Source organism: Trachinotus anak, unplaced genomic scaffold (assembly GCF_046630095.1).
Source record: "Trachinotus anak isolate AG129_WGS33_773 ecotype Australia unplaced genomic scaffold, CSIRO_AGI_Tana_v1 ptg000016l, whole genome shotgun sequence".
Taxonomy (NCBI): domain Eukaryota; kingdom Metazoa; phylum Chordata; class Actinopteri; order Carangiformes; family Carangidae; genus Trachinotus; species Trachinotus anak.
In genome coordinates this window covers 21294711-21542500 of record NW_027273867.1, presented here as the reverse complement: position 1 = coordinate 21542500, position 247790 = coordinate 21294711, and the positions used below count along the sequence as shown (strand labels likewise).

The following is a 247790-nucleotide window of genomic DNA, read 5'->3' as shown; positions in this document are numbered from 1 at the left end:
CTCCTCCTTTCCCTCTCTCTCCCTCTCTCTCTCTCCCTCTGTGTCTCTCTCTCTTCTCCTCTCGCCTTCAGCAACCCCCCACCAGCCCTCCTCTGCTGGTCCGCTTGCACTCTCTCTCTCTCTCTCTCTCTCTCTCTCTCTCTCTCTCTCTCTCTTCAATAGGCTGTTTTCACGGCTCCGACACTTAACCCATGTCTATTGAGTGTGTTAAGTGTCGCGGAAATTGAGATTTCGGTTGCACTCCTGCGTCATCCGTGGCTCAGCAGCACCGCACACACACACACACACACACACACACACACACACACACACTCTCAGTTTCGGGAGGAGAGGGAGAAAAGGGCGTTCACACTGGTGTATCTGCAGCGGCTTCTCAATCCACATATATTCGGGATTACACAGAACAAGCAGCGCTGGATGTGTGTGATCTGGTCTTTTATATCACATGCAATAGTATTAATCTTGGTTTTTATAATCCCTCCACACACACACACACACACACACACACACACACACACACATACACATAACACCCCCTCCCTCTCCAAACAGCTGGAGGAAAAAAAGGGAGTAGCTCAAAAACCAATTGATTACAGCTGGTGAGGTGGAGGGAGGAGCTGCTGCCTGCTCCCAATCAGCAGGGAGAAGGTCTTCACTGTGTGGGCTGACCTTGGATATGAAGAGGTCATGAGGGTCCACAGCTCAGGGCTCGCTTGTTGGGTGTGCCACTGGATTTATAGGCAAGACTGGGATCCATGAATCTCAACCTCCAGCCATCCTGTCTTTAAAAAAGAAAAATTATTCTTTTATATTGACAATGAAAAAAACAAAACAAAAAAACACACTGCACGAAATGTAAAAGCTGCTGCCAATGTGTAGTTCTCGGTTCCACGGAGAACTACACCTTTCAGCTCTTTGTTTGTTCATCACCCCAGTTTACAGAAAAAAAACCCTCTGCACACAGACTCCTCATCACCGAACCACACACAGGAAACATAGCTTAGCATTTAGCAGCTAAAGAGCCAGATATGTCCCTCAGCAGTTGGTGGAGACCAAAGCCAGAGCTAAAAACAGAGTGACCACATTAATCAGGCCAAAAACCTGTTGCTGCATGTTTACTGTATGTGTGCTGAGAAAAGCAACAGTTTGCCACAGGGGTAAAGCTTGTAAAATGACTGCATGTCAGTGCTGTGTCTACAATTTCCATCACGTCCCCCAAGTGACAAGAAAAGATGAATCCTGCTTACATCGTCATTCAATACCAAAAATTCATGCACCCTGGAAAACAATGCACCTTAGATTTTGTGTTCACTGATTCCTCCTCTAGCTACAAACCGGTATCACTGCCATGTGTTTTTGGTTGTTTTTTAATATGTGAAAATATTATTATATATAATATAATTATACACTGACAAGTGTGATTATTTTTCTCTTTTATTCTGAATTTCCTCTTCTTATATTATGAGCTGATATGTTAAACTGTCTTGCAAATTTGAAGTCTCTGCTTTTTAATACAAAAATAAAGTATATTTGACATTTTACTTGTTAAACATTTGGGTATTCCACAAAGGTTTTTTTTATTTGTATGCACCAGTGAGGTCTGAGGTAGGTGTTATTCTTTATTTCACATCTCTTAAAACAAAATAAATTCATTTCCAAGTTGTGGGATTTTATGTCGGGTGGTGCACAGAATACCACACCGGAGTCTGAGTCAGCTCTGATCAAATTGTGACGGTGGTGAATGAAAAATGGTGTTGCATCAGTTGATGCGTCTGTCTTTTGCGAGGCTGTCTGGAGCTCAGACCCATAAGACCCTCGGTCAAATGGGTATCACTGGAGACTCTGTGTGTATGTTGGGGGTGGTGGTAGTGTTGTTGGCTCTGCTGCGGGATAATCCAGACTCTCATCCTCCCTCATCGGCCCCTGTCAGAGAGAGAGAAGCACAGCTGGATTATCTGTGCTGCAGCCGCTTTAATCAAACAGCAGCCAGTGGACTGGACGGACACATGAACTGAAGGCTACTGTGACGATAAACAAAGGGTAAAGTTCACTATTATCACTGCTCATTCTTTCCTTATCAGTTAATTATTGAACTGTGCTGATTGATTATCTTCCGCTACAGGCAGGGCTGTAGCAGGATACATGGAAAGTGCAGTTCCTGACATAAATGTACAGGCCAGTGCTGGAGCCTGTGACTGCGACAACATTTGAGTTAGACAATTGAAATCTTGTGATAATGTGAGTCATGGATCTACATTAGGTATTGTACAATCATCAGCAATGCATCCGTGATTATCTGTAATTTTCAATTTAATAAAGCTAATTTGGATTTGAAGGGGAGAACAATGAGGCCGTCTGCCTTCACACAGTTTTACCGTGTGAGTCATTCTTCATGGAAGAAATTATTCATCCACACATGGGTTTACACAGACAGAGTCAGTGGAGTTTAATGGATCTGACTTTAAGATGTGACAGTGAAGTGAGGACATAGTTTAGATTGTGGTCATGGTGCCCAAGGCCAGTTCACCACCAACTGTCTGTCTTTGGCAGTGTCAAACATCCCTCACTTTCAGTTTGGTCTGACGCGATGTGTTTGAGCATTTCGCTGATAATTGCACCTCTGTGATCTGAAATGAAACTTCTTTTGGGGGGCAGAGCAGGGTTTCCTGGATAGTAAAATGTTTCTTTACATAAATACACCACCATGTTTATTCTGAACTGTTTTCTGCTTCTAACCCCGATCCAGTCATCAAGGTCAGAGAGGGGCTTTTAGAAATACGGATCAAATTCTTCCAGAATAACTTAATCAAACCATGAGCATTAAATGAATCACAAAAATAAGATTTCATTCAATTAAGTGTTGAATTTGTTTTTTCTGTCTTTGTACTTTGTGTCAGTTATGTTTGTGTCTTTGTGTCAGTTGTTATCCTGTCTGAGAATACGAAACTCATTTAATTTGAATTAAATCTATTAAGCTTTGTGCTAAAGAACAGCCAGTTTGTCTAAATATATGAGAACCAACATGTGTTCAATCATTGAATGTAAACTCCTCTTTATTCCTCTTCAGGACATTAAACTTGGATGAATATTACCAAAGACATGACCTCGTTGTCCTCCACAGTAGCTGTGGGCATGCTTATAATTTGTTCCCAGTCTGACCTCACTGTGCATGCAAATGTTCCAGGGAATTTAACCTGAGGATTTCTGACAAACACGGTTATTATACATATGCAGGCATGAAATTGCAAAGTGCTTTGAATTAAAATATTAAGTAAAAACAGTAAAAATATTTCCTTATAAAATTATAGAGTGGAGAAAATCTTCACAGTGACTTCTGGAGCTGTACCTCCTGGATTATCTGTGGCCTTGGCTCCATCTGGTGGTGACTCGCGGAGCCTCCTAATCCCATCAGCCTGATTTAAACACTGGTAATTGAATCAAGGTTGTCAAAGAGCATCAATCCATATCTGTGTCTCATCGGAGGGGTCCAGCCATCCCTCGGGAGCGTTTACTCGCTAAGCCATTGCACACTTTCCTTAAATTAGGTCAGTGGGTTAAGAAAATGGACTGTAGTTTAACTTCCATTTACTGCAGAGGCACAGATACATACACCACAGACAGCCACAGCTGGAGGAATGACATTACATCGTTCAACAGAGGTAAAAAAAAATCAGCTGTGGGGGGGTTATACATGTTGGCTTGCTGCATGCTGACTGGTTTCAAGTACTGGCAGATTTTTTTATAGCAAACATATTATAGGGCATGAGGGGAATTTTGAATTTATTGCCTCACAAATCAGCCCAGTAATTAACAACAGCTGACACCGACAGTCCACATCACACCTTCAGATCTAACACATAAAACTCTTTGAATATTAAAAGTATTAAAATAATAAAACATGACAGCCAACCAGCTGTGTTACAGGAACATTTCCACACCCTGAGTCTTGTCTAATAATGTTCATATAAAAGTTATATACTGTTATTTATTAAGTTTTTGTACTGGTGGAGGAAGCAGTAAGTAGCAACGCAGCACTGTAAAAGTACTCAGAGTAGTAGATGTACTACAGTATAATGAAAGTGTTACTAGCAAACTGTAGTTAAAGCATCATATGTATCAAGAGTGACCGTACCAGTACATTTTTCATTATTGGATTATAATTATTGATGCATTAAAGGAGCTATTTGTAAGTTTAGCTATTGCTACATAGCCAGCGTTAGCATGAGCATCAAATAAATGTAGTGAAGTAGTGAAGTAAAATAAAGTCCTCGAGTGATTGTAATTAGTTACTTTCTACCATTTTTTTTTCAGCTCTGCCTCAACTTTTTTCTAATTAACATCTTATCATCTGATTTAAGACCAACAGCATCACTTCACCTAAAATGACTTGATGATTTTCATACGTCTTAATAAGGGTATTGGGAAGAACTGAGACGTGTACAGTTGTTTAAGAGCCTATAAATACAGCTCACGCATTAAAAACTGGTCAAATCAAACAATATTTTTAAGATAGTTTCATTTGCCAAACTGCTCCAGGAATCATTCTTCCATCAGCAACCCCTTGAACAAGTTCACACTCCCATGAACTGCAGCCTTATTGTGTCTGTTCTTTCTGCACATCTCTCAGCACAGTAAAAAAAGAGACAGACGATGACAGAGAAGGAAAAGACAAGAAGAAGACGACAGTGGATGAGAACATTTATTTGCAAACTTGTACAGGCGAACAGGAAATAGTGATATCTGATTTACTATACACAAGAACAGAACTGCGGACAGTTGTGTGTTCCCTCATGGCGTCTGCTCGGCCTTGCCTGTGTGGCAGGGCGGCGGCGTGTAGGTCCCCTCCTTCACCATCTTGTCGCGCTGCTTACGGATCGCGTACAGCCTCTCATGCTGAAGGGAGGAAGAGGAGGAAGAGGAGAAAGGGAAGAAGAGGTCAGCGTTGAAATGGAGAGAGACCTAGAGCATAAAGTAATTAAAGAGTATATTCTACATCTCCACCTTTCTGTTTCTCTGTTTCTAATTATTCTAATATCCCAAAAACAGCAATACAACTGCTAACAGGCGAAGCGAGGCGAGGAGGTTCCTGCTGCTGCAGCACATTCACTGAGAGCATCTGTCGGTCTCTGCTCTGCTGACACACATTCTGCTATCAAGGCTGACCTCAGTTTAACTCTGACATCATTAAGAGACATAGACTTGGATACCATTTTTCTTTCAGATAAGATGTCTGTTATTCATTTAGTTGCAACATCCCTGCCTGCCAGATACTCCCTCCCTATCAATCACACCAAACTCTATCGAAAAAACAGGCAGTTTAACATTGCGTAGATTATCTGAAATGCTAATTTGGGAGAAGCAGTATTATGACTAAATAAGCACTTTAAAGCTTTGTGAGATACATGAAACAGCTTCTTTTATTTTACACACAACTTACAAGCACATTTCATTTTTGTAAACCACTGCAGGTTTCCCATTAAACAGGGTAATACTGCAACACCAGATCTGACTGTGAGGATCAATAAGACCCTTCCATAGACACATACAGTGCATAGGGGTTAATAACAGTCATGCTGTTTGTTTAATGGCTTCATCCTAGTTGGCCAGTGAGAGACGGGTGGATTTATTTAACAAGAGACCAAATCATTAAAGACGCAGGTTCTGCTGGGGACGGAGATCTTGCAAGTCACAAGCAGTCACTCAAAAGTATGTACTTTCCTTCCTTTGAAGATGGGTATTCTGCGAGATTCAACGGCAGTTTAAAGGAGGATTAAGTCAACACTTTAAATGAACAGATCCCCTCCTCACACCAAAGCACTCACCATTTTCTGCCTGTGCATGCACTCATAGAAGTCCTCAAACTCCAGCTGGCACTCCTTCTTGGCGCGGGTCTGCCCGATGCCGTGGGCGCATTCGATCCACTCCTTCTCAAAGGCGTGGCAGCGTGCCGCACGTTTGTTAGGCTGCGATCCGCTCTGCACTAGCAGCCAGCGGTCCACATTGATGCCAAGCCGCGACTGCAAGTCCACAAATGGCATGATGCTGATGGAGGAGGAGGGACGGAGAGGAAATGAAGGTCACCAAGACAGGATGTTGTGGATGGGACAGATTGAGGGAAGAGAGACAGCGGGAGACGGATTATTCTCTTTTGTTCACAAACACTTCACTGGATAAATCAGTTTGCACCTCAGACAAGACAGTGGTCAATCATGCAGGTTACAGACCCATCACTATACTTAGAGTCAGCACATTATGTGGATACAATCACCAGTCAGTAGAGCAAGGTGCTGGTGCAGGTTAGTAAAAACCTCACGGAGCCTCTGGCCTGAGCAACTCAAGGATGTTTTGTCTTTCAGCATTTAGACTTGTTTTGTTTCAGAAACTGTATCTTCACAGCCTGTACAGCCACAGTACAACAAAGTAAAGGCCATTTGACACCTGGCTAGAGTACTTAACACTTCTACTCTGTTTTACAGAGAAATTAAGTCTAGGATTATTTGACTTGTGAATACAATGAAATACAAACACAGACAGTTGCAAACTATTCTACAATCTAGAGCTAAAATACTAGATCATCTTTTGAGTTTGACTGGGTGTATGGAATAGAGAGCAGTGACTTTGAAATTTAAGACTGGATTAGCACTAGATTATTCTGGTTTATTCTGTTTTCTGTTACTCCAGGATTTTACACTCTTAACAGAATTCAGAAGGGAATTAACAATGCCTGGATCACAAGCTTTCAATGGGAGATACAGCTGGGTGTTGTCTGCATAATAACTGCAGGAGAGATCATATTTTCTGAAAACAGCCCCCAGAGGAAACATACAGGGAAAATAAAGCAGAGCCTTGTGATACTCCACAGGAGATAGACACCCTATCAGTTCTAACTATGGCTGAGAGGAGGTAGGAGGCAAACAACTCATGAGCCCATCCCTGAGTGCTGACAACGTGTTTAACACGGTTCAGGAAGATGGAGCGATCGACTCCGCTGCCTGTGTCAAAGACAGCACAGAGATCTACAATCATCATAGTGTGTTTTGTGGAGTTTAAAAACAAGAACAAATCATTTGTCAGCAACAGGAGAAAAAAAACTGATTCTCTGATGTCTCTTAAATCCTGGCTTAATTTTCCCCAGGATGCTGAATCCTTCAACAAGCACTGACAAATCAATCATTTTACAAAATCAATAAAAGTGCTTCAACATCACGTTTTAAACTTAAACCTAAAGCACGACACAAGTTTATTATTATTTCTACAGTGATCCTGATCACCCTAGAATCAAGATAACAACAAAAACAAAAACTGCAGTATCAATGATAATTTAATTAATGACCATTACACAGTTAGTACATATAAATGCATTAAATATAAATTACATTTAAACATCTTCGCTCTAAATTCAAGTGTTGACAGCTGTTTTTGAAACTAAAAACAATAAATCTCTGACCTCAAAAGGTGAAGAAAACCTTACTCGCCCAGAAACACAACCAATGAGCTTAAGAACCATATTTTAGTTTAGTAAAAAAAACAAACTCCTGTCTGTGGTTCCTCTGTTATTATTAGCCAGCTAGCTGCACGTAGCTAGCTAACTACATAGCTATCGAATAACTGCTTTACTGTGCAGTCATCCAGACAACAATACTTGTCTATAATATATCATTTACTACACCTGTTGGATGAATGTGTGATTAGATTAGATTTTTATCGATAAGACTATTTCACGATCTTGATTCTCCTTCAATGACAGTCTGCTCATGCTAACGACAGGCCGCGCTCATTCTACACTATTTACACTATTTACACTGCACACATTACTACTGTCCAGCAACACACAATCCTACGATGTATAAAAGTACTTGACGTGCTGGTAAAATGCCGATAAATCGCTGTAATTACCGTGTTTTGCGGGATTCACTTTAACCTTCCTCCGACTCCACACGTTTTACTTTACGGCAGAGCGAAACACGACTTCTTCTTCTTCATGTGTTAGAAAAACAGTCGCGGCGCATTACCGCCGCCAACTGGACTGGAGAAGGTTTATCCACATCTGTACTGGATTTAAATATTCATTATGAAGTATAATATGTGAAAGAGCTGAACAAAATAAAATAAAATAAAATAAAATAAAATAAAATAAAATAAAATAAAATAAAATAAAATAAAAAATATATTTTTTTTAATGTTAATTTTCAGCAGTAATTTTTTTTGGGTGGGGCACAACAGACCCAGAGTTCACCACAAACAACCAATCTTGGGTCAGTTGTTCATTAGAATAATTTCATTTACTTTGAATTTTCAATAGTCATTGAATACTAATGGACACAACCAGTTTGAGACTGTCAGTGCAGCCAGGTTTAATTTCTTCAAGGTCAGTGCTTTCAGTCATTACTGGTTGTTGATTATAATTTTACCATAATTTTGTTTGAAATCCCGATGGGCCCTCATGTAATCTCATCTGTCTGTCCAATTCTGTTGAATTGAAATATCTGTGACTTGGGAAACTTTTAAAACTTTTAAACAAAAAACTCGTTCTAACCAGAGGTTTTTAATTTGGTGTTGAAACAGCCAACAATGACACATCAAAAGTTTCTCTATAACAGTGGTTCCCATGATTTTTCTATCAGCAGAAAAACCACAGGTGGAGTTCCCTTCCAGCAATATTGCATCGCAATAACAATGTTATTAGTTTCACCTACTTGACAGGTTTAGATGTGTTCTGTGAAAAAGGTCTATGCAAATTTAGTTTCTCTCTTTTTTCTCCTCTGGAATATTTTGTACATTTTGTACATTATTTTGTTTCTAAATCGTTATGACTCTGAAGTCTGAGTCAAGTCAAATCTCTCAGGAAAAACTACAACATTTTATCGATAATGTCAATTAAAAAGCACATGTGAAAATTGTGTTTCTAAAAATCAACCCAGCATCTTTCATTAGTTTGTCTCTCACAGTATAAATGACAACAAGTCACTGCTTTGGTGCAACATCAGATTGTGTTTATTAATTTTTTTCCCCTCAAAGGTCCACAAGTTGTCTTTCACAGTCCTGCATGTACAACCCCACATGAGGCAGAGCTTTAACAGTGACAGGAAATACACAAACAGAATAATAACACTTAAATATTGCTATCTATATACTCTAAAACCTTTTCAAATAAAGAAAGGAACACCTGTGTTCTTAATAGGAAATTTCCATTAACACTCAGTCAGACTCTTTCGGGAAGTTTGGGTTTCCATCCGTGGTACATTCGTGTGTTTTCTCACAGGCAGGCAGGCAGAAACAAGTGGTAAGTGCAGACTAAACGAAGCACTGTCAAGTTACATAAGCAGCTAAATCCATAAAGCTACTCTGAGATGAAAAAAGGCTCCCAAGTTGATTCCTTGTGGACTGAAGGAAAACCCGGTAGAAAACCTTTTGAAACAGAAGCACAGAGGTGATCCAAAGCTAAGAAACAAGTCAGGCTAGTGAGTATGATTAAGAAGAGCTTATTGGCATTAACAATTGAAGTGTTTGGCTCCAAAATGAGATGTCCAAAAATGACAGTGACATAAATTAATGGAAGAAAATATAAAAAAATAAGATCATTATAGTCCTTGCATCATAAAATTGATAAAAACCTTGGATGCCCCTTAAATTAAAAATACTGATAAATTTGACAAAGCATTTATTTTGAAAAATGTTTTTTTCTTTTTTTTTGTTTTTTTGAGCCAAAGTCTTACATCCAACATAAAAGGCCTTCTGGTAGGTGATTTGTTTTGGTTGTACCACAGACTTTTGTATTTGTATGCAACAGAAGTAAACTGACATATAGCAACAGATGATGAACAGCAAAAACAAAGATAAATAGGATAAATTCAGATAAAGTGCACAAGTGCTCATTCAAAAAACACAGTGGAACAAACAAATACATTCATCAGGAGTCCATTCATTCACTCACACACACTCACACACACACACACACACTCACACACACACACACACACACACCATTCAAGTGGGTCAGACAACCAGTTAACACGTCGGAAACCAAAACCAGTCAATGTGTGTTGTGTTGTTGGTCAGTGAGTGTCTATAAGGCAGGCAGGCAGCCAACTGTCAAACACAGGTCCAGTCACATGACACACACCTGAACGACACAGGGAGAGAGGTCTGACAATGACGGGCCGCCATGTCGGTCTGCGTGAGCAGCGTTGTGTTAGGCAGCCAGTTTGAGGTGGAGGCGATGCGTTCACTGTCTGATGGATAATTTCCCACCAGAGGAACACCTTTCAAAAATGACACACAGCTGAAACTACCAGTCAATTTATGAGATAGTCGTCTGAGAAAAAAGTAATCAGCAACTATTTTGATAATTGATTAATCATTTCATTACATTACGTACACTCTGTGATTCCAGCTTCTCCAATGTGAGGATTCACTGTTTTTCTTTGTCATATATGACAGTAAACTCATCATCTTTGGATTTCTGACTGTTGTTGAGAAATCTGAATAAGTTAAACTTGGCTCTGGAAAATTATAGTGAGTATTTTTCACAGTTTTCTGACATTTTATAGAAAAAACTATTATTGGTTGATAGAAAAAATACTGACAAATTAATCAATAATGAAAACAATCATTAGTTACAATGTTTTTTTGTTTATATATGTATATATATATATATATATATATATATATGATGTGAATTACAGCTTATAAACCCTTCTGTTACAAAAATCATTATATAGATTTGACAAAAAATTAATCGTAACTCAAAGTTCACTCACTAGCTTTTCAAACAGCTTTCAACCACAACTTAATGCCTAATTGTCATGTTAAGAGTTGTTGTTTCCATGACAACCCTCATCTGCTGAGGAAGACAGTAGAAGTGGATCAAAACTCCAGGAAAAAGCCAGTAAGTGGATCTTGAGTCATAATTTTTTTTTTTTTTTTTTTGTTAAAATCCTGTTTTCAACCTAATGTTTCAAAAATATGTTCAGTGTTGACTCAAATAAATAAATACAATGCTGGGAGGTGACCACCACATTGTATTTGAATATAAAAAGGCAAACATAGTAGAATATAGAAAACTGTCCATACATGTCTAAGCTTATTTTTGTATTTGCACAAACCAATTTATACGCAAATGAGGCGTCTTTTCAGATAATATTTTACTTCTGTTAAAATTACTGATGTTGCTTTTTTTTTTCAGCCCTGCAAAACTGATGCGCGTGTTGTTTGTTTTCTACAACACGTTAATACATGTGACTCTACATCTAAATCTGGAGTTGCATTGCTGTTTTCATATGTGTAACTTTGATATAAGTTTTTATAAATGTTAGTATGAAGGCAGATCAAGCCAACAGTGTGACACTCGTGTGGCTCCTACATGAGTGTGTGTTTAAGTGCGTTACTTCAAATAATTGAAGATTACAGAAAGTCTAGAGCAGCTTCCTATTTAGCTAAAATAAATTACAGTCTTTTCAGATTAACATTATATTTATATAAGTTTATACTAGATGATAAATGTCTGTTAGATGTAGATCACAGGACAAAGCTGTTCTCAGCACTGGTCTGTCCTAAACTGTCCTGAGTGTGAGAAAGGTCCAACACTGTCACACACTACAAGGGAACAGAACAAGAATCAAGTTGCTTCTCTTAGTGCATTTCACTGCAGTGTCTTCTGGCCCACGTCATTGTCAGAACTCACTCATTTATTTCCGTGATTCAGTAAGCCTGGAGACTTGTTTTTTCTCCCCATTTTCAACCTCCTCCTCCTCCTCCTCCTCTTCCTCCTCCTGCAGAGAAAGTGAGATTCAAGTGCAGCTTCTCTCTTTAAGTAAACTTTAACTTTCACCAGTGCAACAGAAAATCGCTGCCCTTTTAAATCTTTCACACAAGGCATGGCTCATGCAGACTCATGCACACAGCAAATAATACAATTTCAAGGTCATCTGAATATAAATAGAGGAAAAGAGGAAAATAAAGCCACAATAGTTGAGTACAAAGTCCACATTCATTCACACATTGTTATAAACATCCCCTTCGTCTTCAGCTATCATCCCAACAATCCTTCTCCCTCTGCTGTGCTTGGTGACGTTTCACCTTGTTTCATAATTTCAGTTTTGCAATATTTCTTGTGGAAAATTTGTACCTCTTGTTTTTTTTCTTTTCTTTTTTTTTTGCTTAAGTAGCCAAGGCATTTTGCACCAAGGAGTAAACATAAATCATCATCTTATAAATCTCAGAGGTAGAACCCTGACAATTTACTCAGTGAGGAGATTGACAGGTAGATAGATAAGACAGACAGACAAAAGTAAACAAGCACTGTCTGTGTTTAAGACGGTGTCTGTGAGTCGCAAAAGCAGCAAATGAGAAATGACAACAGAAGAAAAAAGCTATGAAGTCAGGGCGAGTTGAAATGTAAATGTTGGGGGAAAGGTTCGTTTTTTGTGCAATCCTGAGAGCTGCTGTTCTCTCAGACGTAGAGGATGACGTTGCTGTCTGCGGGACAGTGAAGGCCTTCGGTGGAGGGGTTCAGGGCTCGGCAGGAGGGGGGCTGGGGCTGCTGGCCGGCCGCCAGGTGACAGCTTTTTGGGTGAGGCGAGTCACAGTCGTCCGACGTCAGCTCTGCGATGTCGTCTGATTGTGTGTCCGACATCTCCAGGTCACTGCGGATGCTCTCCGGCTGAGCCAGGGTGACGTCTCTGAGCCCCTCCCTGATCGACACCCCCGGTGACAGTCCCAACGCCGAGCCGGACAAAGCCCCGCCCCTTCTGGAGCTGCAGTCCTGAGGCTCCTCCCCTCCTGAGGCGGTTGCCATGGCGGCAGAGCCCTGGGGTGGGGTTAGGTCCTCCTCGCTGGTCAGGCAGAGATGGCTGGGTTTGGTCTCGATGTCCACCTGGATCTCCAGGTTGGTGCACTCCCTGCAGGAACACGTGATTTACAACATGAGGTAAAACATCTGAGGAGGAACTGGACTTGATGCCACTTTTGTCAGGTCCTCTCTAAGATGTTTGTTCTAAATAAAGTGGATCCATCACAATTTGCTACCATCAAATAATCGGTTACAAATAAATTCAGAAAAGCAACTTTATTTTCAGCCTAACATTCATTTGAAAATTAATTACATGCAATTATAATTTAGAAAAACAGGTAAAGAAGAGGAAGAACAAAGAAAAGTGTCACTATAGCTCTGATGGGAGACTGTGATATGGTTTATTCACTGTTATGTGAAGCTGCCTCTATCACAGAGATCTGTGCAGCTTTAGGCCTCAAGGCTGCAGAGAAGACAACAACATGAGATCATGGTGTCAACCTGCCAAGTCCTCAGATGAGTTTTAATCCTGTCATCTCAGTCACATCACAGTGTGCAGCATGACAACCATAAAAAACTCCCATAAAGTCTTTCAAAAGAAGAGAGGAGAGAATAACATGACGAGGAAGGAGAGAGACGAAGAAGAAAAAGTGGAGAGCGTTCGAGGACACCACAGAAGAAGACAGAAGCCTCCTGCCTCACCTGTCAGGTAGTGTGTAGGAGGAGATGATGGATCCGGCCATTCCTCGGGTGCTGGCACAGTCGCTCCCTGCTCCCAGGCTGCCCGTCTCCCTCTGGGCCGACTCTTTAGCCAGCTCCCCTGCTTGAACCTCCAGCCTGGAGCGAAACAAACGTCCGCAGTGGTCGGTGAGACTCTTCTATCAACACTTAGCATGAATGAGCAGATAAAAGCAGCTTCTCCTCGACTTCATCTCTAATCCTCACCTGCTGTATTTGCTGGTGCGGGATCCCAGGGCCCCTCCTGCCAAGGTGTTGAAGTGTGGAGTGTCACCCAGAGTCCCAGGGGCCACAGAGAGCCCCTCACTGGGGGAGGTGGTGCTCAGACCGCTGACTGCCCCGTCCAGACTGCTCTCACCGAGGCTCGGAGACTTGAGCGCTCGCCACGCATCCGCCACTACAAAACGAAAGAGCCGCAGCGTACATTAAAGCCGAGCTACAACGTGTAGGACTGAATTAACGAGAAACACTATTATCAGTTCAGTGTCCTCACCTGTGATTGGTCCGTCGTCCTCATCAAAGTCAATTCTTACTCCTCGGCCCTTCCCTCTGCTCACGCCACAGCCCCCTCCCCGACACAGAGAAATAGGCACCACACCGTACACATAGGCCAACATGATGGGAACGCCGATGCCTGAAGAGGGACAGACACAAAAACAGTTCATGACACACGTTTCACCCCCTTCACAGTCAATTTGAGTGTGAACGTTTAACTGTGATTTATATTTTTGTGCTAAAGAAGGAAAATTGGTGGATAAATCGGTGAAGAGAAGATGCAGATTATTGTGTCCTAACTTTACTTTATGTTTGAATTTCTGCTTTAGCTATAAGTGACCTAACATGAACAATAAACTGTATGATCCCAATAAGTATTAAAAAAACAAAGAGAAAATAAAGAAAATTACTTGGAGATTTAATTCTGATGCTATACATTTGTGTATTTCCATTTTAAAGAGATATATTTTGATTAAATCTAAGTCAGCATCACTAAAATGTTTCATATTTTATTTGGTTTTCAGTGTTACTCATTGGATTAAGTCATAAATCACAAGCAGCAGTGTATTTCTCTCGTGGCAAGCAGCAGCGTGTCTAGACGCTGTCCTTGGTTTCTTCAGCCTCAGAGATTCACGGCGAATACTGAGTGATGGTGGTGTTGTCGAGGTTCTTACCCACGCTGACAGCTGCGATGACAGGGGCGGTGATGATTGACAGGGCCACGCCTCCTGTGATAGCCAGGTTCCTTCTGTGACGTGACGTCTTCTTCAGCTCGTAGTGGGCGTGGATCTGCAGCAGAGGAGAGGCAGAGAGATGCTTTAACGTGCGTCACAAACACAAACACTTCACTAACACAACACGGCCGAGCTGCAGACGAACACAGGCGGAGGTGAGGGGTAAAGGTCAGCGCTGTTTTGGTGACGTCAGACTTTTGGCCAATTCAAAATGACAAGAACAAAAACACAGAAATCATCCATGTGTCATCGGCAGATGATTCACTTCATTTCACCAGAAACTGACAAATAAACACAGTGGTACTGTAGTCACACTGTAGGTTGTTATCCAATAAAAACCGACCTATTAATTACAGTATAAATCATAATTAATACTATTTTATTACCATTTTTCTTTTATCAACCTTGTATTTATCTAATGTAGAGGTGATTCAAGCAGCTTAATATTTTTTTGTCATGACATTTTTACTGAATTTTACCTTCATAAAATACTGTCAGACTCACCCACACAGTAAAGCTTCTGATTACTTTATTTAGTTTGGAGAATTAACTATCAGGACGTCAATGTTCTCATCAACAGCAAACAGAAACAAGTCTTCTTTTCAAAAAATATTTTTAAATGAGCAGGCAACAGAAATATATGTTTTACTCCTGTACCCTGCACCCACCATTTTTATTTCCTCAGGATCATTCAGCACTTTAGTCGGGATTTTAGAAAAGCTGCAGAGTCCAAAAACTTTGAAAAATCTTCTGATTAATTTTTTTTTCACATTTTCTGTATTAATTAGGCAGATTTCAAGAACACAAATGATCAGAAACATCTTTAAACAAAAAATTAAAAATAAAATAAAATAAATAAAAAACTCCACATGTAATTTCTGTGTACTTGTTGAATAAAGACTAAACTAAATTTAAAACTGGCACACTGCACTTTACAGTACATAGTACATAGATATTCTATTCTATTACATTTGCACACTGTTCAAATTTTGCTTATAATTGTAAAATTTCCTTTTAATTTAATTGAATTTATTTGTAAACTTTATTGCACAGACTCATGGCTGATTCAGGGCACATTTCACTACATGTTGTACTTGTGTAACTTGTACGTGACAAATAAAGAATACACAGAGACAGTGTGGTGGTGTGTGCCAGTGTGGTGCAGAAAGCTTTTCCTGTGGGGAGCCACTATGAATCATCATTGATCTACATTTCACACACAGACCCATTTCTTCCAGACAGCTCTTAAAGCTTCTTTTTAAAGAACAAAAAATGTGTCGTCCCACCCCCCCCCGCCCCCCACCACCACCATTTCAGAAGATTAAAAAAGTGAGAGGGGAACAACTAAAAAAAAAAAAAGGAGTTGAATTTGAGTGAAATTCCCTCCAGCACTGAAACATTACAGACACTAACTCCACGCTGTCAGAGAGACTGGAACATGTAGTAAACAAGCTGTGTGTGGGTGAGCTGCTGTTTCTAGTTAATCTGACTAGTTAACCTCTTCCAAGACTTCACACTGTGCCAGAGCTTCAGTCGGCTCAGACTGAGAGCTGCAGTTTTATAATCCTCCACAAGAGAGCGCCACAGTATCTGAATATGCAGCAACAGCTTCTCATCCTTTCTCTTCCTCTCTCTGCTACTTGAATGACAGTTGTCTTCCAGCATCAAAATGTATTAATCAACCTAACATTTCAGTCTTTGTCAGGAGTATTTTAAACTGTTCTCACAACCATGATCTTAAATAGATGATGTTCTACCCCTCATGTCCCCTGGATGTGCGAATATCCTCATTGAGAAAAGTCTAATTTAACAACCAAACAAAAAGCACACACACCCAGGCTTCTTCCAATAAGAGATGTAAAGTCATGAAGTAACTGTTTGTGGTCCCATTTGCTTTTCTTGTGAACCTTTTAATGTCACTTACTTTGCTTTGATTGCTTTATATTCCAGCTCTACATCAACTCAACTCATCAGTGAATCTAAAACATTTTCCAGCATCTCTGTCTTACTTACTGTAAAAATGTTTTAAATGTATTAACTGACACTTTTAAGATGATTTAATGACTTCAAGGGATTAAATGTAGATAATCTGAGAAGTTGTCGATGTTTCTAGGATCCTAACTTTGGGTCGTGTTCTACTTTTGAAGTGCTGAAGTCTGTCTTTAGATCCGTGTGACTATCAGTGTGAATGGAAACTGCTCTTTGGTCCTCAAAGGAACTGAAAACATTTTCTCATTTAGTGAAAACTTTTAACACTGTGCTGAAATGAGGACAGTATAATGAAACTCAGACCGAAAAAGGTTTTTGTTCTGCAATGTGGTGAATTCCAGTTAACTACCCCAGGAGCAGTGTAAAAGAATGACTGTGGCAGCACAGTAAACTATATGTGTGAGTTGCCACAACTTGTGGTTTTCCACTTCTGGTTTCTGAAGCAATGTGGACAAAGATAAAGTGAACTGACCATAAAGATTAAAAAAGTGTTGCTGAGTGTGAAAAGCAATGAAACTATGAGGAAGGAAATAAATAAAAGCAGACGTTTGATACTATCAGTGTGCACTTCTATAAAAAGGTACAAAGACAAAGCTCCACATTGAGATTATGAACTAGGATAATGTTTTATAAGGAACCTTATCTGTCTCTGTTGTCACTTCATGTAGATTTTAATTACCATCCATTTTCTCCACTTGTTAAACTTCTATTTAATTTGAAAGTAGATCATGAAAAAATTAAAATTGATCTTATGACTTTTCTGTCAATCGACTAATCCAAATAAACCTGAGAATAAAAGGAAAAAAATCAAACTGAAAATGGAAAGAAAAAAAGTGTAAGCAACAAAACTGTAGCTGATCTTGAAACATGCCTGAAACATGCACACATTTAAGTTCTGTTTTTGCCCTGTTGCTATAACTTGAACCCTTGACATGATCATTCAAATTACTCTTCACTAGAGGTTTGTAGTTTTTTGTTCCGGTGCTGCTGCAGCAGCTGAAGTTCCTTCTTCTGCTGTTTCTTACCTTGCGGCCAACGTAAACGGGAATTCCGATGACCATGGCGGGGACGGCGATGCCCGCGATGAGGGTGATGCCGACTGGAGCTCCGATCAGAGTTCCCAGCTGCCACAAAATCTTCTTCTTCCTGCTCCAAGGCTTCTTCCCCCAGAAGGTGCAGCCGGACGGACTGATGGAGGGAAACAGAGGGAGGGAAGAAGAGAGGGGGGAAGTGGAGGGTGAAAGGTGAAATGGTGAGATTTAAGGTTTAAATTCACACTTTTGAAAGACAAGTTTATTTGTACAGCACCTACATGTTGTTAAGATGGTACAATATAGACTCTGTACGTTTTAGTTTTGTCTGAATTTACAGTGGGTGAAGAAAATTCAGCCACATCCAATCATTTATGATCAGCTGCCTTGCAGAGAGAATCTATGGGCCTGTAGTCACTTGCTCACAGAACAAGGTAAATTTAGGTGTCATCTGCATAATCACAATAGTTGATGATATTGTTTTTATAATGTGGCCCAATGGGAGAAAGTAAATGTTAAATAGAAGAGGTCCATGGGTCGTGCCCTGGGGAACCCCAAATATAATGTTGCATAATTAGCAATTGAGACAAAATTGTTTCTGTCTCGAAGACATAACTTCATAATAATATATAACTCCAGTCTGTCTAGTGGTGCTGTATGGTCAACTGTGTGACAGGCAGCACTTAGATCTAGAAAGACTAGAGCTGAAATCTTTCCTCAATCTCCTGTAGAGTTGACATAAACAGTGAGAAGAGATATTTTACTACCTGAGGTAGTGCAGGTCGGAGATCTCCTTCATGCAGAGCCAGCAGAACTCACAGCCGCAGACGGCGCAGGTCATGTGATTGCAGCTCCCATCATTCATCTTGATGATGTAGGCGCCACAGCGAGGACAGGGCTTGATGTCATCAGCTGGAGACAAAGAGAGGACGAGTTTAGCTCCTGACTCAGCAAGAAATTTGATTTTTTGGCACAACAACAAAGTCAGGGAGGTGTTTCTCAGATAATATTAAACACTTTGTCCCTTTTTGTATCTGGTTAAAATTATTACACCACTTAATCTGTGTGTTTGTGCACTGTGCAAAATATAGTTAATGGGTTCAGTTTTCAAAGTAAATAAAATAAATTAAAACATCCTTAAATTCATGAAATTAAGTAAAATATGTTAGAATTGTTTAAATAGAAGAAAAACTAAACTCTGCTACAGTTGTTCCCTTTTGTTGTCTTTTCCCTGTTGGCAACAAAATCAAACCTCATTAGAGTAATGAATTGAACAATCGCAGCACTTTGTCCTCTAATGCAAGGAAAGAAAGCCAAGAAGCCAAAAAAGTCTGTGTGTTTGAATGGTGAATGCTGGGAACGCTCTCTGCTCTTTAAAGGGCAGTTTGGCATTTTAACGTGAAGAGACTCTTGAAGTGGGTCCTGTCTGTGTGTGTGTGTGTGTGTGTGTGTGTAGGAGTAGTTGTTTTTGTTTGTGTACTCTGTATTCTGCTGACACAACTCAACACACTCCATCTTGTCTCTCTTTCTTCCTCTCTTTCTTCTTCTCTTCTCTTTCTTTCCTGCCCTCTCCATCTCTGCCTGCTGTGTCGTCTCCTCTCTGTCTCTGTAGATCTGTATCCAGTTGACTAAGCAGCAGGTTAGGCACAGACAGACAGGCAGGCAGAGAGGGAGCGGCCTGGATTGTTTTATGAGTCAGTTTCGGCCGTCTGGATCATTGTCAGTTCTTCTGAATACTTGGCAGAGAGAGGAAGACTGGAAGTGGTGAATTAAGAAGATGCAGAGAGAGAAGACCGACTGAGGACAGCTGCAGGGATTTACTTCATAGATCTTTAATCAAAATGCGATTAAAGACAAACACACATTTAAGAATGTTAGCACGCACAAGCACGCATATCTGTAGTGTGTTGTGTTTGTATCTCCCATCACTACACAAAGGCTGATATCTGTTTCCCCCTGTTTCCAGTCTTTGTGCTAAGCTAAGTGAAGCATCTCCTGGCTGTAGCTTCATATTTAACTCATGAGGGTGATAACAATCAAACAAAACCAAATGTCAACTATTCATTCAAGGAAGCTGTAAACAATTGTAGTGACCCCTTTTAAGACAAAACTGCATTTCAAAACATAGACTACATGTCTTGTGAGTGAACAGTGATAGATTTCATCAATTCATAAACCCAATGATGCAAAAAAATTCTATGATCAATAACTTGTTCACATGACATTTCTTAAAGAATAATTTCCTTACGTTTTAAAAATATTTTATAAACCATTTTTACTATTTTAAGTCAAAGCAGTGACCTTGTATGAAATCTTTCCGCCCTGAGCTGGGTGTATTTTTCTCTTCTTCTGCATTTTAAAAATATTTTCTGCTCTAGAAGAAGAGCCAAGTTTACAAGTATCTAAAATACGCACCACAAGAGTCACAAGATGTTTTTTTATTACCTTTATGTAATAATACACTCCTTTATTTTGAAGTAGCCCCACCAGATCTGAAAAATGTCTCCTAGAACACAACTGATTTTTTCTAAACTGTTTTTAAAAGTTTTCAATGTTTTAACACATCAAAAAAAGTCAAATCTTTAACTGATTAATGGAAACATAGCTGAAATACAGTTCAATACAGTTTTTGCATGTCATAAATGTGATGTGCACCAACAGAGCTGAGCTATTCATATCATTTTCTATGGGTGAAGTGCTGAGGTAGACGACTGATATTCCACCGTGTCTCTTTGTAAATCTCCCTCCCTCAGTTTAGACTGAGCCACGTTATGGTGACATTTTAAAACGCTGCACAACAGGATGAACAGTGCTGCAGTCCTGAAACTATCAAGTGGAGAAGCTGTGATATAAATAGTGTCTTGCACTTGATTGAACACGGTACGCTTCCTCCAGCGGTGGGAACTCTGGGGAGCTGGTAGAACAGACGCGAGACGAGTTTGACTCAGCCCTCTGACAGACATGAGATAAAGGCTGACTGACAGAGACGCCGGGGCACAGAGTTCTCAGGGTGTGAAATTCATTTTCGGGCCGGAAATGCTTGGGGAGATTTTATCTGTGTATTACGTCTGCACTGAGCACACATACATCTTTATGTTTGTGTGAAACTGTGGCACCTCTGTCTGACTTTTGATCCAGTCGTTTACTGTTGTTTATTCCAGGTACTCACCGGGCCCCTGCTCCTGCGTATAGCTGGGTGAGTGGTTGCTGTGGGTGTGCAGGGATTGCGCCCTCTGTTGGCGGGCGGAGTCGCAGGTCTGGTTGGGGTGCCAGGCCTGTTTGCAGTGGTAGCAGAACTCAGCGCCGCAGCCTTCTCTGCGACAGAGCAACCTGGGACAGCTGGCACAGCCCGAGGCGATGACGGCAAACCTAAGAGAAAGTGACAGTGGGGGAGAGGAGAGTTTAGTAATGACGTAACTGAAGGAGTCAAGTGATGAAAGCAGAAAAAAGACAACAGCTGTCAATCAATCCTGCAGTAAATTAAAGCTTGAATCAACAGAAATGAAAGGTTTGATTGTACTGCTGATTGTGAACTGGCTGTTCCATATTTCTGAGTCTGAACACCGCCCAAACACCCACATCTGAAACTGTGGGCAGCCACTCAGCTTGTGAGCTCCATCATGTTGATTTTACGCTACCTGCACAGCACGAAAACTGGGACGAGCCAAAGTAATCAACCATTTTTTTTTCACTCAAACCAAAGATAAAAGGTTTTCTGAGTTCTTGGCTGACGTCTGACTGGTGGTGAGAAGATGCCAAAGCGATGCACCATTTCTGTTAAAGGAAGAAGAGCCTGATCTTCCTGCTCCTTGTTGGTCAAACCTCACCTAACCTCTAAACCTTAATGATTTAACATGACTCTTTTCTCATATAAATATACTGTATGTGAGACAGTCGTGAGTCTGCTTGTTGCAACACTTCCTAGAAACCACATTAAACTGACATTGAGTGAAATATTCAATCCCAAACCACAATGTTTGGCAACATATTGCATAACTGACATGTGACTTTAGAAATGCTGCAAACTCAAGCTGAGTTTCCAGGAGAAGAAGATCTCAATACGGCCACTAATAGGCACATTACGTAGCCTGAGAGCTCTCTATAGCCTGAGAGGAGATTTGATCAATGCAGCAATCACTTAGTAACAACACTGAGAGAGAAGGGGAAAGAGACGGGATGAGGTCAATCAATATGGATTTCACAGGAAAAAGGAGGTGGAGAGGAGTGGAATGAGGTGAGTGAAGAAACAGCTGTGATGGAGTGATTCAAAGGAAGTGCAGTTCATCAGCAGAAAATAGCTGAAATCAAATTATCAATCAAATAGATTGTACCAACACAAAAGAACAAAAGAAATCACCAAAAGAAACCACTTGTTCTCCAGACTTCACACCAAATTTCCCTGAAATTTCATGTGTTTTTACAGACTTCCAAATGTGACCCAAACATTATAACTTCCATAGTGGAGGTAAAACTGACAGCCTGAAAGTGCAGACATTTTTTTTTAAATTTACATTACATACAATCGGAGACTAATCTCTCCATTTCTGTGTAGTTATGTTTGGCTGGCACATTTTTAAAGCAAATGCTGGTAAATGTGTCAAACATGGTGGCATTTTGGAACAATAAAAATAAAGATGGGAAACTGAAGAGAGGGAGAAAAACTGAGATATAAGAGGCTGTCAATCACTGGAGAAATCACAAAGGAGGCCTGTCATGAAATATTGTTGCCCAGCTAAGTGGAAGAAAACATGTTGGAGGAGTGATAATAAAAGCAGGCAGGGATTTTAACTTTTTTTTTTTGCCTTTATCCTACCCTGACAAAACAAAGCTGCTGCCAGTTTTCACCACATTAGTTGGGTTTCCAAGTTACACTATTAAAAGGAAGAGGAGCGTGGAAGATGTGATAACACAGCAAACTTGCAATTGTTTTGGCACGCCTCCAACACAATGTCGGCGGCCCCAACACGTCCCTCATTACCACCTCTTTGAACAGTGCGACAGGCCTGTTCTCAGAGCAGAATAAAATCATGGTTATCAGAGGAGACAAGGGTTTGCTTACTCAGGACAAGACGAGACATGAAGTGGCATCCCTGCAGAGACACTTCACCCTGCGTCTGTGAGGATTTAATTTAGACATCACTTCTGTCTTCAAAACACATCTGCAAAATTTAGCCAAGGTTCCTGTGTAATGATGAAACACGTGCTTTTTTTTAAACTATCCACAGTGTTTTCAACAGGAATCAAAGGTCAAACGGTCTCTCAACGGACTGAATACTTAGATAACCATGTGAACTCTCGATTCGTGTGAGGGAAACAAAAACACACAGATGCCAGTTTTGCAGTTTTTTCTGCTACATCAGCGCTCTGGTGTAAGCTCTCTTAAACAGAAACACAACAGCAGACTGTTAAGTGAGTAATGAAGAAGCCCTTCACAAGACAGACTGTTTGTTAACCTCTTCCCTGCCTCCAAACTCACTCTGACCTTTATGTGAAAACCCATTTTCTCCTTCATCGTAAGTGGAACTTCTTATTGTTTATACTTCATACTTTCCTCTGTGTTTTCAGTGAAGTCACACAGGGATTTGTATTTGTGGACAGCAGGCGACAACTATTCGATGGGTTTCATTGCAATCCATTAAATGGTTGTCACGACATTTGACTCATAACCACAAATGCACCAAAGTAACTTCATCCTCTCGGTAATGTCTGTACCAAATTTTATGGAAATCCGTCTGACGTTGCCATCCCTAGAGCCGTAGCATGGCTAAAACAAACAACCACAGGAAAAGAGAACGTGACTGTGCTCTCCTTCAGGCTAATTTGGGACTTGTTGTGGTGCAGAGCACAGGTCGCCACCACAGCTTTCGAATGGGAGAACAACCCCTGTCGACTGGTGGATATTCTACTGCAGCACAGACAGTAATCTGGTCTGACGCTTCCAGGATGAGAGAGGAGAAAAGAGAGGGACAGAGGTAGGTAAAACAACAGGAGATACAGGGAAGGTAAGAGGGGCATGTGAGATCAAGAGCCGAGATGTAAATGTTAAATGCAACAAGACAGAGGCTGGGAAAGAGAGGGATGAGAGGCGGAGGAGTTTTATGAGTGCTGACATGCTGCGCGTTGAGGGGAAACGTGCACAGACAGTCCTGTCGGCGTTCAGCTCCACCAAGAGCCACCTGGGAAGCCTGCTGAGCCTGTAAATGCAACGTTACCACACACACACACACGCACAGATGTAGACTAATAGCTGGGTGTATTTAACACCAGGGTGACCTGAACATGCATCAGGCTGACTCACTCTCACAGAAATGAAAAACACGAGCGTTGCGAGTCAGTCGACAACAAAAGCACAAAATTAGCAGCAATGACACACACACACACACACACGTACAGCAAGTCCAGTGAGTATGTATTGATCTGCTTAATTAAGTCGCAACTCCTGTTACCCCTGGCAACACTCCCTCTATGCCGCATCGATAGTCGCCATAGCAACTGACAGCCAGAGGAGACGGCAGAGGGCCACTCTTTGTTCTCACTGGATGCTCAGGTCTGACAGTCACACAGACTGAGACCTCATTGGCCGGACGAGGACGGAGGTCAGAGGTGAACAGCTGTGTTGTGACGGTGGGGAGATCGATCTATCAGGTTCCAGACCGTGTTCTTGTTCTGTGTTAGGCGTCACTGCTGAGAAAAAGCCTTTAGATTCACTGTTTATGCCAATAATTCTGACACTAATGTGAGATAAGATTTAGTTTTGTTCAGATTTATTTTGTACATCACCTTATTTTTCCTCAGGTGTATTGAGGGAATTGAAATATTAAAGTAATGGTAACTACAGTACATATATAACACATTCTGTTCTTGACTTAATTAATCCACTTTGCCTGTAAAGTTAGCGATGTTTAAAATTAGATTGGCAGAGTGGTATGATGTAAGGCTGTAAGATGTTGTATGACAGTAGTCTGTGTTCAATTGTTCATTATCTCCTTGCAAAGTTGTGAACGTGTTAGCAAACTGTTAACTATTTACTATTTAGCAGCATCATCATCATTATCAGCCATGTTTCTGGTTCTGTTTTGGTCTCCACAGAATCCTGAGATTGTTGGTTAACTGCAAATAATCATCCATTTTTATCTTATGCAATATAACATAATTCATGTAGTGGAATATTATTGATGAATAATAAATAGGCAATCATTACATTTTGAATTTACACTGATTATATGGTCATAAATGAGGACTGTCTTTCACTTCACTGTCTACTACATATCTTTCAGAAAAGATACGATACAAAAACCAGGTCATATTTACATAACTTTCCCCCAAGTGGACTGAGATGCAAAACACACACACACACACACACACACACACTCACACAGACACACACAGACACAGACACAAACACTGTATGCCCATTTTCAGCTATAAACACTCCATTCTCTGTAATACTGTGGAAATTCACACTTATTCACTGTTTCTGTGGAAGCCTCCTCTCCAGTAATGGACATTCAAGGCTGCCAGCAGCTCCTATTTGTGTGTGTGTGTGTGTGTGTGTGTGTGTGTGTGTGTGTTAGAGTGTGTGTGTGTGTGAGTGTGTATGTGTGTGTGTGTGTGTGTGTGTGTGTGTGTGTTTTCACGGGTCTGTTTCTCTGTCTCCAGCCCCAGCTGTCTGTGGTGAATAATAATTTGGACTTAGTCAACTCATCTAATTTAAAGGGGGTCTGACTCATTGCTGACGTCAGACAGAAAATTGTCCCGGTGAACATTTAGGTCAACTCTCCTTCTATGATACTGCTGATGCCAACACACACTTTGGTTTTGGGGGGTTTTTTAAACAGGAAATTGCCCTGACTTACGTTTTTTACCTGTGTGCTTCTCTGAACTTCAACATCTTCAAAAGTTATATGACTAACTGGAACCTTTACCATATTCCAACCGTAAACCTAAAATCCCCACCTTTGTCAATGGGGTCTGGCCTGAATGCAATAAGTAATAATCATACCAGGCAAAGAAAGTAACATAGGGACATAAACACATGTAAACCTAAAGCAATATTTACAATAATAGTGATCACACGCTTCTGACTGGACACATAGTAGCACTTACAACAACAAGGAACTGTAAAAATAGAAATAGGAAAAAGATATTCACTGTTACTCAGCGCTTACAGACTCAGTGTCTGGCACATGACAGACAGTGAAAACACCCAACCTGATTAAAGTGGAGTGAAATATTCCTCAGGAAATCAGAGGTCACAGCAGTTCATTCAACAGACTGCAATAAAATTTGTTGTTGATATTTATAGTCTCCAGAGAAAACAGGAAGTTATACAACTTTTGGTGACTCATAACCATTCATCTGGCACTACTATCAAAAATCTATCAAAATCTGCACTGGTTATTCGTGGTCCCCAGATGTTGGACCCTAATGTTTTAATAACTCCCAATAACAAACTGTGAAAGCACCAAAACATGATTAAACCTGACGTCAGAGACACTGACAGTGGCAATTATGTTCCCCAGAAAAGCAGAGGCCAAAGCCGTTGGTTTAAATTTCTAATTAATATTCATGGTCCCCAAAGAATGACGGAGAGGATGATTCTGGTGGCGCCTGACCTTTCAGCTAGAGCTACAACAGAGTTGAACTTTTCTTTTAACACTTGAAACACAAGAAAATATCACAGGAAACATTGGCCAGATTTCCATGAAATTTGTGTCAGTTATTAATAGACTCCAGATGATGAACCTTAACAATGTAGAAAGTCCCTGATTGCTCATTTAAGACAGTCACGAGGCGAAAATATCCACTTCCACTTAGGAAAAACCTAATTGCCAACAGACGGAGTAACTCTCATCGATGTTGACTTCTCTTTTCACTTTTGAAGGAAACCATTGAAAGGTTTATCTGCTACATATTTCACTTATTGGCTTATAAATGTCACTTACCATCTAAGGATTGCTCACATTAGCTAACATTAGCCATCATAAGCTACTGGTCACCAAACCAAATAAGGCTGGAGCAGCAAAACCACTGAGTGTACTGAATTGTGTGTGTTTTATTGCTAATGAATTCAACGTCTCATTTGTAAGATCCAGAATGTGTTATTTATTGTTTCATAATAAATGCAGCCTCACTTTAAAGCTTCCCACAAGATGAACCCCTCCCATAGACTTCCGAACTATGGATTGGCCACTGCCATAAATTCTTGTGTATTTTAACTCTTTCTTTCTATTTCAGATTGTTTTTATGTGTGTAAATGAACTGATTCACATGTGTAGATGAATAGTTAATGTGTATCTGCATTTGCAAATTCGCTTGCCTCAAATTTCCCCTTTAGAGATGAATAAAATATTATAATAATTGATTTGAATTTCCTCTATTTCCTCAAACTGTCAACTGCGCACAAGCACCACCCTTAGGACATAAAAGCTTCAAGTTTCACAGCCTGTTGAATGTTCCAACAAGAGTTTAGAAAATTGTAAATATTCTACCCCGTAGGTTCTGTACGGAGGGGCAGGAAAAACACACATGGACAGGCACATAAGGACAGATTTATGCCAAGATACCCCACAGACACTATGGCCTTCCCCTGTGACAGGACCAGTATTACTGTACAAAACCACAGCAGAAAAAATTCACTGAATATCTGCATCTCTCCTTCCCACACACACACACCGAAACACAAACACAATGAATCATGCTTGCTTTCTATGATGAAACAAACGCCTCTCATTTGTTCCAAAAACCAGACGAGAGCTGCTGTACCTCCAAACCCGACTGACTTTCCCTTCCTCCGACCACAGGGCGAGCTCACAGCCCTCTAACCCAGTTACAGTCTCTCTCCTCCACTTTCAAATTCAACTTCCTCAGCCCGCCTTTCTCTAAGCTAGCTCGCTCTGGTTCCTGTTCTTTACCCCGAGACATAGAAATACAGTCATTTATGTGGATTCTGAGGCAATACCGTGCATCTGAAACCCAGGAAATTACAGCAGAAAAAGTGCAGAAATAACCTAAAGGCAACTGATTGAGTGATCGGTGCGTCAGAGAGGGAAAAAGAAGGGAGAAAGAGGAAGAGAGAATGAGAGAAAAGACAAGTAGAGACAAGGATTTTACAGCTATTAGTCTGTTAATGATGATATAAACAGTCCAATGTAGAAAAGGTTAGTGGGCACAGTGTGTCTCGAGTCTCTCTGCAAAACTGTAGAAAAACTTTCCATAAACTAACATGACATCATATCCAGAAACTTGTTCAGTCATAACCAGATGTTGAAGCAGTCACTGCTCCCATTTTAATCTTAATATTCCCTTATTTTGTTTATGTATTCAGCTTCTCAGAAACTTATCTTAAACAGAAAAAAACTCTTTCTCAGATAAGACATGACTTCCGGCAACACTCCCTTTACTCATAGATCATGAAATGCTTCTTGCCTTGCAACATTTTCACTTTTTCTCTCTCTCAGTTTCTGTTCCTTACAATAACTTACTGATTTTTATTAAAACCTTGACATGGTGAATTCCCTCAAGGGAAACAGAGTGCATTTCAATTCCGGGACAAACCTGTGAGGCAGCTTAATCTCCCATCAGTACCACAGAAACACGAAGATGGAAACAAACTCCGCTGAAACTTGCACAGATGAGCCCGAACCAGAAACATAAATTCTCAATCTAACCTGTGTGACATTCATAACCCACATAACCAGATTTTATTCTAATCCCAACCCCAACCCTAAAATTGGCCTTTTTTCAATGGGGCCTGGAATGAATGTCTTCAGTACATCGCACAGTTCACTGATTGCTGAAACGATAAGTGGATTAATCAATAATTGCCTGTCTTTCATCAAGCAAAAATATCAAATCAATACCAAATATTCTCTGGTTCTATTTTAGAGATTTTTTGCTTTTCCATGTTTTTTATTCCATAGCAACTCAAATTTCTTTGAATAGTTTTTGAAGTGAGTGTACAAAATGATTCACTGATTCATATCAAAAACAATCAACTTGTGTTATGTTTAGAAATAAACACATGCTGCTATTTTCTGCAGTGATAACACCTGATCAGGTAAATACACTTGATGGTGTGATAGAAACAGTACGATGGAAACAGAGCCACAGCTGAAACAGGCACAGAGGAGCCGACCAGCAGCTTGAATGAAGACAATGGACAGTTTCTTACCCGCAGTCAGGCGCTGGGCACCATCGGCAGTCCGGATCGGAGGCGAGGCACCTCCGCAGCAGGAACTCCTCATACTTCTCCAGCAAGGCCGCATCATCCAAGATGTCCGCCACCTGCCGTGGGACCAGTCTCTCGGCACACTCAGGGCAGCTGAGCTGGACTCGGCTCTCTGTGATTTCGATGCGGAGGTACTGGCGCAGGCAGCAGAGGCAGGAGCGGTGGCTGCACCCCAGCAGCTCGGGGAGCTGGTCTGCGGGCTGGCACACCAGGCACAGGGGGCACTCCAGGAGGTTGGCCTCCCCAGAGGAAGGGGCTCCACCCAGGGACGGCTGGCTGGAGGACAGTGGCTTTGATGGGGTGCTGGAGGCAGCGTCCTGGGGGGTCGTAGCGGCTGTGGTGGTGGTAGTTGTGGGCGTAGTAGCGGAGGTTGCAGCAGGCGCTGAGCTCAGGGCAGAAGGCAGGAGCTGTTGTTGTGTGTGGTGATGTTGGTGATGATGGGACAAAGAGGTGGCCGCTGCTCCTTTGGGGCCCCTGGTGCCCCGAGAGCCCCGTTTGCTGTGGAAAAGGCTGTGGAAGGAGATGCGGCCCTGGCGTTTGCCCGCCGCACGGCACTTAGGGTTGGGGACGCCACTCACAGAGGAGTGAGGCGACTCTGAGTCCTTTTCTGATCCCATTTTCCCAGAAGAGACACACAGGGCCGGTTATTGTCCCCTGATACACGTTAATGTATCGCAGAGGGACAGTGAGCTACACAAACACACACTCAAACACACACAAAGGAGGATTTGTCCCCCTGTGAAAGCCAAACTGGAATTGAAATGCTATTCAGGCTCCTGGCAGAGAAACTTGGGTGTCACGTCCTTCTCTCCCTTTTATGAGAAACTAAACATTATCAGGAAAAGACAGAGTGAGATAACAGAGAGGCAAACAAAAAACGAAAGAGACTGCGCAAGTTGAAAGTGGAAGAAAAAAAAATTCCCTTCCGAGTTTCTCTCAAACCTGGCGGCCAAGCGGTTCACGAAAGAAAAAAAAGTACCTAATCTTTCATCTCCCAGGCAGATTTGAGGTCAAACATTCAAGATTTTCACTGTCAGACACAAAGATTAATGTCTGATTCAATGAGTGACTCTCTTTCTTAAAAGCAGAGCTGGGTAAAAAAAAAAGAAAAAAAAAGAAAGGTAACAGAAAATCCACAGAGCAGAGTTGTTGTTGTCCGAACGCTGTAATAATCCTCAGTGTGGATTTAATTCTCTCCAGCTGTATTCAGAGCCTCTCCTCTGCTCGTCTTCCTCTCCTTCTTGTTGAACACCGGCCTCTCTGAACGGTCTTTTCTGTCAGGAAGAAGAGAGCAGGAAGTTAGCACAAAGAGCATGCTCAGTATGACACACACCTCTCTTATTCCCCCTGCTCGCGCTGCCTCTCTGCCTCTGCTCTGCTCTTCCTGGGTTTTGATCATTAACTCTTGTGGCCCTGAGCTGATTATCTGTCTGTGCTAATTACATTTAAATACACAGACACGCCCGTTAATGCAAGAAATGTTACACAATGCATGTATGTGTTAAGTGACCATGACTGAAGGGTTAAATAGAAACAAAACTGCACTAAGACACATTAAATCATCAGTTAAATCTGTGACATCATCAATCAGTCTGACCAATCATGTAAGCATGTGAAACCAGTCTCCGTCTCTCGCCATCACATTGAGCACTGCGAGCTCTTCCTCCACTTCACACTGCGCTGCTAGTGCCGTTACCATGGTGACGCTCACTATGGGAGAGCGTCACCACACACAGATACGCACACATGAAAAGACACACTCAAACCTGTAAATGAACACAAATCATAGGCCACACACACACATATTCCAGTCACGTGCACACATACAAATACACACAAATTAACACACACACACACACACACACACACACACACACACACATTACCAAATGCAAAGACACACACACAGTCAAACAGACATACAATAAAACATGAAAACACACACATACAAAGACATGTTCACATGGATACACACGTGTATACAAGTACACACAAGAAAACAAGTACATAATTATATATATATATATATATATATATATATAGAGAGAGAGAGAGAGAGAGAGATACACACTGCCAAATCCCAAAATTTAATACAAATACAAAACACACAGATACAACACATACAAAGACATGTTCAACCCTGTAAGAGAACACACACCAACTGTAAATCATCAGCCACCCACACACACAACTCTGAATGAGCACACAAAAGTGAAAAGTGATAATTATGTATACACACACACACACACACACACACACACACACACACACACACACACACACACACACACACACAGTTAATAAACTGGTAAATGAATACACACTCATACACATGAAAACATACACTTCCAAAATGCAGAAGCACACACAGACAAACAGATACACACCGTAAAAGAACCCCTCCCACACACACACACACACACAGACACACAAAGTGAGCACAAACACACGTGTACAGATGATAATTACATGCTGTGTCCCCGCTACAATAACAGGCCTTGTGAGCTGTATCCTGTGTGTAAGAGACACTTAAAAACTCTTGTGTGTTATCAGGTTGTTGGATGTTTTCAGTACAAGTGTATTTCTGTGACGTCATGTTTTACAGTAAACTCAGCCGAAAGATCATGTGTCCTCTCATAGGTTAAAAAACCTCAAAACTCACAAGAAAACAGCTAAAAATGTGTTGTCATCACAAAGTTAAAGCAAGGTTGTGTCTCTAAGTTCCTGAAAAGTCGTTACAAAGACGGAAGGATGTTTTCTCTCTCTCTGACCAGCAAATCTGATTAGACACACACGCACGCTCAGGGTAATGCTGACCCAGTGAACGTCAGACCATTCAGAAGACTGTGACCTGTGCGTCTGTGTGAGGGTGGATTCACGTCACTGACAGATCAGCTGACCAGTCACCGAGCAGCAGGCCGACAGAGATACCGGCTCTGCCAAGTGTTTGCTCCAGGCTCAGCTGAAAAGTCTGAGTCTGTTATAATTTCAAGGTCAAACAGAAAACAGAACCCAGGGACCACAAAACTGATTACACACTTTTATTTTATTTGCTAAATAAATAAGGAGAAATGGACAATACTTTACTACTACACCACACAACAGACAGACAGGCAGAGATGCCTCTAATCCCATGGATGAGAATAAAGGCCTGTAGCAACACACAGACTGCACCCATTTCCACCAGGATTGTCTCGTTTTCTACAAACTACAACAGAATAATCTGAAAGATACAATAATCCCATGAAAACCTGACACATACTGGCTTTTATACATATTTAAAGTCAATTAAAAAATATATTTTGAGGGTGCATTTAAGGAGAGAGCACCGCCAAAAGATGTTTATGCTAATTAATATTAGACACTGCTTTTAATGTATTGTTTACATGTCCACAATGTCATTTTTTTTAAATCACATAAAAGCATAAAATCCAGATGTAAATCCAGCAAGGATGCGGAAATATGTTGTGCAGGCATCACATCAGCTGGACGCTGGACAGCTCAGTCTGCAACATCCTGCTCAAACACGGATTTAAGATCTTTGGGGATAAGAAACAAGTGTTTAACTGTAAATTAACCAGACGAGGAGTCGACAGTCGTGCTGGGAGCTCTGAGGCTGTATTTCATCACAGCTGTGTTTTGTGTGTAATGTTCACCGTCTCAGTTTAGCGTGTCAGCCTGCAAAAGATTAGCTGCTTAGAATTAAACTCAAAGTACAGCTGAGGCTGACGGGAGAGTCATTAGTTTTGCAGGTGTTTACACATAAAACAAGGTATTATATAGATTAAAATGCACACATACACATCCATTAACGGTAACCATGGCAGCACATCACTCACCCTCTTCTCAGGGTCAAACGGGGACTTCACCGAAATGTGTGGTATAAAAAGCCTGCAGTTTCTAAATATACACTCCCAGCTGCCCAGTAGTAGCCCTCTCCTCTCTACACACACACACACACACACACACACACACACACACACACACACACACACACACACACACACACACACACACACACACACACACACACACACACACACACACACACACGGACACGGACACACAGATCTACTATTCAAGTTGGTAAAACTGGTTTCTTTTTCCAACAAGGGCCAGTTGTGTAATGATGTTTTGTACTAAGTTGCTTCACAGCCTGATGAAGAAACACCTCTTTCTTTCAAAGAGATGTCTCTGATGACAACACACACACACACACACACACACACACACACCTTTTTGTTTTGTTTTTAGGAAAAGCGGTGGCGAGATTTCCAACTGCTGATAAACACTTCCTACTTCTCTGAAGAGGCAACACCACAAAGATCAAAAGTTTAGATGAGTTCTTTCCCATATTTCTAACTGATGATTTAATTCTGCTCTGCTGTTCCACTTTGATTCATGTTGTCTCGCAGCCTGGAGGAACACAAACACAACACACTGATGCTGATGATAAGAGCCAATGAAACAACAGGTTAACAGACAGAAGACAGAGAAACGCTTTGCCAGAGCTGTGAGAGTGTGAGAATGGGGAGGCTTAGTGCGTGTGTGTGTGTGTGTGTGTGTGTGTATACATGGTTTTTTCTATGGTTGTGTGGACAAATTTTAGTTTAAAACTACTGTTGTCAGGACATTTTGGCCGGTTGCTGCCCTAAGACTTGATTTTAAGGTTAAGGTTAGAATTAGGTTTAGGTTACAGTTAGATTAAGAGGCTAGGGAATGTGTTATTTCCAAGACTGTCCTCACAACTATGGAAAGATGTGTATGTGGTGTGTGTGTGTATGTGTGTGTGTGTGTGTGTGTTGAATTGAGCAGCAGTGGAGTAGGAGGACAAGTGTGGAACAAAGGGTGTGTGAGCGTGTCGATAACAAACCAAGTCCAGATTGTGAAGTTCTCAGGCTGTTCAGAGCCATCTGCCAAACAACGGCATGAACACACACACACACACACACACACACACACACACACACACACACACACACACACACACACACACAAACGTCCGGCTTCATCCAAAAAGCATCCTGTTTTCCTGTGCAGTCGGTCGGTGCAGAAGACGACCGTGGACGTGGACATGACTGTGTATGTTTTGGTTCGCAGATAAACATCAAGCAGCCAAACATTAAACAGATTAAGATGAAACTGTTGACTCAGCACTTCACAGGCCCTTACTTCCTCTGAAGTCAGGTGACTGGTCAAAATTGCTTGCTGTCCCTGTGAGTAATTCCCACAACGCACAGAAAATCTTGCTTTCTGGCACCTGGTTCCCATGACAACCCTGGTTCTCATGACAAAGATGGCTGCCGCCTTTTATTTCTGACATCTGCGCCAGGTTGAGTGCAGTTAATTAACAGTGTGGTGGAAAAACAGCGGCACTCCTCCTGCATTCAACACTTTACTTCAAACCAAATCAAAAACAGCTTTATTGTCCATCTTTGTTTGCATAAAAGTAGAAATTCGTCTCGCTCTGCAAACAATCTGTGTGGTCACATGTGGATTCGATGACACAGAAGGTCATGGACCGGCCTCAAGAAAAGCTAACTCATAAGTATGTTGTTCTTTAATCCACCACGTTTGTAATACATGGTGTAATACACACTGCAGCCTTTAGAGGCCACTAGTGCAGCTTTTAATCTTGTGTCTTTGTGGGATGTTAAACTATGTGTTTCAAAACTACCTAAATGAAACATTACAGTGCAACGTCAACCATATAATCAGACACTAAAGGGAGAGAGGGAGAGAGAGGGGGAGAGAGGGAGAGAGGGAGAGAGAGGGAGAGAGAGGTGTGCTCTGCAGGTAATCTGTTCTCAGCACTTCTCAGACAGACTGTTCTGTTTTAGACTGTGAATCTATGCCTCAGCACTTTGGGATCTTTGAATCTCTCCCTGCAGGGCACGGCCAACCTACATGCTGCAACTGGCTGGACACACTCTGCACATCTTATAGGTACACACACTGACACATGGATAGTGCTAAAATGATAATTTGATTAATCAATTAGTTTTTGTTGCAAAGATTTGCAGTTTTTCTCAGTTTTATATAATTGCAAATTGAATTTCTTTGTCTTTCCGACTTTTAGTCAGACGATACAACCAAAACAACATCAACCAGGGCTCAAGAATCGAGTGATGGTCACTATTTTTAAAATATTTTTAGAGTAAACATTCAATTAATCTGCAAAAAAAATCTACAGAATAATCAATAGTGAAAATAATTCAAATAAATAAACACAAAAACATGATACAAAGATCAAATGAGTAATAAATTGTCCAGTAAAATAACACAAGCATCAGATTAGAGTCACAGAAGAAGAAGAACAGTTTATAAGACTGAACTGATTCAGCCAGCGTGGGCTCCACTGGCAGGTTATTCCACATTAGAGAGGCTGTAATGAAGAATGATTGGCCACTCACACACACACACACACACACACACACACACACACACACACACACAGACACACGTGTACTTCTGAGTAATCAGCTGTGCTACAGGTGTTCTGCTGTAAGAGCTGATTGGTGTTATGCAACAAGATGATTCACTGCGAGGCTCAACACGTCTGTACAAGATCCACACTACAGCACACACACACACACACACACACACACGTGCACACACACGCACGCACGCACGCACACACACACACACACACACACATGCACAGACACACACACACACACACGCGCGCGCACACACACACACGTGCACACACACACGCACGCACACACACACACACACACACACACATAGAGGTGAACTTGACTTAGGTCAGTAGTTTGGCTGGTAGTTAATAGTTTACAGGTATTTATACTCAAGTAAAACAGTCCATGTGAAAGTACTTTACATACGTATTTTATTTGGTTGAGAAAACAATATAACCATGGGGCTTTGGGTTTTATCAGCTAGAAAAAAACTTTGTTTTCTTTAATATATAATAATTAAATGATGGCATTTTAGATGTGAAATCTGAAAAGTAACAGGTAACTACAGCTAATGTAGCAGAGTAAACAGGACAATATCTATTTACTGAAATGTAGTGAACAGAGTGAAGTTATATAAAATAGAAATACTCAAATCAAGTAAAACAACCTCAAGGTTAAAAGGGAGTGACTAAATCTACTTTATTACTCTCCACCACTCCCTGTGACATACTGCAGCCTTTTCCAGTCACATAATCAAATCACTGTGAGTAAATGTTTCTCTCCATTCTGTTTTTCTGCCAAGCACATTTTTCATTAGATGTCCTGAGGCCTGTGTTTCCTAAGAAGTTCAGCCCCGTGTTTTTTGTCTTTGCAGATTCCCAGGAAATCTGTCAGGCTGCTCTGAACCTTGCTCTCGTAAATAATCTAAAAATCTAATAGTAACCTGTCCGTCCACACTGATGCACAAGCACGCAGCTTCCCTCATGCATAGTGTACTTAAGGACGTCTATTAATGAGTTCAGTAGAGATTTCACATGCCTTCATTATATCTGACCAAGTGCAGAAAAAAACATGCCTAAACAAACCAGTTTATCAGCCTCTGTTTGTTCATGATGACTTCTGTTAACTAAACACACACACACACAGGACAAAAAACATCCTTTAAATAACTGAGTCACACAAAAAAAATAAAAATACAAATCTAGGAACATTTCTCTTTCAAATGTTTCACTAAACAGTCAAATCAAACTAAACAGATTACCCTGCTGTTGCACTCAGAGTTCAAGAGCATCTTATCACTTTGGTTAAGAGCATCAGCTAAAAGCCCACAATCTAAACTGACTGATGACACTGTTTCTACACAAGCAGATCCACAGAGAGCTGAGGTGCAGCTGCCGGCTCGCCTTTAGACTGTTAGCCTGTTTGTAGTTATACTGACTGAAACCCTGCTAATCTGAGAGCCGGGGGCCGGGGGCCGCCCGCCGAGGGGGCCGACGGTCTCTGGACAGAACAGGTGGTCCCCTACTCAGCCTGCAGCTAATAATGCATTATGTGTATGTGTGTGTCTGTGTGTGTTAAGGGGGGAAGGTTATTTTGTGGGAGAGCTTATCAGAGACAATCAGCTAAAAGGCAGTGAGATAACAAAGTAAAACCTTTGTGAGTTGCCCCGGCTGGAAAGATCTCTCAGCTCTTCCAGAGAAACTGCAGGCAAACAAGGAGCATGTGTTGCTTCATAAGCAAAATACCAACTGACTACTTTTATTTGCTGTGTTGTTTTCCTCAGGCAGAAAATGTATCTGTTACTTAAGTAAAGAATCAGTCCCACTGTGTCAAAACTACTTTATTACAAGTAAAATTTCCTTTAAAAATAGCAAAATATACTTTATTATAAAGCTGGACTTTGATATTGTAGCTAACTGAGGTGGAGCTAATTTTAATAATACTGAAGTAGCTCATAACTCCACTAGAGTAGGCCTACAGCTCTTGAATAAATGAACTCTACTCTTGTGACTCCTGCTTCTTCAGTTAAAAAATGTGTTGTAAATGGATTATAAATAACTGTAGGGCCCAGAGGATGCACCTTTCCATTTTCTTCACATTAAACACACACACACACACACACACAAACACCATATGGATATGTTAACAAGGTTAAAAACTTCATTTTCATTGGAGGGCATCTTTAACTTTTCATATTATACAAGATGCCGTATCTTCAATTGATGTTTCTATTTGAATTGGTGTGGTTAAGGACCTTGGAAGGACCTGTGTCTCCAGCTGTAACTACAGAGGGACCCACATCGTCATGACTGGTGTAGGTAATGAAAGCTAGTGACCCGTTATCATGAGAGTTTTATTGCTTCAGCTGCGCTTTCTAAACAGCAGTTAAGTAGCCGTTGCTCTGTTGTTAGGCATCGCCCGGCCCTGAGGTAGTTACAGTTTTAATGGAGCACATAGATCAGCAGCACAGACTGCACATCCACATTATCACTGACTGAATGTCCCTTTAACAGAAGTGAGGTCGAGCTTTGGAGGATCTCTGTATCCTGGTGAGAACATTTGGTTCTTGTGCAAGGTATACAGGAACACACACACACACACACACACACACACACACACATCAAGGCTACTTCCAGTGAGCAGAAGGACTGACTGAGTCACACATGAAATATCATAACTGATTAACTGGGTAATAACGACACTTTAGAGCAGAAACCACCGTGTGCCAACTTCAGAGCTGATTCAGTGAGTTCTGGGCAACTACACTGCAGCCTCCTCCCACACAGCTGCTTTCATCACACCGCCACACAAATTAGAGGTATTTTTAATAATAATTAATGTGTTAAATAACAATTCAGAAAGGCCATGCCCTGTTTCAGCATCAAATACATACACCCACATTCAAACCTTCACACCTGGGACCTGCTCAGTCCAACTGTGGAAATAAAAGAGAGTGAAACGTACCCGGTTCACATCCCACCAGGAAACGTTTCAACATGCCAGTCACTTCTCCTTCTTTCTGTGTTTCCTGTCATTTTTAACTCTAAAACAGTCTAATAAAGAGGAAAAATGACCAAAATAATGTTCACCTTGAAATTAATAAAAACAATCTTACCTCAAGGTTCACTTACTAGCTTTTTCTGGAGTGTTCAACCACATCTTTCAGTCTTTATCAGCATCAATCTCAAACTCATAACCTCCACTAATCACGACCGTGAGACACAGTTGAAACTGCCAGAAAAATCTATTGAGTGAACCTCGTGTTAAGAATATTCTTGACTTTTCTTAAGTTAGAAATAAACTTAAATGTTGAAATGAACAAGGCTAAAGGTCTACAGCCAGGGATGTGGCTAACACGCTGTTGTTTAGCATGCTAATATTTGCTAATTAGCACTAAACACAAAGTACAGCTGAGGCTGAAGCAAAGCAGATTTTTGGCCTGATGATGATCCTGGATGAAGAGTTTAAGGATCATCACAATAATAATAATTCATCCTGATGTCAGACCAAATTTAATGGCATTTTCATTCAGTCAGGACCAAAGTGGTGGACAGACAGACAGACAGACAGACATGTCTAAACACTGTTTCTCAGCCTCATATGTTTACAACAGATAGCAACTTCTCCGAAACACTCACTGAAAGAAGTGGGGAACTGTTTTTTAATAGTTCCCAGCAGAGCAAACTGCACAAAACCAGTATTTAAACCACAACTGACAAGCTAAAAACAAATGATTGAGAAACATTCACCTTCACAACATGTGTTTATGCTCTTCTGAATGTAATAATAATCAAATGAATGATCGTTAATTTTCACTTTTAGGTGAAATATTTTCACTTAAGGTGAAAAAAAAAAAATCCCTTTTGGGTGAAATATTCCATTAGATACTGTTCCTTGTTCAGTGGCACCTCAGCATCTGGCTTTAAAGGAATAGTTCATGCATTTTGATAAATACACTTATTTGCTTTCTTGCAGAGAGTTAGATGAGAAGTTTCACTGTGAAGCTGCAGCCAGAGGCTGGTTACAGTCGGTGCTGCAGGGGAAGCTAAAAGCACCTCTGAAGCTCACTAATTAACATTTGTCTAACCCAAACAGAGTCACAGTGTAAAAGTAGTCCAGTTGTTGTACTCAGTTAAACTAACCAGCTGCTGGCTGTGACGCACAGGCATGAAAGTCTACAACAGCTTTTTCTTGCCTGTTTATCTGAAACACAACCATCTGGTCAGAGGAGGAAGCTTCAAGTCTATCACCAATCATACTTTCTTCTCATTATAAAAAAGAAAAGAAGTCTCATCGGCCACATCTGTTGAAACAGATGTCACAAAGAAGACCGACATGTAAAATCTTCACACACTGTTGGTTTCTTGTACTTTGAAAGTAGGCGTGGGCTGTCACAAACACAAACATTAAAGGAATGACAGTGTCTCACTTTCACTAACGCTTTTTGTCTGTCAGAAATTCAACATTTACAGTAAACTAGTGGGATGAAACTAAGAGCCTGAGGAGAGCTGAAGCTACTGTCACACAGAACATGAAGCACTTATTGTTTACTGTCAATATTTCACACATCCAAAGTACAAAATACACTTTCCGAACAGCCACCCACATAAAATGCCGTATATACGCTGTTGTTTTGTAAGCAAGGTGATTAGATTTTGGCATCTGAACATGTGGGAGAGTTGATAGAGTGATATCACAGATAATGCAAGTATTATTCTGTGGAAAAAACAGACATGTGGTTGTCAGGGTGGCCTGCTGTTCCTAGGAATCCAGCTCACACACCGACAGACACACTGACTGAGTGTGTGAGTGCGTCTACATGAGCCTCTCCCCCAGAAAAACTTCTAAAAATGTGGTAAAATGCAGTTCACAGTAAAACTTCTGCTTCCTTAGACACCCAAAGGTGCACGCAAAATGACTTTCAATAGAATAACATACTTAAAACGTGTGTGTGTGTGTGTGTGTGTGTGTGGAGATGTAATATGAACAGATGATGTTTGCACACCCATCTTCGTTGGAAATTGACTGCACAGTTGGCAGATTTCCACGTCACCAATTAAATTATGCTGCATCCACTATTTCCAGTAAATTCCAGTTTCCACAGAAACTGGCATGAATCTAATGTCTCTATATCTCTGCTTTTACCAACTAAAACTCTAAGTCAAGTAAAAGTCATGGGATTTTTTTTCATCCATTAGTTGATTTACAGTGATTTAAGACAATCTGCCATTTTGCTGAAGGTCAAAGCAGATTTCTGAATATTACTGTGATACAAATGTGATAAATATGGTTGGATATCAACTAAAATTGTTTAATACTGGTGTCAGTAGGACGCCCAGGCTTTGGTACAGATAGGGCCTGATAACCAGACTCAACTGGCATTCAATTCACTTTATCATTCAGTCTGAAACTGTGTTCACTGGGGGGTGATTTGCCCAGCTGACCTCATTTTCAGTCACACAGAAGCAGTTAACTTAATGTTTGTCATGTTAATCCAAGAAAAACACAAATTTAAAGCTGCTGTAATGAATATTTTTATGTTAACAAAGGATGAAATGTTGGTGACAAACCCACAGATAATTAATCATCACCTCACTCTGCAGACTCTGCAGTTCCCCACACCTCTGCAAAACATTTGGCATCTTTCAGCTCATTGTTTTGGTTTCACTGCCCACAACTTCTCTGTTTTGCTTCAGTTTCACTGTTCTTTGAACAACAGCAGGCAGCTGTTTTCAATAGCCTGCTACCACATGGCAGACAGACAAAGTTAATGACCAGCTGGTGAACATAGTTCAGCATTTAGCAGCGAAAGAGACAGATATTTCCCTCAGGAGTCGGTGGAGACCAAAAAGGAGAATGAATATTGGACTTCCATTCATTAGGTGATAAGAAACAAGACTCCAAATGTCGCTGTGTTTGCTCGATGATAAAGTACAATGACATCCATCTCATCGAGCTTGTTGCCAAGATTATAACGACTAATCGATCTGTCTGTCTCTCTGGAAAAATTTTTATATTATAGTCTTAAGGGATGAATGCAGAGGGAGGCAGATGGGTACACAAATGGAGAGTTTGAGCATTTTCTCTTTTTCCCACTGACTCTCATTAACACCTCTCTCTCTCCCACTCACACTCACAACACACACACACACACACACACACACACACACACACACACAGTACATCCAGTAGTCAAGAGCAATGCACTGGAAGGTGGAGGTGGAGAGAATCGGGCTGGGAGTGTCTATAATTAGAGGAGCGTTCGGGAGCCATACTGCTGAGTTCGTTGAATGTTTAATGTCAGGCCTGCAGGCGCTACAGTTGCAAAGAGCAAACCTCTGAGCCCCTTTACTCCACGCTTTAACACACTCACACACACACCGGGGCCTGCACAGGGCTGGGTGAGGTGTAACTGTAGTAAACGGGAGGAGGGGGCTCAGGTTTCAGAGAGGAAACAGCAGCACAATGCACGGACACAGGCTCAGTGTATCTGACGACTGAGTGCCTAATTCCCGGCTATTGTCTGTAACCTGAGCCACGTAATGACACGGGAACCCAAACCTCCTCTGGATGAGGTAATGGTCAAACACATCTGACCAGGAAGACGGAGAGAGCACAAAGTCAGACTGTTCCACCTCACATCCTTAGTAAATGTGGTGTTTTTAAAATGAAATCCGGTCGGCCTCACTTTTTAATTAAATGATAACAGCATACTTTACTTTTTACTATTATCATGCTGTATGTGTTTTGGAAATATTAGCAATTATTGAAGTTAATCATTTGATACCTTTAAAATTTTGAGAAACAAGCAAATGAAAATTCTTTTGTCCAGAGAAAATGAATCAGCAACTATTTCTGAAGTAAATATATCAAATATCAGCTGTTTCAACTTCTGAAATATGAAGATTTGATGCTTTCCTTTGTTATAAATGGCAGAAAACTAAATATCTTGTTGGTCAAAAAACAAGACATTTAAATACATTTTTACAGGCTTTCTTTCCTTCAAATTGCTGTCGTTTTATAAACAAAATGATTAACCACCTACTAAAAAAATAATTGGCAGATCAATGTTGCAGCCCTACTTTTGCTATTTCAAGGCTGTTAAATAATATTGTTAATTTGTTTTTGTTAATAGATTTTTTATAATTTCAATAGCTATGCAGTGACAAACACAGAGCTGCACCTGAATCAGTGTTTGTTGGGATGCTTCCTGTGAGCTCATGCAGTGTCAGGCAGATTATGGTCAGGAGCATAGACTATAAATAAAAAACACAAAATTTCAAAGGGAACAACTGCAGATCAATATAAACTTCAGTGCTAATTTAAGGTGTTTAACCAGATCTGCTCACAGCAACATTTTACAAACAACTCCATATTCTTAGTGCTGCATCAGTCTGATAATGGGATTTTATTGGAGGAGATAATGGCCTCATTCAACAGATCAGGGATCTTAGTCACTGTCATTACAAAACTGTATCTGTGTAATTTCATAAAGCTACTAGAAAAATATCATTAAAATCAACAAATCTAACTCAACAAATCTAATTTATAGTGAAATTCACAAGTGATTCCTGTCAGTTCCACACAGTGAGGTTAACAGAGTTTATATTTTACAGACAGAAAACACAACAGGTATTGAATATGTACTCAATATCAGCCAGTCCTCTGTGTTTAGGTCACAGACTGATCCATACGGGTTCATTTGGGATCAATATTGATATTTGAGAGTTTAACAAAATCAGACAATAATATCTGGACCAATGTAAATATAAATGCCTGACATAAACAAACCTTGTGATGGGGATCTTTTGAATTTGGTTATTAGAAAAACTGTGATTGGACATTTGGGACAAACTAAGTTAATCAGGTGAAACTACCACAAACGTAATTTCTTGTCATTCCACACATACACATATGTCAATATTGATATATCTGTGATAACCTAATATCAGCCCATAATGTCGGCCCCTTTGCTTGGTGCGTTGACAACAGTGTGATATATCTATAAAACAAAACTGTCAGGGATAAAACAATAAGCTCCCGCACTTATTTCTATTGGCTTCCTTCTGCTTCTTACAGTTAATCACATCTTGCCTTGAAACAGTTTTTCAGTATTAAAAAAAAAATAGCACTGGCCATGCAAATGTATTGATCGAGCTCTTGGGTAGGTGTCAAATCATGACAAAGTCGAATTCGAGCATCCCAGTTTCTTTCAATGCAGAAACAGAACTAAACGGGTGGGTTCACTACATCACTCCACTTCAGGCTGCGTCAGGTAAAATGTTCAGTCACAATTCATTTTCAACTGGTCCAAACATTCTTCCTGTCTCTGTGCAGCTCCTCATCCCCACCCCCATCCAGCTGGTACTCCAAGCATCTTAAAACAAATGTGAACACTGATTCTTTGTTGTCCTGCTTTAAACCTGAGGAGGAATAAACACACCTACATACACGTCAAATCCACCACTTCAGGCTTCTCTGCATCACTCACTCAATCCTACATGGTAATTTACTTTAAACATTATTTACAAGGACTCTTCTAAATATCTTTTCAACAATAAGCGAGTGGGCACACTGACACAAAGACTCACCGTCACCAGCATCACAGCTAAGCCCTATGATGACTTACAACACATGACAACTCCTTAACAGGTATTTATGGACAAGACCAGACCAGTTCTCTAGACTAATGCTGGCTGATGTTTATGTTTATGAGCTTTTTTACCCAGAACATTACACATTACACAAATTCTTAGTGTTTTTACAGCCACAATATTTACACAAATCCTATATTCGGTACGTTGTCTTTTCTCCAAGGCCGCCAAAACATCACATCTTTTTCACCTTGAATTGTATGATCATAAAAAGTAGCCTCAAAAAGAAGGAAATGCCCAAAATATTCACATGATGTTCGTGTGAGGGCTGACTGTGGGGCTCATTACAGCACCTCCTCCGATGGTACATTTTATCATAACATCTCCTCTGTTTGTTCTGGGTTCTGCTGCCAGCTTTCTTTTGAAATGCACATTTAGGACAATGTATGTTTTTTCCTGTCCCTGCAGGAAAAATACAGCATGTCCTCAGACCAAACAGTGACCAGGGAGTGGCAGGAATGTGTTTTAAAGGGAAAGCCAGGGCAGGATTTTAACTCTCACACATCCTTGGAAAATGAAACTGAAGGTGTTCTGCTTTTATAGTTTATAATTATTATTTTTTTAGACATGACTGGCACTGGACTAGTGTCCCCCTCTGTAATGGTAATTTGGGTGGTTTTGGTCTGAGCTGACCTTCCTGGCTGGCAGATGGAGACTATGTGAGTGTCATGCTTGTCAATAATTACACAGAAAACTGTTATTTGGGGGTTTATAGAGGCAAACAGCTGTGCCCCCCCCCCCCCCCCCCCCCCCCCCCCCCCCCCCCCCCCTCCCCCCCCCCCCCCCTTGAGACGACCCTTTCGTTGTGTCCAGGTGACACAGACACGGAGAGGAGCCTGTAAACCCCTGACACCTCTGCCGAGCAGCTCATGCAGCAGCGGGTTCACCGCCGGGCACTTACCCGCTCCGGACCGGCTTCCTTCCGCTGAGGAGCGATGCGGCGGCCGCTTCGGCTCCGATCCACAATCCGCGGGTCTGGACAGTCCGATACCGTGTCCGCCTCTGTCCTCTCAGACTCGGAGAGGGGTGGAGGGGGGGGGGGGGGCGGCCTCTGGTCTTCCTGCGCCCCGGCAGCGCAGCACTGAATCTCGGACTAATCTCCGCACCGCACCGCGCTCCGCTCCGCACCGCGCTGTCTCTCCGGCTGCCGCCTCGCCGCCCCCTGACGTCATGCAGGAAAGCCCCCGTCGGTGACGTCACGCCGTAAAAAAAAAAAACAAACACGGAAACCCCACCCCGAGCAGTCCCCGCCCCTCAGGAACCACAGCTGATTTACTGGAAAAGGTGTTTGTGGGAAATGCGACAGGTCAACAACGGCCTCGGCCTCGTTTCTTCCAGTTCTTTCTATAAATAATGTAAACACTCTAATAAAAGCCGGGACTTTACCGGCATCAGGACCTGGGTCTGGCTACCTGCCTCAGAAACTAACCAGCACCTTCCTCAGGTGTTGTGTGTGTCTGATTAAATAACTATTGAAAAGGAAAAAGCACCAAGTAATGAATTAAACATTAAAAAGCAACTGAAACACACGCTTGGTGATTCAGCCTCACTTATGTATAGAATATTGTTGCTGTTGTTGTGGAAAGTGAGATATGAAAGCAAAGTAGTTTTTTCCTTATTCATCCTTATCTGTAACCCAACATGTTGTGTATAAACAACTTCCTTTCCCCAGACACCAAACAAATAATTGCTGCATGTGTCATTTATTCCTCAGCACAAGGCCTCAATCGTGTCAATAGCAACCATTTAAAAAAAATCTTTAATATTTATCTTACAACTGCTAATATAAACGACAGAACAGTGAGGTGGAAAGAATAAAAAACACAATACGGACCAAAGGTGATAATTTAGAAAAGCAGATTTATTAGAGGGGGAAACATGGGGAATATGACAGAGATGACTTTGCCCAAATCTTCTCAGAGTCTACTGGGAATAGAAACGTGCTGTCGACTTATGCGCCCAGCAGCACTGCAAAATTACCCTTAACTTATGAAGTCTTACAGAATCCCCCCATTGTCTGACCCCCCCTTCCCTTCGTCTGTCCACCCACCCGAGCTCTCTTGCCAGCTCCAATCCTTCGCCTCGGTGGAAATGGAGCAGCTCAGGACTCAACCAGCTGGAAGAGAAGGGAGAGAGAGAGGGGAAGAAAAGTTTTGGGTGAATTACAGAGGAAATGCAACAAGCCATGATTAACAATACTTTCTTTTTTGGTCATTTAAATGCTGCAATGAGCAAAAAAAAAAAAAAAAAAAAAAGAAGAGTCCTGTCCATTTCACAGTGCAATTAGGTCACCAGCCTTCAATTTAAAGTGCACATTTAAAAGTCACATTCATTTAGGGCAAAGAAAACAAACATCTAGGCTTCAGTCAGGTTTATACATCCACTGCTTTCAGAAAGTGACAAAATGAAAAAGAAACCAAAGACGTCGTTGAGCACAGTGCAGAATATTAAAGGAAATTTAGCATGAAATTGTCTCATTGTGCTGAATGAAAGTCTGAAATCTGCCTACTGGGAATGCTGAGCATCTGTCATTGTTTTTCATCACAGCAGCCCCGAGAGAATAGAAACACATCAGTATTCCAGGGAAAGAGCAGGTAACACAGTCTGCATGCAAGATTTTTCCACTGAACACAAACACCAGGTGACTACAGAGCAGGGAGGAAACTTATAGGTCAAGGAGGAACAGAGGAGTCGAGGACAAACACCCAAAAGATCCAGAGGCCATGTCAGTTATCGAGGAAAAATCATTACTTCTGTTGATAGTCTTTTTTTTTTTTTTCCACAGCTCCCAAAGTGCCAGTAAATATGAATCACCAATCTGTGTGTGGAACAAAACACAAAGCCAGGACTGTAAGTGAAAGCCAGTGGAACAAAAAGAAGGTAAAACGACACCTTTGGGAGCAGCAGAAACAAAAGCCTGAGCTCAAAACATGTCTGAGAAGTTTTTTTTATTTTTGAAGGTTCAAGTGACCAACGTCCTTCAGCTCGACTCTTTGATCCAATTTTACTTCACACAAACTGTTATGTTGGAGCTCATGTTGAGAGACCTGGCACCAACTCTGACCTCACTGAAGTATGTTTATCCAACAGGCCTCTGAACACCGATGTGAAAAATAATACATTTCCCAATTCAACAACAAACAAACTTCACATTAGGTGCTGAGGATTTGATTTAAAAAAAAAAAAAAAAGTGCTTTACATTCCAATGCAAATTTCCTGTTTCACAGTGAAATGCATACTGATCCAACAACTTAAATTAGCCATCAAAATAGTCAAACATCCAAAAGGTCCGTGAGAGTGAGACGAAGGAAGGGACAAAAAAAGAGGAAGTGCGTCCCAGGTAAAAGGTTGAGGTCGTCTCTACTGGACACAGTATATGGCACAACATTTGAACTTCCTGATTTGTTTCTGCTGTTGTGATCGGAAACACATTCTCTTATGAGGGACTTCCTCTGCTGTCTGTTTTATACAGACCAGGAGTTTCCAGGACTCTGGTGAATTACAGTAACTTTTAGCAGTTCTTGTTTGCAGTTTAAGCTGAGACAACTACCACAGGATTACTGCGATACTGGAGAAAACATGATGATTCTCAGGCAAGTACAGGGACCATCTTGTTTCCTTTTCTATGATTCCTAAGTGGATTTATGGGCTTTTGTCATCAGAGATAATATTATCTTTGTGTCGTACTGAATCTAAAACATGTGTTTTTAGGTTTGATGGAGCCAGGACTCAAGAGGACATTTTTCTGACAACATTGGTTTGTAAACACCTTAATAGCCTCCATGAGCTTAGTGTCACAGTCACTGCTCCAGCTCCTGCTGCTGACCGTGTCGATAAACTGGACAAATCAGTGAGACTAACTGCAATAACTCACATCCTGTTGTTTTCAGGGCACAGCAAGTTCCCACCCATTTCACCTCCAGCCGTATCTTTGCCTCACATCTATCCCTCTGCGCGCACGTGTGCGTGCGCACTCCCCCCCCCCTCCGGGAGGCACGCCTCGTATTTTGAAAGTCCCCGATTTAGATTATGATTAAAACACCGTCACAAATTACACATCATGGACTTTGGCTTCATTATTTAGTCTTTCCTCAGTCCTGTCTTTGTTTATTTTAGCTAGCTTTCCCGTAATAATATGCATCGTGTTCCCTTCCCTCAACACTGTCATTACAGTTTTATGACATTTCATGAAAACAAACAGCTTCGGTTCTTTCTCAGTGCCACAAATTAAAACCAATTTGAGGATGTCATAGGAAACTCAAACTGTTGGGCAGGTTGGATGCATGTCTGATGCTTCTAATATGTCTCCACCTTTAGAGGAGTAAAGGAGGAGAACATATAACCGCATATTAAGACCTGGAGATCTGCTGTATGAGCAAGAGAATCAAAGACTAAAGGAAAGGAAAAAGGACAAAGTCATTGATTAAACAAGAGCATCCCCGTCCAGCTACGGCAAACAATGTGCAACAAACATCAATATTTTCAAACACCTTCTGGTGAAAAGCATCTCTTGAAAGGTGCAGGGTATTCTGCGGCATCTAAACCTTCAATTTTATTTCTCTAAGGTCAAAGGCAGCGGCAGCAGCAGCAGCAGCAGCATGGTGTTATGCGTCAGCTTGTTTCGTAGTTACTACACATGCTCTCTCTCTTTTAGACGTGATTTTGTGATGAAGACTAACAGAAGTGGTTTACTGAATCCTCTCTGTTTTTACAACAGGGATCACCCTTTTGGGAACATGGTGAATTTCTTGAGTAGCTGACGCCGCACTGAGTCTCCATCTTCCATGTTTGCGCCTCACAACGTTACATTTGGTTGCCACTGTGACACTTGATCAACTCTTGTATAATCTCCACTTTTGAGGAAAAAAAGAGCCCGTTGGAGGGGACGCGAGAGGGAAGAAAGAGGTTTTTAAATGAAGAACACTTGGTCTTTACAGGCGGTGGCACGGGCGGCGGTTTCCGTGGCGGCGGAGAAGGCAGCTACGATGGAGGCGAAGACGACGTTCGGGCTCTGGGCAGCGTCGATGGCCGTGTGCAGGCCCCTGGCACTGTAGTACTGCACCAGAGGGACCGTCTGCTGGTGGTAGGCATCCAGACGGGAGCGCAGCGTCTTCTCGTTGTCGTCACTGCGGCGGATGAGAGTCTCACCTGTCACCTGAGTGCAGACGAGAGGAGAGACATGAGAAGGCGGACAAAAAGCCCGTACAATACCACATCCAGTTTCACTTCGTGTCTAATATGATGTCTGTGCCGTTTCTGAGCAGTGATTACATCTTGGTTTCACAGTGCACCACACCGAGCGTCACTTAACCTGTCTCACTTCCTGTCTCTCGGCCTCGCTTGTTGCTTTATGGAGATTTGTCTCATGTTGGTCAACAAAACAAAACAAAACAAAACAAGAGCGTCTGGAAATCACAGTCTTTCCTTTCTAAGCCCGGGCACTGTGAGTGGTGCTTCATTTGCAGACGAGCCACTTGTAATAAATACACCAATACTGAGTCTAATCAGATATCAGTGGGACTAGTCCACATTAAATACAATTCCCTTATTTATGTATCTGTAAAATTTAGTGTTTCAGCCGTCAGTTACTTTCATTCAGTCATAGTGGCGTCACAGCAGTCCCTGGCCTCATTTACCTTTCTTAAATATGACCAACACGGTCCACACAGTTTTAAATTTGGGGAAAAAAAGAGGCCACTGGTATTAGATCGGGACTCAGTATCAAAACCAGAGGAGGAAAAGTTAGACCAGTGCATCCTTAACTTAAAGTCTCTCTGCTCCACACTGCATTAAAAGGGGAGAAAACAAATCAGAAGAACAATCTCTGGGAACTGTGGAGTACAAATCCTCACAGGTCTAAACTGAGATCGAAACCCAGTCTTCATCTGTGTCTTCAAGACCAGACAGAAACCAACTGATGATGCCTGATCTGAGGCGAGAACCTGACCTGAAATCTGACCACATCTCTGCTTCATTTCATTCAATACTAAGACTGTTAGCTCACAGGCTAATGCAATACGGTGTCTACACTGTCTCCTCTTATATGAAGAGTTTGAGCACAGTTGCAGAGAAAGAGAAACTTCTTCATAAATTACATTTGATCAAAATGAAACCTAAACGCAGCTTTGTCAGGATCAACGTCTCACGCTGGTTGGTACCATTTCTTTGCAAAGTATCAATACGTCTCTTTATGTTTACTGCACCTTCCATGCTCTAACATATTTTATGTAGCATTACACACAGCCACCTCCTGGACACTACAACTTCCACATTTGAGCACAGACACCGTCTCCCTCTCATTAAGTAAAGTTCTTCTGTCCCTCAGGAAAATATTCTGAATTGGTGGTTATCGTCAGCTGAGATGTGACATGATTGAGCTGCTTGCCTCTGCTTTTCCCACCAAGATTCTTTTTTCTTCAATACATTAAAATGCGATGACATAATGTGACTGATCAATTACAGTCGTCTGCTGAGCTAATGTCAGCCAATTAAATTATTCATTACTCTCATGATAAATTAAGCTGGTAGATGGTGGTCTAAATAATAGCCTCAGTCACTTAATGTATGACCTTTGCTGTGTTTTATTCAATAGATGTGTAATCGTTTCCTGAGAGGCCGTCTTGGAAACACGGCAGGAAACCTTGATCTGTCAGCACCTTGTAAAAACTTTTATTCCCATCAATAAACCAATCACCCTTAAAGCCACGTGCTCCTCCGCACTGGTGCCACCATTGAGCCAGAAACATTCAAGTGGAGAGAACAAACTGAATGTCCAAAAATATGAAAAGACATTTTCACAATATTAAGTTCAAGGTTTACAGTTTTGTCTCCAACTCTTTTCATCTACTTCTACAAGGAACCAAATGTTAATGGCTTTTAACCAGAAACATCTCAGTGTAAATATCCAAAACATTTTACACATCCAAAATGCATCAAAGCACTTTAAACTCTGAAGCTGCCGGATCACTGTGAATTTCCAGGCTGGCAGTGATTGTAGGTAGGTGGCAGTTTAGCCAGAAGTGGTTTCTAAGTGGGTTGATCGTCAAACTACTTACGTCATCCTTCATGGGCTCTTTGGGGGGGTTGAACTCCTCGTGGTAGGAGCGGCCACTTGGCTGATGAATTAGTCTGGGGAAATGGAGGGAAGATGGCGATAGGAGGTGGAGGACAGGACAGGGACAGAAAAGAAATCAGAGTGAGAGGAGAGGAAGAGGGGGAGGAGGAGGACAGATGAGGGTTAGACAGCCACAGTGACTCACTAACTACTTAACTGTCCTTTTCATATCCCACATCCTGCCCTTGTCCTACTTGGGCTTGAAAAGCCAGCAGCCGGCCTCCTCCTCCTCACAAAGGACCCCCGTGGACAGACAGATAGCTCTTTGCAGACAATCTGTATTTTCAGTTCAGTGCTGTGTATGGATAATGTCGAGCGGTTATTGTGAGGAGAGAGGACAAACACTGTGCTGCAATAACAAACAGATTTTCTAAAGCGCCGACACGTGTTCGGATGAAAGTCTCTAAAAACACGTCTGCTGCTTGTTCAGTGTGTGGGTCAGCTTCAAATCAGAGCACAGCATGTTACATTACACTGTTCTGAAACGTGTTATGTAAATCATTATCTGTTGCTCTGTGGAGGCAAAAGAGCTGCAGAGATGGAAACGCACCAGGAAACAACAAGCTTCCAATTAACTTCTAAAACTCATGACTTTCTCTTCAGTTCTTCCTCTGGCCTCAACCTGCAGAGCTTACATAAATAAAAGAAAATCAGTGCCAGGTCAGAGCAGAAAGTGGCACACAGACATTCAGTGCAGTGTTTCTTGTGAAATAAGTGACGGTGATGTAGAGACAGAGCTGGGTTATAAAACCTGGATACTTTCAAGATGGTTTCAACTGGAAAAACGGCACAAATTTGAGTGTCTGCACATTTGAATTCTGCACAAACGCACAGTGAAAATATTGTTTGTCTCCACAGTGACAGCAGTAATTCCACTGTCATTTGGTTTAAAACTTAACCGTCATAAATCCTGAGGTGACAGTTTCATATATCAGTTAATAATCAACACATTCAATTTGTCACTGATCTACTAAGCTCCAATTAACAGTTACTTTCACTTTCTATTAATCCATCACTTATTTTCTCCTTTTGTATATGAAATATAACACAGCACAAAAAATGATCGCCCAAGGACATGTATTCATAGTGTATGTCTTGTTTTATTCAGCAGTTCAAAACATTTCAGGACCTTGTTGATGGTGACTTTGTCAAGATCTGAGACTAAAGGGGACAGAGCTTCTGTTGTCAGGCCAACGCAACTCTGGGACAACCTGTCCAATGAACTCAGACTCGTAAAATCGATATCTTCTTTTAAATGGCTTCTAACGACACATTTCTTTCACAAAGCTTTTGAATAATCTTTTTTAAATAACTCACATATTGTTGATGTTATTTTGTCCTTGAGAAGCAGTTTGTAATCTCTGATTTTGATAAGTTCTATATAGAGAAACTTTATTATTATACTGTTAGATATTCAGTATCATATGTAATGAAGAAAACACACATCACAGGAGATGGACCCAGACCAGGATCAATCAATCAATCATCAAAACAATAACAGATTCATTTTGCTGTCTAATCAATTAAAGCCTAATATCTGCAGCTCTGGTCAACACTCTGGCTCCAGACTGAATTAACTTTTCTTAAAGGACCATTTGTTTATTTGTTTGTTGGTGGTTGTGTAACTTAAATTAGCCTCTTCCATTAATATGCCCATTTGAGTTATTTATCACCGTAAAATTATGTGTTTCTCTATGATTATTCAACCTGCATTAACTGATTGTTTAAATCCAATGTTCATTCTTTTAGCTGTTTTATTCCAGTGTCTGAAAAAATGATGCTATGGGAACAGGCAGCCTGAACACAGAACAAACGTGGGCCGTAAAACCTAAACGATCACTGCAGTGTCGGGTCATAGTTCTCTGTCGGAGCATCCTTTGAAAATTTAAGTAGTCATCTGATCAAATGACATGAAAATATTGGTTCTTGTCATTTTCAGTGTCACTACTATAAGATTTGCAAAAACTAGCGTTTGACCACAAACTTAAAAAGTACAAATGAGACACGGAGTAGCTTTGACATTCAGCACATTTCATCGGAGACCAACACGTCAATGTCTTGGAGGATTCAACCTGTGACCTTCCCACCGCAGGACACTCTCAAACCCCCTCAGGCCACCTTCTGTTAATCGCATACTTTCACGCTCCACTTCTCCCCAGCATTATCTCACTGTCCCAGACTCTTCTGTTCCCATGAATCAATCTACCTGCCCGGGTGGATTCGACACACCGACAGAGTGAGGTGCCTCTTGGTAAAAAAAAAAAAACTAAGTGGGTAAATCATAAACAACTGTCGTCTACCGGCAACGTGCCTGGGAAATGAAACAGATTGAATCCTCTCTCTGGTGCTGAATAATTGATTCTCTCTCCTACCTGCCACAGATCCTGCGGACCAGCAGAGAGTCATCAACCGCAAACTCGATCACAGAGTCCAGCTGCTCGTGTCTCTTCTCCAACAAGTCATCCAGCTGGAAGAGTCGGACGCAGAGAGTCAACAGCATGAAAAATATCTAGTGACCAGCACAAAACCCTCAATCTCTACCCAGCAATTTGCTCTTATATGTTGATTTATACCACACTCAGCTGATTGTGTAAAATCTTAAATGGTACAAGAATATATTTCCATCACTGGAAGAAAATGTAAATTGGAAGTTAACTTTAATATAAAACTATGCCTTAATTTACAACAGGTTATTATCAGAGACAGGTATTTATTCTTATTTCCCCTTTTTTAATATGTATATTTGGTCATATTTTATTAACCCACGATCGTTTTCTATCTGCTCCCATTTACTGTGTTAATTTGCCAAAAACTCTTCAATGAAGCTTTATTTTGGTATTTAGGAATTTTAAAAAAATTCCTTTTGGTAAAGGCATATGTAGTGAGCCACAATCATGTTTAGGAATTTAGTTATTATAATAGATCATTAAAAAAAAAAAAAAAACCTGTTATTTGTGACCTGGCCATTACCAGCATTTATTGAGACGACAACAAAAACATTAAGTGATATGTGAATAGGTTGTCCTGTTCGCATTGTAGCCTCTTTTTAAATTGTATTGTCAGCATGAACTGAGACAGTGAGGTATTTACTGTATATAATCTGAATTAAACCAGACAGTGACAAATTTAAAGAAATAGTTCAACATTTTGGGAAATTATTTGCTTTTGTAGAGAAGATGGACACCTGGTGGTGATTAGCTTACCTTAGCACAAAGACAGGAGTCAGGGGAAACATAGTGACTTTGTCTAGCAAGAAAGCAAATAGGTGTATTTCCCAAAATGACCAATTACTCCTTTAAATTTCACCTGAAAGCCCCAAGTTATTACTGGACAGTTGATGAATCACTGTACTGTTATGTTTCACATCACATGACAGCTCCAGGGAGCAATAATGTCCTAACCATCTCTGCTTGTTTGACTGTTCGCGGGAATCCGTCCAACAGGAATCCGTTCCTGCAGGGCGGTGTGTCCAGGTTCTTCTCTATGAGCTCCACCACCATCTCATCACTGACCTGCAAGAGAAAATCACATTCATGATCTGCTGCACTCTGCACAGCAACGACTTTGTAGAAGGGACACACGAGTACACAAGCATACTCAGTGTCTACCCACAGTGACTTTCCTTCATGACAATAAAGGGAGTCATTTTATACAAGAACAGCAAATTGACTTGTTTATAGAGTGGATGCAGATAAATATAAGCAAACACAACAGCAAACAGAGACAGATAAGAACAGATGGTAGAAAACGACACACAGCTCTGAGAAAATCACAATGAGAAACCAGTCACATACCGAGAGGCTGAAAAGGCCAGAGTTATGCAACAGCTGCATAAATATACAGTTACTTACATACAAATATACAACAAGAAATGCAATTAGAGACTAGAGATGTTATCAAAAGGCAACAAATTATTTTGGTCCCAAGAGAGACAAAACATCTCCTCCTATAATCACATGCATGTACGCTCAGTTTCCAGTTTATTAGATACAACTTGCTAATTCAAATGCAGCAATAACATCGGAAAATTCTAGACTTCATGAAGGTTGTAATGTTCACTTTTAGTTGGAAGTGTTTCAGAGAGGAGTTGATTCATCTTTACAAACATTATGGAATCAGTTTATGGCGAAATTAAATGGTGTTAAACTAAGTGCTTCTAATGTTTTATCCCATTTACACTGTGTTAATAATGGTAGACGAAGCAGACTGCAGTTATCACAACACAACATCATGTTGCTAATGTCATGACAGATGACAAATATTGTCATTTGAAAACAGCAGCTTCATCACTTGTTATCAAGTATGTAATACAAGAGGTCAGCAGATGACTGCAGTTGTGTAACATGAGAAAAAAATCCTCACAAAATTATGTTTATTTTAATTTCTAAATCTCTATCTCTTGCTTTTATTGTGAAATACTATAAACTTTTACCTATTCAGGGCTTTGGGAATTTTGGGACTCATTGCTCTATATGATCATGTGCCTCACTGCAATGAACACTGACATGGTTGTGTATTTAACCTTTATGAAACAGGGAAGGTTGACTGAGCATACGTGCACTTTTAAAGCAACAGCCCGTTCAAAGCTACAGCAAAATACAAACAGCAGCAGGAGCAGAGAAGCCTGTTCCAGCAAGATCCTTTTCCACCCTTATTTTTGACGTTAGTCTGCTTTACTCGACTCTTTCCTTCTGCACATGTGAACAGCTTGCACAATGCACACACATCATGTACAGGACTGTGCAAAAGTTTAGATTCTTATTCATCATGTAACACCTTCAGGGAGGCGTCTGATCAGTACCAAAAATTATTCTGCAGCATTACAACCAAACACAAAGCCAGACGCAAAAAGAACTGTCTTCAGAGACGAGAAGAACAAGGAGTCCTGCAACAGATGGTCTGCCCCCCCACAGAGCCCTGATCTCTACATCATGGAGTCAGTCTGGGATCACATGACGAGAAAGGAAACACTGAGACAAAGAACTGTGGCAAATTCTTCAAGATGCTGAGAACAACCTACCTGCCAAGTTTTTAAAAAAATGCATGCAAGTGTACCGAGGAGAAGTGGCACTGTCTTTAAGGCAGAGGGTGGTCACAGCAAATATTGATTAGATTTAGTTTTTGCTTGTCAAATAAAAACAAGTCAAGGCATTTTTTTTGAAAGCATTCTCACTTTTGGTGACTTAAATGTTTGCACAGTACTGTACATGCCCTAAGCATTGCACTGTGTGAAATTTATAAAGCTTTTTAATGTAATTTGCTGAATTTTCTTTTATGTTGTTTTTATAATTTTAACTAGATCGGTATTTGTTTTCTTCCTATTTCAACTCTTTCTTGTGCTGCTCTAACATGCGACTTGTGCCCTCTGGGAATAAATAAACTCTAACAGAGGCACAATAAGATTTTACCGTTACTTGTCATTATTATAGTATAAATTTCCTCCATATATGTCTGAGAGCGAACATGAACGAATGGACATTTTCCAGTGAAATCCTAGTTTGTCATCTTACAGCTGTTACTCTGCACACGTGTTCTTTTACATCAACGTGAGAAGTTCTGGTGGATGTAAACTTCACTGAAGACAAATAAAACATGAAACATGGTCATGTGGGAATGAAAACGAAGGGCTGTGAAGTCAACAGAGCCTCAGAGGGGGCAAAGGGACAGAGAAAGAAAAACACACACAGAGATCATGAGAAGCAGATGAGCGGAAATGTTACCAGTTTGCCAGCATCCATTGTCTCCTTGAGCCTCTTTCCGAGCTCGGAGCCGGAAGCCACCATGGCCCTCAGCATGTCTCCGGTGGCCAGGTGGCAAACACAGTACTGCTCTGCGAGCCGAGGGGCCTGCGGGGAGGAAGAAACAACTCATTTTACAACCATTCAAGTCAGAAATGATCACCACCAAGCAGCCAAATGAAGGAAAGGTTTGCCTGTGGATTTTAACTTTATTCTACCCACTGTTCTGTCAGAGAGCCAACCACCTGCATCGCTGGCTGGTAAAAGCATGAACGCAGTCTGTGTATTTCAGCTGTGAGACCAAAGAGTCTGCAGTAGAGTTTATCTATTCAGTTTCAGCTCTGCACCAAGTGAATTCCAACAATGAACTTTATAGTTTTGCAGGCCAACTCAACTCAACTGAGAAGTCTTCTAAATAACTGCAAAGTAAATGAATGAGGTGTTATTTTCAGTTAAACTTTCTTGATTAATTAAAATCGTAATTACTTTTGTTCAACAAAAAGCAACAGCATTCAGTTTACTATCAAACAAGAAAGAGAAAAGCAGAAAATCCTCACATTGGAGAAGCTGCAAACTGAAAGTGTTTGACTATTTTGCTTGAAAAAAAATGACTCAAACTATTGATCAAGCAATAAAACAGTTAGTGATTACTTTTTTTTGTGAATCAATTTATCGTTTCAGCTCTAAATACAACAATCCACCCTCCTTATTGAATGAATCTGCAGTGCACTTAATAAGGGAAACTGCCAAAGTGCGTTTTAGTGAGAAGAGAAGACTCAGACCGAATTACAACAGGGGTTAAAGCAACAAGTGACTAAACACACAGAAATAATGCCAGAGCATTTCAACATGAGACTGATCTGAGAGTACTGCCCACTGTGGGGATGTCACGCAACAGGCTGAAGGAGGTCATTTGGCAAATTTCAGTGACAACACTTCACTGACATCTGGGCTTCTGTTGCAACACAAATTATTCTGAATTACAAGAGTGTGAAACTGGATTCTTGTAAACAACTGATAATATGGACTCACTATCTTCTGCATCCTCGAACAACACATACCCAATATTAATCAAACAAACAACTTATAAACAAACAACTAATAATGCAGCAATGATTGATCAGAGAGGTTGATAAAAAATCAAATCAATCAAATCAAACACTTCATCATTGCAGCATTTCAACCAAAGGAAACTTCTTGCTTTTCCTAAATTCACAGTACAATGAAACCATTGAGGTTTTTTTTTCATTTTTAACATTATAGCACTGTAAACTTTTACAGACTGATTAAATCAACTGATTAAGCAATAACTGACCACAAGCAATTACCTTTAAATTTATAAATTTTTAAGTTCTGATTCAACACTATTTAAAACTCGCTTTCAATTTTGTGAAACCTTTGATTTGTGACAGAAAATAGGCGATTTCACTGGGTCTTCCCCATCAAGTCCACAACAGTTCTGGTTTGTCCCACCCCACATTTACAATCAGGACTCCAGTAACTGTTGAGAACCGTTTCAGATTTGTGAAACCTTTATTCTATTTGTGAAAATAGAAAAAGGCCAATTTCACTGGTATTTCACATCCAGACCACATCTGACCTGGTTTAGATCGAAACCCACTGTGCTTACACTTGCCAAACTTAGACAGGAAGAGAGTAGAGACGAGTTAAAACACAGTTTCAGGGGGAGAATTCACTTTCTTTTCCTGTCTAGACCACATCTAGATCAAAACCGGACAACTTCGACTTGCCTAATTCAATTCAATTCAATTCAATTTTATTTGTATTGCGCCAAATCATAATATACATTATCTCAAGGCACTTTACAGGGTAAGGTCAAGACCTTACTTTGTTAAAGAGAAAACCCCAACAGTTCCCACAAAGAGCAAGCGCTTGGCGACAGGGGGGAGGAAAAACTCCCTTTTAACAGGAAGAAACCTCCAACAGAACCGGGCTCAGGGTGGGCGGCCGTCTGCCTCGACCGGTTGGGTTTAGGAGAAGATAAAAAGGGGGGGTGGGGGGAGGAGAGAGGAGAGAAGAGAGAGACCAGGAACAGCTGTGTAGGTAATGGTGTTATCAATAATGATGACAGATAACAGTGGTTAATAGTAAAGATGAGTAGTGGTGGATCTGGATCCTGCTGCTCCAGAGGCAGAGATACCTGCAGAATGAGGAAAGAGAGAGGGAGAGAGAGGAGAAGCACAAACTACGGGAGAGAAAAAAAAACAAAGTTAATGGCGTGAAGTCATTGAGAGAGAGAGAGAGAGGGAGAGAGACAGAAATAGAGAGAGAGCGCCCAGTGAATCATGGGAATCCCCCAGCAGTCTAGCTCTATAGCAGCATAACTAAGGGATGGGTCAGGACACACCCGAGCCAGCCCTAACTATCAGCTTTACTAAACAGGACAGTTTTAAGCCTGATCTTAAAGGTAGAGAGGGGGTCTGCCTCCCGAACCCACACTGGGAGCTGGTTCCACAGGAGAGGAGCCTGATAGCTGAAGGCTCTGCCCCCCATTCTACTCTTACAAACTCTGGGAACCACAAGTTGACCTGCATTTAGAGAGCGAAGTATCCTATTGGGAAAATAGAGAACTATAAGCTCTCCAAGGTACGATGGTGCCTGACCATTAATGGCTTTGTAGGTGAGGAGGAGGATTTTAAATTCTATCCTGGAGTTTACAGGGAGCCAATGCAGAGAGGCTAACACAGGAGAGACGTGATCTCGTTTCCTAGTTCCTGTCAGTACTCGTGCTGCCGCATTCTGGATCAATTGGAGGCTTTTTACTGAATTTTTGGGACATCCTGACAATAAAGAGTTACAGTAGTCCAGTCTGCAGGTAACAAATGCATGAACTAGCTTTTCAGCATCCTTTAGACACAGAATGGGTCTGATTTTAGCAATATTGCGCAGGTGGAAGAAGGCTGTCCTAGAGACTTGCTTTATATGTGAAGTAAAGGACAAGTCCTGGTCAAAAATGACACCAAGGTTTCTGACTGTAGCACTGGAGGCCAAGGTGATGTCATCCAGAGTCAGTATATTATCACATAGTGTATCTCTGAGGTGTTTTGGGCCAATTACAATAACTTCAGTTTTGTCTGAATTTAAGAGTAAGAAATTACTGGTCATCCAGGTTTTTATGTCCTTAAGACAGACCTGAAGCTTGGCTATCTGGTTAGTCTCACCTGGCTTCATGGATAAGTACAGCTGGGTGTCATCTGCGTAACAATGGAAATTTATCTGGTGCCTCCTAATAATGTTTCCTAGAGGAAGCATATACAGACTGAAGAGTATTGGTCCTAGCACCGAACCTTGTGGAACTCCATGACTGACTTTTGTGGTGATAGAGGAGTCATTATTAACATGAACAAACTGGAGTCTATCTGACAGATATGACTTAAACCAGCTTAGTGTGGTTCCTTTAATGCCGACCATATGTTCCTGTCTCTGTAATAAAATCTTATGATCGATGGTGTCAAATGCAGCAGTAAGATCTAGCAGGACAAGTATAGAGACAAGTCCATTGTCTGAGGCTATGAGGAGATCATTGGTAACCTTAACCAGAGCTGTTTCTGTGCTATGATGGACTCTAAAACCTGACTGAAAATCTTCAAACAAACCATTCCTGTGCAAATAATCACATAAATGGTTTGCAACAACCTTCTCAAGGATTTTGGAAATAAAGGGGAGGTTGGATATAGGTCTATAATTGGCTGAAACATCAGGATCAAGAGTAGGCTTTTTAAGTAGAGGTTTAATTACTGCAACTTTTAAAGCCTGCGGTACATAACCAGTTGATAAAGATAAGTTAATCAGACTTGATATAGAGGTGTCGATTAAAGGAAAAACTTCTGTGAACAGCCTTGTTGGAACGGGGTCTAGAAGACAAGTCGATGGTTTAGATGATGAAACTGTTGAAGTGAGCTCAGGGAGATGTACAGGAGAAAAACAGTCAAAATATAAACCAGTTACAGTGGACTCTGAGGCTGCTGAACTGGACAGTACATCTGAGCCAGCTGTGGGGAGGAGATGGTGAATTTTTTCTCTAACAGAGACAATTTTATTTGTACAGAAGCTCATAAAGTCATTACAACTGAGGGCTAAAGGTATAGATGGATCAACAGAGCTGTGACTGTCTGTCAGCCTGGCTACAGTGCTGAACAGAAACCTGGGATTATTCTTGTTTTCTTCTATCAATGATGAATAATAGGATGTTCTGGCTTTATGGAGACTTTTTTTATACGCCAATAGGCTGTCTTTCCAAGCCTCTAGAGATTCTTCCAGGTTAGTAGAACGCCACCTTCTTTCTAGTTTCCTTGAAATTTGCTTTAAAGCTCGTGTTTCTGAGTTGTACCATGGAGCTAGCCTTCTCTGACTCACCACCTTCTTCCTCAGAGGGGCCACAGTGTCTACAGTTGCACGCAGTGAGGCTGCAGTACTGTCAATAACTGAATAAACTGACAGACCAGGTGTTTCACGTAGTAAGTTAATCAAGAAACTATTAAAAAAAAACAACATTTTGTATATACTTCTATCTTAATGCCTCAGATTTTAGAGAGTCTGTTATGGTAGTTAACTTCTACCATGTAAGTGAAGTGATAAACATAACCAGCAGGTAAAACCAGGTAGATTAGCATTAGCATTAGCATTAGCATTAGCATTAGCATTGGCTTGTACCAATACTGACCATGCGCTTTACACTACTGCTTTAGCAAGCTAACGGCTAACAGCTAACGGTTAGCTCCGTGAGTTCACCTGAGTCCCCTTCCCGGCTCCGGGTGGTCCCAGCAGGATGGCGCGGATCCCCTCCTGCACATCGGCTATCGCCTCCTTCAGCTGCGTGCTTGGGGCCATGTCTGGACCGAGACACCACCAGGGCAGAAACTTTAATAAAGTCTGTCCGTGTGGTCCCGCTGACACCGCAGCCGAGTCGGCCAGAAAAGACAGCGTCCCCGCCTCCTCTCTGACGCAACGATTAAACCCCGCCCTCCTGCTGGAGGAACTCGGCGTTTGATTGGCTGTCAGGCTGGTCTGTCAATTATCGTGCACGTTTATTGGATGAAATTTGTGCATCGCCTCATTGTGTAACATCCGAGCAAGGCTTCGATCATCCGTAATGTTAAATATGCACAGAAATGCATGTTGCTTTTTTGTCTGGTTTCACTGCTTTAATTATGTAATTTATTTTTTATAGTTTATTTATTTGTTTTATTATTTGAGACATTTGCATTCAAAATTTCACTTCAGCAAAAGTACAAAAATATTGACATCAAAATATACTCCAAATACCAAAAGTAAAGGTAAAATTAAAATTATTGATGCATTCAGGAACATATGACTAATACTGCAGCTGGTTCTCTATGTATTGCCAGGAAGTTTAATCTCTAACAATTTGTTATTTGTAATTTGTTATATTTTATATTAATAAATCGAATCTGCAAAAATAACTAAAGCTTAAATGTAGTGGGGTAAAAAGTACAATATTGTCCTCTGTGTATGTGGCAGTGTAGAAGTATAAAGAAGAGTAACATGGGGATGCTCAAGTGAAGTACCTCAAAATTCTGCTGAGGTAAAGTACTTTAGTGAATACACTTGGTTACCTTTGCCTACAGTGATTATGTAGGATGGCCTAGCCTACATAGTCTTTATTTTTCTTTCTTTTTTTTTTTTAACTGATTCAAATGGTAAAGATGGGAGAATTGGAAGTTCTTTTGTTTTTAACTTTTCTGCCACTGACACAGTTAGAGATCATTGAGAAGTTAAAAAAAACAGTTTCATCATTTCTTGTATTAAACCAATATTCAAACTAAAAAATAACAAAACAAAAAAATCAACCAACACTTGAGACGTCAATGTTTGAGAGTGTAAGTAATTTGTCTTCTCTAAACATTGAGGAAGTGAAACATTAAAATGGACTGAGCAGTTCAGAGAAAAATCTGACTTTGGGGAACAAGGTTATTTTTAAACCCCTCCCACCTTTGAGTCCTAAGGCATTTGAACAGTATTTGAACACGATGCTGTAAAACCTAGATTTAGTTCTCGTTTAACCTCACTGAAGGTGTAGAATGCCTGAAGATGATGTGCTGTACACTGATGTCAAGTTTGCGAGGGGAAAGGCCAACGGTGAGTTAAATTTTATATATGTCTTATAGTTACAGTATTTACACCAAAATGAGTCCTGCTTTCATTGAACTAGTAAACTTGACTTTCCTCTGACATTTCTAAAAATCCCACAAGAGGTTTCTGAGACAAAAACTGCTTCCAAGAGTCGTTTGTATTGTTTGTCAGAGTTTGAGTGAAATATGAACGTTTAAACATGAACTGTGTCAGCGGTCATCACATATTCACAGCAGTTTAAACAGCAGTTTGGTTTTGTGTTGTAGAGACCACTTCCTCATCTCCTGAAACCACTTATTCTGAAGTCAATATCTTAAAAACTCAACAACCTGCAGAGCTGCCTGGTAAGTAACACTGGAAGATAATGGTGTGGTGTGGTGGTGTGATCAACAGAAAATTAGTCAGTCACTTTTTGATAATCAAAAATGGAACAAATTCAAAAAGATAGCTTCTCAGATTTTAATGTTACTGTGGTTTCTTAGTCTTCTATAATAGTAAACTTATATCTTTAGGCTTTTGACTGTTGATCTGACAAAACCAGACATTTGAAGATGTCACCTTGGACTCTGGGAACCTTTGACAGACATTTTCCAGCAGATTAACTGATAATTAGCACAAGTTTGTTGAAGCTCTATTATTATGTATAATAGTTTAAATAATAGTTTCTAATTGAACAAAAACTTAAATAAAAAAGTTTCTACTTAATATGTTTACACACATATATTATAGACACAAGCATATGCTCGCACACACACACACACACACACACACACACAGCCTCTCTCTTGCACACTCTTACATACAAACACTCCCTTGCGTTTACACATATTGCAGATTAACAACCAAAGTGTGACAAAACGTATCGTCTTTATTTCTGTCTCACTATCAAAAAGGAGAAGAAAGACGCTCACACACTGGATGGACCTGTTAGTTAAATTTGAAATAGAGTGAAGAGACGACATGAGGCTACACAAATGTCAAGCGTCACATTTACTGTTTGCATTCCGCCAAATTTCATTTGAATTCAGATATTGTTTTATTGTTGCTTGTGTGTGTGATGTTTATATTTTAACCTGTGAAACGTGCAGCGTGTCCTCGGCTGACGTGTCCTATAAATAAGCTGAGGTTGAAGTTACAGCAGTGACAGTCACGCATCAGCAACATAAGATACAAGTTCCACTGTCAATAATAGTGTGTCAACAATTTAGTCACCGCAATGATTATACAATTATTACAGGTTCAAATGGCTGCATTCTGTTTAAAGCTCTCTCTCTCTCTCTCTCTCTCTCTCTATATATATATATATATATATATATATATATATATATATCTCACAATGTATCTCAGGGGATGATTCAAACACAGTACTCCAGCTGATTTGCCATTATTTGGCATAAAAGTTTTAGATGTTTTTTTCTTTTTTCTCTCATCTTTTGAAAAAAACCCCACAGTAACTCAAGTCATGTACACACCGTACAGAATTTATGTTTTCTAAACTCTGTTATTGGGAAAAAAAGTTTAAAGGATATTTGAGAGTGAAGTTACAGATAGATGTGTTTGCAGATAGAGGGTGGACACAATTATATGATGCTCTGTTTCTGTTTTATATGAGAGAGTTGCTGGTTCAGATGGTAATTTCTGAGAATGGTTGTATTACAGCGTACAAATGTTGATGTCATTGGTCGCCTGGGTACTGTTGTGTCTCCACTGTCACACTGACTGCGACTGTCTGCAGTCTTTGCCCTGACTGATTAGAAACGTGTTTTGAACATACACTATAACTGGCAGCTTATTGGGAACGCCTGCATTAAATCCTCCTCAACATGATAATGTTTTTGTTGACATTGTTTTAAAAGAGGTGTTGATTTAACTTTAAGATCATTTTGATGTCATTTGCATTGCGATTGAACTGCTTTGTGTTATACCAAGAGCTGTTTCATTGATATAAATGTGGTGGACAAAATAATAAGAACACTTGTCAACATGATCCAAAATAATCTTAAAGATGAACCCACACCTCTCTAAACAGTTTCAAAACAAACTGAAGAAAGGAGGATTGATTTCAGGGCTGTTGTATGACACTGCATTGGTTTTAGCTGGATGTTCCTCAGGCCAAGATGTTTGGTTTTCTCCAGGTAAAGTCAAATTTTTCTTTTCCAGTCATCCAGTTACAGACACCAGGTTTCTCTTCGAAACAAAGTTTAAGGACGTGCATGTTGCCTGGATACTTGTGTGTATGTAAACTGTCTCCTCTGCTTTCCAGCCGGCCCCCAACAACCAGCGGTGCCAAATGAACGATCAAAGGTGACAGCAGAGAGAGTGGCCCTGCTGGTCCTCGGCGCTCTCCTGGCAGCGGCCGTCACTGCTCTTGGTGTGACCTGTGAGTTTGTACAGTTCTCTCAAAGTACATTCGTCTAGATTGACTCTAAAATTAAATATAGAATCTCAGCACGACTTTGATATTCAACATCTCTTTGTTTGATATGTTATTGTCTAGTGATGCGTTTTTCTTTTTACAGAACTGATGTAAAATCAACAAAAATCTAATGGAATTTACAAATGTCACATTTCTAATCTTTAAATCGCTGTATATTATTAAACATCATCACAGACTCCTGCTCATCATCAAGAACTGACCTTTTCTGACTATACTTTCTTTTTTTCTAACTCAGTATATACAAACAGTCAAACCCTGGAAAACCTGAAAAATCAGAATGAAGCTCTGAAAAAAAATCTCTCAGGTGAGTTTGTCAGAGTTTGTGTTTGAAACAGTTTAGTCCACAAGTCTCTGTCAGGTGACTTTAAAATCTGTCACATTCAGTCTGACAGGGGAACCCTGATATGAATCTGATTTCAAATGTATCTTTTTATATAAGATAGATAGATAGATAGATAGATAGATAGATAGATAGATAGATAGATAGATAGATAGATAGATAGATAGATAGATAGATAGATAGATAGATGATCCTGATGAATGACTGATGAAGTGAAATCTTTTTATTCTCTTTTATAACAGAGAGAGTCAGTGAAACAAAACCACCCAACACTTTGCAGCTGACGTGTCCAAATCCTCCTGAAGTAAAAAAGGGTAAGTTATTGATTTTCCTTTCACATATTTGCATCAGCTGATGATTAAAGAAACACTGATGGACCGACAGATGCAGTGAGTTAGACTGTAGCTGCAGTTACCTGCTGGGTGCCTTGCTCAAGGGCAGAGTCTTGTACCTGTGAAGGAGAAAACTCTTCCTTCACTTGCTCTGATTGTCTCCGCTGTTCTCAGATTCAGACTCTTTACCTTTAAAGTTCCTGCTGTTTCCAAATCACATGTAAACACTGATTTCTTCCACCTGACTGAAGTTTTTGCTGTAATCTCTTCAAAGATGAGCAACATCTGAGGTGTGAAGGAGGATGGGAGCAACATGGAGAAATGTGCTATCTCTTCTCCAATTGGTCTACACCCTGGACAGAGAGCAGAGATAGATGCAAACAACAGGGAGGAGACCTGGTTAAGATAGACAGCGAAGAGGAGCAGGTATAAAACACTGCTGCAGGTTCTTCTTCTCATGTTTTATCACGTCTTTATCTTTCATCGTCTCAGCACAGAAAAGTCATGTCAGAGTAAATTTCATCAACATTTCCTCTTCAGAGATTCCTGGCGCAACAACTGAGAGAAAAGATGAGCACAGCTGCTGACAAGTTCTGGATCGGACTGACAGACTCAAAGACAGAGGGCGAGTGGTTGTGGGTGGACGGCTCACGACTGGACACAAGGTTTGATTTTTGTGAAAACATTTTTGTCCATTTCAGGTCAAAGTTACCAGTTTTATTAAGTCAAGTTGTTTGTGTTCCTCATCTCTTAGTTTGAGTTATTGGAGCAACAAAGAGCCGGACAACTGGACAGGGGATAATCCTGATGGAGAGGACTGTGTGAGGATGGGGGAGAAAGGAGCAGGTCATGACCTGAAGTGCTGGTTTGATAAATCCTGTGAAGCCAATCAAAAAAGTATTTGTGAGAAACAAGCAAAAACTCAACAGTATACGATCACGTGTCTGAAATCCAGTTAAGCGTCTGTGGCATGATGCTATTTTTGATAAAGCTAATGTTAAAAACAATAGAAGAGCTTGCAAACATTTAAAGGTCCCCTACACACAGACATAAAAAAACAGCAAATACTAGAGTCAATGAACGATAAACATGACTGCACACAGTATGTCTGCTACTTCACTGTAAAGTCCAGTCTCAGTGTCGGTGACCTGGAGGCTTCAGGTTTCCACATCAAACATGAGTGAGCTGCATCATGGACCATGATTCGCTTCAAGACCAGTTTTGATTTCACAAAATCATTCTTCTATGTGCACATTTAAACATCAGACTTAAGATGAAAACAGCCTGACAGTGTCAGACAAGTCAACAAAGTGACACGTTTTTTAGTGGAGGGGGACTTTAAAACAGCCACTAAAGGAAACCATCACATGACAGACGACACACAATGACAACAACCAGTGACTGTACAGAATTATTCAGCTTGTCTTCTTAATTTGTACCACAGCAGCACAGGTCACCTGAAAACTGTTTTCACTCTTTTCCAGCATAAGCCTCTTTTAAATATGCTTGTTTTATTTATAAGGTTTTTTTGCATGGACTTGCCCCAGCACCTGTAAACGAATCCATCAAACAGAGGGCTGACAGTGGCATTGGCACTCGGGCGACCAGTAGAGGGGACTGTGAGGTGTCTCATAGACAAACAACCAGTAACCAGTACAGATCATCATTTCCAAGAAGAAGAAGAAATAGGACTAAATGATTTCTCATGTTATCTATGAAATACTTCCTCTTTTCTCATACAGGAAGTCAGGTTTGAGTTTAAACAGTTTTTGAGCTCATCGCTTGTAAAAAAAAAAAAAAAAAAAAAAAGTTTCCTGTCAATTCAAACTTAAGGAAGTTGTTTGAAGTTGACTGCATCAGCGGTTGTCGACAAAATCAACAGACTCTTTGATTTTTGGTGAGATGAAACTTTTCAGTTTTAAACTAAATAAATTATGAACTTTTCAGTTACAGAATTTAAATCATTTTTTAATATAAATGTATTTTAATTGTTACAATTCAACAGTTATTTAAACATAAGAACCGGGGTTCGGGGAACTAGGTTGTCCAGCGCATCTTTGAGGAAGTTTATTTTTACAGACTGATGTCAAGCACTTAAGTCACTGTGGTAGAATAGTTGGTGGAGAGATGCACATTGGTGTGAAGTTAAAAACCTTAAACAGCAGGAGGGTGACATTAAACTGGTGAGTCTTAAATATGATGCTTCTATGACTGATTGTAACATTTTCTTTATACGCTGATTGTTGTGATTGTGTTTTTATATTGATTAGAGCCATTGCAAAATGTGTGAGAATGAATAAACAAATAAATAAATGAACTGAGGGAAATGAATGTTTTATTCATTCAGAGAAAGTTTCTTCATCGACTGACAGCTCTAACACTGAAGTCAGGATCCTGAAGACTCAGCACAATGAGCCGTCCACAGGGCGACACAGAGGGTAATAACCAGGGATGTGGTGGCAAATCAACAGCAGCGGCTCTTTCACAGGAGCGTGTAAAAAGTTTGATGATAAAACTTGTGTAGTGAGGACTGAGACTGAGTATATGTGGGAAGGTTCGGAGTCAGTATAAATGAAAAAGTTGTTTAGTTCACATGTTTATATTTTTGTAAATGGAGCAACGAGGAGTAGTATAGTTATCACAATCAATGGCAGCGGGATTTAGGGTCTGGCAGTTTGACATTTGCAAAGAAACTACAGATCATCATTTCCAAGAAGAAGAAGAAATAGGACTAAATGATTTCTCAAGTTATCTATGAAATACTTCCTCTTTTCTCATACAGGAAGTCAGGTTTGAGTTTTAACCAATAAGAACCCGGACCCATTTCCCCTTAAAGGAAAATTATGGGGAATATAAAACAGACCAAATGGACCACACAGAACACATTTCTAATTTGTTTTTTAAATTCTGACCCCTACTGGCAAAGATCTGGAAAGTTACATATAAGTCACACTGGGCGTTTATAGTAAATGTATTCCTTATTTGAAAATAAATCAGCTTGACAGTTTTTTTTGTTCAGTAACATATATTTGTATTTTTATTAGCATTTCCATAAGATACAATAACATTATAACTTTAATGTTCAAGTTTAACAAAAAAAATATTTGTCTGATTGTTCCTTGGACAGTTTCTTTTACAGTTTCTTGTACAGTTGCTCTGTCAGTTCTTTGGTCAGTTTTGCTGCCCTGGGTTCATGTTTGTTTGTGGTGCTTCATCTAAATCATTTGATTCACTGTCTGAATCACCACACCCACTTGACTCATCGCTCTCCATGTCTTTTTTGCTGGGAGTGTAATCTGGGTCTTCAGGGTCTTCATCTGAGCTATCTTCACATCCCTCAAAGTCACTGTCATCTCCAAAGATGACATCTAGTGCATTCTGAACACTGTAGCGTTTGGCCATACTACAAAAAAATTTATAGAATTACATTGAATTAGGAGCACCGTAAAATCGTGTTTAATTTACTTACAGATATTCAAAAATTGTTTTGTAACATATATTATGTATATATTATATAATTTTATAAATTTAACATTGTTATATTTGTTTAAATGTGCTTTGAATTGAACATTTTTCTTATTGTAACAAATACGTCACATCATATTTTCCATGACTATGTTAAGGTTAAATGCCCGATGTGACATCAATGTCACCACAATGTTGTTGTAACTTGTTTTATATCAATTTCTTCAGGAAATGTTGTCAGAACATGTTAAATGTAATATTTGACATCTTATTTAAGCATCAGAATTGATAAATCGGTTGAAACATACCTTTAGTTACTAAAAATAAGATGATTTGGTCAGGTGTGTTTACCCTGCACACGGCTATCTTGAAATTCACAGAGTGTCATGTGACTGCACCAGGAAGTTACAAACATGTCACTTTGGGACCTAATGAGGTAAAGTCAAGGATAAAGCTGTGTGAGAAAGTTTGCAGGACATTTAAAGTCACAGTGACACCTGTGTCACTGTGGGTTCTTATGACAGTTTTTGAGCTCATCGCTTGTTAAAAAAAAAAAAAAAACGTTTACTGTCAATTCAAACTTGAAGATAATTGCTATTTAAAACAGACATACTTCACAGGTACTGCAGGATTTAGAGATAAACATGAACGTAGACCAAGTTTAAGCTGATGGAAATGAAACCCTTTCCTAAAAGTCAGAGTTTTAACGTGTAAACTGGAGATGTACTGACAGGTGTATTTGATGAGTTTGAGGTAAAGTCAGATAACTGCATGCTGAGATATATTTAGAGTTTTTCTCAGCAGAGCATAAGTGAGAAAACAGACTTGTTTTCTGTCAATGTGAAAATCTGCACTAAATGTTCCACTGACTAAAAAAACTTCACAAATGCAAGTTACCTCATTCATAAAGGAAACAGTGGCTACTACAGTATTATTGCCCCATATGGCCAAAAGTATGTGGACAGCATTTGTAATTGCTGCGTTGATCATCTCAGTGGCAGAAATGTCGTTTGTGTGTTTCTGCACAATGTACATTTATCTGTTTAAGAATTTATTTTTAAATAGATAAATAAATAAATAATAATACTTTGTTTGTGTAGCACTCTTCAATAAAAGTGACAAATTGTTTCACGAGTCAGATATAAAATATCCAAACAAATCAAATATGCTTCTGCATGTTTCACACCCCCTCTGACATCTCTGTCGCCTCTAAATGTTCAACAGGTGAAGCTCCTGCCTCCCAACAAGCAAACTCAGCCAAGGGGTCAAAGGTCACATCAGAGAGAGTGGCCCTGCTGGTTCTCTCTGCTTTCCTGGCAGCTGCTGTCATTGTGATTTACCGCGTCTGTGAGTTTCTACAGTTTTGTTAAAGCACTTTCACATTCACAACAGTCAACTGGCTGATTTAAATGAACGGAGCAGCAGAAACGTGCAGACTCACCGTGTTATAATATAAAACCACAGGTAGAACACAGGTTTTTATGCAGTGGTGCAATAACATACTGTAGATACAACTGAACAACTACATGTGAAGAAAATCACAACAGACCAGCACCTGACATATCATACTTCATGTTATGGATTTGACTTTTTAGAGCTTCTTTTCTTTCGCACATTTTTGCTATTTGTTTGGAGTCAAAACTCCGGCTCGTGGAGTTCATACAAACATCATCACTCTGAATTCATCTTTACAAGAGTTTCTTCTACAAACCAGACAGTGATCATTGTTCATTTCTGAGTACTGACCTTCACTGAATGCTGTCTGCTTTAAAACCAGCTTCAGATCATTTCCAAACCAAGAAAAATCTCCAAGCACTGAGAGACGAGTATGAAGCTGTAAAAAGAAACCTCACAGGTGAGTCTATCAAAAACTGTCAAAAAGCTTCAGTCCTAAAAGTCTCACACAACTCCGTCAGGTCACTTTAACATGTGACACATTGTGGATAAAAGGTGGATTGTTCACCTTCTTTAGTTCAGCTCCTCCAGGTGACAGACGGCAGATGTTTCTCTCTTTTCCAGCGACTTCTCGTCATGTTTCTACTCAGTGTGGAAGATTTTTGTTCTTTGTTTGTTCAGGTTCTGAAGAAAGAGATGATCCTGATGAATGACTGATGAAGTGAAATCTTTTTATTCTCTTTTATAACAGAGAGAGTCAGTGAAACAAAACCACCCAACACTTTGCAGCTGACGTGTCCAAATCCTCCTGAAGTAAAAAAGGGTAAGTTATTGATTTTCCTTTCACATATTTGCATCAGCTGATGATTAAAGAAACACTGATGGACCGACAGATGCAGTGAGTTAGACTGTAGCTGCAGTTACCTGCTGGGTGCCTTGCTCAAGGGCAGAGTCTTGTACCTGTGAAGGAGAAAACTCTTCCTTCACTTGCTCTGATTGTCTCCGCTGTTCTCAGATTCAGACTCTTTACCTTTAAAGTTCCTGCTGTTTCCAAATCACATGTAAACACTGATTTCTTCCACCTGACTGAAGTTTTTGCTGTAATCTCTTCAAAGATGAGCAACATCTGAGGTGTGAAGGAGGATGGGAGCAACATGGAGAAATGTGCTATCTCTTCTCCACTTGGTCTACACCCTGGACAGAGAGCAGAAATAGATGCGAACAACAGGGAGGAGACCTGGTTAAGATAGACAGCGAAGAGGAGCAGGTATAAAACACTGCTGCAGGTTCTTCTTCTCATGTTTTATCACGTCTTTATCTTTCATCGTCTCAGCACAGAAAAGTCATGTCAGAGTAAATTTCATCAACATTTCCTCTTCAGAGATTCCTGGAGAAAAGACTGAGAGAAAAGATGAGCACACCTGAAGACAAGTTCTGGATCGGACTGACAGACTCAAAGACAGAGGGCGAGTGGTTGTGGGTGGACGGCTCACGACTGGACACAAGGTTTGATTGTTGTGAAAACATTTTTGTTCATTTCAGGTCAAAGTTACCAGTTTTATTAAGTCAAGTTGTTTGTGTTCCTCATCTCTTAGTTTGAGTTATTGGAGCAACAAAGAGCCGGACAACTGGACAGGGGAGAATCCTGATGGAGAGGACTGTGTGAGGATGGGGTTGAAAGCTGGGGCTCATGACCTGAAGTGCTGGTTTGATAAATCCTGTGAAGTCCATCACAGAAGTATTTGTGAGAAACAAGCAAAAACTCAACAGTATACGATCACGTGTCTGAAATCCAGTTCAGCTTCTGTGGCATGATGCTATTTTTGATAAAGCTAATGTTAAAAACAATAGAAGCGCTTGCAAACATTTACAGATATACAAATATACCTTGAATAATGTTCGAATAATATTTTTTGTCTCATGTTTTTTTTTTTTTTTTTATACAAAAGTTTTGTTAACTTGTTAAAAGTTCTTTCAATCCCATCTCCTCTCTCTCCATTCAGAATCTATGAACAATAAACTGCTGGAAACAGGACGTCTGTTACTTCTCTGTAAAGTCTAAGTTTCATACTCAGCCTAATCTGACATCTACAGTCAGTCATAAATAAGTAGAACTTAATTGGGGAGGATGGTTATGTTGTAAAATCTGTTGCAATTGACAGAATTAATTTTTCATTACTAAGAAAAACAACAAATATTTTACAGCCTTTCAAACTTCCAAAAAATGAGTGATTAATAGTCAAAATTTAAATTTTGGCCTCAGTTTAGCAGTTATCACTTATAGTTTTATTCATGTTTTATTTTTTATTTTATTTTTGTAAAAAGCCAAACAGAAGCAAGCCTCATGGGAGAAGTATTTCTACACCTGAAGTGAAATAACAAGACAACAAAAAGCACCACGTTGATCATGAGGATTCATATTAATAAGACTCTGTTCAAAAAAAGTTATTTCCATATTGGCATTGCTTAAGATTTCTAAAGATAAACATCTTTGGAATAAGTTTATTGCTGTTGTCACATTGTGAGTTTGTCTCATGGATAAATATCTGTACATTGAGAGACTGATTAATGAATAAATATGTTTAATGTCTGAGATTAGTCTATCGCTGGTTCACCAGAGTGAAGACTGATAACAATCACTGACACCTGCTGACCAGTGGCACCAAACCATGAAAGAAGAAGAAAACAATTGTCATAGTTTGTGGTTATCATTGATGTGGAACGAGTTTGTAGAGAGCAGTAAAAACAAACAGCAAGTTGTCAGCTGTTTTCATTTGTCTGGGGAAACGTTTCCCCAGTATTGTTTTAATGAATATCCTTACAACAGTTTGACACTGTTACTCAGTATGTTTTTTTTAGTTGGAAAAAAAAACAAAAAAACAAAAAAAAAAAACAAACAAACACAAAATGTTTTTTTACTCGTCCAATATTGTCATTCATTTGGCCCCTGTTCACTTTCTTTTAGCTGTTTTTGGTCCCCACCAACTTCAAATGCTCATCAGCTGGTCTTTAACCTAGTGTGGTGCTGAGTGGGTCGTGTACTGAGGGTTTTTAGAGCCATTTCTGTGAAAACAACCTAATGAGAGCAGTGAGAGTGAAAACTAAATAAAGTCGCAGCTGCTCAGCTGAACAAAGAGCTGAAACTCACTCTGTAAAGTAGAGCAGATATTAACATTGTTTTTAAATACACTGCTATTAAAAACTATTGAATATAGCTCCTTAATGTTGGACAGGAACTAGTTGAACTTAAACATCTGTCCTAAGTGTGACACTGTTAGTTCCAGCTAAGCCATGACCTTTGTGAAACCAGCAGCTGAACTGTGCAAAACAAATCAAATCCAAAGAGGGAATCTAAAATGTTGTGAAACAAAAGCAGTTCATCATTTTTGAAAACCATCAGTTTATTCAATCAAGTTATGTTAATACGAGACAGAAGAAACTGCAAAACATGGATGTGAACTCATTGTTTGGAGAAAAAGAAAAAAAAAAAAAAAAAGTCATGTCAAAAGCTGCTGATGACAGGTCTCTTCTTTGCAGGCCAACAAACTGTAGGTGTTGGTGTGAGAGACTTAATTTGACTCTGTTCGATGGAATGTTTACACAATTTAAACATTTTTAAACTCAAACTGATGCTCAACTCTACACACAGAAAAAAATAAAAAAAAAGTCATTTAGCTGCCTTCATCTTTCTGCCTTCATCTGTAACCGTTGGTCCGTCTTCTACCTTGAATTGAGCTCTCTGACGGTGAGGATTCGTACGAGCATGGCCTCCATGGTGCTGTCGTCCAGAGGGGTGGAGGCGAACCACAGAGGGCTGCTGGGAACACAGCAGTGCTCTGGCTGAAGGTAGAACAAGTCGCTGCTCTGACTCACGGAGTCCGGGCTGAATGGAAACAGAGAGGACGTCACAATTCAAGATGGTCGTTATGTTCAGTCACAACACGTCATCACCTCCTTTCCTGTCTCCCTTTACTTTACCAGCCCAGTTTTTGTTTTTTAAAAAAAAACCACAAAAATACTATTTATCTTTTTCAAGAGGAGCCACTATTCACATTTTATAATTCGGCCTCCTTAGAGAGGAGTTTTGGAGCGATGTCAGGGAGGTGAGTGTGCAGGCAGAGGGCTGAAAATGACCCAGATTACTGGGATTTTACAAGGAGATCAACATGAGCTTCATGTGCCCGAAACTGCACAAATGGCTGAAGTAACAAGTAGAAAATGTTCATTGTCTCAAGAAAGAAACCTGCATGAATAAAAAGCAGTGTGGTTGAAACCTTGTGAGATGGAGAAAAACACAAACACCAGAAGATGTATTGTCCAGCAGGGCACATGTCCTTCTCCAACTATTGTTGTGTGTCTTACTCACTGGACAGTCTCCTATAAGTTATGCTTCTCTGCAGTTTTATCTCTCAGACCTTGGTTACCTTAGTTACCGAGGATAAAGATGGCTCCATCTGGACACCGTCAGTCACAGGAGAAGCTAAATCTCAGGAATTAGGATGAAGTCCTCCTTTACTGTTTTAAGATGATTGCAAATTCAATTATAGCTCTAGATTTTTTCCTCTGTTTTAACATAAAAATACATTAAATTTAAAAAAAGTGCTCTCCAGAAATATGAATTGAGGCACAAATGACAGACAAGAACTCTAGAAAAACAAAAAAAAACAAACAAAAAAAAAAAAAAAAAAAAAAAAAGAGAAAGAAAAAATTGCTAATTTTAAGACAGTTAATATCACCCGAACTGTCTGTAATGAGCATTTGTTACCATCCCATGAAATAAGGTAGCAGAAGATAACAGCACAATCTAAATAAAAGCACATAAATCTGAGAGTCAGACACTCACCACTTGGAGAGGTAGAACTCGTATAGTCTGACCGGGCAGCGAAGAGGGTTCTCTGTGTTTTCCATCATCTCCAGGAAATTCTCTCTAGTCTGATGTTTCTTACGTCTTTTAGCTGGGACTCCGTCTGACACACACACACACACACACACACACACACACACGTGAAGTAAAATGACACAAATCTGATATGAAGAGGAAGTAAGCAGTTGACCCTCAGCCGCACTGGTACCTGGCTCCGCCTCGTTTATGGATATGGGCGGGCAGAGGCGCAGGAAGGTGGTCTTGGTGTTGTCTGTGTTGGTTTTGGTGCAGCGCTTGATGAGGGCGAAGGACAGCCGGCGGTGCTGCTCCACCGCGGTGAAGCCGCAGTACTTGCAGCAGAAGAAGAGCAGAGTGTTGAGGAGGACGATGGGGGAGTACGCCCCCAACTGCTTACAGTCCCAAAGAAACTCCTCCTCCACACGGGAATGGATGTAACCTGCCGAGGAGAACAGAGAGCTGAGATACATCTGGTCACTTTGAGTCGATCAGAACAAAATAAATGAATTAACAATAATTATAGGACAATAACTCACCACTGGCTGTGACTGACGGTTTGAGGATCTTGGTGAACTCAGTGGAGAACTTATTGTAGATCAGATCACTGAATATGTTCTCCATTCGACCGTTCTCAAACATATACTACAGAGAAAACAAACAAAAATAAAAAAATACTCAGACAAAAACAGAACTGTGTTAATATGTCCCAGTCTATGTCTAATTTATTGGCACATTGTTCATAGACTCAGTAATTAGTTAATTAAAAAATATTTAGATATATACATATATTACAGCGTAAAATGCCACGAAGCACAAAGAATAAACTGCAAACACTGTTCAACATGTAACCGTAACAAGAAGTTTTTTTACTAAGAAATAAGCTGAAAATTGAACATTTTAAAGGATATTATTTATCCTGCAGCATGAATTCAGTCACAATGCTTTTTATAGCTTTTAGTTTTTCTGAGTTCTCTGCACAATATCCCAAATTTAAATAATTATTCACTAATTTATAAAAACATAATTATTTCATTTGTGTGACAGTAAATTAAGTCAGACATACAGACTGACCAAAAGGTCCTTGATACTACCCTAATACAGGCTGGAGCTTTATGTTTGTGTGCTATGTTGTTGTCTCACCAGCTGGATGCTGAGGCAGAGGTAGAACAGGCTGTCGGGGGAGTACGGCGCTCCATCAGGTTGCTTCACCTCAGCGATGAAGCGGCAGAGGCCGTTGCTCAGTTCAGCCCCGGAGCAGTGAAGAACATCCTCCTTTAACCGCACAGCATGTGCTGATGGATGAGAATGCAGGTCAGTGCAGGGCCTGGTGTTCATGGTGCTGCTCATCTAACTTTCGCCAAAATCATTTCATTTAAAAAAGTATGAATTTAACTCTGATAATTGCACTCATATTTTGAAATAAAGTGAGTTCTGAGTCTAGTTTCATCATATGATCACCAACGACGTGATCATAACAGTTATTATATGAAGACTTAAAAATACAGACATAAAAACAATGCACCATATAGTGTCAATAAACTGAGTGCACAGGCTGTTTCAGTTGTGAAACTACTATGACTCAAGGTTGTTATGCTGCCACCAACAAGCCATAAACAAGTTGCAGGAGATATGGTCACAATCTCCTGTGTCAAACACCAAAGCAGCGTCCCTGTTTCTCAACACAGGTCAACATGCACGACCCACCAACATCTGTTTAAACCTGTATTTCTGAACAGGTTTTGAGTTACTGAGCCTGCAGCAACTTACATTACATTTTAAACTTGCTTCAAGCAACTGAAATCCTGGGCTTACTGACAAGTGAATTGTAAAAAAAAAAAAAAAAAAAAAAAATCATACAAGAAACAGGGTCCAGGTCGGTCTGTGACTCCCTCCACTGAATCCATCTCTTCCACGCATCAGTCCCACACTGACTCTTCAGTCCGTGCTGCTTCTTCAACACGACCTTAGGAAAGTCTCTGTGCGATGTCTCCTCTTTAGCTGCCTTAGACGACTGTTGCGCCTTTGAAGTCTTTGATAGAGAAGAGACACAACTTTACACCACAGAAAGATGAGACCACAGCCTCTGAGCTGCTCTCACTCAGGTGATTTCTTACCTTATTCTTGTTGAGGACTTTGCCCAGAGTTTGGTGTAATAGTGGAGGAGCAGGAGCAGGGCGCGGTGAGCTCTGGGGATCCTCTCTCGTCTCCAGAGCAGGAGGAGGAGCTGAAGTGTGTGGTCGACTGGTTGAGTCCTGCTGGCTGCTGAAACCACCCAGATCTTCTTTAACCAAGTCATCCCTGCAGCTACTGGTGAGGTCTGAAAATAATGACCAGTTAGTGTTGTGTGTGTGTGTGTGTGTGTGTGTGTGTGTGTGTGTGTGTGAGTGAGTGAGTGAGTGAGTGAGTGTGAGAGTGAGAGAGTGAGAGAGAGAGAGAGAGAGAGAGAGAGAGAGAGAGAGAGAGAGAGAGAGAGAGAGAGAGAGAGAGAGAGAGAGAGAGAGAGAGAGAGAGAGAGAGAGTCCTGATGGCAGCCCAGTTAACTAAATACAGCCGGCCGACACTCATTGAGTGAAAAGGAGTAAGAAAAGCTGTTAGTTTTGTGGTTTGGTCATTTTAAGTCAAGACTTTGTAAAGCTTACATGCAGGTTATGTGTACGTGGTCTATATGAAAAGCTCCAACAAGCCTTTCCCTTGTCTACACACATAAAACTACAATGATTTCACATTATTAAACTGAAATTAAATTCCTGTCTTACCCTTAAGGGTCTCAGGTTCTTCTGTTTCTCCTTCTTTGGTCACCTCTCCAGCCTTCTGCCCATCCTCGCTCTCCTTCCCATCATCCTGCTTAGTCTCCATCTTGGACCTGAAGCTGAGTTTCCCCTCAGACGGTTCCGGCTGGATCTTCTCTGTCATGGCTTTAATCGTTGGCTCAGGGACATCCGCCGTCACAGGGAAGAAAATGGGCACAGGCAGCTGAGGGAGGCACAGTTTGGCAAAGACAGACTTAAGAATCTACCAGTGGCACCTGGAGGCAGTGCTTCTTCAGTTTCTCACCATCAAAAAACAAGAGCTGAAAGATGAAAAAGGATGAATGAGAGTGTTTGTCTCGTAGTGAGAGCCCTGATGTTTGGCGTTTGTATGTGAGATCAAAGTAAATAAGGTTTCAGGTATTTTACCGGTAACGGCAGCCCCACAGGCTTTGGGGTATACTGGCTGTACATGTTCATAGGTAGGGGGACGTACACCGGCACTGGGACAGGCAGCACTATGACCTTGGGAACAAAGTTGTCTTCAAACAACAGAGAGAAAACATACAACCTTAAATCTCTTTTTTTTGGAAAGAAGATGTGTTTGTACATCTTAGTTTTTGTATATTTTTCAAAAAAAGGAAAAAACCTAAACAGGGGTACAGCTTGAAACTGGATATTTGAAGATTTTATTTCTAAAAAGTCACTGTATGACAAGTTTCTTTGGCTGAGGATTTAAAGGTTCATTTTACCTGTTTGTGATTCTGTGTCGACAGTCTGTGTTGTACAGGAGACCCCTTTGTTGTGGACCAACGGTGTGCAGAGCATGGACTTGTTCTTCAGTTCCTTGGGGACTGTTTGAATACTGGCCTGGAAAGAGACACGTTCAACGCCGATAACAAAGATTGTACATCTTAAAAATGATCATACAGCTGTTAACATCAGGTTGTATTGAGGTTATAACCTGGATGACTGGATGTCAAACACAGAAAGGTGATAACCATGTGGAGGACTTGATTTTCAGAGTGAACTTACGTGTCCAATGACCTTAGTTTGAATGTCAGGGATCGAGTCTGCAGAGATGTGACAGAGAATGAGTCAGAAAAAACAAATATATCAACATGGATGAAATCTGGAGTCCACTAGTCTGTGTGTATCTGTGTGTGATTGTACCATGTTGTGCAGTGCTGGAAGAGGCACTGGTCTGTCTAGCCAGAGCACTAGCAAGCGAGATAACGTTAGCGATGACGGGGGAGGACTCCGCTGCACCTGAGGACCTGGGAGGTGAAGAGACTGCGGATAAGAAACAGAGGAGTCAGCAGGTGCTGTTAGTGATCAGTCCCACCACATTTTAACTGAGCGCCTAAACATTAAAGTCAAAACCCAAGAGGACATTACAGCAGTCCACGTGCTGCAGCCAGGCAATGAAAACACAACTGATTCCTGACTTAAATCATGTTGGAGACTGTTTGTTACAATCTGAGTTCTCAAGTTTGCCATATGTCAGTGGCAGTGAATTACACTGTAGGGTTTCCTAGACATTACTGCACTCGTTATAAAAGTCCTTGCTACCACAGTAAAGCAAAAGAAATAAAATCATAACATTTCCTTGTTTGTTAAGAGAGCTCTTATGATGCCCAGCGCTCTACATGGGCTCAAAACAAGGAGGCAGCACATCAGATATGAGCCTTAGCCACTATTTCTGGACTCAGGTCCATTCAGTTTTCCTTAGGGTCCAATGAGGCTCAAATCATGTACTTGTTCGGCTCTGATTTCTAAAAAAAAAAAAAAAAAAAAAAAAAAAAAAATCATATCTGCTTCACCTTTGGCCCAAGAGAACCATAAATTCAGACATAAAGAGCAATAAAACAGATCAACCAACATCACACTGCAACAGCGACACATACCCGCGTTGATCATCTGGACCTTTTTATTACAGAAGTGTAGGAGACATTTCAGGTCACAGAAGTGTTTGACCTCCCCCAGCAAAGGAAGACTCTGCCTCAGTTTCCCTTTACGACTGCAGGTGTCACACTGAGCGACCTGGCAGAAAGCAGAGTCAAAATAAGTCAACTTGCACTGAGCAAATAAGAGGAGAGAAAAAAAATTTAAAAATCAGACAAGACTTTGTTTAAAAACTACACTTGCACGATGTGGGACAGCGTCCACCTCAACTTACGCGGCAGAAGAGCATGTTGTAGTTTGCGCTGCAGTCTTCACAGCAGAACTCCTCGTCTTTGCCTTCGTACTTTGCTGTCACCACCGTCCTGGAGATGGAGTGGCAGTACGCACACGAGCGACAGTGTTTCCCCCACTCCTGCTCCAGGTCATGACGAAAGAGCATCTTGCAGCCTGAGAGGAGAGAGAGATGAGCACTTTTACTGTCTGTTAATAAGTAAAGTTTGGTTAAAAACAAGTGAACCTGGCCATCAACGCTGCATCTTATATCCTAATATCAAACAATATAACAAACCAGGCTAAACAATCATTACCCATGTTCGCCTGTCTCCTTACCGTCACTGCAGAAGTAACAGTCTTTGCCGTCAACCCTCTTGGTGTCTCTGATGATCCGCTCGTACTTGCAGTATTCACACTTGCCCATGATGTTGTTGACCCTCTTAAACTCTTGAGAACAGGCCAGGCTACACACGAAGTTCATTTTGCACTATGTGCACACAGAGAGTGGATTTTAACAAACATATTTACACATGTCACACTGTACATTACAGTCACCAAGCTACTGAGAGGAGAGTTTAACAGCTGGCAGGATAATACTGTCATAATAAAACTGTGCACAATTGATGGAGGAACATGAATTTCCTCCAAGGGTTTAAATGTGCTATATTTAAATAGACATGGTTTCTTGCTGGTAGCGTGTTGTGGTGGTTTACAAGACAAGAGGTTAGTAAACGTTCTGAGCAGCGGTACGTCTTCATCCTCTCATGCTGAACTGAGGGCAGACTGGACTCTACAGTGACTCAAAGCACTTTTACGAAAACAGGACAGACTGGAGCTAGCTGGTTAGCATGCTAACTTCAGTAGAGGAAATGATGAATAATGGCGTTGCTTCCCACCGCTGGGGACAGCTAAGAGGAATTAAGTTTGATGCTGAACTCGCTAAGTTTCCTCTAAACTGATAGGCAAACAGGTGTTTATGATAACACTGACTGTATAGCAATAGAAAAAAAAAAAACAAAAAAACAAAAAACACTTTCATATATCACCTTTAACTGGTAATCACACTTTGCTCAAGGGTACTTTAACAGCAGTGATTAAATAAAGGAGAATGTACTTTACAATAGATCAATGTCCAACACAACATGTGCTGCCAACACTCTCAGATCATATCCATCCATTTCAAAGAAACAGAGCACACACACCTTTTTCTGGACAACTTTGGGTGTCGTCTTTATGATGCGTCGACACTGGGCACATGGCAGTTTCTCTGGTGGTTTGAGGAAATCACACTGGGTTTGGTCAAAGCCTCCTGTCGGGTTAGAGGCAGCAGTCATGTCTTTCTGTATCTCCTGTGGAAAAGAAAAGCAAAAAAATTAAAAAAAAATAAAACACAAAAAAAACATGCACAGGTTTTAAACAACAAAAAAATAGGACATAGTATTTGATATAACATCACTGATATAACTTTAACTTTAAAGATGAGGACTCTCTTCTCCTTCGATCAATGATACCCTCACATTTCCCAACCGGACGAATCCAAAATCCTCAAAACAGATGTTGGAAAATTGGGGGGGCATCTTTAACTCAGGGTTGTCTTATCGGAATCAGACCTTGGATACAGACACTGTTGGCAGGATTGATTTGTTGTCGGTTTTGGTCTTTTAAAAGCTTTAGCTTTGCAGAAGACTTACTGCACAATAACTTGAAAGAAAATGAAATTCTCCAATTTTACCTTGATATAGTCTGTAGGTTGTTTTACCTTAAAAGTCATGGCACAGGTTAGAGTGCAGAAGTTTCTGATGGAGGCGTCTGACATGGCGAGGTGGCAGGCTGGCACTGTGGTCTTTCCACAGTTATCACAGTTCAGTGAAGTCCCTGTAGACAAGGAGAGGATTCGCATTAGAAACTTTAGATAAGATTGTTAATACATGTTGATCTGAATACTAAGTTCTGAGGTTTCATGGACTAGAATAAAGGTCGTCACAGACCCACTTGGTTTCCACTTACCAAGTTTTATTGCTGCTTTATAATTATCATAACATTAAGGTTTCTTGTCTCAGTCTCAGTAGACAGAGATAAATCAGGAGATAAACAAAGAGCAGCTGTCTTAACAAAATAATGGTCCAGTACCTGATGCACTGACAGCCTGGATCTTTGATGCCATCACACAACTGCTGGTGCAGAAGAGCTCCACCACGTCTTCACTGTTCTTGTTTTCAACCATGTCTGATATAAGTTTATTAGTGTGGCACATGGCACACGGCTGCGGCGTTTGGATTTTCTGCAGCAGCCCAAAAAAAAAAAAAAGCAAAGAGAGAAAATTTTATCCTTTAAGAAATAAGGTGCTCACCTCATCTTGAACAACATAGATAACACATGGATGTTTTCACAAAGTTTTTTCCCTTGTCAATACAACATTTTGTTTAATTTCTCATTTTTATTTTAGCCAGTATAGACTTCACATAACATTTAGGGTTTTATTTCATCTCTTCCCTTAACTTTAATAAATCGATTTATCTCCATGAATAAGAACGAATGAACCAAACCAGATGCTGCTACTAGCCTTTACAAAAACATCTAAAATGTACAAATGTTTTGAATTTTTTTTTTTTTTTTTTACATATATATTTTGTTACCTTTTTGAATTGGGCAAAACACTGTGTACTGCACAGTTTTTTGTTGCCTTCTTCCATCTTGAGCATGAGTGGTGTGTTGCAGCGGGAGTGACAGTTTTCACAGATGGCTAGATTGTTCATGTTGCAGAAACGGAGGAAACAGGGGTCACTGCAGAGCTTGTGGACGACGTCCTGCTGTACGATCTCGTGTTTACTCTGCATGAGGATAGATAGCAGGCTCATTATTATAATAAAGAAAAACAAAATATAATTTGAGCTTTCAGAATCTGTTTCCTTTTATCTTACAATGCAATATCTGCTGCACATGCTGCATTGTGAATGTGACGACACTGGCAGGATGGGTATTTTGGTGGACATGATTTTCTTGTAGTTGAAGGAGGACAAGCAAGTTTGGCTGCAGAAATCCTTCACTGTCCCTTCAGTGTCCACCGGGGCCTGAAGGACGTCCTGAGACTGTGTTATCACCCTGCGATCAGATAAAAAAATAGAGAAGTTGAGACAGTGACAAATGTTTAGACGCTGCCGAGCTGAAGGACGCTGGTTTCTACTGAAATTTTAGAGGAATAAGTGTGATTTTAAAATATTGTTTTTAGGCATTTGATGGCCGTACTGGACAGCCAAGAAGAGCGATAACAGAAAATGAGGGGAGAGAGACAACTAAGGTCCCTGTCAATGTTGGATTTAATATCAGATCAGGGCTGCAACTAACAATTATTATATCTTATAATAATCTATTAATCATTCCACCTATAATATGTGAGAATACAGTAAAAAAAGATCCTGTAACATTTTCCAGGAGGTCAAAGTGACATCTTCACATGTCTCATTTTGTCTGACTAACTGTCCAAACCAAAAGACATTCAATTCACCATGACAGAGTGGAAAAAGCAAACACTAATAAACTTGGCATTTTTGCTTAATAAATGATTTGTACAATTGCTTGATTATAAAATTGTTAGCTTCATTTTTTGTTGATCGACTAACTAATGAACTAATGACTATCAATTTATTGTTTCCAAACTGCAAAAACATGACTCACTGAAGGCAGAACTGGCACATCTTCTTCACTGGTTTCATTTGGTAAAATTTTAAAAGGCAGGAAGTGGAGCAGAAGATATCTGCGCGTCCTTTCCTCTGGTAAACAGTCTCTCCATTCATCAGGACCTTGTTACAGCTGGAGCAAGATGCAGGCAGCTCCACGTGGGTGACAGTGGGCTCTACCGACGTAGAGTCTCCCGTCAAGGAGAAGACAGAACCGATCTTCAAGTCCTCCTGTCAAAAAAAAAAAAAAAAAGGACCAAATATGGCTCACAGAGCTGAAGTCAAGAAGTTAGTTACCAGCAAAGTAACTTCCAGAAAGAAACTGGTCAGTGTCTAAAACATGGTGTATTGTTCAGTGAAGAAAAACTAAATTAAGTCATTTTGTCTGTAATTAAGTTCCTGAAGTTTTATTACTACTTTTCTTCTTCTAAGTTTATATAAAATATAGAAAAGTTTACAAAAACCTGTTTTCAACATTCATCAGTTTGTTAGAGGGACTTTCTCAAATAAAGCTTTTCATTATTATACTGCTGCAGACTGCTGTTCTTTATTATTTCAAGACACAGTCACATTTCTAGAAAATTTTTAAACAAGACTATCTAAATTAAACATAGTTGAAATATTATCTGTTCTGCAAAAATGTGGTTTTCAGAAAGGTTTATAGACAGAAGCTGCTTTGAAAATATTGTTTTCACAGGTTAAAGTGGTTGAACACTTTGTAAAGTACTGAAGCAGAAAGCAGCTCCCACCTTTGCCACATTTGGTTCATCCTTGATGTCCTCTGCAGATATGGAGGGAGGGAGACTCTGGTTGTACTCTTCATCGATGGGCTCCTCTTTTATCTTGATGAGGAGTGAAGACAGGTGAATTAGCTGTGACATCCAGGACAAACAGGTCTGTGTAGAGTAATGTGATTACTCTAACTCTGAATCTACTTTCACACTGCAGCTCATCTAGAGAGGAAACACTTTGCTGTAGTCCAACTTTCTGGAGTCCTATTACTTATCAGCCTCAAAATGAGTTGTGTTCCTACACTGTACATAACACTCACCACTGCAAAAGTTATAGAAACTATATTCATGCTGTGGCTGCTCATATCAGAAATCAGGATTGATGTCAGTACCTTGGTTTAGTGCGTTACAATTATTACAAAAGACATTATAAAACATGACACTCACACAGTCCAAATTTGGTAGAGACGGCTTCACATCTTTAATATCGCTTTCTTCAGATGACGGACTTTTCCTCTCTATAAAGACATGATAAAAACAAATTATGGTCTATAAGAGAAGTTTCCTTTGCTGGAGACACTAAAGACATTTTCAAGTCAAACGTAGACAGAGTCAGTGGTGACTCATAATAAATGAGGAGACAGGAACATGAGGAAAAGAAACGTTTCTAGTTTTGGCAAAAAGCAACATATTCTATTGTGAACTGCTGTTAAAACTCAGATATCATATAATTCAGTGCGACAGCACCTCAGCAATGCAAATTAAATTAGTGGAGGAAAGTGAAAGTTGGAGACAAGAGAAAATGAACTGTTTTGAAATGTGGCTGTAAATTACCTGACACAGTGAAAGATTGGGCCTTGTACACCATCATACATCTGTTGCTGCAGAAGAAGTCCAACCTGCCCTCTTCGTTTTTGTTTTCAACCATGTCTGACATCTGATGTGAAGTCTGACACGTGGGACACAGCTGAGGTGTTTTTACTTTCTGCAGTTAGAAAAAAAAAGAAAATACAGAACACTGTTGATGTGAGACTCAAAAGGGTGTTTGAACCTGTGAACTTCCAATTTTATTTAACAACTAATCCACTCTGCTGCAAATGTCACTGTCCCAAAGAAATAATTAAATTTTGTCGTTGTACATGAGCTGCATATGTGGCATATATTGTCAAATATTCAAATGTCTCTTTGTTCCTCAAGTTTTATTGAAAGCATCTGTTTAGTTTTTTTTCCAATGGAAACATTTCTATCACAATCACCTGTGTAAATAAACAAGTTAGTTAAATAATTCAATGTAGTATAAAAATCCTTTAACCTCCAATCAGTTTGGTAAAATAAAAACTTTATCATTTATGTTTTCTCACCAATTAGTTTATGAAATAAATTAAATAATTAAACAATCAAATATACAAATTCTAAAAAACACACCAATTATACTAATTAAATCTTTTGGAAAAAAATTTTAAATAATTCATCTATTGTTTATTTTTCCCAAGCAACATTTCCTCATGCTCCATGTCAAGAATTCCAACCCAACTGTGCAAAATGTGAGGAAATACAGTGCATTCAGAAAGTATTCACACCCTTCACTGTTTTCATAAGTTGCTCAAATTAAAATTATGCTAAAACCATTTAAATTCATTTTTCCCCTCATCAATCTAAACTCAATATCCTCTAATGACGAAGCAAAAACTGAATTTTAGAAATCTTTGCAAACTTCTGGATGTTTCTCCACACTGGATCTCTGGAGCTCAGGCGGAGTGACCTTCAGGTTCCTGGTCACCTCTCTTACCAAGGCCCTTCTCCTCTGATTGATCAGTGTGGCTGGGCGACCAGCTCTAGGACGCGTACTGGTCGTTCCAAACTTCTTCCATTTAACAATGATGGAGGCCACTGTGCTCCTGGGAACCTTCAGTGCTGCAGATATTCTTTTGTAACCTTCCCCACATCTGTGCCTCCATACAATCCTGTCTCTGAGCTCTGCGGGCAGCTCCTTCGACCCCATGGTTTGGTTTTTGCTCTGATCTACATTGCCCACTGTGAGACCTTATATAGACAGGTGTGAGCCTTTCCAAATCATGACCAATCAGCTGAATTTAACACAGCTGGGCTCCAATCAAGGTGTTGAAACATCTCAAAGATGATCAAGAGAAATGGGAGGAACCTGAGCAAAATTTCAAGCTTTTCACAGCAAAGGGTCTGAATACTTATGCCAATGTGATGTTTAAGTTTTTCTTTTTTATTCAATTTGGAAAAAAATCTAAAATTCAGTTTGACTTTGTTATTATGAGGCACTGAGTTCAGATTGCTCACATTTTTTTATGTGCAAAATGTGAAGGGGACTGAACACTTTCTGATTGCACTGGGAGGCTGACTCATTCTGCTACACACACACTGCTTGAATGTTGACAGTGTATATATATATATATATATATATATATGCATGGTCTTCAATGGTGTATAATACTGTATGATAATGTGCCAGTTTGCACAGCATTAATAAGGAAGTTGTAGCCAACACCAGTTCCTTCATATTAACTGCACCTCTTTGCACTTGACCAGACATTCTTCACTGCAGATGGTTTTACTGCTGCCGTCCATCTTCAGCACGAATCGTTTGTCGAGGCAGATGGAGCTGCAGATGTCACAGGTCGACACAGGAAGGTTGTTGACTTTGTGGTAGTTGATGAAGCAGGTGTCGCTGCAAAGTTTATGGAGCACGCCATCCAGGGTCAGCTTGAATTTGCACTGAGGATGGGAAAAGAGCATGTGTGGGGTAATTATTTTAAATAGACATCAAAATGTTTTACATTTCATATACAGTGTGTAGTAATTTAGCACATTTTAAGAATTCATTGATCTTATAAACAAGACTGAAAAACATGCTCGACTTCTACTTAAACAATGTATAAAGAAACAGGCAATAGGTTTATCCAAGTGAAGTAATATACAAACAGCATAAGATACCACAAAAGCTTCTGTATCTAAATAGAGATGAATACCAGTAGACTTTAGTGAGAGATGTGAAACTTGCACCAAACTGTGCGCAAGTGTCAAACAGGTTGTTTTTGAATTAACACTTGCAAGTCTCTGCAAACTGAGCTCAAACACTGAACCTTCGGACACACTTTTCCTCAGTGGAGAATAAAACATCTGTCCCTTTATGAACAATAGACCACAGCAATGGCTCAACTGGCTGTTTATGTCATGAACAAACCTGAGGAACAGATAAAAATCAGAGAGTCCATTTCTTTTTTTCCTTACATAACAAAATCTGGCGCACATCCTGCACTCTGAACGAGGTCCGACTAGGGGCGGGGGTTTTGGGGCAGCCATGTCCCTCTTGGATTGGACAGAGGAGAGGCAGGTCTCGCTGCACAACTCCTTCATAGTTCCCGAATCATCCACCGGAGCCAGGATGATGTTGTGAGGCCGCATTATCACCCTGAGGAAACGAGGATGAACAAGGTCAAGACAAAACTCACTGTCAGGATTAGGGATCCATTTTTGAAACTAATGATTGTTTCTGTTAACCATGAATCTCAATTTATACAATTTTATCTATTTATTCCAGAAAATACTAAAAAAATAATACAAATAATAACAATTTAGTAAAGCGCATGTGATGTCATCAAATCGAACAACAAACAAAAAACATAAAGATTTCGACTTTATTATCACGTAAGAAAATAAAATGCACCACATTCTTACAACTGAGCAGCTGGAACTAGTGTTTGTTTTGTTTTTGCTTGAAAAATTACTTAAACAATGAATCAATTATGAAAGTAGATGATTATTATTTTTCTGTTGATTATCAATTATCTAACTGACTAAAATAAAATTGGGACATAAGTGTTTACATTTTGGGCTGTTTAACATGTGTGTAGTCTCTCTGACTCTGTCTTACAAATGCACAATATAAAAATAAATCAGACATCAGGCATAGAAAAGCATGACGTGAAACATCCTGGACTTACTGGCAGCAGTTGTAGCAGTTTTTGGTCACAACTTTGATGTTTGGATGCCTTTCAGAGAGACAAGAGGCAGAGCAAAAAACCTCTAGCGAGCTCTGCGGCTGGTAGAGCGTCTCTCCTCTCAGCAGCCTCCTTCCACAGGTGCAACAGACGACGCACGAGTCTGCAATGATGAGTGTTGGCGTGCTGTCTGATTCGGCCGCTTGCGAGTCTTTATTTTCGTTGACAGTGGAGTCTGAGCCGACCGTTACGTCCTCCTGTGGGATGAAGCACAGTTATGGTAGAGGGGTCAGAGGTCGTCCCTGGACTTGCATATAAACCTGCTCATCTAGGAGTGAATCAGACAAAATGTTGACAAACTCTCTGCTTCACGGAAGAAAGCTTTATTTAAAACATAATAAAAATGGCTGCATATAAACAAATACCACATCTGCTTCCTGCAGCTCTGATGTGTGGCAGATTTAACTCATACCTGCTGCTCCATGAAATTAATTCATTGTTGTGAAATATACTCACAGAATTCGATTGTTGTTTTGATTGTTTGCCTTTTTTCCTCTTTTTCAGCCGAGCTGAGCTTTTCTTTCCTGAGGGGAGAAATCAGAAACGTGAGATTAGGTTTACTGCAACTACAGATCAATGGTGATCAAAGGCTCCTTATTATAATTATTACAAGCACTTTATTAATTTAATGGTAATAATAAATGGTTTGTTTTGGTAGCACAGTATAATGTAGTGGTAAGCAGCTATAAAGTGTTTGCTAATGTGGAGTATTTGTCAACAATTATTATTGAGATATAGTTTATATTATTGAAAAGGTGTTTTCCTCTATTATCATATCTTATCTGTTTATACATTTACCTCAACTAATGGATGCCCAGAGGACGAGTTACAGTTATTGGAAAATACATTAATAAACATTTATACGAGTGCTTAAAACTCCACAATAGCGTGTTTAAAATGATCTACTAAATGTTTAGAAACTTTAAATGTAAACACAGGAAATGAAAACATCCGTACTAATTTTAACCAATGAGTGAGCTGCAGGTGTTTTTAATTCTTGTGTCGTCCTCAGGGCTTCAAGTCATGACAGAGGAAGCAGAGTAAAGGCACCTCCAGACTGTGTGATAACTACAGTCTTACTCACACAACAAGATGAGGCTAATAAAGAGGTCGCAATCTGTGTCAGACTGCACACTATCTATTTTAAGGCAAGTCATATGGTGTGATGAATGCCTGTAAATAGAAAAAAAAATAAGCCTCTCTCTACTTGGCCATGCCAGCGTGCCATTTTTTAAGTAGTGGAGAGGGAAGAGGAAAATCTGTTACATCATATGAGCTGCTGATGTATGAGAAGGAAAAGAAGAAAACATGGAGAGCCTCATTAAATTTGAGATTAAGATGTTTTTTAGCAGTTACTTCATCACATTAGTGATTTCTGCATCATTTCTTGTCATATTATAATTAGTCTGTAGATGTGAGTCTTAGCTGCAACTGCACTGTGAGAATTTGGTCCTAAATATCTGAAGGCGGCTGTCTTTAGTCAGTGAAGCTCTTAACAGGCCGACAGTGGCCGACAGACTCAACACCGACTGCAACGGCTGCAAATAAATGTCAAAATTAGAAACTGTAAAATTCTTTCATATTGTATTATAAACCTCTGTGTGGTGTTTTGTAAGAGTTAAAACTTAATCTGGATCTTTATTACTCAATCTGGACTCCCTAGGTCGTATTTCCTGCTCTCACTGGTACCTGTGGTGACCGACCCACATTAACATCACATCTTATGTTTTTTTTAATGCAGTGCTGTTTTTGGTTTTAACACCAACTAAAGATGAAGGGAGGGAAGAGTGAAAGGAGAAAGCTGGATATCACAAAAAAATAAATAAATAAAATGCTGCTCTGACAAACTTATGGTCTATTACCTTGAAGCTTGTATATAATGGCAGGCCGTAGCTTGTATGACGTCACACAGGTGCGAGTGCAGAAGAGCTCCACCATGCCCTCGCTGCTTTTGTAGTCAACCATGTCCGACACCGGCCGAGAGGTGTGGCACATGGTACACTGGTGCAGTGTCTTCATTTTCTGCAGAAACACAAGACAAGAAAACGAGCAGGAGACTCAGTGTCTTGCTGAGTGTTAGTTTGATATGATGATGAAAACTGAGGTTTACACAGTTCATGTAATGTCACCATCAGAGTTGATGGTGCTGCACCGAAGGGATTTAAAATAGACGACAAAGCTGGAGCTGTTTTTATGACTAGCTTTCATTTCCAAAGAGGAGAAACCTTCATGCTTCAGCAAACAAAGGTGATGTAAAACAATGGTGTGCACTCAAATGTGTGCAAGAGTAGAGAGATTAATAAAGAAATGGTTTTCCCAGTCTGGTGTGGAAGTAACCCACTGCCCTGCACAGCCCGGACCAGCATGTTTGGGATGAACTGCAACGCCATCTGAAGGCCAGGCGTCATCGTCCAACATCAGCGACTGACCTCATTTATGCTCCTGTGGGTGAATGGGAGCAAATCCCTGCAGCCAGACTCCAAAATCTGGAGGAAATGCTTCTTGGGGCAATGGAGCAGCAGATTAACGCCAGTGGGTCTGTATTTGTCCATACAGTGTGAGTCAGCCTATTTTACCCATTTCTTCTAAAATGCCTTATCAATTCTTTTAATGCAGTTTATTTATCAATGACGAGGGTGCTAGTGGTGTTCTGGTTCTTTTCTAACACTTTCTACACATTATATTCACAATTCAGAGGCTGGAAAAGATTTTTTTTTGGCATATTTGCTTCATTAACCCTATAATGCCAAATGCATCAAATTTGATACAAGCATTTCTGAGACCTATTGCATCACCTTATGGTAAAAAGGTCACTCAAAACCCTCTTGTATCCAATCTGATGCTTGTCTTCCAACCCCTGGTGGATCCCTTTATCACTACAACAATTCAAACACAGCACATGGGACAATCCAGGTTGGCCACCTTCAGATAGTTCCCAACTCACTGGATCAAGGTAAAGAAAATTGCGATTTTTACGATTTTCCAGCGACATATTCTTTGAAATTTTTAGTAATATTCTAACATGAACACTTAATCTGTTGAAGCAAGTTATAATTACATAATTTTTTGCATTTTAGTATGTAGTAAAATCCAAAATTTGGAGAAACCTATATGCAAATTTTGTAATTTTTTCCCCCAAATTTTGTGAAAGGGCCAAATAAAGGTTCCAGATTCAAGAAATCAGAATTTTCTGTCCATTATTTCTGGGGTCAGGCATCACAGGGTTAATCAAAATTAATGGCATTTAATTTTCTGTCAACCGACTAAATGATCAATCAATTAATCATGTCCGCTCTAAATAACTGGTTGGTTTCTGGCTGCCTGAAAATGACAGTGGGGGTTAATAGGGGCCCAGTAACAACTTTTTGCCCCAGGACCTGCTAACAGTTTGATCCGGCCATGGTAGAATAGACTGTAGACGCCAGCCCACTGAGCGCTACCTGTTGCGGGGACAGAGACGCGGTCGGTGCGGGTTCGGACTCTGGCCCGGTCCACGGGAACAGCGACGGGACAGCACCGCGCTTCAGCGCCGCGTAATAGCTTCTCTGCCCGCCTATGTAGTCCCGATGCCTGAAGTGGTCGCTGCACACCCGCAGGCCGTGGGTCCTGGTCATCTGCACGGTTGTAACTTTGGGATCGAAGCGGCTGCTCCTGACGGCCTCCAGCCACTCGCAGCACAGCGCCGGGTTGGAGGGGAAAACGTGAAATTTTTGCTGGGTGGACAGTCTGGACGTGCGGACGTTTCCACAGCCGGGGACGGAGCACTTCATTTCCCCACGCTGACCTTTGCAGAAGTCGAGAGGATGGAGAAATAACGGGGATGCGTCGCCGTTCAGACCGTGTAAACACCGGGAGTCTCACACCCAGACCGTCCTGCAGCCTGCGGCCCGCCTGCTCCTGCAATTACGGTACAGGTGCTGCATGCAGCCAAAAAGCGCTGCCCGAAAACAAATGACAGCAGCTGGCGACACGGCACATCCAAAGATATGTAAGATATCCACACATATGTTCTTATACATTTCTCCCTGATTTGCCTCACATCCTTCCGGATTAGTAATGTTGTTCACCGGGGATCTGAAGGTCGTGAGTTCGAGTCTCACACGGAGCCTAAGTTTTAGGGACTTAACAACAACAATAGAAAACTTACTATATATGTGATACAAATGTCAACTGATTGAAATATATAGATATAATTTAGAATAATTCCACATTTTATATGAGTAATTTTTATGAAAGGTTAAAAAGGTGCTGCAATTTCTGATACTTCAACAAGTATTAAAATACTGTAACAAGTCTACATGGTCTAACATGGTCTACATGGTCTCTATTAGGTATGTGACAAATCAGAATTTATCACAGTTGCTTTTTCCTTTTCTTTCTCATGGAGAACTTGTATTTGAGCTCTTTGGCTGCTCCTAGTGCCTGTACCATAATTGCACGAATAGACGCACAACGGAACAGCAGCTGGGTGCCATAAATACTCACTAGCACACCCAAATGTGCATTAATCTGTGGCTGAAAATAGTCCAGAAAAAATGCACGACTTAATCCTGCCTCAGTAATTCCTCCTGTTTGACTGAGCTAAACTAAAATATAGACTGACCCACTTCTGCCTGTCTGAAGGCCACACAATGTTGGATTTGTTTTGGTTTTTGTTTGTTTTTATAATGCATCTGTTGAAAATAACAGAAATAGAGGTAACCCCAGCTTGATCATTTCAGCATATTGTACCTTATTCATTTTGTTACTGTATATAAAACCACTCCCCCCCCACCTCTTTGAATTCTTGCAGACACTTCTCACTGCAGATGGCTTTTGTGTCCTCCTCCAGCTTCAGCCTGAGCGGTTTGTTGTGGCAGAAGGAGCTGCAGTTCTCACAGACGGGCACGTTATCCCTGCAGAAGCCTTCCAAGCAGGAGTCGCTGCAAAACTTGTGGACAACCTCCTGCAGGGTCAACTCACATGTGGTCTGTAGATGTTAATGATAAAGGAGCAGAGCGTATGTCAAAGACTTTATAGCTAAAATGAAGCGCTTTTGTTTTGAAGCTGAAGAAAATTTTGATTTGTTTTTGCTTACAGTGCAGGATTTGAGGCACATGCCGCAGAGTGACTGTGGTGTTTGGCCGGGAACACTGTCGGACTTGAAGGACGACACGCAGGTCAGACTGCAGAAGTCCTTCATAGTTCCTTTAATGTCCACGACAGCCATGATGAGGTCCAGAAGCTGCGTTATCGCCCTAACAGAACCAGGAGGGGAGATGAGAAACAGTTTGATACATGAGCCTGTAATATGCTGACTAAATGTTTTACATGGGATTTTACACAAGAGGTTAAGAGGCTAACGTGAAGCGCTAGTTGACTTACTTTGAAGCATGTTTTTTTCGACTGTATCAACAATATCTATTTAATCTATTTGGTCACATGCAGCAATAAAACCACAGAGAATTATCACCTGACTCTATAGTTCACTTCAGCCTTGCAGAGCTTTGTAGCTTCTTTAAGCTCACCTCTAAGATCATTGCATTTCTTTTCATTTCATGCAGCCACTGGTCTCAATTCAGTCAGAATGTTATGAAATCAACTTTTAGAAGCCTGAAATATAAACAAAGATAAGAAATTCCCCCAAAGTAATATTATGCAATTTACTGTTGTCAAGGTGGGAACCAGTGGGAGTTCAAATCAGCAACAAAAGCAGATAAAGACAGATTCAGTAACAAATTTAAGCCTGCACCATTTTCCTAGCATTACGAAATTACTTGAAACCAGTGGCTGCCTGGAAGTTAGGAAAAACACATTCAAAAACTGAAACCACTACTTCATGCTTTTATACTACAAAGGCTACGTCATGCAAGAACACTGGTCTGGTCTTTTGAGAGGAGGTGATGTTTTTCCCAGACTAACTTGCGACAGTAATGGCAGGTCTTGGTGCTTGTTTTGTTGACGGGGAACATTTCGAACAAGCAGTTTTTGGAGCAGAAGACATCTGTGAATCCCTTCTTCTGGTAAGCAGTTTGTCCCATCATCATGCTCTTTTTGCAGTGGGAGCATGTCATGTGTATGGCCTGACAGGGAAGAGAACAGATACAGATTTGAATCTTGCTTTGTTGGGCAATTTATATAAATAAAAATAAACTAAATGCATTAAGTTACAAGAACCTTTTATTTTAAAGATTTGACCTACATTGTATAAATTCTGTTGTATTGTTTTTAATCCTTGCACTTAAAAGATTAATAATGGTGCACACTTCCCCTTAAAATATCACCAACTCAGCTGAGGTGTCATAAAAAACACTTTACACTAACAAATGTCGTTTAATATAATATGAAAAAAGTCATACCTACATATAAAGCCAAATACTTTCATAAATGTTTTATCCACCACTCAGAAGTTAATTTCCCCACCTTGTTTTTGACATCTGTGGAGCTAGATGGTGTTTCAAGCTGGTTGTTGTTGTCCTGGACAGGCTGATCTTTCACTAGTTCCTTATTACACACAGATGATAGCTTGGAAATGTGGACTGGAGTCTGCAAATTCTCATAGGACAAAAAAAAAAAAAAAGACGACAAGAAAAAGATAAAAACAAAAAAGTCACTTAGGAAAACTGTAATGCTGCGATCTGATCTGAATGACAACATTTTAAACTAGTGAAGTGTTGTGTTCTTTGGTTGTTTCTAGCTGTGTACAATAAACAAAACAAAGCTGAAGGGAAAAAAGCTTGACTACCAACAGAGATGATGTTGATGAATAAAAAAAAAAAAACTAACAAAAAAACACAAATGTAAGTTTTAATTCATACTCTGAACCAGTTTTTAATTATAATATAAATTAAAATATCAATGAACTGGATACTTACCATGTCGAGCTTTGGGATTAATATCTTCACTTCTTTCATTCCACTCAATGCAGCTAATAATTTGTTCTTCTTTTCTATAAATAATGTAAAAACATGTTTTTGTTATGCAGTTAAATTGCTAGCATTGCCACTGGATGGACTGCAATGAAATTTTGCAGACATTCATGGTCCACAGAGGATGAACCCTACTGACTTTTCCTCCAGTGCCAACATGAGATTGATGTTTTGGTATTGAGTGAAACATCATAACAACTATTGGATGGATTCTATTTAAGATGTTCAAGGTCCCATGAGAATAAATTATGGTGACATGATACTTATGGTGATATAAAGACTTAAGTTTGCTCCTCACCTTTCTCTTGATCTTTTTTCTCCACGTGGTTCTCTCTATCACTGTCCACGGTCTCTTCAAGGTCTGAGTCAGTGGTGTGCTTGTCTTTCCTCTTACTATCACTGATGTCCTTGTCTTGCTTTGCGGTTTCTTGGACACATGTCATCCCAGGCGTTGCTGCTGATCCGTTTGAGTCACCGTCTCCATCATTTTCCACATTTCTGACGTCCTCATCGGTGTCTATGTCCATATCAAAGTCCACATTCATGTCATCATCATCATCATCACTAAAACAAAGGTTTGTTGCGTCCTCAATGCTACGAGATGGTGTTTCCTCTGGTGTTTTGATGCTGTTCTCTTCATTCTCATTATTCAGCTCAGACTCCTCATTTTCACTCTTCTTCCTCCTGCCTCTGCCACGTTTCCTCGAGGACGACTCTCTTTTTTTAGTGGATGAAAAAGAACCTTTTGAGGAGGACAGACCAAGAGGAGACAGGGACAGGTCTCTGAGGTCACTTTTCTTGTTCACTATTTACAGATAGACGCAGCTAAACAATGTGCGGAAACTCTCTATAAAGCTTTCTATAATTCTCTGTAGGTTCAACTCTATGACTGATGCCTCTCATAATGTCACATTGTTTTCACATTGCCATTTGAGACATTGTTGTAATAAAAACATAAATTATAGCCACTTCTAACTTTGATTGATCTAGACACCCCCTAATGTAGAAACATTAATGGGCATTTTTTATATACGTCAATAAAAGCAAAACAAGACAATTGGCCGGACAACATCACAGCCACTGACAATCCCCATAATTAGCATATGATTATCCATTGTACCTTGTACAAACGTGTATTTAACCACTTTGTTTATCTTGCAATGGAATCAAATTAACATCTCAAGCATTTCTGTCACCCTCCAATTTCTTGATGAAAGCAATTCTTTACATTAATTTTATATATCAGGCCTGAATCTATTCAAAGTTTCCTTGTTAATGCACAAACACACTTTTAAATGCAACATGATCGTTGTAAATATTTAATTATTCTGTTTTAATTCAGTTTTGTTGGTGGGTAATCTTGTTTCAGTGAAAATAAATGTAGTTATGTGTATTACAAGCCTCAATGCCATTGAAAAATCTCTCAAGGGAAAACTAGTAAAATACAGATCAAAGGTTCGTAGGAGAGTTTATATGTTTTTATGTTTATATGTTTATTACATACCGCTCTCTGCATCTTCACTGTCCTCTTCTTCATCATCATCAGAATTGTTCGGCTCCACATACGGCTGCACTTCTTCAGAAAGAAAGTAAGATATGTACACAAGTGTTGTAATAAGACGAATGGGTGATAGAACAGAATCAATGGAAAACAAGGAGGGAAACGCTGATGTTTGCTAGACCTTTAGGATACAAACTGTGAACTTTGTGAGTAACACTGGCTGTAACATAATGTTTGTTTGTTTACAAGAAACCTCCACCGGGCACCTTTAAGTTTGGAACTAGGCACATACCTGGAATCTCGATTTCCCCAAACGATTTTCCCTCATATCTTGCAACAGATCCATTCTCCATTGCTGACAGGAGTTCTGTGATTTTTGCAATATCGGCAGCTGCCTCTGGCATCTGGTAATGCTCCCTGTCGGTCGGAATGTATCGGCCCAGCACTTTGGCTAGCTGATCAAGCTCCTCGTTTGTGAGGCTGAGGATGTGGAAAATTCTTGCAATGTGCTTACGAAAAAAGGCAGACCTGAGGTTCTCTGGGTTCTTTGCACCACACCGAGCTGCAAAAGTGTTGATGCATGTTTGGCCCTGGTAGAAGCTTGTACATATGGCGACAGGTCTTGCAAACAAAAAGGGATTACGTTCATGTACGCCACATGCTTCTCTCTTGTCCACAAGCAGTGTTATTGCGTTGAGCAGTTCAGGCGTCAACGTCAGAGTGACCTTTTTCTCGCCGTTTTTTTTGCCACTTTTGCTCATAACATTGATCCTCACGTTGTGCTTGGACAGCATTTGCTCAAACTGTGACTGGCAAACAGCAGCGTCTTCATGAGGCTCAGTCTCGACCCTTTCTTTAAATGATTGGATTGTTACTTTTGAAACTTCAAACACATTATTGTTCAAGACCGTCACCTGTGCGACTGTCACTCTGAGAAGTGCGTTATAGACCGGTGCGCTTTCATACATCGTCAGGCTCTTAACTGCAGATGCTGCTGTTTTCTCCATGCACTGGTAGAAAAGCTGCACATCACGTGTGAACGGTATGGTCGGCAGGCTTTTTGATTTTAATGAGGAGGTGTGGCCCCATTCTTCGGCACACAACTTCATAAATGCCTCTGCTTCTTGTATCGTCTCTTTATCAGCGTCCTCCTTCAAAGCCCTGGCGTATTTAATTTCACCAATTTTCTTGAGTGAATTTCCCAATTTCACCATGAGAGATGGTCTGTCATAGGACTTTGTCTTCTCGTTGAAACCAGCGAGCTCTCTGACGGCTTCGATAAATTTGCTGAAGTTTTCGGGTTTGATGGCATCTTCAAAGCTACTTACCGACTTTTTCCTTAACGTTAAAAGGAGTCTTCCCATTTGCCTCAGCCTCTGTTTGATGTCTTCGGATCTTTTTGTTATGTTATCATTCATGTGGCACAAACACTGTGCCAGCTGCAGTATGTAAGAATCATTCCAAACTGCAGACCAAACCTCATCTTTCTTCAGATTTTTTAAGAGCTTCTTCACATCTGATGAGATTTCTTGAGGGTCTGCTGACACTGTTGCAGCAACCAAAGTTAAGATTTTAGTCTTGCCACCTGCTGTATGTGAGGACGTCTTTGAAGGACACCTTTTCATATGTCGCCACATTTCCTTACGGCCATACATGCCTTTACAATATAAACAGGGTGCGAACGTTTTAGGAGTGGTGGACATGTTTGAGGTTCTTCTGTTCACTTTCAGTCTTCCACGACGAGTCTTCAAAACCTCCTGATTATGTTTGTAATTTCCTCTGTTTCGTAACTTCTGCAGGAGCTTTTTTCGTTCCTTGGATTTCCGACGCAATGCAAACACTTCGGCAATGTCAGCCTCCTCATGTCTATGGGTGAAAAGGTGACGAGAAATCTTTGACTGAGGTTTCTCGCAAACGTAGCAATAATTTTTCTTGGTGCAAGGAGGATCTTTGGGCTCTCCATCAGAGGCAGAATCTAAACTGGAATCACCCTTGTCTTCCTTCTGGACGGATGAATCATCAACACCGACAGGTTCTGGATTGGTCTTCAAACTCTGACACTGCTGGTTTTTGTTCCTGGTAAAACCACTACTTGCTCCACCATCAGGGACATACTCGTCATCACAGCAGGATTCTTCTGAACTAGAGGCTTCTGCTGAGTCCTCAACCTGGAGTTAAGAAAAAGTAATTTTATACACTTTACATAACCAAATACAAAACAATGCATGACAATGCTAAACAGAAGAGAAGAGCAGTAAAATGTCTGTAGCCATGTCTGCAATAATTACAACAGATGTACTTGAATTATCGATGACATGATGGGACAAAAACTCCTTTTCTGTCCAAAACAAGGCAAAGATTTAAGACATAACGCAGGAAATAAACTTACTGCTGAGCGCCAGGGGTATGAGGAGGCCCCGTAGTTGTACGTTATCTCCTCGCCTCGAGATATTTTCTTCACTGCAAACAGGCACAGGTGAGGCTTCCCCTCACAGACAATCTTCCTCATTTCACAGTTGGGACTTATGTGATCATCATTCACGAGTCTTCCAAGTGTCCCGTCCTCTGCAGAGGCATCAATGCTACAAGCAAGATATTCTTCATGAGACTTAAACCAAACCAAACTCTTAAAATGGCTGCATTTTATCACACTGACTGTGTGACTGTTGTAGTCAAAGTACTTAATTTTATTGGTGGATAAAACATTTTGACATTTTTTTTAATACATATTTTTACATTCTGTTTTGAATTTTGTCATTTTGTTGAACATTTTTGTTCAAAGAAAATCTTGAGGGAGGTGAAGAACTGAATATGACTTGATTTGGTTATACTTTTTGTTTAACATCAGTCTCGATTTGAGCCAATATGGATCATTTAATACAAGAACCATCCTTTCATGACAAAACCGAAAAATAAGCAGTAAACTCACCGCCAGTTTGTTCCATTCCACGAGAAGTCAAACAAATAATTGTTCAACATGTCACCACCTTTCTTTTTCTGGGTCTCTTCAAGAGTAAAGATGTTCCCCCGATATTCAACAACAAAGGAAGATGGTACAATGGATTTGTGGGTGAACACACCTCTCCCTAGAAAAACAAGAACAAAACAGAAAAAAGTTATTGTACAACAAAACATATAAATCCTAAATATCCTAAAAGATATGCTGGTTGTCAAAAAGAGAACCAAAACCCTGGGACATGGATAGAGAGACCGTCGTGAGAGATTCATCACCAACCTTTAAAGGCATCAACAAACATTTCCTCCAGGAAGGGTTTGTCTCTACAGGCCTTAATGTGCTCCAGGGCATCTTGCTCAGGACTCAGTTGTCTGCCTCGTCGCTTCATATCATCTGGAAAGTTACCCAGAAACATTTAATATTAAATAAAAATATTTACTGAAAGACAATCTTTTGTCAGGTAAGACAATATAATAATGAGCACTATCAAGCTAAATGTCACAAAAATATTCTTAAAAAGAATATTGAAAATGATTAAGAATATGAATATTTCAGATAAATGGGTGGGGGATGGGTTATCTTCACAATATACCGTTTTGCAGAGGTAAAACTTCCGATTCTTCATTGTCCTCTTCAGTATCACTGTTTTTAGGGTTGCCCTGCTCCACATCCGGCTCCAATTCGTCTTGAAAAAAAGAAACATATTCATTTGTAGTTTAATAAGTGATTTACCTTACCACACAAGCACTGGCGAGTCAGAGGACACATACCTTCAATCTCAATTTCATCCAGAGAGTTTCCTTTGAATCTTTCGAGAGAACCCTTTTCCATTGCCAGAAGTAGTTTTGCAATTTTAGCCAGTTCCACAGCTGCCTCTGGCAAACGGTAGTAATCCCTGTCAGTCCGAATGTCGTGGCCCAGCAGTTTAGCCAGATGATCGAGCTCGTCGTTCTCCAGGTTAAGAATCTGGAAAACTCTTGCAATGTGCTTCTGAAGATGCACCGACCGGAGGTGCTCCGGGTTCTTTGCACGACACAGTCTTGAAAAAGCCCTTATGCAGTTCCCTCCATGGTAGAGGCTTGAAGCAGAACAGTCCGGCTTTGCAAACAAGAAGGGATTGTCTTTGTGTATGCCACATGCCATCCTCTTGCTTATGAGCAGCGTTAACGCACTGACAAGCTCAGATGTCAACAAAACAGCAACATATTGGCTAGTCTTGCTCAGGATGTTTATTCTGATGAAGTGCTTAGACAACACTTGAGCGGCATCGTCCCTCTCCTGGAATGACTTGAGTGTCATTTTTGAAATCTCTGGCGCACCTTTGTTTAACACTGACACTTGTGCAAGTGTCACTCTGCAAAGTGCACTGTAGTCCTGGGGACTTTCGCACATCCTCAGGCTCTCAATGGCGGAAGCTGATGTTCTTTCTAGGTACCCGTAGAAAGTCTGCATGTCACGTGTGAATGGTATGGTAGACGGGCTGTTTACTCTTCGTCCACTCATTGAAGCAATGGCTTTCTGGGAGACAAGTTGATTCCATTCTTTTCCACACAATGTCATAAATGTATTTGTGTCTCTCACTTGCTCACTGTCATCAGTTCCACTGAGGGCAATCCTGCACAATTTTTTTAACGAATATCCTATTTTCAACGCAAGACTTGGTTTGTTGTAGCTCTGTTTTTTGTCATCGAAGCCAGCAATGTCTTTGACAGTCTCCGCAACTTTGTAGAAGTTTTTGGGTTTGATAGCATCTTCAAAGTTGAATATTGACTTTTTATGCAGTGCTAACAAGAGTCTTCCCATTTCTCTCAGCTTCTGCCTGATGTATTCACGTTTATTTCGATTATTTCCATACTTCTCTGTTAGACACTGTGCCAACTGTATTAGAAGGTAATCATTTTGAACTATGAAAGAAATCTCATCTTGTTTCATAGTTGAAAGAATCCTCCACACACCAGCCGGAAGTTCTTGGGAGAATTGTGACTCAGCAAGAGCAATCTCACCTAAGACTCTTGTCTGACCAGGTGTTGCAGGGTATGGCAAATTCCTAGAAGGGCATCTGGATACATGCTTCCACATGTTTTTACGATTAAACATGCCTTTACAATAAAGACAGTGCACATATGTTTGAGTGCTTATTGCCATAGTTGTCCGTCTTCTGAGTTTTAACTCTCCACTATTATTCCTCAACACCTCTTGATTATGTTTGTAATTTCCTCTGTTTCGTAAATTGTTAAGTAATCTTTTTCGTTCCTTGGAGCATTTAGGTAATGCAAAGGCTTCAGCAATATCAGGCTCTTCGTCAGCGTGCTTTAAAAGATGACGAGCAAATTTAGAATAACCTTTCCCACAAACGTAGCAATAATTTTTACTGGTGCAAGGTGGGTTTTTGGGATTCTGTACATCCTCACTGGGTATATACTCTTCATCTGAACCATGATGACCAGAGTTCAAAGCAGACTCATCCAGTTCATAGTCTCCATTCAAGCTGTGTTCATCAAAGTTCAAAGCAGCCTCGTCCTCCTGCTGGCTGCATGAGGCATCGTCTGGTGGCAGCATAAAGGACCCTGAAGTATCCTGAGAAGAATCAAACTCAGTAAAAGGTGATCCGTCCCTGAAATCCAGCTGACTGTTGATGTTGTCAAAGCTATCACTGTCATGGCTTCTTCCACTGTCAGGTAGTTCTTCATCATCGTCATCATCATCATCATCATCATCATCATCATCATCATCATCGGAGCTGGATTGCTCAGTGCTGGAAGCTGCTGAGTCCTTGTGCTGAATATAGAAACAAAATTTTATACACAAAGAAGACAACTTTATACGCACACACAGAAAAAACATGAAGTCTGTTTTACTAGTGCGACATTAAAATAATTATCAAAGGTTCTCTTCGTGTTGCTTGTGACAACCAGCCTGCAATTGCATGTAGTGCCCAATGAGCATGATACTTTTCTCCTGTAATATGAAAACATATGAAGTGCAAAGCAAAACAAAAAACTGCATCATCCAGTCATCACCTCTAAAGCTCACTCATCAACACCCCACAGAGAAACAGTCCAGCACACAACCCAGAGTAAAAGTTGTCATTTTTATTTATTAGTAAGCTTTAGATGTTTTGAAGAGCAGTGGTAAGAAAAACCCATGTATGTAGACAGCTGGTACATGTACATGTACATGTACATGTTTACATACCCTTTCATGACTTGGTGTTGATGAAGTAGCATAAAAGTCTGTGTTTGAAGCACTTGATCCGCCACAGGACTCCTGAACATGTCAAATGAAATAAAGCAAAAAATAGTCACTGCATAGCAAACTACCAATCTGAATCTGCAAATATAGCCTACATGTTCAATATGAAATAAGTCTATATTAAACCCACAGTACAAAGTGCTTCACACAGAGCAGCAAATTCACTTTTAGAGAGGTGTTGGGTTTGCATTACACTGGCAGGCGTTTCTATTTTATACACCCATTTATATCAGTGAGGGTGGACTTAATAGTACAAACAGCTCTCTGTATAAAGCAATAAATTCAACTACACCACAAACGTCACCCTCCAAACTGACAACACAGTTGAGTCAACACCTTTCTAAAACAATGTCAACAAAAACTGAATATTACAACCTTCATGGAGGAGGATTTATTGCAGGGCTGCTGTGTTAGACTGAGTTTGTTCGAACTAGGTGTACCTAATAAACTTGAGTGTAAATTTAATACAAAAAACCTACCCTTGAGCGCCACGGGTAAGAGGAATCCCCATAGTTGTACGTTATCTCCTCGCCTGGAGATATCTCCTTCACAGCAAAAAGGCACAAGTGTGGCTTCCCCTCACAAACAATTTTCTTCATTTCGCAGTTGGGATTAATGTGATCATCATTCACGAGTCTTCCAAGGGTCCTATCCTCTTTCGAAGCATCAATGCTGCAAGCAAATTACTCTTCATGAAACTTAAGCCATTCCCAAAATGATTGCACTTAACCAAGTCTTTCTTATGATACATTAATATACTGTACATGACCAAACAAAAAAGTCTGTTAATGTCAAAGCTGAAAAAAGTTACTTACCACCAGTTTGCTCCCTTCCATGAAAACTTGTACAAAAAATTGTTCAGAGTATCGCTGCATTTCTTCTTGAGTTTTGTGTCTTTGTGACAAAAAATGTTCCCTCTGTATTCAACAACAAACGTGGATGGTTCAATGGTTTTGTGGGTGAACAGTCCTCTCCCTGGAAAAGCAAAGATTAACATGAAAACATTAGTCCTGTCATCCTGGTCCAACCACTCCAGCATTAACCATTATACAGCTGCTGTTTTCAGTGTGTAATATGTGATAATTATTGGAGCCGGTGTTAATTAGCATGACCTCATAAATCTGTGGAACATTTTAATTACTTGATTATAAGCAGCGATGTTTAGCTTCATATATCATCGCTGGAAGGCCGTTTAATCACTCCTGCCCACCCTCTCACCCTAAAGGTAATGCCATTTTTAATCACTACTGTATACATGACAGAAATTAGGTTGGGAAGGACAGACTACCCCAGCCTCTTGTTGGGCAATACCAGAAAATCCATTCAATATACAAATTAATATCAGGAATGTACCACCTACCTTTAAAGGTGTCTATAAACCTTTCTTCCAGGAAGGGTTTGTCTCTACAAGCAACTATGTGCTCCAGGGCATCTTCCTCAGGGGTCAGAGGTCGTTCCTGCTTTTCCATGACAGCTGGAAAGTTTTCCAAACATACTAAATTAGGCTTGGGCAATAGAAGACATTTTTGTAAATATATGGCACACAATGTTTTTTTACCTAAATACTACTGAAATATTTCAATCACATGGTGACCCACACAGCCAACAGTAATTTTGAATAACAGGTAAGTTGACCAACAAAGACACCTTGGGGCTTCAAATTGTGTTGCCAGTGTTCCCCAAGGGGGTAAAACTCAGTCAAATAATAAAGAACACAGATCAAAACCTTATGCTTGTGGTGTATGAAAGGTCTGAAAAATCCATCTTGGTCAGGGTTTTGGTAGAGTTCACCAAGTTAAACATTTTTTTGTCCTCAAGTGTATATAATAATAATCCCTAATAATATTATTAATTAATAATAAACATGACCTGAACCTGGATAATCATTGTAAATGAAATTCAAGACCTTTTTGAAATTAAAGGGCTTTTTGATAAAATGCCTTTTAAGATTAAAAAAAAAAACCCAGATAGCTTGTTGTTTTCATTTAGAAAATACATTTAAAATCCATCAGGCAACCTGTGCAGGAGTTCCTTGCATTTCTGTAGTTTCCTCCCCAACTGTCCAAGACATGAGCTGCCACCCTGGGCATGTATAAAATTATCCTGTTTTAAGAACCAGATGCCAGCTTTGTCTTCAGAAGTACAGTTGTTTGGTCGAGGACTGGTTTAAAAACCAGGGGTTTTTAGAACGTTAATGTAATATTCTCCAGAATGACAACAAGCCCAAACATACAGCCAGGGTAAGTCTGTCTAAATTTTCAGAAGATCTGTGACAAGTTCTGCAAGATGTTTGGAACAGCCTAAAATGTACCATGGAGAAATGAAAACCGTCCTTACTTTACTTTTATAACTCAAAACTTTTCCACACATGTGGGCATGAATGTAAATAAACCTGTGTTTAAACTGAGAACAAACGATGACAACAGTAATGCTAACTACCTGGCAGCTGTCTCTGCTGTGAGGCATGGTCTCAATGTGTTTACATCAAACCTGATTGTTTTATCTGACTATTGTTCACTTTGCACCCATGCCTTGCTAGCTGGCTACCATTAACTAGCCAGAGGTGAGCAAACCAGGAGTATTTTAACAAGAGTGCATCCATTGCTTCTGACTTAAGTAAGTGTTCTTCAAGACATACATTTTCTTTTTTACTCAGAGCAGCGTTTACCTTCACTTTAATATCCCAAAGCAGAAGCAAGAAGGGTTGCACTGGTAGCAAACACACTGGCAGCCATCTTCCTTTCCTTTCGCATTCTCCAGAGACCCCGTGACGATGACGTTGCGTTAGCCATAGCGAGTGGCAACGGGCCCAGCCAATCACTGATTGTAACGTCATTGATTGACTCTTGAAGCAGCCAATCAGCTTTCGAGATGTTCTTGACCGCGAGGAGCAGCGGTGTACAGTCGAACACGAAATTTCTCGTGCGGGTGGTTTATGAGGACATATAGAGATGTTTTCATGAAGATGTCCCCATATACAAGTAAAAAGCAGTGGTGGAATGGAACTAAGTAAATTAACTCAAGTTCTGCACCGACATTTCTTTTCATGCCAGCTGATACTCAGATACTTCTACTCTGAGTAAATTATTATATTTTTTACTGCACTGCATTGAACAATCTTGACTGGTTAATTCACAAACTATATATATATATATATATATATATATATATATATATATATATATATATAGCCTAAAGCGTGAAAAGGTAATGCTGTTTTCATTTAAAGTACTCAACAGTACACACAAGAACAGCTGAAACTATTATTTATTAACTGATTATTTGATTGGACAGAAAGTTTTAAACTATACCAATAATTATTTATTTTTCATGCAAAATGCAAAAGATTGCATGGCATTTGAAAATACTTATTTATTATATTATTTTTATTTACTTTCAATAATTTTGTGGTTTGGAATATTGGGTAAATAAAATGAGCATTGTCATTTGCCATTAGTTCTTTTACTCATCTGAATGAGGTATTCAGATAAAAACATGCAAACTGCAAACACAAAGAAATACACACAGACATTCAACACCTTAAAACGCTTTAACTGTTGATGTTTTGGTATTTTTTTTAAATTATTTATTTAAAAAGAACATACAATACAAAATACTCAGAGACCCTTGGTAGCCATACTCTTCAGACTGGGGGTTAATATAACCAAGATATACATGAAAGGACAGTACTCTTTTTATTTTCTGTAATTCCTGGGGCTATGCAAAAAGTCAATGTCTCAAGAGGACACTTTGGATGAAACGGCATGCCTGAAATGAACTTAAAACTCAGACTCTTCTGTTCATTTTAGTGTTCAGTCAACAAAATGGGTAAAATTGTGCATTATTTTCCTAATGACATGAGTCTTCAACCTTTAAGATGTGCGCTATATTCATTGACAAGATTTTTCTTTTTTTTTTTAAATAAATGTATTCAAATGAACTCCAAACATATTTTTAATCCCATCAATTGGACGCTGGTGATCAAAATATGTCCACTTCTCTAAATGAGGTAAAATGAAATATAGAAAACAGCTTGATGCTTTCATTTAACATAACAGACAAAAGTCACAGGTCACTGTAATCTCACAATCAAGTGACTATACTTTTCAAAGTAAGATTACCTGAAGAACACAGATATGAATTTGCAGTTTCTAGTATTTGCTTTGACTGAGAGACTGACAACAAATCATTGCATTGATGAATTGCTGAAAATCAATCCATACTGTGGGTTTGCCACAAAAAGTGATGGTTGGCGATTCACATCTACGTCAGAGAGATGTTTTCAGTTTGTCTTCTGGCGTGGATGTTGGTGTGCTGCTTGACAACAAAAATCAAAACTGTTTTCATTGTAGCTCTTGAGTTCTTCACTGTAGATCTCCATCCCTTCAAGAAGAAAGTTTTGTCACATGGAAGGAAACAAAATGAGCATTACCCATGAGAACCAACCATTTAGCAGACACACTGGCGTTCAGCTATGCGTCCTGCTGAGCAGTAGTAAACAGTCTGAATGCTTAGCTGAGTCTTGAATCTCAGTTTCCAAGTCCAAGCTAAACAAACACTGTGTGTTTAAAGATCTTCTAAAAATCCCTTTCAACGTGATGTTTAGGAAGTAAGATTTTCTGTGTAGTTCAGAACACTGTAGTTATGTATGTGAGAGATTTATACTGTCCATTTATGTTTATTGGGTCATGTTTAAATGAACATTTCAGTTAATCTACAACCATTTACAGCACAAGTTGTTACACCAATAAAAGGTCACTTCTGTTCTTCTGTCCTCATTGTTCTTCATCACTCTGAATCCTCATCGTCCTCCTCATCAGGTATAAATGGTGGGTCATTGAGAGTCTTCTGCTCAGTCCCTCCCTCCTTCTTCGTCCTGAGATGTAGCTCTCTCACGGTGAGGATGCGGATGAGCATGGCCTCCATGGTGCTGTCATCCAGGGCAGTGGAGGAGAACCACAGTGGACTGTTGGGGACGCAGCATCGCTCGGGGTGAAGGTAGAACAGGTTGGTGCGCTGCTTGACTGACTCCGAGCTGGATGGAGGACAGTTGTTAATGTCAACATGGTGACCAGGAGATTAAGGAGACAAACGTGTAGCACAGAGTTTCATTTTAGTTCCTGGTCTGCAACAGGAACATAACAGTCAATTGCCTTCAATTTTTAGCAAAAATGAAAACAGCCAGTGAGTGTCGTAATAAGATTTGGGCAAAGTTAAAATTTTACAGACATTAAAGGATGGGTTCAAATTTTGGTTGCTGTAATCATTCCTCCTGTTCACGCTGACTTTTAAAGCAGGACAGATACAGTGATTTCATTGAACAGGAGGAATGATAACAGCAATTTGCAATGTACATACGATGTAGATTTCAAAATGTGGCAACACACAATATTTATTCAACAAACTGGCAGCAGAGAGCAATAATGGACAATATGTCATTAAACACCAAATATAGCAAAGGTGAAAAATAACCAGAAAATTATTTATGAGATGACTTCAAACAGCCAGAGATGGCTAATGAAAGTGTTGGAGGGGCACTATACTCACCACTTGGACAGGTAGAACTCGTAGAGTCTGACAGGACAGCGGAGAGGGTTCTCTGTGTTCTCCATCATCTCCAGGATTTCCTCTTTACTCTCCTCCTCCTTACGCTTCTTGGCTGGAACCTCTGGATCTGAGGAAGACACAGTACACAAACACATTTACATCTAATATGAATCCATTTCACAGTTAATTGTTGTAGTAGAATAAAATTAATGCAGGACTGCTGGTAAAAAAAAATATAAATTAACTCTGCATTAGAAATAACATTGAAAACACTTCTGATGTTTCATAAACCAAACAATTGGTAAAATTTAGTAGTAGTTTTAATCAGGTTCAGGCTCATTACATCAATCTTCAGTTTGGGCCAGGACTCAAAACCAATCAAAACTACACAAGGTTTGTGCTGGTTTTTGAAGCTAATTTGTTTTTCTTTAGCAAAAATATAATGGTTCAAATAATGCAGATGTGACATAGATCTGATATAATATATTCTATTCCTGAACACACAGTCAGGAACCTGAATGATCTTTTGCAAAATATTTCTGCATGCCAATTGCTTGACTTCTTCAAAAACATTTAAGAAGACTGTTGTGTTTTAATAATTTTAGGCGTTGGTACGGAACTAATAGGTATTTAATTTTGACCTCAGCTCTATTGGTACCTGGCTCTGCTTCATGTATGGATATGGGCGGGTAGAAGCGCAGGAAGGTGGTCTTGGTGTTGTTCGGGTTGGTTTTGGTGCAGCGCATGACGTGGGCGAAGGACAGCTGGCGGTGCTGCTCCACCGCGGTGAAGCCGAAGTACTTGCAGCAGAAGAAGAGCAGAGTGTTGAGGAGGACGATGGGGGAGTACGCCCCCAACTGTTTACAGTCCCAAAGAAACTCCTCCTCCACACGGGAATGGATGTAACCTGACGAGGAGAACAGAGAGCGGAGATACATCTGGTCAAATGTAGGTATGTTTTCATGAGACACAGACTGACAGAGAGACAAACTAATATACTGAAAGAAAGACGACGTCAGTGACAACTCACCACTGGCTGTGATTGAGGGTTTGAAACCTCTCAGCATACTTGTGAACTCAGTGGAGAACTTGTTGTAGAAGCGATCCATGAATATGTTTTCCACACGACCATTCTCAAACAGGTACTACAGATGGACAAAAGGTTACAGATTTATAATGAGTGATGGGAACAATGAGGATGGTGGTCTTTTATTTCACTGGAGTATGTTTGCTGTTTCTTTTAATCTGCACAATTGTTGGCCAAACGACTGGTGTATTATTGTTGAAATCACTGTTTAGATTTCATCAAATGTTGGGAACTAGGGATAAAGCCGAGTGTCTTTGGTTAGGTTTTGTTAAGGAGTGGGATCGTTAAGAGTTGTTTGTCCATGTCTCAAGTTTTTATCATGTTGAAGTGTATGTCTGTTTATACAGCACATTTAGGTTCTACCAGTTAAGTGCTTGTGGCAAAACGTTGCTTCTCTTGCCTGTTGGATGCCGAGGCAGAGGTAGAACAAGCTATCGGGGGAATATGGTTCTCCGTTTGGTCGTTTCACCTCCGTGATGAAGCAGCAGAGGCCGTAGCTCAGCTCAGCTGTGGTGCATCGAAGAACGTCCTCCTTTAACTCCATGGGACGTGCTGAGATCAAGGTATAAGGAGTCCAGGGTGATGACAGGTTGAAAAATCTCAGTCAAATCTTAATATACAGACACGTATTCACTTTTTATCCAGACTTACAACCGAAGCGTGGTTTCTCCAGGTTGGGCTGAGTTTGCCTCCACTGGATCCATCGCTTCCAGGCGTCAACTCCATACTGACTCTTCAGTTTTGGGGCTTCTACAGCTATCGCCTTTTGGGAAGTGCCTCTTTGAGATGTTGTTTCAGATGCCTTAGATGACCGCTGTGACTTGCGTCCCTTAAATAAAGTGAAGAGGAGGCTGCAAATCCAGTATCAGAACTATAAACCATAGATAAAAGCAAATCTAGTGTAGTTACCCTCTTTTCCCGGGCTTTCCTGTGAGTTTGTCGTCGTCGTGGAGTGGTGGGCGGAGGGCTTGGAGTTTGCTGGGAGTGCTCTCTCAGGCTTGCCATCCTCTCCAGAGTTTCTGGCGATTATAGCACATGAAACATTAGACCGAGCAAAAAGCCAAACCAGTGTTTTCAAATTACTGGTGTCATTGAAGAACAGCTTGATTTTTTTTTTGGCTGACCACATATATTCAACATATTAATCCATCTCATCTCACCAACGGTAAAGTCAGCTTCAATGTCCATGGGAGGCGGAGCGGGAGGTGGGGGCTCGGAGTAAGGCTCACTGGGCATGCCCACAGGAACATCTATAATCGGGTTGAGCTTCTCGGGGGCGAAGGATCGACTGGGCGACCTGAAACCTGCGTCAGAGGAGGCCTCCTCCCAGTTGTTGAGGAAACTGGCCAAGTCGTCTGTATCCAAGTCGTCACTGTAGTTACTGGCGTGGTCTGTTAAAGAAGAAACATGAGTGGAGCTCTTAACATGCAGTGCAGAGACACCAAATCCTCCTCCTTTATGCTGTTGTCTGCTTATGTTATTTTGACATTAACTGTAAGAGTTTATATGCACATTAAAAAAAAATAATTGTCCAAAGACGCTAATTGACCTTTTCTGTTTAAAAAAATGTATTTGGGTAAATTTGGATGACAAAAGTGAGCAGATGGGAATTCTTTACAACAATTGATTCTTTGCCTTTGTCAAACTGATCAAAAATCATCAGAAACATATGATAAACATCAAAGTATTGTCTCTTCAATTGTCAGCAACTGAATTCAATTCAGTTTTACTCTCTTCATACACTGGAATCAATGGTGACCAATAGCCAGCTCTGTGTTGTTTGATCACTACGGTAATGTCATGTTAGAGGAAAACTGTTTTTTTTAACCCAAAGATTTACATAAAGCAAAACAAATCCTCATCTTACTCTGAAACATTTTGAGAGACTACACTTTCATCCAATGGCAGAAGTCTGATTCTCTGACACAATTCTTTCTCCTCTTTTCAGTGTTTTTTTTATCAGTAAAAAAAAGACTTAAAACCATTTCTCTCACCATCTGTGGCAGGTGCTTCGTGTCTCTCTGTCTCTTTCTCCACCACTTTCTCGTTTGGTCTCTCCTGTTTGTTGTTCTTCTCATCTTGTTCTGCCACCATCTCGGCCATGAGGATGAGCTCGGCTTCGAAAGGATCAGAAGGGATCTTTTCCTTGATCTCCTGGATGGTCTCTATGATGCGCTCAGCGCTGTCCATTGTCACAGGAAGGAACATGGGCACAGGCATCTGTGGTAGACAGGTTGAGAAAATAACAACCTATGATCAGAGTCTGTAATTTAACCAGACTAATACTGGATCTTTGAAGCTGAAACAGATATTAAAAACAGCCAACAGTAATTTTCTTTAATATAAACAAATTATCTTGATGCAAATCCTTTTTGTTTGTTTAAAAAACTGCAATCAGGATAAATACATATATATCTAATGGAGACACTGTTTTAAATGATCTTCAATCTGGTTTGGCATCTTATTCCTGCAATTTCTTCTTATTTGCTGGCTGACATATTCACTGATACCATATCTGCAAATAATATCAGCTGATGTATAAACTGGACTGGCCAGTTCATTGGTTAGGGTTAGTGATGCTGGATATTAATTACTCTAGGGTGTTTTCTAACATGCAGATCTTTCCTGTTGAAATCCTGATCATGAGATGTTTTTTTTTATTTGATTTCACTTTAACAACGTTCTACACTTCAGAAAGTTTGATGACAGCAGGATAATCAGTGAGTTAAAACTCATTTTCAGGCTTTGATGTACCGGTAGAGGCAGGCCCACAGGTTTGGGGGTACACTGGCTGTACATGTTCATGGGTACAGGCACATACACCGGCACCGGGACAGGCAGGACCATGATTTTGGGGAAGATGTCATCTACAGAGAGAAAAACATTTAAATATGAGCAGGGAGAGTGTCCTCAGTAAAGATAATACTTATAACACAGTAGGTACATTTAGTCAGGATACGTGAGGACAGAATAAAAACTTTTACAGCCAGCCCATTCAAAGGTTCTGCAATGATGAGCGGAGTCTAAACTTGAGTCGAGACCTGATGCAATAAGAACATATTTTCAGGAAAATCTCCAACGGATCTGTAAATGTTTACTATCTGGCACTTTGAGTTTGCATTGTCAACATGTCATGACAAATTTCTAAGTGTATCCAACAAAGTATTTAATAAAGTACATGAATTGGACTGCATGAGTCCAGGTGTTGCTGTTACCTGTCTGTGCTTCGACATCAGCTGTCTGTGTTTTACAGGAAACCCCTTTGTTCTGCACAAGTGGTCTACACAGAAGAGCCTTGTTCTTCAGGATTTTTGGGCCAGGAGGAGGAGGATGAGGTTTCACTGTTTCAGTCTGAATACTGATCTGAACAACAACAACTCCAGAATTAGTCATTTTCCAAACAACAAATGGAACAATCATGAGCTAAAAGCAGCTGTTACAGAGGTCTGGCTGTTTCTAAAAGCATGACATGACCGTCTCAACAGCATCGAAACACAGTTAAATCCTCATGTTGTTTTATCTGTGCAAATTTTACCTGGAAGAATATTCTGCGAAGGTCATTTTCATCATCATCAAACTGTTCACTGACACCTCTTGTAGACTCTTTAAAAGTAATTTAAACTTCTTCCTCTTACCATCTTCCAAAAACTTAAGTGAACTGGGCCAGTTCAGGGTTTTATACATTTATTTATCCTGCAGCAACAGTGTTCAATTCCTATGTACAGAATATCTGGAAAAAACTTCCAGAAGACATTTGCTCTTTCTCCCCTTATCTATGCACATTTTGCCTTCACTTTGTCACCTGTCTGTCTATAGACTATTGAATTTCACTTCATACACATACGTGCAACAATCACCAACTTACATGTCCAGAGTTCTTTGATTGAAAGTTAGAAACTGTGCCTGTGGAGACAAAGAATGAAACCTTCACAATCAAAACTGGCAACTGTTTCTCTCTTTTGAGAATCAGTACATAAATACTTGTGTGTGTGTTTTTGTTTCATACTTTGCTGGGCAGTTCTGTCGGAAGCGTTGGATCTCCCCGTTAGAGGGCCTGCAAGTGAGATGACGTTGGCGATGACAGGCGTGGCCTCACCTACACCTGCAGATCCAAGAACACAGAGGAGTCAGCTGAGGCTGTGCCAGGGCCCGTGCAACAGTCAGGGCATTTACATACACTAAAGTGACCAGATTACTCAGAGAAGCCTGGAGAACACGCTGACATGCACTGCAGTAACCTGAATCTGTATATAAGTCAGTCTGTGTCTGAATATAACAAACAGTCAAATCTTCTGTGTTGAGACCAACTTTTTGACTTTTAGAGGCCACTTTGACACTAGCGTCAGTTTCAGTTGGACTTTGAGTGGAATTATTTTAACCTTTTAAAAACCTTTGGCCTTTGTAACACTACTTCAGGTGTGTTTTGGTCTGTATCGAACTCAATTCTTCCTCAAAGTTATGTTTCCCTACTTTTACACCTTCACTTTGCATGAATCACTATAAAGTCCCAATGTCCTACTTTGGTACTGTTGCTAAAATGTGTCAAGTTTTTGTGCCATATGAAACTATAAACTTTATTAAGCATAAATAACCAAGTCTTAACCACACAATTTGATGAGGTTTTCTACCTTTGCTGCCTTTAGCTACCACTAGATGGCACAAAAAACTGTCTACTAATAAGGACAGCAGGTTTAAGTTAAGCAGAATTAAGTAGAATATATAGAAAACCCAAATTTAATATCTCCGTATACTGACACAGGGTCTCATTCACTGGACTTAAACTGCTTCAATTTTAATAAAGAGAAATCGATGTTCTCCAGGAGAAATTTACCTGACAAGTCTCCTACTCTGAGGTAGAATTTTTTTTTACTCTAAAGTTGTAATTCTGAGATGAAAAATTGTCTGATTTCAAAACATTTTAAATAAAGATCCAGACATGAATTCAAACAACGCAGGAAATCAGAAAGTGAAAAGGCAACAACACCACACACCTTTGAAGACCTCGCCCTGTGTGGCCACCTTGTCGCTGCAGAACTGTAGCAGACAGCTCAGGTCACAGAAGTGTTTGACCTCCCCGAGCATGGGGAGACTCTGCTTCAGTTTCCCTTTGCGCCCGCAGGTGTCACACTTGGCAACCTGAGAGAAAACAGCGAGTAAACGTTAAGTTGGAGCAAACCAAGATCATTATCATCATCATCACCACTGTTTGTGTGTGACTCTGACTTTAATGACAGCGTTCAGGCTTACGTGGCAGAAGAGCATGGTGTATTTGGACCTGCACTCCTCAGAGCAGAACTCCTCCGTCGAGCCTCCGTACTGCGCCGTCACCAGCTTCTTTGACACACAGTGGCAGTAGACACAGGAGTGACAGTGTTTCCCCCAGTTTTTAGTCAGGTCGTGCCTATAGAGGAGCTTACAGCCTGCGAGGAGGGAGAGGAGAGGCTCTAGGTCACTATCATGGTGCAAATGGATGGGAGGCTTGAGGGGGGGTGTAAGACTTAAGACCCTTCTCCTTCAGAGTCCGGTGTTTCCTGGAGTTTTAAGATCCTAGTCAAGACTTTGACCCTCCCAAAGAAGGTAAAAAAAAAATCATAAATATTAAAATGTATTTTCACATTCATGGCCAGAAGAAGTGTTTAATACAATTTCACGCACAAACATGAAGTGGATCACACAATTTCTACAACCTAACCAGAGGAGCCAGAGGGGGGCGGAACCATTTCTAATGCTTCAATGCATGATAAAAGAAACTATAATAAAGTCTAATTAAAATGTTATGTTTTGTGATCTGTAATCAGTGCGTCTGACATTTATCTGCTGTCAATAATCCCTCGAACATGATCAATCAGGACATGTGCAGGCTGCTTTTGATTATCACAGATCTTGGGCTGCTTTCAAGTGTTGCACCAATGTGTAAAAATTGTGTGGGTGTGTGGATTTGGTGCAAGATCAGTGATTCTCAACGACCGGCTCGTCTCATCCTGCGAGTTTTCCAAGCAATAACAAATAAAGAAACAAAGTAGTTATGAAACTAGAGAAAGGCCCGAATCTCTCACTCAGTATATTGACCTTTTTATTGCTATGTTTGGTATTAGAGGCTGTGATAGCTCGGTAAAGTCTCTCTCCCTGTGGCTCTGACAGGTTGTATTTTCCATTAATATCAGTCTCTTACCGTCGCTGCAGAAGTAGCAGTCTTTGTTGTTAATTCTCTTGGCGTCTCTGGTGATCTTTTCGATCTTACAGTATTCACACACGCTCGCCACATAGTTGGCCTTCTTGAACTCGTGAGAACAGTCCACGCTACACACAAACACCATCTTGTCCTGCACACACACAGAGTTGATATAAAGAAATAAATGTCAGTGTATATGTCACATATTCTCAACTCTAAAATTGTTAGGTCTTTGAGGCACCAACTAAAAAATGGCTGCTGGTTTGTGATCAATGCAGGTATCTTGTTTTTGTTTTTGTGTGTTGCACTTCAATTCACTTATATTTGCATCTCTAACTGATGTCTGCCTTTTATGATTTCTTTATTTTTTGCGTGCCTGATTCCTGATTAAAATGCATAATCATTATTAAATCATTTTTATAGAACTAGATTCTCCAGTTTTTTAGTTCTTATTTTCTAATATTGTTAACGTCAGACATTGAATGCCTGCCTGTCGGACTATACGAATACCATCTAAAACATCAGCCCTGCAATAAATCCTACCTACATGAAAGTTATAATGTTCATTTTGTGCTGGAACTGTTCAAAGATGTGTCAGCTCTGACTCTTTGTCCATCTAATCTACATCAATGACCACAGGCTAAATAACAAACACACTTTTCTGTATAACACAATACAGTTGAACCGCACCACAAACCACATCCTCAAAAACGATCATAAACTTGAATCAACACCAGTTTCAACACAAACTGAACATTAAAACTTCAGAACTTCAGAATTTATTGCAGGACTGTTGTATTGGACTGCATCAGTTTAACCTTGGTGTACCTAATAAACTGCCAACTGAGTGCAGGTCCAGGACTTCATCATTCTATTCCTTGAAAGAAATGTTGTAATTTATGATTCAAAATGTTGGAAATAAATAGAAACCAATAATAGAAAATCTGAACAAAGTGTGATACAGAGAACAAAAGGCAGCATTCTTCACTTATTTCTTTACTTTTTAAACCCATCTTCAAAGTCTCCTCTCTGCCTCTGGAGACACAAAGATGTTTCTACTGTGCAGCAGGAGCGTGAAAAAGTCAAATGTAATTCATGTCAGATATTCTTTAGACATTTTAGACAGGTAATAGTCCTTTCCACGGTGAAATGAAAAGAAAAACAAAACAGAGAGAGGCTGTGTAGTTTCACTGCAGGTTTTATTCTTCTATTACAGTGGATTATGAACATATTTGGATTCAGATTAATCCATAATGTTGGTCAACTTGTTTCACTTTCATTGCCACTGCTCTCAGTTTGTGTCCCATGGTGGATTTTATTAAGACTGGCTCCATCCCCTTGAAGTGTCTTTGGACAAAAGCTACAAAACATCAAAGAATTAGCCCTCATTTTTAGCAACAATAAATTATTTTTCAACCTCACTGTATAAAAAAAGTTTCTCACCGATAACGGCAGAGACTTTGCTTTTGGACAAGGCTGGCTTCACCAATGAATTTGGGAACGCTAACTTTTTCCCAGAAACTGATGACACAGCCATCTCCTCTTTCGTGAATAAAATATCCATCAGGTCCCTGGTCATCTGCCGAAAGTTTTGCCTGTTGACAAAACGCAGTTTTTCCTTTGGAATTTGGACACCAAAGCCCAAATCAACCTGAAAGAGAGGAAAAGTTTAAGTATAAGTTTAATTTACTAATTCAGACAATCCCCAAATATCTGTAAAAATGAAAATGCTGAGACAGGTCTGTTAAGTAGTTGTAGTGGTAGTTCAGTGGTGACCCACAGAGCTCATGTTTTCCCTTTGCTTCTTGTTTACATTACAATTTTTAAATTATTCATCTTTAATTTACTGTAGATAAGAACATAAATACAAGGCTCATGTAAATCTGAATCCATAGGATAACTAATCAATTCCAACTCTAGTCTTGTAACACAACACAGAACATTAATTGCCAATTTGGTGTAACATTTTATCACAGATGAGAACTTGAGAAATTAATTAAACTACATTGGATTAGTCCACTAATCAAACAGGAGGCACTTTGATTACTTCATGTCCCACTATGATCTCCATGATAACAGAGCCCGTAGGCTCACAGTGCTGGTTGTTCAATAACATTAACAGAGGTTTTTTTTTTTTTTAAGAAAGGTTTTGCCTCAATATACAAATATATTCAGCATGGTGGCAGGACATAAAACCGTATGGCAGAGGTCACTTCGAGGTCACTCACCATGTTACCATCGGTTGGGTTGTGGAGCGGTAAAGGTGCAGCAGCAGGTGCAACACCAATCCACGGTGGCTTTGCCTTATCTGACATTAGAATAAAAAACAAAGCTAATCAAATGACACGTAAACCACTGCAACACTGCATTTAATACTTTTGTAAGGTTCTTAATGTCCAGTTTTTGTCAGCTGCATCACTGTTGTGTATGTGAAGAACATTTCTGAGGTCAGTGCGCGGTGCTGTTGTAAAACATTTGCATCTGCAGGGATGAACAGAAGAATGGAAACACACCCTTCTTCACCAGAGACACTTTCAGCCTGATGTTCTCCGCCTGCAGCTTTTCATTCATATTCTCCATCCTGTTTACTTTGTCTTCCAGATGCTTCACTCGTCTCAGGAGGTCGCCAACAACCTGAATCATCTTTGGGGGAAAATAAAAGTCTTTAATCTTTCCTACAACATGATTTAACTTAAGCTGACAATGATTCTGAACAAAACAAATAAGCTGTTTAGAGACTTTGCTTAACCTAATTATGACAGCTGAAATACTGATTTTATATATTATAAACATTTCCAGTAAAGACAATAGGAACAAATGTGTTTTAAAACGATAACAAGAATACTTGAGATGACATTGATAAGTATGCAGGAAAAACTTCACTCCTCTGATTAAAGTCCTGATTTTTGTATATATATCGTGTATGATTAAAAGCTTTCAGTTAATTTCTGATATGTCAATAATAAATACAAAATTAGTGCAGATGAAAATTAGCTGTGAGCCAACTCTGGTACTGTACTGTACACGGACCCTCGCAGATGAGATGAGATAAATAAATGAATGAATTACAATATTTACAAAACCTTTTACATTTTCAGGTAATATATTTCTTGGAATAAAGAGCATGGTTGGTGGTTTGCCCCGATCATCCTCACTACTTAAAATCTCATTCACCCTTCTTCTTCTGTAAACTTTGCCAATCAGGGATAATTATAAACAAACTAAGCTGAGCTGCATTAAGACCTGCTGTCCATGATTGGAGTTTGTAATGTGGATGTGACTGTCATCAACAATGCTCTTTTAGTACAAAATGTTTTTTAAATAAAAAACATTTTGTACTAAAATCTAAGCAAAAAAACAACAAAAAAAACTCTTACATTTTCGGTTGTGATGCATGACGGACTGTGGATCATCTGAAAAATTAAGAATGTAAGTTTTATATTCATACCATAGACCATTAGTTATAAAAACTGAGAATAATACTAATAATGTCGATTATGAAATACAATTATTTATGCAGGTAGATTAGATAAAATCTTCAGTCAACCCTACATGACTAATATTTAACAGTCCAGTCTGAATATATAACAAAACATAGAAACTTGACTGTTTATAGCAGCTTATTAAGATGGTCAATATAAAAGGCAACTGTACAGCCCATCTGCCTTAAAATATATCGTCTCTTTTTAAATTACAAAGTCATGCGTGTTGCAGTTTCACCTGTCTCTTTGGTGCCACAGGCTCCTCCACATTTGAAGCAGGGGCCTCCGGACGCTTCCTTTCGCTCTGCTCTGTATCTTTGGGAATCTCATCCGACTTCCAGAGACAGGAATAAGGTATAGTAAAATAAGAAGAGAACAGCTGAAGAAGACCGTGAGATGCGGTTGAAAGCTAAGAAACCTAGCGATGGACCTTTGAGTTTAGATCAAACGGACACTTTCTATTTTGGGCACGTGGATAGAAATATATGTTTAGGTTAAGTTAAATTATCAAACCAAACCTATGTGTATTTATCTGCATAAATCTACTGTATTTAAAAACTTATATTCTTAAAGGAAAAGTTTTATATGTTAGGAAATAATCGTTTATTTGATCTCTGGTGGAGAATTAGATGAAAAGATGAACATCACTGTAATGTCTTCTGTTAAATATGAGATGAGAGCCAGCAGCCATTAGCTTAGCTTAGCACAGTGGCAGGACACAACTTGCCTGCCTCTGTTCATGTTTAAAAAAAAAAAAAAACAAATCAAACAAACAACACGTCTAAAGCTGACTAATTAACATATCATATCTTCTTTATTTAATCCAAACTCAGTGTAAAAACCATTTCTCGATTTAATAGCAGTTCTGTGCTGGACTGTAGCTTCCTGTTTATCAATCTTCTCGTCTAACTCGCAGCCAGGAAGTGAATAAGCAAATTTTTCAAAATGTCCCAAAACTATTCCTTTATCTTAAATATGTCTAAATAAAGATCATGTTGTTTTAAGTTGTTTAATAACACGTTAAAGTTCACACCAGCAATCTGAAACTATTCGTTGGTCCTCATATTAAAGACAAGTAATAATATAGAAACTTATTTCAGCATTCAGATGCATCATGTGCAGATTTACAAACGGCTATATGGAATATACATGTTTTCTGTTTTATATCTTTTATATAATTCATACTTTAGGCTTTAGCAATGTCTAAAACATTTATATCATATGATTTAAGTGTGTCAGGAGGCTTTCTGTATCTTGTGTTCAAGTCTGTATTTTCTACGTTTCAAGATAAATTTCATGCACCTACTGTGTGACACACCCGCTGTGTATCACACAGTAGGTGCTCATCAGGTGCCATGGAAATCTTACTGTGACTTTATTTACTTTTGTGGACTTCAATAAAATCCCCCAGGTCTTGTGGGGCCATTTGAACTTTCACTCTACTTTCATGTGGAATCAATAGAAAAAGCTGTTCATGTAGTGATGTGTGTAAAAATCAAGAGGCCTGTTCTGAGAATAACAGAGCCCACACCAAGTCGAGTGAACCAAGCTCTTATTTTAAAATACACACACCTCACACACACCTCACACACAAGTTACCTTGATCTGGATGAGCTCAGGTTTGAAAGTTATGCTGTGGATACACTGGGCGCAGTTCAGTTTCGGGGGCCCTTTGGAGACATCTTGCTGAGCTTGGATAGGAGTGAGGGACTGGATTTGAGTGGATCCGATTGGCAACTTGGTGAAAACGTTCACGTGTTTCTGTGACTTCTTAAACTTCTCCTGCAACCAAGAAAACACAACACAAGTCATGTTTGAGAACGACTGCAACAAAGGTACAGTTTGTAGTCTACAATAAAACATGTTTACTACAAGGGATTATCACTCAGTAACAAACAGGCCACTTTGATTTGAGCTGTTACAGCTACAGCTTCTACTTGATTATTTAAGATGCATTATTGTATTGACGTTTATAAAAAAGCAACAAGTTGCATCCACAAGGCTGCACATGTTTTCCAGACAGTTCAACAAATATTGTGCAACTACTACTGACTCCTCTGAGACTGCAGGAGCAGAGAAATTACATTAAATATTTCTAAATGCAATGTAATCACTCCAAAACTATAAACCTTTGCACAGATTTCCTGCAGAAGGTTTTCTGCCTTTGGCAACTCTTGAGATATGGAGTGTTGTTTTGGGCCCCTTAATATGTAATCAGTATGGTTTGAATGCCTCAGCCTATCTGAGTATTGCTGACAATGCACTTCCCTTCATATATCTTCTCATGATAATGCATCACTGAAAAGGAAAAGTCCCAAATTAGTTTCATGAACTTCAGTGGCCTCCCCAATCACCAGATCTGAATCCAGTTGAACACCTCTGGAATGTGGCAGAACAACTTATTTAAAAGGATTTCTTGAGGACAGATTTGGAGAACTGACACCTAAAATCACAGGTTTTTAATTCTAATGCAACTATATTCTCCAGTGCAAAATAATTTAAGTCTTAATTTTGCATTTTAGAGTCAGTAAACCCCATTACCTGAAAAGCCATGACACATGGTAGCGTGCAGAAGTTCCTGATGGTGGTATCTGACATGGCTAGGTGGTAGGCAGGTACCGTGTTTTTCCCACAACTATCACAATTCAACCGAGCACCTGGAGGAAAAAAGAAATTAGTTTTATTAGGGAAATGTGGCCAAGGGTGAAGTGTTAAATGCCACCATTAAAAATAAATGAGCCTGTTGTCCTGTACCTGATGCGCTGACAGTTTGAACCATGAATGCCATCACACAGCTGCTGCTACAAAAGAGGTTCACCGTGTCATCGCTGTTTTTGTTGTCAACCATCTCTGCGAGCAAACGGGTCGTTCGACACATCGTACAAGGCAGAGTTATCTTTGTTTTCTGTAATGATAGAAGAGAGACTAGAGTTATCACCTCGTGGTTATATGACTCCGCAGCAAAGACTAGTTTCAGATTACATCCCTGTTTATTCAGAGTCATATTAAAAAACAACTATTTGTGTGAAATTTTGTTTTATTGCTGTTTGAAGTCTTGAGTTAAGGCTAAAAAGTGTTTTGTAAGGTCACAGTGACCTTTGACCGCCAAAATCTAATCAGTTCATCCTTGAGTCCTAGTTAATGTTTGTACCAAATGTGAAGAAATTCCCTCAAGGCATTACAGAGATATTACGTTCATAAGGCCAAAACCACATTTTGTGAGGCCATAGTGACCTTTGACCTTTGACCACCATAGTCTAATAAGTTTGTCTTTGAGTCCATGTGGAACGTTTGCACCAAATTTGAAGAAATTCCTTCAAGGTGTTAATAAGATGTCACGTTCACAAGGCCAAAACTGTGTTTTGTGAGGGCACCATGACCTTGACCTTTGACCTTTAGCCACAAAAACCTAATCAGTATGTCCTTGAGTCCAAGTGAATGTTTTTACCAAATTTGAAGAAATTCCCTCAAGGTGTTGCTAAGATATTGCATTCAAAAGGTCATAAATGTGTTTTGGTAGGTCACTGTGCCTTTGACCTTTGACCACTGACCACCAAAATCACGTCACTTCATCCTTGACTTAAAATGAACGTTTGTGCCAAATTTCAAGAAGTTCCGTCAAAGCGTTACTGAGATATCGTGTCATCGAGACTGGGACGGGCAGACCTGAAAACAATGCGCCTCCAGCTCTGGCTGTCGGCGGCGCAGAGGCGTAAAAATGAGAATCTAAGTTACATCATGAGAACAAATCTCTAATTTTTCCTTTGACAGTTTTTAGCTGCGAGTCTCTGAAGGAGGGAATTCAATCTACACTCCTGTTGTTTGCAAGGAGTCATCTTAACCTTTCATGTTCCTGTTAGATGTTCATACCTCTTTGTACTTGGTCAGACACTCTGTGTTGCACAGAGTTTTGTTGCCCTCGTCCATCTTCAGCATGAGCGGTTTGCTGTGGCAGTAGGAGCCGCAGTTTGCGCAGCCGGCCAAGGACAGGTTGTTTACAGTACGGAAACGGTTAAAGCAGGCGTCGCTGCAGATCTTGTGGACGGCGCCGCTCAGGATCACCTCGTGTTTGCTCTGCAGGAGAAATGATGAAAGACCAGTTAACGTTATTTCAGAGTTTCAACTTTTCACTCACAAAAATGCTGATTTTAGGTTCGGATGGCTGAAAGACTGCGTGTACTACCTCTGCATTGTTATACACAAAAGCTTTTATTGTTTAAAGTGACCTAATAAACTGAATCCTATGGCACAGAAAAATCTTAAATAAAGTTAAACCTGTAGATTTTATTTACTGTCTAAAAGGACCACACTGATTTTAATAGTTTTACTGGGTTTATTATTGTTGCTTGGATTCACTGGAAGAAGGAAAAGATACAACAATTTACACAATTGTAGATTCAATTGCTGATTCTTCAGTTAGTTGATCAATAGAAGTTCATTGGCAACTATTTTGATAATCGAACATTTTTCAGGCCAAACACTCACAATGCGGTATCTGGTACACATGCTGCAGAGAGACTGTGGTGCTATTGGTTGTGGTTGGCTTTTGGTGACGGTGGATTTCCTGTAGTTGGCGGAGTTTTTCTTGTAGTTGAAGGAGGTCAAACAGTTCTGGCTGCAGAATTCCTTCATGACTCCTTTAGCATCTGGAGCCAGGATGACGTCCTGAGGCCGAAATATCAACCTGAGAGAATGAAAAGAGATTACGAACAATTCAAAGTCCAAATTCAGAGATATCTGTACAAAATCTACAGGTATACAGTCAACTGCTCTGCCTTATCTCAACTTTTTTAAGTATGGAAAGATGCAACACAACACTGCTTTCTGTTGGACTAACTTTTGGCAGTTGTGGCAGATCTTTGTGACTCCTTTGACAGTGGGGAGAGATGTGGTGAGGCAGGCGGTGGAGCAGAAGAGCGCCGGGGAGCCCTTCCTCTGAAACGCCGTCTGTCCCTTCATCAGGTTCTTCTTGCAGTGGGAACAGGACATGTGCGAAGACGAGGGGTTGACTTCAGGCAGCGTCTGTGTTTCTGTTGTTGGAGTCACAGAGAAGACCGATCCGATCCTCAAATCCTCCTATAACAAGAGGTCAGAGGTCAGTGATGGCCTAGAGATTCTGGATCCACTCCATCCTGACTCAAGGGCTGGTATAAGATGCTATTGTTGTTCCTGGATCATTCACATATTCACAGCAGCAGATGTTCTTTCTTTTAAATGCCAAAAATAGGTGAGGGGAAAACAATCATTACTTCCAGGTTTGTGGATACTGCTCCGGTTCAGTATCTCTTACACTCATTCTGACTTTTTTTTTTTTTTTACAATTATAATCAAAAGGATTAAGATCGGGAACCTTATTATTGTGCGCAATGAGAGTTTCTGGTAACAGGTTAAATGAATTAGAGGAATGTGTTTCTACCGCAGTGCTCGTATCAGTCTGAACAGAGCCTCACTTAGTGTTTAACTAAGTGTCTCTGGGGGCTTGTATAACATGATTGTTTTGTGAGGAGTTGTTTTATTGCTCAGCCATGCCACCTTTTGTAACAACCCACATGTTTTTGTTGGGTAAAACATTCATAAATCCTCGTGAACAGAGGTGTGTGACCCACCCTGGCAGTATTAGGCTCATCCTTCACACTTGCTGTCGATGCAGAAGATATTAGAGCCTGTTCGTACTCCTCGTCTACAGGCTCATCCTTCACCTTGACCAGAGGTGGTGAAGGAGACTTGGTTGCCTGAGTTGTTGCATGTAATCTCTCCTACAACGGAGGACAAAGACAAAACCAGCCTCTTTTAACGTCCTGATATATATGATGTAGAGAAGCACAGCAATGTTCCAGATTTCCTTACTCATACTTACGGTGTCTAATCTTGGTATTGACAGTTTAACTACTTTCATCCCATTCATCATGGTCGCAGGTGATGAGCTGTCTCTTCCTACATGAACATAAGCAACATGTGAATAGGTTAATTGTGAATAAGGGTGCAGAGTAAGTAAATACATGCAAATAGTAGAAAGGCTCTCAGTAGAGCACAAACACGCTCTCTCACCACATGTGGATTATTACTTGCACCAAACTATACAAACTTATAGATCTCAACACCATAAACATGTCTGATTTTTTTTTTTTTTTTTTACATCAAGATCCAAAAATTGTTCCCTGATAAACTGAGAAAAATCTCTAAAATCAAATCAAATTTCCAAGATCTGCCCGTTTAACCAGATTCACATCAAAATTTAACGGATTCTTCCCTGGCCCATCTACAATCCTGCTGCCAAACAAACAAACAGACAGACACAGTGAAAACATAAGCTCTTTGGCAAAGGTTTTGAGCAGGTCCACACATCCTTAATGGATCCTGTGTTATTCTAAAAATCTCACTTGTTGGCAAAATTGTACAAGTAGGATGAAAATTTCATTTTAATCACACTCTTGATTATAGGAAAATATCTAAGTGTGATTTATATGGTCAGATAACTGATGGATAAGACGCATCTGTGTCCGACCATTTTCAACAATACATTTACACCAACTTCCTGATTGGCTGAGAGGATCTTAAGACGTTTCTGCTGCAGTGTCTCACCTGTACCTGTACTGGCCGTGGCTTCAGACGATGGGGACGAGCTGGACTGCATCATATCTAAAGCCACTTTCACGTCCTCCACTTGCTCCTCCTCCGTCAGTGGCGGCAATACAGTGGGTTTCACATCGGCTTCCTCCTCAAAAGAGTTACTGTCCTCTGCCACTGAGACTGAGGGGAAATTAAAACACAGACATTAATGGGACAGTGTAGACCAGTGGCTTTAGAGCAGCAACTTCTAAATAAAAAGACAGTCTTGAAGAGAAGCAGAAGTCAAAGGGTGAATTCTTCCCGGCTGAACTGACTCTGGAAAACACATGAAGTCATCCCAGCTCTGTGGCTCCGACAGGTCAGTGAACTCAGCAGAGTGAAGCGAGGTCAGTGGGTTATAGGTTATTTTGCATACATTTTAAAAAGACAGTGCTCTACCCCTCTGCAGCCATAGGTGGATAACAGGGCAGGATTTTAAAAAATCTCATTTTTTATTTGAATGATCTAATATTGATTCTTAAAAATCTCACCACTGATCTTTGACTTCTCTCAGTAAACATGTTCATCTGCACTAGATGTCATGTGTGCACTGCTCAAGTGCTTCAGTTACAGTTCAATTAAATGTAAAACATCCACTTTCGGGAAGCAAGTTATTATAATCTGCACAAAAGGTTTATTTTAAGTTAAAGAGCAACACAGATGATAGGTAGCTGTGTTAGCCACACTGAGTCACAGCAGTCCTGTAAACTGTGATGTGAATAGTTACTGTCTATGTGGACCTGCTGCAGTTTACAGACTCAGGATGGTTAACTGACTGTGGCTGTCTCATAGTGAATCTAAAGATCACGTCTACATGAAGGACAGACTGAAAAAAGACTGTTTGACACTGAGTTTGTTGGAGAGACATCATCTCTGGCTACAAGTCGAATGTGTGGATTCTTCTCTGTGCAATTCAATTTTATTTGTATAGCGCAAATATACATTATCTCAAGGCACTTCACAGGGTAAGGCAGAGAACTTACTTTGCTTTCAATCTTCCTTCCAAAGAGCTCATGATCAATTATCACCTCTCATGCACAAAGAAAATAAATGTACAGCAAAACTTTGTTAAAGCCAGTTTTACATGGCTGAGGAGATCGTCCACATGTCAGATCAGTGTGTATTTCTCTCTCAAATCACGGGAGAAGGAAGTGATTAGACCCTTTGTCTTAACAGACAAAGCCTGCAACTAGTGATTGTTTTCATTATTTATTTCTCTGCTGTTTGGTCTATAAATTGTCAGCAAATAGTAAAAGCTGCCCATTGACTTTTTCCAAAGTCCACGCTGACATCTTCTGATGTTTTGTTCTGTTCAATTAGTCTAAAAACCAAACGTGCTGATATAAAACAGAGAAATGGAGAGAAAATCCTCACATTCGAGGAGCAAGAATTTGCACATTTTAGCATTTCTCCATGAATAATAACTCAAAAGACGACTCAGTTATCAGAGTAGTTGGTGATTCATTAACTGTCCATCTACTGACCGGTTAATGAACTAATTGTTCCAGCTCTACTATCAATCATTGTGATCTTTTATTCTGAAAAACCCATGAAAGTAAAACTGAGTGATGCTGATAAATATGAAGCACAAAAATCACAACAAAGGTCTGTCTGATGTGAAGTATGGATAATAATAATTCATTAGTAATTAATAAGTAATTAGTAATTAATAACTGAGAAGCAGAGCCTGTTTTATCTTACCTGTATTTGAACTGGCAGGTGAGCGGCTGTTTTCCACATCCATCAAACTGTTCTGCTCCTCCTCCTCTTTCATCTGAGCTTCTTGTTCCAACTGATCCACTGTGCCGATGTCCATCATCTCATCGAGGTCGTCAGCTGTAGAAAACCTCAGTTTACAGCCACAAGACTCTGTTTCCTGCTGTGTGCCGACGTCCTCCCTAGAGTCAATGTCTTTGTTTCCGTCTGTGTTTGTTGTCTCCATATCTGTGTCCTCACTCACATCTGGTCCTGCAGGACATTCCTCTAAACTTTTGTCCTTTACTGCAATATTTTCTTCTTTTAACTCGGACTCTTCCCCAGTTTTCACCTCAGTGCCCTCATTTCCAGACTCTGAGGTGGTACCTGGCTCTCCACTGTCAACCAAATCTGTTCCCAGTGTCTCGTCTGTGGAGACGGACGACTGTGAAGATGATGGATTTTCAGGAGGTGCAGATGTCGGAGGAGGGACCACAGCTTTCTCAGTTTTTTTATGTTCTGTTTCTTTACCCTCCATTTCTTTTTCAGTAGCAACAATATTGTCCTCCTCTCCGTGTTCAGACAGTCTAGGAGAAGATCCACGACTAAGCTCTGGCTCTCCAATGTCCCCCTTTGCTTCTGTCTCTGAAACAGCTTCCATGGACTCTCCATCTGTCCCCTCTGTAACCTGTGTTGGACAATAAACAGCAAACGTTATGAATGTCCATTGTTATTTTTGTCCATTTTTTGATTTTCATCTTGTGTTCCAGAAATGTGAGGTTTTTTTTTTAAAATTAAATTATTATTCTATTTATTTATTATTCTTTCATATTGCTGGTTTTGCCAAGTGTAGAACAACTAAACCAAAGCTGCCATTGATTGCTTTTTACTTTTTCACAAGTTTCAACTTGGTTTTTGAGGTAATGCACAGCTCTGACTACCCTCTTTATCTAAAATACATTCTTGCTGTTAATGAAGCTGGACATTGTCTTATTTCTCCTCAATCACAGAGCTGCATTTGGCAAATATGACCATCATTTAAAAGTGGCGTCTATAACATTAGCTTTAGATTCATCAATTTCCTTGTACCGTTTTATTTTTTATCTGTGATATTCTGATGAGACCTTTTCCAAGTTTATGTTTGCAAGTGCCAGTTTCATCTTGTCAGTATTTTCTGTGGACATACTGTGAACACCCTGGCCCCTTTATTAGGTACACTTACCTGTACAATCCAATCAAATCTAGTGCAGCAGCTTTGCCACATATTCTACCTTTATGAAGCTCAAAATGCTCAGTTTTGTTTTGTTTTTTTTTTTAATCCAAGATGTGTTAAATCAACTGTATATTTATTTATTACTGAATTTGTAGTTTGTGGAGGTGTTGTACTGAACTGTTTTATTGAAATGTGTTTGTTCTATTATTCCCTCCTTGGGCAAAACAGCAGAAACACTTCAACACAACTGTAATCTTCAACCTCATAATAAATACATAGTTAAATTAATACATATCTGACAGTGTCAGTCAAAACTGAACATTAGTATCTTTGTAACAGCTCAATTCATGGCTGAGCTGTTGTATTAGATGTGCCTATTAAAGTGGCCAATGGATGTACATTTCATTATTAGCAAATTTAACAATACTGGTTTAACAAATGAGGTACGGAAACGTCATAGAGGACAAAGCATCAGTACAGATTTATTTAAAACAGGGAGAACAATTTAATGCTCCCTCTTGTAAAAACAGTGTGTGGGGGAGTGTACGATAAACTTTTCTCAGTAAAATATTTACCCCACTGAAGAGGTTGCTGGGTTTGCATGCAGACAGTAAAATGACTGATTTTAACAGCTTAAATTAAGCTTTAGAGAGAGAATGACGGTTTGTTTTTCCACTGGCTTATGAGTCTGTTGTGTAAACAGTAGAGCTGGGAATCAACTCACAATGCCATCACAATATTTCAGCCGTGACGATCATGATGCTACAATGCAGGTACCTGTGATATTTTGCAATAGAGTCAACTTCAGTATCTGTGACTAAAAAGGAAACTGTAAGTCTACAAAACTTAAAAGTTTGAAAAGCAGGGGTCAAATATTTCGAGGGTGGGAGAAAAAATAATTGATTCATATAAGAATCAGTTCATAAATCTAATTTTTTTGTAATTTTAGTGAATAACGTTATGTTGAATGACACAAGAAAGGTGGAAGTTAACACACATCTCAATCTTCAATGAAGACAGGTGTATAGACACTTTTAGGGTTTACTGACTTAATAATCAGCTTTGCAAAACAAAAGGTGAAGTATCTTGTTAACACTTCTTACCCCACCACCTACAGACTCATGTTCACAGAGCACAGGACTCCAGCACTAACAAACAAGACCAGATGATCAACACAGCACTTTAGAAACCCTTGACTGACGCTGGTGAGCGTGGAAATGAACTCAGTCAACAGTCTGTTTCCTTTCAAGAGTTAAGTAGTCTGCACATATTGGATAGCGATGGCTCTCTCTGCTGCCGGAGATTTGTCAACAACATATACTGCAATTTCTGTTTTCACAAAAAGCATTTCATCAGCCATGTTGGTCAGTACGATTCGCTTTCATTTCATTATTTACATACAGGAAAAAGACTCTAAGATGCGTTTCCCACCCCACCTCCCATTATTTTCATTTAATCAAGCTTGGATTCAAAACTGACTCATGACTCCAAGAATAGAGATGAAATCAAATCGATTCTCACCCGTAATTCAACTGTTCACAGAAGCTGCTGTTGGGTTTAAAATCTTCCTGCTATTAATCTGATCTTATCATAACTTAAATGACCGGAAGACAGTGAACGCCTCATCTTTCAAATGTGCTGGTGATACTTTGGTTGCACAATACCAGGAAGTAGTAGGAAGATTTAGTGACACTGGCTTTGTTTTTATAATTGTGTGCAACAAACAACCGTGAATTCAGTCTCATTTAATTATGCAACAGCAGCTGATTAACACCCAAAACAACTGACTGCTACCAAGTTGCTGTGCAGCTAGAAACCCCTCACTTCTACATCCGCTGAGGAAAGCAGTAAAAAAGAAAAGAAAACAAATGATTATCTGATAAAACGTCGAGTGCAGCTACAAAGGAACCGGAGAGTTTTATTAGAAGTTTTTGTTTCAGCTGAAATCACAGGTTTAAGGCTCATGGTGCGTGCACACACCGACTCCTGCAGGATGCCCGGCAGGAAAACGAGCTGAACTTTACAAAGAAGCGATGACAAATGCGATCACAGTGGACATGCATGTGTAAAAAAAAAACAGCTATAGCAAAACAGAGGTGGAGAAAATATAAACTGATACGACCTGAGTGTTATTTTTCCGTGTTTTAACCGCCAAACAAACGCGACATTAAGTTAGCTTACTGGACACTGGACAGTGTAAACACAACCAAGCTAACAGCACGGCAGTCAAATGCAAATGAGGGGTTTAATTACCTCTGTCCGGGTCGCTTCCTTCAATGCATCCATGATTTGATAATATATTTAAAAATTAAATGACCTGTAAACACGAAAACAACTAGCTCTGTTTGCTAAGCTAACGCTAGCTTTCTGCCTGTTCGTTAGCCCACTGGGGTTAAACCGCCTTCACAGTGTAAATATGTTCACACAGCACGAAGACGAACCACCGAGCTGATTAAATAACAGCTGTAGTTGGAGTTTATCTTATAGAAATGTTGTAATGTGCGTATACAGCCGTAACAACGTGCAGAAGATTACCGCGCCAGAGACTTGGACAGACGGGACTTGATTGGTGGCCAGTTCGTGTCCATCGCCACTTTCCGTAGCCGCCATGTTTCCTCCAAAATCCAGATCCGTCGGGTTTTTGCAAATAAAATAAAATACGATTCAGCGCCTTTGAAACAGACTCTATAACTGAAAATCACCGAATATGAGCGGTTCACTGCATCGTCTGCAGCCACGGTAGCTTGTTGCAGGGCGCGTTTCTTCTTCTGTTGTTTACTTTTTGGCAGTTTTCAAACTTCAGGGGCGCATTACCGCCTCTACCGGTGGCCAAAAGTATATGGACAACACCCTCCACAGACTTCCTGGGGTGTTGTTCAGGCAGATTCAGCTTTATTGGCCAGGTTATCCCCAGTTTGTGCTCCTTGTGTGTTATCACAGTGGTAATGATCAGTTTGTCTAAGGTTTGAAAAATGCAGGTTGTTTAAAAACATGTCATTCTTCTGAAGGTATCTCCAGAATCCCCAAAGACGTCAGGAAAACATTTTCCTTCACTGAATGATAAGAAAGATTAAACTTTTCATCGCAAAACGACCACAGAGAGATTCAAAAAGATGTGAAGTCAACTACAGGACAGCAACCAAATACAAAAACACTCCAAAGAGCACAAAGAGATGCAGAACAACCACAAAGGAACACAAAACAAAAATAAAAGGATGCAACATGACCACAAATAGATGCAAAGAAAAGAGAAAGCGACTACAAAGATATTCAAAGCAACCACAAACAGACACAAGAGACGACCACAAAGGGAAAAAGATGTGAGATAATTGACAAAATGACCAGAAATAAATGTAAAAAACAACCACAAAGAGACTCAAAACTCAAAAAAAGCGTAAACTCTGTGTAAGTTTTACTGTGTAGAACTGCAGCGTGATCTGTAGATTTGATAATAACAATAACCACAGTAGCAGCAAATTTACAGCTACACAGCCAACCTATTACAATCAAGTGATTTTGTGTTGAAACATTATCTTTGAAGGGGGGGGGGGGGGGGGGGGGGGGCATTATTTCTATTTAAATTAAAACTTGTGTGTCTGTGATCGTAGTGCAAAATAACAGACTTATACTGAACACTCAGAAACTGCTGTATAAAGGTAGATTTATTACTCAACTGATTCTTGCCAGGTTTTTAAAATTACAATTTGATGCCCAAAACATCCACAAATAATTCCCTGTTCTTGTTAACATTTGGTCCTTGATGTCATCTAATTGTACCAACAAAGTCCAAATTAAATCAAATCAAACTTTATTAACACTAACACATGATTTAATACACAAACACTGTTCAGGATTTGTCGAGCTTTCTGCAAAGCAGTTGAAAAATGATGAAAATGTTTGTATATGCACATGAACACATGGAAATACATGCATTTGCTACAGAATATGCCAAACAATACATTTTAGAGTGTGAAATTTAACATAAATGCATTTATTGAGTGACAAAGATTGTAACAAATAAGAAGCCATTCATATATATACAGGTGTATTTATGCAGAATGATTTAAGGAGCTTATTTGTCTCCATTACTTCCTAAAAGGTTTTTATTTCCAGCATAACTGCGTATAATTACACCTTTTATACAGATGTTTCAGTCTAAGCTGCTTTTACAGACATAGACTACAAGGCCAAAAGTATGTAGACACTCAAACATTACACAGACATGCGATTGTCAGACATCTCATTCCGAAACCATGGGCTTTAACATGTTGCTATAACAGGCTCTGCTCTTCTGGGAAGGTTTTCCACCAGATTTTAGAACCTGGCTGCGAGACGAGAACATTGGTGAGGCCCGACACTGATGTTGGCAGATGAGGCCTGGATCCAAGTCAGCCTCTAGGTGTTGGCTGGGCGTGATGTCGGGGATCTGCACAAGTTCTTCCAAACAGAAATGGAAAGTCTGGACCTTTTTTGGACCTTGTTTGTTTGTGTATCATCGTCATGTTGAAACAGGAAAGGGTCATTTGGTGCAGCTTTAATATTTTCCTTCACTGGAACAAAGGAATGTAATCCAAATCATAAAAACTGCCCCAGAACCACAATACACAAAAATATATAGACAGGGCTGTCCATATACTTTTGGCCATATAGTACAGGAATAGGTGATTCATGTGTTTTTGCCTGTCAGTGGTATGTAACTGTCTTTGGCGCTCCCTGCTGCAGCTTCAGAGAGGTCATCTTACTGTCCAGCTCATCCATGAAGCCTTCATCCACAGACTCACTGTCCGCCTCCTCTCCCTCCGCCTCTGTGGGCAGGAACACATGAAGCTGAGTGCGGGCTGGACTGGCAGCAGCAGCCGGAGCGGGGCGTTGACTGCAGCTCAGAAGACACGGCTTCCCAATGACAGACAGGGGCTCTCCCTGAGACGAGGAGTTATGATACTGCATCGCTGAAGGTCGGAGGTCGCCTGCGTCTGTGCTCGGGGTCGGGTTGTGTGAATGGCGCCTCGCTGGTCTCGGCCTGCAGCTGGGCTGGATGGCCTGGCAGAAGTGAATGTAGGCTGGTCTGCTGCAGCTTTGGACCTGCTGCTGGGGAGGCTGGCTGCTGCTGGATGGGCGGCAGCTGTTGCAAGGGAGAAGGGCTGATGACTTGGAAAATGGAGGTGGAGGCGGGGGTCGCTTTTGTAAAAGACTGGGGCGACGGGTGGTGGAGAATCCCTCGGACTGGATGTTCTCATTTGGGGCGAGAAGAGATGGTTCACTGAGGCTGTGGAGAGGCGAAGGGAGGATTAAATACTGAAAACATCTCAATCAACAAGGAGACTTTGTGTATGTCTGTAGGCTACAAAATCTCATGGCTCCTCATTTATTTGATGGTTATTCAAAACCTGCTCTGCTTGGGTGAGTGGAGGCCATCAAATACTCTGCTGGACAGTGAGGGAGGTGTATCTGTGTGTGTGTTTAAGAGCCTGAGGTGTGTGTGTGTGTGTGTGCCTCACTCAGGTTTCTCCCTCCTCTGAGTGAAGCCAGTGTGGCACCACTGGGTGCTGCATCAGGCGACGGATCATCTTCCACACCTGAGATTTATGATACACGGGTCCCCGGCCCTCTGTACGCAAGTAAAGCCGCGGGGGGGGGGGGGGGGCTACATTATGCTATCAAACTGGGACAGACTAGAGAGGAAGCAATTACAGTGTAATTCCAGTCAAGCGTTCAACCTGCACTTTGACAGGTACTTTTACTGAAATGAATAGCAGAGACAGTGGAGGTGGGAGGGCCGAGATGACATACAGCCGATTAATCACATTCAGAGCTGCAGGGATGCAGCTGCATGATGGGTACTGTAGTCCACTGAGTCACCGGGACTTGCAGGCGCCTTTATCTGAACTCATCAGTGTCAGTCTGTTCATGCACATTGAGCATGAAACCGATGTGAAACAGTTAATTCCAGCTGCAACTCTAAATATTTTATGTGAAAACCAAGACACACAGAAACAAAACCAAAATCTCAGTGTGTTTTTGAAAATCAAAATAATTAGGGCTGCTGGTAACAATTATTTTCATTATCGATTGATCTGCTGATTATTTTTTCAGTTAACTGATTTTTATATTTAGTCCCTTAAATGAAATATACCTAAAAACAATTGTGAAATAATTTTACACTTGGACTAAAAAATAATTTTTAAGATAAGAAAAGCAAAAGAACCTCCTATAAGATTAGATGGGGAAATGATAGGTTTGGCATTATTGCTTTGAATGATCAATTCATTATCAAAATTTGTGAGAGTTTATTTTATTTCATGCAATTAAGGAACAAAATGTTTCAGGTCTAAAAGCAGCAGAGATATTCACACCCTGCACCCTTCATATCATCCCACTGAATACAGCCCTGCCTAGGATTATTTTACATTTTCATTAATACCAAATAACATTTATAGTTTTTGTGTACACCTCAGCATTAGCATTTAAGAGTGATAATGCTTTAATATCAGGGTTTATACTCCAGATCAAAAACACCAAGCACAACAAAGACATATATACAACTGAATGTGCAGCTGACCTGAGTCGAGCCAGGCTGCTCCTCCTGCGGGGCCCTCTGGCTGTGGCCCCCAGAGACGGCAGCCTCAGAGGAGCTTTGGCGCCGCGGCTTCCTCCTCCTGCTGCGGGGGGAGGCTGCACGGAGGGGGGGAGAAGGAAGGTGTGGACCAGAGCTCTGCTCCTCTGGGCGGCTCTCTGGTGCCAGGGTCCGCTCATGTCCGAGCCCAAGCCGAGCACGGCTGCCGGGGGGGCATCTCCAGCGGCGCCGCTCATGGATGTCTGAGGCCGTGTCACACCTGGGGGGAGAATTTACCTGAAAAAGTCCCGCGATGGTTAAACTACATCAGTCCTGCCGTAACGCACATGCACAGCCCTGAGTGCTTCCTCTGAGGCGCACCACAGCAAAGACCTGGATCTGTCGCCTGCCCGTGCACCATCCCTGGGGGGTGAATGGAGGAGGGATTGTAGCGCTCCACCTGTGGACGCCATCAATGATGCATGTCCATGAATGATGTATGGCTGGAGCTGGTCAGGTGGACACCACTTACTTTACCTCCTCCCCCCCTCCCTCTCCCCCGGGTCAGTTTCCAGACGCAGGGCGAAGTGAGGGCTGCTTCAGGGGGAAGGGTGATGGAGGGAGATTGGAAAAGAAAGTAGTCCCTCTCAGTGGTGATATTTTTGGACTTGAAAAGACTGAATCCTCTGTCGCTGTTGCTGAGGAACACTTCAGTTATTTGATATTTTGAATGAAAAATATCTGAAACCATTCCACCTAAAATATTTAAGCCTTTTCTCCATGTTTGATTCAAATTACTTTAAAGGCAATTCTTCATCTTGCAGGTCTGTTATTCTATAATGTACTCTTTCCATAGTGCATTAAATTGAAGTAAAGAAATAACTCATCATTAATTTCTTTCAATTATTATTGTTTGTTTCTTATGTATATGTTGGATTATTTGCTTTCCTGTAGACATACTGCAAATTCTTGTTCAGCTGACTCTAATGTTGCAGGATTCAACAATTAAAGGTCCCATATAGTATAAAGTGAGTTTTCCATGTGTTTGTGATTATAAAGCAGGTCTAGGTTCTACATTAATACTGTGAAAGTATCAAAGCCTCAGTCCACAGAGAAATGCACACAGCTTGTATTCAGAAACTGAGCCTTAAAACAAGCTGTCAGGACTTCTGGAACTTTGTGATGTCACAACAAAGCAGTCACTGCTCTCAGCCATGTCCCAACTCCAGCCCACCTGGACCCACCATCCAGCCTTGTAGGATTTGGTTTCTCTGAGTGTTTATGTGAGTGAAAAGTGTGAAATCTGCAACATTTTCATTTGATCACTGAGAAAACAGCCAATCCGGCTCTGAGCCTCTCTTCTGATTGGCTCACTGACCTTGTTACTAGAGCTACAGAAGCCTGAGAGAGGAGATGTAAAACTACACTGAGATGGTTGTCTGTTCTTAAAACCACAAATATATCTTCCTCTGGATATCAACACTTCAATTAAATGTAAAATATGGGATTTTATAGAGTGGCTCTTTTTGGTAAACTTCCATGGAAATTTAATTTAGTTGTAAATTTGCTGATTAACTTGATTAACTGATAAGTCTATAAAAAATGAAATAAAAAAATTTGCATTATTTCACATTCCCTTTTAACGTTTTGATGAGGATGGTTTGAAAATGATGAATTTATGATTCACATTATTTCCATACTCACAGCTCAGTAAGCCTTTGTGCTTTGTATGGAGGAATCTGCATTTGTTGTTCATCCACTTTTTTTCCTTGAACTTCTCACCTGTCTGTGTATTTGGCTGCCAACAGCCTGTTTACAGCGTCAGTGTTGTCGCACCACAGTGCAGCGCAGGTCAGACAACACAAACCTGACCCACATTCAGCCTCCCTCGTTTGGCTTGTGCCTCTGGGCTGGACTTCCTCCAGGGTTGACAGCCAACCCTCAGGGTACAAGTGTGATCCAGAAGTGGAAACACTGCACCTTTACCCTTAATTGTAACTGGCCTGCAGGAGCTTCAGAGCAGAGGCGCTGAGGCAAGTCAGAGGCAGGCGGGCTGTGGCGGTAGTTAATCAACTGTTCAGAGAGAAGCTGGGGCATTCCTCAGGTTTTTGATAAACTACACGGTCTTTGTTAGTCTCTACGTTACACCTGCTGCAATTTAAATTCAATTAAATATGCAAACATTATAAAGTCTTACAAATCTGGTGTTTCCCATATAACAGATTTAAATTGCTTCCTAACTCATAAATACATGAATGGGTGATCATCAGCACTGTAAGAAATACAAACAGAAAAAACTCAGGTTTATCAGTATTTATTTATCATTAAAACATATTAAAACATGAAAGCAAGAGCAAACAGTGCATCCCTCCTCTGGCCGGCAGACTGTTTGTCCTCTGCTGGATGCCTCCTGGTACTGCATCTGCATCACCATCTGCAGCTCTGCAAGGCCAAAGAAGGAAAAAGTTTGCAGCAGAGATTTTTAAACTGAAATGCTAAACTGAAATTTTCATCCAGTACAAGTTTCTAGATTTCTTTACTTTAAAGTAAATGAAACAAACCATTTTTATGACATAATGATGTTTCACATTGATGCGTGAATGATAAAGTGCAGGGAAACTAACATGGAAGTCATCCTGACGTCACCACAGTGCAGTTGCTGAGTCTTCTGCAGCTCTGGTATTTTATTAGACATCAGTCTTCATTTCACCTACAAAACAAGAACAAAAAAAAAAGTTATTCCACTGATCAAACAAAGGCCAGGAGGACCTAACTTGTAAAAATGAGAGAACTGAAGCTAAAAACAGCTAAAACAGTGAGGTATCCAGATTTTTTAAAGAGCAACAGTAAGTCCACTTTTTGAGTTCAGTTTCTTTATTAATCATTGTTTATTTATTATCCATTTATTCATATTCTATAATGAACTGATCCCAGGCCAATTTTGTAGTATCTAAAATTTTGTAAATTTTTCCACAGGAAAAAAAAAAAAAAAAAATCTAGTAATTGTGCCCAATATGGAAGAATTATGAGCAGAAAAATGTAGCAGTAACAGAAATACTGCCTCTACCGCTTGTAAGCTTGGAGTTTATTGTGGTGTGTTCTAGTAATTGTTGTTAACGTGCTCTCTCCCTTTGATTCATTCATATCCCCCGTTCTCTGACTCTGCAAACATCAAGCCACTGTAAAGTCAATAGGTGTCAAATGCATTTTTGAATTTGTTCAAGCTCAAACACAGCGTTAAGTTCCAACTGTTACTTGAAGACTGGACATTTCGAGATGCACCAGTGATTTTGCAAAATACACTGCATTTACAAACAATGTTATTTTAATAAAATTTAACATTATAACTCTTGAATTAGGCCCATTTTTACTAACTGCTGACTCTTACCGTGCTTAATCGATGTGGATTCTCAGCCTCCCTCCACTGGTCGAGGCTCCTGTGTTGAGAGACAAACAATGAGAGCCTGGCAGTGAACTGGTCAGCAGGTTTCAACTATTACTTTGTTTGTTTGTTATAAACACCATTATTGTTTTGAGGTCGCCACTTTTGAAAGACAAAATGACAGCCTGTGCATCTATGTGTATGTGTGTGTTTTGTATGGGCATGTGTTTGTGTGGGTGGGGAGTGGAATTTCAAATGAAAACTTTTTTATAAATTGTGAACAAAGGTTGTGATGTTATAATGTTGAACATGCATTACAAGTAAATAAGTTAATGTTTATGTCAGCGTGAGGTGAGGTACAAATATGTAGTATGACAAATTCACATACAGGTAGAGTTATAGAAAGGCATCTCGGCACACTGACATAGAGTCATTTGTTCTAAAACTGCAGAGAGGACGAGACAAATTCAGGACGACGACATTCACATCTGTTGCAATCCTATGAATTCTGTTACCAAGCCATGTGAAGCTGGACTTCAGACTGACACATCAGGGGTGTTACTGCGAAACCCCACGCAGAGCTGGGAGCTACAGAAGTTGGTCACTTTCAGTGCAGACTTTAGGCGGTGCCCTTTTAGATGAGGCCGTTAGAGGCCAAAAGGGTCGTTCTGGCATCACACTCAGACAGGACATAGAAAAGATTTTTAGCCAATCAGGATTGAGGATTTGGTTAGAAAATGGATCACAGTGCAGACAGATGCATCTCGAGAGCCTCCAGGGCTGGTTTCATGGCAGTGACTGAACACAGTGCAGTTTCCTCTTCATCAGAGCTCGTCAGAGCTTGTGAGAACCATAAAGTCCAGGTAGCACCATGGTCCTTTGCGGCTACAAGACAACTCCTACGTACAAGCAGTAAAAGGAGATGGCCACAGTCGTCATGTTCTGTACCTTTTCAACATAGCTGGCTGGTCACTGGCATGACAGGTCATTCAGGTGTAACAGACAGAGTGACAAATATGAGTGGTACTGCTCTGAGAGGAGAGAAGACAGAAAAGCAACAGACTCCAGCGCTTCTGCGAACTTTACTCCAAGAGGAAAAACTATGTCTCTTAGTTTTCATCTGACAAACCCATGACTGCCAGCAGGATGAGACACAATCAGCAGATACATGTTGATATATTTTTGGTGCGTGGTAGGTCTGTCTTAAAAACAACCACTGTTTAGATCAGGGGTTTGAGTTTTGTAACGACAGTTCCCAACAAGGTTTTGGCGATGGAAACAGGAAGTATGATGCTGCCAAGGATTCAGAGTTACACTGCAGGGTTGAACTCAGGCTCTCGTCTACATTTGGGCAAACTGCCACCATTAAAGTATGGTGAATTAACTATTGGCTGTTCTTGTTTACAATATACCCATCGATGTCCACACAACTGTTGCAGGATTGAAAAAAAACCTGAAAACATGATTCAAGTTCTTTCTTTCTCTGATTTCCAAGCTATTTTATGGAAATTTAAACACGATGGACATTAAAGGTGTGAGATCCTTTAGAAGCGCAAGTCACACTGAATCTAAGAATATGTGTTTCATTTCAGTGTGTTCAGATTTGACTGAACTATGATGCCAAGGAAGAGTGCGTATTTTAAACAAACTCCACGGTAATAGGATTTTGTTGCACAGCCACTGCTGCAGCTCAAACTGCTCAGCTTGGCGATAAATGGGCCAAAAAAAGGCAGGACAAGCTACGCCAACCTCAAGTTGTTTTCCAATCACTGGATTGACCGAATGCCTTCACCTCTGATTTAGACGTTTGCTCCATTTTAAAAAGTCTGGTTTAGTGATTAACAGTGGAGTTTTTGAGATGGCTGTGGCTGTTAGCGGGCTGATGATTACAGCCCTGCAACCAACTTTACTTGTGTTTCTTACCCATACAACACTCATCTATTATTTATTAAGTAATGCACTGGTGTAGTAGTCGGGCCATACTGTTGGGGAAAAAAAACAAAACAGGTAGTGTCGACACTTCAGGTGATAGAGAATCAATCCCCAGTTGATAGCTCATTATTCAACAGACAGAGGTTGTAAAGTAAAAAGAACTGAAAGTGAGAAAGTGAAGAAACAGATGAACTGAGGAAATCAGTCATTTTCAGTTTGAATTGAAATATTTCCATCCTTCAACAGAAAGATTAAGTCCACACCAAATGCCATCTATACAGACACACAAAGTCAGAGGTTAAAGTGCAACAAACTGCACTGAGCACTGGATGAAAACATGTCTGACAAAGATTTTCATTTTCTACCATCCCGCCCAGAATAACCCAAGCAGCATGTGACTGGTTTCACTTCAAAACCGCAGACGTCCCAACCCAGTACCACAAAAATTAATGATTATAGTTTCAGAGACATTTTACAGACAGAGAAAAGGAGTCAGGAATAGTGATAACAGTGCTGCTGATGTTTACACTACTCACTGGCAAACACATTTTGCACAGTTTGTATGACTTTAATAACTGGTTATGCTACTGTGGTTCACACTACAACTAGGGATGTGTGAAAAAACAGTTACCTTCTCTAGTTGGTTCAACTCATAATATTTTAAGTACAACACCTGTTAACTGTTGCATCTAAGACATTGCACAGCTGTTGCATGTTGTGAACAAGCAAGGTGGAGAGTGGGACAGATGGCAGCTCGTACAACCCGCACGGTTTGGCAGTATTTTGGTCTAGAAAATGAAAACATTGCATGTAGGTTGTTTCAGAATAAAGTGACATATAACCACTCCAGAACAATGCATAACCACATTCAGCACAGGCATGTGGACGTGCAAGGTAAGAAGGCTGCTGGTGCTAGCACTGCTAACATTAGCCACACTCAGCAACCAATGTCATTGTTGCCTGCCGACATTGAGATCCTGATTAAACTGTGGTCAATTTGACCATTTTCTGATTGCCTGCTTACTTAAAGACTAGTTGAGTACTATGTAAATTAAAATCTCCATTTAATTAGCTGGGAAATTAGTTGTTAAAACCATCCCCAACTAGAACTACTACACATTTTATATATGAAAAACTAAAACTAAGTCCTTAGACATTTATGCTATTGTTTCTGAAGGGGCAATAAGCTGTCAAATGTAGTTATTGCAAGTTATTGCAGGAACCAAACCAGACTTTATTTCTGCACCGTGTCTTGATCTGACACAGCACCGTTGGACAGTTTAGATGTAAAACATGCTCAAAGATGGAACCACTCACAGAGCTTTCCAACAGTGGAAAATACCATCACATGGACTTTGTGTTTGACCCAAACCCTTTTCTGTTTGCTGGTATGCAATGGTCCATGTCCACTGCTGATCGCCAACAGGTTCACTGTTCAGTTGGTTTTAATACTTGCAATGCCAAAAAATAAAAACAGGACAGTTCCTCTTAACCTCCAGATTTTGCTAAATAAGACAAGCGTGTCAAGCCTCAGCACTGTATTGCACACATCTGCGTTTTGAAACTGTGGTGTTGAACCAGTGACTCAGCCGTCCAATCAGTTGTTTTCATGCATACATACAGAGAAGCCAAAGTACTACAACCACACACACACATACACTGCACAGGCTATAATGCTTTGCTACACCCACACACAGAAAGGTTGAAGATCAGAGATCTGCACTGTGATGCCATTCTTTGTAAGTGTGATGCCAGAAGCCCTGTTAATGTCACTGAGCAGTGACATGGGAAAGAAGAGTTACGTTATAGGAGAACTATGCATCTTGTATTATAAACATGGATGGGACACTTACCTTACGTGTTCAGCTGATCTGTGTAAGCATACCTCTGGCTGCAGTGCAAACAAGTCCAGGCTTTACTGTCCACTGACTTCTGCAGAACTACTCATCGTCATTGTAACCCAACTGCAGAGTAGAGCCTCTACTGTGGACTGGGGCAGCCTGTCTCTGACAAGCTGGCTGACAGCAGCTAACACACCTCACATTTACCCAAAGACATAAAATACACACACGCGCACACACACAACATGCCATCCTCTCTTCAACCGTAAGGTGCATGGGACTTCCTACCTCAGGTAGGTTGGTGAATAAAGGCGCTTGGTCAGATACACAAGTGTACTTTGTGCCGACAGCTTTGAGATAGTGAATTTTTCACAGAAGAGGACTAATATATGGGGGAGGGGGGCTTGAGGCCTTTGAACAACTCTGGACAAAGAACTTCTTTTTATGAATGTCAGTGCCAAAGCTTTGGTTTCAAATTTTATTCCAATGATACAACTCAAAATATGTTGGTAACAAGGGACATTCGTGTTTTAGACATCTGTAATTGATGTTGCCATTAAATAGATTTTGACTAACTTCTGTTTAAGATTGTCTTTGGTTTCACTGTTTACCCCAATGACACAAAGTCAAAATGTGCAGGAGATAGGAGACATCATACTGAATCTCTCGAATGTAGTGACTCTACAGTCTATTAAATGTGCTTGGCACTACCTTAAATAAATCTTGACTCAGAACCTCTATTGAAGTGTCAAAGCTTAGATTTCAATAATTTCCACAATGCGTTGAAAAAAGGGGACGTACCGTTTCAAACTTTGTAATAGAGTTACTGTGGAGTCTGTTAAAGGTAGAGTAGGCGATTCTAATCTCAAATACACACTATCAAATTCAGTGAGCATCTCATTGTCTGCCAACTGTCTGTTCTGTATCTGCGCTGTGTTCATAGACAGCCGAGGTCCTGTAAATAGGATATAAACAAAGTGGTTGACTGACAATTCCAGCCAATGAGCAACAGGGGCAATCATGCTCGTGCACAGGACAAGAGAAAGAAGAAAAGGGGACATGGGGGGAAAGGGGCACTGGGAGCCAGAGGCAGTACATGCTTAAGGATAGTGTCAATTTAAGGATTACCAGGGGAAGGAGAAGGAACCTTTCTGTTGCCACCACACTGTGTGGCGTTCTGAATGGGATTAGGGTTAGCTTAACCCTACATGAGAGACTGGTGGCAATGTTAATGCGAGTGCATGGCAGTGTATACTAATCGCATTCTCAAGGACAGATGGTTAAGGAACAGCCACAGAGGATAAGGTCAGAAGAACAAAAATTTTAAAAAGAAAAGAGCTTTGTTAACATCGGCGAGGCTTTCCAATGGCGGACTGCGCAATGGAGTAGGGAAGAAATTCAGCCCTGGATTTATCCACTAGGACCAGCCTGCAACCCAAATGACAGGCACACAGAGAAGGCCGGGACAGTAACTTTATGGATTTTTTGGATGGCCCACTGCTGCAGTGGCCAACCAGGTTTTGTCCCAATGGTGCAGATAGCCAGTCCAACTATGGTGGAGAGACCTCCGGAAGTTGAAAGGTAAGAAGACAGATGCAGAGGCTGGTCAGTGCTTAACATTAGTCTTGCTATGTTTCACGGAGCCAATAGGTCAGTATTGTTTTTTCCCCATTTGCTATGGTTTTTGATAGCCAACCCCAAGTGGTTAGTTAGAAAGCAGGTACCAGTGTCACATTTGTGTGTTCAATGATGAAATGCGTTCGAAATGCTGGGCTCGGTAACGTTCCCTTCCTTGTTAGCTTAGCTACAAACCTTTGTTCCTCTTTTGTCACTGTAGTTTTATAAAAACAATCTTAACTAACTCCCATTAGTCATACCCCATTTTGTTGAAGTGCATATAATTTGTTTGATGATATTCCAAGGTTTGTTTTGCCTCAGCTATGAGAGAGAATCCACTTCCACACCGTATAAAACGCTCTGGATTGCACTATTGTGTTGTCAGGGATGGAGGGTGGGGGTGGGGGGGGGGTTCTGAAGGAGAACTGATGGGAGGTTGCATTTGTTTTTGCTGTTGAGTTCAAATATCAACAGTCTTTTCAAGCATCGCATACTCCACCTTTAAGCGTGCGTCATACTTTTACTTTTCTTGTGTCTAAGAACCTTTAGACAAATCTTGACTACAAGCCTCTCATAAAAACTGTTAATCTCAGAGCTTTGGTTACTGTAATCCTTTCAGACATGGAATATAAATGATTACTGGCTTTGTTTATTGGGTGAATTGTAGGTGAATGTTCCTCATGGTTTCATTTAAACAGTACAGGATTGTTATGGAAAGAGCAATGGCTTGTGAATGATGTTTGGCATCCAACACGTGAGATTAGACAGAACAGAAAGTTGTGAAGAACAGCAGCTTTCCTTAAATTGCCTGGTTATCTCGTCCTCGGTACACAGACTTGGTGTTGGACCAAATTCCAGCCATTTTTACAAGCTACTTTCGCTTGTGATGTTGTCAAAAGAACTTAAAAACAATTCTTCTTTCCGCGTAGGGATTACGTTGCAGCTTTTTAAACATCACTTCCTAGGCTGTATGGACTGGTAAACACAATGTGAACACTTATCCATCAATGTGACTGCATTCAGGGGTGTATGTCTGAAAGGGGCTCATTTTTACTCCAATAATGCAAAGTCAAAACGTGCTGGCAATGAGGGACATGTCTGTTCTGAACCCCTGTTATGAACCTCAGTTCAATCTTCTTTACTTGTGCAAAAGAATGGCACTATGTTAAAATCTTACAACTTTCTACGCTGTAGTCCAAGCCATAGAGCCACTGCCTAACACAATGATTGTAATTTCCTCAAAAACAGGTGCTATTTGGTCCTTGAGATGGATAGAGGTTCCTTCTTAAATCCGCTCTGAAAGAAACTACATACAGCTTCAGCTGAATGTATAAATTGCTAACTCTGCAGTTACCACTGACTTTGAATTTCTTGGTTTGGAAACTTCCTTCTCATAGTCCAACACCTTTATAGACGGTCAAACCTGTTAAAGAAAAACAAATGGTACACAACACCAACAGACAGACATAACATTACAGGTTTTAAAATTTACACTTCAGTCCAATTGTATTCCCAAATCCACCTGAGTATTTGTTGTCCTGTTTTGTAGGACGCTGTCCAGATGCTGTGTGGAGAAGGAGAACTCATTAAATTGTTTCTTTTTAAACACTAGAAAAACCCTAATTTAACCTGACACCAATACAAAACCTAATTTAAAATGTTTATTTTGACTTTACCTATTTACTTAACCACAACTGCCATTATGACTTTACTACACACCAAATTATATTACATAAGTAATATAACATCTATATTTTTCACACTTATGGTAGTAAAAATAGGTAATTATCTTACCTACTTCAAAGTATTGAGTATCATTTACCTTTTCCCTCTGATTTTCCATTTGCTTCAAGGGGATATATTTTAATAAAAATAATCCAGTTAAACATCCAAATACTGTCCATAAAGTTGGTCACCAGAAAGGATCTTAGTGTTTACAAAAGCTCTGTAATGGCAAAAAATCTCCTCGTCCATCATGATAATGTGAGAAAATGCTCCTTCAGGAGTAAAGCATCAAATTCCTTATTGGTTTTTCATTAACTTGATTTCCATTACATTATTTTATGAAGAAAAATAAACATACATTACTAGAGGCCATCTACAGAATATGAAGTCTTGATAAAAATCCCCAGTAAGCAGTCATAATGTTGCATGAACGGTTTTAGGTGGAGATATGAAAAATAACAAATACACTGTCACCTGTCTACAAATGCAGGAGCTGTGAACAGGAGCCAGAAGAAATTTCGCACCTGAAACTACAGAAACAGTCTGCTCTCAAAGGTTTTGTGAAAGTAATGACTCAAATCTGCTATCAATAAAATTAACAGAAAAAGTAACAGAAACACAAAGTGTTAAAACTTACTTATCCACATCATTTGATAAAAGATGTAAATACTCACGTTTTAGCCACAAGAGCAGAATATAGTTTTCTATGAACCAAGATCAAACATTTGTGCATCTGATATTACCCAAAATCCATTAAGTTGCAACTTTAAGACAATTGTGTTCTTGCATGTTTGCTAGAGTAATGGTTCTATCTACAGGTTTCGCAGGAGTCTTTTCATACAGTAGGAAAGCCAAGTGGCCAAATCTGCATTGTGACCTTAGTGTCAATATGTACTACACTGATCCACGAGTCAAAATGTGTTGATGACAAATGGCTTCATGCTCCAAACCTCTGTGCATAGTTGCTTTGTATTGTTTTGTACAGTGTAAGCTGAACTTTGCTAACTCAGGAAATTTGCACATGTCCATTGTTTAGGTTATTTTGCACAAGTATTCACGAGTCCACGCTATACAGCCACAAATTCCTCCACAGTCCACAATCTTTAAAGCTGGTCAAACCTGTTAAAGAAAAAATGTACATAACACAAACACACGCAACAGTTCAGGTGTACACTCCATGATATCCAACAGCATTACCAAATTCTCCAAAGTATCTGTAGTCCTCTGTTTTGAAGCCATAACAGATCTGTTTTGAAGGGTTCTCAGATGCTACACAAAGAAGCAAGATTTATTTGGGATACTTTTTATAAGCAAGTAAAAATTCGTAAATATCATAATATTAATAGTTATTATGTAGGGTGCATTATCATACTATGCACAACTGCTCTAGGATGGGTTGATTGCATTTACAGGTCCAAATGTTGTCAGCCATTGGACAGAAAATGTTCACAAACGAGGACTATGCAAGTGACCCCAAAGCTAGGGAAGAAAGCCACTTACTGTTCATCTTGAAAATGAGCAAGAGTAGCATGGAGGATAAATATGACCAAGGTTTAAGCCTCTCAAACTACTGTCAGAAACTGACAGCAGGAGCCATTAGGATCAAAAGTAATGTCACTGTCAAGTTCTGCAAACTATGTCTGGCTCTGCTTTATCTCTCAACACATTTTCATCACAGAAAATTCAGATAAATGTAACAATTAAGGTAAATGAAATGTGCTTAGTCTCAACAGTTAACTTACTGTTTAGGTCCAAACCCACCTATGTAGTATATGCTATGTAACTATGAAAAATGCGTGCTAAGGCAAGTCAGGGAATGGAGGAATGATGGCGTAATACCTCCAACAGGTACTGAAATTGTTCCTTGTGGAGGGGTCAGAGTGGGCTGCAGAATGAATCTCAAATGCAAAGTGACAATAATAAGGATGGTTAAAACTTTTTTCTGCTGTGTTATGAGCAGAGTTTGACACTGGAAGTTTCCATTCATCTGCTAAAGGCGGAGAGTTTGTGCTTATCTTGAATGGGAATATGAAAAGGATTTTGTGATATCACAACTGAAAATGTGATGTTACATAAGAATAATTAACTAGGTAACTGAATCTCTCTTAAAACATGCCTGAAGATAACCTTCATCAAAGGCATTAAATTAAATGTTTTGTTCTTTCCTCGCAGCTTTCTCTAAAGAACGGTCGAGATTAAACATGTTAAAGCTTGTGACTTTCAATGCTCTACTGCCTAGTTAGAAGGCAGGCAGTATAGGTGAGCAATTATTGAGTTACCCAGACTGAAGGCTATGAAATTCTTTTCTTTTGTGGGCTCTTGCTACTTGTAATATTTTCATAGATGACATTAATACCACTATTAAGACCTATTTAAATGTAAACCAGTTCATGATAACAGCCATGGGGATTTGTTGTCCAAGGCTGACCCAACAGTAAGTCCAAAATCAGAACTGGGGAAAAAACTAACTCAAAGTGCTGTGGTGCTCAGCTGTGTGTTAGTAACACACTGTGGTTTATCTGTTACCAACAGCAGCTGCAGAGGATGCTGAGAGAACTGTTTTCAGCCATAGGGCTGATTTATGCCGTCATCACTGGAGAATGTATCTGAGTATAATGTATCTTCATGTATCTAATACATGAAATAAGAATTCAATGTAAAAGCTTATTGATTATTAACAAATACAACTGGTCAGACCTCCTTGGATTTAAGAGGAGACTCACAAATTTGAGAATGTGAAACTTCAGCATGTCTTGGCATTAAAGAGTGGAAAAGGAGCAGTAGAAACGGGCTGTAAATTCCAGTACGAGTATTATACCATATAATTTCATAATTCTGTGAGAGAATGGTCAAGAACTCTGAAGGTCACTTGTTGACCTCCAGGAGAGGTGTCAGGCATAAGTGTAATAATTCTGAAAGCTAGTGTACATGATTGAGACTCTGGAAGACTCTTTTCAGTGAAATAATGCTGATGTAGGTTTAGGATTTTTATTTTATTTTTTTTTAAAAACAATGTTAGTTATTTTTGCTGACTTTCATATATTACACAAGACGTAAAAATAAGTTGTCGCTATGTCCCCTGTCTCCGAGGGGAGACAGGGAACAAAGACAGAAGAACTGTAATACCTTTGTTTCAGTTTCTGTTGGTCCTCATGTTTTCAAAACTGACCACCATACATGATAACATAAGTCCAGCTGGGCTCCCTTGCCAGTCCTGCAAAGGTAAATATTTTGACTATGGTATGGACATTAGATCCAGATGTGATTTCAGGCCAGTTCCTTCAGCAAAGACTTCCTTCTGTGTTCCTTTTACACACCTACTCTGTAGACCTCTGATGTACCTTTAAGTCCACTACTGAAACAGACTACGTTTACATGCAGGTTTATAAAGGATAATCTGCCTTACTCTAACATCCAAACTAACATCCACGCAGCTGTTAATATGTTTATACTGTAGCCACCTAGAGGAATGAGATTATGGTCATTTTATTTACTTAACCACAACTGCCATCATACTTTAATACATGGCCAGCACCTACAAACTGCAACTCTTTTGCACAGTAGCTGATTTTTTACACCAATGTAACCATAAAAAGTGAGTTTAAATGCTTCTTTATGTCCAATAACACATGATTAAGAGAAATACAAACAACAACAACTGGGCCATCAAAGGCCTGATGAAGTAGCTCAGTAGTGGGTTGTTGTTTATATAAATGGTCGTGATCTCATTACAATTTGAAAACTATAATCAGTCTTCTCAGAAGGTGGCAACTCTAACTGTAAGTGCAGTTTGTCGACTGTGGGTTGCTGTGATCCTTCAAAATATTAGACTGCATGTAAACATAGTCAATAATCCCAGGCTGAGAACATGCACACAAGACACACACGAATGTCGACTGTGTGTTAGCGACAGGGCCAATGCCCGTCCACTTGATAACCTACAACCACACACTATACCACAGGCTTCTTAAAGGTTCTATGTGTAGTATTTCTGCTTTCCTGGAGCATTGCTGTAAAAGCAGAGTGACTTAATGACACGTTAAACAGTGTTTGGCCTGGAAATGCTAAGATGCATATTAAAAATATATAATAAATTGAGCCCCATGTACAATACAATCATAAGTGCCGGATGCTGCCTGGTCTACAGACATCTTAGCACATGCTAACAGTCTCCACTTAACTACCACTTAATTTGATGGGAAGTAGAATGAAGAAGAAAAAGGACGAGGTGGAGCATTTGCAATGAGTATCCCCTTCAGGAAGGGCATTTTTTAAAATTGCGTTATGCACATCACTTAATGAAAAGGTCAGGAGTGTGGCAGAGATAACACATAAACCCTTTAAGACCTAAAGTGGCAGATGTATCCACATCATTTTATTTGTGCAAACAACCAGTTGGTTTGCTTTTGGAACGCAATGTACGTTTCAGCTTTTAGGAATAAACGTTAAAGGTTTGTCCTGATGGAACCAGTTTATCTTTATTATAGTACATGCTTTGACTGCAAATGTATGGCACAAAACACAGCCATAAAAAGTTGAGAAAAATGTTACAATTATCACTTCACGACGACTCACAGAGCATAATACATCTATAAAAGAAAATTGTACATGGGTCAGAAAGAACTAACGGGTCACACGAGGATGATGACCTACCTTTCCAATCTAATGACAACACAAAATAAAAAATGAAAATATTGTCTTTGTAGTAAAATGAGCAAATTGTCAGGCTAAACTGTAGCAACAATTTAAACTTAAATACAAGAAATACGACTCAACATGTTCGTTTTGAAGAATCTATACAAAGTTTGCTGCTGGGAGCATCAAAGAGCAGCGCTTAAAAACGGGGTTTCTTAACAGGACCATCAAACTCCTCACGGACCCTGCCGTACCCAGGGTTACCAGGACCCATTCCCCTAGGACCGCCCTGGGCAAAGCGCTCGTTGCGCTGTGGGGGTCAATTTGCCAGGGAGGTGGACAGAAAGGTGGGGAATAAGGTATGGAATCGGGTCAGTGCGCAAGCACACAGTTCATGTCCATATGGAGGTGTGCAAAAGGTATGGCAATAGAAGTGGTTTGTTTTATATTGTGAGCAGATTTACAACACAACCAGCAGGAGACACATCCGAAGAAACGGTTCGTTCCAATATGAAGATCCACAGGTGCCACAGGTTACATACGGAAAAGGAAGAGAGGGTAATGCTTTCGTTAGTCAGTGCCTACCTAGTATGGTCCCTCCAGTGCATGCCAACACTAAGTCACTATTAACCACTAAGTCCTTCGTGGTTATCAGGTCTAGCATTTGTAAATGCTGACGTTTACCTCTTCATCTTCATGACCTTTAAATATGGCAACAGATACTTGGCTAAATCTCTTGATAGTGGTATTTACATAATACACATTATTGATATATGTATCAATCTATAAATTATAAGATAAATAATAAAAGATAAATGGAGAGAAATTATACAGCATTCCTTTTTTGCAGACCAAATTAGACATTTGGTAAAAAAGGGCTGTGAAATTAGATGCCACCATACAAATTGTAAATTGAGAGTTCAAAGATTTCCTTAACAGAAATGGCACTGCACTGATAAAATACTTAAATAATGGTCCCATACGTAACCAGAATCTGAAGTACAGGGACTGCACCAAATATATATGTAGAATAATGGCACTTGGGCACAATAAAATGTCAATATTGTACAAGACATTCAGCTCAATCATTTTTCCAACAAAAAAGCAATTTGTTAAATCAAAATTCACTTCATATGCCAGTTCAGACGAGTTCTGTGAAACTAGAATAGCATGAGAAGAAGTGAATGACAGAGGCCAAAAATCCAACAGAGGAGAAAGACTTCGATTTTCAACACAAAGCTTCAATGGACTATTAAAGTAAGGACAGAACATATAATGTAATGTAGTGCAACTGTAGAATATGAATGTTTTGAACTGGATCTACCCAACATTAATCTTCACAGCCTACTTAATTATCAGATACTTATACTGAGCTTCACTTTTAGGTGCGACTATTAAATTGCAGTGTGTAACACTTCATGCAACTTGATGGTTTGAGAAGTCGTTGCACTGCCAACATCAACACTGCTGACAAACTTGAACCTGAAAACCAAGTATTAAGTATAAGAAAATCTTTCCTATAATCACTTTAAAGGCAAATTGTGCCTTAAATCCAAAGCAAGACTAAAGAATTAGGCCAAACGAATATTTGCACAAGTAAAAAAAAGTCTGATATATCAGAAGCTCCGAATGTACAGCACACTGTCTGTCAAATACAAAACCTAGTGCAATAAGTTGCAGCATATGCAAGCTTTTATGTAGAAGAGCAAAGGCTGCTCTACAGTTAAGTATTCTGGAAATGCTTTTCACTCAGGCCTTATGATGTTAACACACATTTAGAGGCTCTTTCTGTCAACTGTAACCTGGAAATAAATGTAACACCTAGAACCTGATTGGTACTACAATTCTGCCAGAAGCACAGATATCAGGTTTGGTCCACTATTCACCAATATCATCCTAAACACAAAGTCACAAGGCTGCGCCTGCCCCACCAAGTAATCCTGCTATAGTATGCCATTTGGACTACTCGGTTCAAGATTTGATGCCTTATACCATCAGCCTGCACTAAAAGCTTCATAAATGCTCAGTTGTTAAAAAAGAGGTTGATGAGAAGGAAAAGGCTGCTGGTCCAGAAAATGAACTACACCCCTACTGTAGTTCTTTCATTGACTTGTAACACAAAAGAAGCTATACACAGGATTTCACACTGCCACCCAAAAATACACAGAGCCTGTTCATATACATCTTAATTTCTTCTCATGACAGATGATGCGCAAAACTGCTGCCACAGTATGAAAAGTGTGATTTAAAACTGGATAAGCATGCTGTCAAAAGTTGAGGGGGAAAAAAACACTGGTAGATGCCACTCTGCCCGCAGTCAAGAAAACGTGCCTGTCCAGCTCACATGAGACAGGGCTTGCAATGTCAGTCCACTACACAAACGGTGTGGTACGAGTGAGAAGAGCCACTGAAGTCTGTCTACAGCTATCAAAGAGCACACTGGAGAGAAATTTCTTTTCATTTAGTGCAGGCTGACGGTTTCTTTGCGAGAACACAGTAAGGCTTGGGTGAACATAACTGAGGGGGCTTGGCGTGCCACTGAAAGAAATCCTACGAAGCAGGCAGCATATCTGTCACATTCAACAAGCAACCCGAAAACGGCTGTGACACAAATCATTCACATTCTCCCCTCCTGCCTGGCCAATCGGCTTCTATATTTACAATCAGCTGGGGGTCTTTCCAACAGAAAGGAAAGCCGAGCACAAACTACATTAACTACTGATCTTCCCAAAAGTGGGATACATTACCATTTCGTTGCCCATCAAGCCTCCTGGGGATGGTCCCATTCCCTGCTGCCCCTCAAAGCCCATTCCACCCATGGGGAACTTCTGGTTGGATGCTCCAAAGGGCATATCTAACAGAAACATGACACCAAGTCAAGCACACATACTGCATTTGAAATAAACATGTCAGATGACTCCTGATGCAGCCTGTTGACAGCAAAGCTGACACGGTATGATTAGTCAAAATATTAATGTAAATGTTAAATTTCAAAAGGAATCACAACCTTGTAAAAAGGGAAGTTAACTTGGTTCATAAATTTGGGTTTTTAACTGAAAGTGATTTAAGAGATTTTGATAAAATTTTATGGTCATGTAGCAGGCTTAAGACCATTTTGTTCAACTGTACCATCTTAAACTGAGAGGCATTTATATCATTTAGTCATTGATCATAGATAATTACAAAGATATATATGAAATGTAGCATGCTCATGGTGCCTTATAAGTTTTTTGTTTTATTTCTATCATCATAATTTCAGGGAAACAACAGAGAAAAATCGATAACTTACCACCCATGCCCAAAGCTCCACCGGAACCCATTCTCATTTCCCTGTCCCTCTGTAATAAAAAGTCAAAAACAAGAGAAAAAACGTCAAACAACGCAAATACTGATGAAGTATCTCATTTCAATACATATATGTATATTTTTGTATTCTAAGGCAAAATTTAACTCACATCCATGAAGTTGCCCATCCTGTAGTTCTCCTCACGCTGGCGGCGCATCTGTTCCTCCATCTCCCTCTTACGAAGCATCTCCTCCTCACGTCTGCGTCGCTCCTCCTCTTGTCTGTTTTAAAAAACAGGAAACATACAATCACTCATGATCTAGATCTGATCCAAGTTTGGACTCTTATTACAAAAAGACAGCAACAGCCAAAAATTCCTCATCGGATCAGTGTAACAGAGCTTGTGTATGAGAGGACGCCTGGCACGACTACCTTCAGTCTCAATCGACAACCAAACAGAATTCTACCCAATAAATACCTGAGCTGCATCTCCTTCCTCTTTTGCATCTCCTGACTGTGCAACTCCTCCATGCGCCGCAGTTCCTCCTGTCGCCTCAGCAGATCTGCAGGGATACATGAAACCATATGAGTGTCATGCAGCTTTTCTGGTGATAAGACCTTCTTTTCTTTCTTCCAAGCTGACAACATTACCGCTACACATACCTTGTCGGAGCAGATTGGCCTGATGCTCGTGGTAAGCATCCTCCATCTCGCTCTCCAGCTTCTCGCGGGCCTCGCGCATGTTCTTCTCCACCTGCTGCCTCTGCTGCTTCTCCATCTCATCGAGAGACTTCCACCGCTTGGAGTACTCAAATTCAAAAGTGCCTGGACGAGCAAAGCGCGGAGGTTCCTCTCGCTCTCTGTACACACAAAACACAATACATAAAGTTTTATCACCTGCAGTGCTGTACTGAAATAACAATTACATGACTTTATTTCCATGAACATTAAAGACACAGAATCAGTCGAACCCGTGGGCTCCTGACAAATGAAAACCATCTTACAAAAGGAGAAAATTGACATTGTTATGTTCACAAATTGACGTGTGAAAAATGTTTTTCAGGTCAGTGAGAAACAAATGCCTGAACAGGAAACACAAACCCCAAACCCCTTTAACCTGGACAAATACTACAACACCTAAATCTTTTGAAAATGGTCATATTTTGATTTCAGACTTTTATTAGTGGTCAGCTGTATATTTTATGGGTACCTGCGCCTATTGTCAGGCATGATCCTACCCCCTCCTGACCTTAATTCACATTAACATCTGCCACTCCATACCGAATATTGATCTTTCACAGCTGCAATCCCTGAACTACCCCACCCTCCCCCCATGTCCACATCACACCATCTGCTGCTTGGAGAAGCACTGGAGAGTAAAGGAGACCATATTCAACTCAAAATCAAAACATACTTATTTATCCTGACGAGGACAAATGTATGTTGTGAACATGTTATCTTACGCTTGATATCTGGGGTTCTTCTGTGCCAGTTTCTCTGGAAGACCGTCTTCATCATCAAACTGCTCCAGAGGCTCAACAATAACAGGCCGGGGTGACCTGAATGTCGTGAAACAATCAAAGAAAGACAAATAAGCAAGGGTTTCAAGCATTTTTAAGGACATAGACTGGAACATTATGAGTAATGCAATGTCTGTTTTTAGAAGTCCAACTTTACTTACGTGGTGAGCAGGAAGACACCCTCATTGCATCTATCCAAGGCTTTTCTGGCTGCGGGTTTGGAGGCAAACTCAACAATACCCCTGCCTGTGGAGCGCCCACGATCATCTACGATGACAATGGCCCTCTCAACCATCCCAAACTGTGAGAAAGCTTCTTCCAGGAGTTCATTGGAGACAAACGGTGACAGATTCTTCACAGACAGAGCTGCAGAGTGTGTGGCAAATCGGACACGCAGAGGTCTGCCTTTCATTGGCGTGTCGTCCAGTTCTGCCTTTGCTATCTCTGCAAGTGCACGGGACTCCTGCAAGAAAATGTAACATAACTATTAAGGTATGTGCAGGCTAATGTCTTATTATAATAGTATTTACTCCAGCACAATCACAACTGATAACTTATATTTCTTAGCACCATGAGTATATAGCATGCTTAATGGGATGTCTTACCAATCGGATGAAACCAAAGCCTTTGCCTTTGTTGATGAAGACCTCGCTGGGCTCTCCATATTTTGCAAAAAGCTTCTTGAATTGCTCCTCTGTGATGTCGCTGGGCAGGTTACCGATGAACAGACGACACCGCTGTGTGTATGTCTTCTCACCGGGTTTTAACAGCATGGACAGCGTTGCCCTAAACCCCTCCTGATTGACAATAACAGTATGGATTGAAACTCTCAAGTCACTGTGCAAAACCAAATAATACAAATATAGGTTAGCTAGGACGGTTATAAACACTAGCAGAGAATTCACGTAATACTAGTAAGTCCAAGAATATTAAGTAGTTGTGCTTGCGTTCACGTTACCATTGTATTGAAAAGTAAATAACGTCTTATATTACCTATCATTTCACCATTCACTCGCCCATCCCCCACATGTGCTCGAAGAAGAAAACAAACTTGATCTATATTTTCTGAAGTAAATTATCAGTCAATTGTGGTCCACAAAATGAGTCAAGTCAGCCAGTGAAAACTGGCGCAAAACAAACACTATTTGAGTGTCACTTTTTTTGTTTCACCGGAGCATAATTCGCTTTATGTGACTGTAGTTTTTGGACAAGATGGCGGACGGCTAAAGCGAGTCAAGTGTGGTGCGCACGATTTCAATCGCAGCCAGTGCCGCCATAGGTTGAGGCAGACGACTGGGCTAAAGCTCAATCACCGTGAAGGGAATGCACTGTAACTCCGCTCACCCCGGCTGGACAGCGTTTCAAATCAATCGCACTCTTAGCCGTGCTGACTGGACTAGCACTAGCTAACAACAATGACCGTCGACGCCATAAACTCCGGTAGAAAAAGTTATAATAACACCGACCTGTGACTGGCTCTCGCCTGACTCCGCTGCATTGGTGTTCATGCCCCTTTTCTCCGGCTCCACTCTAGACTTCATGGGCGGAGGTCCTGTCCTCTGGCCTTGTTGGGGGCCTGTCTTCTGGCCTTGCTGGGGGCCTGTTTTCTGGCCTTGCTGTGGCCCGGCCTTCGGGCTCGGGTGTGGGGGCTGCTTCTGCTGCTGTCCGTTAGCGTTTCCCATCGGCGACTTCAGCTGCTGGTTCTGATTGTGGTTCTTGTTTGCCTGATTAGGTTGAGGGGAGGTCATGTTAGGTTTCGGTGGCGGGGACTGAATCTTCGGCTGAGGCACAGGGGTCGTCGGTTTCTGTTGGTCTGGCTGTTGCTGTACCGGTTTCTGCTGCTGCATCGGGCCTTTCATCGTGAGAGCCGGGCCGGGAGTCGGCGGAGGGATAATGGGCAGCGACTGGTTCTGTTGTGGCTTCTGGGGAGTCGTCTGTGGTCCATGATTAGGCGGTTTGTTGAAATTATTATTTGGCCCCCTCCGATTTTGGTTCTGATTTTGAAATGGATGGTTCCTGAAATTTGGGTTTCCCATTACTCCACCCCGCATCGGGCCGCCGGGGCCACCGCCTCTGCGTTGCTGGAAATGATTCATCCCAAGTCCACCGCGATTATTGTTAAATCGAGACATTGATTCTTATATCAGTGAAAACTATTATTAAAATACCAAAAAAAACCGTTAATGATTTTATGCGTCGCAGCCTCCTCCTGCCGGCGATTGCAGGTCGAACTTCTCAAAATGGCGACTAACGGTTGAGAAGAAAGGGGTCCTTCTTTCTCCGGCATCGTGGGAACCGCCCAGCGGCGTTCATTGGTCCGCTGCTCGGTGGGAGGAGCCAACAGAGCCCGTAGTCCCGGTTCGCTTCTGAACCTAATGAGGAGGGGACTATAAAATTACCATAAACCATAAAATGTGGTTTTTCCATGCAGAGTTTTAAAGTTTCAAAAATCTTTTTATTGGCCCCCTATGTACATCATAGCTAGAAACCACTATACAGCTGCAATAATTAATTTGTTGGTTAATGTATATGGAGAGAGAGAGAGAGAGAGACATAATATTATACTTATTATTATACACTGAATGATGAAAGTAATAAAAAAAAATAATTGTCAAACCTTTTAATAATGAAAGTAATTGTTGGTTGAAGCCTGACAGTTCTCCTATGATGGACTAATACTACAATGCCTGAGTATTCGGTATGTTAATTACATGACAGGAAAAATTTAAGCACTTTTTTGAGATTTAAAAAACAATGACTTGCTCCAATCTCTGTCATAAGACTTGGCAATATTAATTAAAGCACTGATTATAGCTTTTTCCATTAGAGGACATTTGTGTTTGCTGAATTGCACATTTTACAAATACGTTTTATGTCTATCTTTCACCAAGTGAATCCGTTGTCTGATATATATGAAGCTAGACAAAATGAAAGATGCTCAACTCAGATAGACGTTTTTTTTTTTTGTCATTTATTTCGCATACAGGTGTTTTGGAAACAAAATAAGTGGAGAGACCATGAGTCTCACCTCAACATGTTTTCTTAATGCTCACCATTAAAAACAGACACAAAAAAGGATGAGATGACAACAGTGACAAAACACAACAAACATAAGTCCAATAAACCAAAAAAAAAAAAAAAACATATAGAAAGTTACCAAAAGTAACCAATGACAACATACAACCCAGGAGAAAACACGAGACAGTGCGATGCCGTCACACACGGGGACATTTTTTTGGAATAATGAAAAAAAAGGTGAAGGTGTCAAAGAGGAGGAAAAATAAACTAAACACTGAGAAGCAAACAACGCAGGGCTGCATCAGTGACAGGAAAATAGGAAAGGACTCAAGGAGATAAAAGAGACATTCATTGATTTATCAGCAACAATGAAAACAGATGTCTTTTGTCCTTTTCCACTGTTTTTTTGTTTTAAAAATCAGGTTTGAGGATAGCAACATAGAACAGGTAATCATGAGGAGAGCAAAATTAACATTCACAAAGGGAAATGCAGAACACCTGATGTATACATTTTTAAGCACACGACTCCTCAGAGTTACACTCCTATGTCCAAAGATCACAAGTTGTTCAAGATTAAGTTTTTTATTTGTAAAATCACCCTTCAGTTATGTTGGAACAGCTTCTTGCCAAAGCCCTCCCAGTGTATAACCTTTTTTTTTTTTTTTTTTCGAACTATAATAGTGTTGGGTTTAACTTTAAATCTGACCTTTTATGTTCTATTAGTGGGTTACAGTTAAGTTGCCAAAGGAGGGAGCTGGTAAGGGAATATTTTCTTACATTTAAATGGTCTTTGCTAGTTTTAAACTCAAGACTGCTTTGGTGTCATGGAAGAAGACATGGAGGAAGCAGGTTTCTCCAGACTTCGAAACAACCAAACAACCCTGAAAATGAACTGGCACTAATGGGGAGGAGGCTGTTCATGGGGTGGGTGCAGCTGAAAGGGTAAAACTTGAGTGGAGGAAATGTTTGAAGATGACGTGTCGGTGGGAGGAACAGTGAAACGACTCATGGTGCGCAGTCTGTGTGGGTCTGCAACCGTCTGGAGTGATGCAGGTCATGCAACTCATACTGGTCATTCACCTGTAAGCCTACAGAAATCAACCGAGGTACGTTTACATTAAGAATCACATAACCAAAGCAGAAAGCGACTACTACCATGCAGTTGTGGAAGTTTTGTTAAAAAAAAAAACAAAAAAAACAGCACAAGGTGGCAAACGCACCAATTGATTAGTTTTCTTTTATTTCAACTGGAATTTCTTCACATAATTCAAGATATTTTATCACACTCATTAAAAAAGTAATGTGATGCCCCCATGAATGTTGATACTTCGGTGAAACGCGCCTCCTAGTTGGCCGATCAAGATTCAAGACCCGGACAGGCTGCAGCGCGCTGTCATGGGGTGGTGGAATGAAATGGATGGGTTGGTGGGAAACCAGCCGCTCCAGCTTTAAAACCAGCACTCACTGCACCTGAGTGGGAGTCCAGCACTGGAGAGAAGCTGCTTTCAGACCAGATTTAGCCTGGTGAAATTTACCCACCTGATGTAGCAAGAATCGGGAGGAGACAGAAAATAGCGGGGGTAGGGTTGAAAACATAAACTGTGGGAGCTAGCATGGTTAGTGGACAACAACAGCAGTGGACCAAGTTGTAAATTATATAGCATTTAACTGTCACTAAGCTCTGTCACTGTCCTTGCACTCACTACAGTCAGCCAGCAGCCCTTCCTCACTGCTGTTTGTATTATTTCCTGAATGAGAAGTCAATCCCAGCTTTTCTCTAAAAGTGGCTGCACACCGGACAGCCTTGAGATTTCGTGTCAAAGCTACATCAGATTCAACTCTACACAAAAAAAGGAAGCAGGTTTTGCCCTCTTTTACGTATGGAATTGAATGGGAAGCAAAATCCGGTATGACTGCGCCTTAGTATGGTCACAGACAGTATCAGCAAGGTGTTAACCCACTTATCTTTCTTTATTCTTATTTTCGTTTTTTCCCACCAAATGTCTCAAACCGACAGCAATGCTAGAGGGAAAGGTGTGGCAGTGGAAGCAGCGGAGTACGTGACAGCTGGAAAAAAAAAGGTTAGGATGAAGCAAAATGAGGTAAAAGTGGAGAGAAACTGAGGTGAAGGTGGAGGTGACAGACAGAGGCTGTTTAAATAAAACCAAAGGGAATGTATCGTGTGAATCAGTGTTTCTCCCTCCGAAGGCTAAGACTTGTGAGTGCGACCATTTGGTTACGTTATTATCAAATCAGTGTGTTTGACAAATCTGTTTTCACTGTGAGTGTTGTTGAACTGGACTGCATGAGAAGCACATGTTTTGTTAGAAGTGTGGATCAAATCAGTATTAGTAGATGTGTGTGTGTGTGTGTGTGTGTGTGTGTGTGTGTCTGTGTGTATGTGTGTGTGTGTGTGTGTGTGTGTGTTCATGCGTGTTATCTTGAGGGTGTGTGTGGAAGAGGGGGTGTTCATGGCTGTTTCCTGTGGGAGAATGGCAGATCAGGGGTGAGAGGTCAGTGTCTCAGGGGGTCACAGTAGGGATGAGGTGAGGTCAGATTCGGGGCAAATGCTTCTCGAGAAATTCCTTTACAACCTGCATCTCCTGCAAGGGAGAGAAACAGATGTTGGTACAGTGAACAAATCAAACTGAAACAAAACAAGAGCACGTCAGAACCGAGTGCATGGCTGGACCGCGTACAGTCAATGTCCAAAAGTGAGGACATGGTTGTATTTTAGTTGTATGTTGTATTTGCATTCAGCCAGTTTCAACCCTTTATCTGTTTCACTGTGCTCACATAAGTTTGTCAACAAATAGTTGCCTGATTGACTCGCCTTTCCTAGCACAATTCTGCTCCTCTTCTGTTTTTTAATCACATGTGGAGCTGATCTTCATAATAACCTGATGAATTCATAACATAGAGCTTTTTATGTGTTCCTGGATAGCAGGGCATAACAGGTAAAAAGGACCATTGCCTTGTGGGATGATCTGCCAGGGGCTTCCCTCCTACTTGTGTGTTTACTCAGATTTGTTTACTTATTAATCAAAGGTGGCCCATCTCTTGTATGGAAAGCAGCTAAGGTCTGTCCAAAAAGTTGCTGGATTTGTTGCTTGGCCCTTTAATGAAAAAAGCCTCTAAATCTAAGCTGGAAACACTGCAAGCTGTAAATTCCTCCCAACAGAAACTGTTCTTGATGATTGATTTTGAAAGAGCAACAGTGGTAAGATAAGCCTAGAAAATATAGTGCTGCAAAGTAGGAAGAATTATTTTGGCCATCCAAACTTCTGAAAGTGAAAGTTCAGTTATTTTTCTGCAAAGAGCATGTCAGGTCACTGAACACGGATTCTAAAACTAGTGGCCACAATAGAAAACTTTAATATTGTTGAACTATCCTTTTTATTTGCCACTGTGAAGATATCCTTAACAGAAAACTTGAAATGGGAATATACAGTGAATAAAAAAAATGATACTTGTGGCACCAGCGATTCCTCCCACTTTGCAGCTCTGTGTGGTTGAGTCCACCAGTATGACTGAAAACATTTACACCCACATACAGCAATATTTCAACACCAAACAGAGCGACTCTGTGGAATGTAATTTTAACCAAAAATTACTTCATGCAGCTTTAACAGCTTGTTGAAATCACAGTGGACGTAAATAGATTTTTTTTACTGAGACTCAAGAGGGAAAAACTCTTTAATGCCAAAAAGGAAAGAAATCTTTGCAAACTGATTTAGCCTCACTCAAGCAGGATAAATCCACTTATAAATAGTGGGTCAGTACCTGAGGAGAGGAGCTGTGCATGAGGCCTGGAAAGGTTTTGAAGGTGATCATCTCAGGGCGAACTATGGATTTGAGTCTTTCTGCCGTCATGGCACCAAACTTCACGGGGATCATGGCGTCCATTTCACCGTGGCACTGCAGGATTGGGAGATTCTTGTTGCTGCTCGATGTCTGAAACCCACAACAGAAAGAATGTTTTCTGTTTTGCTTTGGTGACATTTAAAAGTCAAGTTTAAAAGTACCTGCAGTGTGACAATATTTCAATACAGAAAATGAAAGCAGCACATCAGTTTTAAGTTTTTTAACTGTGGAGGCAGAAGAACCATGAAACTTCTCCACCATAAAACTGTGACTGTACCGAAGGGAAACTCTTGTGAAGTGGGAGCCAGCAACTGAGGGCTACAACACCAGCTAACTCATGCTGGCAGGTCAAGGCGGTATACAAGGACAAGGCCCCACCCTGAGGATGAATGAAAACAAAGAAGAGGAAATAAAGTTTATTATATGCATTAACAAGCATTTCTAATCATTGTGTCTGCAGATTTGACTCTTACTGAATATAAAACAAAGCTGAGATTTAAAATCCTACCTGAGAGAAGCCACTGAGTATTATACGGTTTGGTGGGATCCCATTTTTGGCCTCATGTTCGATTATTGCCCTGACTGGAGGCAAACAAGAAAGAGTATGTGTTCATCAATGGAGAGACAACACATAATTCACAGACATTACGGGGCAGGAAGCTCGGTGATAATTTAGCTCACTGGGCAGTCGATGTAAGGTATGACAAATTTCTGTCAGACTAAACAAACACATTTTTTGGGCTTGTGTAAGTGCATCCAAAGAAAAAGTAGATCAAACATTTAACTGGTCTATCTTCCCTTCATTTGTCTCCCTGACTCTTATAGGACTGATTTTACATTTTCACTCTCTGACCACTGAGTGGTGCCTCAGGTCTTCAGAACATCTCTGACCCTTCCAAGATAGAGGCTAAAAGCTAAAAGCCTGGCTATGCATGAAATTTATTAGTTCATATGACGTGTCAACTGCCCAAAGACAAAAGTGTTTATACTGTGGTTCAAGGGTCAGCATGTAAATCTGGCTTCAGGCCAGTTTCTTTCTAATCCATCAGATGGTGGGACAGAAGATGATCAAAGCCTAATTAAAGAAATTCATTGATAAAAATGCAACATTTTCTTTGTGAGTGTTCACATGCATGACGCTCCGACCCACAGTCACATATGTTTGACTGATTTACTGAACTGGTGTTTTTTCATAATACACATTATATGTCCACTAAGTCAGAGAACCATTGGCACTTACTGTTAAAAGCTTTCAGAATAAAAGCTCACAAAAGCTTGAAATAAATAAAATAAAAATAAATAAATAAAATAAATACTGTGAAGAGGAAGTGATTCTGTGGGTAACTACATGACAGACTACAGGACTACATGACAGAGACCTATTTTAGCCCCAGGCGCTGTGCACTAACTACAGTGCAGGCAGCAGCCTGACTGTCATTCACTCTCAACATGGACAAGAGTATAATAATCATTCTTCATATGGGGGTAGATTCTCTATTAGGACATTATAGCTAAATGTGGGATTTTCAGTCAGATATTGTAAACTTGGCCCACATGCCGCAGATTGCCAACCACTGCTGTAGTTATTCCAAACAGCTACAGTCGAAGGACTAAAACTGTGCCATTATAGAGAGCAGTGATACATGATAAGAGATTAAAGGTGCCCTAGAGGCGTAAAACTCCACAGGTAACCTTTAAATAAGAGTATAACTGCACACATCCGCACACTGGCCAGTCACTGTGGGAAGCAGGTGTGAATATCGGATTATTGGTTTTGGCAATTACAAATATTGTTGGATGCAGCCATCCCATTCTGATGTCTGAGAGTGTGTGTGTGTGTGTGTGTGTGTGTGTGTGTGTGTGTTGGGGGGTATCCAGAGTTGTTAAGCATTTCATGTGAATCATGTGGACGCCTTCAGGAAGTCCTCAGAACAGTGAGCCTTCTGCATGGTGCACATCTTTAAAAAGCATCTTAAAATCTGGGATTTTTCCTGATTTCATACAGTTTTACTTCATGGCTTTAACTTTGCTTTTATAGGACATCTTCTGAGTCTCTTATTTCCCTATTTCTCTTTTCTTTCTCCTGTTGTGAAAATGCTTATTTGTATATGTGAACCACATTTTCACAAGACCAGTATCTGCACATCTCTGGTGGATCACTCTAGAAAATGAATGCTGTTTCTACAGCAGAGTTGTAAAATCTTGTCTGTGTGTTTTATGGATTGTTGTGCAGTGTTTTTGTATCTGACAAACCTTTAAACACATTACTGTTACTCAAACTGCACTTAATGACCTGTATTTCACTGTGTCACGGTACATTAAACAGCACAGCCCACCAACACAGCCTCATGTTTTCTGTCTGAATGCTTTCTTACTTTACTTAAAGCAGATAAAGTCAAAATTGATTGTGTACAGTTGCATTTCTCTGGTTAGGACTCATTACTGGAGCCTCAAGCATTTACAAGTCCTCATTTGGTAGTGGGGAAAAGATATAGACATAAAGGCTGAAATCTTCTCACCAGCACTGATCCATAGTAATGTCACTGTATTGAAAAACATTAAACTCACTGTTTTCTGCTGCCTTCTTGATTCCATATTCGTCCTCTTGGGAATCGGGGGTGAGACCCATGAGGTCAAACCTGCACACATGCAGAGGCAACGCATACAATCACAGTATTGTCAATCGCAATATGGGAGCCTATTGTGATTTCTGGGGGAAACAATGGCATCTAGTGTTGAGCTAAAAGGCTGTTTCTTTCATCACGCCAACTCACCATGCGGGCATCATCATCTTCATGTTGAGAGTGACGGGGATTCGAGGCCTGCAAGGGAAAAAATGGAGGGAGAGAAAAGAAAACATGACAATCAGTGTAGGAGATGACCAGCAGCCAAGAGCTAAATGTTGGTGACTGATGTATTCACCCAACCAGACAGAATGGTAGATAAACTATTTGTTTAAGGCAGCTTTTGCATTGTGACAGCCAAATTTGGGTTTAAAAAAATGTATAAACAATATATTTGTTAACGTGTTGTTTTGTGATTCACTCCACACACAACCAAACGAAGAGTTGCTGGTTTTCCTCCCCGCTGACAGGTGACAGTCAAATGAAAAGACTCACGCGTTGGGACAGATGAACTTGATGTGAGGCAGCTGGATCGACGTCAAAGTGTCAGCCCACCCGTGCCTGACAGGAAACAGAGAGAAAGCAGCTCCTTGTTTCTAATCCAGTCGCAGCTGACTGACTAATATACAGAACATCCACCCCAAAAATACAGAATTACAACTTAATACAGTGCAGAATTGTGTAGTACAATATGTCGCTTGTGAATGAAAATCATTTTTACACTGAGGTTGTACAGTTTAAATTAATTTCTGGAGGTATAATTATGCACTAAAGAGAAAAATGTTTGATTTCCATTACACAGATGCATTGACACAATATAACAATATAATTAAGCCAGACACTCATGGTGTTATCAGTGGTGTATAATGAAATGAAGCTACATGAATGTAGGCTTTAATTACTGCATTTACACTTTCATGTGTCTGTCATAATATCTGTAAAAGTACAAATACATCCACTTGACAAAGAAACAATTGGTGGACTTCTACACTCATATTGCTCTCATATTTGTTAGAATAATGCCAATAAATTGACATAGGTATATTGAGTCTTTGATTGAAATGTACTGATATTCAACAAGAGCTAAAACAAGATTATTAAAACAGTAAATAACCACTCACCCTGTGTCTCCCAACCCATGAAGGAAGATCACCTGTAACATATAAAACAGTGGTTAGGAATTTAAATTATCCCACACCCACATAAATATTTCTGGACTCTTTAGATATTTCTGATAGTGATTTATCACACTGGACACTAGTTGGTGAAGGGAAGAAACCTGTGATCTCCCCTGACAGCAGTACAGTATGTTAAATCCCATCTTGCACTTTACTGGAGAAAAAAAAAAATAGCAAAAACCCTTTTTGAACTTTGAGCCAATTTAATCACATTGCACCAGCCTGTGTGTACACAGTGTGCTACTAGTGAGTGTGTGCACTTGTTCCAAAACAGAGAAAAACAGGTGCCAATCTCCCATTCTTGCCAAGATACGCTCTCTCTGCCAGTTTCCACACACGCTACTCCCCGCAAAGACGCCATGAAAGGGAATAACAACAATTTAGAAAGTTGGCATTTCACTGCTTGCTGGCTGTAAATCAGAGATTCATCCGTCCTGCAGAGATCAAAACACTTTTCTTCCATGTAGGGCTTGAGATGAGGTTCAGAGCTGGAACCAATGGCAGCCAGCTTTGATACTGCTCTTTAACAGATCCATGCGTCGAACCTGAACAAAACTCAATTAAAGACTTGTTTCAGTTTTTCACTCACATCCAGCTGAGCTTCTACACATTATTGTCTGATTATTGTATTGTACTTGTTACACCTCCTGCTACAGGTGCAGCTTCTCATGAGGTTTGTTTATTCAGACTTGGACATGGTACAAATCATTTCTTCTCTATTGAACAAATTTGAATGTTTGAACATTTGCATTGTAGGAGGAAGTCGGTGCACATTGCTTTTAAAGGTCCAATCTGTCATTTGTTGACCAAGTAACTTCCATATATCATAATTTAAAAACAAGCAGTTTGTTTGGTAACATAATCAAAGAGGAAATACTCTTTTACAGCCACATTTGCAAACATTACTGGAGTAAATAAACCTTTATAAAAATGTAAAGGTAAATAAATCTAATAAAATTAGATTAACAAATCAGATTAACGCATGCAGCTGCATTAATGGGCATCCATTGTCAAAAACAATCCAGGAAGTCTAACAACTAACTTTCAAACCAATTCAGACACAGCTACTGTCTCTGCACAACAATATAATTCCTCTTAAATAAGTCAATTTGTGGTACTATTTTGTTAAAAGAAAAATAAAGGGATATTACAACTAAAATACACTCCGCATGAACATACCTGGTCCAGTCAATGAGAAAAGACGTAATGCTTTAATTTACAAGTCCACTTTACATAGACTATTTACATAAGAGGGCCACTACTTCCTTGGGAGAAACCTGCAGAGGGACGAGCATCAGTCTGGAAGGAACCAGACCTGATGTCTAGAGCTGGTTGTCCTTCTGGAAGATTGTTCCATCTCCAGACAGGATCTCAGGAGCTCAGCCAAAGTGACCATGGAGTCCTTGATCACACACCTGACGACTTCTCTTACCAAGGCCCTTCTAGTGAAGTTAGCATGCTAACCAGCTAGCTCTGGCCCGGTCGGCCCATCTAGTCCCTTTCCGATACAGAGTCACTGTAGCGTCCAGGCTGTTTTGTATTCTAAAAGCAACAATGGCTGAAGCTATTTGCAAGACTGGTAAGTAAACAGATGTTAATGCTGACACTGGCTATGTGGCAATAAGACTTACAAATGGCTTATGTAAAGTGTCCCTGAGCTTTGACTTTGACAACCCCTCCCTACCTGTCCTCAACTGCTCTGTGACTATGTGATGCTCTGGATATTCACATCAGTAACATTTAAGATTAATAAAAAAAAAATCAAACATGTCAGGTTTTGTTTTTAACTCACCACCGCGGTCACCTTCTCCTTCCCGGACACCGTCACGGCCTCGGCGAGCAGCGGCACAGACATGTTGTTGCCACACATACACTGTAAGAGGTGCTGGAGTCAGAGGAGAGGACAGAAAAGCCAGAGGTCAGGTGACTGCAGATCGCACAGTGTGAAACGTGATCAAATATGCTGTCATGTGCATCAGGGCGTAACAAAGAGCTTTATTTAACACTCACACATTTTCTAGCATTTTACAAAATCTCCCTTTTTGTTTGCCACGTGATTTCCAGAGTGTCCAAAGTGCTTAATATGAACCATGATACTAATCACATGGCACAAATAACAGGAAATATTTAAGATCCACTCTAAGTTATCTTTCATTCCCGTGGTTGTAGAGACACTAGTGGAAACCCTATTGTTCTGGAGCGTGTTGTGGATGATAAATACTACAAATTTGTATCAGTTTACATAAAAAATCTGTATACTTTGCTGCTGATGAATCAGCCCTAGGATCTGGAGTTATTGGATTACATCATATTAAATTAGGGAAGACTTGCTTTCTCTGGCCTCTAGCTCTGCAGATAAGTGAACTGTGCAAGCTCAATAAAGCAGACAAAGGCATAATTTCCACAGAGGACGGTGGGGGAAATGTCACACTCACTTTTTAATATCATATTTTTGTTCCCCACTTTCACAGTTTCAGTTTGATTTACTCACTGTCGTCTGACCCAAAGCCCAGACAAGAGAAATGTTTCTGTTGATCACTGTTCAAAATGTTAATCTGACTTTAGTTCAACTGTTCGCTGGGATTTTTAAGCCCTGGAATTCGCCTCTAAGGCACATACAGGTTACCGTTCTGTCTAATTGGTGGAGATCGTTGTAGTCACTCAGAGCTTAAAAAAACTTTAATAAATAAAAATTATAAATAAAATTTAACACAATTTATTTTAATTTTCTATATTTTTTAATATATTTTTTATTATTCTATTAATATATATTCTATATTTTCATTCACACTAAATATTCTCCTAAAGGGACTCAAGAATCTCAACCACAGCGCCTGATGTGTGGAGTGATTCTAAGGAGGGTTGGTGTATTAATAGTAATACAGTGTTTTACAGAGAATTTCTATTTTTGTGGGAATACCATTAGGTTAATTTGATTATTGATCAATTGATACTGATTAAACATTAAGTCCATGAAATGTCAACAGATGGTGATGCCTTCAGTTCCCTTATTTCTTCCAACCAGCAGCCCAGAACATAAAGATGTTCAATTACTGTCACACATGACAAAGAAAAGCAGTAAATCCAGAAATTTGAGAAGCTGATTTGGCTTTTTTGTTTGAAACAGTTAACAGGATGTTTTTAAATTCTGAAACCGGTCGAGCTTTTTCAAAACAAGGGACTTAGTGACACGCGTGATGCAGTGCCGTGTCCCGTGGCACCTGTCGTGTAGTTCAGGAGGACGAAATGTTTTGTTGACATCAGCAGCTCCGTCTGACATTTAAACTGCGGCTGGTTATCAGTGCAGCCGTTCAACCCACCAACAACAAAGCTCAACATACCACTTATACACACAAACACATAATGAAGCTGCTGCTGATCCTAAAGCACCAGTCATGAGGTATGTGTTTGGCAGTTTTCTGTAGTCAGCAAGTAACGGGACTCATTAACTAAATGAAACACCCCCCTGCTGTAAGATGTCTGCCCTGCTGTACAGTGAGTCAGCCATCGAAAACCAGCATAAGGTCAACTTGTTGTTTTACAGTAAAGTCCAGCAGTAAAAGCATTTGCTCATTAATGGCCTTTAACTTTCTGATGATGTGGGACAGGACGAGACATGGCAGGATGGGCGGGTCAAACACCGCGCTGCCTGATTGGTAAATAGCTAATGGGGAGATGCGGAGATGCCTGAAACATAAAGGTTAATGTGTAAACCTTGAACGGGATTATGTTCCACAGCTGTTAAAATTCCACCGCTGCTATTATTGTCGCAATTTGGCACATGACAAATTCACATGTGAAGGTCACATTCACACCCAAAATACACGGAAGTGGGTAGTAAATGTGTCCAAAGAGTGGACAAAAGAAGGTGTTTTTGGTCTTGATGAATGAGTAATAGCTGAATAACAATGGGACAGGGTCAAATACTGGGAAACAGTGTCTTTCAATACAGTACAAAATTTAGAATTAATCTTTAAGCATCAAACTGTTTCAGGAGGAAACTTCCACATGTATGGTCATTTCACTGGTGAAACAGAACAAGTACTGTTTCTCTTATCTTACATTTTATGCTGCTTTATATTTGTACTCCACCAGTACACATTTCTACAATTCAAAGAGAAATACTGTCCTTTTTACTGCACTACATTTATCTAACAGCTGTAGTAAAAGACTATTTTCAGATTAAGATGCATTACAAAATGCACAATAAACCTGTAAAATATAATTGTTAATTATTACACCAGTCAGCCCCACTCTTTTGGCTTGTAACCACAAAAAAAAATCTGTGTCTAGTTGGTCCTCTTATCGCATTTCAAATGTCTATGAGCTGTTATCAGTTCCAGCAAAGGGGACATTTCCCGTATAAACTCAGATGACTCAGATTTAAATAACTGGGCTGAAATGATTAGACGATTAATTGATTTGTCAATCAACAGAAAAATAATCAGCAATTAATCATTTTGATGATTTTTCAAGCAAAGATTATGAAGACCATGAGAAATATTTTTTAGCTCCAGGCTCTCAAATGTGAGGATTTGCTGCTTTTCTTTGTCATTAAATCAGTGTAAACTGAATAGCCTTGGGTTTTTGACAGATGGTCAAAACAACATCTTAAGACATCACATTAGTCTCTGGAAAGCTTCATTTGGGATTTTTATTCAGTATTTTACAATCTAATAGACTAACTATTCATCAAAAAAATCATTGACAGGTTAAAAAAGAGGTCAAATAATCAATTATTTCACAGATTTATCCTGCAACTCTTTGCAAGGGCCCAACCCCAAGGCTGGGAACCACTAGACTAAACTGCCTAACTGCATATTTAAAGTAGTTAAGTCAATATTAACAATCAAATAATGTCATGTGTAATAATATCACTCAGGGGCCAATTTTCTGCAGAACAAGTTCTGTCGATACAGTTAGCTGATAAAACTTATTTACTTTTCCTTCAGTAGGATTTTAAAAGCAGGACTTTTACTTGTAATGCAGTATTTTTAATTGTGTTATTGGTCTTTTAACTTAGAGGATGTGAAAATTTCTCCCACCCCTGAACATTTTCTACTGAAGCTGAGACAGACCCCTCAGTATGAATCTGTTTAAAGCAACCACACGGACAAAATGTGCATCACAAGATGTGCACTCGTCACCAAATTCTAATTCAGTGTTAAAACCTGTTTTTTAACAGATGCAATGTGGCTGCACTCTGGCATCTTAAAGGGAACAGACAGAGCCCGACAGACGCTGTGACTGAAAGCAGACAGAGAAGAAGTGAAACAAAGAAATAGATAAGGACAGATAGAGACGGAGGAGTGCCGGAACACTGAACAATCTGAACAAGTAGGACAACCTCCCTAAAAATGGCAGCATATGCAAAGAGGCCATTTATTACTTTTATAGCCTGTTTTTTTCCACCTGTAATAGTGGAGGAGATTCACAGTGACCCAAAACCCAGAGTACCAGCATAAGACACTGTGTGGGTTTCTCAGAGCACGCTCTAAGAAACAATGGCTCACTCTCTGTGCTTCTGGAAGAGGCCGGCGGTTAAAAATAGTGTCACGCTGCGTACAAGCATCGAGTCCAATTTAGGTTGAGTCTAAAAAACAACTAAAAACAGGGCTTGTTTCAACATACCAACTGGATTTCATTTATCACTTGATGCAGTTTCTATCGGCTTACATTCTCTGGCTGTGCCCTCCTTAAAACACAAAACAGATGCAGTTGCAACCTGCATTCACATTTCCTTGATTTTTAATTGCCCCTTTCCAGTAGTGGCAAACTGCGGATGGAAATGCACAAACCATACGTTTATCAGCAGGGAACCCTCAATAACTGTTGACAGAAACAGCTGATTCGTTTAATGTTGATTCTGTGACATGAAGCTGGATATAGTTTCAAATAGAGTTTGAGCATTGAGGTTTCTTGAGCCTTCCCCTGATTTTCTAGGCTGTGACTAGTGATTTCATTTAAATCTCTACATAAAACTCAATTTTAAAAAGAGATTTTATTAAAAAATGAAAAAGAGAAAATCAGCAGATCCTCACATTTGAGAGACTTGAACTGGAAAACATTTGCATTTTTGCTGGGGAAATAACCAAATACACTGTGAGCACATTTTTCACATTTTTCTCTTTCACTAGATTAAATGATTAATGAATGAATGAAAATAATAATTAGCAACATTCCTAACGCTACATGATACAAAAGCTGTAGCTGGTTGGGGTGCTCCGTTGGTCTGTAGTTTTAACTGCTGACAACGAACCACATCATTGCTGGTTTGAGTCTGACTGGGGAGCTTTGATGCATGCCACCCCCCTATTTCTCTGCCCCCTCATTTCATGTCATCTCTCTACTGCCGCCTATCCAATAAAGACACAGAATACATTAAAAAAATACTATAGAAAGTTAGAGATCAATCTAGGAGCTATAGTTGATTGATAAAAATATTGATATTAGAGTTGCAGTGATTAGCTGATTAATCTACAACTATTTTGATAATCATCAATCATTCTAAACATTCTCACAAGTGACTGAACACATCACCTCGGGCTGTGCCGACATTTTTCAACATTTTCTGACGTTTTATACAACTATAAATCGATTAATCGATAATGTAATTGTTAGCTGCAGCCCTAATTAATAAGACCAGATGATTGTGGTCACCCTCTTGCATTTTAGTTATTGTGATATCGAGATGTAAGGTAATGTTTCGCTTGTCTGGAAGGCTGTGCTGCAGTTAAATGATATTTCGACATAGTAGCACCAAGGCACAGACCAGCCATAGCCCTGATATTAGCAGATTACTGGGTTAAAATGTTGGACGGTAATTGCTCAGTGTTGCTCTAAGAGCCGAGGGGGAAATGAGGGATGTGCTGCAGACAACTTAAAGCCCATCACGAGTCTCCATCCTGCATGACTCCAATTACATTTAAGTCAAAAACCAGAGGCGGGCTGCAGCCCCTGTGCGTGGAAGTCAAAGGGCTGAAAACACGCACACACGGACGGCAGGCAGCTCTCTGCTCTGTGGCTACGGGTGGCTGGCAAACAACAGGATAATATGCGGCACTGAGAGACAGGCGCACCCCCCCCACCCCCCCACAGTTAGCAGCAGGAGCTAACTCTGCTCTGCGGCTGCCGACGCTCGGCTCGTCTGCCGGCACAGTGCGGTCGAAAACGGGTGTTGCTATCATGTAAAACGAGTCAGTATCGGTGGGGAAGCGGGTCGGGGAGGTTTCGAAGAGGAGGAAGACAATGAATGGTTAGATCCGCTGTGCGACTCCTCATCATCATCATCATCATCATCCTCCTCCTCCTCATTCTCGGTAGTGATGGCATTCAACGGTGTAAAGCCTCTGCTGCCCCCAAAAAACACACTCTGGCTGCCTCCCGACCTTCACAGCCCGGTTTAATCCCGGTTTAGCCACACACACACACACACAATAACCGGGGCTAGCGTTGGTAGAGCTGCTGCTAGCTAACGTCGCTCACACACACTAATCGTATTGTCTGCCGGTGTCTTTCTTCGCCTGCCTCAAACCTACCGTTACGATTCAAAGCCGGACCTCAAACACGGGCCGTTTCTTAGAAAACACCATAAACACCAAAAGGCCCCGGCACGGTTCGGTTTGGTTCGTGATAAAATGGTTAAGAGTGAGACCTTTGGCCCGTTAGCCGATAAAACTCATACACTCACCGCTTGCTGTCCCAGTTCATGACGGAACGGAACTTCCGCTCCTGGCCGCACACCAGCAGGGGGCGGGGACAGAACGTGTGGACGTCATCGCATAGCAACCCGGTAGCAACGCCCCGCCCCCCTCTTCCTCTGATGGCGACTTCATTATTTCCCACAAAAAAACATTTGTTTAAAGTAATGAAGTGTATTTGCTTTGCTGCTCTGGCCTATAACTCCAGCACACTGCAGAGGGGAAATCTGTATTTTTAGTTACACACAGTGGTGGGGCGGACACATGGAGAGCAAATTACACATTTAAAACAAATATCAGATTTTCACGCTTTCTTTAAGGGGCCTATTTCCTATGTTTGGGCCCCCGCTGAAGGGCATCAATAGTGATCCAATAACACATCACAGACATAGTCCAGTCTCCAGGTTAAAGACTTTTACTTTTGATACTTCAAGATCATTTTGTTGATAGTTCTTATTTACACTTAATGCAGGATTGTGACCTATAAGGAAGAGTTGCTACTTTCAATTTTTGATCTGCAGGGCAATAGTCCTGAACTGAAGAAAGGCAAATAAGAGTATATTTGGACTGTGACCACCAATCTTAGTTAATACTCAGACAAGACAGTCACAAAATAATCCAGTAGGTGGCAGGAAATATCCAGAAGTGATAAGTGGACAATATATTGGCTTAACAAAGGGCAAATTATGTTTTTTCTTTTATAGATATTATATGAACTTTTAGCCATTTAACACGGCGCTCATGTATCCAGTGTAACCCTAGCCCTAACCCAGTGGCTGCTCTCTCTAGAAAAGCAATGTCAATTTTTTTCTGTGGATGTTTGAGAGAAAATTAAGTTTATTTACACGTTTTATACCTAAAACTCAATATGCGACGCTGATATAGATCTAAGTGTGTAAACATGACAACCAAAGTCATTTAATGAATCAAACACTACCATTGTTTGGTTTCATTTCCAGCCTTCACTATTTTATTTGAGAGTAGCTGTCACTTTATTGAAGTGATGAATGTCATGATGAATCTTGAGTATACAGGTTAAACTGATAACAAACAGACTTTATCTGAGTGTCAAATGTTTCATGCATTTATTATTAAGCTTTTTGCCCACATTAAGCCTTCACTCTTTATTGCCATAGAGAACAGAGCAACAACTTGGCACTTCCAGACACATCTGAAGCCCTCTGGTCTTCAGATTTCAGTGCTCAGTCCCGGTCGAGCTCGACCAACCTGCCAGTACGCAGCGTTGAACTCATCTTTGACTTTTTGACTCCTGTCAATGACAGTCGGCAGACGCCACTGAAACCTCTCCTCATCCTCCTCCTCTTCCTCCTCACGATTTTCCGAAGCTTTCAGGAAATGAAGTTAGTTTGCGGGATGATGCTCTCCACTTTGTGATCTGCAGGGTTTGCCGCCGCCTCGTAGTTACAGATCGTCACTTCATGTCTGTGAGCCTTGAAAAGACAAAGAGAAAGACTTCAAGCAAAGACAAACATTCACAGATATAGTGTCATGTTAAAATCTACACCAGCATCAGCCCTGCATGGGAAAAAAAGGTCATTGCATTTAGAGACCAACTGGTACACTAGCAGGGCTGACAGTACAAGAACAAGGCATTGCAGTATAAAAACAACAAATGTTTCAGGTCATTCAGAAACACAGTTAAATATTTTAATATACTCTAACTATCAGAGAGCAATTTTTCAACTGTAAAATATCCTGCTCAACACATACGTCACAATCATTTTAGGGCTGCACGTAACAGTTACTTTAATTATCAATTATTTCTGTAGTCAATGAAATAATGAAAAGCCTCCCAGAGCCCTGAGTAATTTGGACCTTTTTGGACCATCAGTCCAAAACCTAAAGCTACTGGGTTTATTATCATATAACACAGCAAGAAAAGCAGCTGTGAAGTTAGAACCACAAAAATATTTGGCTAAAAATATTTGGCTTAAATGATTACTTAAGCAATTCAATCAATGAAATTGTAGTTTCCATTAAATTTTCTGTCAATCAATTAATCAACAACCATTTCAGCTCTAGAGTTGACTGGCACTCTATGCCACTCTGACACTGTAAACTATATCAGGATGTAGATAAAACGTATGCTGAAATTTTTTCACAACATTTCTAATTTTGCTAATTTTAAGAGAGATGTTTGTCTCTTGTTTGAAAAAAATCTGATTGATTCAACTGTTTTTTTCCAGCTTCACGTTTTTTCTCCCTGATAAAGCACCCACCCCCAAGTTTGGGAACCACCTAGAGTGACTCTCCACCCAAATACTCCATCCAGTCCTGGGCTGATGTGAAGCATATTAAATAAAACTGTGATCTCTCTCAGCGTCAAGATCTTAGTTCTAAGATTAATAACAAGGAATGTATCCGGTAAATGTGCCGGAGAATACGGTACAAACAGGATCAAACAGCTGACCCAGCTGTATGGCTGCATGCTTGCAACATGCATGATCCTTGAAATTCTGAGCTGCGGGGCAAAGCGACATGATACAACCCACTGTAGGATGCACGAGCAACAACATCTGGTGCCGATTTAAATCATAGAAAAAGAGCAGAATTAATTCTTAAAACGATGGGAGAAAATGTCACGTTTTTTTAAAGCTAAAATAAAGATAAGCTGTTTGGTATTAGTTAAAAAAAAATAAAATAAAGGATTTTCTAAATGGCTAACACAGCTGTCAGCACAGCAGCATCCTACTAACTGACAGAGATACAGAGACTCTTGTCAGAACGGAAGCTGAGCAACGTCGGCAAGGCACCAAAATATTTCAGGAAAGAATCTGCTGCCCTCGGGATGAAAGATGAGGCAAAATAATGTCTCCTTTGAGTACAGTTATGATCTGACGCACGCAGCCAAACCGACCATGACGCAGCTCAAACATAAGAATGTTTATCAAATTCAGATCCTGGAAACTCAGTTGAGGTCATTGCCACTAAACTCCTACACGTAGGAACATTAACAACACATCATATGACTGAAAGAATATACACTCGCTGCCAATTTATTAGGTAAACCTCGAAAAAACTATTACAACAGCCCAGTAATAAATCCTCCTTTTTGAAGGTTATAACGTTGAGTTTTTTTGAAAGGTGTTGATTCAATTGTATTGTGATTTTGGAGGCCGCAGTTCAGTGCTGCTGTTGGATTGGATTGTGTCCCTGCGTCCTAGAAATTTCATTTACATACAGCTAAACTGCAGCAGCAAATATGTTTGGTAGGAAACGTATTACATTCATTAATGGCAGCAGAGCACAAACGCAGACCGTCAAGCCACAGATGACGGTCACGTCTGTGGTTTAGGCAACAAACATTTGTAATGTTTCATGTGGGGGGGTTGAGGTTCAGACTGACCTCTGAGTATTCGCCCCTCAGGCCGATGTAGTAGACCCTGGTACTCTCTGCTCCAAAGTTCTTTGAGATGTGGATGGAGAGGTGCTGAACATTGGAAAAACGAGCAATCCTGGAAATCATGACACAAAAAGAGACAATTAAACTTGAGACAGCCGCTCGGGGAATTTGTCAAAGTGTCTGAGAAATATAAAATGCACTGATGGAAACCAGCATGCAGCAGTGATATGGAAGAGGAGTCTGTGAACATGCTCATAATGAGTCATAGTAAAATGAGCGCATATAAACAGGAAGACCAACAGAAAGAGAAACGGAGGATTGGCTTCACTTGACTTTTGAAAAGTTTCATGTCACTGAGCGTCCTGAGCTGCTCTGAAAACGATCACGATGCTAAATTGCATTATCAGTTCTCCATCTCTGGTGTGGGCAAATCTAAAAGCCTCCTTATGTGACTATGGAGGATCCCAGTACAGTGACAGAAATCTTTTGGAGCAGGAACATCTTCTACTTGAAGCTAAATTGTGCAATATCTGTGTGATTAAATATTATTATTAAGTAAGACAGTGAATTAAACATTGTTAGTGGCCTCACTTTGTTGGGTACTCCAGCTCGGCGACAGGGTCTCTGTTGAGTCTGAAGGCCTGTTCAGGTTCTCTGCCGGTGGCGTCAAAGGACATCTGAGGGATGTTTTTATACCTACAATGAAAAAATTAGTTTTGATCTATACTTGTGACTTAAGATCAGTAACACACTCCGTACTATAATGCACACAATTTATTTTTTAAACCATGGCTTTAAAGAGTCCTGGGGCCAAGGAGTTTATTCTGTGCGACCTCCCTGACCCCTGATCAGAGCAGCAGAGACAGACACTCACAGTCGAATCTCAGCTGGATGAGAGTCATCGTCTTCTCCAGAAATGATGATGCCCTTCAGCTTCACGCTGCCTGTAAAACTGAAACAGATGCATCACAGTTACAGAGGAGATGCTATCGGGACCAAAACAGGACGCTGTGACGGTGGAAGACGAGAAGAAAGCAGACGCTGTCATGAGAGATGAGCGGTGATTATGAGAAAACAAAAATGAAATCAGGCTCAAATTACAAAACACAAAAGGTGCCCATCACAGTATTATTGGTTCAAAGCTTTATTAACAGCTTACTGTATATACAAAAGGGTTTAATAATAATGAAATACTGGCACTGCAGGGCTGTATGTGTCCATCTATAAATATACTTTAAATCTGTGTGTGTGCAGGCAGCAAAGAATAAAATATTCAGTGTTCATGCAGGAGGAAATGTTCAAATCTGGGCTGATGACAAAACCGATGATGATGGTGACATATGATTTTAGGACTTACGGGATGTTGAACAGCAGCTCTTCATCTGCATCACTCTCGACGAACTAAAAGAAGAAAATGTGAATCCTTTCTGAGTAATTACTGAGTGACAGTGGCAACAAAACCAGCACTACAGCGAACCATCTGCACTGACACACTATCAGCCTGGGGTGCTGGTGTGACTGGGTCTGGGGCCAAACTGACCCCGGTATCTCTATGAACAGACCATGCCATATATTCTGTGAGTGTCACTGCAAGCTACAAATTGAAGAGTGTATTTTTTTTTTAGCCTATATTTGTTTACATTTTGAAAATTTAAGTTAACCCGAATTAGATATTAGCAGTTCCTGTTTGCAGGGTACCCGTTGATGCATGGACAGCTATCACTGTAGTGCTGTAATACTGAAGAACATTTTAAAAAGTGATTATTTCCAGGCAAGTTCTGCAGTTACTGACAGTATCATTCCCCAGTATGCAGGTAATGATATTCTCGTAAAGTGTAAATCACGCTGGATTAAAAAAAAAAGAAAATCATGTGTGTGTGCAGATTTAAGGGTCATTGCCTGATTGAACTGCCTTCATGGGCTGAGCTCCACCGACACACTGCCGGTCTCCCGGTCTGCGTGTTCCTCATGGGGGGGCCCAGGCAGGGCGACGCAGCGGGGGAGAGGCTCTGAAAGACGGTTACCTGGTCCCGTTCGTTCCGCTTCTCCCACGGTTTGAACACCAGCTTCCCGTCTCCGTCCCTGCTCTCATTCAGACACTGGAGCTTCTCCAGGTCGATCCGGCGGTACAGTCCGTACTCCAGGCCCCTCTCCGCGGGCTCATGTTCCCCCTCGCAACCGCAGCCGTGGCCGTGGCCGTGACCGTGACCGGACATCGTGGAGCTGAACACGCCGCTTCCCGCTGCGCACGGCTGGGAGAAATGAAGCTGGAAGCCGCCGCTGCTCCGACTGTTTTTATAAAGAGAAATGAGATCAGCAAGTTTCACTTCGCAGCATCAAGCGAACTGGCGTGAGCGTCAAGCGGGCGGAAGTTACATGGCGTTTCCGGTTGAGGTTTTCAAAAATAAAATAGATTCTTTGTATAAATTGTAATATGAAGACAAATGGATGAATGTTCCACCCCTGTTTGTTTGGATAAAAGAAAGGCTTAATGATGAAAAGTGGTAAATTGAAATAAGTTGGTTTTAGTTTCATTGACAAAAATTGTTCTCTTATTCTTATATCTATCTATCTACCTATCTATCTACCTATCTATATATATATATGTCATATATATATGGCTTACCTATATATGTGGGGCTTCTGTCTGTGGGGAGCCACTGGCTGCACAGACAGCCTCTCAGTGGGGTCTACGCACTTTGTAAAACAAACAAAGTTTAATATAATCGAAGCTGACAATATATATATGTATATATGTAAACTGATGAGATAAAATATTATTATGGCAAAAAGCAGGATAAAATAACATTTCATAACAGTGATTTCAAAATTTAATGGGTATATGACATATTTTGGCTGTATTTATTCATGTGATAATTGATTTCATAATTTGTCATTTGTCTATTATTTTAATGGAGCATCAAGAGATTAAGGTAGTGAGTAGCCAAAAAGTATTAGGGTGTTACTTTGCTCCTTTTGTACAGGGGTAGGGTTTTACATTTGACATTGATATACAAAATGTATCTGTCAAGGTTCCTTTACAAGCTTTTTCCAGAGCTTTCAGGTATAGTCCATGATGTAAGACATATTTTATTTTGAAGGAGAGAAAGACTCACTTCCTCTGAGGCTTTGTGGTCACTTTACCTGCATGACGAGCAAAACATCGAACATGTGATGTGCCCTCTGATTGGCTCGCATCTCTTACCACCAAATGTCATAACTGTCGTAAACTTCCCATAAGTGACATGGAAACTATCAGAACAACCACAAAACCACAGTGAGAGAAAATAACATTATGATTAAATTCTGCATTCTGCAACAAGCACAATTACTATGTTCAAAAGTAAAAGTAGTGACTCCTCTCTGGGTTCAATTATTGATGCATTCATGTGTCACTTTTAATGTTCATGATGTTGCAGGTAGCTATAAATACTGAGTACATGCCCCAAAAGATGAATGTAATCAGTATTTAACATTAATAAAGCAAAATAAAATATTCGAGAAAATGTAAAATCATTTTACAAATCTGTTTTGTTTTGTTTTTTCTATCCCTTAAATCATGTCATGACCCTTCAGGTTTGCCTTGGGACCCTTTAAGGATTTAAAAGTTCAACAACAAACTGCACTGTTCACCATTGTTCATTCAGCACTATCTACTTATCTACAAATGTGAATTTTATGGTTCTCAATAAGATGTTTCACTGATAAAATTGTTTTTCATTTTTATTACAGTGTGAATGTCAGAGCATAAATACAGATTTGGACACCTAATACATTTCATAGAAACCATAACCGTAAAGATCAATAACAATAATGATAAGAGACACTCAGAGGGAAAGCCCAACACTTAGGCATAAAATCTGAATAAATGTGACATTCACAATTTACAGAAAAAATGTTACAGGAACAGTTTACTAACATTTCTTTATTGAGGCCTACAGGACAGATGGACAGTTAAACATCCATTCACAACCTATAGTGAGTTTTTTTCCAAAGTACTATACAGATTTCTTCAATTTGTTAATTTCAAGAGAAAATTCAGATCTATTAGATGATACTCCTTTCACCTGGTGGTATTTGTAATCAAAAGAAGAGACAGGAACAGTTCAAGGGCAAAAAGTCAATTTTAATAAAAATGACCATATAACATTTATTAAAATCTAATAAAATTACAATTCAATCTACTTCCTTTCGGGCCCATGTTGTGGGGTGCCAGGTCCCAGTGTTGAAAATAAATACATCTCATAATTATTTTTGTTGACTGAAGCTGCAGACGTCCTCCCGACTTATTTCCTTATTGTTTTTCTTCATCTTTTCTGCCCTCACTTGATCACGTGTCACAGTGAAGCAGATAAAAAGAGTGACGCACACATTCAACAGCAGGAAAACATGGTTTGAAGCCACGGGAGGGTTAAAATAAGTCTAGAATGTGTTTGTATGTGTGTGTGTGTTGTTCATAGATATAATTTTAGCCCTACACATTGAAAAATGTACCAGGCAAAACATGTTTAAATATGCATGTGTTTGTTTTTAAAAAGCAGCCTTTCACCAGCCAGTTGATGCCTCAGGTGGAGTCTTAATGTTGCAGCAGACGTGCACCATGCATGCGATTAAAAGACAAACCAAGTGTGTAAAGGTTTTCTTCTTGTAGTGTATTATTTGGTCATAAAGAAAAGTAACAAATTACTACTCCTTAAATTTAAAAAACAAGTAGTTTTTCTCTCTCCTGTGAAAGTGAAAGTTTGACATATGCTTACTCGCTTTCTTGTTGAGAGTTAGATGAGAGGGTAGATACTCCTCTCATGTCTGTACCATAAATATGAAGCTTCAACCAGCAACTGGTTAGCTTAGCTTAGCTTAGCGCAAAGACTGGAAATGGGGGAGAACCGCTTGCATGGTTCTGTGCAAAAGTAGAAAAAGATCTGGCAACCCACATCCCTAAAGCTCACTAATTAACTTGTTTGTTTAATATGTACAAAAACAAAGTGACCATGTTGTGATGGGATCAAACCAGACGCCCATCAACATGGTGAATTTATAACCCATAATTCCTCAGTAGTTATCAGTATTATTATTACATAAGTGACTGAGGTGTCGGACCACACCCATCTTCGTTTAACCATGTCCTCCACCATCTCCCACTAACTGGGCATTTCTACTGACGTTATTATTTGAACCAGGCAACAAAAAGAAAGAAAAAATAAGTACCTAATATTATTTTGATGCCACATAGCTTTGTTCAGTTTTCAGCCCCAGGAGAATCATGTTTCTGATGACCTGTAGCAGGAAGTTAAAAAAGTGGAATTGCTTAAAAAAATTCTTTAAAGACTGAAACAGCACAAAATCAACGAGGGGTCGAAAGAAGCACAGGAGGATGAAGATACGCATTTCTGACACAGGTGATCAGAATTTGTGATCCTGCTGTGCTTGGAAATTTAACAAGAATACGCAGCATCTAAATACTGATACTGATGTTGATATCAACAACCATTTAAGGTATAACATTAATCGTGTGTTAATAGCTGGTAGCCAGATGTTTTTCTACCTTTGGACAGAGTCAGACAAGCTGTTTTTCCCATTTCCAGGCTAATGCTAAGCTAAGTGGCTATTCCTTTTAGAAAAACAAGAAAAAGTAACAGACTTTGCGTTTGTGTCCATTTGCATCCTATAAAAAGTTGGCGACTTAATTTTCTTAACACAGATGTCAGACCCATTGACCGTCATTTATCATTTAAATACTTATTTGAAGAGGCCCAGAACAGATGCCATCACTTAAATTAAAAAAAACAAACAAAAACAAAAAAAAAACAAAAAAAAAAAACATTTTCCACCAATACTGTTAAGTTCATATGATATGTTTGGTGGGTAAAGTGTGTGTGTGTGTGTGTTGTATGTGTCTGCAATAAAATTTTACCAAACTTAAATTAAAAACACAGTTGGAATTCATAAAATACATTCATTCTTTCACACTATCGGCGGGAGAATCTGTTCTTGAATGCTTTGATAGTTTTGGCCATCATGGGGGCGATTTCTGAGAGAGAGGAAACAACACAAGATGATTCATCAGATTTAAAGAGACTGATATTCCACAAACACCTAAGGACTGTTAACACACTTACTTTTGACCTGTGGCTTGTCCCGGACAGCGTGTCCTCCTCCTCCTGCTGCTGCTCCACCTCCACCCAGTGCTGAGGAGCGGGACGAGCCAGGAGATGGATTGAGTTGGGATGAAGAGGAGCGACTGGATTCACCAGAGTACTCCATGGGAGCTGGCCTTATTCTGAAAGATACAGGAAGGGGGAGAGGATCCATGAGTCTAGTGAATCTAAAATAAACCAAAGTGCCACAAAGTCAATAACTAAACCAAGAACTACAGAAAATAAGTGACAGACTTCACTGAAATTTCTGACAGAAGTTTACACCTGCACACTGACTCCAAGCCACAACATTCATTCAAAAGACTACATTTCGAGCCCAAATGGATCCATGTCGGATCAAAAGGCTTAAAAATGGAGATGAAGATTGAGGAAGATCTGAGTGGGATCAAAATGTTGTCTTTTTCAAATAAAAGTTGTGGGCAGACGCTACATTTTTCATTCATGCATGCATAAGAAAAACATTCTCTGTAGAATTATGCATCTTCTGTAAATCTTCCATGTTTATTCTCAGTCCAGAGAGAAACTGGACTTCTACATTAGTTCTACATTAAAGCCAACATGATGATTTCCTGTTTACTATACTGACTTAATGGGAGCTGCAGCTGCATTGGAGGCAGCTGTGGACAGACCGCTGGTGGTGCCGAACTTCTCCTGTCGGCGGCGAACGTCACGTGGAGGCTTGGCGGCAGAATTTACATATGCCAACTTAACCTGCCGTCCTGCCGGGAGGAACACAACACTAACACTCAAACATGAACATCAAACGGCCTTCATAAGTAAACATTTCATAAATCTTTTCATCTATAGGACGTTACTTTAGGTGTGTTTTGGTCTGTGCAGGACTCAGTCTTCACACAACCGTGATAAATTATGCAGTGTTTGAAAGCTTTAAGCTTCCTGACTCTGTGCAAAGCATTTAAAGATCCTCACATCACTGCAACAGCTGCTGCTTTAAAAGGAGACCAAGGTTATGACTGTAATCAAAAGGGTTGAAGAACAGGAACCTTTTTATTTTGGGTGCATTATTTTCAGGCAAAGAAAAACCTGTAACTGGAGAAGCACTGATCATGTTTTCACTTTTCTATTTCACAGCCTCAGTGACTTTTCATATAGACATCAGATACAACTTTAGTCAGTGAAAACTTCTCCTACCTTTGGGTTTGTTGGCGTGGGCAGAGGTGATGTTCTGGGTGAGCATCCTCAGTCGCTCCTCGCGCTCGTCGTGCAGTCTCAGATACAGTTCCCTCCACGACTCGTACTCCTGAGGAGACTCACGCTTGAAGTCCCGGTGACAGTGACGCATCCACAACTCATCAGACTCCTCTGTAAAACACTGAAAGAAGAGGAAAAGAGAAACTTTTTTTTACAAGTCAGGGATAAATAAAGGAAATTAAAAGCAATCTACCTGATGAAGGTTCCAGAGTGACTGATGAACTGGTCGGAGCACACAAGAGACAAAATCAGGGTTTACAGGCCCATAAATATAATTTTTTTTCTTTTATGTCAAAGTAAAATGGGAATTAGAACTAAATGTAGAAATATCAGAGGACTGTAACATCTGCAAACTCCAGGCAATTGGTTAAATTTAATGTGTCTGTAGAAAATTGCAAAGGACGAGGACGCTGAAGTGTCTCAGTTTGGATAAAATTAAGGACCTTGGAGACACAAACTCAGTAGAAGAAATGTATTTTTTTCCACCTTCCTTTGCCTTAAATTGTGACACATAAAAAGTGGAAAATCCCTCCCGTTTCCTCATGTATTTTGATTTTTGTTGGTGGAACGTGTGTGGTCGTCTGCAGCAACCTTTCATATTGCGACAAGCTGCAACATGCACAGTTGGAGTCAAAAAAATAATTCATTCAAATAATTCATGGATTTTTTTTTCTCTATGTGTGTTTGTTTTGTTGTTCTTTGTGTGAGTGGTGGGTTCGGGATCTGCTTCTTGTGTGTTTGTGTAGTCTGTCTTCATGGTGGAGAGGAGGTCGTATGACTCAGGTCTGTTTGGCTGAATCTGACATTTTGGTCGATCCTCACTGCTTCAAAGAACCGTGACCTGGTTTTAGGGTTAGAATTAGGATTATATTCTGTTTAGAGTAATGGTTGGTGTTTAGTTGTGATGGTTATGGTTGGGGTTTGGGGTTCGGGCCGAGGGAATGCACTTCATCAGTGTGTGTGTTACCTGGTTGCTCTGCTCGATGCGGTACAGCTGCTCTGGCGTACAGCGCTCCAGAACCGGTTCCAGGATGTCAAACGGCACGCCTCCCACCTCAGCGATGGCTGAAAGAGCACAGGGACGCCAGACAGTCATACCTCTGCAGTAGCTTTCGTTTGTTTGCCCCACCTTATGATACCAGACGGGTGGAGTGCTGAGTCAGGAGATGAAGTACAAATTGACTCTCAAATATTTGTCTAAATTTCCTGTTTATCTTTTATCTTTTGTGGTGAACTGGTCCCATCTGACGCCTGTACAGAGGATCACAAGCTGTCAAGAAATTAAATGCACTGAAATTTACAGGCCTGGAGATGCAGGGGTTAAACTGGGATTTTAAAGTGGGGCGGTTGGGTATGGGTGGGGTGGCTTCCACAGACCAGAGTGTGGGCAGTTTTCATGGAGACTATTTCTTCACCAGAAAGTCGTTTTAATGAGAACTGTCAACACTGTCCAGAGTAACAAAGGCTCTGTTTCGAAAAACATTTTTACAGGCTGTACCACAAACTAATGGAGGTAAAGGCCCTTCACCTCAAAAATACCCAAATAAACTTTCAGTAGCAGAAAAGTTGTTTTTATGTGTGTTTAACTTGTGCTCACGAAACACTGAAGTTTCTGTCCATGCATAAAAATAAACACATCTTTTCACTGAGGCAACCACAGTACCTCCAGTAACTTACAGCCTTCGTACAATGAATTGTGTTTTATTATCAGGCTTATTATCTGTTGCCCTGTTTTTATTTACCACAGTGACCTGATAAGTTCCACACCTGCAGTACTGCCGCTGCATTTCAGCAGTAAAACTGAAAACTCCCTGTAACAATCTGACACGGCATCAGCTCCACTCACAATCAATGTTGTTCTGCAGCACGCGGATGCACTGCTCGTACAGGGTCATCATCTTGGGCAAGTAAGCGGTCTTGGATCCTGAGTAGACCACCATCTTGGAGTTGAACCGCTTCCCTGTGAACCCGGCATCCTCCTCATCGTTGCAGACGGGAACTGAAAGTAAAGAAGGGAGGGAGTGAAAGTCTGACAGTTTGACACAGAGCAGGGAGAACAGTTAAAGATATGCTGACACAGACAAGAGCCTTTTCCACGAGAGCTTGATTAGGATTTCTCGAAATGCAAGTTTGTACATGTTGAAGCTTAAATTTTGGTACTCGACACCAAAGTTATGTTTGGACAATCTGAGCAAGAGAGACGCCTTCAGGCCTCAGAGGTTCACAGCTGCACAGTGAGAAAAACACACAAATCACTGAAATCAGCAAATATTGTGTTGAACAGACATTGGTGAACTTGAACTTGAATTTTACATGAAAATCCATTCAGGTCGCTCCAGGTCAGACAACCAGCCTGAAGTTTGTGTATGACTGGAGAATGGTCACTATTAAAAGGTACATTCAGGATTTCAGGTGTGCAAATTAGCTTTGAGGCACTTTCTTTATTATTCTAATCATATTCTTGGGGGGCTGTTGAATGCAGTGACAGAATTTAGTGTCCCCATTTAATGCGCACACACACACACACACACACACACACACACACACACACACACACACACACACACAGGACCTAATAACACAAAAACTGAAGCTACTCTGCTACGTTTTGTTTCTTGCACGATGCTCTTCCTCAGGAAACAGAAAAGGAAAGAAACAGGAACAATGATGGAACATGATGGTCACCATGATATTACTACTCTAAAGGAGGAACTGCAAAATTGACGTTTGTTAGTTTAGTGGTCCTGTGACCTAAAAAGCTGATTCAACATGATATTGGTGAGTAGACACCACATTAATTTTTATTTTAAGGGGATTACCTTTACGTCTCTGCGGGGACAGCGGCGTGACGTCGATGGAGGGTAGAGGTCTGTAATTGGGTTGAATTGCTGGCAGAGGGATTTCAGGCAGAGTGGGAACAGCTTCAACCACCTGCAAACAACAATACGCTTACATCAACAAACAGGATCTGCAAACAACTTTTACGATAACAAACGATAACGAAACTAAAAAGTAACGTTGTGGAGAAAAGCTGTCAAATACACAGTGGGTTAAAGGTATAGTTTGACATTTCGGGAACTACACTTGCAGAGTTAGATGAAAAGATACTGTGCTTTCATATGTGTCTGTTCATGAAATAGTTAGCTTAGCTTAGCATACAGACTGGACTAACCTTTGCTGAATCGCTCATTTCGCTCTACTGTTGCTATCTAAAGATAGTTTTAAATAGTAAAAAACAGGGTGACTTGCAGCTGGTTTGACTTGAGAGATGTTGTTTGTTGAACCTGTTTCCAGTCTTTATGCTAAGCTAAGCTAACTGTCTCCTGGCTCCTGTTTTAAGGACATAGAAAACACAGACAAGTGGAAAGTTATCAACCTCCTCATTAAACTCTCAGCAAGAAGGAAACAGTTTTTCCCAAAATGTCAAACTATCCTTTAAAGGTAATGACACTAATTTCAATAATGCTGTTGTAGAGAAGCTACTGTTGCTAGGAAACAAACATGATTCTACAAAATAAAAGCACAGCTTTGGTTCCTGGAAAGAGATTGACAGGCTCAAGGCTACATGAAGTCCTTAAAGACTCCAAGATCTCAGATTTTCACTTTTTACCCAGACCAGGCTTAACTTAAAAACTGCAACAATTAGTCGATTAATCAATTAGTTGATTAACAGAAAATGAATTGTCACTGGTTTTAATAGTAAATTGATCATTTCAGTCATTTCTCTGGTTGGAGCTTCTTCAGTCTGATGATCTGATGCTGTTCTTTATCACATGACAGTTGACTGATTATATTTATAGTTTGGACAATTGGTTGAATAAAACAAGCAAACAAAGTGTTTGTTTTTTTTAAACAAAACTTTTAACTTTTAATTTAAAAAGCTCCAGAAAAAGCTTCTAAATAGACCCTGAGTGAAGATAATTTTGTTAAACTACTCACTCCAACTACTAAGTAAAATACAGATTCATGTTTAATGTAGAAAAAAATCACAAAGAAAAACATGAGAAATTATTTCTTTATGAACTTTTTTATGAAGTTAAAACAATTCAGGCTCTTTGTTTGTTCTCACCCTCTTGCGTTTTTCCGGTGGCGGGGCAGCAGCTGATGAACTGGAGCTTGAATGTTGCCTCTTGTTGCTCTGAGTGCCGTTCGCCTTGCTCACTTTGGAGGAAGAGGAGGAGGAGGAGGAGGTCACAGGTGGTGGAGGGGTGCGTGAATGATGGGAAGACGACATGGAGGAGGATGAGTGAGACGGCCGACTGTGTGACGATGATGATGGCTTCTTCTTCTTCTTGACAGACGTTGGGGCGTCGTATGTGAGGAAGGACTCGAAGGACATGGTGGGAGTCTCAAAGTCCTCTTCCTCCTCCTTGGATGGAGATTCCCTCGGTGCTCGTGGTCGCCCTGTAAATAAAGAAGTAAACAGAAAAGGCAGAAGATGCAGTGAATTATGGGATGTCGGGATCCTAGTGTGTGATAACCTTTTATCTCTGGTCTCTGAAAACACAAAAATTCACGTTGTGCCACTGGGATTTCACACTGACCTGAGGCTGACAGATGGTAAGACCTTTCAAACAGAGCTGAAACAGCTTGTTGGCAGCTTCAAACCAAAGCTGCAACTAACAATATTTTCATAATCAAACTAACAACTAACAACACTAATCTCTACATCTGCAAAATATCATAATATCTAATGATTATTTTCACTATCGACTGATCTGCTAATGACTTTCTTGATTGACTGATTAATTATTTTGTCTATAAAATCCCCAAAATAAATGCCATTTCAATAAATGCCATTTCAATAAATGCCATTTCAAATCGCTTGTTTAGTCAACCAGCAGTCTATAACTCAAACACGTTCAGTTTACTGTTACAAAAAAAAAAGCATCAAATTCTCACATTAAAACAAAAATGCAACCACAGAATATTTGACATTTTTCCTTGAAAACAACGAGAATTATTAGTCGATTACTGAAATGGTTGGTGATTGATTTTCTGTGGTTGACTAATCAACTAATTGACTAATTGCTGCAGCTTTACAAATGTCCATGATAAACTCTCAGAACTTGAAGTGACGCCTTCAAATTGTGTTATTTGTCTGACAAACCTAAAGATTTTGTTTCAAGAAATGAATCAACAACATATGTGACACAGAAGAAGTGGAAAATAAATTTGAGAAACTTTTTTTTTTTTGTTGACATTTTCACTTGAAGAATGATTCAAATGTAAAACAACCCACACATACAGTTGATGATGCTTTATACTGATACTGACGAGCAAATAGATGAAACAAAACATTTAATGTTAATGTGTCCAAAATTCTCAAGAAAGAGCAATGACTCAGTGTCGTCTGTTTTCGTCTTTAAATGAAAGTATATCACTTCCTGCCAGCACAGTCACCTAACACTGAACCTACAGTGTCTCCATTCACTGGTTCAGGATGTGTTTCTCTGCCGTGGCCACATTTTGTGATCTCGGCTGATAAAGAAACATCGCCTCTGCTGCACAGAGCTGCACAACTAATTCTCTCATCACCACATAATCATTATTTTGGCGTCAACGATTAATTAAACTTGATCAATTGCAATAATGAAGCTTTTAAGGTAAAACAGCTGCTGTGGAGCATCAAAGCAAGTGCAAAGTATTCACAGTTGAACTGTTGCACCAATCAAAGGCTTTTGTTTCAGGCAATCTGTAATTAACAGAACTGCTTTCTAAACACAGTGGCAAGTGTAATGTAACTGCTTTATCCACTTAGAAATAAATCCTTATATATTTCATTGTAGGCTGTGGTGTAATTATCACACAGTCCAGTCCACGCTGTTCTAGACAGGAACAGAACCAGAGACGTACGACAGACAAAACACGCTCACCATCATCTCCTCCTTTCTTCTTCTCTTCTCTCTTGCTCTCTTGCATGTTAGACTTCCTGCTGTGTTTAGCAGGCTTCTGTACCGGACTCTGCTGTCTCTCTCTGTCTGCAGCACGCCTCTTTCCTTCACCACCTTCTCTTCCTCCTCCTCCTCCTCCTCCTCCTCCTCCTCCTCGATCGCTACTCGTCTGTGTGTGGCGTTGCCGTCGTTCCTCGTCCCGGTCCCTGTTTCGGTCACTGTGGTGGTGGTTCTTGCTGGGCTCTCTGTTTGGTTTCGCATGACGGACTTCTTTGCGAGGAGGAGGAGGAGGGGGACTGGGCTCGGGCTCGGGCTCGGGCTCGGGGCTTTCGTACTCGTCCGACTGGTAGCCTCCTCGCTGTGAGGGGCTGTACTGCTCGTGTTGAGGAGGCGAGGGCGAGTAGTTGGTGTGATAGCCTCTCTCCTCTTCTTCCTCCTCTTCCTCCTCCATGTAGGAAGGCTCTTCCTCAGGAGAGGGCTCCCGGGCGTATCTGTCACCTCCTCCGCCACCTGCCTCTGGGCCTCGAGAGTGTGTGTGTGACCGAGAGGCCTCTTTGGCGTGACTGTTGGGTCTGAGGGAGAGAGAAGGGCAGTGGTGAAAAACAGTGGCCACACCATCAGAGTGAGAGTGAAAAGAAAAGTTACGACAATTACTCAACCACAGTTACAAGTTACTTTGCCGAATAAAGTTTTGCAAAGCATGAAAACAAATCCTTGGGAGAAGAACAAAAACATGCGTTGCTATTTGTTAAACACCTAAAATATTAAAACAATAACTTTAACACCAGGCTGAAAATCAGTGTTCTGCTCTTCTCTGTGGCTGAAAGTTTCCCATCAGTTTCACCTGTGAACACACCCAGCCCTACTGATGGGTGTGGTTGGTTGTAGTCAGAAGTGCTTTGTTGCACCTGTAACTATAACTACATCCAACAGTGATGACACAGTGTCCTGGAGCAAGATGAGACATTAAAGCACTGGAGATGCATGTTGCTCTTCAAACACAGATTAACACATCAATAATTAATTAGCAGTCAGGACAACTGATCAGAAATATGCCTTTGAACAATAAAACCATGGATGTAAGACTTTGCAATAACACGTCCCCTTAATTAGCATTTATAAGCAGTTCACAAGCATTTAATAAATGATGTATGTATGTAGTTGCTAACAGTTGCAAGGGTATTTTATATATATTATATTATATATACTTACGTATCTGTATTTTATGCGTTTATTATTGTACAGCATTTGACAACAATTATAAGTTCTCCTATGCAGACATGTTTTATATTATTACAACTGTGCTTCACTATATTCATTATCTGTTTATATACCAGCCTCCATTGAACAGGAGGAGCTGCTAATACATTAATAAACACTTACATGTGCTTACAACAACATTATACTGTCTATAAAATGTGTATTAAATGTATGTATAATGCATATAAATAAATAATAATAAATAAAGGACAAATAGGGGGACTTGAAGTAAAGTGTTCCTGACTTTGCTTCCTTTACTACTACACAAAGAAGATGAGTATTTATTCCTCTCAGGGACATCCCAACAATCCCAGAGGTCATGACCTCCCAACAGGTAGACAGAAAAAAACATGAGGCACAAAAATAACATTCAAATACACAGGCGGGAGCATGGTCTGGATAATTTCATAAGGCTGCGACGTGCAACAATTCATTTTACAATCTGGGTCAGCAGACTTTTATGTACGACTAACAATCGAATCTTCCTGAAAGGCTGCAAAGTCAGGATCATAAAAACAGGCTTTTTGTTTCACATTTCAGAGTCAGCGAGCTCCGTCTGGCTGCACAACCTGTCAGCGCTACAGTTCACTCCTGACACCTGACGACATATAGGAGGTGGACAGTTTTTTATTTTTATAGGGCTGCTTTCCGTCTCATCTACAGGGAGAAAACTGCTGTTCTCCTGGAGTATCAATTCCACAGTATTACTCTACTGAACATGTGGAGCAGTATGACTGAGTGTAGCAGAAATGTGTGGTGTTTTTGAAAACACTGGAGCCTTTTTTTTCCTCCTCTTAGGAGAAAACAACCTGGCTGACGAGCAATCAGCGATAATGAGTCTCAAGTGAACGGTGCACATACCATCCAGTGCATATGATCACTGCAGGAACAGAGAAATACAGTATCCAGACACACGAGAGCTAAAACGTGGACCGCTTCACTCCTTACTACTGTTTGCATGTTGAGGCAAAGGTATGCAGAACAGTACCTGTCTGCAGACTGAGGAACCAGTTTCTTCCATTTGGCTACAAGGCTTTTTGCAACCTCTCCAGCTACTTCATGTTTCCTGAAAGAGTTCACAGTCTTCCCCACTCCAGTTTCCTACGAAAGAACAGAGGAAAGTGAGTGCATGGACACTGACCGCTCTTATGTAGCAACCAGGCCTAAATTTACTGGTTTATTTTTCTTACCGTAGGTAGATATCACATGAGAAGAGCCTGACATTTACTCTACATGTGTTCATTTGACTTTTACAGCTGTTATCATATCTTAGGCAGCTCCAGCCGAGTGATCTGATTGGTCAGAGACATGTTCAGGCTCTGCTGATAATTGCCATAAATCTCACAGAACGAGATAGAAAAACTGAGTGAACAAGACATTTTTGTTCCCAGGAAAGTTCCACTTCACATTCAGTTCATTTTCATTCCCGGGATCTCGTGTCCTATGGAGCAGTCATGGAATAAACGCCTTGCTCAAGAGCATAAGCAGCTCACCTGAGAGACTGTAGTTTGAGCAATTTCACTACTGCACCATTACTTTCGCTTTTGTGTTTTTCTTTTTTTATTGGCACAGATTCTAGTTTTGAAATCAAGAGGATCTGAACCGTGAATCAACAAATACTTACCACCAGTATATGCACAGTCATGGGAAGCTCCCCCAGTCTTTTGAGGGTCTTTAGTAGCTGCAAAATGAGATACAAACAAAACTAATCATTTAAAGAGAAGGTGCTGGAATTAAAGTAGATGCACAATCCTGATGTTCAGTGTCAATTCTACTGCAGAGGATTTCACAGCTGAACTCACAAGTAGCATCCATTACATTACTGAACATAATTAAATGAAGCACGAGTCTTCATTTAAATCTAATATTTCTCTAAATACAAGAAAAAGTTACAACGGCTACTTTTGTTAGAATTTGTACAGAAAGAGACATTAACAGTATCGTTATCATTTTGGTGATTATTATGGGTTGAGACAGTGAGATATATAAATTTGCCAACTGTAAGATGTCAGGATGTTAACATCAATGTAACTGTCCCTTTAGTAAATCAGTGAGCAGGCCTGTTTTATCTTTATGCCTCATGTAAAAAAAACAAAAACAGGCTCCTGTCTCATTATTTTAGTTTGATTACATAAGTTAATTTGTCACGACCGCATTATTTAATTATTAATTTTTTAAAGGTTATTTTTTGCCTTTATTCTGATAGCAATAGTGAGTGAGAGACAGGAAAGTCAGGCAGAGAGAAAAGGGATGACATGCAGCAAAGGGTCACAGGTCAGATTCAAACCCGGCCTGCCGGGGTTAAGACTAAGCCGTCATGGTAGGTGCTCTACCAGGTGAGCCACCGAGGCGCCCCTACTACATTATTTTCTTGGCAAACATTTTCAACAGATTTACTTTAAATGTAATTTTATTTGTGTTTGCAGAACTATACAGAATATAGTTTAAACCTAGTAATTAAAATTGTATAATTTATAATAATTTTATATATTTGTATTGTGATACTTATTGTAAGTCAATGTTATCACCAACTACTCACTACATTACAATATTTATATTAATGTTGTTATATAAACATGACATATACAGTGATAAGGGAACAAGTGTCACACCAGTGTTCATGATCAGATACAAGGAATAAATATTAAAGTGAGGGTTGAAGCCTTTCAAAAATTGACCAAGATAAATTGTAGGTCTTTAAAGGAAACATAACCCAGTGAGGACGGTGGTTGATTAATTTTAAGCATACTCACATATCTGTATGCATGTTTGACGGTTTTATTCACAGGTTTCAATTTCAACCACTTCTCTCACTTCAGCTTGATTTACATGAAAACATTCTCAGATGTGGAGCATCTTTGTTCACATTTTATTTCCTTGTTAAACTCTCTAATGAAAAGCATTTAAACCTGGGGAACTGGTCTGATGGGAGAAGTGGAGGGGCTCTTTCTGACCCTTGAATTATGATATTATTCTCTTTGTAGTTACATTAAGAAAGCAGTGTTGCTGTCTGGCTGCACATCCAACACTGAGTCCTGCCTCATGGAGACTGAATGATGTCGTGGCCTAACAGGGCAGGGCTAAAACACTAAGCTGTCATTTCTTTCTTCCTTTTTTTTTTAAAACTAAAATCATTACTTCTGGAAACCGGATTGTGGCTCGCATTGCCCAATCCTATCACACAGAGCCTGATTGTTTTGTCCTGGGAAGCACTGTTACATGTCAGCACGGAAAGTAAACAAAGGGAAGGTCGCACATCGTCAGCTATCGTGACTATCCGCTTTTAATTTCCAATATTTTAACATCAGACCCCGGCGCAGAGACAAACAGCGGTGCAGTAGCTTAATTTAACCCAAATCAGTTTAACATTAGAGGCCTGGAGCCGCTGTCATTACTGTCCACACTGCCGCTGGTTAGCTGGATGGCTAACGGCTAACGGCTACTCTGGCCTCGAGTTCCGCTGCAAGATAAATCACGCTGTGGCTTCTGGTATAATTTCACTACGTGACAGAATATCTACGGACAGGTGTTGTACCTGACAGGTGTTAGTTTTGACTAAAAGCCGCGGTTAAACAACTACGTTATAACAAGTTAAAACCCCTCGATTATTGTGACGTCCACATGACGCATTCACGGGCTCTCGGGAATATTGAGATTCAAAGATAAGCACTAATTACTCATATTCAAACTTGTATATAGCTTACAGAAAACAAATATTTAGGTATTTTCTTGCAATCACTCCCAATTACATTAGAAGCAAATGTGAAAACATTTCAAATTTTATAAAATAAGCAGTGAACGTCCATTAAAGTGGAATCACGATAAAATCCACCCACTATTAATACTTTTTATGGTGACACCAGTCTCTAAAATCTAAAATTAAGAACTGCAAAATAACTATCATTTACTTATTTTACTCTGATAAACATGAACAAGGATAAATAAACACGAACAAGCGTGTTTTTGAGTGTCGATTCCACACAGACACATCCCAAGAATGTGCAGTACCATGATTGTATTGCCTTGTTGTTTGTGAATTTATTGTTGCAGACTTTTATTTTTTTATTACTGATTCCTGACATTTCGTAATTTAGGAAATAATGTGCAAATGGATGATACTAACATTTTCCTACTGTTACAGGATCAGCACGAGTAGTATTTCTGACCCAAAACACTGCTAAACATCAAGAATTTCAGATGCCGGAGCGCGACAGCGGCCCGTGAACGCAACATTTAAAAAACCGTTTCGACTGTCGGGAACTGTGGCGGCCGCAGCTTCTTTCGGCCTCCGACGAGGAACCACCGCCTGTCGGCAGCCAGTCGGTGGTAAAGCCCAAACCTGGCCCTCTCCACCTGTTAAGCCATTACCTTTCGCGGCTCCGGGTTCTCCAGTAGCCGGGACTGAAGTCTGTCCACTGTTTCCAGCAGTTCCTCCGCCATGTTTACTGCTGGTACCCTGTCGCCCGGAAACTACTTCATCCTGACTGAACACAGAAAAAAAGAAGAGGTTCCGTTAGTTAGGTTTTCGCCACGGCGGGACACAGACACCAGTTTAAAAATAAAATGAAATCACTCAGCTTCAATACGTACATCTAAGATTAAATTATTATTTTTTGAAAACAGGGACAAGGCTGAAGTTCGCTCGTTAAAAGAAATTATTGTGAAAGACGGAAATACGTCACCACGCAGCCGACGTCGCACACAGGAACACCTGTTCGTCCGACGGTGAAAACGCTGAGTTAGCAGCTGTAGCCTCCAGTTTAACCAAAAATAAATACACCTTTCAACAAAAAGACAGTATTCTGCGGGCTTTTATGTGAGCTGATAGTTCTTCTTTGCTTTTTTTATCAAGCTTTATAAATTTGAGGATTAGTTGTTTAATGGTATAGTTTGTAAAAAGTCAACAATTTTTATATATTTTGTTAAAATCAACAGATGTGTTTGTATTTTTGCTTAATGTTGGTCATTAGTTTTCTTTCATTTAACATCAATTAATTGACAGATAATTTTTGAATTTGAAGCCTAAAAGTCACCACCAGAATCTGCTATATGTGTAAATTAGTAGATTTAGTAAATGGGTAGTTATCCTATAGTAACTTTAGTGACTAGGGATACATTAGATAACATGTTTTAAAGTCATTTATGACGGGAAGGGGAATGAGTGAGGTTAGCGGTCAAATAAAGATAGCAGATTTACAGGATTAAAACCAAAACACCAAGGCCCCCAAGTAGGGGATGAGGCGGGGTCGGGGGGGAAGAGAGCTGGCGTCTTTTGGGATATTTTTGGAGGGGAGGGCTACAAGGGGTGCCTGTATTTGGAAATGGAGGTGTATGCTGAAGGTGGGAGGTGTAAAATGAATGAGGAGGGTGTGATATGAGGTCAGGGAGGCGGTGCTGGAGCTTGGAGGGTTTGGGGGGTTGAATCATACGTCACAGCTCTGGTTGGGACCTTGATTTCCCTCTGATACTGAGACACACACACACACACACACACACACAGCACTCTGACAGACTGACAGAGGACGGAGGGACGAAGCAAAGAGGAACCTGTGAGAGAACAACAACAAAGAAAAAGGAAGAACATAGAACAGAGCCCAAAGAAAGAAGCTTAGAAAGCAAAGGAAAGGAAGAAAAGCAGGAATCAGGCAGGAGAAAGAGGTAAAATACATTTAATTTTATAGCATTTACAGCTTGTGGAGGTCAGAAGAGTTGTAACTTAATGGACCAAAGCACTTCTGTATCTTAAAATCCCCCCATGTACTTTTATTTCCATTATAAATTCCTTAAATCTGTTTCTCTTTTTTTGTTTTTTTTACATTGACAGTAATGCAGACGCACTGCAGAAGACAGAAACCACATCTCAAAAAATACACATCTCATGGTATCATCTTATGAATCTATAGTAATTATTTATTTAACTGTTGAATGGAAACAATGTGAAGCAGTTACCAGTTGTTGCTGGGATATTACTACACTGCAGGGGGTGTAAGTCCTTCTTTTTCCAGTCCATAGCTGTAAAACACACACACACACACACACACACACACACATATTCTGTGGGTCAGCACTTATAAATACTCTCATGAGATAAGTAAAAGAATTCAGCTACAGCCACAAAGTGACAGATGTGGTGGGGAGGGATGCCGGGTGGTGTTTTGTATGTGTGCATACGCTGTATACACAGAGTCAGGTGGTGGACGAAGTAACAGAAACACCTTGCAATCCAGCAACAGCAGTTTGGTAAAGCTCAAAATATTCAGGTTTATTTAGGAGCTGATTCAGCTGAATGGTAAGTTTTAAGGATCTATGGTCCAGAGTCTTGTTAAAGCAGCAATAATCAATATTCTTATATTAACGATGGCTCACATCGACACTGGTATGTTAAAGAGGTTGCTCATGATGACAAACACATGGAAAATTATGACTCAACTCTGCAGTTCTCTAAGTGTTTCAGCGTCTTTCAGCTCATCGTGTGGCTGATTCTAGTGTTTGGGTTCACTCTCACTGATCTCACAGCGTCACAATGAGTGACCAGCTGCTGAACACAGTGGGGGATTTAACAGCTTACAAGCCAGATGTTTCTTTAGGAAGTTGATGGAGACCGAAAGCAGAGTTGAAAGAGAGTGAATTTTGGATTCAATCATCACGAGGTCAAAGACATGACTCCAAATGCTAATGTTGCTGTGTAAGTGTGTTAAAAGGCGATTGTTTGCTAACAGGATCACCATGACAATTTAAATGGTGATGATCACAACCTGTTTCTGTCGCTCTAAGTTGGCTAAAAAGGCTGGTTTAAAAGGAGTGGTTTAGTATTTTGAGAAATAAACGTATTCACTTTTTGCTGAGAGTTAGATGAGAGAAGTGATATCACTCTTATGTCTAAGTATGAACCCTGAGCCAGGAGGGGAGTAGCTTAGCTTAGCATAAAGAATGGACACAGGGGACAACAGTCAACCTGCCTCTGTCTAAAGTTCAAAAACATGCCAATATCCAAAGTTGGCCAACATCAGTTTTTCATTTGTAAGTGGAAGAATATGTTTATTTATTTACTTTAAAAAAGTGTCGCAGAAATGTATGCTTTAAACCCAAAGTGCTCAAGGCAGATTCGTTCACAAGCACACTGAGGTCGATGTCTAAAAATAAAATGTCAAGCGTGCTTGACATTGGTGCTTAGATTACCACCTCTCTTCTTTTCTCACACACTTAAACAGTTGATTTTCTGGTCTGAATTAAGCCCCAAACACATCACCACCTGGCAACCACAAATTAATCTGCAATTAAGCTCTGTTAATTCTCTGTTCGCCCCCGTCACGCTGTTAAAAACAACTGAGGAACATCCATCAGATTACTGAGGAGACACTGTTGGTTTCATCACTGTGACCTGACTTTAGACATAAATTTAATGTTAACAATGTTGAAAACAAAAGAAGAGTTGACCGGGTTGTAGCCAGAGTAGGTTTAGGATGTAAATAAACACAAATGGGTCCAGAGAGATCTAGGAGGTGAAGCTGATGTCTCTCTGCAGCTCACATGTTATGATGAACCCTCTGGGTCAAAACGCTGGCAGTCATTCAAACTGAGCTCTATTTTTGTCCAGCTGCATGTTTACAGTAATAGCTTTCAGAGTAATCTATTACACATATAGATTATTGCAGTTTAGGCCGAGGGATTGCAGGAGCATCTGGCTTTTGTCTAAAATCAGAATCTTTTTCAGAATAATTTGGGAACTCATTGGCTCGTAGATTTTCATGTTGCACTGACAATCATCGCTTTGATTCTTCAAAACCTCCATTTGTTCTCGTTCAGGTGCTGTGTCTGTTGGGTATCTGAGGCCTTCTGGAGTTTGATTACATTTTCAAAAATCTTACAGTTCAAGTATCTCATACAAGAATAATCAGAATCAGCTTTAAGGGCCAAGTATTTGGCCAATTTGACTTTGGTTCCCAGTGGCTCTCATTGAACAAGGTGCAAAGTATGGACGAGTGCAAAGAGAGCTGAAATAAATATTGAGTGGGTAGTGTAATAATTTCATTTTTATACAAACAGTAGGTGGTTATGTAACTAATGATGGGTAATGTCAGCTTGTTAAGTGGATGTTTTAGTGTTACAGGGTAGCAGCTGGATCCAGGGTTGACCAGGGGTCTGTAGTGGTGTTTTACGCCTGCGTCCTGACTGGATGGTCGGCACCAGTGATCTTTTCTGCAGTTCTGACTGTGATGGATGTGCAGAGAACTGACTCGATGATTAACTGGATGAGCAGCTCCTCAGGCAGGTGGAACTTCCTGAGCTGGTGCAGGAAGGTTTCCCTCTGAAGTCCGCTGTCCTCTGAATTATTTCGAGCGTGATCAGGTCCAGGGTGTTGTGACCACACCAGAGGGCCAGCTGTTCCACTTCCTGTCTGTGCGCAGACTCAGCATAGTGTATCGGATTTTAAGGTCAGGAGTTTAACAGACGGGTCTCCTGAGGTGTAGGTGTTGGTGTAGAGTGGGGAGAGCAGGCGTCCCTGAGGGGTGCCAGTGTTGACCGTCCAGGTGTTGGAAGTTGGCGATCCGCTGACAGGTGGAGGCGGGCACAGTGAGATGGGTGACTTCGGAGAGGAGGACTTCTGGGATGATGATGTTGAAGCCCGCTGTCGTTTTGAAAGGAGATGCTGTTGTTGGTTACAGTATATTTATCAGTGAGGATGATGATGGTGCTGGTGATGGTGGGGGGTGGGTGGGGGGGTGGGGGGTGAGGTCTGATTCCCAGTTTGTGGATGACAGAGCAGCTGCTCCCTGCGTTAACCTTGGTCCCAGATATTTTTGACGGCTGATCCATGCAGAGCAGAGATCGCTTTCATGCCAACAAATCGCTCGGTTAACAACTGATTTGTTTGTTTGAAATGTCACCAAGTCTCTGATTTTACATCTCAAAGAAATTATTTCCAGTGGTGAAAAGTTTCTAGATGCATTAACTCAACTTCTGTACTTGAGTAAACTTTTGAGGTACTGGTACTTTAGTTGAGTCTTTCCGTTTCCTGCTACTTTATACTTATATTATATACTCCACCACATTTCAGAGGGAAATGTACTTTTTTCCTGAGGTGTGGGGACGACAGTTATATTTTTGAGAAAAAGCAGAAAAATATGTATGTTTTTTTTTATAAGACAGAGTCTATGGAGATCATTACATTGCTCACGAGTAAAAAAAACATTGTATATTTTTTTTATCCTCCACCATGTTGTTTATGGAGCAGTCAGATATGTTTTTATCCTCACTCTTTGCCACCATTTGGCACTAACACTGAATCTATCACCTTCCCACTTGTTTTTAATGGCTCTATGCCTCAGTGATCGTTCCTCTGAGAGGGTCACATTCACAGAAGCCCTGACACAAACCCACCAATCCAAACTTAGTGAGCTCATGCTGCAGCACTTTGGATGATCGGGATTTTCTGATGTGACAGGGTTATGCAGTGTCCCGGCTGCTGGACGTTGCTGTTTCAACTGTTTTAAAGGGGATTGCAACATCCCAAACAGCCTATACCGCCTGTAACTGTGGGCCCCTCCTCTTCATATGACACCGACAGCAGCTGCTGCTCTGTCCTGTACGATCCTGTCTCCTGTCCATGTGTGGAGCCTGTTGGCCAGCGAGCCAGTGGGTGCTATTTAAAAAGAGCCAAGTTCAGACACAGAGCGAATGAGGAGGGGCGGGAAGAGAGACATTTGTGGTCACTGAGGGCTCACTGTAGCTGAATACTTTTTCCATGAGGATGGAAGTTTACAACTGAAGTTACAACCAAACTGGCATCTTGATTAGCTGACATTCAGGTTTAAGAGATTCAGGTTTCAGAGGCAGTGGCACTGGCAGTAGCATAATTAGCAATGCTAGTGTTATTTCAAATAACTTTATTAAGAGATTACCTGCAGCAAAACACTAAATTGGACCTATCAGAAGCCTGTCAGAAATTAATGGAAAATCTATTAAGTGACACTCATCTTTGATATTTTGAAACTTTATCAGTTTGTTCAAGTTATGGACAGTGTGTGGGATTCTTTAGTTTTCTGTCCAGGTCTTATTTTCTGTATTATCTTGTTTGTTTATTTAGATCCTCATTGGCTTTTGCATTGCAGCAGCAAGTCATCACCAAAAGGCTGAGGTCAACCCACAGTTTCTTTTATTTATATTGGAGCATTTTTCAGTTTTGGTTTGGACCTGATGTTCATGGCCTTTAGTCTTTGTTTAAATTGTTTTTCAAATCAAATGATAAAAGTGAAAAGAGACACAAGCACAAGAACAGATGCGTCCGATTCCTCCCACCCACGTCTCCTGCCAGTACAACCACAGCTAGTACAACAACAGAAACACAACCAAACCCAAAGACTAGATATATTACATCTGTTTGGTGACACCATTTCTCCCATTTGATTATTTCAGACCATCCTCTGCATATCAGCACTCACATATGATCCCTGCACACTCTGTTGCAGTCCCCCCTCTGCTCTGCTCCGCTGCAGTTTGCAGAGCTCGGCTCATTGTCAGCATGAATAAGATTCTCCAGTTGCTCTGTGGGCGAAATACACAGCCTGTGAAGTGCAGCAGTGAATGCCGGGGGCCACTATAAACCACAAATCCGACCCGGAGCTGGGCTTCATTTCTGGGTGCCTCGCAAAGGACACTCGCACCTGTCATTCACGCTGCCACTGGCCCTCAGAGACACAGAGTTTGTCAGTGATCCTCAGTTGGATTTAGAAAACGTGGTGGTACTCGGTGTGTTTGCTTGTGTTGTGTGTTGGTCAGAGATTAACTGTGCAATGTGCATCTGTCAGTGGGTTGGTGTGGCCTTCAGTGACCACGACACAATACAGTGATTCGGTTGTTTATGAAGAGTGGGGATATGAAAACACATTGTGGGAGACGAGGAGAGACGACAAAATTGGATCAAAAGTTTTTTCTTTGGCTTAATAGTCTGTCAGATAGGAAAAGTGATTTAAAAATGTATTTAAAGACCCTTAAAATATATTTTCTTACTCTGTTTGTTACTATAAGCATGGGGTAATGCATGAACACATAAGTTCTCAACATTTTAAACTAAATCTGACGACAGTTGTGGGTTTGTTTGTGTTTGTATCTGATTGATGAATGATGTAAAAAGTATACAATTACATCATTTTGAGATACATTTCCTCAAGTTACATTTATTTTATTTATGCTGTCCTGTATTATGGTAAACTCATAGGGTTTATAAACACATTCAAATACCCCAAAAATCTGATATGTTCAGTGAGTATTTGGCACAAATTTAAAATATATGTAATTTATTTTTGCAGTGAACCATATAAAAACTATGGTAAGGTTAATTTTGGCCACATTGTTGTTCAGATAGTACAGTTAGACTTGAAACCTGGAGTAAAGGAACAGGGTAATATAACAACAAAGGTCCTCAGCCTGTACAAACTGGTTTGGTGCAACTATATTTACAGAATGGTGCAGTTACACACATATAAACTGAATTTTAATACATGCCTTAAATGAGGTCCTGACACTGTCTTTTTGATTTGCAATAGACATTTTGTCTTTTCCCTCTTTTTCCAGGTGCTGTGTGCTGTGTTAAACCACCAACGAAATCCCATTTCTTCTTGTTGATTAGCTGGATTTTTAGCAAGTGAATCGGCGTCTCTGTCTGTCGAGAGCTCGACTCAGTAAACTCCACTTAAACATTTACTGAAGTTCATTAAAACCTAGACACCACAACCCTAGCGCTCAAACGATGGCCCCCAAGAAGAAGGCCCCCCGCCAGAAGAAGCCTGCCGTGGAAACCATCTCTCAGGTCGCCACCGCCCCACTGAAGGTGCAGAGCCTTGGTGACGGGGTGGTGGTGGTGGAGACCGGGGTGAAGAAGATCGAGCAGATGGCGGCGCTGGACATCGCTCAGCTGAACAGCCTCAACCTGCCCCTGCCGCCGCCCGTCATCAAGCCCGGAGAGAGAGGCCTCGGCCTGGGCAGCGAGCTGACGCGACCCCTGCACGGCAACGCCCTGCTGGAGGAGCTCAGCAAGATGCGCCAGGAGAAGTAAGTTCTGATAAATTCCTGTCGTCACTGTATTGGAAGTGATGAATTTAGATATGAAATGATGCAATTAAGACAGGCCTATAATTCAGTACATTTCGTTACTGTACAATTGCAGTAGTAATACTTTACAATGACATATGATACAATTTCAATACAATGCAAAATTACAACATGGTGTAATTTTAATAGAGTACAATTAAGGTTCAATCATTATTGATACAATTATGATACAATTTCAACACAATACAATTGTAATAATTATTTTTTTACAGTTCAATTATGATATTATACAATATAATTATGATATGATGCAATTGTGATACAATTTTATACTACAACACAATATGATACGATACAATTGATTGTGATTGTTATATTGTAATTGTATGATACATGTAAAGACATCAGAATTAAGATAAGATTACAATAAATATAATACAATCGTATTATAACTGTATTGTATAAGTTCAGATTATAATTATGTTGTATCACATTGTACCTTTTCATATTGTGTCATAATTATAATGCATTGGAGGAAATATATGGAACATAAAGCCATAAATCCAAATTATTTTGGATTATTTGCATCATATTTTTTAGTAGTACAGCATCATATTACACCTTTCAACTCAAGTTTAATGTAATGTATCATATGTATATTAAGTATTATATGATGTTTGGTATTGTATCACATTGTAATATCTCACATCCTATCGCATTGTGACAAATTCTATATATATATATATATATATATATATATATATATATAGAATTTGTGTATATATATATATATATATATATATATATATATATATATATATATATATATATATATATATATAGTTTTTTTTTAACAAGGTAAATTTGTCCCCCCCTTCCTCAGGTTCCTGACTGACCTGGAGTTGGCCTGTAAGACGAAGGCCTTTGACGTCCACAAGCTGGTCATCTCTTCAGTCAGTCAGTATTTCAGAGAGATTCTGGCCAAAGATCCAGGCATGAAGCGCTTGGAGCTTCCCTCCCTCTCACCTCTGGGTAGGCCAACCAAGATCAGTTTACACTCTGTCAACACTGCGTAATTTAAAGATTCATATTGTCCAACTCACCTGCCTTCCATTTAGCTCTTGCATCAATCAGTCAATTCACCCATAAATCATAAAGCATCAATGGCACTTTGGGCATATCAAATGCTTTTCTAGATCTAAAGGACCAATTTGTAAGTTTTTGCTATTGCTCTGTAGCAAACATTAGCATCAACAGCCGTTTACTTAGCAATCTAGAAGAAACAGTGCGAGTTCAGCGTCAAACTTCATCCCATCACTCACTAAGAGGTGTCTCCATTGGTTGAAGCAACCCTCTTGTTTTGTTTCTATTTCTCACTTCTCACTTCTTTCCTTCTACTGTTAGCATGCTAATCAGCTAGCCCCAGGTTAGTCGGCCCGTCTCATCACTTTCCAATACCGAGTCACAGCAGTATCCAGTCTGCCCTGAAGAAGTAGTGCTGCACAGAGATCGTATTGCAACCTCTTGTATTGCAAATACATCGATGGCTGAAGCCCTTGCAAGACTTCGTAAACAGATATTAATGCTACATTGGCTATGTAGCAATAGAAAAACTTACAAGGGGATTTAAAGGAAAAATCTGATTCCAAGAAGTTATTAATTTCCTTTGGCCACAGTAGCTTTGTTTCATCTGCCTGAAATAATTAATATGTGAGAGATGAATGTTTGACTGCAGTTGTGTCAAATGTTCTTGGTCCCTCTGCCTGTAGGCCTGGCCAATGTCATCACCTTCGCCTATCTGGGTCGCGTCCACATGTCGCTCTACACCATCGGCTGCACCGTCTCTGCCGCCGCCACCCTGCAGATCCCCCAGCTCCTCAAGATGTGCGTGGACTTCCTGCTGGCTGAGCTGAACGTCCAGACCTGCGTCTACATCTGGAACATTGCTGCTGCCTACGGCCTGCCGCCTGTGTGTGACGCTGCCCGCCGCTTCGTCCTGGAGAACTTTGTGCAGTTTGCAGAGACGCCACTGTTCTACCAGCTGACCCTGGAGCAGATCTCTGCCTTCCTGCAGGACGACATGCTGATGTTGCCCTCAGAGGTCACAGCCTTCCAGGTCAGAGTTCGAACTCTGTCTTTAAAGGTCCAAGGTTGAAATATGTAACAGGAAAATTAGGTTGAAAAAATTTTGAATTACTTCTTACACTTCTAACAGAATAAATCATAGCTGCAGTTAAATGTGTCATAACAGGAAGTCAGTTATCATCAAAATTAAACTCTAAAGCTTCTTGACCTGAATCAATGGGAACATAGTCTTCACCTCTCACATCCAAACAGAGGAGAAATGCCAGGATCTTCTTCCTCAACCCTCTGGGCCTTCCTATTTTCATCCAGGCCTAAAAACAGACCCCTGACCAGCTGTTTAGAACCTAACACAGAGCCGTGAATCGAAGCCAGTCACCTACAGGTCGGCAGTGAGCAGAAACCACCAAGTATAACTCACACTGTATGCACACTGTATGAGTTTGTTTATTAATATACAACTCCATGATGGACCTAAATAGACAGGCAGTTGAAGGGGGAGAAGAAGTGATAGTTGTATTTATAAACTAGACCAAATGTGAGTCTGTCAGAGCCTGATTTAAAGTAACGCTGTTGCATTTGGTCAAGTGGAGCATTGTTGAATGAACTCAACAACCCTATAACCTTGAATTGTGTGTGGACTGGTGTCTCTGCTTATTCTTAAATAGCTGAACACATAAATAAATTATACTCTTTGTTGAATAATTAAAAGGAATGTAAGGATTTATACTTTTCATTTAACTTTGAGTCCAGTCAGTTGTCTTTACCATCAATCAGTTGATGAAACTTTTCCAATGTATTTTTAACTTGTTTGATGCCCTTTAGACAGTTGGTATGGACAGTGAAACCCTGTTTTGTAAATTTGGTTTTTGAAACGTCTCTCTCCAGCTGGTCATGAAGTGGCTGGACTTCGACGCCTCTCGTCAGGTTCACGCTGCAGAGCTCCTGAGTCATGTTCGGTTTGAGACGATCCCGGCCAGCGAGCTGGTGAGTCAGATCCAGCCTGTGCCCCGCATGATGCTGGACCCTCAGTGTCACCGCCTGCTAGTGGACGCCATGAACTACCACCTGCTGCCCTACCAGCAGAACACCCTGCAGTCCCGACGCACGCAGGTCCGCGCCGGTCAGCAAACTCTGCTCACCGTTGGAGGCCGTCCATCGCTCACCGAGAGGGCTCTCAGCCGTGAGGTTGGTGCCTGCAAGACTGTTCACTTGGTTTCAGAAGTTTGGGTGGGGACACATTAAGCCAGAGGTTCATAAACTAAGAAAAAAAACTGACAATATGTTAAAATATAAATGAAGAGATTTAGCAAAGAACACATTATTATGAAAGTGGTTATTGGGGTTCTCAAATAAATAAAAGAAACAGAAATACTATGTCAACTGTGGTATTATTAATACACATGAAATAGCATTTGAAATCACATTTAGTTTTCATTAACATAGACATACTTTATGATCAATATTGTATTTCACATTATTATCAAAAACTGTCTTTTATTCCCTTATCCCAACCCTGTCTCCTAGAAATTACATTTATAAACGTATAAATGTTTTCTTTAAATATAATGAGGATAAGTTGTTAATCTCAATGGCAAGTCACAAACATATCAGTAAAATGTTCACAGCCAATACATTTGTCTTCTACTAAACTATCCATTCCTGCAGTATAATATCTACTTGTGCAGAATTATTAAATTATTAATTTATTATAACTTGTGTAGCATTATTAAATGTTTTATATGGTTATGTTTAGACACTTGCAGCCCTTGGTAAATAAAAAGTAAAATATTTTTTTCCTACCTGAAAAATGTGCGGAGTAGTCTGCAGATTTTCCCACCTGCTGAGAGCCGCAGTAAAAAGTGAAAGCGACTTAGATGAACACATGAAAAATCTCTTCTGCCCTCTGGAGTTTGGGGGCTGAACAGTATAGGGCTGTTTGGAGAGATTTTAGTGAGTAAATAAAACTGATATTATAAAAGCAGGTGGACAACAGGGACATGTTGCCCCCACCCCCAGTGAAAGTTATATCCTTGGGTGCTTGTGTGTTCTTGTTAGCTACATGTATTTATTTAAGAAAGTCCCTCACTGACCTTTGACCCCGGTGTCCAGGTGCTGTGGAGGGACCCCCGTGAGGGAGGAGCGGCCTGGCGTCACCTCAGCCAGCTGCCGGCGAAGAGCTTCAACCAGTGCGTGGCTGTGATGGACGGCTTCCTGTACGTGGCCGGAGGAGAAGACCAGAATGACGCCCGCAACCAGGCCAAACACGCCGTCAGCACCCTCAGCAGGTGAGACTGACGGACCAGCACATACATGAAACATGTAAGGTTTATGGATCATTAATAAGGACGACTGTCGATGTCGTTGGTTCTCCCCAACCTCAGCTTGCTTTGCCTTTTCATCTAGCTCTTAAATCCACCAGGAAAACCCCCTCACCAAGTCACGAGTTGCAGACCAAAATCCAGTTATTAACAAGTTTTCAATATCTAAGACTACAACTACAAACTTGATGACTGAAGTCTGAGTTTGCCTCAGATGAAGTGCTTGTGTCTGAACAGCCAATGACAATGAAAAATGAATTGTGGTCTAAGAGGTCTAGAGATTTGAGGTTAGAAGGTCAAACAGATGTGTTCCTGATGCAGCAAAAACCTGGAGAGAAGCACCCAACCCAAAATAAAATATGAATAAATAATTTGTTAATCATCAATTGGTCACAGCTAATAAACCCGCTGTAAAGGACACTTCATTAAAAAGCGGTGTAGAAATGAAACACTTCATCTAATTATCAAAAAACAGCCCCTGGGCATCTGGTGTCCCAGGACAGTTACTTGTATTGTCCTCAAACTCCTCTCAACATGATTCTCCCCCCATCAGATACGACCCTCGCTTCAACACCTGGCTCCACCTGGCCAGCATGCGTCAGCGCCGCACCCACTTCTCCCTGGCTGCCAGCGGCGGCCGGCTGTTCGCCATCGGCGGCCGTAACGTTGAGGGTCTGCTGGCCACCACTGAGAGCTACCTGCCCTCCACCAACACCTGGCAGATGCGTGCGCCCATGGAGGTTCCCCGCTGCTGCCACTCCAGCGCCACCCTGCCCTCTGGAGACATCCTGGTGACCGGGGGCTACATCAACTGCGCCTACTCCCGCTCTGTGGCGTGCTACAAAGTGGAGACCGATACCTGGACCGAGAAGGCCTCCATGGAGACCCCCCGTGGCTGGCACTGCTCCGCCACCCTCGGAGGGAAGGTGTATGTGGTTGGAGGAAGCCAGCTGGGACCTGGTGGAGAGAGGGTGGATGTGCTCTCTGTGGAGGTCTTCTCTCCGGAGAGTGGAGCGTGGAGCCGGGCCGCCCCTCTCCTGCTCGGGGTCAGCACCGCCGGCCTGTCCTCGCTGGCTGAGAAGCTGTACCTGCTGGGAGGCTGGAACGAGGCGGAGAAGCGCTACAAGGCGGCCGTCCAGAAGTATGACCCAGCTACTGACAGCTGGTCCATGGCCGAGGATCTGCCCGAGCCCACAGTGGGAGTGTCCTGCTGCACCCTGACCCTGCCGCCCCGCCACGCACCACGCCGGCAGCAGCACCGCAACACCCCGGCCCACGAAGAGCAGCAGCAGCCTGGGAAGAACCGGAGCAGAGAGAGCAGCGTGGCCCCATCGCAGATCATCACAGCGTAGAGACACGAAGCAAGGGAGAGGCTAGAGGAGAGGAGGGACGGCTTAACCTCAGGAGAACATCTGGATTAGGGCTGGAACTAATCATTATTCCCATTATCATTTAATCTGTGGATTCATTTTTCAATTAGTCGTTTCATTATTTAGTCTATAAAATGTAAAAAAAAAAACAGTGTAAAAACACCCAAAGTAACCAAGAGATGTTCAGTTTAATATGACAGAGAAAAGCAGCATATTTAGTATTTTTCACCATTTTTCCCTGAAAAATGTCTGAAAAGATTAATGAAATTTTTCTGTGGATCAATTATTCGACTAATTGTTTCCGCTCTAATCTGGATCATGTCTCCTCTTTTTTTTTCTGTTCACTGCTAAGTTGAAAAACTTCACTTATTTAGCATTTTAACACAAAAAAAAAAACAAACTCCATTGACATTTCTGCATTCCTATAAATCATTAATAGCCTAAAGATCCAAGACAAAGAGCAAAATTAAACTGCAGCAAGGTTTGAATAATAATAATAAAATGAATAAATAAGAATATTAATGGGAAAATAAAATAAAACGAAGCAAGTTTACACTTTAGGGGCCAAACAATACTGATAACAATGATAATGGACAGTTTAAAGCAAGTCGGTGTAACTTTTAACAAAGAGTGGCACTCACAGGTAAATGGTAAATTGTAGTGTAGCAGTAGCACAAGTATAGAGGTGTCAGGGACTGACCCAGTAATATCATTTACTGTTAATATAATATCATATATGTTGCTAACTTTAGTCACCATAAACTACTGGACATACAAGTGAGGCCACAACAGCAAATTATTGCCTATGAATTCAACTTTTAATTTGTAAAAGGAAGAATGTGTGATTTCTCATTTCAAAAAATTACATGGTTTTGGTTAAGACACTGATCCTTAATGTGATTTTATGAAAAAACATTTTTGCTTGACATCTGTCCTGCGTTGTTGTGACTAAAATCAGAGGCTAATTTAAGATGCAACCAGCTACAGACCCATGAAATACCAATGCACCTGTGCTGCAAGTCAAAAAAAGAGAGCTTGCATGATCCGAAGTGGTCTCAGGAGGTTTTACAGTGATGGAAAACAGAGGAGGAACAGGTGGATGAGGGATGAAACAGATAGTGGAGCAGGCGGAGGTAGAGAGGAGAGGGATGGAGGACGATGAAGGGTGGAAAGATAGGAGCAGGGGCTGTCTGTGTTCTGGGTTTGGGTTGAACAAACATCAAGACGACTGTGAATCCACTGGCAGTTTGTGTACAAAGATGTATCTAAGTGTGTGAGTGTGAGTGTGTGTGTGACAGTGAAGAGTGAATGACAGGAGTGTGTGGGTGCTACAGGAAATGAGCCATTTCTGACAAAAAAACGCAATAATAAAAGATTCTCACCAGCAAACATGACATACCTCTCATGAGAACAGCAGCAATAAACAAACCTGCGTTTATTGCTTTATTTATTTAGTTGATATTCGTCAGAAGTAGTGTAGCCTGAATGTGACAAGAATACTTCAAAAAAAATATATAGATGTAGTTCGTAGTAAAAATTTTATAAGTGCAATGGACTGGATGGACTGAGAGGAGAACGCAAAGAGGAGGGCAGTGTGAAATCAACACAGGTGAGATTAAAAAAAAAAAAAATCTTATGGCTTAAAAAACATAATAATCTGAAAAATGTATAAAAAAAATCTATGAAAAAAAGAAGCAGCCAATTAAGATAAAAAAAAGACATAAATATGTTTGAAGCTTACCTGTGTTTGCGTTTAAAACATTTGCCATCCTCAAGACGTCTGATTTTTACTGAAACTAAGACAAAACTAACAACTGATGAACCAGTGAGACTCCAGCAGGCGGAAGCACAAGCTGCTGAGAGCTGTGGAGCACACTGAGAGTTAACGGTGAATGTTTCTGTTAATCATGAGACACAATGAGGCTAATCTGGCTCAGTTGATCGGCTGAACCCCTCTGTATTGGTCTCCTTCTTGGCACTGGATGAGCTCTGTGCTGGTGGTTTCACTGAATAAAGCCAATCTAATCAAAACAAGCCGACTCTCGTCTTTTGATTTATTTTAATACTGACTCTGTTGGATGTCGTCTGACCACAATAAAAAGGTACAAACCTTCTGGTATCTGTGACCTGCAGAAACACTTGAACACATCGCTGGCTCTACACTGCCTCCATGTGGTTTAAACCCATCGTGCAAGAAGCAAATGAAACCAACATTTAGAAAATGACAGCCACTAAGTGTTTGAACCTTTTCAAGAAACATTTGAAACAATGAGGTGTTTCCACAACAAATTATAGTTGAAGCACGTTTCTTAAAAGGAGCATAAATCTGAAAAAATAACCCTGATGAAGAAAAATCTCAACTCCACTTTCAAGTTTCACAAACTGCTATTGTAACAGTGAATGACATGAGTGTAAGGACAGTTTTATGTTTGGCTATTTTACTTAATTTTGTTTTCTTTCATTTTACATGTCTATTTTACTGCTGAATTTCTAGTTGTGAATGTTGTAGTCCTGTAAAACATGTTGTACATTTGTTTTTAAAAGTGCTAAAGAAGTTATTATTGTATTACAGGAAGTGAAGGATTCAGTGTTTTGACCCTAAACTTGAGGCATCGAGACAGACTAACAAAAAACAAAATCCAAAGTAAGTAGAGTAATGTTGAGTGACAACAGGAGACATGGGTCATTTTTTCCATTTTATTACTTTGTTACAAACAAGAGCAAAAGGTGGTCCTTTACTTGCCGGGGAGGATGATACCATCGTACTGGGAAGAAGAAAACAGGGAAAAATTGACGTTAAACGTTATGGTTGTGTTTTATAGTAGTTTGAAAAAGATTAAAATCCAACATGGCAGAAAATCACAAACCGAGTTGATGAACTTAAAATTATAAATTACATTATCTTGACCCCAACTCCTATCAGGCAGCCTGTACCCACACCAAGACTGTGTTTTCATAAACTAATTTCAATTTATTCCAATTTTTTCTTCTTATTCTTTACTCTCTACTTATTGTATTTGCATATAGTGATTTATTCATCTTCAGATGTGTTGTAACTGTTATGCTTATGTTGATGCCTGTTATGCTTATGTCTTCACTGTTCCTCTTCTCTAATTTCTGTACACAATTGTAAATATCCATAATTGCCTTAAATTAAAGAACAAACATAGAACAATGACTTAAGGTTATATAGAAAAATTAACCTGTAATACCTGATTTACAAACTAAACTACAGATTATTTAACTAATTCTGTGCCGATTCAGTCCAGAAAACATCCAAAGTAAAATATCAGTAAAAATACAAAATTTAAACTTACAATAACTTTATCTAAATGAGCTAAATGAGTATCTCGGTAAGTCATGCCAGGACACAGAAGCAGCATTCTTGAATTTAATAAATAAAGACCACTTCCTGTATCAAATGTGATACAAATGACTCCATTTCTTCCAGAGAATTTCTCAGCCCCTTTAATGACATCCGTCTCGATGGATGCATCATTTCCATCAGTGGTTTGTTTGGTTGGCTAATGGCTTAAAGTTAAGTGCCTACATTTATCTTACACATCTGGAATCAGTCTAACGTTTCCCTCTTTAAAACTCTCACTTTGAAATTTCTCTCGGGATGTTTGAAAACGCTGCATGTACTCACTTTCTGCTGGAACCAGCGCATGGCCTCCTCTTTGCGGATGCGGTGCCTGAAACCGATACGGCCTCTTTTCCGCTTCTTGTCGGCGATGCTGAAGCCGGGTCTGCCCAGAACCTGAACACAGAAGGGACAGTGCTGCTCAGAAAAGCTTTGACTGGACAAAGAGTTTCTCAATTAAACACAAAGACTTCAGAAGCATCAATCAGTATTTTTCACGTTGGCTGAGACTGAGGCTCTGAACTCTTGACCTCAGTACCGGTTGATTTTAATGTTGGAACATTCAGGAATTTAAGCTGAATTTAAGGCAGTTAAAATAGACATATAGTTGATTAATGATTACGTGATCAAAAGAAAATTCATCACTATACTTCATATTAATGATTCTGGGAATTTTGGCGTCTTTTGTCAAATGTAAGACACAAAGACAACAAACTAAGGTGTATTTTGGTGGTTGAAGCTCTGGTAACTTACAGAGATTCTGGAGACCCAGCCACATGATAGCAGCTAACCACAGACATGATTTGATAAAACACTGACGTCGCACTTGTCCAAACATCAGAATGTAAACAGCATTTCAGCTTTTAAACTAAAATGTTCATTAATATAACTGCTCTCCTCTTGGAAAAAGTAAAATACTAAATTACTAAAACCAGTAAAATATTTTTTCCACTGCTAATTCATTTGATCACCAGTATCAAGTGACACCACGTATCGTACTTTTGTTAAACCACCTAAACTAAAGGCTAAAAATAAGAATGACTAACAGAGGGCAAGTCAACTAAGAGCGCTCAAATTTTATGCAGATCCAGTTTTCATAAATGAACAACATCGCAGTTAAAAAAAAAAATCTACAAACAACTATTAACTCAGCTGCAACATCAGGTCTGTAACATAAAACCTTGAAGCCTTATTATAATTCAGGACAATAACAGACACTCTTCAATCTTGAGATATAGTCAGCTTCTTAAAACCACAAAATCCTTTTATCAATTAGTTTAAGCCACTTCAATTATCACATATGTGGCACAGATTATGTTGCTTTACTTTCAGCAGTTACCCATCCGCTCATCTTAAAGTTAAGAGTCTTTCACATGACATGCACAAATTCAGTAGCTACTGTGAACTTAAAAAAAACACCCAAAAGTCCCAAACCCCACCACAACACCTCCAACCACCTCTCTGGATCTTTGTGCGTCACTTACCACGTAGAAGTCCAGTCCGTAGATGCCGATGCTGGGGTCGTACTTGATGCCCAGATCGATGTGCTCCTGGATGCCGAAGCCGAAGTTTCCGGTATCTGAGAAGTTGTTCTTTCTCAACTCGTACTCACGCACCTGGAGCAGCAGAAGAGAATGAATTTAAAGCAACAATATTTCTATTATGTCCACAACATCATGGTAAAATTTCACCGAAAGTTGATTGAATTTTAGTCTCCACCTTTAGGAAGCCAGTTCAACAGTCTGATAAACTCAAACTGACATTTCTGTTTAATTTTTCCCAAGTGTATCTTTGTGCAAAATTAATGCAACACTTCTAAGTGTCCTGAGAAAAGTTGTCAGTCAACACTGAAAATGTCTGAACAGGTTGATGTCAGTCTGGATGTGAAGTCAAGTGTCACTTTTTGCATTAACTTAATTTACTCAACATCATATCTTTCGTCCTTTACTTCAATTCGACTAAATTAGTTTAACACAAACAAGGTAAAACTCAACATTGACATTTTGTGACCATTAATTAAATGTTAAGTTTCTTAAAACTAAGGTTGAAATGCAAATTCTGTAAAACATTGGCAACTTGAGTTATTTTCAATTATTAATGGTGTAAATAATAAAAAGGCCTGCTGGAAACGTATAAGCAAGGAGGTCAGGACACCACAAGGACTGAAGATGAATGAGCCACAATACACAAGACAGTTATCAAGATAAAAATACTATGACACAAATTTGTGTTGATTTTTTAGCCATTATTTCCTTTTAAAATACTAAATTGTTCTGTCAGCCATCTAAACCTACTGAAATTTAACAGTTTTTGAGAAGGTAACTTCTCCTTATGCTTGTGATAAGGAGTCAGGAATAGACACGGCTTTCTCACCTTGAGTCCCTTCTCGAGGATCTCCTCTGCTTTGGCTCCACGGACGGTGCAATGGACAGCAATCTTTTCATTTCTGCGGATACCGAAGGATCTCACAGTGTAGCGGGCTGCAGGTGGAGGACAGAGCAATGCCAACTTTAAAACACAGCACTGAGACACGACACCTGCAAATGTACTTTTCCCTCCTACAGTCCATGTATTCATACTACGCCCAACTTTATCAACTATCAGGTTCTAGCTTATCTTTGCGATTAGACTTATTACAATTCCCACAACTTTCCCACAACATCACCCCCACTCACCCTTGGAGAAGACGGGGGTCTGGCCTGTGAGCTGCTCCAGCACTTTAGCAGCTCTGGTCAGCCTGTCTCCGCTCTCGCCGACGCAGATGTTCAGGCAGAGCTTGCGGATGCGGAGCTCTCGCATGGGGTTCTCCTTCTTCTCACCCTGGTCCTGGAGAACATGAGACAGCGACACCTTCACGAACTGGAAACTGACAAGGATCCCTCTAGACCCCCAGAGACCGAAACACGGCTAACAGACACTCAACAGCAAACCCTGGCTTGTGTTTGATAGCCAGAGTTTAATATTCTCTCTATATTCCCCGGTTCTTCTACCCCTGCATGGCACATGCCGGCCGGACATGTCCGTACATACCCCCGTTGCCTCCACTGTTAGCATAACCTGAACTCCACAGACGTGTCTGGAAAACTGACATTAACACCCTAAAAAACTTCAAAGCTCTATCAAAATAAGACAGACGTGTTCACTGTGCTGCTCAAGTGTCAAAACGGGGCTGTAATCGCGTCTTTAACGACACAGTTTAGCTAAAAGTAGCCGGACGTTCAGTATCGAGGCTAGCATGTTAGCATCACTCGGCTGTCAACTTTAATACTAATCTATAACATTTACTGACGAAATAAGCCTCTGGTTAAATCGTTCATAACGGGATTTAATCATTTTAACATAAAACAGCCGTCAGATAAACCGCGCTGGGCCGATGATGGTGGATTTCAACTGTAACTTCATATATGATCGCCATCGTACGATGTGAGACGCTACTCACCGCCATGTTGGATCACTAGAAGAGGACGTTACGTTTCCGGCGACAAACATTTATAGTGCAGTGTTCACCGCAAATAGTGTGGAGGGAAACATGGCGGGGCAATTCGATAGTTCCGTTTTACGTACTAAAAGCAAAATATTATTGCAACAACAAAATCTATCTATCTATCTATCTATCTATCTATCTATCTATCTATCTATCTATCTATCATTTGTGATATTTATAGTTATTTTTCCCATCTTTGTAGTCGTTTTACATCTCTTTGAAGTCATTTTCGTTCTTTTTATGGTTGTTTTGGGTCACATTGTGGTCCTTTGATTGACTTTCCAACAGTTTTTGTTAACAGTCACTCCATACAGAGAACACAGAAAATTAAGTATCATTTCTCATAATCAAAAAATCACTTTACTGTACGTCACTGTGCATTTCAACCAAATCACAGGACGTTCTCTCCGGTTCAAGCTACCAAAATATGAGGATTTGCTATTTTCCTGTTTTATAATGAATATCTTTGGACTTTTGTGTTGGACTGTGTTGTGTTTGGTGTTGGACTTTTGTTCAGAAATTTGAAAATGTCACATAAGGCTATGGGAAATCGTGATTGGCATTTTTCAGGCATGTTTTTTTTTCAGGCATTTTGTAGATCAAACAATAAATTGTGAAAATAATTATCAGATTAAATGTAAACAAAAGCATAAATCACATAAAACAATTTAACTGAACAAATACAAATAAAGAATTTAACCCTTTGATGCACAACATGGGTCAAAAATGATGCATTCATTTTCCAGGTTATTTCATGCTGACTGAGTTTTTCTTTGCTCTATCTTTTGAAATCAATTTATTTTATGATTGAATATTCCAAGTATTCTTTAAATATCTTGTTTTTAATTACCACAGATCATTAATTTCATTTTTTCTTTCCTACTTCATGAACAAAAATACTTTTTATATTACTACACATGGGTCATCCAAGTGTGATTTAAAATTAAATGTCTTAATACTATAATAATAATTTGTTTCAAGTAATTACTTTAGCAGTGAATGAGGCCAAACAGTTATTTATTTAATATTTGCAACATGTTTGTCATTTTGTCACACATACACATACCTCCTGATAACAGATAACATGGCTATTGAACTGAACTTTATCTGTGGTTTAACAACTGTAAACTGCTGAAATGTGACCAAACAAAATAAAACACCACTGAACACATCACTGGAGCACAAATTGCCATCTCAATTTTTACATGCCTCACAAATGATCACTAAGTGTTTGTGCTCCTTGCACACAGGCCTGGTGCACTGGGAACACCAGCTGCTGGCTTTTCTGTCTTTCGAAACTGGGCAGATCGCACTCCTCTTCCTCTTCCTTTGGCCCTCATGTCTGATGTCCTCTTGTAGCTGGGTGGTGGCTGTGTTTTGTTTTTTTAACCCACACCTTCCCATCGCCTCAATAATATGCTTCTGGAGTTTGGGTGTGCCCTCCATGCGCCTCTTCATATGTGGCATGACGAGCTCTTTGCCCAGCTCCTTGATAAATAGCCGGCGTGCATTGCTCCACCACCCGTATAATCAGGGTGTTGTGCAGTGAAGTTGGTGTAGGCATTGAGTGTGGCAACATCCAGCATATTGTACCAGAGAACCATGGGCCACCTCCGTGTTCTCCGCTGACATGTGTAGTTGCTAACCGTTTGATCCATTGTGTCCACTCCTCCTTTCATTTTATTGTAGTACTTAATTACAAAAGCTGTGCTTGTTCCTAACTTAAGAAAGGAAAAATAAAAATGATGATTTGTGCTAAACAAAAACAAGCTATTTACTGCATATTTGGAAAAGTAAATGATAAAATTAATTTATTTCAAAAGCATATCATAGAAACACTCAGCCATACATGAAATAACCTGGAAAATGAATGTGGGTCGTTTTCGACCCATGTTGTGCATTAGAAGGGTAGTGATACAAAAAGGGTTTTCAAAAAGTAAGAAAGGAAAAAATAAAATAAGGATGTATGATGATCAAAAACAAGTTAATTGAGGAATACCTTGAATACTGAATGATGAAATTAATTTATTGCAAAGATATAGAAGATAAAAACTCAGCCGGGTCACTTTTGACCCATGTTTTGCATAACATCAAAAACATTTATGCTGTGGTTGGAGATGATATCAGGTGGTTGATCTAAAACAAGAAATAAATGAATTACAAAACAGCATGTGTGACAAAATGTTTCTGAGTTTAAGGCATATATAAGGATGATTCCTTTTCCTTTCACATTACAAATGATTAAAACTGTCTTTAACAAAACACAAAATATTATATTTGATATAGTTACATTATTTATGTCACCAATAAATTAAATTTAAATAAAATACAATAAAATAAGACAGTCACCATTCCTGTCTACCCGAACGGGATAATTATAAATATTTGCTGCAGTTCCTTTTTGCACAAGTCACATCTTAGTTGTACAAATACTCATCTTCTTCACAGGTGAAATTCATGGATAATGCACTTTATTGTCTGATTTAACCTTCATTTTTACTCACTTAAGAAACAGGGCACAAACCAGAGCTACAGCAAACAACATTACGACTAGCTTATTCATGAACGCAGTGTCCTGGGATTGAACTGCTGTCAGCAGAGGCGTCTGTTCAGAGGAAGAAGCCACTAGTTTCAGCGGTGAGACAGGAGCTGGAGGCTTCAGCAGGGGCAGATTCTGCCTCTTCTGCTCCTCCAGGGCATTGACAAGGAAGGTCAGTGCCCTACGGGGGAAGACTTTCGGGGAGAAGAGGTTGCATTTGGGGACAAAGAAGTGAGGAAGGGAGCCTCTTTGTGCGTGGTCCTCCAGAGACCCGAGGAGGTGAAGGAAGCAGGTGGGGAGCTGCTGAGGAGTCCACATGGAGTCGCTGAACCTAACAGACGAGGGAGGACGACGGTAGTGAAATGACAGAAAAATAGAAAATCTGAAGGAATGCTTTTACAGCTTTTACAACCATGTACTACTAATATCAATCCAAACTCTGCTACCAGCTCCATTGGCTATGGCTCCAACAGAACTACCAATAATAGATAAACAGGGCTGAAACTACTGATTATTTGTGCTATTGATTAATCTTATTTAATTTGTCTTAAGTCTTTCAAATGTCAGACAGTAGTGAAAAATACACATCACATTTTCTCAGAGTGCAGTTTGACGTCTTTATTCACAATGACATATAAATCTCCTCATATGAGGAGACTGAACCTGAACATTTGGTATTAAAAAGTTTATTGACCTAAATAAGTACTTGATTGAATTGTTGATGAAAATGATTGTCAATTAATTGTCTGTTGATTGACTAATCAGATAATCAACTAATTGTTTCAACCCCTACTACTGCTACTGTTACGGTTTTTGAATTGTATGTTTTGTTTGTTGCACTTTTTGTTCTCTTTCTGTTCCCCCTCCCTTTTCTGTTTTTCCCTGCAGAGCTTGTGTGTGGCAGGGGCGTGGTGCAGCACTGGCAGCCTGACCCACCTGCAGCCCATTAGTCATTAAGCCAGTTTAAAACACCCGGTTCATCACCCACTCTCTGCCAGATTATTCCATGCTCTCTCCCTGCATGCTGTTCCCCGGCTCACCAGTCTCCAGGTTCCCTGTCGCTCCGTGTCTCAGCCATTCTCCTGCCAGCCAGCCTCCTGCCTCCTTTTGTCTGCTTTGTTTTGGACCGTTTTTGGCTCGTATTATTAAAGAAGTCTTCAGTTTCCACTCTCCTGTCTCTGTGCGTCTCTGCTCCGGGGTCCTAACCTTATAGGGAACCTAACAGAATAATCTGGCCTGGAGAGGTTATAGAGTTTGCGGGTAGGATAGGGGGCACCAGGGAGCAGGTCAATACAACAGTCATAAGGTCTGTGAGGCGGCAGGGACAAGGCACGGTCCTTGTTAAAAACCTCCTGGAAGTCATGATATTCGCGAGGGACCGAAGCGAGATCCACAGGTTTGGGGGGAACCAGAGGACTGGAAATGGTGTTGGGGATGGCTGAGTGCAAACAGTGGGAGTGACAAAACAAACTCCAGTTGGAGATGGACAACGTAGACCAGTCAATATGTGGGTTGTGGAGCTCGAGCCAGGGGAGACCTAAAACTATAGGTGAAGCCGGAGAGGAAATAAGGTAGAGGGAAATTGTCTCCTGGTGATTACCGGAAAGCAACAGGGACACTGGGGCAGTGCGTCTAGTGACACGGGCCAAGAGTTGACCGTCCAGGTCTAGAACGACTTTGGGCTCAGGCAATGACTCGGTGGGAAGGCCAAACTGAGTGGCTAAGCCAGAGTCGATGAAATTATCATCAGCGCCCGAGTCTACTAGCACCTGGAGAGGTATGCTAATCTGTGCCCATGCAACAGTACCCTTAAGCTTAACACGTCGAGAGGGGGATGGGCAAACTGCAGAAAGGCTCACCAGCATCACCCTCACGACCGATGAGCCAGGTCTTTTGGCCGAGCGGGACAGCTGGTGAGGACATGACCCGTTTGTCCACAGTAGATGCAGAGCTTCTTCAGGAAGCGCCGCTGACGCTCCGCTGGGGAGAGCCTCATCCTCCCCAACTGCATAGGCTCCCCATCACCGGAGGAGGACGAGGCAGCCGGGTGAGATGCGCTGTCGGAGGGTGGCACCAGAGGCGGACAGGAATCCATAGGAACTGGGGTGGGAGGAGACTTGAACAGAAGGGAAGGGACCCTCTGGCTAACTACCCTGTCCCTGCGTCTTTCTCTGAGATGGTTATCAAGACGGATGGCCAAGGAAATAAGTTCCTCTAAAGAGGAGGTCTCATCCCGAGCAGCTAGCTCATCCTTAAGTTCTTCGCTTAATCCACGTCGAAAAACCCCCTGTATGGCCCTCTCATCCCACCCACTCTCAGCCGCGAGAATGCGGAAGTCCACTGAGTAATCTGCAACTGAAAGAGAACCCTGGCTCTGCTTCGTCAGCGTTTCTGGTGGCCCTCCATGTCTGCTGACACCAAGGAGTTCGTCTCTGCCTGCTCAGTCTGTGCCCGCAGTAAGGCTTCGCATCGCGCTCCTGCTGGTCTTCTTCGCCCCCTTCCTATCCCCCACCGGCCCTGGTCTCACATTGCTGTGGACTTTGTCACTGGCCTGCCACCTTCAGAAGGTAACAATACCATTTTGACTGTGGTTGACCGTTTTTCCAAATCAGTGCACTTCATCCCTCTGCCTAAACTCCCCTCTGCCCTCGAGACTTCTGCTTTGCTCACTCAGCATGTTTTTAGACTGCATGGCATCCCCCAGGATGTTGTGTCTGACAGAGGGCCGCAGTTCTCCTCCAGAGTGTGGCGGGCTTTTTGCCAGAGTCTGGGGGCGTCGGCAAGCCTCTCATCTGGATACCATCCACAAACTAATGGCCAGACTGAGCGGGCGAATCAGGATCTGGAGGCATCGCTTCGTTGTGTGGCCTCTCATCACCCAGCCTCCTGGTCTGCCTACCTTCCCTGGGTTGAGTATGCCCACAACTCCCTGATCTGCTCGGCCACAGGTATGTCTCCTTTTATGGCTGCTAATGGCTTCCAGCCTCCGCTCTTCCCTGCACAGGAGGTTGAGGTGGCAGTTCCCTCGGTGCAGGCGCACCTCCGGCGGGCCCGTCGGGTCTGGCGTGAAGCCCGGGCAGCTCTCACCCGAACGGCGGCCCGTAACCAGAGACTGGCGGACATTCACTGCTCTCCGGCCCCCCAGTATCAGCCCGGTCAGCAGGTCTGGCTATCCTCCCGTGATCTTCCTCTCCATACTGAGTCCCGGAAACTTACTCCCAGGTACATTGGTCCATACGTCATTGACCGTGTCATTAACCCCAGTGTGGTGCGGCTAAGGCTGCCACCATCCCTCAATATCCACCCAGCATTTCATGTGTCACTCCTCAAGCCTGTCTCCACTAGCCCTCTCTGCCCTCCGGCCGAAGCCCCTCCGGCCCCCCTGATCATCGACAATCACCCTGCATTTTCTGTCCGGCAGCTGTTGGATGTACGGAAACGAGGCCGGGGTTTCCAATTCTTGGTGGATTGGGAGGGGTATGAGCCTGAGGAGCGCTCTTGGGTTTCTTGCTCCCTTATTTTGGACCCTGCACTCTTTAGTGACTTTTAAGCTAGGTACCCGGACAAGCCTGGTAGGCCGCCAGGTGGCGTCCCTTGAGGGGGGGGTACTGTTACGGTTTTTGAATTGTATGTTTTGTTTGTTGCACTTTTTGTTCTCTTTCTGTTCCCCCTCCCTTTTCTGTTTTTCCCTGCAGAGCTTGTGTGTGGCAGGGGCGTGGTGCAGCACTGGCAGCCTGACCCACCTGCAGCCCATTAGTCATTAAGCCAGTTTAAAACACCCGGTTCATCACCCACTCTCTGCCAGATTATTCCATGCTCTCTCCCTGCATGCTGTTCCCCGGCTACCCAGTCTCCAGGTTCTCCGTCGCTCTGTGTCTCAGCCATTCTCCTGCCAGCCAGCCTCCTGCCTCCTTTTGTCTGCTTTGTTTTGGACCGTTTTTGGCTCGTATTATTAAAGAAGTCTTCAGTTTCCACTCTCCTGTCTCTGTGCGTCTCTGCTCCGGGGTCCTAACCTTATAGGGAACCTAACAGCTACACACTACCAGCACTGCTGTTACAACAGCTACTGACAGGACAATATACCTTGACAATTTCCAGTTTCCATTCTTACTATGATAAAAACTTTGTGTTCGTGATAATGCAGATGCTGCAGAGTACCTGATAGACAGCGTGTGGAGGAAGACGGTCTTCCCGTGGTACGAGCAGAGGTCATCAAGCTCTTTGGGAAAACGTAGTTTCAGACCCTCAATCAGAGATTTGAGGAGCATCAGGCACTGTTTGCTGTGAGAGAGGAGATGAAATTGTTTTATTTTCTTAAATTCTATAATTGAAAAAGTTGAAAAGCTTCTCCAGTTGGAGGCGAGTTTGTGCCCTTTTTCAAATCTCTGTCCTTCAATTATGTTATTGTTGACTCTATAGACAGTGTTTTGTTTTCAGGTATTTTCTAACTCTGTTTGAAAATGTGCTCCCACTCTCATGTAAGGCAAATTTTATAAAAGGGATTATAGATTGTAACTAATGACTTAACTAATGGTTAATAAAACATTTACTAACGCTTTAAACATCGGTTTTAAACAGAAATTTATTGGGGTTGCCAGATTGTGAAAAATCCTCTACTCTAATGCACCACTCTAGATCAGTAGTTCTCCATCTTTTTTGTTCATTTTGTTGACCTAAATGATTACTTGATTACCAAAATTATTGTCAATTGATTGTCTCTTTAACACAAAGTAGACCTCGGACCCACATCTGATAAGATTGTTGCCTTTAGAGGTTTCATCACAGAAAGTGTTTGAAACCAATGACCACAATATTCATACATTCTGTCATTGTGTTACTTATGGATGTAATTATAGGGAAAATAAATTATTCCCCTTTTTGCTGGGAACCCACTCAAGGACCCCTGGTTGTCCCCAGACCCTACTTTGAGAACCACTGCTCTAGATGACCCTTCTGCCTGCACAGCTCAGTGACTAGATGAAGAAAGACCTTCATGTGTGATGAGATGTAAACATCATTGTGTGAGTTCGGAGTCTCACCGGCAGCATTTGGTGGCGTTGCTCTCACAGCAGGTCTTTGTGTTGCCATGAGACGTGATGATTTTCTTCTCAATGAGCGAGAAAGAAATCCTCCAGCTCTCTGGTACAGAAGGACAAAACCACCTGATGAGATGACGCCATGAACATGCACACATCCACTCATTACTGGTTATTCGCTTATAAACAGCAGATTCTTTTATCTGCTGTTGGAGCTGGCATGGAGTTGAGTATTTATTCAATGAGCTTCAACTGCACCGGCACAAATGTATAGTTTGGTAAATTAGGGAATAGAGCAGTACTAACAAAGTTTACATGAGACATGACAACAATCTATAGCGATATTAATTTGTTGAGGATTTTGGTGACCTCTTCTCTATCACTGTCGTCGTTGTTTGCAGAGAGCAGCAGACAGAAATTTCTCTCACCTTTGGCTTCCTCCTTGTTTGCTTGGTTTCGTCCTTTCAGCCTCTTTGGTACAAAGTAACAGGGCAAACTTTTGATCTCTTGGCGAACCTTCTTCCCCAGCCAGTTGTCCACATCTGGACCGTTACGGATGCCGAGCGGCCAGCCCTGCGAGGGGTGGACCTCGATTCAGGAGCAAAAACAAACAGTGAAGTCAATAAGTGTATAAGTTCAACACTACTGTCATTACTGCTGCTATTAACATGATTAATGCTGCTGGTATCCGGCTACATTGCACCTCGTTTACCAGGATAATCCTCTCACTATCAGTACTGCTTCCCAGAGAGTCACATATTAAAACAAACGATAAAGCAAGTAAAAGGCTGCAGAGTCTATCAATCAGGTCTACAGAGTTCAGGGGACCAGTTTGTTCCCTGTCCAGCTTCACTACACTGCTCTCCAATGCAGCACTGTTAGCCGTACAGGTTTCCAATAAATGTGGATCCCACAATCCCACTTGTGTGACCATCAGTGGCTTTTGGAGTAATCCACACAAAACACCCAATAACGTTGATGGGTCATTTTATTTCAGTAGATTTCATCACTAAACAGATGAAATGTTTACTTCCACTGCAGGAACCACGTCCACAGAGATCAGCTCCTCACTGTTGTCCTCAGTTCTGCACAGAGACAAAGTCACAGCTGGCGAGGTGGGACGCTTCCTGTTCACCTCCCAGCAATATTGAACATCTGGCACTGGAAACGGGGAAAAATGAACACAGACAGGTGAGATAAGTAGTTTCATCTCATGGTTCCCAAAGAGGAGGTCCTTCAACAAAACAGACCAGAGCATTAGAGCATGGTTAACCACTCTTTAAAAGGTCTAAGAAATGCATCGGAGGTGGATCAAGAGAACCTTTGTAGGCCTTGAGGAACTTGCGGACCAGGCGATACATCTCACTCAGGACCTTGCTGGACGAGAGGGTGCGCTCATTATCCAGAAGAAAGGCCTGTATGGGGGTCCGAGTGGCCCGGTTAAGATCGAGCCGGTAGAAGAGGCCATTGTCGAGCTCCATCATGTTGAGGCGTGAAGGAGCCTGAAGCTTCAGCATCATGTCGAACTCATCAGGACTGTGGATCTGATGAAGCAGTACAGAGATCAAATAAAATATGCTGCTATTTCTTTTTAGAATTTAAAGTGTTATCCTGACCTCACCTTAACTTTCTCAAAGTAGCTGCCAGTGGTGAGGAAGTCAGCTGTCTGGAAAAAAGGCTGATCACTGCTGCTCCTCAGGAATTTCAGCAGGTTTTCTCGGAAATCATTAACCATCCACGCAGCCCAGCTGCGGTCTGTCTGCCGGAGCTTGAGCTCTTCAGCGTTGTCTTTGATCCACTTTGCCAGTTTTGGGGGGATGGAGACTCTCTCCTCAACCACCATGGATCCCTCCTCTGCAAAGAGACACGGGCAAGGATGAGATTTAGAGAATGAGGGGAGAATGCCAACAACTCCTCCAAATCTCCAAAGCTTTAACAATAGCAGCCGAGCCAACATAAAGGTGTCCAGTACTTTGAAATCAAGCTGCAAAACTTTAAATACTGAAGGTGAAATGTTTGTAGCATCACCTGTTGTTGGGGATTGTTGTTGCTGAACTTTGTGTCTCTGTTTGAGGCGTGGACGCTGCATTGCTTCAGTTGGACCGCCCGCTCTGCGGTTCAACTCTCGGTCCTCTCCGTCCATAACTCACTCGTCTCAACCCTTAACTCTGCTGCAGAGACAACAGGAAGGAGCATCCAAAGGCAGAAACAGGCCACACAGGCCGGGACAGGTACGTTTTATTTAGAGGAAATGGTGATAATATAGGCTCGCTTGCAAGTACAGGAACACAAGTAAAAAGACAGCTGATTTACATACGATGGGTTGTTTGGGGAACAGGGTGTTAAATAGGACTTTTAAATCTGTCCAATACTTTAGTTTATGAAAGTGCATTATCACAGAGCAGCTAGCATAAGTGTAGAATTGTGTTATTATAAGGCATTTTGAATATGTTTGATTGTCAAAAAACTATAACCTGCATTACAAGTTTATTGCTGCTGACAAAGCGGTTTATGGGCTTTTCACATATCTGTATCCAATCCTTATCCATTCATGACCAAACACTGCAAAGTGGTAGAAAGCTTTGTACTACAACCTGTTAAAGAAGCCACTGAAAACTATATAAACCATTACGGAATATCAATAAAACCATTAACAACCATTACAATCCATTAGAGAGAGAGACACTGACAGAAAACATTACATCCACTGAAAACATGATCCTGATGGATAGATAGATAGATAGATAGAGAGAGAGATAGATAGATAGAGAGATAGAGAGATAGATAGATAGATAGATAGAGAGAGAGAGAGATAGATAGATAGATAGATAGATAGATAGATAGATAGATAGATAGATAGATAGATAGATGTCTTAGCTTTAATAGTTTCTGGTGGTATTATATATGTTTTAATTTATTGAACCAAATGTTTTCTTATGATTGTTCTAAAGGTTTCTGGTATTAACAGAATATAGTATCATTTATTAATGTTTATTTAAAGGTATATAGCATAAATCAGTGCCACATACCACTGCATGTATAGCCTTAGCTGATTTGCAATACCTGTCCCTAAATGGTCCTTTAAAAATACATAAACTATATATTATAAATACATATATTTGAGAACAATATATATAAAATGGCACAAGACACAAACAATTTACAATGATACCATGTAAATACCATAAAATGACAAGCAGTAGATCATTCATGTTTACGTGACTGATCCCTCTTTAAAACCCGTTTGTTGCAGCTCTTTAACTCACCTGGTTCAGAAGCGTCCGCTGTGAATGGAGCTGCTGGCTGTTGTGTTAACTGCAGTGTGTCCTTCTCTTCCTGCTCTATCCAGTGTCTGTGCTTTCACTTTCAATTTCCATGAAATGTAAACTGAGGATTAAGATGTCCTCCTGTCTCTGCGTTATAAACACTGAGAATTAAAAGGTGCAATTGCACAATTACACCCACAGGTAATGACGACCTAGCCCAATAGTTTCACCATTTTATTTCTGTGTCATAGTATAAGAGGACACACCTTGTGAATTCTGTCAGACGAGGTTATGAAATAGTTGATTCCCTGAACATCTTTGAGGTGATGTAACGAGTTCACAAACAGGCTGTTATGGTTCAGCAGCATTTCTCCCTCATTCCTAATATTTCTGCTGTTTCCTCCCTCGCTTGTGTCTCCTGTTTGTCCACTGTTTGCCTCCCCTGTCATTGTGTGTGTGTGTGTGTGTGTGTGTGTGTGTGTGTGAGTGTGTGTGTGTGTGTGTTGTGATCCAGTTTCCGCCTCCCACCAATTCTCACCAGAGGCCTGCAGTAATTAAACCCTGGTCCTGTACTCTGCTCTTTGCCAGATAGTTCTGGGCATTAACATGGTACAGACACAGCTCTAATCCTTTGTTTGCCATCATTGCTTCCTGGTTAGCCTGCCGGGGCCCACGTGGTCAAGGGACCCCTGGACCACAGCCTCAGCATTAAATGACTGTTAATATTTCTTGTTGGAACAAACCAAAACGAGATGCAAAACGACCACAAAGAGACAGAAAACGACCACAAAGACATCTCTTTCAGTCTCTCGGTCTTGGTCTTATGCAGTGATGAGTGGGGGGGCTTTTACATGTCTGTGTCCAGGGGCTCATTGTCTCATCTTAGAATTTGCTAAAAAAATATCAAAAGGCACAGAGCTAATATAGGATTGTTGAGTATCGCCTAAAACTGGACCTGATGGTGGCGCCAGATCAACCAGAATTGTTAGAAACTAAAATCATTGCTTTTTAATTCTTTTCTAGGCTTTTCCTTCACCATGCTGGAGGCTTAACGGTTCTGTAAATCAGATTTTAAACAATGACATAGCAGCAAACAACTATTTGCTATGTAAAGATATAGTGGAGAACTGGCGTCCTGAGCAGAGGACAAAGTCACAGCCCCTCTAACTGCTGTGATCTGAGTTTTCTGGTCTTTTTGTGGAGCTGGTCTGGTAATGCCTGCATGTCTGTGCACGGTCCTCCCCGGTTCATAAACACACAGGCACCACCCACAGGTGAGGTGGTACACTGCAGAATGCAGTCTTCAAGTGAAAGCAACCTTCCAGAAAATTCCTCCACTGAAAAACCACTTTTTGGGCTAAAAAGGCCTCTGACAAAGAAAGAGATGAGAGCACAGGTGGAGATCCATCAAAACATCCAAAACATGTTTACCTCTCCATCAGTCGTTCGTGTGAACGCGGTCATACAAGGCTGTTTTCATTAGTGACCGGCTACACTAGCCATGCTAACATTACCCATATTATAAATATGTCAAGCAAATGTTGCTATTGCTAGCTGGCTAACTGTCAGCATTGTGGAGCATGTCACAATGTTAACATGGGCTAATGGTTGTGGTTGGATTACTTTTCTGTTGGCTCTGGTGTAAACAGAGGAACTGCTTTCAGTTGTGTTTCCTGTTGTGTGTTTAGTGGTGACTTCCACTGTGCTGTCACGCAGGGGTGTGGCTGATGAAGCGCTTGTTTTGGTCTGATGCTGGTGGTCTAGTGTGACATCTAGTGGCTTTGACGATTCTTTGTTTAATCTTTAAAACTGATTTTCAGTGTGTTTTCACCTTGATGACCAACTGTGACTGTGTTGTGCTCCGCTGTGTGTATGTGTGAAGCAGTTTGCACTCGTAATATATTAAAACACAAAAGAAACATTTTAATTTGGCAATGTTTAAGATTTTTATTGTTTTGGCTTCAACTTAATCATGATCACAGTTTCCCCTAAAAGGCACATGCCTTCCTTTCCTGCGGAAACTTTTGCGATGGGTTTTAATCAGCATAAGCCAGTCCTTGAGTAGAGAGCTGTGCCTCAGAGAAGATGGCGCTGGGTAGCAGGGAAGAAGGAGGGATGGGGCGGCCCGCTGCTGCTGAGACATGACTTTTTGTTGGACGTCCTGCATGAGAATTCATTTCTTCTTCTCAGCCTTCTGTGCAGACTTGGTGACCTTTCCTCCAGAGGGGAGCTTCTTCTCGACGGACTTGATGACACCGACGGCCACGGTCTGCCTCATGTCACGCACAGCAAAGCGACCTGAGAGGAAGAGACGGAGAAGAAACGAAACACACAGAGGAGTCGATGAGAGGATTATAACAATCAAACAATCAAGGGTCATAAAACTAAAAATTTATAGGTGGAATTGGAAATAAATACATTCAAATGTAATGAATAATATACATTACTGACATAAATAGTAGTAGTTGGTGTTTACAATTAAACTGGTGGACATTATGTCGATGATTATGCAATGTATATTTTACTAAAGACAACAAATAAATACATTTAATGAAGCAACATAACAATATGAAAATCATTTCAATTTTAATATTTTTACATTTTATACTTTTTTTTTTTGCCTGAATTTTTATTAACAAAATTGTCATGATGAAAACACATTGTTGGGGTTGATTAGATTTGACCCTGACTGGTTGTAAATTTTATTCTGAAAGCAAGACGAACAGGAATTGCTTCTGTGTTTACTTTTAATTGACCATCGCCCTTGTTACTAATTATCAGTGACTGATTAATCACTAAAAGCTTTTTAAACACAAAATGTCTGGTTTAACTCACAGTCCAGTAAATTTGGTATTTGTACCATAAATAAAATAAAGATTTGCTAATTATTTCATTAATATGGTAAATAAAAACAAATAATGCTGCCAAACATCATTAAAAAGAATAAAAACTTGCAGACATTGTTGGAGGACATAGATTACACGACAAACAGATGCATTAAGTGTTTTACTCACCCAGAGGGGGGTACTGGGAGAAGCTCTCAACACACATGGGTTTTCCAGGCACCATGGTGATGATGGCGGCGTCTCCAGACTTGAGAGCCTTGGGGTTATCCTCAAGCTTCTTGCCGGAACGACGGTCGATCTTCTCCTTGAGATCGCTGAACTTGCAGGCAATGTGAGCGGTGTGGCAATCCAGCACAGGAGCGTAACCCTGGGAGATCTGGCCGGGGTGGTTCAGGATGATGACCTGCAGAGGGAGAAACACGGAGAGAGGTGGAGGGAGGTTAGAGGAGCGACATCTAAGATCTGTATGTGGACTGACTGGTGCTGGGTAAACGCTCGTTCAGACGAAATACAGCCAGTGCAGTTAAAAATAGCAGTAGAGTTGCCCCTGGTAGCTTAATGGATAAGGCAAATACCACATAGCAGCATCACTCCTGGTCTGATTCTGACCAGGGACGGATATTTAGATATCAGGTGTTAGTGAGAGTTCTGGCATCAAGCACTCACTTCTCACCTGGTCTGAGCTCAGTTTTCAGTTTCTGTTGGTGGCTCACACAGGGCGACAGAGGTTTACAGACAGAACTAAATGCCTCTTCAGAATCATGATTAAATTAGAGCAAATTTTCCTTCTTTCATTTAAAGAGGTACTTCAATGATTTAGTATTGCTCTTCAATAAATTTGTGGGACTCACAAAAGCAGATTTTTTAAAAGAATTGTCAAAGTTAAAGTACCAGAGACCTAGATATCCCATAATGCAGCTCGACAGCAGCCTTCATCAGACCCCTCTGTCTTCAAAACGCCCACTTCTCTGAAACCCCACACCATCAGCTTATAACACAGGCTTTCTGTTAAAAATCTCTGAAGCCCAAACCGAGATAATCCTGGTGATGAACAGAAGATGAAGCAATCGAAGACGAGTTCCTCCTATTTACTCCTTCCTTCTTTTGATGCTTATTTTCTTCTTCTCTCTTTCGCTGAGACTCACCTGAGCGGTGAAGTTCTCAGCAGCCTGGGGTGGGTCGTTCTTGCTGTCACCAGCCACGTTTCCACGACGGATTTCCTTGACGGACACGTTCTTGACGTTGAAGCCGACGTTGTCACCAGGGAGAGCCTCAGGCAGAGACTCGTGGTGCATCTCCACAGACTTGACCTCAGTGGTCAGGTTGGGGGGAGCAAAGGTGACGACCATGCCGGGCTTCAGGATACCGGTCTCAACACGGCCCACGGGGACGGTTCCAATACCTGAGAGTGAGCAGGAGACGACATGTTTCTTCTCTGCTCTTCAGTTTACTACAACATAACTTGGTGATTTTGTCCTTCAGCAGATATCAGCTGCTGAGTCTACAGTATAAAACCACCGGTCTGTTGCTGTTAACTGTTGTTGGTACAACCCTCAGATTTCAGCGACTCAAATGTTTGGTTTGATTTTTATATTTCGACTGTGACTGTGTTTTGGTCCAGGTTTTATTTGGTAACATTTACATACAGTATCAGTTTACACAGATTAGGAAAATAGGGCAAGTGTTTTGTTTCAATAAGCAAATTAACCTCTTCACAAAACATTGCGTACTGTTGCATTTGTCTGTTAAAGTGAAGGCTTTTTGTCATTCAGGCGCAGGTGTCTTTTACCGTAAGTAAACTTTCATCACAGCCTCATTCAGACATGTTTGTTTTCTGTCTGATGAGTTTGAAAAATGATTATTTTGCCCTTAAAGCCTTGATCAATGACTGTGGTAAGAGGAGGGCTTGTCCTACTTCTTACAGTTAATCTAGCAAAAAAATAAATTTTTTAGACAAAGAATTATGCTTTCTATTTTATAAAGTCCGATGGTGTCAGTCTGGAGTCTCATTTCGTTTCTATTTGCTTATATCGATATAAAACACTAGACTGAATATTTATAATTTGTTTAAAATATAGAAGGAGCGCTGGTCAGGTTCATATTGTGTCTGATTATTATTTTTTAAGGGTAAAAAACCTGCACCTGGGTACCTACATGTTGTTTTAGACAGGTAGGTTGTGTATTAAAGTATGAGTTATCAGAAAGTAGTGCCTCTTTCCATTATCATTATGTAGCTTCCTCTTCCTTGAGGTGACACGACCTGTCGTATTGGGTTTGCAGGACATTATGTGACACTACTTACCACCAATCTTGTAGACGTCCTGCAGGGGCAGACGCAGGGGCTTGTCAGTGGGGCGGGTGGGGGGCAGGATGGAGTCCAGAGCCTCCAGCAGGGTAATGCCAGTGGCACCACCCTCTTTACGCTCGATCTTCCAGCCCTTGAACCAGCCCATCTGAAATGGAGAGTTCAGACCCAGGTACGAAAAGGAGAAAACAGGAAAAGAGGGAAAAGGTGATGAGGTGATGATTATAAGAAATATTGCCTTTTAACTCAGGGAAATATAAATCACAAATTTAAGACATTGCGACAGATGTATGATTGACAGACTGACGGGAATTTGCGTGTCATAAGTCCCTCACCTTGTCACTGGCCTCCAGCATGTTGTCTCCGTGCCATCCAGAGATGGGGACAAAGGCAACAGTGGCGGGGTTGTAGCCGATCTTCTTGATGTAGGCGCTCACTTCCTTGGTGATCTCCTCAAAACGCTTCTGGCTGTAAGGGGGCTCGGTGGAGTCCATCTTGTTGACGCCGACGATGAGCTGCTTCACACCGAGGGTGTAGGCCAGCAGGGCGTGCTCGCGGGTCTGGCCGTTCTTGGAGATACCAGCCTCGAACTCACCAACACCAGCAGCAACGATCAGCACGGCGCAGTCAGCCTAAACAGGCAGAACTTGGTCAAACATACGCGCGCAGAATAAGTTTGTGAGTCGGTTCGGAAAAGAGTAAAATGTTTTTTACCTGAGAGGTACCAGTGATCATGTTCTTGATGAAGTCCCTGTGTCCAGGAGCATCAATGATGGTCACGTAGTACTTGCTGGTCTCGAACTTCCACAGAGCGATGTCGATGGTGATACCACGCTCACGCTCGGCCTTCAGTTTGTCCAGCACCCAGGCGTACTTGAAGGAGCCCTTGCCCATCTATTGTGGTTAAGACAGGAGATATAGAGCAGGAAATAAAGGGCAAATGTATAAATCAGTTCGAAATATTAACTGAAGACACTTTCAAAAGAGTCTTTTCTGGAAATTTCCAGAAGTTAAAAGTTAATTACAACTGATTTTAGGTTATGTAATGGGACTTATTTAATGAAAAACAGTGTTGTCATTGCTTTGAACCTTATAGAAATACCAAGTGTCACCCATCACCCCTTCCTCTGTCATCTGAGCATAGGTTCTAAATAGGTGCTCACTGTAAATGGCACAGAGACAGTTTAAATTACAGTACATGGAGAAGTTAACGCTTGTGGGTTCAACAGGGGGAACACAAATACTAATCTTGAGATAATTGCTTAGAGGTGCAATTTGCTACTTTGGATCCAATTTGATGACACTACTTACATGTGTCCCGTTAATGATCAGCATTCAGTCCTACAGGGTGGGGTCCTGTTTAAACATTTTATTTGTTTGCTGATGTGATGCCTGAGTTTCATAAGCATAAGCATGTTTCTCCCCTTTCTCTGTTGAACAAAATTGCTTTTTTTTTTTAATTAATGGCTTTACCAAAGCAAAATATAATCTAAAGCTGGGAAAGTTTCTTTAATTTGATCTTAAAATAACTAAAAAGAAAATGTGACTAAGCATTCAATGATAATTTCACACACAAAACAAAGTTAATTAAGAAGAATTTAAGAACAAATTATTTCCTGCTATTATTTGAGGCAGCTAGTCAGTTCAGTTTAATATGCAGTAATTAGGTTGGTATGGGTGAAATAACTTAAAGCTTCTAATTTGCACCATTTCAGCTCTAATGTGGACATTTATTCTAATATTTATTCTAATATTTATTCTAATATTTCCCAAATGATGTATCCAGTGGAAGACTGCTTCTAGCTGCATGTAATATGAATGTATTTGAGACTAATTTTCCACTTTTGTATTACGTATATTAATCTATGACACATTAAGTTTAAACTTTTGCATATGATTAAAAAAAATAAAGATTTTAAGTTATAATTTTCTGCTGCAGAGATGAGGACAGTACACATCTCCCGACAGCAGGTGGCAGTTTCATCCAGCTAATACCGGTGCGCAGTCACCACCACACCCGTTATCCAGCTCCTCTTATCCGCTGTCTGCGCCCCTGCGGTCCCACGGATTTGTCCCACACAGTGTTTTAAGGTTAAAGGCGTGAATGGCGGCCGCCGGGGCCGCAGACACAAACCTCGGCGGCTTCCTTCTCGAACTTCTCGATGGTTCTCTTGTCGATTCCTCCGCACTTGTAGATCAGGTGACCGGTGGTGGTGGACTTGCCGGAGTCGACATGGCCAATGACCACGATGTTGATGTGGGTCTTTTCCTTTCCCATTTTGATTCACTGGTTATAAACGACATGGGGAAGAATTAAGTTGTTAAATTGACTTTAAAACCACATATCAGGCGGTGATTTGTCCCCAGTTAGCTGTTCAGGACCACCATGATCGGCGATTTAAATACGCTGACGTTGGGGGGCTGCTGGCTGTTCAGTCCAATTAATAATCACCATGATGAGTTAGCAAAGTTAGGTTGACTTAAAATTAAATACTTTAGGTTTAAATCTCTCTGAAAATGAGCCTAGTTAGGTTCTTATGACACCGATTAAATCAGTCAACACAGTACATAACATATATGTACATCAACCGTTAAGCTATCAACCGTTAAGCTAGCTGGCCCAGTGCCCCGTTCACGTCGTGTCGTTGACACCGGGACTCCGAGCACCCCGATGGGGGAAATCCGTTGACTGTAGCCTCCAACTTGTAACCACAAATCGGAGAAATCGGACATCTCTAATACCACCGATATCTCCCACTTATATATATGTTAAACTGTTCGCAGGGTGGTTGCAAATGCACCACCGCTGACAGCTGCGTCAAATTAAAACCCAATATTAAATACAAATTCGATCCATTAAGCAACTTAACTGCCACAAATGTAACGCAACGACGGCAGCTAATTTAGGGCCCGGAACCGTCTGACGGTCGACTCTGGCTCCGGCCACCTTGGGACGGTGCCAGACCTCTTCCAAGTAAAAAGGGTGTTTTCCCCACATTCTGCAGACATTGCGTGAACGCAGCATGAAGCAGCGCAGAAGCTGCGTAAAATACGTCAATATTCGTTTCTGCTGCTTTACTGACTTCACACGGACAATATGAGCAAACCACCCACACACACACAAAAATATGGAAACTGTTTATCATGAAGCTAATTTTCTATGCTCGTCCACGCCGCCGGAAAGCCACCGTGGTGAGTCATGCTCCATGTGCTCGGCGCCGGCTGCTCTGCCTCCATGTTGCGCCGGGAGCGCAGAGCCGCCATGTTACCGACTGATGCAAGCGCGCACCCGGGCGCCTTTACAGCCAGCACTGGGGTGGAAGGATGCGCGTTCACGACAGTAGAAAGGACTACCATGACTGGCAGAAAGAAAAATCTGGCAACTCATTAGCAGTCACGTTCACAATAACTGTTCCTAAATGACGTTTTTTGTGTTTTGTTTTTGCTGTTTTTTTTTTTTTTTTTTTTTTAAAATGCAGGAGTATTGAGCCGCAAAAGACCAAGCAGAATAGATCATGATATTCCATGAGCAAAGTTTGGATGAGAAATACAAAAACAAAAAGGTGAGCTTGCATGTTTTATCCTTTTTAGTGAAGCTAAACTAACATTTTTAAAATAGCCAAGCAGCAGCATCTGGTCTTCAGCCTAGATACAGTGGTTTCTGGCTCAGGTCAAAATAAGCCGATTCTCAATGTCCTGCCCACCACTGCAGCTCCTGAGTGACTAGGCATTTTCAGCTTCAAGAGATGATTAAAAAGATTTCACCAACCTGTGCACAGCAAATAAGACGTCCCCTGATTTGGAGCGGAGGAAAAAAGGACAGAATGCGATCTGTCCACAGTTTTTATACTGAAGCAGAGGAGAGGGAGGGCTGTGCATGCTCTTGTTGCTGTCAGACTAAAAAATAAGGGGTGCTATTGGCTGGGGCTGCAAAACTCCTATCAAGGCGATTGGTTGACAAGTGCATCACCGGACACAGATAGCATGGTCAAAAACAGCTGCAACGCAGGATAGAGAGGCTCGGCTGTGACAGGGAAAAAACTACACCCAACTGCAGCACTGCAGGATGAAGACAAGACAAGCCAATTTCAATTTTTTCAAAGACATTTATTTTTATTAGTTACCAGCAGCTTTCTTTCCAATTAAATTTGTGGCATTAACATCAAGATACAGTTCTAAACTGTTTCCAACTTAAACTTAACTGAGAAGAGGCACCGTCATGTCATTCAGGTAAGTGACAATGCCACATAGTTCTTTTTTCCTGCGAAAACTTTTGCGATGGGTTTTAATCAGCATAAGCCAGTCCTTGAGTAGAGAGCTATGCCTCAGAGAAGATGATCCAGGGTGGGGGGAAGAAAGAGAAGGAGGAGTGGCCCACTGCTGCCGGCTCACATCTCGTTGCAGGATGTCCTGCACGTCCATTCATTTCTTCTTCTGGGCCTTCTCTGCAGCCTTGGTTGTCTTTCCGCTAACTTCCTTGATGTCAACAGCCTTGATGACACCAACAGCCACTGTCTGCCTCATGTCACGCACGGCAAAACGACCTGGAAACAGAAGGTGGGTGAGCAACACATTTACTTTTGTTCTATTTTTATTGTGGAAGTATGAAGCATGATTTAGCATTTCTAAATTGTGTATATTGACCAATGGACCTGACTATGAAACATACCAAGGGGAGCGTAGTTGGAGAAGGGCTCCACAACCATGGGCTTCTGTGGAATGAGTTTGACAATGGCGGCGTCTCCAGACTTGACGAACTTGGGGTGGTCCTCAAGCTTCTTGCCAGAACGACGGTCGATCTTCTCGATGAGCTCCTTGAACTTGCAGGCAATGTGAGCGGTGTGGCAATCCAGCACAGGGGCGTAGCCCTCATTGATCTGGCCAGGGTGGTTCAGGATGATGACCTGCAGACATATTTTGAATTAGAAGTCTGTATGTGCAACTTAGCCTAATTCTGGCAGTTCTTTCTTCATTCACGTTCACAATACCAACCTGGGCGTTGAAGCTGTCAGCAGCCTTGGGTGGGTCGTTCTTGCTGTCACCAGCCACGTATCCACGACGGATTTCCTTGACGGACACGTTCTTGATGTTGAAACCAACGTTGTCACCAGGGGAGGCCTCAGGCAGAGACTCGTGGTGCATCTCCACAGACTTGACCTCAGTGGTCAGGTTGGGGGGAGCAAAGGTGACGACCATGCCGGGCTTCAGGAGACCAGTCTCAACACGGCCCACGGGGACAGTTCCAATACCTGAGAAAAGAATACTGGTTCAAGTATCTCTGATAGTTGGCCATTGAGTGGTTTGCAGTAATACCATCATTAGTAGTACAGTTTGACTCCTTTCTTACCGCCAATTTTGTAGACGTCCTGCAGGGGCAGACGGAGGGGCTTCTCGGTGGGACGGGAGGGTGGCAGGATGGCGTCCAGAGCCTCCAGCAGTGTGGTTCCACTGGCATTACCCTCCTTGCGCTCAATCTTCCATCCCTTGAACCAGCCCATCTACAGACAGATTCAAGTGGGTGAGAAAAAAAGAATTGTTGCTCACAATCAGGCAAAAAGAAAAAAAATTAAATAATGATCACACCAACTTCCCCACTAGACTGTATAATTTCCTCACCTTGTCACTGGTCTCCAGCATGTTGTCTCCGTGCCATCCAGAGATGGGGACAAAGGCAACAGTGGCGGGGTTGTAGCCGATCTTCTTGATGTAGGTGCTCACTTCCTTGGTGATCTCCTCAAAACGGGACTGGCTGTAAGGGGGCTCGGTGGAGTCCATCTTGTTGACGCCAACGATGAGCTGCTTCACACCGAGGGTGAAGGCCAGCAGGGCGTGCTCGCGGGTCTGGCCGTTCTTGGAGATACCAGCCTCGAACTCACCAACACCAGCAGCAACGATCAGCACGGCGCAGTCAGCCTAAAAATCAAAACCAGACATGAGTTTCACATTTTACTGGCACTAAAGCTAGATCCAAAGCAGCTTTTATCCTGCATTGCTTCAGCGTGATAATTACCTGAGAGGTACCAGTGATCATGTTCTTGATGAAGTCCCTGTGTCCGGGGGCATCAATGATGGTCACGTAGTACTTGCTGGTCTCGAACTTCCACAGAGCGATGTCGATGGTGATACCACGCTCACGCTCGGCCTTCAGTTTGTCCAGCACCCAGGCGTACTTGAAGGAGCCCTTGCCCATCTGGAAGAACATATTTGCTGATCAGTTTTTGCTACTAGAAATGGATTTGATAGCAGTCATGACCTGTGCTAGCTTTGCTAGAAAACCACCTTGACATTCAAACCCTAAAGGACATTGCTCAGGAAATGTCTTGTATGGGATTAAAAATACAATTAGCCAATTAAAAGAAAACTGCCAACTATTTTGTTAATTCAAAAATTCTCAGTCATTTAAGCATAAAAAGAAAAAAAAAAAAGTTCCACAATGAGAATGTGCTGCTTTTCTTGGATTTACAAAGTCAAGTGATGAATTAGGGGTTGTGGATGGCTGGTTGGACAAGACATTTAAAGAATCTCATTTTTCCCCATTTTCTAACATTTAATAGCCCAAATTACTGACTGAAAAATGGACAATTATGCTTTATGCTTAGAAACTGCATTTGATCAGTAGATACATGAACATTAATCCTGAACGACACAGTCACATGTTGATACTCAGTACAAACGCTGCACAAAGACTTCTACAGCTTTTTAAATCAATGATTCAGTGTATTTCAGGTATTTTGTCCTGACAGTCCGAGGCCCGGGCTCAGAAAAGTGCACAGTCACGGCCGCGCTCACGTTAGGCCCCGCCCAGCGTGCGCGTCCACGGCTGCTACACCCTCGTGCCGGCCGACAGGGCTCAGCTGCTCAACTGAAAGTGCACGTTGACGCCGCCATCTTGGATCCGATCGTCACCCAAAAAATTATTATTAAAAGTATATTAATGCTCACCTCGGCGGCTTCCTTCTCGAACTTCTCGATGGTTCTCTTGTCGATTCCTCCGCACTTGTAGATCAGGTGACCGGTGGAGGTGGACTTGCCGGAGTCGACATGGCCAATGACCACGATGTTGATGTGGGTCTTTTCCTTTCCCATTGTTGTAGTTTCTGTCACCAAAAAAAATAAATAAAATATAAGAAAAAGCGGACACGTCGATTAGCTCCTGTTTATTTTTAATCACTAATCGTAATATATCAGGCTGTAACGGCTAACGGCTAACCGGAAGGACCGGTGATGTGACTTTAACTGCACCATGATATCTCGGGCCCGGCTTCTGTTTCAACACTAGTCTGACTGTGGTACGGTTAAAATGGGGATAATTTTCGGTCGACACTGAGGGTGAACTGTTAAAAACGGTTAAAAACAACCATCGTTGTTACACCGCGGCGGCACAACGTCCGCGCCGCCAGCAGGCAGCGGCCCCGGGTAGGCCTCACTCGGCCACAGGCCAGCCGAGACACGTGTTCCTCTGCGGGCCACGTCGGATAAAGTTACAAAGGTTGACAAATATTCAGAAGCTATTTGGTCCGGACTCCCAGCACCTGTCGCTGGATAATACGAGCAGTTGTTTGATGGAGGGGAGAGGGGAGGAAATGCCATACCAGCATCCTCGGATCTCCGCTTCCAGCAGCCCCCTCTTTGTTCCTTTCCCCCCACATTTCTCCTCCCTCACAAAAAAAAAAACTCCTTTTTTTCCTCCATTAACTGTTAATATAACCTCATTAAAACTCAAAACACACAAAAAGGCGCTGACATGAATCAAATTAGCAAACGACAGGTGATAACTACTCCAACTTTAACTAAAAAAAAAAAAATCCACAGGTTAGCGTCAAGTTACATAACGGAAAAGGCGAAGTTTTTAATGGGGAAATAAACACTCAACTCGAAGTGAAAAACCCAGAACTGATCTATATGAAGGATTAAACCCAGGTACAGGCCTGGCTCCAGCTCTCTATCTTGCTTATGAATCAAAGCCGAACTTACCGGTGTTTCTGGGTTTTCACCAAAGCTGCTGCCCCTAGCCAGGTAACAGAAAGAGGAAGACTGGGGCCGGACTGGGAGCTTTTATACCGAATGGGAGGCGGCCTGACTTCCCGTCGCCCTCCCCGGTGCAAACCCCGCAAATCACATACATTCCTGCAAAAAACGTCAGCACGCCGCCGGATGAACCGCCTGAAACACGCGTGATGTTCCACCAGCACAGAGGACGAACCCAGCAGAGAAGCTGCAGAGATGATGATAAATATGATCCAGAAACGTACTGATCCATCTGGTAAACGTTTGTTTTTTTTTTTTGATTTCTGCGCCTGAATCCTCGATTTTTATTGAACATCTGTGGAAAACATCTTTCAGCCATCACAATTGTACATGTCAGGCAGAGAAAAACACATAAATACACAGTCAGACACAAACAGAGTTAAAATATCATCAAGATTCTCCCACGATGACCAAACAATGGGTCAAAATGCTTCTTCCTGACATATAACTCTTAATTCATCATTCACTGACTTTGGGTGGTATAGAATAAACATCATGCTCAGCTGGATTTTGATTATAAATGAACAAAAAAATAATCTGCACATAATTTCATAATATTTTAAGCAAAATTGCCAAACACACACTGGTTCCAGCTTCTTAAATGTGAGGATCTGATGCTTCGTTTGTCATATATGACAATAAACTGAATATGTTTTGGTTTTGGACTTGACTTGAGACCCAATAAAGTTTTCTGATATTTAATCGGCAAAATTAATAAACAATTAATCTTGGAAATACTCGGCCCTGATTCCTTCAACATTTGCAGGTAATACACCTATTTCAGCCTTTAGGCTCATTTCTAAATGGAAGTTTCACCATTTACCTACATAACACCCATAACAGCACAAAGCTCAGCCTCAAGCCCCCCCCCCGAACCCCCACCCACTGTTAATGCTGGGACGACTCACCAGCCTGACGAGATTACCTAAATCCGAACGAGATTTGCATTCAAACAGATGCCAGGCCCTGAAAAGATGAACTCATACTGTTTTCAAGACACCTTATCTGCCAAACATTTACATTCCCAGCAGACGCATATACATGGGTTTAACTTAAATAAGGTGATTACTCAGGGTGGAGTGTATGGTCGGGGTCAGCTGCTTTACTAATTCACAACCAAAAGTCCTCTTATTCCCCTCCGGTCCTCTTTAAAGTAGCTTCAGTTTATGGTCACTCAGGAATATTCACACCCACTGTTCTCAAATTTTCTGCACCAGCCTGGTTTAAGTTCACACACTCCCACCCATTTTCACATATTAAAGCTGTTCGATACACATTATTGATAAAAAATATTAATTAGACTGATTAAAACTCTGGTTAAAATAGGTGGAATGAACCTAAGTGATAGGCCTGTTTGTCATTAGGATGCTTCTTGGGGGTGAGGAGGTCAGATTCCGCCTCTTCCTCCATCAGTGTGGCATGTTGCCCAGTATAGAGACAGCTGGCATCCCTTGATACACACACACACACACACACACACACACACACACACACACACACACACACACACACACACACACACACACACACACACACACACACACACACTCTAACTCGCTCGGCTTCCCCTCCAGTTCAGGTAACAGCCACTTCGATTTGGCAGCTGCTGCTTTCACTCAGCAGAGCTCAGGGCGAAGGCGAGTGGGGGGGGGGGGGGGGGGGGGGGGGGGGCCTGAGAGGTGGGCAGGGAGAGAGGGAGGGAGGGTAAGGGGCAGGCTGGGGGAGATATGGCGAGAGGAGGGAAGAGATAAGGGCAGAGAGAGAGCGGCAACCTGCCAAAAGAGACACAAAAAGTGAGGGTAAAATGAAGTGTGTTTCCTCCTGCTGGAGCCACAGAAGGAACATGTAGGAGGCGCAGAGTGGCAGTGAAAATCCACATTTTAGATATTTATTGTAAAACTACTGTGGAGAAATCTCCAGTAAGTCAGATAGATTCATGCCTTGGCAGACATACAAACCTGTTGGCTCACAAACAGGCTCAGCTGTGTTTAAATTCGCAGCATACCGTGACCTGTCTGACGAGGCTCCGCCACACCTGCAATTGACAACATGCAGAACGACACATAATGTACTTTTGAATCTTCTCTAACATCACAGGTTATTGTGTGACCGCCAATCGTAAGTAGAGGTTTAAAAATGTGACCTGAGCCGGTTACAAGTAGCACGACAATGAAACGGTGTCCCTGCGATTGACAGCAGCACAGCTTTTTTAAACAGCTCATTATCCACCCACTTTTCTGCTGTTTATCCGCCCTGGAGTCAGGTCGAGGCGGCAGCAGGTTAAGCGAGGTAGTCCAGACGTCTCAGGCCAGATGAGATATGTAGTCTCTCTAGCGTGTCCTGAGTCTCTCCAGCGAGTCCTGAGTCTCTCCAGCGAGTCCTGAGTCTGCACTTGTCCCTTTCTTGCCTTCATCATGGTGTGTTGGACAGTGTTTGCTTAATATATGGTCCATCAATAAGCCAAATCACCATAAATACAAGGTGCTGTGTCCAAAACTGTGACTGTGGTTTATGTATCCAAAGAACCTGCAGCACTGTTTATACTTTCTTTTTTTATTACATTAGAAAAAACACAGTTTAAAGCCCAAACCGGCTCTTTGTCAGAAACAAAGGTGTCAAACAGATTCAGGTTTTTTGTCATTTAAAAAAACAGTCCAAATGACGGGGACTATTTATTCAGCGACACCTGATACCTGATTTACAGACAGTTTAAGCTTGACGCATAATCCTTTTTCTAATGCAGTGAAATAGAAATTTCAACCGTCATTAAACCCTCATGACGTGAACTACATTGGTGAAGAGACAGGTGACACAGAGGAAGTGAAGCGAGGAGTTTTCCAGCCTGAAAGAGGTGGAGCGGAGACACTTGGCGCAGACCCAGAGGTGAACTCAGTGTTCATGGTGACACATGGGCACAGAAATATGTGACCTGTTTTACCAGCGTGCCACAGTTTGACATCTGATCGAGGGGGATCAATACAGTGTTATCAATCCGGCTTTCATTGTGGCGCTGCAGGAAAAAAAAAACAAACTTCAGTGTTTCTGCTGCAGCTCTGCACATGAAGACGCAGCTTCTAATGATCTGATGACTGAACAGAGCGAAGTACAACAGCTGGGCTTTTATTTCAGGCACCAACTAGAGCGGGGCAGGAGAGAGAGGGGGAAGTATGAGTGTGTGTTTCAGTGTGTGTGTGTGTGTGTGTGTGTGTGTGAGTGAAAGGGAAAGCGTGATTCAACAGGCAGGCTGACAGTCAGTCCCTGGCAGCACGTCAGCGATGAGTCATTGGGTATGAGCGGTGGTTATAGCAACGAGAGAGATCTGAACATTTAACTACTGACTGAGAAAAAAAAACAAAACATGTTTGTCGGCGCAGACACATACATCGCTCTCCTGTACAACCTCCAGCTTTGAGGGGACTACTTTCTCTGTCAGAGCCAGGGTCGTGACTGGACGACATTTAGATTGATTGATAGATAGATCTTGTATTTATTAGGATGCTCTAATCATTTTAGCCCCGCTGATCCTTTAGTCAAAGAGTGGTACAAAAACCACTGTGTCTACGGCTCCTGATTACAGTTACACATTAAATCCATAACATCTCTTGTATTATTTTTCCCTCTTATTTCAGGGAAACACACGTTGCTCTTGTGTTTAATGTTCACAGTTATGACTACAAATTTATGTCACAACACTGTTTGATACTATTTGTCATGTTTGTCCGTGTGTGTCCTGTGTTATAAGCCAAAAAGAGTGGGAACTACTACTGTAAAGTATATAAGTACCACTAAAGATACAACTCGATAGCATCTAAAAATGATGGAATTAATAGAAATCATTGACATGTAAAGTGACCAGACATTATGAGTAGACATTACTCATTTTAAGGGCTCATAAAGTAAAAAGGTAGGGAAGCATTAATTACATTAGCATTATAATTAATTATGAGTGGAACTAAGGCGCAGAGACAAAACCATTAAAAAAAACCACAGACCACAAGTAGACGTGACCACATATTGTTGGCAATGAAGTGGAGACATAAATATAGAAACGACTCATACAGAAAACAGACACACAAATACAATCCACTTATTTATCTAAACACATGATGGACTCCAGTTAAAGTTTGTAGTTTGGTTTGAAGTGGGCACCAGCATCAAACGGTCCAGATTTGAGGAACACGACGTGGTGCCTGTGTGGGTGCAGAGAGAAAAGGCTGTGAGTGATTCTGGGCAGGGCCGACATGCAGAAAATACCACGGCACCGGCATTCATGTGCATACAGGCAGTTCAAGGTAACTCAATCTAAATTGCAATGTCAGCACACTGCATGTAAATACAATCTGAGCCAGGGGGGGAGAACAGTTAATGCAAATGAAGCACATTTGCACCACACAGCCAGTTCCACATCTCACACACCCCCACTGCTCCACACTTGCAAACAAAGTATTCCCTTTTGGTGTCCAGGCTGTCATCTGCATTTGTTTCACACCCCGAGTGTCAGGAAGGCGACACGTTTATCACACACACATCACAGCCTCCAGGGAGGGGTAGCTGCTCGATTAAATCTTCTACCCTGGGGGCTGCGGGACGTTTCCCCTCAGCTCTGACTGCACCCTCAGATCAAAGTTTCTTTCATTATTTTACCCCTGTGCCTGGGACGGATCATAGCTGTTATGGTTCTGTAAAGCCTGTTGAAATACTGTATGTTATATCTGATTCCACAAATAAACTTGACTTTACTTTTGTGACTCAGTGAAGTGTTGTTTTTATGTTTTTCTGCTAAAAATATTTACAGGGTCAGCGGTATTTTGAGTCATGAAAGCGGTGAGGTTTCTGGCCCTGTAGTATTTTATAAGCCACGTGGTTGTCATAATTTAAAAAATCAGTTAGTTTTCACTTGCAGGTGTGTGGTCAGGCAAGATAACAGAGAGAATATAGAGTAAAGGAGGTGTCACTAGAAAACTAAGAGCACTTCTGTGCAATAAAACTTAAATGAGAGAAAAGTAAAGTGGCAAAAGTCAGTTAACATACAATATAATAACCAGATGAAAATGTGGGTAAAGATATAGCATAGAGATAAAAAGATAAAGCACTTAAAGGGCAGTTTAATAATATTTTGAAATGACTTCAAGCTACATCTTATCTTACTTCATGTATTCATTTAATCCTGAGTTTAAAGGTGTGTAAGAGAGACTATCTGTGCAATTTAAAGGTAAAAAAAAAAGAGAAATAAATCTACTAGAAGTGAGACAACTGCTGGAACAAGTCCTACAGACTGGGACTGTGACTAAACAAAGAAATAAAAAAGTTCAGAAAAGGAAGAAGTGAGTCATGAAATACGGCCACTACATACAAAGAATGAATATTAGTTCATTTTCTATGAGCAGAATAAAGGTTCTGCATTTTCCTATGTTCAATAATTTATCCTACAGCTACATTGTGGATATTTACAATTGCAAATATTGTACTTTTTTACTCCACTGTCATCTGATCGACTTTACGTATTCTTCAGATACAGATTAATAATACAAAATACTAAATATACTCAGATAAAACTTTTTTGATTCCCAGGGAGAAATCCAATCTAGATTTATAGCAGTATATTAAATATTTACAATTAGCTTAGCCTTTACTAGCATTAAAGTGATATAATCATATAGTATGTTTTACTCTAAAATAGGACACTCTGCATGATGAGTACTTTTATTTTGATGTAGTAAGTATAAATAAATATGTGAGTCTTTTTTCCACCTTTGCTGCGCTGTCATCATAAATCCATCAAAAATTGAATGCAGTTTGGTGGCACTTTGAAACAATAACAGTCAATAGAAGTCACAGTTTTGTTTTAGAGGACAAACATTCACGCCGGAAACTTTCCAAATAGTAAAAGATGTGACATCGATCGTTTATTTTGCTCTTAAAAACGCTCTGACTCGGGTAAAACCGCCGGTAAATGAGGGTGATGATATGATTTAATGGGGAGGGGTCGTGCCGCGGACATGGGGACGACAGATCCTGCTGCACCACCGGCACCGAGAACATCCGGGTCATTCATCCAGGAGCCTCTGGGTAAACTCCCCTGCTCTGCTCACCCTCACCAGAAATGTCTGTGTGTTACTGGTGAAAACACCACGGAAGAGAAAGGAATTAAATACATACATAAAGCAATAAAACACATTTTCAAGGCTGTACATGAGGATTATTTCAGATGATAGTAATATTTATTTTTTTCTTCTAACAAACCTAACTTCACTTTTATATCTGCACAGTTGGGTTTACCAGCTTTAAATCTGACTTAAGTAAGTTAAATACATCTGCTAACTTAAAGTCAAAGTTGTGAAGCTTGAGCAGCTCAAGAGGGAACAAGTTTGTATTTATTTACTGATATATGCATGTAAATATATCCATATTACTCATATGATTATCACTGGTTTGCATTAAAACAGGGTTTAACAAGCAAGGTCACAACAGCTGCTTTGATCAACAGTTTATATTCAATATCTACATATATTATTACTTTCTACTGTTCTTTTCTTCAGTTTTTTAATGTTCTTTTTAGTGTTTTTTTGGTGTTTCCAGTTTGAAAGCCCAGAGATCAACAGTTAATATTTATTTCCTTGCGCCACCCAGTGGGTGTAGAGAGGGATTG

The 247790-nt window shown here is 40.8% G+C and overlaps 18 protein-coding genes and 2 long non-coding RNA genes across 32 annotated transcripts in view; 4 read left to right on the top strand and 16 right to left on the bottom strand.

Moving 5' to 3' along the window:
* Positions 1 to 183, bottom strand: part of macf1a (microtubule actin crosslinking factor 1a) — a 224626-nt gene extending 224443 nt beyond the window's left edge. Inside the window, exon 1 of the mRNA XM_071501060.1 lies at positions 1 to 183. This exon is cut by the window's left edge and continues 259 nt beyond it. The gene's annotated coding sequence lies outside the window, so the exon portion shown is untranslated.
* A 4502-nt stretch (positions 184 to 4685) lies between these two features.
* ndufs5 (NADH:ubiquinone oxidoreductase subunit S5) lies at positions 4686 to 8035 on the bottom strand. Its single transcript, XM_071500886.1, has 3 exons — positions 7897 to 8035; positions 5823 to 6042; positions 4686 to 4893 (listed from the first exon to the last, which is right to left on the bottom strand). The coding sequence occupies exons 2-3, from the start codon at positions 6036 to 6038 to the stop codon at positions 4789 to 4791; spliced, it is 321 nt and encodes a 106-aa protein (XP_071356987.1). The 5' UTR covers positions 6039 to 6042; positions 7897 to 8035; the 3' UTR covers positions 4686 to 4788.
* Positions 8036 to 12133: 4098 nt separating this feature from the next.
* rnf19b (ring finger protein 19B) lies at positions 12134 to 45225 on the bottom strand. Its single transcript, XM_071501319.1, has 10 exons — positions 44985 to 45225; positions 28951 to 30281; positions 20947 to 21146; positions 18545 to 18689; positions 17772 to 17934; positions 14698 to 14812; positions 14022 to 14162; positions 13736 to 13925; positions 13493 to 13627; positions 12134 to 12899 (listed from the first exon to the last, which is right to left on the bottom strand). Exons 2-10 carry the CDS (start codon positions 29622 to 29624, stop codon positions 12452 to 12454), a joined length of 2211 nt encoding a protein of 736 aa, XP_071357420.1. The 5' UTR covers positions 29625 to 30281; positions 44985 to 45225; the 3' UTR covers positions 12134 to 12451.
* Positions 45226 to 45923: 698 nt separating this feature from the next.
* On the bottom strand, positions 45924 to 61888 carry ak2 (adenylate kinase 2). 2 transcript variants are annotated; one of them, XM_071501321.1, is made up of 7 exons: positions 61688 to 61888; positions 56918 to 57043; positions 54599 to 54709; positions 53570 to 53664; positions 51139 to 51211; positions 49019 to 49238; positions 45924 to 46199 (listed from the first exon to the last, which is right to left on the bottom strand). In XM_071501321.1, exons 1-7 carry the CDS (start codon positions 61784 to 61786, stop codon positions 46192 to 46194), a joined length of 732 nt encoding a protein of 243 aa, XP_071357422.1. In that variant the 5' UTR covers positions 61787 to 61888; the 3' UTR covers positions 45924 to 46191. The 2 variants fall into 2 exon arrangements, with proteins under 2 accessions (XP_071357422.1, XP_071357421.1); XM_071501320.1 differs by lacking the exon at positions 45924 to 46199 and having other exon boundaries at positions 48978 to 49238.
* A 1009-nt stretch (positions 61889 to 62897) lies between these two features.
* Positions 62898 to 67123, top strand: LOC139633723 (CD209 antigen-like protein E). The gene is made up of 8 exons (XM_071499595.1): positions 62898 to 63055; positions 63316 to 63393; positions 65313 to 65429; positions 65722 to 65790; positions 66069 to 66140; positions 66433 to 66584; positions 66699 to 66823; positions 66913 to 67123. The coding sequence occupies exons 1-8, from the start codon at positions 62998 to 63000 to the stop codon at positions 67115 to 67117; spliced, it is 876 nt and encodes a 291-aa protein (XP_071355696.1). The 5' UTR covers positions 62898 to 62997; the 3' UTR covers positions 67118 to 67123.
* Positions 67124 to 67921: 798 nt separating this feature from the next.
* On the top strand, positions 67922 to 73611 carry illr4 (immune-related, lectin-like receptor 4). Of its 2 annotated transcripts, none has more exons than XM_071499597.1 (8): positions 67922 to 68055; positions 68506 to 68596; positions 70848 to 70970; positions 71401 to 71478; positions 71770 to 71841; positions 72134 to 72285; positions 72400 to 72524; positions 72614 to 73611. In XM_071499597.1, exons 2-8 carry the CDS (start codon positions 68569 to 68571, stop codon positions 72831 to 72833), a joined length of 798 nt encoding a protein of 265 aa, XP_071355698.1. In that variant the 5' UTR covers positions 67922 to 68055; positions 68506 to 68568; the 3' UTR covers positions 72834 to 73611. The 2 variants fall into 2 exon arrangements, with proteins under 2 accessions (XP_071355698.1, XP_071355697.1); XM_071499596.1 differs by lacking the exon at positions 67922 to 68055 and adding an exon at positions 68205 to 68341.
* Positions 68818 to 72185, bottom strand: LOC139633726 (uncharacterized). Its single transcript, XR_011693809.1, has 6 exons — positions 72049 to 72185; positions 71943 to 71978; positions 71587 to 71702; positions 71370 to 71457; positions 69932 to 70051; positions 68818 to 69561 (listed from the first exon to the last, which is right to left on the bottom strand). It is a non-coding gene; the product is annotated as an uncharacterized lncRNA (long non-coding RNA).
* A 787-nt stretch (positions 73612 to 74398) lies between the features above and the next one.
* LOC139633722 (uncharacterized) lies at positions 74399 to 106706 on the bottom strand. 3 transcript variants are annotated; one of them, XM_071499593.1, is made up of 47 exons: positions 106550 to 106706; positions 105242 to 105355; positions 104697 to 104856; positions 104361 to 104553; positions 103825 to 103896; positions 101400 to 103407; positions 101222 to 101314; positions 100909 to 101022; positions 100603 to 100759; positions 100063 to 100255; positions 97966 to 99841; positions 97677 to 97748; positions 96471 to 96914; positions 96119 to 96192; positions 95667 to 95798; positions 95166 to 95326; positions 94342 to 94501; positions 94039 to 94233; positions 91127 to 91286; positions 89721 to 89788; positions 89208 to 89461; positions 88495 to 88675; positions 87775 to 87978; positions 86068 to 86218; positions 85681 to 85751; positions 85252 to 85344; positions 84501 to 84733; positions 83747 to 83927; positions 83462 to 83656; positions 82956 to 83106; positions 82585 to 82700; positions 82028 to 82174; positions 81162 to 81312; positions 80827 to 80999; positions 80555 to 80690; positions 79821 to 79940; positions 79683 to 79720; positions 79400 to 79517; positions 79077 to 79189; positions 78657 to 78873; positions 78015 to 78217; positions 77758 to 77929; positions 77041 to 77192; positions 76437 to 76542; positions 76091 to 76339; positions 75862 to 75985; positions 74399 to 74901 (listed from the first exon to the last, which is right to left on the bottom strand). In XM_071499593.1, the coding sequence occupies exons 2-47, from the start codon at positions 105348 to 105350 to the stop codon at positions 74739 to 74741; spliced, it is 10653 nt and encodes a 3550-aa protein (XP_071355694.1). In that variant the 5' UTR covers positions 105351 to 105355; positions 106550 to 106706; the 3' UTR covers positions 74399 to 74738. The 3 variants fall into 3 exon arrangements, with proteins under 3 accessions (XP_071355694.1, XP_071355693.1, XP_071355695.1); XM_071499592.1 differs by having other exon boundaries at positions 76091 to 76343; positions 76438 to 76542; XM_071499594.1 differs by having other exon boundaries at positions 76091 to 76343; positions 76438 to 76542; positions 95667 to 95789.
* On the top strand, positions 92689 to 94715 carry LOC139633725 (uncharacterized). The gene is made up of 3 exons (XR_011693808.1): positions 92689 to 93252; positions 94057 to 94231; positions 94344 to 94715. It is a non-coding gene; the product is annotated as an uncharacterized lncRNA (long non-coding RNA).
* A 1077-nt stretch (positions 106707 to 107783) lies between the features above and the next one.
* zmym4.1 (zinc finger MYM-type containing 4, tandem duplicate 1) lies at positions 107784 to 132473 on the bottom strand. Of its 3 annotated transcripts, none has more exons than XM_071499943.1 (27): positions 132222 to 132473; positions 128480 to 129161; positions 126752 to 126919; positions 126027 to 126103; positions 125776 to 125925; positions 125007 to 125245; positions 124655 to 124853; positions 124040 to 124243; positions 122924 to 123074; positions 122711 to 122826; positions 121769 to 121951; positions 116688 to 116838; positions 115763 to 115935; positions 115507 to 115651; positions 114522 to 114617; positions 114381 to 114418; positions 113731 to 113878; positions 113270 to 113382; positions 112510 to 112735; positions 111676 to 111906; positions 111425 to 111534; positions 111167 to 111344; positions 110916 to 111067; positions 110459 to 110573; positions 110087 to 110335; positions 109429 to 109555; positions 107784 to 108916 (listed from the first exon to the last, which is right to left on the bottom strand). In XM_071499943.1, exons 1-27 carry the CDS (start codon positions 132294 to 132296, stop codon positions 108670 to 108672), a joined length of 4743 nt encoding a protein of 1580 aa, XP_071356044.1. In that variant the 5' UTR covers positions 132297 to 132473; the 3' UTR covers positions 107784 to 108669. The 3 variants fall into 3 exon arrangements, with proteins under 3 accessions (XP_071356044.1, XP_071356045.1, XP_071356047.1); XM_071499944.1 differs by having other exon boundaries at positions 108526 to 108916; positions 126758 to 126919; positions 132222 to 132445; XM_071499946.1 differs by lacking the exon at positions 132222 to 132473 and adding an exon at positions 131940 to 132115 and having other exon boundaries at positions 108526 to 108916.
* Positions 132474 to 134220: 1747 nt separating this feature from the next.
* LOC139633594 (uncharacterized) lies at positions 134221 to 136530 on the bottom strand. Its single transcript, XM_071499351.1, has 2 exons — positions 136246 to 136530; positions 134221 to 134952 (listed from the first exon to the last, which is right to left on the bottom strand). Exons 1-2 carry the CDS (start codon positions 136494 to 136496, stop codon positions 134370 to 134372), a joined length of 834 nt encoding a protein of 277 aa, XP_071355452.1. The 5' UTR covers positions 136497 to 136530; the 3' UTR covers positions 134221 to 134369.
* Positions 136531 to 138537: 2007 nt separating this feature from the next.
* sfpq (splicing factor proline/glutamine-rich) lies at positions 138538 to 158461 on the bottom strand. Of its 2 annotated transcripts, XR_011693789.1 has the most exons (12): positions 157644 to 158439; positions 156783 to 156974; positions 156339 to 156640; positions 156121 to 156216; positions 155321 to 155517; positions 155136 to 155220; positions 154827 to 154938; positions 154661 to 154709; positions 154119 to 154225; positions 139628 to 139676; positions 138864 to 138949; positions 138538 to 138681 (listed from the first exon to the last, which is right to left on the bottom strand). XR_011693789.1 is itself a non-coding variant. In XM_071499350.1 (10 exons), the coding sequence occupies exons 1-10, from the start codon at positions 158307 to 158309 to the stop codon at positions 151571 to 151573; spliced, it is 1917 nt and encodes a 638-aa protein (XP_071355451.1). In that variant the 5' UTR covers positions 158310 to 158461; the 3' UTR covers positions 151189 to 151570. The 2 variants fall into 2 exon arrangements, 1 of the variants encoding a protein (XP_071355451.1); XM_071499350.1 differs by lacking the exons at positions 138538 to 138681; positions 138864 to 138949; positions 139628 to 139676 and adding an exon at positions 151189 to 151681 and having other exon boundaries at positions 157644 to 158461.
* Positions 158462 to 160377: 1916 nt separating this feature from the next.
* Positions 160378 to 174593, bottom strand: lypla2 (lysophospholipase 2). Of its 2 annotated transcripts, none has more exons than XM_071499352.1 (10): positions 174552 to 174593; positions 168654 to 168746; positions 166805 to 166836; positions 166179 to 166244; positions 165834 to 165881; positions 165628 to 165698; positions 163568 to 163641; positions 163337 to 163438; positions 162979 to 163149; positions 160378 to 161798 (listed from the first exon to the last, which is right to left on the bottom strand). In XM_071499352.1, exons 2-10 carry the CDS (start codon positions 168729 to 168731, stop codon positions 161748 to 161750), a joined length of 693 nt encoding a protein of 230 aa, XP_071355453.1. In that variant the 5' UTR covers positions 168732 to 168746; positions 174552 to 174593; the 3' UTR covers positions 160378 to 161747. The 2 variants fall into 2 exon arrangements, with proteins under 2 accessions (XP_071355453.1, XP_071355454.1); XM_071499353.1 differs by lacking the exon at positions 174552 to 174593 and adding an exon at positions 174400 to 174541.
* A 907-nt stretch (positions 174594 to 175500) lies between these two features.
* On the bottom strand, positions 175501 to 180282 carry pithd1 (PITH (C-terminal proteasome-interacting domain of thioredoxin-like) domain containing 1). The gene is made up of 6 exons (XM_071499354.1): positions 179950 to 180282; positions 179283 to 179326; positions 178800 to 178877; positions 178517 to 178621; positions 177929 to 178037; positions 175501 to 176012 (listed from the first exon to the last, which is right to left on the bottom strand). Exons 1-6 carry the CDS (start codon positions 180139 to 180141, stop codon positions 175911 to 175913), a joined length of 630 nt encoding a protein of 209 aa, XP_071355455.1. The 5' UTR covers positions 180142 to 180282; the 3' UTR covers positions 175501 to 175910.
* Positions 180283 to 182030: 1748 nt separating this feature from the next.
* Positions 182031 to 197130, bottom strand: eloa (elongin A). Its single transcript, XM_071499348.1, has 13 exons — positions 197040 to 197130; positions 196818 to 196933; positions 194074 to 194130; positions 193438 to 193550; positions 191172 to 191761; positions 189365 to 189699; positions 188115 to 188226; positions 187142 to 187294; positions 186263 to 186360; positions 185236 to 185416; positions 184670 to 184802; positions 184045 to 184205; positions 182031 to 183956 (listed from the first exon to the last, which is right to left on the bottom strand). Exons 2-13 carry the CDS (start codon positions 196887 to 196889, stop codon positions 183895 to 183897), a joined length of 2067 nt encoding a protein of 688 aa, XP_071355449.1. The 5' UTR covers positions 196890 to 196933; positions 197040 to 197130; the 3' UTR covers positions 182031 to 183894.
* Positions 197131 to 197903: 773 nt separating this feature from the next.
* klhl43 (kelch-like family member 43) lies at positions 197904 to 212386 on the top strand. Its single transcript, XM_071499959.1, has 7 exons — positions 197904 to 198107; positions 204024 to 204500; positions 205384 to 205532; positions 206270 to 206616; positions 207471 to 207770; positions 208695 to 208870; positions 209457 to 212386. The coding sequence occupies exons 2-7, from the start codon at positions 204199 to 204201 to the stop codon at positions 210253 to 210255; spliced, it is 2073 nt and encodes a 690-aa protein (XP_071356060.1). The 5' UTR covers positions 197904 to 198107; positions 204024 to 204198; the 3' UTR covers positions 210256 to 212386.
* Positions 212387 to 212956: 570 nt separating this feature from the next.
* rpl11 (ribosomal protein L11) lies at positions 212957 to 239481 on the bottom strand. 2 transcript variants are annotated; one of them, XM_071499967.1, is made up of 6 exons: positions 239476 to 239481; positions 216313 to 216463; positions 216011 to 216117; positions 215122 to 215253; positions 213923 to 214033; positions 212957 to 213038 (listed from the first exon to the last, which is right to left on the bottom strand). In XM_071499967.1, exons 2-6 carry the CDS (start codon positions 216434 to 216436, stop codon positions 213009 to 213011), a joined length of 504 nt encoding a protein of 167 aa, XP_071356068.1. In that variant the 5' UTR covers positions 216437 to 216463; positions 239476 to 239481; the 3' UTR covers positions 212957 to 213008. The 2 variants fall into 2 exon arrangements, with proteins under 2 accessions (XP_071356068.1, XP_071356067.1); XM_071499966.1 differs by lacking the exon at positions 239476 to 239481 and adding an exon at positions 217077 to 217207.
* Positions 217344 to 229747, bottom strand: LOC139633901 (cyclic GMP-AMP synthase). Of its 2 annotated transcripts, XR_011693864.1 has the most exons (10): positions 227963 to 229747; positions 226725 to 226867; positions 226318 to 226550; positions 226018 to 226240; positions 225727 to 225857; positions 225125 to 225284; positions 224700 to 224799; positions 223819 to 223941; positions 218641 to 219991; positions 217344 to 218609 (listed from the first exon to the last, which is right to left on the bottom strand). XR_011693864.1 is itself a non-coding variant. In XM_071499960.1 (9 exons), exons 2-9 carry the CDS (start codon positions 226837 to 226839, stop codon positions 219622 to 219624), a joined length of 1455 nt encoding a protein of 484 aa, XP_071356061.1. In that variant the 5' UTR covers positions 226840 to 226867; positions 227963 to 229747; the 3' UTR covers positions 217344 to 219621. The 2 variants fall into 2 exon arrangements, 1 of the variants encoding a protein (XP_071356061.1); XM_071499960.1 differs by having other exon boundaries at positions 217344 to 219991.
* LOC139633902 (elongation factor 1-alpha) lies at positions 229884 to 241226 on the bottom strand. 3 transcript variants are annotated; one of them, XM_071499961.1, is made up of 8 exons: positions 241088 to 241226; positions 235248 to 235400; positions 233828 to 234007; positions 233449 to 233745; positions 233111 to 233261; positions 231954 to 232210; positions 230977 to 231211; positions 229884 to 230260 (listed from the first exon to the last, which is right to left on the bottom strand). In XM_071499961.1, exons 2-8 carry the CDS (start codon positions 235389 to 235391, stop codon positions 230136 to 230138), a joined length of 1389 nt encoding a protein of 462 aa, XP_071356062.1. In that variant the 5' UTR covers positions 235392 to 235400; positions 241088 to 241226; the 3' UTR covers positions 229884 to 230135. The 3 variants fall into 3 exon arrangements, with proteins under 3 accessions (XP_071356062.1, XP_071356063.1, XP_071356065.1); XM_071499962.1 differs by lacking the exon at positions 241088 to 241226 and adding an exon at positions 236883 to 237027; XM_071499964.1 differs by lacking the exon at positions 241088 to 241226 and adding an exon at positions 235718 to 236066.
* On the bottom strand, positions 237200 to 241216 carry LOC139633903 (elongation factor 1-alpha). Its single transcript, XM_071499965.1, has 8 exons — positions 241088 to 241216; positions 240056 to 240210; positions 239124 to 239303; positions 238730 to 239026; positions 238461 to 238611; positions 238106 to 238362; positions 237783 to 238017; positions 237200 to 237657 (listed from the first exon to the last, which is right to left on the bottom strand). Exons 2-8 carry the CDS (start codon positions 240197 to 240199, stop codon positions 237536 to 237538), a joined length of 1386 nt encoding a protein of 461 aa, XP_071356066.1. The 5' UTR covers positions 240200 to 240210; positions 241088 to 241216; the 3' UTR covers positions 237200 to 237535.
* Positions 241227 to 247790: the final 6564 nt, after the last annotated feature.

What these genes read in the sequence shown, in the direction of transcription:
- LOC139633594 (XM_071499351.1), bottom strand. Translation starts at nt 136,496, where the DNA reads ATGAGCGGCGCCGCTGGAGATGCCCCCCCGGCAGCCGTGCTCGGCTTG. An exon ending in AGCAGCCTGGCTCGACTCAG is followed by an intron (nt 134,953 to 136,245) that starts GTCAGCTGCACA and finishes GCCTCTCCACAG; the next exon opens with CCTCAGTGAACCATCTCTTC.
- zmym4.1 (XM_071499943.1), bottom strand. Translation starts at nt 132,296, where the DNA reads ATGGCGGCTACGGAAAGTGGCGATGGACACGAACTGGCCACCAATCAA. An exon ending in ACACCATGCTCTTCTGCCAC is followed by an intron (nt 115,652 to 115,762) that starts GTAAGCCTGAAC and finishes GTTTTCTCTCAG; the next exon opens with GTTGCCAAGTGTGACACCTG. An exon ending in TCTGCCTCGGCATCCAACAG is followed by an intron (nt 110,574 to 110,915) that starts GCAAGAGAAGCA and finishes GTCCATCTGTAG; the next exon opens with TACCTGTTTGAGAATGGTCG.
- LOC139633902 (XM_071499961.1), bottom strand. Translation starts at nt 235,391, where the DNA reads ATGGGAAAGGAAAAGACCCACATCAACATCGTGGTCATTGGCCATGTC. An exon ending in TGCTGGAGGCCAGTGACAAG is followed by an intron (nt 233,262 to 233,448) that starts GTGAGGGACTTA and finishes TCTCCATTTCAG; the next exon opens with ATGGGCTGGTTCAAGGGCTG. An exon ending in GGACGTCTACAAGATTGGTG is followed by an intron (nt 232,211 to 233,110) that starts GTAAGTAGTGTC and finishes GCTCACTCTCAG; the next exon opens with GTATTGGAACCGTCCCCGTG.
- LOC139633901 (XM_071499960.1), bottom strand. Translation starts at nt 226,839, where the DNA reads ATGGACGGAGAGGACCGAGAGTTGAACCGCAGAGCGGGCGGTCCAACT. An exon ending in ACGTGGTTCCTGCAGTGGAA is followed by an intron (nt 225,285 to 225,726) that starts GTAAACATTTCA and finishes TCCTGAATCGAG; the next exon opens with GTCCACCCCTCGCAGGGCTG. An exon ending in CTCCACACGCTGTCTATCAG is followed by an intron (nt 219,992 to 223,818) that starts GTACTCTGCAGC and finishes CTCGTCTGTTAG; the next exon opens with GTTCAGCGACTCCATGTGGA.
- klhl43 (XM_071499959.1), top strand. Translation starts at nt 204,199, where the DNA reads ATGGCCCCCAAGAAGAAGGCCCCCCGCCAGAAGAAGCCTGCCGTGGAA. An exon ending in TCCCTCCCTCTCACCTCTGG is followed by an intron (nt 205,533 to 206,269) that starts GTAGGCCAACCA and finishes CTCTGCCTGTAG; the next exon opens with GCCTGGCCAATGTCATCACC. An exon ending in GCCGTCAGCACCCTCAGCAG is followed by an intron (nt 208,871 to 209,456) that starts GTGAGACTGACG and finishes TCCCCCCATCAG; the next exon opens with ATACGACCCTCGCTTCAACA.
- sfpq (XM_071499350.1), bottom strand. Translation starts at nt 158,309, where the DNA reads ATGTCTCGATTTAACAATAATCGCGGTGGACTTGGGATGAATCATTTC. An exon ending in GGTGTCTTCCTGCTCACCAC is followed by an intron (nt 156,217 to 156,338) that starts GTAAGTAAAGTT and finishes CACGACATTCAG; the next exon opens with GTCACCCCGGCCTGTTATTG. An exon ending in AAGAACCCCAGATATCAAGC is followed by an intron (nt 155,518 to 156,120) that starts GTAAGATAACAT and finishes TTGTGTGTACAG; the next exon opens with AGAGCGAGAGGAACCTCCGC.
- LOC139633723 (XM_071499595.1), top strand. Translation starts at nt 62,998, where the DNA reads ATGCCTGAAGATGATGTGCTGTACACTGATGTCAAGTTTGCGAGGGGA. An exon ending in ACAACCTGCAGAGCTGCCTG is followed by an intron (nt 63,394 to 65,312) that starts GTAAGTAACACT and finishes TCTGCTTTCCAG; the next exon opens with CCGGCCCCCAACAACCAGCG. An exon ending in CACTGCTCTTGGTGTGACCT is followed by an intron (nt 65,430 to 65,721) that starts GTGAGTTTGTAC and finishes TTTCTAACTCAG; the next exon opens with TATATACAAACAGTCAAACC.
- pithd1 (XM_071499354.1), bottom strand. Translation starts at nt 180,141, where the DNA reads ATGTCCGGTCACGGTCACGGCCACGGCCACGGCTGCGGTTGCGAGGGG. An exon ending in GAGCTGCTGTTCAACATCCC is followed by an intron (nt 178,878 to 179,282) that starts GTAAGTCCTAAA and finishes CATCTGTTTCAG; the next exon opens with TTTTACAGGCAGCGTGAAGC. An exon ending in CATCCAGCTGAGATTCGACT is followed by an intron (nt 178,622 to 178,799) that starts GTGAGTGTCTGT and finishes TTTTCATTGTAG; the next exon opens with GTATAAAAACATCCCTCAGA.
- ak2 (XM_071501320.1), bottom strand. Translation starts at nt 61,786, where the DNA reads ATGGCCCCAAGCACGCAGCTGAAGGAGGCGATAGCCGATGTGCAGGAG. An exon ending in GAGCCGGGAAGGGGACTCAG is followed by an intron (nt 57,044 to 61,687) that starts GTGAACTCACGG and finishes TCCTCCCCGCAG; the next exon opens with GCCCCTCGGCTCGCAGAGCA. An exon ending in GTCCGCAGGATCTGTGGCAG is followed by an intron (nt 51,212 to 53,569) that starts GTAGGAGAGAGA and finishes CCATTTCCCCAG; the next exon opens with ACTAATTCATCAGCCAAGTG.
- LOC139633903 (XM_071499965.1), bottom strand. Translation starts at nt 240,199, where the DNA reads ATGGGAAAGGAAAAGACCCACATCAACATCGTGGTCATTGGCCATGTC. An exon ending in TGCTGGAGACCAGTGACAAG is followed by an intron (nt 238,612 to 238,729) that starts GTGAGGAAATTA and finishes ATCTGTCTGTAG; the next exon opens with ATGGGCTGGTTCAAGGGATG. An exon ending in CTCCAACTACGCTCCCCTTG is followed by an intron (nt 237,658 to 237,782) that starts GTATGTTTCATA and finishes TTCTGTTTCCAG; the next exon opens with GTCGTTTTGCCGTGCGTGAC.
- eloa (XM_071499348.1), bottom strand. Translation starts at nt 196,889, where the DNA reads ATGGCGGAGGAACTGCTGGAAACAGTGGACAGACTTCAGTCCCGGCTA. An exon ending in GAAGAAAGGAGGAGATGATG is followed by an intron (nt 189,700 to 191,171) that starts GTGAGCGTGTTT and finishes CTTTATTTACAG; the next exon opens with GGCGACCACGAGCACCGAGG. An exon ending in GCAGCTGCAGCTCCCATTAA is followed by an intron (nt 184,206 to 184,669) that starts GTCAGTATAGTA and finishes TGTATCTTTCAG; the next exon opens with AATAAGGCCAGCTCCCATGG.
- rnf19b (XM_071501319.1), bottom strand. Translation starts at nt 29,624, where the DNA reads ATGGGATCAGAAAAGGACTCAGAGTCGCCTCACTCCTCTGTGAGTGGC. An exon ending in CGCACCAGCAAATACAGCAG is followed by an intron (nt 13,628 to 13,735) that starts GTGAGGATTAGA and finishes GTTTCGCTCCAG; the next exon opens with GCTGGAGGTTCAAGCAGGGG. An exon ending in TCCTACACACTACCTGACAG is followed by an intron (nt 12,900 to 13,492) that starts GTGAGGCAGGAG and finishes GTGTTCCTGCAG; the next exon opens with GGAGTGCACCAACCTGGAGA.
- ndufs5 (XM_071500886.1), bottom strand. Translation starts at nt 6,038, where the DNA reads ATGCCATTTGTGGACTTGCAGTCGCGGCTTGGCATCAATGTGGACCGC. An exon ending in GCATGCACAGGCAGAAAATG is followed by an intron (nt 4,894 to 5,822) that starts GTGAGTGCTTTG and finishes TCCTCCCTTCAG; the next exon opens with CATGAGAGGCTGTACGCGAT.
- illr4 (XM_071499597.1), top strand. Translation starts at nt 68,569, where the DNA reads ATGAGCCGTCCACAGGGCGACACAGAGG. An exon ending in TCCACAGGGCGACACAGAGG is followed by an intron (nt 68,597 to 70,847) that starts GTAATAACCAGG and finishes AATGTTCAACAG; the next exon opens with GTGAAGCTCCTGCCTCCCAA. An exon ending in TGTAAAAAGAAACCTCACAG is followed by an intron (nt 71,479 to 71,769) that starts GTGAGTCTATCA and finishes CTTTTATAACAG; the next exon opens with AGAGAGTCAGTGAAACAAAA.
- LOC139633722 (XM_071499592.1), bottom strand. Translation starts at nt 105,350, where the DNA reads ATGGAAAAGCAGGAACGACCTCTGACCCCTGAGGAAGATGCCCTGGAG. An exon ending in CCAATCTTTCACTGTGTCAG is followed by an intron (nt 85,752 to 86,067) that starts GTAATTTACAGC and finishes ATGTCTTTATAG; the next exon opens with AGAGGAAAAGTCCGTCATCT. An exon ending in CTCTACCAAATTTGGACTGT is followed by an intron (nt 85,345 to 85,680) that starts GTGAGTGTCATG and finishes CTCCTCATCAAG; the next exon opens with ATAAAAGAGGAGCCCATCGA.
- lypla2 (XM_071499352.1), bottom strand. Translation starts at nt 168,731, where the DNA reads ATGTGTGGCAACAACATGTCTGTGCCGCTGCTCGCCGAGGCCGTGACG. An exon ending in AAGATGATGATGCCCGCATG is followed by an intron (nt 165,699 to 165,833) that starts GTGAGTTGGCGT and finishes GCATGTGTGCAG; the next exon opens with GTTTGACCTCATGGGTCTCA. An exon ending in TGCACAGCTCCTCTCCTCAG is followed by an intron (nt 161,799 to 162,978) that starts GTACTGACCCAC and finishes TCTCCCTTGCAG; the next exon opens with GAGATGCAGGTTGTAAAGGA.
- rpl11 (XM_071499966.1), bottom strand. An exon ending in GACCCCCGTCTTCTCCAAGG is followed by an intron (nt 216,118 to 216,312) that starts GTGAGTGGGGGT and finishes CTCCACCTGCAG; the next exon opens with CCCGCTACACTGTGAGATCC. An exon ending in TCCTCGAGAAGGGACTCAAG is followed by an intron (nt 215,254 to 216,010) that starts GTGAGAAAGCCG and finishes CTGCTGCTCCAG; the next exon opens with GTGCGTGAGTACGAGTTGAG.